A 282,436-nucleotide genomic window follows, 5' to 3' on the forward strand; every position below is an offset into this window, starting at 1 on the left:
GAACCCTTGTGATTTTACTATAATAATAAGAACATTACTGTGATGTTAGTTTGTGTTTTTGAAGCATTTCATGAATAGTTTGGTGGAAGTCGGTGTTGAGGACGCCTCGTTGGGTAAAAACTGCAGGGTTGCGACTTTTGAAAATATTTAAAGTTCCAAACTTTCAGTCAACATTTAGAAAGCAATTTTAAAAAGAGTTGGACAAATTATTTTTGGACGAAAACATTTTAGGTAGGGCAGCTTGTTCTAAAGTTCCTTTTTCTGACTTTCAGCAAACTTTTTTTTTAAAAATACATATTGTTCAGTAAAACTCATTCTGTCTTTACCTTTTTGTTTTTAATGTAGATCCTCGGACCTGGATAACATTTTGTTTTGAATAACATTAACCTCATCTGTTGTAGCCAGCCCCAAATCCCGACTGAGCTGTTAACAAAATATATATGTTTTTTTTTTTGCTGCAAGAAATAAGGGCGATTTGGAATCAAATGTGTTTACTGCAGCACTTTTAGCTTAAATAAGGTCTGTTCCTACAGACTGCCAGTGTGTTACTAAGTAAACATACATTTTAGTGTTTGTGTAAGTATGCAAAAATTGAACCCATCAAATGTCTAATGGTGTTTTGATAGCAAGCGGGGTAATGTGGGTCTGTCCTCCTAGGGAAACTTTTTGAAAAAAGAATGGAAATGTGAACATTGCATTTGCTGAGACAAGCATAGCAGCACTTACAGGACCTTTGCTTCAAGCTTTTAGGATGGAGCTAGTTTAGCAGGGGAGCTTTTACCCCACTGTAATGCAGAGGGAAGGGCTTTGTTGTGAACAGTGTGAGCATAGCCTCCTGTCATTATTAAAGGTTAACTGTAAGCACTCGCACAGCTGGACGCACAGATACAGTAACACTGAACATGCAATTTTCTTTTGGTTTGCAACTTTCTTGTTATTAGTATATGAGGGATTGCAGTTGATGGAAAGGTTAAATCGTGACACAAACAGAGAAGAAGAAGAGCGAGGACTTAACATAGAACTGAAGAGATTTAAAAAAAAAAAAAAAGCTGGCAAGCTCTAAAGAAGGACGGACAGAGCAACATCAGCACCAAGCCAAGATCCAGGAAAGCAGCTGCTCTGCCACACAGGAAGACGCGCTGATCAACTTTCCAACAAGACACTAGAAAATTAAGGGGGATAAAACGAGCGACGTGAGCTGAGTTAGGCAGGTGGGGAGCTCCTTGGCAACTCGCCTTACTCGTGCATTACTTAGGGGGAATGCAGATAAGAGAGTGACAAGGAGAGAGGCAAGGGCAAAACACAGTATTATGAAGTGTTTGATGTCAACAGAGGGCCAGCTACCGTCTGCATCAGCCTGAACGTCGGTCAGCAGAGACGACGCCAAACTGCAGCGACGGCTCCTTCCTCCAGCAGCTGGGACTCTCTTCAACGAGCCTTTTGCGCATTTTGCTGAAGTTGTCGTCCACGTTGCCACTGTAGCTCTTTACAAGGTGACACAAAAAAAATAAATAAATAAATATTCGAAGAAATTTACCCGTTTGATGGAACCGCAGCCATCCTTGAAAAATGTCGGTGGATGAGTTCATGTATGACCGCCTGTCTGTTGTCGGGTGTTTTTTTTTTTTTTAAGCAAGAGACAGCCACAAGTCCTGGTGTGTGCTGGGACGACGTGCGAGCATGTGTGACTATGTGTAACAGCGTGTGACCCATCATGCTGAGTTCTCATTAGGAGAAGAGGCAGGGACAGGCTTCAGCGCCACAGTGAGACGCTAGATGTCATTTTAATTCAGTTTCAATGGGACTGATCCCGAGGGGATTCGCAGGAACGCATGTACAAGTGCATGGACTCGGATACTGTACACGGCAGCGGAGAGGCGCAGAACGCCGTCTGAAAGGCCTAACTTTGAGTCGTGCCGACGTGGCATTAAGCAAAAGCGTTCTCGTTTCTGTTTAATGCATCCAAATGCTCTCATTAGGATGCCCTGGGTGTAGCCCCGCAGGAGCAGATGCAGACTATATGTTTTAAAAATGTATTACAATTTTACTTCGTATTTTAACATTTATGTAAACTACTTTTTCGTCTGCCACTCCTGCAGTAGTAGGACTGCAGACAAAATGCTTTTAGTGCTCGTCTGTTTTTTTATTTTTGCTAAACTGCAAATCAATTTTTTGCACTTCAGCAGGTTAGATTAGGCCTGGTTGTCTCAGGCTCATGTGCCTTATTTAGTAAACCTCACTGAAATTACAGCACATAGTGTGCAAACATTTTTATGTTTTCAATGAGAATGTTTCTCAAATGTGCCAGGATTTCAAACTGGCTTGTGTTGAATACTGGTAATGCTTTCAGCATAAAACGAATGTGGCTTTCAGAAGTATGTCCTGCTCTGTTAGATAAAATGAGACCATAGTAAATCCACTTAACCCCTTTTACCAGAATAAGACCGACGTTATCCCTCATATCCTGAAAAGACTGGATGTCTACAGTAACTACTGCTGCATTTCCAGTTTGTCTTTCATTTGCAATACTTTTAAGGAACAGTTGCTATTAAAAATGCACTCCTATTTAAGTCAAAATAACCTCTACGAACAATTACAGTCCATTTCCCATAGTTTTTCCTCTTTCCATTGACGGCTCCAAAGTCTTTCCCTCACCCCAGGTTAAGAGTCAGGGTGTTCTTCCTGTTAAATCCCAATTTTCTATGTCTCACGTTAATAATACGACTCAGTGTGCAAATTTTTATCAACCCAATGCAGAAGGAACTTTGCTGTTCCCTCTGCTTGCCTCAGCACCATGAGGAGCAGAGCTTTCTGCTGCTCTGCTCCCAAACTTTGGAACTTCCTCCCACCAGACATCTGGAGCGTTGATGTTCTTCCCTGTTTAAATCCAGATTACAACCCACCTGTTAGGCTGCTTTCTCCTTCTGATTGTTGTTTTAACTTTCATTTGTAAAGCAACATTTTGTATCATGAATAGGGTTTGTAAATAAACTGCATTGCTATAAAATAATAATAATAGTAATTTAATTTCACTGAAACAGAAACCGTTGTGTTGCAGGATGAGCTGTTTTTTTTTTCCTCAGAACAACCCTTTTCACTGTTAGTGATGTGAGAGCATGAAATTCGAATCGTTCCTCCTGATTCAGATCCAAAGACTTTCCGTTCATGTCTCGCTTAAACGTTTTACAAGAAATATTTTTACAATAACCTCATATGATACAAGCTGTTTGCTGACTTCAGCTGCAGACAAGCTTTCTCCAGAATCACACCAGAGAGCGATAATGTGACCATATTTTATACTCGGTCAGATGCTGAACTGGTGACGCTGATCTAAGTCACCCACATCAAATGTGAGATTGTATGAATCATGAGCGCTGGTAGGTCTGAAGCATGGGAAACTCCGTTCTCCTTCATGTACATCTTTGCCTCGTTGCTGTGTGTACGTACAACGCTCTTAAAAACGGATTTGATTCCTTTCGGATTTAGCATTAAAAATGAAGAGGTTTTTTTTTTTTAAGTCTGAACTGAAATGTATTTAAAAAGCATGACTTTAACCCAGCTTTTCCCATCGTGAAAACCCTTCACGTTGATATCTGACAGTGTATATTGTCCGATAAACATCTTAGGAAGGGATATTACCGTGGACTGCCAAAAAATGCTTCTGAATATGCTGCAATTTTATTAAGAATAGTTTTGAGAGATGTTAGTGTTGAGTATTAAAAACTTACAAGAGAAAGATTTTAGTTAGACTGTTTCTTTGCTGTTTTAATTCACTGTTTAACAACTAGTTGTTTGCATCAAACATTTGAGAGAAAAGTCTTAAACCCATAAATTGGGTTTCCAAAGACTTTTAGAAGCCATAATATTTCAGCTGGTGAAATATTTTACAGATCATCTAAATTATTACCTCTGAATCCGGTGAAGCGTTTTGATGCTTGGAGTTGGGCGAGGCAAAGCAATTTACTTGTGCAGCACAAGGCGATTCAAAGAGTTTTACATGATTAAAGGAAAAAAATAAAACAACAAGCAAAAACATGACATTGCAACTGTAAAGTAAAGGAAATTGATGACAGGTTGAAAAACATACTTCGGTTTCTAGTGTTCCAGTAATTAATCGAATGCACCTCGAAACAAATGGATCTTAACTTTGATTTAAAAGGAACTCAGCGTTTCAGCATTTTTGTAGATTTCTGAAACTTTGCTAAGTTCACTGGAGAAACTAAATGCTGCTTATTTAATGTTTGGGTCCTGTTGAGGCATTTAGACCTTTGATGCTAGAAATGATCTGCAGTCGATAGAAGGCCGGCTTTGTTATCGTCTTTGTGTGTCTCTGGATGATCAGACCTGAGTCTATCACAACACCCCACATCCAGTAAGAAACACAATACATTTCAGGAAGAAATTCATTCAGGTAATAAATTAGTTTTGTGCACAAAGCTCAATGTTTTTGATTCAAATTATTATTACTTTTCTCTGCAATCCTTCTCTGCATTCTTAAGGCATGAAAACGAATCCCCTGGAGTTCATCACAGAGGTAAACAGAAAGAACCAGAGACAGAAAGCCGGGATTTTGAAATGTTTTGTCAAAAAGCAAGAGGGTGAGCTTGATAAGGTCAGAAAGCTCCGTAAAGAAAAAATAGGTTTAAAGAGAAGGGCAAGTGTCTGACAAAATGTGTACTGACGCGGAGAGACAGGCGTAGGAATAGGTGGAGACATGGAGAAGAAGAGAAGAGAAAAGATGAGAAGTGAATGAAGACAGAGAGGAGGCCCTGTCTGTGTCCTAAGAAGATTAGATGGCATGGAGAGAGGGTGGGGTGGGGGCGGGATGTCATGCTAAAGACAGAAAAAAAGAAAAACACACAAACATCTTCGGTTTCGCACAAATAAGTTTCTGGGTGGGAAACAGTTTGAACTCGGTAGCGTCACACAGACCGCACTAATTAAAAACTGAACCTCAAAGGCATCGCTTTCTTCCTTTATTTCTCTGCAAATCACCGGCGTCGAAGTCGGCGAGCGCCGGCCCGGCACGACGAGGGCGGGAGAGGGGACAACATGGCTGCACATCGGCTGCAGCGCTGTGGAATCATCTGGGTGTGAGTCAGACGCCTGCTGCCTCGCTCCCCGGGGAGGGAAAGGTCCGGGGTCATTATGACAAAGAAAGTGAACTCAAACCAGTGCTGAGTCACTTCACATGTCAGAGCAGATACCGTAAGGTTTAATAAGGTGGAAGTGGGGATCACGTTCAGGTGTGAAAGGTGTAAGAAAAAGGAGGGGAAGAATGTGCGTTTTACCCGGCCTTGCTGCAAAATATTCAGAGCCACTGCAGAGACAGTTCAGGGTCTAACTCACCTACTGTGTATGTAAGTGTTAAATTTTGAAGCTTAAGAGGGACGAGTACTTGTTCTGACGCCATCGGGTATCACATATCTTTGGTGTTTTTTTGTGCTTCCTCCTGGTTGAGGATTTATAAACATAAAACCTCAGGGCAGGGCCTCGGCTAACGGTGTACTGGTGCTAAACATCTCTTTAAAAATGCACATACATTTTCGGTGACTGATTTTGCATTGCCTGTTGAAGTATCATGTATTCTGAACAGTTTTGTTTTGTGCCATGAGGGCAAAATTGTCCATCATTTCCTTGGAAATAATAGAAAATGGAAGTAGAAAAAGGGAAAGAGTGAAATGCTGTGAGCCGGGAAAATCGAAGTCATTTCGAGAGACGAACAGGAAAAAAAAAAAAGTAACCTAAAGGGAATTAAGGACACTTATTTAAAAGGAAGGTATTGGTTGTTAGATAAGAAAACACGAACAAGAAGGCAGACAGACATTTTATGAAACATATTGTCCAGATATTTTTTGTTTCTCATTTCTCTGTTACTCCAGAGGAAAGTGGCAAAGAAAAACTGAAATGATAGAGGAGAAAGGATAGAGAGAGCAAGATCCAGACACATTACCAGAAAAGAATCCCCTCAAAAATAAACATTCTTTAAACAACAAAGTGCAAGGATAAAGGGTAAAAATGTTTTCACTATGCGTGTGTTTGTGTCTGTGGTGCTAACGACCTAAATTGCAAGGAAAACAATAAAAATAAAACTATCCTCAGTGCCTAATGGACACTGAGCGTCACCAAAGTTGCAGATTTTTGGTGATGCTGCAAAGAACTAACAGTTGGAAGCTAAAAATTAAAAGAGCTGAAACCTGGGAGAGTTTTAAAGTGGATTATGGTGATTATAATTCATACACATCTGTCTCTCCTTATGTATGCATAATAAATGCATGTATCACGTGGAGACATTTCATTTCATTAACTTAACAAAGTTATTTTGTGATGAGGCTTCCAGAAATCGTCTGCTGCACTCGCAGTTTATGCATCTGTAGTTACTTTTAAGCAGGATAGTCAATAGAATAGAGCAGAATAAAATAAAATAAAATAGAATAGAATACAGCATGCATTTAAACAAAAATGAAAATAGAATTAAAGTAGCTGAGAAAGTTACTCAGAAAAAGAAAAGGAAGAAGACAAGCAATAAGGGATGACCCTGCTACTTTTAAGCATTTAAATATGTTTTAAATCATTTGGTGTGACTTGTGAAATACATATAAGGTCAAATATGCATTAATAGTTCTTAAAATGTCTATGTACTTTGTAATAAATTCACATAAACAAGTCATAAGGAATACAAATCATTTTCACAGGTTTCACTTTAAGGAAAATACGATGGTGCAGAAATGTTAGGCAAGTCCTGCTCACCATTATCAAGTACTTTAAAAATATGTAAATTTAAAAAAGGACTTTTCGTCAGAAGTGAGAGGAAGTGATAAAAATGACTGGTGCTTTTGACTCTGTTGAACATTGAGTAATGCAATGCTGCCCCTCCCCTACCTAATGCGGACAGTCAGCTGAATAAAACAAGGCTTTTACAAAACACTTTTCCCTAATTTATCAAATTAACAAATTGAACTATAAGGCAGCTCTGTTATAAAGCTCCACCTGGTCGGCATGTATGTTGTGGTTTAGTCAAGGTTAAAGTTTGTCATGCAGCGAGAATCTCAGTTTGACCTGCGACCGGTGATTATACATCATGTTCAGTAAAATGGCGCACTGTATACATTAAGGATAAAGGAATACACAGTCTTTTATTTTTAACAATCTTCATTGAACAAAAATGAATGAAGGTGACAAGGAAGTTATATTATATTATATTAAATTATGGAGTTTTAGAGGGAGGTTTTAAGATTTAATTGCCCGACTCTAACTCAACCTCGTGTTTTACCCCTCCAGGATGAACTGAAATGTTTGTTGCACGTTTTCCTGTCCTGCCACGCTCCTTAACTCCAGCTATGTCAGCACGTGGTTCGAGAGGATTAGCATCATGGTGATCCTGCTCAACTGCGTGACGCTTGGCATGTACCAGCCCTGCGAGAACATCGACTGCACCTCGGACCGCTGTCAGATACTCCAGGTGAGGCAGACCTTTGTGTGTGAGTGACGACGTGTAATCACACTGAGGGAGACATAGAACAAAACATCCAATTACAGAAAACGCACTCCGCTTTTTGTTGACATTCTTCAAGCTGTGATGGAAAAACACACTTCAGATAGATTTTTTTTTTCTCCCCTCCTGGAATGTTTATATTTTCTCCATCCTCTGAGGAGGGAATTGGGGCTTTGTTTGTGTTAATAAAGTCTTGCAGAGCGGCATTCTGCATTTTTGTTTTTGTCACCTGTTGAGAGGAGGAAGCACTTTTGAGAGAGTGTTTGTGGAGATTCTCAAATGGCACAAGTGGCATTTGAGAACATTCACTTGAGATCCAGATTTACCTGCAGGCTTTTCCTAATCTAATCTAAGCCATTATAATAAACTCCAAAAGTCTGGTAGCATCTGTGCTGAGTGTTAGCTAATCTAAAGCAACAGATTTCCCCATACTCTGTTTTTTGTTTCAACACCTGACACTTCCTATGCTCCGTGGATCCCAGATATTAACAGCTGTAGTGAAATAATGCAGCTGGCTAACTTCTTAATTATAATCGCACACATAATGGAAAACAGTTAATCTCATTCTCATTTTGGCTTTCCTTTTATATTTGCTTCATTATTGCTTGTTTATATGACGATATGGAAAAATTGTTAATGGCAGTTAAAGTAACCAACAGGTTTCTATTGATTCCTATATGACATATATATATATATATATATATATATATATATATATATATATATATATATATATATATATATATATATATATATATATATAATAGAGTGCATATTCAAAGTTCTGTCATTATTCTTATTTATTTATTTATTTATTTATTTATTTATTTTATTTCTGATATTCTGCCATTGTATCAGTAAGCCATGTTGGGCTTAGGCGGACAATGTGTTATTGCCAGCTGGCGGCGGAATCAGTGTGTACCTCTGGGATTGTAATTGTTTTTCACTGAAGGCTCAATTTCAGTGGCGACACAGACGACCTAATTCTGCCTCAAATGTTTTTTTTTTTTATGGAACTAAAAACCTTTCTGCTGTGACCTGTGTCGAAACAGTATTGTTAGTATATTTAGTTTACTCCTTTTGCTCCCATTCCCCCCTCCACCAAACACTGTGTTCATGTTTTACTCTGTAACAAGCACACTGCCTCCCCAGATGGGGGTCCTGTTCTGATAGCTGCTTAATGGCAACTGGAAGGATTTTTGTGACGGAGCCGAGATAGTAAACACGGCCCTAAAATGTGTCTCTGGCCCTCTGCAAATTCTGTTAGCCCAGCATGAAGAAGTCACATTTAATTCACAAGGTCTTGATTGAGATACGAACAAGTTAAAGTCAAAGACCTCATCTAGCTGAAAGCCTGGTGGAGGTGTAGTCTTCAGTCAATACGCTTAAATAGGACATGGATTGATGGATCAATTTTCATAATTACTGTGAAAATGATTTACTCTGTGTTGGTGCTACAAGAAAGTCAAATGAACTGTGCAAAGCCACTTTGGGATTTGCAGCAAATGAATTGACCCCGACCACCAGGATAAAAGATCCTTCCTGTTTCCCACAGTTTTTATTTGAGTGACTTTTTAAGGAATTTGTGGCAATATAGGTGAAAGATAATGTTTTTCTTCTTTCTTTCTGGCAGTATAAAGTCATTTCTGAAATAGGGGTGAGATTTTTTTCTTGCACACTTTATAATCTTTTTTCTGATCAGTCTGTTTAAGAAGAATTTTTTTTTTTTTTTTTTTATTTCACACCCCCAAGATCACAATAAATCAAACTTTTTCCGCCTCTTTTGTAACATTTTCCCTAAATTATGCAACTGGGGTTATAGACTGCATTCTCCACCACACTTTTCAGAAGATGTGGAGAACTCAAGCAACCAGGTCAAAACAATGATTACATCTTTTTTAATTCTTGAAAATATTTTTTTTTTTTGGAAAATAGAGAAAAATAAAAAGCTATTTAAAAAAAATCTTAAAAATATCTAATTGTAGAGAACAAAATACCAAATTAACATTTCCTACTTAGACGAGAGATTTAAAATTTAATTCAAAGCTTAAGTTTTTCTCCAAATTGTTATTTTTTTTTTTTTACTCTGATTACAATTACTGCATTTTAAGATGCATTAACTTTTCAAATGCCATTTATCTTCTGATTGGATAACTTTTCCAGATATTTCTTTTCTTGCCCTATATCCCTGTTAGTATTAAGTGAACGTTTATCCTCCGGGTACCTCTGGTAATTTTGTCAGGATCACATCAAGTAAGACACACACAACATCATTTTTAAATCATTCACCATCACAATCTTGATGACCCACTTACTACGTCCTTTCCTCTTGGCAAATAAGTGGCACAATGACGGCATATAAAGCAGCTTCCACACCAGCTCATACATCAAATCATGAAAGGATCCATCGCAAGACGCCCTCAACCTCTTTACAAATCATGCAGATGATGGAACCTGATAGGGTGACTGAAGGGAACGCCGGCGCCGGTGACAAATAACTATGATGAATTCATTCCCCTTCCTCTCAAAGCAGCAAGGGACGGGAATCTGACTGTTGCATCCACTGTCAGATTACATATGAAGTGTGCAGGCTGCATTATTTATCACAACATCGTTTAAACAGCATGTAGGCCAGACTTCTCGCCTTCCCGATAGGATTCTGCCAGGTCCGAATTACGGCTTGATAATGAGATAATCCATCTCATTGTCTTTTTTTTTTTTTTTCAGCTGTGTTTGCACGCTTGCTTGCCCCCCGTGCAGAAAATTTGTGCTGGCTTGTATTTGAACTTTAATAAATCCTAAATCTGTATGTCATTCTTACTTGCATGGAAAGGAGCTTATTTACTGTGTGTTCCTCCACAAGAAAAAGGATTTTTCAAAAGTTGCACTGTGGATAAATGCTGAGAATTTAAGTTTGTTTACAGAAGCAAACTTTTCTTTTCTTTTTTTTTCCTTTTCTTTTGCTGTTTATCATTACAGAATGGATATGAGTGTCAATGTATGTTCCTCTTTTCTAGCCTTTTTCAACTGCATGTCTCACACCAACTAAAACAGCACTTCATTAAAATCTTCGGAAATTTGATTTCTTTGCGCAGTCTTGCCAAATATATCATCGATTTATATGCTTTATGTGTCAAACTTGAGGCTCGTGGGCCAAATGTGGCCCGCTGTAGCTTCTTATGTGGCCCTATAGATTCCAGACTAAACACTAAGTGTGATTAAATATTATATAACTCAATCAAATCAATGCAGTTTTTATCAGTTTACTGCAAAATTATATCAATCAGTCCCTCCAGTTTCTTGAGAATTATTGTGGAAATTTATGCAAAATCAGCAAATCCCTGCACTTTTTTTGCGCCAATACATAATTGGGAGTTTATTGCAGATTTTTCTCAAAAATTGTCAAAAACTTTCTTACCTGTACTAAGCAGCTGCCTCAGCTTTAACTGATGTCAGATTATAGTCCATGATCTAAACAGCGAGTAATAAAAAGTCGCAATTACCATCATAAATAAGCGCAAATATTTACAAATTTGTTCCACAAACACTTTGATTTTTATTGCAAAAAAAATCACAAAAAGAATCAAGAAATCTTGGAGGAACTGAAAAGATGTTCAATAATATTATTTAATTTTAAGGATTCATTGATCCTTAAAAAAAAATAATTGATATGTTAACAATTTGTGAACAAGTTTTGTGAATACATTCTGGCACAACTGGCCCTTTAAGAGCATTCATGGTCTGGATTTGGCCCCAAACCCAAATGAGCTTGACATCCCTGCTTTATAGAGTCAAAATGTTTCCTCACAGTTTGCACAAAACTTCCACCGGACAGTCATAAAAGTTAATTGTCTATAGGTAGCAGCAGATCCAGGTCCTGCAGCATAGCACGACTTGGTAGCAGCAGTGGGATTGTATCCATAATGTATGGTCGTCACACAGCAGCGTGACTGGTCATCCAAGAATCTGAAGTGGAACTGGACACAATATGCCAAGAATGCAACCTGTGAGTGGGAAGTTCTCCATGTAATTTGCTGCAACACCTTTGCAGCACCGGTCCTATGCTCACGGCGTTTTTCCACTGCTCTGGCTGTAACAAAACGAATCTCGTGGAGTAGCTGCCACTGGCAGTCCGCAGTCTTCACGTCAGTAAACTCAGTGATCAGGCCCCCTTGCTCTTAGTGATCCGTGTATTCATTTGACGCATCAGACTCCCGAAAGCAAAACCATCTTCAAATTTAAGGAGACTGGAGACAGCGTCAAGATTTTAACCTGCAATTTAATTGCAAAATATTTTTGTCGTGCAAAATAAGTTGTGGGATTAACCCTGAATGAGGAATGGGGAAGATAAAGAGGAGAAGAGGAGAGGAGGGGGTCGTACCTTATCAAAAAAATGTTATCAGGACAAGATGATCTGCAAAAAAACTGATTTTTTTTTTCTTTCTAGTGCGCATGGTCCTATTGTGCACCACTCTACAGTCAGCCGATATCAGTAAATTGTGAGGAAACAACTTACTAGGTTACCTGTGTTGTCAACATTGTGGTTGGACAATCAGTAACAAAACTATTGGAGTACTGTGGTCCCTGGATGCCTGTATTGGCTCTGTGCAGAGAGGGTATTAACTGGCTTTTGATAAAATAATAGGCAGTAAGAGATGAAAAGGAGCATCCAAGATCTGGAAAAATAGCTGAGTTTAGTTTCCAAAATGATATATGGTGCATGTGTGACCACAGAGCAGCAAACTTTCATATGTACTATTGATCCAGAGCTGCTGTGTACATGGATTTTTGTGAGTCATGTGCTGCCATCAAGTTAAGTTCTTATGTGGTCACACAGTTATTACAGTGAGGATTTATACATCCTAAAGAGGCAAATCAAAGAATGGCTGAAATGTTGTGTTCAAAAAGGAAGAACTGTGTTATATTCCTGTTTTTACAAAACTCTGAAATCTCTCTGCTTCCCCTCTTAGTGATATTGATTTTAGATAAAAAAAAATAAAAATCTGCTTTTGTCAATCCTAGTTGTACAATGAAGACAATGAAAATAACATCCTTTGCACTTTTTGACTACTATCTGATGAACGAAATGAACAAATTGAAGACCTGTGTTTGATAAACACTAAAAGGCAAACATATTCTCAACAGTTTATTTTACATATTTTGTTTATTTATGGTCATATTTGGACTATAAAAATACCACATTCCCTCTAATGTAGCTTTTGAAAACGATCTCATTTGAGACACACTGCATGCATTTCTCTCGGTATGGATGGCTGACAAATTGCTTTTCACCAAGCAGCAATGGGTCCATTTGAATGTTCAGGCCTTGAGAAACACTTTGTCAAGAGGTACTAGTTTGAATAATGCTGTGCAGGAATATGTAACAAGGCAGTAAATGCAGTCATTCAGCCCAGGGCAAAGCGCATGGAAGATTCTGTTCCATAAATACAATGGGCTCTTAAGCCAGTCATCTGAGCATAATAATGCATCCTGGACAACACAGGGATAGGCTCACTTCTGTCTCAGTTTATCTTTTTCCCTCTTCATCTTTCTTTTTTTGTCGTTTGGTTTGTATTCCTCTGTTTTTTTCATTTTTACTTAGTAATTTGGATCAGGTCAAACAGAAAACTCAGATCTCATTGTTTTTCTTTAGGATGCTAATCATAATCTCATTGATGGTTGGCATAAAAAAAAAGTAGCCACTCAGATAACGTTTTCCATATCCAACAAAGGAGAAGCAGAGCGAGCCATCAGGACACAAACCTAGTTCTTCTTATTATTGAATGAACATCTGTGGTGATTAATGGAGCGGTTCTTCTGGAAAGAAAAAAAAAAACCTATCTGACAGCTTCTGAGAAACTGGTCCACTTAAAGTTGTGAATGTACCATTGAAAAGCGCAAGATGAGCAATAATAGGTTGTTTTAAAGAGTTTAGGCTGATATAAAATGGAAGAAAAAATTATCAGCATCTTGAATCATGTGAGAATTCTGGTTTTTACTGATAGCTTGAGCTAAGTGACATTAAACTTTCATTTAGAGTGTTTTGAATAAGATCAAAATCTCAGTGTGGTCTTGCTTCACTTGCCTCATTGTTTACATTTCTTTTTGCAGGCCTTCGATGCATTTATCTACATCTTCTTTGCATTGGAGATGGTGGTAAAGATGGTGGCTCTGGGGATCTTTGGCCGTCGCTGTTACTTGGGAGACACCTGGAACAGGCTGGATTTTTTCATCGTCATGGCTGGGTGAGCAAGTGTTTCAGAAAGCAAGAATCACATTCGTAGCTTCTAAAAAAGAAATAAAAAAAAAAGGCCTAACAGTGAGTCTGTTAGACTCAACACCTTCCCCAATTATATCTTTGTCCAGAGTGTCATTATCACGCTATTATCCATCCATCTACTCGTCCATACCTGTTTCATTAATGCATGCAGGTTGTTAAGACTAATCCAAGATGACACAGAACTTGAAACAGCACACAGTGTAATTATATTATGTTATTGTTATAGCTGACTTAACTTGTTTGATTCAAATTCTGCAGTAACCCATTTACATTTACAATAGGTAACCATCTGCTATTTGTTGCTTTCCATATAGTGCCATACGACAGTATTCTTGGGTTGTTTTTTGTGACTTGAAAATAAAAAGTTGTGCATAGTTGTAAAATATAAGGAAACAACAGTGTTTATGGAAGTTCTTACAAATAATTCAACCCTCTTTACTCTAATACCCCTAAAATAATAATGAAAAAAAAAAAGTTATAGTAGTCCAGTGTGTTTCACTTCATTTGTTATTTGTTTCACTTGTCTAGATTAATGACAAGTTGTCATAATGAAGACATTTCGAATAATGTCAACTTTGTATTAAAAGTGTCATTATTTACCGAATGACGCTTTATGACAACAGTCATAACTATTCATGAAGGCTTATTCATGTTCATGACAGGTGTTATGTCGTGTTTATGACAGTGTCATGACAGTCTTATTCAACCCCCTTCAAATAAAGTGTTACCCAACTCTTTTGCACAACCGAACGCAGCTCTATAAGCAATTTTACATTTCCCTCGATCTCCTCATAAAGTTTGAGTTTGGGTTGCTTTAGATGCTTGATATTTTCTCTTTAATTGGTGAAGAAATTATCTTGACCCCTCTTTGGTAATTTCTCCCAGACTCTCTGAACTGAATGGCCTAAATTGCTCTCTTCAAGTGAGCAACTCACTGCCCAGTGAACTAACCCGTCAGTGCCTTAATAATACATTTCATTCCTATGTTTTACAATCAAGACCTGATTGCCTTTTCACAAGACTTGGGCATTTGTATACATATAAGTTTGATAATTTTGGCTCTGTTGTGGAAAAAGGTACCAATAACTCATTCGTTATAGGGCAAAAATTGTCACAAAATGACTAAATGTAAGAAAAAAAACCCCCAAAAAACTACAATACTGCTTACACACTTCGCTTCTATTACGACACACAGTGTCACTGTACAGAAAAGCACTCACGTCCATAGTCATACCATGTTTTTCATGAGATTAACATGTTCTTCCCAATAGCTAATTGCTGTTTCCATGGGAGACCGATGCATGGAGTCACACACAGAGAAAACACATCTGCTCAAACACCTGCTTTGATCCAAGTGCAATGAGACGCTCAGACATGGGTAATAAAGCAAGTCTGGGTAGGTGTGTATATTAGTCATGATGCAGAACATCAATCTGTTGGCACGGTAGAGTGGGACTGCAGAGACACGCCCTGCCTGAGCCCGTCATAAAATAAATCTCTTTAGATTATTTGGTATGCATGTTTATAGACGGAGGGTTACAGTGTTTGGGGTTAGATTTTGGTTAAGGTTTAGTATTTTCTAAGCCTTTAAGGTGTGTTTTTTTTTCTGTACGTGTGAGAAAGACAAAGAGATTTAGATTGGAAGGGTGCCTGGTATATTTGCAGAAAAACAACAACAGAGCTCCAGACTTACCAGGGTAGCTGGAGGGACATTCATCTTCATTTGACCTGAATCACTTTATCCCCAGTGAATGTGCAGAGACTCTCACCGACTGTGTGCTTTTAAGGCTTTGCATTGGCATCAAAAGTTTAGAACTGCAGAGTCTAGATATGGATTTGTGTGAACACCTCTCATCTTTGTTTTTATTCTGAATAACTGTAGATTAGCGCAGAGCCTGAGCTAATTTTAGAGAGCATGTCCAGCTTTTCCAGACCCAAGCGCAGCCGACATTCTGTTATGAGCTCCATGTCGTTTTCTTCTCTCTCTTTCTCCCATAGGCATCACCTCACTATTTCATAGTCCTTCTGCAAGCCTTTCTTTCTGTCTATCTGACTCATCATCTCCACTCCAGACAATATGCAGCCTGTCACCCAAATTGACATGTGTAGTCTCGTGTTACCTTTTTTCGCATCACCCAAATCCACTGCACAAATCCTACTCTTTCCTGTCTCTGCTGTATGAAAAAACACAAACTGAATCTTTTTTTTTTTTTTTTTTTAAATATGCTGCTGAGATCATTCTTTACTCAATTTCTGCATCACCCTTTATGGTTTGTATTCCTGGCTGAAACAAGGGGAAACAAATATAGAAAGTAAAAAAAATCAACAAAACACAATTTGGATTTAGGTGCAACCAGTTGTATGTCTTCATTTATCTTTTTGAAAAAAAAAAAAAACTTAGAAGGTGAATACAGTTATAGTAGAAGAGTGATTTTAATGACCCAGATAGGCAGGTTTTTTTGTTATTATTATTATTATTATTATTATTATTATTATTATTATTATTATTATTATTATTATGTTAGTCAGTGGTTAAGACTCAAGTTTCAGAGTAAGTTGCACTGATGTTGCAAGACTACAGACTTGACTTATGTAAGATCAACATTGACCATATTACAAGTATGTAATACAAAACCTTCCCTGATGTCATTTAAAAAATGACTAGAATATTTTTCAATAGTACTGCATAGGTAACAAACTAATTTTGTGGATCTGAATGGAATTTAAAAGAAATCAAAATCAAAGGACACCCCTTCCATGTAATAAACAGTTTAAACTAAAAAACATTCTTTTCCCCATAGGAAGAAGGAAATGATAAAAAGGAAGAAGGAAATGATAAAATATCACAAATTTGGAAGTAAATACAACACATTTTTGCATCTTTATTACCAAATCTTTTCAGCGTATTTTATGTAAAAGTCGTCTTTTTAAATCTGTCTTTTTTTGCCCTCAATCTCCTCTAAATCCTTGTTTGTGAAGCAGCACACACACTCAAACACACACACACACACACGCACGCACGCACGCACGCACACACACACACACACACACACACACACTACGCCTGTCACATAAAAGCAAAGTGGGGATAAGGGTATCACAAAAAAAGCAACGTGAGAAAAAGAGAACAATCATGAAAAGGACATTTGGGGCAGTCCACTAATTACCTTTCCAAGCAAACCGATGTGATTGATGTGCATCGGGGAAGACTACCTAATAGAACAGACACATATAAACACACAATGCATTGGAAAGATAAAAAGATTACCATCAATCATACGCACCTAGCATCCAAGTGTTTGAACTATTTGAGCAAACCAGGCCGATCAGCGAAAAGCTGGATGTGCACCGGCATGAGAACGAGATGATGAAAAAATATCATAATCACATTTTTTTTCTGTGTGTGTGTGAACAGTTACATCGCTATTATTTAACTAAATTACTCATTAGGTTTGGAAACACTTTGCATTCATTGTACTAATGAGTATTAGAGAATGATTAATGATGCACACCCCTAAATGACGTCACAAGAAAGGCATTGATCAAGCGTAGTTGTGCATAACCTACAAACATTTCCACAGGCCTGCACATGCTGGTCCATCTGACTTCTAAACACTGCCATTTGACACCATAATTGGATTTTGTCGCATAAAATGCTTTAAGGTTCATTGAGTCTTGTGTGCAATGCACAGTTTTTCTTTCTTTGCTGTTGTAAAATACAACAATTTGTGTCAAAGAAAGATTTCTCCAAGACACAAAAGCATAATATTTATTAGTTTATAGCTGTATCATTGTAGTGCATCACATCATAATGTATATAAGTATTAAAAACTAGCACAATGTATTTTATATTTACCATAGACATTTATTTTCCAAGATAATACATACACTATTTTGATGTATTGCAAGACTTCACATCACATCACACGCATGTGACCTTAATTAAATTTATTGGTGAGACTTAGTCTTTAAAAATGGTGATGGTGAAATTGCCTAGGATGGGTTTAAAGCTATAATATGTCACTTTTATTTTATTTTTTTTAAATCTGCGTTTTAAACATTTGTTGTGACAGCATAAGACAGATAATGTGTGAGGAAAAGAAATCAAGCTCCTCTGACTTCTCCCAGCGCTCCCAGTACTGACTACAAAAATACACAACTTGGTCAGAAACAACCAACCAATGCCAGGAGGAGGGTCTAAGCGCTGTCAAGCATCATGTACGCAAGGATGATTGACAGCATTAAGATCTTTTTCCTGCCTCTGATTGGTTGTTTTTGAACGAGAGCAGCACATTTCTTCAGATCGCTGTTGCAGCTCATGGACAAGATGGATTTTTCTCACAGATTATCTATATAACTGTCACCATGTTAGATATGGTGACAGTTTTGACAAATATGTAAAAAAAAAAGTATTTTTTTCATAAACGTTACATTAATAGGACCCCTATATGTAGCTGAAAAGAAGTCTGACCACCAAAACAACGGCTGTGCCTTTCTTTACACTTTGACATTTTCATCAGGTGTGGCATTTCTACTCCATTGAATGAAGCGGGGAAAGAAAATTAGTCTGTTGCACTTCTACATCTCTTCAAGAAATGTATTCTTCAAACGCAGGCCGCAGGAGCTTCAGGGACAGGAGGAACCGAACTATTGATGCAAGCAGAGGGAGAAAATATTTCACTGCAGCATTTTTAGCTTGCTCTGCCATATGCATAAAGGGTTGTTAAACCAAGTAATCCTTTCTTAAGTGACTATGAAGGGCAAATAGAAAGTACTTCCCTGTGGGATCAATAAAGTATCATAATATTGTAAATGACATGGCTCCGAACACTGTCCATGTGACAGACAGAGAGATTGATTTGTTTCTTTGAGGCCTGAATATAAGATTTGGGTGTTATCTTATGACAGCGATGCGGCTGTTAGTTTCATGCTGTCCTGCCAATGTTATAACCACCAGCAAATTACATCTGCATACAAAAAAAGAAAAAAAAAAAACAAAAAAAACATCCCATTTGCAGAGAAATTGAAACTTGTTCTCAAACAACGAACTTCCTCATTCACTTAAACCATATCTGCAACCGACGATTAAGAGCCATGTAGCAGTTTTCGCCACGTTTTTAGGGAGACTCGCCGCTTTCACGGGCACATATACAGTATATTTCACCGTGACTGCTCTCGTGTGAAAGTGGTTTGAGTTTGGGGGCACAAACAGCTTAGCCATGCAGTGAAAATGACTTGCTAACAGATGCCAGGCTCTGACTGAGACACAACATCCTGCAGGCGACACTTAGAAGAAAATGAATCCATATTTCTGCCTTTTCTTCCCGTATCTCTTTCATGTCATTCTTCAGCTCTGTGCTTTGTAACTTTATGCCCCTCTTCCTTGAGTCTTGCACCTTTCCGTGGAGCATCTTTTTTGATGCAGCTGAGGCTCTGGCAGCTCCAGGTGACGGGGTGGAAATCAGAATTCGTACCGGCCATTCAAAAATGTCACAAGCCATCATTTCTTCTGTTCACACTCTTGTGTAATATGGTTTGTGTTATTTCAGCAAAACTAACTAAAAATTAAATAATAAGGACATCATTAAAAGTGCGCAGTTTATGACGGCGTGTTTAATAACACAGTTGTTTTGTAGCAAGAAGGTTTCTGGACCTCTGGAACTCCAAGAAACACGACTGTGAAGTTAATCGATCTCTCTAATTTACTCTTAGGTTTGATTGACTCTGAAGACGGTTGCTGCAGATGTTAATATATATATATATATATAAGAAAAACTGCATACAGTTCTCTGTAAATGTGCATTCTGCTTTGGAGCGCATCTTGACTGAGGGAGGAGATGACCTTTGCTCTCCTTGTCTGTTTTTTTATGACTGGCTGATGAGTGATTGATGTGGACAAAACGTCCCAAAAGAGTTGTTCTGATGCTTTAAAAACTAAGTGCTATGGTTTGATTGCTGTAATCGTTAATGATTCGTGTCATAATGGGTACGTTGTGTTCAGGTCAGTACCTGTGAAGTCATATTAAGCACCAGCTGAGCAGAGGAGGCGGGGCGGGGTGGGGGGGATTCAGAATGCAGCTCAGGCACATTACTGCTTTCAGCAGATCTGTTGTAGAAATCCAAACGCTTTCTGAGTTGCCAGTAGCGTATAATTTGATTGCATTTACTCAACACTTCCTAAATTTACGTGCATTTTGCCAAGAGTGGGTGGCGATTTCCAGCCCCTGTCAAACACGGGTGGAAGCCAACACTTATATACTTCAAAAACATTTGAGTGGATTGTGACACTTGATATATTTTGAATAAAAAAAAGGAGAAACTGATGTTTGTTTCTTTTAATGTCTTTGAATCCAGGATGGTGGAGTACTCCCTGGACCTGCAAAACATCAACTTGTCGGCCATTCGCACGGTTCGGGTTCTTCGGCCCCTGAAAGCCATCAACAGAGTCCCAAGTGAGAAAAGCTTAAGTATTTTATTTTTCCTTTTAACTGGAGATTGTATGCATTGTGAGTATGTCTTTGTATTTATGATTTGAAGTTGACCTGTGCTTCAATCTGCAGCTTGAGCTTTTTTTCCCTTTTTTTTTTTTTTTTTGAGCTTCTCTGTGTCGTCACATCTGTCTGTCAGTTTGCATCGAGTTGAAATGCAGTTGCATGAAAATTCATGTAGATGAATTTCATTTTTCCTGCATCTCTGGGAGTTGTTTTTTTTTTCCCATCCTTATACCACAATTTCCCAGTGGGGATGATTAAACTTTCATCTAATGCTTCATAACAAAGTCAGCTCAAACCTTGAGTCACGGCCTTATCTAATTTACAAACCACACATTAATGCTGCTTCAGTGATCAGTGTGTGACCATAAACCCAGTCTCCTCATCTAATACTCCGTTCTCCAGCAAGGTTTTCCAGATCCTATCGATTTATTTGTACGGCTGCCATAATTGGCAGCTTGTCGTCATAATAATTAGCAATTAGCCTGAACCAGCAAGGCCTGGAGTCATGTCATTGCTGTACATTTGTGTAGAAAGTTGAAAATAGATGAAAGCTGTTTGAATATTTGAGTATTGAAAAAAAATATGTGTGAAACACTTACTTTTGTCCACTATATGTTTTATATAGATTTTTATTTTTATTTTTATGGTTTGTATGTTTAGTAGGATTTCAAAGAAAAAAATCTAAAATGACCCATGCTGCCCCAGAAGGCTGCAGTGCTTGGCTTAACACATGAAACAGGAAAGGAAGAATGTCCTGAGCACAACTAATCTTCCCCATAGTATCCCAATCAATCTATCGCATCCTGAATTGAGTTCTGCACATATGGCAAAAAACAACAACAACAACAAAAAAAAAAAACTGCCTGATAATAGAATCAATATCTGCAGTTCTGTTAGCTACTTAGACCGACTTGCCAGGTTTTATGTCTGTAAGATCTCAACAAAGACGCTTTACCGGACTATTCATTACATTCCCCTTCTTCCTCTATGACACTGTCTGTCACTTTCTCTGTCATTGTCTTCACAATAGCAGAAAAAAGTGAGAATGTTGGAGAAAAAAACTTTAATTACACTCTTAGGGTAGTGATGGTGGAGTGCAAAGTATGAGTGAGGAAAAACAAAATACATTGTTCTGTCTGTTGTACTGCTTCAAAATCAACATTTTGTCAAGTCTGCAACAGACTTATAAATGTAAAAAGCTCTGCTCTGAAAAGTTCTCTAAAACTCATATTTTTTTTTACGCCTAAAGTACCAGTACAGGTTTTCATGCGGATGCAAACTGTGAATGCGTCAATGATGTTTTGTTTTGCAAAAATGTCCATTCTAATTTGGCGAGTGGCTTTAGCGAGGTAAACACATACATTGTCTTCTTGTTTTACTTGGCATATTCTGACGAGCAAGCCGTCCTTCCGTCGAAGCTATAAAAGAGGAACCTGCTCGGTCAAATACTTGGTACACCGGCAGCACTTAGGGAAATGGTTCGGAAAATGTATGAAGACGAGTTCGTACGGCGCTTTGGAGAAAAGTGGACTGGTTGCAAGCAAATTTGCCCTTCTGCTGACGATTGTGTTTCCCTCCTTGCCTGTGCAGATATACGGGTTTATCTTTGCATACGTAGCTCATAGGCAGCTCTAACATTAAGATACTGTTTATCTATCTTTTGTAGACTGTTGCACAAGGGCCTTTATATGCATCTACTTTGTATTGATGTGCAACGTATGCATACTTCTGTGCATAATTAGTGTGTGCAACTCCTACTCTGTGTTGAGAATGTCTGAAGTGAAGAACCAAGGGGATAAAGCTATTTGTTCTTTCTTCAGCTGGATTGCTACTTTGCCCACAGGTACAAAGGCAGCATGAGCACTCCCTGACCCCTCACACACCTCAATTTGTAACCCTCCTACAAGGAGCAGATAATAGCAGTGTGTGGCATACGTGAATGCGTGCTGTTGTGTTAAACTTTGTTTTTGAGGAAATTGGTGTGATGGAAAAGGGGTGCTAGACAGAACTGTTGGGGGGGCAACAAATACCACAGAAACTGAAAGGAGGGGAAGAAAAGGGAAGAGAGGATTTTCTTTTCCTTTGGTGAAAGGCTCAGGCAGGGAGCCAAAAAATGTGTTAACAGTGTGGTGCAAGCTGAGGCATCCATCTTTATATGAGAACAGCAGCAGCTGACAAACAAATAATAAAAATAAAAAAAATCGGTGAAAAGGCTAGAAATGAAGACAGGTAGACGAGGATGGAGGAGGGTAGATATATTTTTTAGTGCCACCGTAAAAAAGAGAAAATATTGATAATAAAAGTTAACATTTTTCCGCCATAAGATGTGCTTTGTTTGTATTCTCCATTTTATGATTTGTCTTCATTCGGTTCCTCCTTCTTTTCCTTGTTACTGAGTTCGCACACCATATTTTTTTGGCAGATTGTCTCCCTCTCTACCCCTTTGTTTCCCTCAATCCATCTCTTCCTCTCTCCAGCCAATTAGGCCTAATGGAGCAGTGGCCTAATGACAAGAACCCTGGGGAACAAATACATTTAGACTCGCCTCCAGCCATCAGCACGATAGCAGTGTTACTGCTTCCCATTTAAAGTTGACGAAACAAATCAGCCAGAGATGACAAACCGGTTCAGATTAATTGTCCAACATAAAATCCAAAGGTTAATTGAAATATATTTGAGGAACTATTTTAGCATACAAACAATCTGCACGAGAATCATTGATATTTCCTCGATTTCCAATAAATTTGGATTTTCCGAAGCCTGTTGTGATTTCTACTTCAGTCCAGAGGTGGATCCTCCCCAGTCCCAACACAAACAGATGTACACTGACAATGAAAAGATAGAAGGGTAATGATTTTATGCACCAAGATTTTTCAAAATACTTCTTTTCTGGAAAGCAGTAGAGAAAGTAAGTCCAAAAAAGATTTTTTTTTCTTGTTTTTTGTTTTGTTTGTATTTCTTTCTGATTCACGTAAAGCACTTTGTGCTGCCTTGTTGCAGAAAATGCGCTGTATGAATAAAATCACCTTCCCTTACCTTGATTGATCAGATTTCTAAAAATTGAAATGAGTCCATGACTTTGTGTTTCCCTGGAGCATAAACGGCACACAGTATTCTCCTTCAAATATCCACTCTTAAAAAATCGGAAACTCAAGGAAATATACAATTTTCTTAAGGTGGTTGCATAAAGACGCTCAAAGTCCTCAATGCAGTTATTCCTAGTTCAATTTTCTCTCTGCCTTTACACACACACACACACACCCACACACACACACACACACACATATATATATATATATCAGGATAACAACTATTGCTTGAAAATTATCTTGCCACCACACACTGTGAACAAGGTTGTGAGAGAGAAGCTTACAGTCAGCAAAAAAAGAAAGAAACATAAACTTAAATAAGGCACTAAAAATGTTGGCTTGTGTTGGTAAATGCTTTTTTACTTAGTAACTGCCAGGGGTTGTACTTTTCTTCGTATTGGTAAAATTGTAAAGTTATTAGGGAATAAAAAAAATAAAAAAAACTTCATATACCTGCTTGTGCAGTGTCATGGGGAACTGGTGCCTTTCTCCAGCGATTTTTGGGCAAGAGGCAGGGATACATCCTCGACAGGTCACCAGTCTATCACAGGTTAACACAGAGACAAAAAGGAGAAACAGCACTGGATACACACTCTCATACATATGGGCAATTTAGAGTAATCAATTAACCGAACAGCTGTTTCTGGATAATGGGAGAAAGCCGGAGTACCCAGAGGAAACCCAGACATGCATGGCGAAAAGATGCAAACTCCATACAGAATCCTTGGATTTGAACCAAGGGCCTTCTTGCTGCGAGCCAGCGGTGCTACAAGCTGTGCATTTGAAAATCAGGGAGCCTTTCTCAAGGAATGTTAAGATTTTCAAAAAGACAACCTCTGTGTTTACATTGCTCTGTGACTGAATAAGCTACAGGTATTTCCCACTTCTGCAAATATAATTACCTTCTCCTTCTGGCTCCTCTGTCTCTTTCCTTCCCACAGCTTTTTTTTCCCTCTGTCACTCTGTCTGATAGCAGCTTACATGTGCTGTTGAGACACATTAACCGACCGCTGAGCTGTTTCTCGTGAATTAAAGCTCAGAGAAACAACACACACTTTTGATGAGTGGATGGTACACTTTCACGGTAACGCCGTCTCTGTGCAGTGATCTCATCAGAGGGGTCTCACCTCACTCGCTCATTAGACCAATCAGTTGTCATTATGCTCTTCTAATCACAGTATCAGTTCAGTATGTCATCACAGTGATACAGGCTCATCAACAGGGGACAAGGTCATCATTATTCGACAGGGGACACACTCGCATTTCTGCAATTAGGCCTCATCTCATCATGACTGTGACCTCATGTAGTCTGGAAATGCATCAGTGTCGCTGATGTTTCATTTGATCTTTGAATGAGCTCATTTCAAGCTGCTGCCAAAGATATATTTGTTTTTCTTGGTGTTTTATTTTCTCTATTTATGTGGAGATTTTCTGCAGTTTTGATTTGTGCGATGTCAAATCTCAGCTGCTGGTTAAAAATTAATTCGAATTTTCTCGCGCATAATTAAATCAAAAGCTTTCGGAATCCCTTTCAGCTTTCAGACCTCTGCTGAATCGGAAAGCAATCGAGAAGACAAAAAAAAAAAAAACGGCCAAGCAGTTTAGAAACTAAACCGATTTTAAAAACATAAACCACACTGCAGACCAGGTAGAGGTCGCCACCAAGTACATGGCCAGATTTGAACGATTCATTGTGACACGACGGTATCATACGGTGCAAAGGCAGACATGTTTATCTCTGAAATGTCTCGAAACTAAGAAAAACCAAAACCCTTGCTCTGCACCATTTTTGCTTAGCTACACAGACTGAATGCTTTATAAAAAGGTTATACAGGTAGTTTATGTAGATACTGCTACTTATATTGTGGATGAATGCTTCTTAGGTTCTTGGGTTTACCAACGCATCCGTCTACTGTTAATGACATAAGGTGTAAACCAGTCAACTGCTCTTGGTTTTCTCACGTTTCAGTTTGCTATAAGGGGACCTAGCAAAGCTTTAGGCCAAAAGAAAGGCATTTCTGTAATGTTATTTTAGTGGAAATGTGTAAAAAGATAAAATACATGCAAATGTTTTATTTATTTCTTTTTTTCTTCAATCAGTAATATTTTTCTCCTACAGACTGATTAAAATGCTAATCCCTGCAGGTATGCGGATTCTGGTGAACCTGCTGCTAGACACTCTCCCCATGCTGGGCAATGTGCTGCTTCTCTGCTTCTTCGTCTTCTTCATCTTCGGCATCATCGGCGTGCAGTTATGGGCGGGACTCCTGAGGAACCGATGTTACCCCGAGGAGAACTTCACCATGTGAGTAAAAAGGAAAAAAAGGACGCTCAAGTGGGATTTGTGACACTTCTTCCTAAAACCCCTAATGTTTGCTTTCCACGTTTCTTCACCTCATCAAACCAATATTATGCCAAGAAATCTATCAACTCTCTGTGAATGTTCCTTTTTACAAATTATCTTAGCATATTTTGAATAAGCCAGAAAGCAAAACTCATTTACATGCTTTCATCGTTAATCTTTTTTTCGCCGCTGCCTGCAGATTCTCTTCTCCATCTGGCTTTTAAACGCCAAAAAAAAAAAAAAAAAAACTGTTACAGGAGTCTTTCTCTTTTGCAACTGTGAACGCGATTAGTTTCCAGCTGCAGCCCTCCATATTTTACGACGCCACGTGACGGCATCACCCACTGTGTCTGAGTGCAGGACTCTTATTGAACTCTGTTTGATTGCATTTTCTTCATGCTTGCCTCTGAAAGACATGCAAACACGTATGCGCGCTAATATGTGTTAAAACTACACTGCTCTTTACCACATTGACACAGGCACATCTAGAGACTGACGCACACTCCTGCTATGATTCATGTAGGAGTTGATGTGTGCATTCATCTCACCTATTACTGAACCAAAGCATTATGCCTGTGTATTCTTTATATCATTGCACTGGATGTAGTCAGTGGGGCTGGAGTGCTTAATTAGAAAGGTGTGAGTTAGTGCTAGAGGACTATTATGCTAAGTAAAGGGCATATGTTTGCGAGGTTATAATGAAGTGGGCTAAGTGCCGCTGTCAAGTGCAGCATTTGCTTGGCAATTTTATAGCCTCCCTCTGTCGGCCTGCATGATTTATTTTGTCCTCAGTGGTTTAGTTTTTAACAAGTTCCAACAAGATTACATGTTCTGTATTTTTTTTTTTTCCTGAAAGTTACATCTTTTCCAAGATGCAGTTGTTTCTTTTAAAAAGGCCAACGTAATCACAAAATAAATTTTAATAGTACAGTGTGTAGGGTGTCCTTTCCGTGTTGTTTAAGCCAGCAGGCTAATTCCTGTCTCGATCTGCCATTTGTTTCTGACCTTTTTTTTTTTTTTTACACGTACCACAGCTTTTCTGTGTTACTCCCACTTCTTGGTCCTTGCCTCCACCTCGCTCTCCACTGGCAGGTGTCTTCTCAGTGTGAAGTCAGGTTGTGCTATGCCATGCTGTGTGATGCCAAGTCTCTAAGCAGGGGGGACAACAACCTTCATTCATGCTCCAGTAGTCTTTCTTCCTTCCCTTCATGTCTTCCTTGAATTGAAGCAATCTTTTTGTTGGAATTTCTTTTAATTTTTTACACTAAAAACTGAATTTATGTCTAAGACTATGATGAGTTTGGATATGGAGGTTGTTTTTTTTTTTTTTTTAAATCAGACGTGTATTCTTAACTTCAGGTTTACATCCTGCATGTGTGCTTAGAGGTGAAACCAATTCTATCTAAAGAACAAACATTTCTGAAGTTTTTTGAAGCTATGAGTCACATCTGGCTATGGACTCTGTTGCCCTTTTTTTTTTAGACTTTAAGCACATCACATTATGTTCACTTTCATTTTACTACCTGACCAGGTGCAGCCTTCTAAATAAAAGTGCAGCCGTATAACCCTGTACACCTCCAGTTCTCCATTTCGATCATTAAAATCACAAAAACCTGCTTTGTGTCACATGGAGCCAAAAAAGAAGAGGAAAAATAAACAACACAGGAGCAGGAGTACGCTGCCTAGCAGACATGTTGTCCACTTTCAGTCACTGAGCACGTCTCATCATGTCCCTCAGCTATTTGCCTCGCCTCTCCGGCTTTGGACTGGCAAATTATCCTTTGGCTATCGATGTGTGGAGGTAGCCATCAACCCACCCTCCGACCTTGCAAACGCAAGCAGCTACAATGGATGGATGGACGACCAGTAGTGACCAAGCTGTTCAATGAGTTTCAGAAATGTATTCTGAACCGAATTGGGAAAATTAGAAGAAATTGCAGCAGTGCTGTTGAATTTTGCAATGACAATATTGGTTTTGATCGCTCCCACATTTTCTTCCTCTTCTCTTTCTTTACCGTTGACACGATGTTGCCACCGCTCTGTGATTAGTGGTGGGCATTGAGGGCAGTGGGAGTCCACCCAAAAGGCAAAGCGAGAGCAGAGCGCATGGCTCTTGAAATATAATAGCTTGCCAAGAACAGCAGCCAAGCAGTCCTTTACAGTTACAGTTGTGACACTGCGCACACTGCGATGTCATCCGTTGTGCTGCAGCTTCCATTGTGCTTGCATTGTATGTTTCATAAGCTTGTTTTAAAGAACTGGAAAAAAAAAGTGCTACTATTGATCATGGTACACTTCTTTGCTGTCGGAATACCTGAACCATACAGTGGAGGTATGCGGATACTTTATCAGCCCTGACATCTGCAGGAAGAGAACGGATTAGATCAAAAGGATTGGATTTAAAATGAAAGACAGACGACAACAACAAACAGAGATGATTGGGAAAGTCTGAAAATCCTCAAGGGAGAGGATATGGATGTGATAATTGGAAAGGACAGACAGAAGAAAAGACAAGAGGAGCGAATAAAAGTGTTTGCTTTCAGAAAATGCTTCATAAATCTTTCATATTTTACTAATAAATACTTCAGCTGTATTTGAACAATCCAGCTGACATGCATTTTCTTACTCCCAATATCCTTCTCTGTGATTTACGTAAATATTAAATATTGTTACTCATTTTTGTTGTTGTTGGCTCCATTTTGGGTTTCTGAATCAATTCACTGAAGCAGCATTGCTACAGTACTTTTCTTTCAAATTGCATAGCTGAAAGAACAGCAAAATGGAAAACTTGATTCAAAACTGCATTCCACATGTATTAAGATACATATTTTAGTATAAAGGGATCCACAACTTTCCAAATTATTGCCACTGAAAACTGATCTGAGTACGATGCAAAACATACCAGACTGTACGCAGTGTAACAATGTTTTATTGCTCGCTGAAAAATGATATAGTTGTAGCAAATGCAACACTATCCCAATTTGAGTCAAATGAAACGTGGTGGCCTATTTTTTTGTCTTTATTTAAGATACAAATGAAATAAATCAGAAAAAAATGGTTAAAATCACTCTAGAAATAATAAAACTTATTCAAATGTGTAAATAATTGTCTATGTGTACAGAGTTGTCCCACACTGAACATTGTTAGCCTGCGTACATCAGATAACATTGTGAAATAAGGCTGGATGTGTGAGAAACTTCCAGTTTTTTCACTGGATTTTCTTTTACACAAACAACTAAAAATGTAAAATGATTTCGGAAGAGATGGTGTTTATGTCGAAAACATGTACACCTTGCCCCATGCATGTCGTAGAGAAATGTGACGTTAACATCCGAGTGGGATGGAGGCATCGAGATTTGTATTCCCCGTACTTTCAGTATCACTTTCGTGTTTTTATTATTTATAATACTTTGGGGAGATTTATTCAGAGAAGGCTCCCTGTAAAATATCTCATCATTTTTCCTTCCTGTTTCTTTCTCACTTCTGCCCTTCTCACGGGAATCTCCACGAAAAATGTAGAACATATTATTAAACAGGATAAAAATCTTTTTTTTTTTTTTTTTTTTTTGGCTCAGACCTTCAGGCATGACGCTGCCGGCTCCCTACTACCGACCAGAAGAGGATGACGAGCGGCCCTTCATCTGCTCCCTGGCTTCTGATAACGGCATCATGTCATGCTCTGATGTACCGGCGAGGCGGGAAGGAGGGCGAATATGTTGTCTGGATAAGGAAGACGCTCTGCACAGACAGTCTCTGGGCCTGAGTCCTGAGCCGCTGTCGAATGGCAGCGGCGCTGGTGAAGCTCTGGGTCTGTGCATCAACTGGAACCAGTACTACACACGGTGCCATACTGGAAGCACTAACCCCCACAAAGGAGCAATCAACTTTGACAACATTGTGTATGCCTGGATCGTCATTTTCCAGGTCGGTTCCATTCTTGCAAAGAGATCTATAAAATCCAGCACATTCATAAATTAATGTCGTTTGCTCCATCTCTTTCCCTAGGTGATAACGTTAGAGGGCTGGGTGGAGATCATGTATTATGTGATGGATGCTCACTCCTTTTACAACTTCATCTACTTCATCCTTCTCATCATTGTAAGTAACACCGCTCAACACATGTGCTATGCTTCCTCAAAGGGTTAAATGTTTGACATAAAATAAAGACTGCATTTTTACCCTTGGCAGCAAACCAGAGTTTGTGCATTTATTTAATTTACAAAACCTCTTTGCAAAGGGAGCTATGCACTCTAAACCACCGTGTTAAGCAAACAGCACGTCGCAGTGCTGGCTCTGTTTTATCACAAAAAGCATTATTTGGGCAATAAGAGGAAAAAAAAACTCTATTTATGCATTTTTTTTAAATTACAGAAAGTGCCATATTCTCAAAGACAAATTGCTGTTTGTCCCACTCAGTTAGCCAGAGATACAGCAGCTTTCAAAAGTATACAAACCCCTGATTAAGTGGCACCGTCGTCCTCATCGAGTGTCCCCCACAGATTTTCTGATTCATGCAGTTCTGGACTCTGGCCGTACTTTATTGATTTGCTTGTTCATGGTACAAAACCCATTTCATATTTAGCTTTTAGCAGATAACTGAAGGGTCATGGCCTATGCTAACTGCAATATAAAGCTGATCCCAAATTAAAAAGCTTGGATATAAATCTCAATAAAGTAACCCCAGAGCCTGATGTTGCCTCTCCACATGTTTTGCTGTGGGTTTAATGTTTTCTTGGTAATCCTCAGCTTTGGTTTGTTATGCCAAATAATCACTTAGGTCATTTGGAAGTATAAATCAAAGTTTCAAGACTGATTTTGTATATAGAGGTGTGCCGATCGATCGGTCACCGATCATAATCGGGCCGATTTTCGTGAAAAAGTGCATGATCGGTGATCGGCGATCATTGGCTCTTGTTGCCGATACCGATCATCTCATTTCGCAGCCTGCCTGTGCAGCTGGTCTCCTCTTTCCTTCACACTGCGTAAATGCGCAGCAACAAATCCTAAGCGATGTGGAACTATAACGCACTGAGTGAATGGGGAAGTTTGCTGCGTGTTGCTGCGGAAAATTGAAGCAGGTCAAAATGCATCAACACAACGAATCTAATACGACATAAAAACAATGCCATACTTGACGGAGTTTGGCTACATCGAGGCTCACTGCAGTAAAAAAGACATACGGAGGATCAGACAGCAGGTAAAGCAGCGCACAGCTACAAACACTCACCTGGATTAGCATGACGGTCAGAAAGCTAAACAAATAACCCGCAAAATTATTTAAGTCTTCGAGCTGCGATGTAAGACGCTGGTTCTGCTCTCCTGTTGAACCGCTGCTACGCTACAGGTAGTGATATTTCACAGACGGAGCTTCGCTTCTGCTCCACCTGGTAGTGACTCTCACACCGAACCTCTGCTTAAAGCTGGAGCATCTAACTTAAAAAAAAAAAAATTTTACATACGTATTAAAACTTTCGCTGTCCTAACATGAGACAGATAATCTCTAAAAAAATAATCGATCTCCTCCCTGCTCTGCATAATTACTCCGCTCAGTCAGAAACAGCCAATCAGAGCTAGCAGTAATCAGCTAGCCGCCATGCTAACAGGAAGTTTTCATTCAGTAACTCTGGATTGTTTATTGTAATGGAACCTGTTTTTGCCTTTGAATGTTAAGTTTTATACTTGAATTTTTTTGGCAATGTTGAGAGGTTTTATTTTGGCTCTTTGCATTATTTAGCCTCTTCAGAGCCTTCATATGTTTTCAGTCTGTTAAAGATAGTATTACCAATAGCAGTACAATTTGCACAATGCCTGTTTTGTTTAGTTTTCTTCTTGAAAAAAGTTATTAAAAACAAGTTTTTGTCTAAATTAAGGTGAATTCATGGTTCCTTTTTCCACATAATGTAACCGGTAGTGTTTATGATAAAAATAATAATAATAATAATTATGTGATCAGTATCGGTGATCGGTATCGGTATCGGTGAGCAGCCCTCATGGGTGATCGGTATCGATCGGTATCGGTATCGGGAGGAAAAAACCTGATCGGTACATCTCTAGCTATAACACATTCTTCCATGAATTTTTGAAGTCTTTTGGCCAGGCCTGAATGTTGTCTTTGGAAGGATAAAATTATGTCTTGAAACCTATTTCTGAGTTCAGCCATATGGAGAATACACTCTAAACCAACACTCTCAGTTTTACATCAATACATGAACATTTATTTTAAATTCAGTGGGTTTTTTTTTATATCTTTTTATCAATAAAACGTGCTCTGTTTGATGCGATACTACGTGCTTGTTTTGCTTAATATCTTAATATCTCCCATAATATCTTTATCGGTTTCTCTTGTTGACAAAAACTCTTTGTTAAAGCACAGATGATGACTGCCGCTGCTTTGGGAGGACACCATAAAAATGTGCACACACAGCCTAAATATCAACATAACTTACCTTGATACACAAAAACGAGAAAAGTGAAAGTGGAGGTCCCCATGTAAACCAGCTTTTCAGGTTTGGGCTGTAAAAAGTCAGGTCTGGACTGTCCTTAGGTAAGAACATTGAGAAGTGATTGAGTTTGTTCATGTTACTCTTTACAGCAGCTCTGTTCTGCCAAACCTTTTGATTATTAAAGTGCTTAAGTGTTCCACTGAGCAGTGTTACTGAATAAGGGTTTTAATTCAAGTACTGATAGGTCGTTCAAATAAAATAACATCATAAAAGACAATCTGCAATCAATATCTGAAGGACGGAGGAAGAGAGGTGTAAGTTACGTAACTTGAGCTTAATGCAGAGTAAGACAAATGGGCGGGGAGGATCAACTTGAAACGTCCAGTGCAAGAACGTAGCGTAGTGAGATTCAGCAGATGTTTTCCATAAAGTACCAGCTGACACTGCACTGAAGGCTGTTTTACTCTGCCCTCGGTGTCCATTTGGTTGACTGCAAACGGGATTAAGTCCCTCTGTCCTGCAATAAAAAAGCTACAATACAAGTCACTTTTCTATGACCAGGTGAATACTTTAACAAATGTAATGTTCCCTGCAAGCCCACATGGGTTTGCCCATGTAGGGCCACAGCCCACATGGGCCCTACATGGGCCCTAAATGTGCAAACCCATGTGGGCCCACCACTGTGTAGGGCCCATGTAGGGCCCATGTGGGCTTGCAGGGAACATTACATTTGTCAGTGTCAAATGTAATGTTACAGTGTCATGTCAGTCTTATGCACATTCATTCAAATAAAGTGTTACCGAAATATTCTAGAGAATTATAATTTGGAAATGTGAAAAGCAGCAATATTAAAAAAGAGGAGTGAGGCATCACTCATACATGCAAGCCAGTTTTCGACAACAGCTGCAGTTTTAGTCATTTCATTCCCAGTCCCTAAGGGTGAAATACTCGACGTTGTGTTATTATTTTTGTTTGTTTGTCTATGCCTTGAATATCAGATGTCTAAAGTTTTTGGAAGCAGTTTTACAATTTTAGCTTCTTCTTTTTTTTTTTTTTTTGGCTTTTGCATGCTTCGGTTTCCCAGAGCCTTTGTTCTTAAGCGTCTTCACTGCAGATGGGGAGCGACTTAAATCATTTCTGCCATCCTGTGGTAGCAAAACAGTGTTGGAGTAATTAGCTGTTTCATTTTGATCAAACTGTACCTTTAAAAAGTGTCGAACCCTCTACAAATGATCTCCAAATTATATGAAATCGTTTGAAAAGTGTTCAAACATCCCTTCGAAGTTACTGAATCGACTGCTGTTTATTGAGCTTGTGCATTCAGGGTTACAGAAGTCAGGACAAGAAGTTTGACCTCCATGATGTTTTACAGAGAGACACTTGATACACAGAGAAACCATAAGAGCGTCTACTGTGGCACGTTGAAGAGAGTAACTCAATAAAAGTAAAGGGCAAATGCTAAGAAATGTCCAATTTGCAACAAGAATAATCTTCGATGCATTCTAATATATGTGACAGCACCAACAACATCTATAAAAGTCCTCTGCAGTAAGCTTGGCTTACTATTAACATTTGTAGGTTTTTTTTTTTTTTTTTTTTTTTTTTTTGTGGGAACATACCTGGTGTGAGATGTGTGCGTATTGGATTGTGTTTGTGTGTGCACGCATGCATGCATAATGCAGTGATGATCTAAATGTGTGATATTCGACTGCCCCCCCTGATTATGCGTAAAGCTGTCCGCTGATCAGAATCACAGAATAGACACTCGCACAGATGCAAGCCTGGAGGGAAATCAAAGCCTCCCACACCTGCAGACCTGCTTTGACCCACAGACCACAGATGGGTGTCTCTCCTCCTTTCTTTCCACCTCCCTTCTATAATCCCCCTCCGTGTGTTTCTCTCTGTAAATATCTCTGGGTTGCCCAGACTCTCCTTCACCTTGCCCTAAATCTTTGATCATTGCAGATGAAAGTCTACAGGTAGAAGGCCATTAGTTTTGGATTTGATATCTGAGCACCTTTTATTAAGCGTGCCTGTTCCAAATGTTTTGGCCTTCAAGATGTGTTTATATCTGTGTTCTTTTTTTTATATATCTGCCTTAAGGGACTATGGCTTATAGAAAACGTATCTAGTGTTTCTCTTCGTCCAGCAGCCTGGTTTTTCAGTTTGTCAGCGTTAGCAAGTATTGATCTAATCACTGTTTTGTAACCTGCTCAAAGTACCAGTGTAAAGGCCTATTTCAGCAGTTTCAAAACGATTCCCGTTACTACCGCTAAAATGTGCCAACTCTTTAGATTTTCTAATTGTTTGTACACCTAAAGTGCCTTGTAAAAGTTTAATTCGCCGTTTCCACATTTATTCACCAAACTCAATGTGTTTCAAAAGGGATTTTATGTGATAGATTAACAGATAGCACTTAAATGTGAAGTGGAAGAAGAACGAGGCGTGCTTTTCTTAACTTTTTGAAAAATCTGACAAGTGTGGCAGTCACCTGGACTTACCCGTACTTACTCTGACGCCACCCCCCCCCCCCAAAAAAAAAATGTGCAGCCACTTTAATTTGTAAATGCACCTTTGTATAATTTTATGTCAGTAAATCTGTTCTTTGAAAGTAATGTTTCCAATAAAACATATTATGTGTGGAGCAAAGTTAAAACACATGGAAAAGTCGAAGAGGTTTCACAACAGAAAGTTTTGATAAATATATAATTTTAATAATAACTTGTTTTGTTCACCCATTTTTAAGGTTGCTCTATGTTGTTCAGGTCATCCCAATAAGGAAAAATCTTCAACAGCATATGCATACACCAGACTTTATCAATATTTCCATCTATAATTAATGTTTTTATGTCACCAATCAGTGAAGTTTCTTATATGAACAGGATAACATTAAGGGACTTGAGGACATCTTTTGATTAGTTTGTTAACATGTCTTTCTTGTCTAATTTACAGAAAAAAAAAATCTTAAAATAATTGTCTATATTAAACATTTACTAAATGACTAGGTTTGACACTCAGACCAAAGTTAAGGACTCCACAGGTTAACAACCTTCTAAGTGGTTTTCCTCAGACACAGATGTCTAATTTCAAATAGATGTTAAATTTAAATCGGAGGAGAAAGAGAAAGAGAGTGAAAGGCAGACGCTGAATTGGGCCTTGGGTTTGTTGCTGGCTCTGTCTGTCTCCTCCAGTCAGCCTTGGCTTGGTAGGAGGCCAGACCTCAAAGACCTTCAGCATGTGTGCCCGATTTCCACAAATGGAATCAGAAAGTGTGAGAGCTTCTACAAACAAGTGTGCAATTACCCCTGGAAAAATCCAATACTTCACATTTTTGTTTATTGCATCTTGATTTGCAGCTTTTTGCACATATCGGCTCTAAGGAGTAATTTACCTTTGTATGCTGTACTCATTTAGAATATCCCCTTTTCCTCCCCCACCCCCTCATCCAGATTGGTTCATTCTTCATGATCAACCTGTGCCTGGTGGTCATCGCCACCCAATTCTCAGAGACCAAACAGCGGGAGCACCAGCTGATGCAGGAGCAAAGAGCGCAGTGCCTGTCCTCTTCCACCTTAGCCAGCATGGCTGAGCCAGGAGACTGCTACGAAGAGCTCTTCCAGCTGGTCTGTCACGTCCTTCGCAAGGCCAAGAGGAGATCAGCAGCCCTCTACTACACTCTAAGAGGCAAGCCTGCTCCGGCGAGTGTAGGCAGGGGCAACAGGCGAGGGGGAGGGAACGTCAACGGAGATCGGCATCATTTGAGGCACCAAAGATGTAAGTAAGAGGCAAATTATTAAAGAGAAATTAAATATATTAAGTCTGGGAGATTAACATGCAAACTGTTCAAGACTATGGTCACGATTAGACTTGTGTTGTTGCTTCCCCGCAGCACCCAAATGTCCACACCACGGCAAGCAGAACCATGACTCCCAGGCTCAAGCTAACTCCATCAGCCTGACTGTCCAGAGCCCCGAGGAGTGCCCTATCTGTTTGAAAGAAGGTTCGAGGTCTGCGGGACAGGAGGATGGGGAAGAGAACGAAGAGGATGCCGTGAAGGAAACAGACAAAGAGGAGAACCACTTAGAGGGGAAGAAAAACGAGGAGAGGAGGCGAAGGAGGACGTGTTTTGGACGTTGTAGGGACCTTTGGAAGGATATGAGAAGGAAACTGTGGGGTATTGTGGAGAGCAAGTACTTCAGCAGGGGCATTATGATTGCAATTCTTATCAACACCATCAGCATGGGCATTGAACACCACAACCAGGTAAGATGATCAATCTCACTATCTCACTTTAAAATGAGGAACATGTGGTGAGGCGGATATGGGTTGAGCTTAGCCTCAGTTAGCTTGTTAAATGTTAAAATTCATGACTGTTCTGTTAGAAAAAATCTCTTTTTATAGAATGTCAAGCGAAAGCCAAACACTTTTCCACACCAGCACACAACAGGTCAAATATCTGTCAAGGAAGTTGGTGGAAGTGGGATGATTTTGATTTTTGTGAGAACATTTTGCAGCTGCAGCTTAATTGAAATATAGTATTATCAGGGCTGGACTTGGAATAAAATCGGCCCTGCCATTTTTGGCCATGGCGGCGCACCGTAGTTATTATATCTGGAGGCTCAAGACTTATCAGAGGATATATGTGCTTATTGTGCTGTTTCACAAGTAAAAATAAAGTGCAGCAGCCTACAATTAAAAACATACCCATGTTAAAAAATGGATATACTCTTCAACTACTGCACAATTTCATCCCTAGAAAGACGACCACAATGTCACAATTCCCATCTTGAAGTGGAAGTGGATGTCAAAGAAACACTGCTACAGCTGTATTTTAGTGTTTTATGAAATACACTACAAATACAGAATTATACCCATAGTAAGACCATAACCACCTACTCCTCAGAAGCTCCTCATTAAAGTGGTGCCTTAAAATATAATAAGCACTTTAAAAGTTGAGGACCACAACCCTAATTAATCTGAAAAATATTGCAACAGATTAGTTTTCTGGCTTTGCTCAAAAAAAAAAAAAAGCATATTCTGTACACCACCACACATCCTCAATCCTTCAATGTTCGATCCATTTCGTACTGTTGTAATTGTCAAGACAACGCTCTTATTTATTTGTGCACTTACTCCAAAAGCTCTGAGCCAGCAGAGATAGTGATTGTTTTGGAACACTGCATTCAATTATTTAGATTGGCATACAGCACTACGGTGTCAACAGAGTGCGTTGGCGTGATCATTTTTCACTCCCCTCTCACTCCGACGAGTCACAGAAAGAAATATTGCAACGGCAGATGAGATTCCGACAGATGAGCGTGGGCGTAGATCATCAGTGCCACACAGTTTCTTGACAGAGGTATAAACATTTAGCCCAACAGCAGACAAAACATAGCCGGCTCTTTGACACCGGCCCTGTCTGTTCAGAGGCGAACGAAGCAGGTGTCGGCGAGGGAGAGCGGAAAACGCCTGCCAAGGACACACATGCACTTGCAAACACTTTTTTTTTATTTTTTTTTTATCCAGCCTGTGTGAGGCCAAACAAAATATCTTTTTTCATACTTGCGCAAAAGCACCAACAGAAACACATCCAAGCAAAGACTCGCAAGCTGTTACATAAGACAGCTTGATTCCTCTTCCTTTCCTCTCCAGATCAGATGATTCTTCTCCCTTTTTTCCCCTCTAATATTATTTCCACCTCACTCTCCTTATTCCCCCCCATTAAGCTATTTTGTGTGTCTTTCCTTTCCACCTTTTCTATGGCTGCCTTTCTTCCTTCCTGCCATCCTTCCTGTTTTACCTCAAGCGTCGCATCTACTCTCTGACTCTATTTTTTTTTTCTTTTTACCTCCCTTGATTTCACCCGCTGCCTCCCCACTTTTTCCTCTGTCATCCACCCACTCACTCTCTGACAGTGTACAGAGTAGTTGCTTTCTGTTTCTCTCATCTCTGAAGACTCTAAAAATAAACGAGGGGTTGGTTGGGGAAGGTGGATCGGGGAGAGGGGGGGAGACAAGCGAGTAGACGGGGGGGAGAAAGAGGAGGAAGGAGGCCTCCAAGGTGCAAAGGCAGGCAAAAGTCACACAGCAGTTTTCAGCTCCGTTCCTGGTGAGAATCGTTTTTTTTTTTTTGAACAAGTGTGGGCTTTTCAAAGTAAAGAAGCCCACACTGACGTTTGGACACACACGTCTTTATTGCTTTTTTGAGTATCTTCTGCATTTTTCTGCCTCCACAGGTTTTTTGCAGGTTGACAGAAAAGTATTTATTTAAGTGTTGGGCTATTTTTCCGTATGAAAAGCACATTGCCTCCTGCACAAATCCCAGCTAGAGGAATACCGAAGAGCAAAAACCTCAAGGAGCACATTGATATATATCTGCCTGTGAATTTTATTGGCAATTTCAGATTCTTCATAGGAAAGTAATTGGCAATGAGTCTTTTACGTGGCAATAGAGGAATTCTGGTCCGCCATTGGTTTCATTTTAGCAATATATCATAATAAAAGATACATTGCTTTTGTTACAAATTCACAGCAACTTTAAAGTAAGTTTGTTTGTTTTTTTACAGTGTAACCTTATAAAGGCTTGTTTTATGCATGACGCCGTTGGTAGCACTGTTTCTTTCAGCGAGAAGGTCCTCGGCTCTACTCTCGGTCTATTTGCGTTCTGCATTCTCACGTTCTTCTTGTTCATGCGTGGGTTCTCTCTCTGGGTACTCCAGTTTCCTCCCTTCAGTCCAAAAACATGACTGTTAGGTTAAACATACTCTCCAAAATGGTCCATTTGTATGAGTGCATTCTTTATTTTATTTCTTGTGTATCTCTGAGTTGCCCTGTTGGCAGGATGGAAATAAAACCATACGAATGGATGAATGTGCTGTACCTACCTAAGGAGGATGAATGGTCAAGTTCAAGTAAATACTGTAGAACAGCTTGAGACTGAGTCAAGCAATGGAAGGTAATAAGGCAAGGAAAAAAAAGGATACTGTACAGAGGAGTTGGGCAAAAGCCTGAAGAGGGAGTGATGATGGCATTTTGTCTGAGTTAAGCTGTGATGTCAAGAGTCATGATAGGTATGTCAATAGCAATAAATCCCCCATCCTGTGCTGGTGTTAAGGATGAGTAAGGAAACTCTGGATATATGTGAAGGTTAGAGAAGGTGCAATGGAATAAAAATTGCATTTTTGCCTGTTTACCTCATTACTACTTCCGCACCTGATCAGGTGGCGTTATTGTATTTGTGGATTTTCCTTTTTACAAGGCTGGATGTTGGAGTATTTTCTTTTGGTCCCTGCTTAACTTTAAGTGTTTTTTTATGTTGTTTTTTTTCTTTACCTTTTCTCCTAACTTATCCTGTCTTCACCTGCACCATCCTCTGTCTTCTCCTCATCTCCCTCTTTTAAATTCACTCTGTTCCTTTCCTGTTCTCTTTCTACTGATCGACAGGATGATATCGATTGGGAAGAGATGGGTCAGCCTGATAATGAGACTCAGAAAAAGGAGAGAGGAAAAAAAAGGGATGGAAGTACTGGGGGAATGGAGATAGATTGGAGGCAGAAGCGGATTAGAGACGGGGAGGGCCGAGAATGTGTTTCTCTGACATGGTTTGCTAACTTTGGCAGGGCTCTGCTGGCTGTTTTTTCTGGGGTTTTTTTCTTGTTTTTTTTTTCTTCTGCTGGCTTTGAAACTGAAAATTCACAGGGGGTATCAGTGAAAGCATCTGATCCATATTGTGCAAACACAACATTCAGCCATATGCACAATACACTGGGATAAAGTGTGTCTAGTCATGCACAGTCACATACAAATGGAAATAAACCCTGCCTTGTGTGTTTCAGGCTTTGCTACTTATGCAGTGCAGTTCTCATACAGTGTCCTACAAAAGTATTTGCACCTTTTGAGTCTTTCAGCATCTGTTATAACACTCCACATATTGTATTTTATTGGAATTTTCTGTGATAAACCCACCTAAATTAGTATGCCATTTATACCCAAAAAAGGTTGCATGTTTTCAAAATAAAATAAAATAAAATAAAACAAAGTGCAATCGTGTGTTCAGGCTCCAGTCAGTGCTCTAAAAAGCTGCCTTTCTTTGGGAGCAAATGCATCTGCACGTCTTTTTGGGTATCCCTCAAACACTTTTGGATACCCTGGAGACTTTCATCTCATCCAAAATTGGATGAAGAGTGTCTAACCAGCAATTTTCAGGTCTTGACAGATTCATGAATTTGCATTAAGCCCTCCCGTGAGACTTCTTACAACCACTTTTTTACTGCAGATGCTGAGTTTCTTGCCCACACACCAAACGTAGTCAGACTGGATTGGGAACATTTGTGGACAGCAAATTCAAGACGTTCTAAAAAGCTTCTCAATTGGTTTATGTTTTGAATATTGATTAAGGCATTCTAGCAAATGCATACGCTTTAATTTAAAAAAATGACATTGTAGCTTTAACTGTAGGGTTGTTGATGGAAGGTTATGTCTTTTGCACCCTCTGTCCTCCTTCCCATCTCTTCTCATCAAATTCCCTGGCACTTCTGAAAGAAAGCATCTTTACAGCATGATAATGTTGGTTCAAACAGTTTTCCGTGTAGAACAGAAAGTTTAATTTAGACATCACCTGACCAGAAAACCTTCTTCCACATCATTGTTGTTTTCTCCCCGTGGTCTTTGATCAGCTTTAACCCTCTGATGCGTAAGTGGCTCCTTTTTGACCCGGTGAGGTCATCTTTTTGCAATATCTTTGTAATGAAAAGTTTTCATCACTTTATATTCCAGGTATTCCTCAAGAAACATGTTACTAATATCATGCAATTAAATTTTTTAATTTACCTTTTATACATTTTAAGAAATAGCATGATTTATGTTACTACCCCATTCTTCAGTGAGTGGGTCCAAAATGACCCGCATTCATTTCCTATGGAATTTAATGGGAATCTTTGTTTCTTACCAATTGTTACTGTCAGGAAAACATTTTTTTTGTGAACCAAACACACTGAGACCTAAGTGTCACCCCTGAATAATATTATGTTACACAGCAAGAACTCTTACATGTAAGTATTATCTTTATTTTTTATCTCACAAATGTGTTTGTGTGTGTCAATCATGAGTACTGTGACAGTGTTATTGTCACGAATCAACATATTAGCCTTCAAAGTTAGCCAAAACTAGTTATCTAACCAACTTGCTAACATTACCACCTGTACTTTATTGAGCATGTGTATTATTTGTGTGTGTGTGTCTGTGTGTGTCTGACACCCTGGATGAGAAAACCAAGAGAGAGTGTGTTGAATGACGCACAAAACCTGTTGATCAATGTGTTCAAGGTTCTTTCTTTTATCATCTCAATAAATAACATAAAAATTCATAGCTATAGAAATAAATGCATAAATAAATGAGCCAGAAAAGTATAGAGTGCCTTCTTTGGGTCGGGGAGGAAGTCCTGCCCCAAGTGGAGGAGTTCAAGTATCTCAGGATCTTGTTCACCAGTGAGGGAAAAACGGAGGAGGAGATCGACAGGCGGATTGGTGCAGCGTCTGCAGTTAAGCGGCGCTGTACCGATCTGTTGTGGTGAAGAGAGAGCTGAGCCAAAAAGCGAAGCTCTTGATTTACCGGTTGATCTACGTTCCTACCCTCGTCTATGGTCATGAGCTTTGGGTCATGTTCGAAAGAACGAGGTCCCAGATACAAGCAGCCAAAATTAGTTTTCCCTGTAGGGTGTCTGGGCTCCCCCTTAGAGATAGGGTGAGAAGGTCAGATGTCCAGGAGAGACTCAGAGTAGAGCCGGCGCTCCTTCATGTCGAGAGGAGCTTCTGGTCAGGATGCCTCCTGGACACCTCTCTGGTGAGGTGTTCTGGGCATGTCCCACCAGGAGGAGGCCTGGGGGAGACCCAGGACACGCTGAGGATGTTTCTCAGCTGGTCTGGGAATGTCATGGGTTCCCCCAGAGGAGCTGGAACAAGTGGCTGGGGAGAGGGAAGTCTGAGCCTCCTTACTTAGGCTGCTGACCCCGCGACCCGACCCCGGACAAATGGAAGATGGATGGATGGATCATACACATAGCATAATAGAATAGAGAGAGTAATGTTAGCTAGCTTGGTTAGCTAGCTAGTTTCAAGAAACGTGCTCTTTTCCATCCTCCCCGCCCCTGTGCCCCCCCCCACACACACACCCACACACATAAAGGATGTCAACATTGTCCATTATTGACATTTGATCATTGCTGTTGTGAAATTGCTGCTGCTGTCATTTTGTTTTAAAAATGTTCTACAAATTGTCAGAAATGTTCAACAAATTGTTCTAAAAACGTTTAAAAAAGTGAAAAATGAAAATATTTCAAACATGAAATAACTCTTGTGTGAAATAAAACACAGTAGAAAGTATTATACAAAACATTATTTTGAATCAAAATGACAAAAGTAGCATAAAAACACATTGATTGTAACCCGGGTCAAAAAGGACCCAGTTACGGAAGACTGTGTAGTCAGTCACTCACGCATCAGAGGGTTAAAATGGATTTCTCACGACACTTTCTCTGAACAAAGGATTTGTTCAATTTTTGGAGGTTTGTCAACAGATTCTCTCGCCTGAGTTGTCGATTTCTTCAGCTGGTCCAGAGTTAAAATGGAGTAATTGACAGCTTTCCTGATTAATGATCTCTTTCCTCGGCCTGTCAGTTTAGTTGGACAGCCGTGTTTTGCTGGATGCACGACTGATTTGACAGTGCAGAGTGAGATGTTGAAAACCCTGAATATTATTTTACAACCCAACTCGGCTTTAATCTCCAAACTTACCTGCCTTCTGTCCTCGTTCTCTTTTGTGACCATGTCTCTTTACTAATATCCTTTTTCATAGAGTAGCTCTTTTAGTTTAAATTTCCAAAATAATACATTGAAGTTTGTGGTTGTAATGACAAAAAAAACCAAAAAAAAAACCATGTAATTCATAAAGTATGAAAGATTTTGTAAGGCACTGTAATTATCTCTCCCGTTTGGTGTATCTTTACATCTAATGCAACATGAAAAATAGCCCAGTCTCTTCATTCTTTACTTTTTCTTTTACTTCAACATTTTTGATTCCAGCCTCCCTACTGACTTGTTATTTTTTGACTTTGTCTTTTTTATGTTTTTGTGTCCCTGCACTGTGTCGGTGTCCACCAAGCCTGAGGAACTGACCAATGTCCTGGAAATCTGTAACATTGTCTTCACCAGCATGTTTACCCTAGAGATGATCCTAAAGCTCACGGCTTTTGGCTTTTTTGAGTACTTGAGGAACCCATACAACATCTTCGATGGCATTATTGTCATCATCAGGTCGGTAATCCATCATAATAAAGGAAAAGTATTGGACAAACATGTAACGTATGATGACGTTGCACGTCTGATGTGGATCTACATTCAAGTGATGGCTATCATTCCAGAAATTGTACATTTTTGCCTTATTCTGTTATGTAGTTGAGTTGAATGGAACAAATGTATAATTAAAACAAATGCAAATTAAAAAAAAAAAAAAAAATCAGATTTTCAGCATTTAATTACAATTTCACAGAGTTACCAGTTACCAGTTGTCTTTATTCCTCCGTGTCATTCTCTAATTGTGCACACTTTCTGCGACACAAACTCCAGTGTGTGTGAGATCATTGGTCAGGCAGATGGTGGTCTGTCAGTGCTGAGGACGTTCAGGCTGCTGAGGGTCATTAAGCTGGTGAGGTTCATGCCTGCACTGAGACGGCAGCTTGTGGTCCTGATGAAGACCATGGACAACGTGGCCACCTTCTGCATGCTGCTCATGCTCTTCATATTCATCTTCAGGTAATCTCATCACTTCTTTTTGGAATTTGACAAGGAAGAAAATCTACATTTTACCCATACAAGCTGTCAAACTAACATCAAAAGCACGTGTCTTCTATTCACAAATGAGTTGAAAGTTTTACTAGGCAGCATGTGTAACATTTGCTGTAGGTTTAACAGTTTGAGACTGAAAATGTTTTTTTTTGTTGTTTTTTTTTTCATAATCACTGCAAACCATTAAATAAAAATATCTAAAGTGCTGTCCATCACTGGTTCAGTAAGCATTATTTTGATTTTAGTAGTCTCATCTTGAATTGTTATAGGTGCTATCACATTTGTCAGAGTAGTTTAAACATCTGCTTCCCTTAGAACAGTTTAATTTGAATGTTGTTTTTTTGTTTTGTTTAGTTTTTAACAAAAAAAACTGTTATTTTTTGCGCATGGAATAATAACTTCAACTATGTTTTCTGAAGCAAGAACTAAATGGCACAATTGAAAATTAACTTTTCTTTTCTCAAAGCCACACAAATTTATCCTTTCATCCTCACATATAGATATAAATCCACTCAAGCTGATACTTGGGAAAATGTCTGCTTGCACCAGCATGCTTGCTGTAGTCATCGATAAGCTTCCTTTAACAAGCATCGTATTTTGTGCATATTCAGTTGTACATAAAAACAATCTTGTTTTGCTGCAGTATCTTGGGGATGCATATATTTGGCTGTAAGTTCAGTTTGAAGACGGAGGCAGGAGATACGGTTCCCGACAGGAAGAACTTTGACTCCTTGCTTTGGGCTATCGTCACTGTGTTTCAGGTACAAGTGGTTTAAACTCACAAATTCACACCGAGCAAACAAAAGGCCTAAATGCTTTTCACTATGCTTGCGTCTGCTTTAGATTCTAACTCAGGAGGACTGGAACATGGTTCTCTACAACGGCATGGCGTCCACCTCCCCCTGCGCTGCTCTTTACTTCGTCGCCCTCATGACATTTGGAAACTACGTGCTCTTCAATTTACTCGTCGCCATCTTGGTCGAAGGTTTTCAGGCAGAGGTAATCATAGAGTCAAACCGTGCATTAAACACAATACGACAAAAAGAAATAAGATGTTGTGCTTTTGAAACTGCATGTTTTGTGTTCTTCTAAAAGTCTCCACTTTTACGTGTTCTTTTTTCTCTTCTTCCTCCAACAGGGCGACGCAAATCGCTCCTATTCGGATGACGACAGGTCCTCCTGTAATTTTGACGAAAGTGATAAGCAAAAAGACTCCCTTCAACTTTCAGGTGCAATGTCTCTGACTATTTAGCAGAGTTTTTTTTGTTTTTTTTCACTGCTGTTACAACTAGAAACTATATTGTAAGAACGTCACAGTGAAAAACACCTCGTCTTATTTAATGTGTCAGAATTTGGTCCTTTTTCATACTTTAATCTGTACAGTAGTTCTTCTGAAACTTCAATATTTTCCTAAAATAAACATAGATTTTTATTAAATCTACTTATTTACTTGTTTAATTAATTTCTAATTAATTATATCGTTATTATAAGGGTGTACTGTCACAGCAGTGCATGCTGTGAAACGCGCAGGTTGTAACCTGTGGCATAAAATCCCTACAGTTTTCACAAGAAAAGCTTGCTAAGCACCTTCCCCAGACTAAAGATGTAAGCTTAATAAACTTTATGGCTTGCAAACTCCATTTCTGTTCTAGCATTCTCTCTGCATATCCCTTCATAGTTGCTGAAAAGGCAGGAATGAACCGGCGATGGACTGCAGTGCGGAGCGGCATTTAGCAGCACATTAGGGAGCCGTCTGATGGTGTCTGATCACCGTTCCCCGGAGTTCAAGTGTACCTTTTTAAATGTCACTGTTGGTGGAAGAAAAGCACATTTGAATTGTTTTTTAAAGACCAATTTCTCCCAAAGACACGTTCAGCAATGGATAAACCACTGGCAGATATCCCTTTGTTTCACTGTTATGAGTTTCTTTCTGCCTTCTGAGAGACAATTTATTGTGAATTAAATCCTCCTCTGCCCCTTGGAGGTGGCTGTAACATTGTTTTGGGACATTTATTGTGTACAGTGATGCGGAGGCCTCTGCTTTCATAGCAGCAGCAGACAAAGCATAAACAAAGAAAGGCAAGGGGTGTATTTAATGCTCCTCCTTTCTCCTTTTGACAGTTTCTTTCCACTCATCTGTCTTATTTTTCGCTTTACCTCCACTTAACACTCCTGTTGATTTCCTTTGTTTGCCTCCTGCACTTTTCCTCCTGTCTTCTGCAGACCCAAAGATCTGTACCCTGACCCCTAATGGACACCTGGACATGTCATTGTTGCCTGCTGGTCTGTTTCCAGGAGAGAAGTTGACCTTTGCACTCGGCTCCAGAAAGAACAGTGTTATTTCTCTGGGCAGAGCTGACCTGGAGAGGAGGGCTGCGGTAAGTGGAAAAGGTTGTAAACGTAAACTTTAACCACATTAGCTCCTGACTGAATAACAATATATGTGCTATGTAGAAGAGTTAGCTCTCGAGACTCTCGGCCTCGTTTATCAAACCGGCACAGATTTGGGTAAAAAATGACTACAGGGGAAGTTCCAAATACGATTCATGAAACTGTGTGTGCTGGCCAGTTGCAGTGTATGATCAATGGTGTTGATGTAGTAGCCGGAAACAATCAACCAGTAATGCAACATTCTTGTTTATTTTCAACATGGATGAACAAAAGAGTGAAATAAAAAAAAATCTACATTTTTCTCAGATTTTAAAGAGACAGACGATTTTTAACAAGTTTAAAGAAGCTTCTAAAGCTCAAACCAAATCTTTCTTTGAAAATATGCAATACCATCTCTCTATCTATCTATCTATCTGTCTGTCTGTCTATCTATCTGTTCAGTGTTTATTTTTGATTTTGAGGTCAGTGAGAGGATTTTTTTTTAAATTGTACTCTTAGAAATTCATAATAGATTTTCCTTCATCAGTATCCAGGTCGAGGTTACCACAACTGGGGCCGTCCGCTGCCTCCCCAGCCTCACCCCCTGTGGGCCCGTCGCTCCAGCTGGAGCAGCCTTGGGGGCCGACCCTGCTCCTCCTCGTCTCCCTCTGCCAGCCCGGCCTTCACGCCGACGTCCGCAAGGCCCTTTTACGGCTACGGTCTCGGGGGTCTCGGAGGCGTGGTAGGAGGAAGCCTCCGTATCCGCGGCCCTCGTGCCTCCTCATCTCCCCACCATCACCATCACATCCAACCAGATGAAGAGGAGTCCCTCCTCTCTCCGCCTGCTGCCGCTCCTCATTGTCTTCAGCTGCCGCATCCGAAGCTCCACGACTATTTTGCACCTCGTCGGGACCGCAGAGCTCTCTCCCTGGAGCTCCCCCACATGCTCCAGTCTCCGGCTGGGAACCCACAGCAACATCATGCTCTCCCTCCCGTGAAACTCCACAGGAAGAAGAGCCTCTCTGGAGGACTTGTGATCAGCACCGGTGGGGACTTGGAGGGAATCCACCAGGACTGCAACGGGAAGATGCCGCTGTCGCACCTGCTCCTCCCGCCCTCAAGGCGGCAGCCGGAGCAGACCGGAGGGGTGAACCTCCAGAGCCACCTGATGACGGATGTCTTCCCCCAGGTCAACACACGCAGCAAGGACAGGGAGGACCTGGACGACGACATCGAATATGTGAGTTACTGTTTGTTTGCGTGGAAAGGCGAAAGAGCCTAAATGTTTGTTTCGTTTATGAAAAGTGATATTCAGCTGTACCTCCACACAGACAGACAGCAGCTTAGAGGAAATGAGTAGTATCTGCTTCTAGGACTTGAAGCAAGTAGTCTGTTAACTCCGAAGTTAAAGAACTGGATTTCGAAAACACTGTGATCATTTAGTCGACTGTGTCTGATTTTTCTCAACTTTCCATGTGAACTCGCTCACAGTCGATCATCACTCGTTGGAGTTTTATTTATTTATTTTTTTTCCCATTTGTAAGCAAGTAAGTGTATGAGCAAAACAAGGTTAATTGAGAAGGACTATTTACAAAGCATCAGAGAAGAACTGTGCAGATGGTGACGTTGAAAGATGTCCAAGTTGTTGCCACATAAATGTTTCACTTGCGTGAATAATTTTGAAAAAATGCAGCCTAAACGGGCTCTTTCTATGAAGCTTTGCGTTTTCGTAGCCGTGTGTTTGTGTGTACCTTTGTGAGCTCTGATCTGTGTTTGTTGCAGAGCTTATGCTTCCGAATCCAGAAGATGTTGGAGGCATACAGACCAGACTGGTGTGAGACGAGAGAAGACTGGTCCATCTTTCTCTTCTCCCCGCAGAACAAGTGAGTTAATTCTGTCTTTCCGCTTTAGGATTTATGGATAGTGACAGACTTATTGCTCAGTAGTGAGTTTGTTCACAGGTTTCACTCCTATTGCCCTTAACTTTAGAAATAGTAAAAAAAAAATGGATACCTTTTCAGAAAACAAAGGAATATTTTAGATAAACAGCTTGTGGTGTCATTTTCTGAAAAATGAGATGGTATAGTTCAAGCAAAAAGTTGCTACGTTTAGCTTAACTAACAGATTTTTTTTCTCCCAGAATGCCTGCGACGCCCCCTTTGCAATGCCACCCTGAGCAGTGAACCATAAGGCCCCAATAAAAAGTCACCAGTCAACAAAAATGGATGATCTACCTTTAGTATTTAGATCAAGTTGATTTGGAAATGTTTCACCTTCAAATCGCTCTAAATTTTTGCAAAATGTTTCTATATTTTGGAATGTTATTATTAGTAAGAAATATCATCTGAAACGATCACATTTCTCTCCCACTGTTGTTGTTTTTAAACATGCCGAAAGAACAGATAAAACTAAATAATTGTCTTATCCAGTTTTCACCAACAGCAGACTGGACGCAAGACGCGTCATTGTGATTTGCATCACTTAACAGTGATAAGCTAAAATCTGCATTCAAGTCATTATCCTGAGAAGGGTTTAATATTTTTATTAAAAAAAAAAAACAAAAAAAAAAAACATTGAAAACTCTCCATGTTTATTTACAATAAATATATATTTTCCTCGTTTTTATATTCCTGTCATCTGTTCTGATAAGCACTTCAGTGAAAATATTTAATTGCTTTTTGGCAGTGTGCGCTGTCACATGCTCCCTTTTCATGTGAAAGCAGATTCACTGTTCATACTGAACGTCCCATTTCCTTCTGCCGTCAGCCCCTCCCCCTCCCTTTTCTCTGTGCGTTTCTCTCAGATCCCTCGACTCCGTTCCCCCTCTGTACTCAGGGTTCCTGGGATTCTGGGAGTGCCGTTAAAAGTAATTTGCTTTGAATTAGAAGCTACGTAAACAGGGCCTGAATGAGACTATTTACTCACTGAGATGTGAAGAAGCTACCATGCGGTCATGGGAGCCTGTTCCAGTTTGATTGGATGGAAGTTGCAGATGAGCTCAGGCGCAGTGTTAGGACAATAACTGTCTGTGATGCGTTTTTGTAAAAAAAAAAAAGCATTCTGCGTCTTGTTTTCTCCCGTCAGGTTCAGACAGATGTGCCAGTCCATCATCGCCCATAAGCTGTTTGACTATGTTGTGTTGGCCTTCATCTTCTCCAACTGCATCACAGTGGCTCTTGAGAGGCCAAAGATCCTTCAAGGCAGCTTGGTAAATCCATGTGAAATGTGTGTCAATGCAGTTTTTCCATTTTAAAACAGTCGTACCCTTTGAACAACTTTTTGCTTTCCAAATCACTAGAAAACAGCCAACTTCAGAGTTTTGGTATTTTTTTCATATAATTTTGTTAGAACAACACAAAGGAGTGAAATGTAAAATGAAGGTTTTCTTACAAAAAAGAAAAAAATAAATCTGTAAAGAGTGGCATACATGTACGTTAGTCAGATGCCCGTCAATAAAATGCAGTACCTGCTTTCAGAAGACCTGATTGGTAATAAGAAAAATATCCATTGTGTCCAATTTAATCTTATCACAAATCCAGCTAACCTGTGGAGGCCTCAGAGGAAAATCAGTGAACAAACAGCTTCATGTAGACTATTGAGGCAGGTAAAAGATTAAGTTTCCCAGAAGTAGGACCTTCTGGAAAGATCTTTACTTTCCAGAAAAAAGTAGGATGAAACAAAAGGTTTAGATATACTTTAATACAGCTGCACACCTGCCCTTTTTCCACCTAAGCAGCCAAGAGAGAAACTCTGGAGGATTTCTAAACATCTAGAGCTCAGATGGGAGAATCTGTTTTAAGAAGAGGATTTTTTTTCTCATGCACTCCTCAAATCTAGTTTTGGTGGAAGAGTGGATAGAAAGAGAGCCATTATTGTGAAGGCCATAAGGACATATGGCATAAACAGAGCCGGAGCTGTTTTGCAAAGAGAGAATTGCCAAAATTTTCAGTGTGTTAATATGCAAATCCGGCAGACACAAAGCCCAGAAGACTTGTGTAAAAGCTGCATTCGAACAGAAAGATTATTCTGAAAACTGCTCAGTGAACACTCTGACGATTTTTCTTTCTTCCGGTGTTACATATTTTGCAATGGGTATAAACGACCAATAGAGGATGTGAATACTTTTGCAAGGAGCTCTGTGTGTTAAGTTGAGGCTGCTTGTAAATGCTCCTGTTTTTTACCTTGTAGCATCGTCTTCTGATGACATATTGAATGTTATCCTCTAATAGGTGCTGCAAAGACACTTTAAAACTCCTGATTGGCCCATTTGGTGCTTCTGACACTTGACTCTCTTTACTTCTCTCTTTTCTGCTCATACAGGAAAGAGTCTTTCTCACCATTTCCAACTACATCTTTACTGCCATCTTTGTGGGCGAGATGACTCTCAAGGTAACATTTTACAACCTGTCTCTCTTTACTGCCAGCGCAGGCTCCAAAGAGATGTCTTCTTTGTTTGCCTGTTTCAATTGACTTGCCTTCAGTTCTCACACAGAACATACTGTTTCCTTCTGGGGTTTTTTTCTTTTGCAGCCACTTCCCAGGTTCTTCTGGGGAAAAAGAAATCAGTTATGCAATGACATTAATTAGTGGCTGATCTACTGCTATACATATTCCCCTACTTCCTGCATTTCTCTCTTCCTTTTCTCTCCACTTCTATGGTTTAACTTCTCTGGGGTCTGAGCAGTCATTTTTGTAATTCTCAATCTGTTTGTTTCTCTCTCTTTTCTTTCATTCTTCTCCCTCACTCTTTCGTTCCCATCCTCTGTTTTCTTTGAAAAAAGTGTCTGGCATAAGTGGGCCATCAATTATGTACTCCCGCAATCAATTATTAACCAATCTGAGCCCGTCAAGGAGCCGCAGACTTGTCAGCCCCCTGGCCAAGCGGTACATGTCTCCCTTTGAGCCTGTGTGTACCTCCAAAACGTGTGTCGATGCACTTGTTTGTGTAACATCAATCTCTCCATAGGATTCTATAATCTGTTTGAATGCTGCATACAAGATGAAGCCAAACAAAAAAAAGAAAAAAGAAGAGAGGAGGGGGAGGAAACAAAAATACGATGCAGTAGGAGAAATGGTCAGCAATCTGATGCATCTTCAGGCAAAAATATTGGAGTTACAAAAACTATGTTTGATGTATAATGCAATTTTTTTTGTATGGTTTCTGCAGACCATACAAATCAAAAGAGATGCAGTGCTATGCAAAAGTATCGAGTCACTCCTCATTCCCTTATAAGTGGCTTCTGAGAATTCAGAGTTTCTTGTATAGTCCTATCCGAACAAGTTTGCTCTGAAGTTCTTTATCAGGACTGGTACTCTCCAATTTCAGAGGAATGTTTGTTTCTATGTTTGTTTGTAACATTCAAACATAAAAAAAAAAGAAAAAATCTTTTCAAACTCAGTCGAAACTACAAACACTAAGACATCGCTATTTATTCAGTTCACTTTTTTTTTTAGAATTTCAATCAGTTAAGACTTTTGGCATTTGGACATTGGATGTTTCCCACGGACTGATCTTTCAATCGTGTTGATGTTTGCACAGAACCCTTTCATGATCTCTCAAAGCTTTGCTGAACACTTGGCAAACAGCTTCAAATGTCAGTGGCGGATTTTTTTTGCATCAGCAGAAACGATGCTCCCACTCAGCATCCATCTGCGTGCATCTAAACTGTAATGTTTGCTCAACATCTGTGCGTCGGTCTCATCTCATGTTGCACAGAAGGCAAAGATAAAAGCTTTAGCTTTGGGGTCTCATTCAGCTGTGAACTTTGTTTTCGAGATCAGCGATGGCGACAGTCATTATTACTTGCAGGTGCCAGATGTTTGCTGCTTTCTACCACGTTTTCCAGGACCGTTTCTGTAGAATGCATATCTACAGCATGCTGCAGACTAAGACTGCTTCTCTACACGTGGAGAACTTGTCCTGCATTCACTGCTCCTCTCACTATTGTGGAATCAATGTCTTTTTTTTTCTGTTCCTGCTATTCAGTCTGAAGCAGAGAATCTTCCACTTTCCATTTGTGTCCAAGCTGCCCCAATATACCAAGTACATGTTCTCATCATATTGCTTTGCCACCTTTCTGTTCAGGTGGTTTCCATGGGACTGTATATGGGCGAACAGGCTTATCTACGGAGCAGCTGGAACGTTCTGGATGGATTCCTGGTTTTCGTGTCGTTGATTGATATTGTTGTGTCCATGGCGGGAGGGGCGAAAATCTTGGGCGTGCTCAGAGTACTGAGATTGCTCCGAACGTTGCGTCCGCTCAGGTATGCATTAAGTCCTGGGACATAATTAAATGCATTGTGTATTTTTAGAACGGATTAAAACATTGTGCTCGTCTTTAAGCTGCAGTAACGCTTACGAAAAATATGTTTTTATGTCATTATGGCATAATGACAGTATGATATGAGACAGATAATTTGTGAAAAAATGGAGAAGCACTGATTGGCGTACATGGGGGGTGACTGGCAGTGCTTAGACCTTCCTCCTAGCTCTGATTGGTTGGTTCTGACCAAGCACTGTATGTCTGTAGGTGGCAGTAGGACCACATAATGAAAGGAGAGAAACTTGATTTTTTTTTTTTTATTTCACAGCTCGTCTGTCTGATATTATTCTGTCACAATAGCAACATTTTTTTACATACTGCAGCTTTAAGGTAGATCTACTGTGTATTTTGGTGTGTGTTTCAATTGACTGAAATAGGCAATTTGCCAAAATGTTCAGTTTAATGGTGATTCACTAAAAGGAGCAATACAACATGGTTCACCTAAGCAAAGGTAATCTGCTCTATTACACTTGAAAAAATATTTAACCAACTGATTAACAATTAAATATACACAAAAACTGATGATTGAACACAATCATGTTTTTCCACGTATCTAATAACATCTGAATACACATCAATATCTGATTGAAAACAAAGAGTTACAAACATACATACAATCAGCTAAATTACCTGTTGAGTCATACAGCATGTGCATCTAAAATCTCTGTTTGTGTCTATCTACGTGGCACTGATGTGAAATCTGATACCATCATGTAGTTATTTTTTTTTTCCATAATTCATACAATATTTCAGTTCATTGGTGCAAATACAGTAATAGTTGCACAAAACATACATGCATTATTATGTCATATTAAATATTACTGTAATACCTCTTTAGAGTGATAAGCAGAGCTCCAGGACTGAAGCTGGTGGTGGAGACGCTCATCACTTCCCTCAAGCCTATCGGCAACATCGTCCTCATCTGTTGTGCATTCTTTATCATCTTTGGTATCCTTGGCGTACAGGTAGGCAGCCGGGTCTTCTACTCAGACCCCTGTGTTGTTTAAGATCAAGCAGTTTATGTCACTGCAGGGTTAATATTTCATTGTGAAGCAGCTTTAATCCCCAAGTATTTTTCTCTCGAGAAATCGCTAACTGTCTTCCTTCTTTTCTACATCACTTTTTGCTGTTGAGTTTCTCAGCCAGCTCATTATTTTATCTCATTAGAGTGACACCCAATGGCTTATTTTTCTTTCTGGAATACGTAATGAGAGGGCATCAAAAGGCTTTTTTGATATATATTTTTGTCTTGCAGCTTTTTAAAGGCAAATTTTTCTACTGTCTCGGCCCTGATGTCAAAAACATCACCAACAAGTCAGATTGTCTTGACAAAAAGTACAAGTGGGTCCACCATAAATACAACTTTGATAATTTAGGACAGGTGGGTGACATATGTATTATTATTATTATTTTTATTTTATAGCCGGAATTAATAATCAATGAATTAAAAACTGTAAAAAAAAAAAAAAAAAAAGAATAATAATCTCCATTAACTTTTTATCCAAGGCTCTGATGTCACTGTTCGTACTTGCCTCCAAAGACGGCTGGGTAAATATCATGTACCACGGCCTGGATGCAGTGGGTGTTGACCAACAGGTATTTTCATGTTAAGTTTTTATGTAAAATAAAAAAAATAAAATAAATAAAAATCAGCCTCTTTTCTGATTACTATTATGTCTTCCTTATTTGTTCCCATCCAATCTGCCTCCATTAAATCATTCCACCACTCCGACTGCTGCAGCCGATAACCAACAACAACCCATGGATGCTCCTGTACTTCATCTCCTTCCTCCTCATCGTCAGCTTCTTCGTCCTCAACATGTTCGTTGGCGTTGTGGTGGAAAACTTCCACAAGTGTCGCCAGCATCAGGAAGTGGAGGAGGCCAAGAGACGCGAGGAGAAGCGACAGCGGCGGATGGAAAAAAAGAGGAGGAGTAAGTGAGATGACTGAGTGGAATAAGCAATCACGACAGATGGTGACAACTGATAAATCAGAGGTTAAACGGTTAGAGAGCATTGAACAGAAGTGGTTTTGTATTGGCAAAATGTAATTTCCTTTGCCTTGCAAAAATTATTTTTCTTCTTCTTCTTGAACTTTTCCACATTTTATCAAATGACAGTTTGACTTGATTGCATTTTACTGGGATTTTATTTGATTAACAAACAGCAGCAAACTTACTGGTCAGATCTGTTCCTATCAAAGCAGCACACATGCTAAATAAAATGATTCATGTGCTGCTTTGTTTGGACTGTGACATGAAATCCCAATGAAATATATGACATTTTGTTAAAGCATCAGGAGAATTATTGTTTTTTGTTTTTTTTGTCTGCTCATTTCATAGTTGGTGAAAATATTGATCCACTCATTACTTTTGAACATTAACGTTCCACTAACAACAAGCAATTAAATTACCTTTATATTGTTGATATTTTATTTTTGTTTTTTTTTCCCCTAACAGAAGCTCAGAAGCTGCCTTACTACGCCAGCTACGGCAACATGCGCTTGATGATCCACACGCTCTGCACCAACCACTACCTGGACCTCATCATCACCTTCATCATCTGTATAAATGTCATCACGATGTCGTTAGAGCACTACAACCAACCTCACGTAAGAAGAATTGCTTCCTTGGTCTTTGTAGGGTCTAAAAGCTTCACGTCCAGTTAGTGTGAAAGCAAAGTTCCACTAGAAAAATGTAGGTTACGTGATTGTTTTTGATTTATCTAACTCTGCTTTGTCATTTTATGACATTTTCCTTACGTAAGAGCACATCTTCTCACCTCCAAACGGGTCCAATGATGCCGCCTGCAAGCCAACCGTCTTGCAACCACAAGCCGACTGAGGTCAGGTTTCTCTGCAGCTTGTGGTGCTGACACAAAAGCTCTGATTCAACGTGGCTGTTGTCAGAGTAGTGCATCTGTCCCTTCACACACAACAAATGCAGGTTAATACCTGGTAGCGGTTTTCGCGCTAAAGAGAAAGGAGATTATCTCGAGATAAGACACCCGTTTGACCTTTGAAAATGGCGCAGGGTTTCTCAAATGGACTGAGCATTAGATAAATATCACAGGTCTCACCTGTGTTTGTCAGTTGTTGGTCCTGACATTTGGCAGCCTCCCATTTGTCAGGAGACGCCTGTGTTTGTGTGAAAGGAGGAAAGAGCCAAACAAAGATTGCAGGAGGACATAACTGTGGACCAGCTTTTAAATAATTACAACATGCTTGGCTCGTTAACGCTTGAAACTCACCTTGACTTGAATGTACGTTGGAGGACGTAGTGTATTAGTGTATGTAATATCATAAAAAGGGGGAATCTTCTGAGGTGACCTCAGGCTTTTTTTGATTTCAGTCCAGAAATAACTGGAACAATTCCAGCTTACGGTTGTTGCTGGGTCTTCTAACATGGGTCCTCTTTTCTATTTCCCACATACATTTACACACTCCATGGCTCTCTCACTGTCTTTTTTATTTATTTATTTTTTTCAGTCGCTGGACCTTGCACTCAAGTACTGCAACTATTTCTTTACCTCCACATTTGTGTTGGAGTCCATTCTCAAGCTCATCGCATTTGGATTTCGGCGCTTCTTCAAAGACAGGTAATGGCTCGAATTTACACCTGCTGAATCGTCAGCATTGTTGGTAAGAAATGGATTGTAAATTAGTTTTATTTTAATATGACTGCAAGACGGTTTACTTTTTTAAATTTTTTTAATTTTTTTTATGTATACTTGTAACAAATGCGATTAAAAAAAGGTCTGAAACATTAAAGGGGCGATTAGAGCTCTGGCACAAATGTTAATCTCTTGACTGAAAATGTCATATAAATAGTGCCACAATAAATAGCTGTTTAGCTCAAAGTGCTTTTTTAAGTCATAATTTTTCTTTGATCAAGTGTTAATGGAATGAGGTCCAACAGTTTTGACAACACTGAGGATTATAAAATGTGTTGAAATGTTTGAATCGGCGTTGAGCTGCGTTTTCTTTTTTAAATATCCCTGTTATGGATGAAAAACATAAAGATGTTTTTCTTTTATTCCTACTAATTAAATAAGTGTGGTTTGTTGCAGAGACATAATATTATACTAAGAGAAACTGGATATATATTTGAAGTAGATTTTGTTAGTGAGGAAGAAAATCCCTCTTCACAAACAAAAATCACTAGAAGCACACAAAGTTATTTTAAATTATTTAAAACATGTAAAATGCTCATGCTGTGAAATAACCTTTAACATATAATTTTGTTCTTTCTCTATTTATTGTGAAACGTTGATTCTCCTTGTTGGATGAGGAGCTTTCCTCTAAATAAATATAGTCAAGTAAATTCTGAATTTCTACATTTTTACTTATGCTATTCATTAAGATAATGATTCATTTTAGAGCTTTTTACACCTTTTTACTAAGGTTGCCAATAATAGTGAAGGGTGCTGTAAATGTATTATTCCCTTTTTGCATAATTGTGCGTTATCTGTTGGTTATTTGTAAGGTTTTGCTTGGAAAAAAGAAAAAAAATCAACTTGTCTCACAGTTTTTCACACATGATGCTATAGGACTAAGCTGTAGGACTTCAAGTTATCGCTCACACTTTCATCTTTGTTTGGTCCTCATGGTAAGAACACATCAACATTGTCCCATCTCATTTTCTCTGTCATACCACTACACCATGTACAGTGACAAGACCAATGTCCCCTTCTTATCTAGGATGCATGGCGCCTAATTAAGGCGGAAGGCAATTTGGGTGCTTATATGGTGCTGATGGCAACTTAATGTCATGACCTATTTTAGTGCCTGGTGAAAATCTCTGAGCGCGAGGGGATGAGAAGAAACGGCTAGAGAAAGAGATGGAGGACAGATAATATATGGCAGGGGAAGCTGGTCTGATCAAAGATGAAAGAGGAAGGGCACAAACGAGTGATGAAATGAGGAAAAGATGGGCGGATGTAGGGAGAATTTATCACTCGGTTATCTTCGAGCTCTTTGTCTCTTTTTATGTTGTGCCAGCAACAGCCGTGAACAGTCCTTGTGCATAGAGTGATTTATAGTTTAGGGTCACTTGTAGCTGCAGAACTGGGTCACTGGAGCAGAGATTAACACATAAATGTAGAAAAAAGGAGCTTGTTTGCAGCATGTTTAAAAAATACATAAATAAATGAAATATCATGGGCACCGCTCAAATGTGGCTACAAGGGGAGCGTTGTGGGATTGAGGAGGAAGAAAAAGTGAGCATAGGACAAATAATCACTGACAGGAAGTCACACTGCAGCAGAGAAGACTTTCATGAAAAGCTTGATGATTCAAGGACGACAGGTGTCACACCATTATTCATGGCAGACGCCTCATTTGTGATCTCAGATCTAGACTTTTTCTGACTTTCTCTTCTTTATTTGGCCTGGCAGTCCTAAGCTGAACTTAAGCAACTAAAAAACAAGAATAACTTGTCATATGAGTTGTAGGTTGTTGCTCAGCAACAGCATTTTGTCATCAGGAGCAGAGTGTAGTACGATAAGAAACACTGTGACAGCAGACAACCAGATGCAGTTACTGAAGGTCATTTAAAGAAACCTCTTACTGTTTGAACTTAAAAAAGTTAAAAGCCTGCACCTAAAAAAAATAGAGCATAACACATTTTTTAAATTTTCTCCTTTTAAGCCTTTTACATGCTAGTATGTCAGGTACAACAACGCATCAAGACAGGATGCATGACAGGAAATTAGCTTAAATGCAGCCTAACTCAAAAGAAAAATATTTTTTTGAAAAATGACCTGCACTCATTTTACAGATTAAAAGAACGTGTTGCTTTTCATAAGCGAAATGTGAAGAGGTTTGATCTGCATCCTGATTGGATATTTTTGGACTCTGTGTCAGGTGGAATCAGCTGGACCTCGCCATTGTTCTCTTGTCAGTAATGGGCATCACTCTGGAGGAAATTGAGATCAGCGCCGCCCTGCCCATCAACCCCACTATCATCAGAATCATGAGGGTTCTGAGGATAGCACGAGGTACAAATGCCAGACGCTTCAGAAATCCTCTCTCTGGCACATTCGTTTCACACCGCACCTCCCGTAAATAAAAGATACGATCTTGTTAGCGTGTTAAAGCATAAATGTTTAAACCGTTAAATAATTTCACAGGTCAGTTTGCTGCATAGCTGCAGTAGCTCGAAGTGTTGTTCTCTTTGCTAAGAAGGACAGAAATATTTCAATTGTCTAATGTTTATGTATTATGTTACATTGAACCTAAAAAAAACATCTCCATTGAATGATCTTTAATCTCATTTATTTTTTGTGTCTTTTTCCAAATGCTCACACAGTGCTGAAGCTGCTGAAGATGGCGACCGGGATGAGAGCCTTATTGGATACAGTTGTTCAAGCCCTGCCTCAGGTACACCTGAACGCCGTCTGCACGCCGTCCTCCCCCCCGACTCAGACACCCCAATTCCTTAGAGAAATTTGGTCAGTCTCCATCAATAGTCTTGGGAAACGCACCCTGCTTCTCATTTACTGTTGACCTTTAGACAACCCTATCAAACCCTAAATCAAAGTCTAGGAAAGTGGAACACAAATGCATGTGCACAGAAGTTGTCTTGACTTTGCTTTCAGCACTACAGAATGGAGATTTCCTTACTGAGATCACAGTCGCAATATTTCTTTCCTGTTACTCCAGTGCACTTCAGTTTCAGCTGCAGCAGTGAATGCCAGCTTTGTTTGTACATACTGACGCTGCAAAAATTATTAGCTTGGAAGTGAAGACATGGTAGACGATGAATCATGCTTAAAAAAAATTAAATAGCAAAAGTGAAAACATGAAATTATGAAAGATTGCTTGAAACGGCGCCTATTTGTTTCATTTTGTAGTTTCTACATGGCAGTGATTCACAACAAATATGATCTACAGATGCTTTCTGAGACAAAAGGATCCATTTGGTATTATAGTTATTGAGACAAAGGTGTAAATAAGTGTAATGAGAAAAAGAGAAAGCTAACTCCGTCCACTACTCTGAACACACCGTCCCTGTTCTTTCGTACACCTGACTGTTCTTCAGTTTAAGTACATTGAGAAATGAAATGTTGCTTCTTTTATAGCCCACTTCCTGTCAGACAGGTTCTACTTATCAGGCCTGAGAGTTTTCATCGAAACTGCACTAAAACAAGGTGGTTCATCATTAATTTTCGCATAGGGCGATGTTGGTTTGGTCTGCTTTTTATTCTGATTGTCTGTAGTCTGAAAATAAAAAGTTGTTTAACAGCCTGAGATACTCAAGTATCGCAAAAGAGCTGAAACGGAACAAAATCCACAACGGAGAAATTAGTTTTTGTTTTTGCTGCAGAGTTTTCAGGAAACGAGGAATCATCTCTCGTGTGTATGCCAAAGCGTGAAGAGAAAAGCAGGAGGGAGGGAGGAGTGTTGCTCCTAAAGCTAACCGTCAAAGCATTGGTGCCGTCCTGACGCAGATAGGTCTCATTTATGGAGAGGCACACTCCCATGTGATCCGTTGACCATTAAAAGCAAGACGAGGCAAACACACAGAACAGGTGGCGCGGTGCGGGGAGGGCTGCCAGGTCTGAAGGAAAGTGGCTTCCTCGTCTTTCTCTTCCATTGATCCCTCCCTCATTAACACCCGGGCTTTTGTTTTGTCCCAAGGGCAGTCAGGCAGGTAATTAAAACTAAGGCTAATTAAACAGTTCCAGGAGGTCTCTTTTTGTGCACGGGGTCTGTGTGCACATAGCGATGCTGACAGAATTATACCTGGTGACAGATTTTTACCTCAGGTGATATTTCATTGTGCAATTGAAATGGCAAGCTGCAAATTTAATTTCCATTCCGTCAAATACGACACCGCAGATTCTAACAGTCTTTATGCCTTAAAATCTAAGGGAATACAGTGTAATATATTTACAAGACATTTAAATGTATAGTAATTTAAAAGGAGTGACTTTTATTGCAAAGCGAGGCGTGGCTTTTGTTAATAACAGCTGAACTTACACCAAACAAGCATAAAAAATATGATCATGGAAGTGAATAAGATCTAATATCCCTTAATCTTGTCACTTGCTTAGACAGCAAACAAACATTTTGATAGAAGCAGAAAAAATGGACAGAATAAGGGTTTGAGCAAGTTTAGCACAAGACTGCATCAGAGAATCTCCCAAACTGCAGTTTCTGTGGGATGTCGACAGTCTGCAGTGGTCAGTATCTATTGAAATGTATCAAAAGAAAGGAGCAGAGGAGAATTGGCAACAGGATCAAGGGGAGCCAAGGAATTTCCAGCCTAAACGATGCCAAGTAAAAACAAAAACAAAAACCTTCAGCCTACTGAAGCTAACCTCTCTGTTTTTGCTGGAAAAAGAGGTTAGCTACTAATGCTTTGTTTTTGGACATGTCTAGTTCCAGCAGCCAGAAAAATGTTCTTACTCTCAGCAGAGCAGCGCGACTGTTTCATTTCCCAGTAATGGGATTAGATTTTAGCCCCAAGTGCTGTCTAACATCTTCATTCCTGTTAAGTTGTGCTAACAGGAGGCTGTTTAGCGGTGGAACCGAGCCAAGTCCCAAAACCCCCAAACTCCAAAATTCATAAAAAAGCACCAAAGGTTCACTTCTTTGAGTCTCCAGATAAGCCACGCAGCAGTTTACAGATCCGAACACAGCAACATAAGAACGGTGCAGCAAAAAACAAGCTGAGTAACCCCAACATAACCGACAGACATTTCCGAGAATAAACAGAGGAAATCTTACCGAAAAGCACTTTCTGCAGTTTTTAAATGTTGCTCGAATTAATAAAAAGAAACTAAAGAGATTGTTTCTATTCTAATGGCAGTAGGTTTATTTAAAGCTGCATTTTAACACTTTGGACTTTAGAGTTTTGCTAAATGAAACTTAATGAAATGTTTTCAATTGCATTAAACAGATAACTAGAGATTAGAGAATTGCTGTTGTGCTGATGGTTTTGTTGCAGGTGTTTGAACTGCAGTAAGGCAGCTACACAATAGAAGATTGCTTTGTTTTGTTTGCATGTGCAGTGTTATGTGTTTCTGTGCACATTTACTCATGCATGTCAATGTGTTGCAGGTGGGTAACCTGGGCCTGCTCTTCATGCTGCTGTTTTTCATCTACGCCGCCTTAGGAGTAGAGCTTTTTGGAGAACTTGGTAAGATTTTACCACTTATCTTCAGCAAAGGGATATTGATACCAGGTGAAGGTTTATTGCACTTATATTCAACAATATTTATCTAATTGATATACAATGCAGTGCCTTGTAAAGCTTCTCATTTCAACCTTTTCACTAAAATTCAATATATTTTATGAAGACATATGTATGATGTTTCCTTTTTGCAGGAATTGCTTGGAAAATTGGGTCCACTAGTGCGATTAGATTTTATTTAGGGGCATTATGATGAGGGGAACTGTAAAATAAATGTAAAATATTTAAATTTGACCCATAGTATCTGGCTATCAAATACTTTTGCAAAGCACTGCATGTCACAGGGACGAGGGACAGTTTGACTTTAAGCGTTGACCTGTGCACTCAGAATTTTGTTAACCTTTCCCCCCAGTAATCGTCTTATTGTCTCTGCTGCACTTATCCAATTTTAAAGTATTTTCTTCTGAGGCCATTCTTGACAGCCCCTTGGGAATCGAGCCATTATCCAGTGATTTGTTACATAAACAGTGTCTCAAAACTATCCTGACCCAAGCTGGATGATCTATCTCCCATCATCTATCTCTCTTCCTTGGCAACATAAGGACCTCATTCCAAGCAATTTTCATTGAATAGACCATGTTGGCTTCTGCCTAAGCAAAATAAAGTTGCGATAGAACTGTTCTACTTTTGTCACAGAGCCAGCGGTGTGTTGTCTCTTTTATGTTCACATTTTGTGCTATTAAAAGGAAGTCAGAGATTAGAAGAACAATAATCATGCGGTCAGACCTCGAAGAAAACTGGAAACGAGCACATACCACTAACGTCGCTGACTCTCTGACTTTGGGAAAAAGTTCTCTTCCAACGACTGACGGTTTCTTTCTTGTGATCCCGTCCCATTCCTTTCCTTGGCTTTTATTTTCCTCTCACCACCTCTTCATGTATTTCCCCCTTTTTCTCTCCTAATTTGGCTCCATCGTTAACCTCACTCTCACTCTTAGTTTGCAATGAAGACTATCCGTGTGAAGGTATGAGTCGTCACGCTACCTTTGAAAACTTTGGCATGGCCTTCCTGACCTTGTTTCAAGTCTCCACGGGCGACAACTGGAACGGCATCATGAAGGTACAAAGGCTCCCTCAGTCAGTTTTTTACTGGGTGTGGCGTCATGAAGGATTCAAATAGACGTACAGTAACTTTAAAAAGCATTCACACGTCTACAAGATTTTCGCATTTTGTAACTGTGCGACCACAACCTTACGTGGACTTGTTACATAAACAGTGTCTGGATTGTATTTGACACGTCTACAGAGTAGTTGTAAAATTGTGAAGGGAGTGGAAAATGATTTTTTTGATTTTCAAAATGCCTTGAGAAATAAAAATGTGGAACAAGTTTTTATTTATCCTCCTTTATTCTGTCACTCATGAATCCATCTTTGCTCAATATCGAAAGCTGTAAATATCTCGATGGAGCTTGCTGCTAAAATCATTTTCTAATCTGTCAAATGTTGACAAAGCTTAAGAGATATGCATCCTTTTACAAAGCACTGCAGAGCACACAGACGCAGCTTAATTTCAGGCAGGTTTTCAGAAATGTATATAAAAGGTTAAAAAGAAACTGGAAACACTCTACGTCTCACAGCCACAACGTGTTGCTGAGTTTAGAAATCTACTGATGATAAAAATGGAATAGCTTACTATGAGGATTAGATCTCTCTCTTTGCAAAAACACAATTTTACAATGACTCCACATCCATCAGCACCTCTTCAACATACCTACACTGTGAAGGGAAAACTAATCATACTGGAGCAAGTTTCCTCAGATTAGATTTATGCAGCACAGATTGTATTGCACATAAAAAAATGCAGGTGGACTGCAGATGGCGGTTTTGAGAGTGAATTCTAGTTTTTGAGACATAAAAAATAAATAAATCTATCTACGCATTAACAGAAGATCTGCTATGAATTAGTGGGAAGCTGAGAAACTGAGATGGAATTAGTGACGCAATCACGAGAGAAAATGAAATATTTGGGGCTGGGAACTACAGTGAACTGTGCCACAAGTGGAGAGGGGTTAAAAGTCCCACTTATTATTCTTTCTCCTAACCAGAGGCAAAATGAAAACAGAAATGAAAAACATGATGGCATCGCAATGAGAGGAACGGACAGGGAGAGAGAGAGCGAGAGAGAGAGACGATGTTTGTGTGTTAGAAAATGCCTGCTTTAGTTTAGCAAATGTCTGAAATGTGCATAGAAATAAGATGGAGAGGGGGGTGTAGTCTGAAATTGGAGATGTTTTGTGAAGGAGCACAGTGTGTAAATGTCAAGCCAAATTAGACACAAAAGACCAGCTTCAGCTCAGAGGGCTGAAATTGTTATGTGTGGTCACAGCCTGGCTGAGATATGCATTCCTCCTGCAGAAAACTCTTGTCACTTCAGCTTTGCTGTGATGAAAGTCCACAGCACTCGTGTCAACTAGAGTGGAAGAGAATCAAAAGACTGGATAATGAAGTAAAAATTAAACAAAATCAGTTAATTGGTGCTTTAATATTGTAACGTTAATTTCTATTGACATTGCTGCAAAAAGCTGCAAGAAGCATCGAAATGAATTATTTCAGTGCTGTAGTGTGAACTCCACAGCTTAATCTGAGTGTGTTTATTCGAGCAGCATTATTCATAGAAGCAGCCAAAAAGGCTTGTGGCGACTGTGGAGGAGCTGCACAGATCCAAAGCTCAGGTGGAAGCATCATTTGACAGAATATATTAAACTACTGAAAGAGTGGCAGGAAAAAGGAATCGTTTACAGTTATAGTTCTTCAATATTTTTAGAGTTCCAGTACGCTTTTGATGAATTAGCACTTGTTTTAAAAGTATTTTATAGACTTAAAATGTATATTTTTGTATTTTTCAGGAGTCTTAAAGCAGAAATCTTATTTGATTTTGACAATCCCTGACTTTCTTCCTTTCTTCCTCTCTTTCTTTCTTTCACTCTTTCTTTCTTTCTTTCTTTCTTTCTTTATTTCTTCCTTTCTTCCTCTCTTTCTTTCTTTCTTTCTTTCTTTCTTTCTTTCTTTATTTCTTTCTTTCTTTCTTTCTTTCTTTATTTCTTCCTTTCTTCCTCTCTTTCTTTCTTTCTTTCTTTCTTTCTTTCTTTATTTCTTTCTTTCTTTCTTTCTTTCTTTATTTCTTCCTTTCTTCCTCTCTTTCTTTCTTTCTTTCTTTCTTTCTTTCTTTCTTTCTTTCTTTCTTTCTTTCTTTCTTTCTTTCTTTCTTTCTTTCTTTCTTTCTTTCTTTCTTTCCTTCCTCATCTCACGCCTCACTAGGACACATTGCGGGAGTGCCCACCAAGCCATGACTCCGGTGTGGACTATGGCTGCAATCCGAGCCTTCAGTTTATCTCGCCCATGTATTTTGTCTCCTTTGTGCTCACCGCCCAGTTTGTGCTCATCAATGTGGTGGTGGCCGTGCTGATGAAGCACCTGGACGACTCCAACAAGGAGGCCCAAGAGGAGGCGGAGATGGATGCAGAAATTGAGCTTGAGCTGGCCCAGGGCACCCTCTGTTGCATGGGCGCCCCCAGTTGCGGGGGTCTGGGGGTTGACAAAGGACTTTTGACTGTTGGATCGGGGCTTGGAGCTGCGCCAGGCAGAAGGGAGAGGGGCGGAGGTGCCAGAGGCGAGACGGGGGAAGGAGGGAGGAGGTTGCGACATCCTGTAACAAACCAGGGACCTTACAATTCCTGTGACTCTCCTCAGTCGTATTCGCCAGCACAAGTGAGTATTTCTGTATGCGTGTGTCTGGGTACATTTTAACTGAGTGGAAATGTAAATGACTCATTTTGAATGCTTGCGGTTGGTGGACGAGGATGTCTGCAGTAACGCTTCAAAGCTTAAACAGTAAGATCAGACTGATTCAGGTTGGGAAAGAAACGTACGCAAATTTAATCAAAAATCTTCCCGAAGCTACTTAGAGTTGCTCTTCTGTTAAAGTTGGATTATGAAATTCTTTTAAAATAGAAAACTTCTGCCAGTCAAAAGAAGGAAACAGATTATAATCTAAAACACGTCTAGTTTAGCTTCAGAAGTAGTAATTCTTTGTGAATCCCCTGTTACACTCAAGATCTGTCAACAGAAACCACAATATCAGTATCAGTATTTTTTCTGAAGCGATTTTTTGCCCTACCCATCTAAACATTATACATAGTACAATCTGCTTCGTTTATGAAAGAAAACCTACAACAGAAGAGCAGAAGGATACGGAATAGCCAGTAGAAGAAAAGTCAATAGATGGCTTAGTAAGCCTAAATTCTTACTCTTCAAAGATTTTTTGTTTCACAAACATTGCTAAAGACAAATGGTAATTATTTAAGACATACAGTGCCTTGCAAAAGTAACCTTAACCCTTGAATATTTTTTTTCACATTTGTTGCATTAAAGTGACTAAAATTGAGGTTTACCAGCTCCCTGATGTTTGGAAATTGATTCAGCTCAATGCAAATCAAGCTCTAGTCTCACAAAAGTATATTATTAGGTTATCGTTTGGGATGCCAATGAGCATGAATTGTTTGATTAAAAAAAATAACATTAAAGTTTGTTGTTTTTCCCAAGGAAAGATGTTTTTGCAAACATTTTCAGTAGGAAATTCTGCTGCTGCAGTAAAACATGCCTTTCTTTTAGAGGTTTCTACACACATGCACAGGTATTCCAATAAACATTGTGTATTGTGCTACAACACACCATACGCAATATGAAATGGTATAAACCGACTTAATTTGTCAAATATGCAAAGTAAAAGATTATGCATATGTTATGGTCTAAAATTAGATGCAGTTTCCTGCGATACATTTGCTACCGTATCGCCTCAAGCTTAGTGTGTTGGGATTCGCATTTCCAGATGGATATGTCAAAGTCATTGTCAGAAGGGAAACAAGTGAAGAGATTAAATAAGAAAACATTGCTTTGTGTTGGCGTTGTTCCACAGGAGCAGCTGAATTAACATATTTGTGAAAATATGAAGCAGCAAAAAAAGAAAAGAAAAAACATCCCTCAGTAAAACAGTGACACTGGAATCAGTCAATCAAATTTTATTTGTATAGCATTTCAAAGTGCTTTACATAATTAAAATAAAAACAGCACGTGACATTGAATAAACAGTGAGAAAGAGAAAGACATTTTGAAAAAAAAAAAAAAGATTAAAAAAGATAAAAACATTAAAACCCGCACCCCTTTGAGGACTTTAGTTAAACGTCGTTTAACTGGGACGTTTTCCGGGGGGCTTTACATCATTAAAACGTAAACAGTGAGAAAGAGAAATAAAAAGAAATTAATAAATAGATAAAAACATTAAAAACATCGAAGACCTCAAAACCCACACTCTAAACCTAATTTAGCCATAAGCAACTCTAAACAGGTGGGTTTTAAGTTGAGATTTAAAGGCACTCAGTGTTTCAGCTGTTTTACAGTTTTCTGGAAGTTTGTTCCAAATCTGTGGTGCATAGAAACTGAATGCTGCTTCTCCTCGTTTGGTTCTGGTTCTGGGGATGCAGAGCAGACCAGAACCAAAGACGGTTGGTACAGCAATAACAGATCTTAAATGTATTGTGGTACTACACCGTTCAGTGATTTATAAACTAACAACAGTATTTTAAAGTCTATTCCTTGAGCTACAAGGAGCCAGAGTAGGGACTTTAAAACTGATGTTATGTGCTCTATCTTCCTGGTTTTAGTGAGAATGCGAGCAGCAGCGTTCTGGATCAACTGCAGCTGTTTGATTGATTTATTAGTCAGACCTGTGAAGATGCTGTTGCAGTAATCAATGCGGCTAAAGATAAACGCATGGATGAGTTTCTCTAGATCCTGCTGAGACATAAGTCCTCTAATCCTGGAGATATTCTTCAGGTGATAGAAGACCAACTTTGTGACTGTCTTTATGTGGCTCTGAAGGTTCAGATCAGAGTCCATCACTACTCCCAGGTTTCGGGCTGATTGCTGGTTTCCAGTTGTAATAATTGAAGCTATGCATTGACTCTAGTTCGCTCCTCTTTAGGTCCAAAGATAATAACTTCAGTTTTGTTTCTGTTCAGCTGGAGAAAGTTTTGGCACATCCACACATTGATCTGTTCTAAGCATCTGTTCAGTGATTGGATGGGTTCAGAGTCACCTGGTGACATCGTGATGTAGAGCTGCGTATCATCTGCATAGTTATGGTAGCTGATCTTATTTCCTGTTATAACCTGAGCCAGTGGGAGCATATAAATATTGAAAAGAAGGGGTCCTAGGATTGAACCTTGGGGTACCCCACATGTGACCTTTGACCTCTCTGATGAGAAGTTTCCAATTGAAATAAAGAAATCCCTGTTCTTTATGTAAGATTCAAACAAGTGGAGCACTGGACCGGAGAGTCCGACCCAACTCTCCAGTCGATTCAGTAAAATGTTGTGGTCAACAGTGTCGAAAGCTGCACTGAGGTCCAACAGAACCAGCACTGTGGTTCTCCCACTGTCTGTATTTATATGGATGTCATTGAACACTTTTACAAGAGCCGTCTCCGTGCTGTGGTGAGCACGAAAACCAGACTGGAAGGAGTCAAAGAGATTCATTATTGTTAGGAAACTATTTAATTGTTTAAAAACTGCTTTTTCAATAATTTTGCTGATGAATGGGAGGTTGGAGATCGGCCTGTAATTCTGCAGTAGTGATTTGTCCAGGTTGTTCTTTTTTATCAGTGGTTTGATAACAGCTGCTTTCAAAGCCTGGGGGAAAACACCTGAAGAGAGCGATGAGTTCACTATTTGGATCAGATCATCTGTCTTTCATGTTTTCATGGAAAACATGAAAGACAGATTTTCATGGAAAACATGAAAGACAGAGTTATGTCACATATAACTTAAGTTACATTTTTTTGCGTTAGCAGTTCGAGCAGCCTTTGTTACAGAGTGGAGTATTTTTTTTTCCTCTTTTTTTTTTTCTTTCCCCAATTACATTTTTTTTCCCATTTTGGGTTCTTGCAGGTTCCTGTTTGTGGGTTAATTATAATCTCACTTCCTAGACCAGTGTGTAAGAAGGAGACAGTCCGCAGAGACTCACGCTCCTATTATGAAATATCCAATGATCACCTGAGATATCCACAAACAAGAAGATGACTCACCCTCTGCCGAGAGGAGTTTCACCTTTGTAGAGCTAATCTTGGCTGCGTAGAGCCATTTTTAGTTCGGTGCTGGCTGACAAAGGAAGTTAATGCAGTGGCAGGATCCACCCCCGCTTTTTCTATATCCATCCTCCCTGCTCTGTTTTCTCTTTCTCCAGAGTGATGCAGTAAGGGATCAAGCAGACCAGCGTATTTTATACACAGCCCGATTCCTTGGGGTTTTTTTGCCGTGTGCTACCGTGAATGTTACTTTAGGTGCTCGAGTGCAGTAAAAAAGAAAATACTCATTTGCTTAATAGTTTAAGAGTTAAAAAACTCGTCTATCCAGAAAAGTTGATCAAAAGTTGTTCAAAAATTGTGTGTATGCTAGGAGTAAACACCCAGAGGAATGGACTCAGAGCAGATCTATGTAAATAATAAAGAAATTGTCAGAGTTAGAAACACAGATGCAGGTCCAAAACACTTACAAATTATGACAGATAAACTGATTTCCTCCGTCTCAAATGTTGCCAATCTGACAAGAACAGAACTTATAACGTTAACTTAGAATATCTGTTTAATGCAAAAATAAAGTCTTGAATGCAGTTCTGCTCTGTTGAGAGTCCCAGTGTTCCCAAAAGTAATTTTTAGCCGGTGTTGTTCATCAGCATTTCAAGAATGACTGCTCTCTATGCAGAGCTGTCTTTGGGATCTGTGACTTCCTGCTGCTTGTTTGTGCACTGAAAATCACATTACTCGAATTAATGATTTGCAAGTTGGAGGAATCCCTTCCGTTTCCAATTTTTCTTTGGGGAAAACAGTTTTTAATAAATATTTTTTTTTTTCTTTCATACATTTACTGACAGATTGTTGATCTTCTGACCACTTTTTTTCTACTCAAGGGCTCTACATGTTAAGGAAAATAATTCCTTATTAAATTATTTTAATCATACTGCAGGAATTGTGCACTGGTTTATTTTTATAGGATCACAATTGTTCTTGCTTTCCGGACAAATTTGGCAGATGAAGTGTTCAGCAAGAGAGCACATTTACTCAGCAAACTCTGGTTCCTGAGCAAACTGGGGAATTTCTCAAAGCTGATAACATATCTGCAATTCTTGAGGGTAGAATCAAATTTAAAGTCGTGTTTCTACATCGACATGCAGCGTGGATTTTCAAACGAAGCCCTTTGGTTTGTGAAAGATAAATAAGACAAATAGGAAAAAGTGCAAACATTTTGACCTGACCAGGAATATTTACATTTTTTTCTTATTCATTAAGAAGCGATCTTTGGTTTCTTTTCCACTGTGTTGGTTGATGTGAGCTCACTCGCTACCTTCTTTCTTTCGCTGCCTAACAGTTGAGAGGATCGACTCTGCCTTCTGTGAAATGAAATGACCGTTGTACACAATGAGCCTCCCTTGACTGCTTTGTTTGCCCCAGAGTTGTTTCATAAATAGACTAGACTCATTCTGCAAGGGTTTTTTTTTTTTTTTTTTTGGTGAGGATGCAGCAAAGCCAGATTGACTCTGCAGTTTGTGCATTGCCGCCGCTGCTGCTGCTTTCATGCAGTTTTACTAAACCAGCTTTATTGTCCATAAACAGTTATTGTTTTACCTCCAAAAAAAAAAAAAATGTCGTAATTAGTTCCCTTGGAATATGTGCATGTCCTTCCAGCCGTAAACATTTAATCTTCTGTGATTTTTCGAAATTGCTTAAATACGTCATCAGCTTGACTAATTAGGGTCTTAAACCTCAAATCCGTTGGGGTATCAAGATTTGAGACGTTGCATCTTTGCATGGTTTTGCTTTCTCTTCTGTCATTTTAAGATAGGGAAGATTTCAATAATAATTTTTCTTTAAATGTTTCCTCCTTAACTTTAGGCCGGATGAAGGTCCCTTTTTTAACTGTGTGGTGCTCAGAGTTTTGCATGTCAGGGCAAGGAGCCCTTTACGAACGGAAGACACTAATTTCATCTACCGCCGATGGACTCTTTTAGGACTTTTCATTGTGTCTAGCTTTATGCAGAAACATTGCTAAAGAACTGCACAAGCTACAAAGGTTACACTGCAGGGAGTTGACACACACGCACACACACTGTTACAGTCCAGGAACAAGAGAGGAGAGAGATAATGGCTGAGCCAGTGACAGTCAGATAGAGGCAGTAATTAATTTCAGCTCTCTCCTCTCTTACTCTCAACTTCCAGTCCCTCCAGACAAGCCCATTGTTGTCCACTAATACAGTTATTAATGGGGGCCAGCACACAGACAACGGCAGTCAATCAAACATTATTTTTTCATATTAAGCGCCACCTACACATTCAACAAAATATTCAAAGCCTCCCTGTGAATTACAGAGTTTGTGTTTTTTTTGTTGTTTTTTCCACACTTGTATGTTATCAAGCTAGTTTCAGCAAAGTCACTTTGTGGCTCTTCAGCTTTATTTCATAAACCAACAACACTCCTGTAATGTGCAGCTCACAGTACAGTAGGTCGGCTTTTGAAATCTTAACCCCCACATTTTTCTTTTTTTCTTTTTTTTTTGAAAACATAAGTCATGGCTAAACGTAATAAAGCCGTGTGAGTCATATGAGATGGTGTGTGTTTGCATAACAGATCTAAGTATAGTCCCATAAGCACCATTGCAGAATTTTATAATAAAAATGGGCTTATTCGGGAATTGAAGAGGAGTGACCTTATTTCCACAGTGTCTTTTGGGAAATATCTTCTGATGTAATACAGTGTTGTTGTTTTTTTTTGGCTACGGGCACAATGCATTCAACTGAAGTGAATTCATGTTTTGAATATTCGTTCTCAAAGCAGTTTCAATTCGCCGCTACGGTAGCACGCGTCTCCAGAAATAAATCTACCAGACGAGATTCAAGCAAGCGGGGATCATTGATGACAATAAAAAAATAAAAATAAAAAATTCCTGAGTGATTCAAGCTCAATTACTTTAAAGCTTATAATATACCCAGAGCAAAAAGCAAATACCTAAATCTAAAACTGTTTCAACAAGGTATTGAACAGCCTAATTGAGGTGATATATCAAACGTAATTGCTTCACACTGAGCGCCCAAGGATTTGATAGTAAAATTAGATGTGGCTCGACTAATGAGCATTTGGAGCTTTATTACTCGAGATCTTGTCTTTCTTTCTCTTTCTTTTTCTTTTTTTTTGAAACAGTAAAGATTTATAAAGAGAGAATGATTGCTACATAATCACTGACAATGCTTTCGAGCAACAAAACAAATTGCCTCATAATTTTTTGTCTTTGTGTATCCTTAGACAGTACAACGTTTACCGCTGTAGAGGTGAACGAGAACAGTGCTTTGCAAAAATATTCAAACCTCCATTTATTTATCTTCTTTTTTCTCACATTCAAACGTTAAACTTCAATAGATTTTCATATTTTATGTGACAGACCAACCTGAAATAAAACATTGCTGTGATGTGGCAGGAAAAGTGTGCGTAGCTTTCAAACTTATTTAAGCTTAGAAATGTTTTTTTTTTTTATTATTTGCTGAGTGAATTTTATTCTTATAACTCCTAAGAAAGATAAATGCCTGTAACTAATTCTCTTTAGTTTTTGCCCGATAATTAAATCAAGCCCAGCTGTGCATAACTGAATCACAATTTGGCTGTGTGGCAAAGGCCTCAGAGATTGAAAACTAGCATAGCACATAACACACCATCACCATGGTGAAATAAGGAGGTGGCAGCATCATGCTGTGGGCATGCTTTTTTTTTTTTCAGCAGAGTTAAACCTGCTGAAAAGGCTTTTGGTAAAGGCTGCCAAAATCTTGAGACCGTCCATCAGTCACCTAAACTGTGTAATGAAATATTTTGTACCAAACCAAATAAACGTGAAAGAACTGAAAACCTTTCAGATTTTTACTTACTATATAGGCAAAATAAAAGTAGTGTAACTATTTCCTCAGCTTTACAGTAATGAACTGTTTTGTGTTGGTCGACGACACAATGTCCCCAAAAAACAAGATGTAAAAATGTGATAATTAGTATCAGGGGTGTGAATAATTTTGCAAGGCACTGTATATGAATGACTAATTGCAGTTTGTGAACGTAGATTAATAAAAAAAAATTTAAAAAAAGGGGCGAAAGCCTGCCTTGCGTGTGCGCACGGGCTCTTTAATAATCCTTTCAATGGTGTATGCATTTTCCTGCGTGTTTTTTTGTCCTCGCATGTCCGCATGTGCACATGTTTGCGCCTGCGTGCATCCTGGTCTGCTGGCCTCCGTCCCGTGTGCGTTTCTGTCCGTGTGCGTGCGTGCGTGCGCGTGTTTGTTTGCGTGTGTGCGTGTATGTGTTCCAGGAGAGCCAGTGGTTGGACAGCGTATCTCTCCTAATCAAGGATACAATAGATGGGGAGATGCTGATGATCGACAACCTCTCCGGCTCCGTCTTCCACCATTACTCCTCTCCGCCTGTCTGCAAAGACTGCAAGGGCCACCCGCAAGAGGTACCACGCTGAACACACGTAAAACACTATTCGGCACACACACACACACGCACACGCACAACCCTGGGCAGGGCTGTGTATGAGAATATGGAAGGTTTAAGTTTTTAAAAAAGCTGAACAGAAGCAAAAAAGATCTAAAACTTTTCTGAGCAATTAAATATTCATTAACCATTTTTTGTTAATTATGGCCATTTTCATCTCCTCACACCTCATGTACAGACATCTTGGTAAAAGAAGAAAAAGAAAACAAAGCAACAATATTAGCTAGATTAGCCTCCTCTTAGTGGAATTACTTGCAATAAAATGAGCTTTAGCAAGAAATCCATAGGCTTAATGAGCGAGAGCAATACTTCCCCAACTACATCTGAGCTTCTCGAACTGCACTACTTTTTCACTGAATGTAAATCAGACCTGCTGTTGAGATGTAGATTAAAATAGACAATGTTACTGGTTCAAGCACAGTTTACCTGTAAACTAATGAAAAAAGAACATGTTTGACTTAAAATAATTTAAAAAATGAAATATTGGGTATTTTTATTCTGACTACAATCTCTTCCCCCCCAAAGACTTATATCTACAATGAGGCAATGCAAAAAGTTTGTAGTTTTCAGGGCTAACAACTACATTCAATGTCCGTCAGTGTCTTCTAGTACTTCAATACGCAATTGCTTTTGTACCTCCTTGAGAAAAAAAAAAAAAAAAATGCCTTACTTGTTTTTGCTTTATCATGTTGTGTGTTGTTGGGAAAAGCAGTATTTGAAGTTAATAAATGTCATTTCATTCTTTTGCCACCAAAAGACTGAAAAATGATTGCGATTTCACTTGCATTTCACTGACGTAAAATATGGAAAACCTAATATAAATCTACTGGGTATGAAAGATTTCTACACATATTTTTTTTATGCGTAGCTAGGACAAAAAATGTATGCAATGATTAATTTTAATGTGTTTGTATTACATTTGAGCCCTAATGACGAGTCAGAACAGAAATTGTGTACCTAAATATCAGCCTTCATAAATACTTATCCGTACAAATATGGACGATTTTGCCAGCTGATGGATTTCAGACTGTAATGGACTGGTGTGTAGGTAGACCATCCAATTAATTCTGGGTTTATTCTTGATTATTCCTAGAAAACCCATATAATAAACATCTATATCCGGTACACTCCAAATCAGGGTCATACTCAGGGAGATGCATTTGCATGCCATATGAAAATACACTGATAAAACCATGTTGCATGGCTGTTTAATGGATTACTGAGGCCACTCTGCATGAGCTCACAAATGCACCCATCCTTCATGACTGTATGCTTGCATGAGAGCACACACACACACACACCCCCACACACACACACGCACGCACACGGCCACCCACAGTCTCCTTGAGTTTTTATTCCAAGGTGTCTTGTTAACAGGAAAGTCTTGCATTCAACAAGCACTTAGAAACATACTGTCCTGTGCGAGTGTTGTCCATCACAGTGACAAAGTGCAGCGGGTCAGCTCAGAGGAGGAAGTAACTGGGATCTACACCTCCTCACCTGTCAGCTTCGCTTTCTGCCTGTCTGCAGCTGCTGTCAGACCATCAATCTTCTCTTTCTCTCGTTTACATGTTTCCTCTCCTCTCTGTGCACTTCCACTCCTTTTGCTATCCGCGCTCGGTCTCTGATTTGCCACGTCGGGTCCAGAGTGGTTCCGCTTCGGTTTATTTTGAGCACTAAGTGCCTTGCAAAGTATCCATACCCCCCTTTTGTGTTTTCACATTTCGATGGCAAACGTCAGAGTATTTTATCAGGATTTTATGTGATGTAAAAATAAATAAATAATAAATAAATAAAAAATCTGAAAGGTTGGACACTTTGTACTATGACTCCCTTAAAATTAAACGCAGTGTTAAAAAAAAAACCTTAAAAAGTCACCTACCTAGTAAATAGAGTCCACTTATGTGTAATTTAATCTCAGTAAAAGCACAGTTGTTCTGTGAAGGCCTTAGAAATGTGTTTGCTAGTGAACAAAAAACATGAAGACCAAGAAACACAACAAACAAGTCAAGGATAAAGTTATGAAGGGGTATGAAGCAGGGTTTGGTTTAAAAAAAAAAACTATATCCCAAGCTTTAAACATATCAAGGCTGTAAGAACATTCAATTATAGTTTTAAAAATGTCTTACAAGTGAAAAACACTCACTCACTAATCATCTAGTCAGAAAGGCTGCCAACATGTTCATGGTAATTATAGAGATCCATAGCTCAGGTTGAGAGAATCTGTCATGATCAGAGTTGGTGGAAAGAGGGCAGGAGAAAAATATAAGAGAAATATTGTGAGTGGCTACAAATGACTTAAGGCTGGGGTGGAGGTTTGCCATCCTAAACGTCCGGCTGTATCTGCAACAGAAAAGCAGAGATTAAAACGGACAGAATTGTTTGAGTGGTCCAGTCGAAGCCAGAGTTTGATCCAAGGAAGAATATTTGATACTGATGGTCACAGGGGATCTCCATCTGAAGAGAGTTTGAGATATTAAAAAAAAACAAACAAACTCAGAGTTAAAGGATGTGGAGAGCTGGTAGAGAAACACTCATTAACCCAGGGGAGTTATATGCAAACGCAGACAGTTAACCACGACTTTGTTTTGGTGTATCACGTTAAATCCACAAGAAATACATTGAACTTACATCTTGTAGCTCAACAAAAGGTGGCAAATGTAGAAAGATATCATTTTTATATGTGACAGTTTGGGCTTGTACAGCTAATCTTTCTACAAATTACTGTTAGATGGTGAAGCCTTCACAGGACTGGAGAGTCTAAAAGGCCCTACTGGAAATCTGGGCTTAATGTGTGTAAGAGGAGAATAATTCATCGTGTTTCTCTGTAAAGAGCCCTCGAGGCAACCTGAAAGTGACAGTTCAACCTTTACCATTAATTTAGCTGCATGTGTTGACCTTATGCTTCCTTTAGACCAGCGTCCTTCTATATTGCTTCATTTGTAATCACAGCAGTGCATTTACCGTAAAGCCTGTTGTTAACCTTTGTGTGTTGGGTAGGAAATTACCTTGCGATGGCCGCTCCTGCGGGGCTTGGAGGTCACATGACACAGCAAACGGTGTGCCAGTGTGACTCGCGTGCTTTGGTCACGAGAGATTTCATTTCTCTTCGGTCCCCCTTTTTCTGTTGAACGATCCTCCCTTTCCTTACACTGAAGTGAATACTTACAGTTTGCCGTTTCCCATCGAGTTCCCGAACAAACTTCTGGAGCAGAAAAGTTTCCTCCGCCTTTTGTACTCCCGTGTTCTCCCCGAAGGCACGGCGAAGAGCACAAGAAGAAAGACGTAGTTTCTCTTACGCGTCGATAAAAACACCTGCTGGAAGCTTGCAGGGGTCTTTGTTGAGGCTATTTATTGCCCACCTATGAGACACGAGTCAGATACGGTGCTGCCACAAAGTACCACAAGCGAGGGCCACTACATGAATCAAAACAGCACAACTGTGAAGTGTTTCTCTGAGCTAATGAGTCGCTTTGCTGTGCTTGTGCCTTGTGTCTTTGCTTTGCTTCATTACGTCTCTCTCTCTCTCTCTCTCTCTCTCTCTCTTTGGGATCTGTGGCAGTGGTGATTAACTGGCTCATATCAGCAGTGAATCTCTCTTTATGAGCCGCTTTGTGCACGTGTTAATACATGGCTAACCAGCCTCGCTCCATTGAATTTCACTTGGCCCGCTTTAAGTGCTGCGGTTAATCCACCCCGCTCACGCTGACTATTTATTGCTCTGCCACCTCGAAGAAATACTGCCGGGATGCCCAGACAGCATCTCCGATTTCGGCGTGTTTTGAAATATTGCTGAGGAAGCGCACATGAGCTGATCTGCATGTTCTGCGAATTAAAGAAAACTGGTTTCAAGGAGGTTTTTTTTGAAAAAAAAAAAAAAAAAAATCTCTAATACCACTTTAGAAAATGAGACACATTGGTTTAGATGATGATTACAAAATACTTGCTTGAAATGTCTCACCATGCTCTCTTTACAGACACATCCCACAGCATTATTGCCTCTGAATTGTCAACAACTGGTGCATCTTGGAGGAGGTTTTGTCTTTTTTGTCTGTGACGCTTTTGCTGGTATATTAGAGCTAACGAGTAATCAAAAAAATAAATAAATAAATAAATACATCCTGCAAGATCTTTGTATGTTTTAGTCACAGTGAGGACTAATGAGATTGTGTTCTTCCGGGATGATGGAAGTGGTCACCGTTTCGTGTTTCTGTGGCTTTTAAAGGCATCAGTAAGTGAAATAAACTCTTTGCAGCAGATCAGAATGGCAGAGATTGAGCAGGCGTCGCTGAAGTCGGAGCCACTCTCGGATAAGTCCTCGTCTCCTGCTCTCCCTGACGACCTGAGCCTGGACGACCACACCAGCTACATACTGCTGATGCAAGACGGGAAGGTGAGTTTAAACTGAGGTTGAACGAGAAAACACCCCATATTACAGGAGAAACGGTAACTCAAAGGAGCTGGAAAAGATACCAAAAACACACTCTTTACTCTCAGATGTAAACTGCCAAATGCCTGAAAAAGATCTGTTTTTCTTTTTGTTTTGTTTTTTTCGTGTCCTCTCTGGCTGCGTGGATCTCAGAATTGCACTGTAATGTATTGTTTAGATTTTGTTTGTTCATCGTGTTATGTTTTTATCATGTAAAGCACTTTCAATGACATGTTGCTGGTATGTGCAGTACAGATAAACCTGATTTAATACATAATATAAAATATATAATATAAAACCTGTTGATTTTAGCTTTACCTTTATGTAATAATTTCATTCAGATTTTTTCCATTGTCTCTTTCATAATTAATTGAAGAAATATGAGCTTCCCTTCTTTGAACAGAACTCCTATCGAGGCCTTTTTTAATTGAAAAGTTTTTTAGTGATTTCCTTGTATATTTGATTAAGTCCTTTAATAGTTCACCTTAGAAATAATAGCTGCAAACAGAAGTTTTCTGGATTGCCTTGGGACGGGTGTTAACGATACGTCTGCTTTGTTTCAGTGGTTTCAGTTTAGTTATAGTTATATTTCTAATATAGATATTGTGTTCAGAAGGCCTCTTTATCTCTTGCTCTGCGTGTATCAGGATAAAATATCTTGTCTTTGAGGAGCCCACAGTCTCTAACCACTTCAGACCATCTCATGAATAAATCCTTGCCACATGCTCCCTTTAGTCTCTTTTCCTCGCTGGTTCTCATGCCTACCTTTCTTTGACTTAGTCTCACCGTGAAGAAATTATCTGTAATGCTTCACCTTTTTTTTCAGTCTTACATCTCTGGTAATTACACACCTGTCCTGCACTTTCCTCCAGCCCCTCTATCTCTGTCCCTTATCATTTTCTTTGTAACAGGGTAATGCTTCTTGTTTCTGGATACCCAGATGAAGGCGCAATCAGAAAGTACGACTTTGATTCTCTGCTCCTGCGTTTTAAGAGAATGATTGGAGTAAGACGGGAAGAAGAGGGGTTAGTTAATAAATGAGAAAATGTAAACTGAGCACGGCATAGTTTAGAAATCATGTCATGCAGGTAGCGTATTAATCTCTTTCCGGAGTCAAATTATGTTCTCATTCCCCTGTAGGATGGAGAGCGTTTCTCTATAACCATTATGCCTCAGTGAAATACTGAGTTTAGGGTTAATCTACAGTAAATTAATGAAAATCGATATGCTGCTCTCTGAGGGGACGGAAACAGAACTGCAGTCTCACTGCCGCTACGAGCTACTGCTAATATACAAGCAACGGTGGCCTTTTTTTATTACAAGGACGGAATAAACTCATTTAAGCAAAAGCTCATATTGTTCACATTAATCCCATTATACCTACAATAACATACAATTCCAGAAAGATGCATATTACTTGTGTTTTTGCTGTGAAGCAAATTTTTAAACGTGCTATTCAGATGCACTTGAATTGACTGTGAAGAAGGTTAAAGTGTGATCAGGTTTTTAAACAACATCCCAAATTTGGACCTCTCAAGGAATATTGTTCAATCTGTCATTTAAAAATTAAGAGTTTTATTGCAAACTTTATAAGATATAGTATAGGCATGCCCAAAGGTGGGTGGAGTAGCCAAAATATCCTATTAAATGAGCATTATTTACTTCTACTTGAGTAAAAATATATTGAAGTAATGCTTTAAAATTACTCAGGTAAAAGTAAAAAAAAAAAAAGTATATGGTAAAAACCCCTACTTAGTTTCTAATTCCTTAACTGTTCTTATTTAATCTGTGATATTCATGTAATCATGCAGACAAAATACAAAACCATGTTCAGGTCTTTATACTAGCAAAAATAAATTACATCACTGCAAATAAAAAAAAATGGATAGGAAAAACACACACTTCCAAAATTCGGTTTTTCACAACATAAAACTTTTGACACCAATACTATTAAGTAATGTATGCATGTCCAGTGATCCACTGTTTACTAAATATTCCTTTGACCCTCAAATGGCACAACATGCTCAGCAGACAGAAAATAACAATGACTCTCTTTTTTTTCTTAAAAATTTGATTTGAAAGTTTGAAAGTTTTGTTTGTTTCTTACTTCAAAATTATTGTACTACTTTATATTGGGCTGTCACATCAGAGCGGTAAAATACATTAATGGTTGTGGTTGTATACAGGAAAGTGTATGTGCATTTCTCCAAGACAATGTGTATTAGAAACCGAAATCCCCCGCTTGATCTTTTTTTCTTATATCAAAACATTAACATGATAATAGCTCCTAATAATAATTTCCTACTGTTTAAAGAGGCACTTAAATGAAAAGCCAGTGGAATGATGTAAATCAGAGGACATGTTTAATATCCGTGCAAAGCCTCAGGGACTGTTCTGTTCTCATTTTCTAATAATTTTGTTCTCAACCAGGAATTGTCACATTGCGTGTACGATAGTTTAAACTTGACTTGTCCCTTTGGAAAAACCCATTAGACTTTATGGACCACATTTAAGTGTTCTTATTTGTCATTTTACACATGTGACCTGTTCTTACACGTTAAATTTCTTACTCCATAAATCTAAGATTTCGTTATGGAAAACTGGCCGTTTTTGACAAAAAAAAAGTTCACATATTAATCTGCATTAACACAGACAATCACGTTCATTCTTATTGAAGATTTTTTGCGCCCTTTCTTGTTCTACTTTAGGGAAGGTGCAGCAGCAGCTCCCATAACTCTGATGAGGCCGGTGGTGGAGGAGGCGGCCATGGAGGTGGCTGTCAGACTGAGGAACAAGGTCAAGGTCAGGGGGCGTCCCTGCACTGCAGGGCTTCCGGCTCGGACACAGAGACTGAGACTGAACTGCAAGAGATGGAAATGCAAACATACCACACAAAGATGTGCTCACCTCTCTGCTCCCCTGGTCAGTAAATTCCCACAAGGCTGTTTTTGAAGAAAGTTGTGTTTCAATCTTGCCATGATCGATCAAATGAATCAAAGTGTGGTTTGAGGTGATGTTTTGATTTGCTCACCACTTCATGAGCTCGTTGAGAAGAAGAGGTAGGTAAAAACGTAATACTAAACATTATGACAAGCTTGGCATTGTTTTGTTGAAGTAGTGCGTCAGGTTTAGATTGAACTGAGATATATAAATGTTAATCTAAATAAAGTCAAAGCCAAAAACCAACACTGAATGCTTTACTGCAGTAATAAACTCCTAGAGACAGGAAAAAAACAAAACTGGTGGAATAATTTGCTCTTCTATATTCATACCTTGTGCTTATTATCATGCTTCCAGAATGGCTGTTAAATTAAAATAACCAAAATCAAATTTAAAATACATCGCTGAAGCTGATGACTTGCGCAGATAAAAGAAAGACTTCACAAAAAGACGTCTAGAAATGAATCACTGCGGTTCTCTCCTGAAGGTGGGATTTCCAACATCAGCAGCAAGGAAAGAGGCAAAGGAGACGAGGAAAAGGGGGCCAGTGGCATTTCTACCCTCTTTCATCTGCCTGCTGAGTTTTTCCACTCTGCAGGAGCAGCCATCCCGGTACCTCCGCGCAGTCGGAGCCTGCGTTTGTCAAGAGGCCTCAAGCTGACCTCCCCAGCCTCTTGGGTCTCTTTCCGTTCCCCTGGAGCACCTCGAAAGATGCTCTGTGCACAAGTAAGCAGGGGGAGGTTACAAAACTAAATAAAACAGTGGAAGAAAAGCACATAGGGTGATGAATGAGAATGAAATTAATGTGAGCAGTTGCACTTTTCACAAAAAGAAAACGTATTACTCGATGCGTTCACTCTTTCTTTTCCGCTCCTCCTTTCTCCAGTACCCATCCCACAGTGACTCGTCCCTTGCCACTGGCAGCTCTGAAGGCAGCCTCCAGACAACCCTGGAAGAAGGACTGAGCTTCAGTGTTTCTCCATCGCAGAACCTGGAATTGCCAATCCCAACAGCTTCCTTATCACCCATGTGCCCTATCTCGCAGCCTGAAGACAGAATTACTATTTCCTCTCCAGTTCAGGCCCTAAAGCCTAGGGTGAACCCTCCATCTTCTGTAACCCTTCTGGCCACCAGGGGACACCAACGGAGCCAGAGCAGTGGACGAGGCAGCACAAGCCCCGGCTACAACCGTGACGACTCCATTGACCCATCAGATGAAGACTTGGGCATAGGCATTGGCTCGTCTATCGGTGGCTGTGGCTCCAGCCAAGCGGGCAACAGCGAACATTTATCAGAGGCGCTGAGCAGCGTGTCACTGACATCTTTGCTGCCGCCTAGCACCATCCTATGCCCTGGAGGACAAGTAAAGAAGTGCAACAGCACAGGTAGCCTTGACAAGGGGGGTCTTCTGCTCTCTTCCCGGTGCAGGGAAGGCCGCAGGGAAATTATGGGTATGGAGCTAATGGACCCCCAGGGCTTTTTGGCCAACCCTTGGACAGGAGTACTAGGTGACAACAGAAGAGGAGAGGGAACTGGAGTAATAAAAGATGCAGAGCACAGCTTGAAAGGGAAGAGCTCAAGCCAAACAACAGTGGGGTCTTGTCGAAAAAATAGATGAAACCTACCGTTTCGTTTTTCTTCGTCTTTCCATTTCTTGGAACTAAACCCATTGCCGTTCCTCTCACTCTCTCTGCTTCATCAGTGAGACAGAGGTATGATGAAACATGATGCACGGTATTTCAACACCAAATCCTCATCTTGCCCCTAAGCTTTTTTATATACATTTTTGACAATTCCTATATGTGCTATCTAGGGGAGTGGCCTTGGTTGTGGTTGATGTTCGCAGAATTGGCTCGTAGAGTAAACGCCCATGGGCAGAGGAGTGGCTCCTCTGCTGTCTTAGGAGATGTATTCCTGCAGGATCCGATGGGAAGTTGTGCTCACACTGAAAAACAGCAGTGCTTGTTTACAACAGGAAGTCAGTCGAGGAGGATGTTAGGGAGCTAAACCTTTAAGATGCAATAGCGAGTTAGTATTGCTCTGAAGCAGTTTCCTCCTCTCTCTAATGAGTTGAAGTTTATTGGGGTTGAAAATAAGAAATCCAATCCATTTCAAGAGACTCTGCTTAAAACCATTTGTGTCTCAAAGACAGGGCTAAATTTAGGCTTGTAGAGGACCTACTGGCATGGAATACATCAAGGTGGAAAGTAAAACTGAGAAAGGGAGGGCAGATGTAATATCTGCCTTTCCTGGCAGACCTTCGGCTTAGATCCGACGTAAATGTGAGGATGATGGAAAGTTCAGTGTGGTGCGGTCCGGGTCTGTGTTTGTGTTCCCGAGCACTGCCTCAGGTATCCAAGGCATGAATTAAATCATCCTCATTGCTGGCTGTACCGCATCTCAGTGTCTCTGAAACCTGACTGTAGGTATATCGACATTGTGTGTCTGTCAACTTGGTCGTCATGAAAATGGAAATAAATTGAGGGACAGTGGAGGTAAAACTGTGCATGAAGTGATTCGTGAAATTGGTTATTTTTCATTCTATCTCCAGCATTTCTCACTCATAAACATCGGGGGAATAAGTGTGAAAGAGAGGCGGGGAGAAAGGACTCAAAATCCTGTCAGAGAGCACCTAAGTGTGTGCATGAAGCAACTTTTTGTGCACTGAAATGGAGCTCTGAGTGCACTCTTTTTGACTGCACTCCTTTCTCAGCGTCTTCAAGGATTCTAAATGAAAGGACCCTGTCGCAAAGAACCTTGACTGCATGATGGGATTGCATCTAACCATGATTTTTAAATCTATATACAGATGTGTACTAAAGATTTCAGTGTCGGGTGATGACCATGTGATTCCTATTCCACTATTTTTGTAGACAAGAGAATAGGCACGTTTGCGTATTGCCATTAGTTTGTCCTTATTGAATCCCTGCAGTGTCTTTGACTTGTCTAGGACTTTTTGTCTGCCAGTGGCTTCCAATTTTTGTAAAAATTTTTTAACTGAGGGCGGTGCGTAAAATGACAAAGCAAAAAATTTCAAAGAAACGTGTGCGCTGAAATGATTGTCCCCTGCACATTTTCCTATGGGAATACTTGCTCCACAACGACTTTGGGAGTTTTGTTTTTTTTTTTTTTTTTGTCTCGGGTTTCCCATGAGTTGAAGTCTGTGGACGACCAGAAATGGGAACAGCCATACTCACTCACATTCTAGCTCACAAATATGGCTGCAACGTTCTTTGCACGTAGCCTCATGACTGAAAACCTCTGACAGCATAAACCATCACGACGAAAGCTTTAATTTTAGAGTTACATCACAACATATCGGTTACGGGCACCCTAGTGCACCTTAAGCATGGTTCTGGGATTGCAATACAGTATGCTACTTTTATCACATGATACTTCGATGCACTCATCTGCTCCATCTCATTGTAGCAACCCTTTCTAATTTTATTGTTTAATTTAAAAAAAAATGTGCAAAGTTTTTTCTCTCTCTCTCTCTCTCTCTCTCTCTCTTTTAATGAAAACTTATTTTGGTTTCGACCACTTAGAGTATTGCTTCATTCAAAAAGAGGATTCTGATGCCTGAGGTAGACTGTTTTAAATAATAATTTTAGTTTTAATTTTTTCCAAGACTGAACAAAACATGGAGGCGATGTGGGGAAAATGTGAGGTTTCGACCTCATTTATCATGCAAAATCACAACGATGACTATGTTTTATCATAAGGAGTTTGTTTTCGATGGGCAAGGCAATTACATGTGTGAGAGTGTGCACGTGTGTGCGTGCGTGTGTGTGTGTGTGTGTAAATAACTTCAGGTAAAGTGACTTGCCTTTCCCTGAAGCGTCCTGTTTGTCAGTGAGGAGGATACTTGTGGTATAAGGATGAAGATGAAAAGGCAAAGCAACCAAGGGCTGTTTTAGCTTCAAAGATATATTGTCCTATTACATCTTTTTAAGACGAACCGTTGTCAATGAACATGGCATCAAAAGGTTAAGCCTGACAACACAGCAATAAATGTTCCATGTATGTTCCCTGAGTAAATGATGTCAATGTGATTTTTAGCTCCTCAGAACAGAATTCATCAGTGTCTGTTTCCACTTTTATTTGTCTAAAACACCCAATCGGAAAGCACCTCTGCCCTCTCAGATACCAGTCAAAGAAGAAGAGATGGGCTCCAATTGGACAACTTGAACAAATGAGGTTATTGAACTCAGGTCGGGGGGTAAAAACCACTAGTAATATCTTATACAATAGCTGTGAAGTTGTGCTCAGACAGAATGCAAAGCAGGATTTTACCTGGTTTGATTCAGTTTTGACATTTTGCCCTGTTCTTATGTGCTTTTAGCAGCCAGATATGAGCTGTAACACCGCGTTTAAATCTTTGTGCAAACAAAGTGTGCCTTTATACATTGTGCGTGCAACAGCTCATACTGTGTCTGATTTCAAAAGTTGTCAGTAACTTAAGATGATCTTACCACATTACCCTCATTCAGTCTTTTTCTAATTACCTTTTTTTTTTTTTTTGAAAAATAAATAAATAAATGTTGACCAGAGCCATTTTAAATTTTTCAAAAAACATTTGGAAATTTCTAAAGCTATATGTACTAAAAAAAAAAAAAAAATACCACTGGACACAGTTTTTGCAAACTTTGGAACGAAACAACCCTTAGCAACTTGTTACAAAATTAATATCCAAATTATCCATTGCTCATTAGTCCAGGTCACTGCACAGACATCAATGAAACCTCATGAATCACATGTAAATATTTTTTTTCTAAAGAATCACAAACACAACATTAAGAGTGTAAATGGGTACACGTATTGCAGCTTATTATGTATGATTATTTATTAATCATAGTAATTCTTCCACCTCTCAAAGTTCACCTGTTCTTCTCTGAACCCCAAATTACTTTTCAGAAATATTCTCCGCTTACACAAATAATAACAAAGGATCCATATTCCTGTTCAGCGTTGCCATCATGTGATAGGACTTGAAAGGCAAAAGATGTCAAATTTGACAGAAAACCAGTTAGTGACTAGTTTTCTCATTAATATAAGCAGAGGCAGGAGTGATAATGGATTATTTAGGTAAAGCCAGATGATTTTGATCTAGGATTTTTTTAAATTATTATTATTATTTAAAATGGCAACAATTAACCATAGCAGAAAGGCAAGAATTTTTTGTAAAAGTGTAATTATCAGTTTTTGACTTTCCTGTAGTTAGGTCTGCTATTTTTCTGCTCTACTTTAAGTCATAGTCAACCCAGAACCAAAACTGCTTTGCCTTCTGTCCAAACACACTTTCCGAGTGTATAATTCACAATTGTACATATTTATGTATTTTGAGCTGCATGTATGCATTGCTGCTAATGAAAATGGAAATATAATTAGTATGCATCTTAAAAGAAAATGTACAAAGGTAAAAGAAATGCCCCAATGTTTTTGACCGCTGCTATGAAACCACAAAAAAAAAAAAAAAAAAAAAAAAAGGCGGTCTGAGTCAGAAGCGGTTGTTTTGTTCCAGCACATGACTATAAAAATATAAAAAGATTGTCTTTCCATGAGATGTTATACGTCTACTCTTCGTCTTCACAAACGTTATTTACATTGAAAGAATTGGTCCCGACAGCCGGCCGAGTCGGAACAGTTGGAAGGGAGAAACGGAAAGCTGACGGCGGGATGGAGACGCTGGAGCAGGAAGAGTCCAGGGATGACACAGACAGCTGAGTGAAGTTAACAAACAGCGGTGAGATGCTGCAGAAGAGGGAACTTCTGCAGACAGCTTGTCATCGGCAGCAGTGCCCAGCGGAGCCGTCAGCGCGAGAAAGCACATTAGGCATGCACACTGAACTCTGAGGTGTTGTTTACCTCACACCCTCGACCGGCCGGCCGGCCAGCCCTCTGCCTCATCTAACCTCTTGAAACCGGTTTTCCCTCCAGGCCGCTGTCCTTCAAATGTCACAGCAAGAGCGTGGAGGTATATGTGCGTGATGAGTGGAAGATGTGTTTGCATCTTCGTCTCTGAGGTTTTCCCAAGAAATGCCCAGCCATCTGACATTTTGGGGGCTTTTCCTCTGGTTTCCTTCTGTCTCAAAAGATTGTCCTCATAAGATACTTTCCTGCTGCACAAGCTCCAGTGGTGAGGATTTGATTACCTTCCCATGGCAACTAGAAGATTGGCTGAGACATGTAGCCTACTTGGATTTTTTTCAAAAAAGCAATTTGACTTGAAAATAATCTGGCTGTGCCCCCAGTAACAACCTTTGTTCTGCTAGCATCAATATCTTAGAGCTGGAAAGGGGAGACCTCAGGCTAATAAAGCTTGGCTAAACTCTTCTAGAGATAAAAATGGAGAAATACTTTTCCAATGAATCAGTCAAATGTAGCACGTCTGCATGGTAGAAAATTCTTTACGGTGAGGAGAAGAGGTATTTGTGAAGTCTCAGACAAATAAAAAAATTTATTTCCATATTTACATATGCAAATCAACAAAAGAAAGTCCTCAAAAAAGTTCTAAAGATGTATTTTTTGTTGAGTACAAAAAGAGACGAAACACAAAACATTAAATATTTTATCCCTATGACACGACTAAAAACAACTTTCCATAGCCTTTACTTGGTAGCAGATTTAGTATAAAAACTACATTTTTAGAATAAAAACAAATCTCATCATGTTATTTAAAAATTTGGCTCACAAAGTGAAAATAAATTGGTCCACGTCATTAAATTAAACGAGGTCAAATCAAGTCACTTCATTTGTACATAGCTAAAAGAAAAGTTTCCCTAAAGTGCTTCACACAATTAAAAGCCTAAGAATGTAATAACAGAACAAAAACAAAGACTTAAGATCCAAATCAGACAAAATCACATAGAAAAAAGGAGACATTTTCTGAAAGGACTCAAGAAACGAGCGAATTTGTAATATCAATCTACAACAGTTACCGGCACAAACAGATTGCAAATGGAGTGGGAGTCTGTTCCACGTTTGGGTCCACTTCACAAAAAGCACAACAAAATGTATGCCTCTAATGACTGGTTGGAGTAGAGAAGAAGCAGCTGGTCAGGTGACCTCGGAGCTCTTGGTGGGCAGTAAGGCTGTGGTACAGGCGTGTGCTTCCCCACGCAGGGTCCTAAAAACTACAAGTTACATTTCAAATTTGAATTCATGTCCATGATGTGAAATGCAGACTAATGTGAGAGGATACAAGGATTTCTATGTTTTTCTCACGTACACTTAAGGCTCTTTGGTTTTTAAGTTTGATTATGCAACTAAGAGGTATTCATTCCCAGAGTTGCGTTAGGGAAACTTGAGCGTCTTGGTACGATGTGACTTACAAGTGGCAAAGAGAACAACAATTCAAGCCATCCTTGTGGAAAGCCAAACAGAAAAGTAGTTGACGATTCTCTATTAAATCATACCAAGATAGTTAGAGACTCTAAATAAGATGCAAACTATTTGAGTGCCAAGCCAAATACCCCCACGCAGCGCTCCCGATGAGCCGAGATCTACAATATCAAATGCGGCTCTGAGATCCTACGGCATCAAAAACCGTAGAGTTCTTGATATCCAGAGACCGCAGTTAATCTTTCCATCACATTTACTCAGCCAGCCAAATTGAGCTCCCATTGTAAATAATTAAAGACTCCCACAAAGTTGGTTAATATCAAAAGGAACGCATGAAATTAACTGGAAATTGGTTTGTGTTGCTTCTCTTCTTCTTCTTTGCGCGAGTTTAAAATGTTTTGTCGTGTCAAGATTTTGATGTCTGCATTTCTTATGCAGAAAACCTTCAGCTGCCGACAACTGATATTGGACCAACGCACCAAAAGAGCTCCGTGATATTATTGTGCGGTCTTTAATCTTTTTCAGTAGTTTAATGCGGGAGATAAAATTCAGCGTCGGCCGATTAATGAGCAACGTGAGCAGGCAGTATACGACCTGATGTCTTAAGCAAGTAGCATTGACTCTAAAGCTGATAGACTGGGCAGCTGTGGTTGAACTATATCATCCATGGGGAGCAGAAAATGCTGAGGGTCAGTGAACAGGGTGGGAATTTCTACAGAGAAGTGTTGCTGTGATTTTTTTATTTTTTTTCCCCACACTCCTATGGCTGAAAATGAAGATAAATGGCTGCCATTCTGTTCCTTAATGCAGAAAGGAGGGGCTATTATTGTGAAAATGCAGCTTCTAGATGCACTTCTCCAACTTTTTCTATTGTTTTTTTTTTTTTGTTTGTTTGTTTCTTTTATTATTATTATTCAATTATATCAGCCTGCCCAGCATTTACCCAACCTACACACCTGAGATCCGCGCACAAATCAAGGCCGTGCATGGAAAACCAGCCCCTGTCAGCTGTCAAGGCTAAAGTGTCCAGGGAGTTGTCCAGACCCGCTGATCCTATCTCAGGCTCCGGGAAGAGAGCCAGAAAAGGCAGGTCGAAAGGGCTGCACAACAAAAAAAAAAAAAAAAAGAAAAAAAAAAAAAAGAAAGAATGGCTTGCCAATAAAAGAAGAGGGTTGCATAAATCAAGCTAAATAGCTTTTCAATCACGAAACGACACTTAAATTCAGTGTAGGCAAATGATATGATTTTATTTGTGCTATTTCCGCTCTTTTGCTCCGTGTTCTCGCCCTCATCTCCGTGGCTTCAAAAGACGAATGAAGGTGCTGCAATCTCTTCATTGCTCCCAATCTGCTCTAAATTTAAATAAGCAGCTCTCTGGCCTTCATGAACTCTGGCCCAATTTGCATCAGTGCCTGTGTGAGTTTATTTCCCCCCCGCATATCCTCCCCTCTCCCGCCGCCATCCTCGTTTTCTCCTTCACTCACACTAACAAAAGAGATCCAATCGCTCATTGCACCTGATTCTCAGAGGAAAGGTGCCTGTCAGCACTAATGGCTGAAGCTTGTCCCCTAACAGGCTGCGTTCCCCCACCCGTTCTCACTCTCGTTTTCTCTGTTTCTTTTTTTTTTTTTTTTTTTTTAGCCTGAGGCAGCTGGGAAAGAGACGCAGTGACATGTCGAAGCCGGGGGACTTGGAGCAGCACTGACACTGCTGCTTTCAACGTGATTGACTTGTTTTCTAAACACCTGGTCTGGTGTTGTGTAAGAGAATAGAGACAAATATCATAGTTACAACGCCGAGCAACCGGTTTGTGCTTTGAAAGATTTATCTGAAGCAAGCGGTTCTGTCGTACCCAATGACAGGAGCCTCTATTGCAACAGCTAGACTTAAAAATAAATAAATAAATAAATAAAAAAAGCTTAGCTTCCATCTCTCGGGCTTTGTTTGACTTTAAGACGCTCCACTTTTCCTTTACATGAAAACCAATTTCAAGGTTGAGAAAGCTGAGAATTTGGGAGGTATTTCCATTTTACTTTCAGCGTTGAGGAGCTGAGGGCTGCAGAAAAGGTGCTAAACATTATGTACTTTTAAATAAACAAAATGTACAGTGCAATTCTTTTGGAGCGATTTAATCAATGGGGAACGAGTGTTTTGGTATTTTAACAAACGGATAACCTTGAAAACACACAACAATTAAAAGCAAACATGCTATTCCCATTCTGTGATACAAAGTTGATTGGTACAACTCTGACTGCATTTTCTAAATATATATATATAAAAAGGACTAAAACCTGTTTACTGAAATATTGTCTTTCTACCACAGATTATTCCGGTAGAAGTCAGTATCACAATCCACAGCAACCAGACTTTCAGACCGGTTGGGTCACTCCTCCAAAACAATATTGCTTGTTGGTAAAAAAAGAAAAAAAGAAGTGAGCTGTTATTTCTTATCTAAATCTGGGAGTTTGACTCAATTTAGGCGTACATCATCCTGATTTACTCTCACAATCTCACTCTCGGTAAACTCTTAAAAGGTTGCAGAAAATGAACTGGTATTTCCAGAAGTCACAGTGAGCACAAAATGTTCCCAAGGTAGGTACAAATTGATGCATTGTTCTGTATTAAAACAGTCCTGCCACTGACTGAAGGAACCAGTCAATGAAGTCGCATCGTCTGTGTTTTGGAAAGAAGCGGCGCGTCTGCGTTAACCACCTGCGTCAGTCGCTGAAGGTTTCAAATCAGCAGCAGCCATCTTCTTATTTCCTTTGATTAAGGGTTTTCTTTTATCTTAAATGTAACATTGAAATATTTTTTTTTCTTTATGGGGATTCTCAGAGTACTTTGTAGGAAGATCTTAGTTTTCGTTTATAAAAGGTTCATGCATCCACAGAAGCAATTTGATCAACTTTTATATGTGCTGTTAGTTTATCCAATACATTGCTGTAATTGGATCCTTTTTGTTGGTCCCTCAAATTTATATGAACTCACTGAACATTACTGAGACTCGGGTGATGCACAAATGGGAAGATCTTGGTTTTAGCTTTGGATATTAAGTATTCTGATTAACCAATCATTCATAGGACGACAAAAATGTATTACTTAGTACATATTCTACATTTTTGTATATAAAATATACATTTCAATGAACGTGCGCCATGTGGTAAAAAAGAGAGAAAACACAGATAGATATTTTTTTTATTTATTTATTTTTACCAATATGTCAGTGTTGCCAGGTTTTTCAAACAGTAAAGCATTTATGACTGAACCTGTTGGGTCCTAAAGGAAATTCCTTTATCACAGATGGCTGTTAATGATAAGACATGCTGGCTTTAGCCTCTGATGCATGCTGTGCTACGAGTTTATTGAGAACGATAATAAAACTGCGAACATCGGCTTGAAGTCAGACATGCTGGAATTTGCGTGATGCATGACACAAGGTTGCAACGAAGGACAAACCGGGGAGACACTCATGAATTTCAAATCCTCTGAGTTGGTCTGAATATGTTATAAACACACAGTGGCCCTTGCCATGCGCCTAAAATTTTGATCAGAGCTGCATGCTAGAATCAAGACCCACACAGAATACCCATGAAGACATTTATAAAGCAACATAAACATATGCAATTTAATAGGAAACCTCAACTTTTGCCCCCTGTATCTAAAGAAGCGGTGTTGCCCATTTCCAGTCTAACAGTTAAGGCTTTAACTTCACTGTCACACCGTGTTTATTTCTAATAAGTTGGTCATTGCATTACTGAATAAATAGCATATTCTTGGGCTCCATCTCGGAGCTTCAGTCCCCCAGCCAAGTTTCCTGCCCACTCAGCTCCTTCAGACTAGCAGCAGCAGCAATTAGTAAACACCTGGTGGAACTGCACGTCTGCTGAGTTTATCATACGAACCACAACACTCCAATGATGCTGTAAACTGCATCATTGGAGAGCATGCAGCAGCATTGTTGCAATATGCTGAAAGTGGAGTCTTGGAAAGGATAGGATGTTCTTAAAGGGACAGTGGACAATTTCAAAGGTTCATACACAGCCATGACGCAAAGTCAAATTTCATTTAAGTTGTTTTTGATTTATGCAACATTTTCATAACAGAAGGCACCATATTGATTGTGCTATAGTTGTTATGTGCTATTGCTGTGTTCTGGAAAATATACAATACCTCCCCTTTAATATGAAGTCCAGGTTTTATTCATTTTGTCCCTGTGAGCCAAATTATGCTCACTATGGAAACAGCAGATCTCTCCTCACCGTTTTCTTCACAACGAGCTTTGCTGATATTTTTTTTTTCCTGCTGCTGCTCATAATCTGACCCTTCGTTTTCTTTATCTGTTGTACGACTACATCCCTGTGGGCGTGTGCAGCCAATGCGGTAACAAATGTCTAGGTGGCACACAGACTCTGCAATGTACACGGCCACTGGTGCCCACAGAGCTGACTGGGAGGTATGAATTAGGCATCACATGCATTTGATGCGTCATGCTGAATTACACAGAGACAACAAACATTACCGGACTTCAGGTGTGAGTGATTCCACCAGAGAAGTGGGAGTTCTCAAAAACAGAACAATGCCGATTGGACTGCAGGTTCAGCGGGTGGTGGCCATGTGCCTCTGCTGTGAGTTTCTATACTGGAAATTAATAGAGCTGTATATTTTTTTTCTTGCACATTGCCTTTGTGTTATGCCTCACAAGAGCTGTGTAAAGACCTACTGTATTGCGACACTGTAGTTGATCACCTCCCCCTGTCAAGTAACTGAACGTGTTGTGTGTGTGTGTGTGTGTGTGTGTGTGTGTGTGTGTGCGTGTGTGTGTGTGTGTGTGCGTGTGTGTGTGTGTGTGGGGGTGAGTGTGTGTGTGTGTGTGTGTGTGTGTGTGTTCCCCTCCCAAAACTCCTTCTTACAAGTCTTTATCTGCCTTCCCTGTCACTTCATGTATCACTGCAATTAGTCGCTCTGCTGAGCAGGCGGGTCCTCACTGAGAGAGCATTCCTCCTCGATTAGAGAGCTTGTTTCCCATGGTTATTTTACAGTTTTCTGCACACGAGCGTGTTCGAGTGTGTTTGTGAGGTAGCCTTAAAGCAATCTTTACCGAAAGTGAGATTTTTTATTTTTTTTTAGGAACCTGCTGATTGTCAAGTCTTCTTGTCTCGTGTAAAAGCTTGGATCAAGAGCCCGCCTGCCTCCTTTTGTAGCCAATGCCGCAATTTATCCTCATCGTCTCTAGGTCTCTGTTCACAGAAAGCAGCGGTATCGCTGACAGACAGAGGCGGCCGGGAGACTAAGAGAAAGACAGGCAGCAGAGACGGGTAGACAGTGCTGCAGACAGGACAAAACGCAGGTGGAAAAAGATGAATGAGCTTGAATGCAACTGAGAATGCACAGGTAAAAAAAAGAGGTGCCAGAACGTTTAAGGAAGCATCTTTAAAACAAAGTAAAGACGAATGTGCCATTATGCTATACCGCAATCTTTAAAAGGAGAATAAGAAAAAGGCTTTTTCGTATCTGAACATATGCTGTGTATCCACAGGAGCTCGGGAGGCGAAACCAAAGCCAACACAGGATCCATCCACCTTGGAGAAACATTTTGGCATGCATGCTTTTTAAAAAGGAGAGTGAGGCGACACGGAGAGTCTCGAAACGGGATAGAGAAAAGAGAAGCAGAAAAAGCTTCTTTTTTTTTTCATTCTCAAAAATAAAATAGTGAATCGTGAACAGCCAGTGTTCGATCAAAACCAATAGTGTAGTATGTAAATCAGATCACTGAATTTTTTGAAAAAATAATCTGCAAAGATTCCTGATTTCTTGTTGTTCCTCAGACTCAGCATAAATACACTTTAAACTCTATGTTACTTTGATACTGCAGAAACTTGAAAGCCTCTAATAAATACTAAGAAATCATTACACGCAGAAGTACTCACATTTAACCTTCTGCTGAAAGCAAATAACCAGAATGTCTCAGTGGTATTTATGAGCAGGGAGGAAACGGTTACAGCAAGCATAACCCGCTGAATTATTTATATCAGAGGTTAACCTCTGCTTCACGACACAGTGGAGTCATTAGTGAACTTTTCCATGGATGTTTTAAAGTTTCAAATGAGATTCAAGATTCTTACACTTTTCTTCCACTATTTCTACTATTTTTCCTTCTAGAAGAAATTTCGACTTAAGCAGATGAATGCCAAAAAAAGTCAATGAGGAAAAAAAAACGTATAACACATAAAAATAAAAAAAGAGTGTGAAATAAAGATGGGATTCTGTTGAAGGTTCAGAATGTGACTCAAAATTTACACGATGATGACAATTACATCATAATTAACGAGAGTGTTGCCTTTTCGCATTCCGAAATATACACGATATATTTAGTTTTATTTTTAAATATAAAACCAAATTAAATTGAATTGCTTAAATCATGCACTTTAAAATTTGAATCCTCAGAAATATGCATAAACAGAGAAGAAATTGTGTGATCTTTGCATCAAACATGAATGATCAGGTAATTATAAAGAAAAAAAAAGCCATAATAATGCTTTGCTCTTGACCCTGTTCAAAACTTACTAGCGATGCTGGACTAGTGCTACTGTATTCTGCACAACACTGTAAGTGAGGTAACATCCGGTGCTTCTAGGAAATGACCACTTGACAGGCATCTGCACTAAGAGCTCTTGAGCATTTTCGAACATCACAGGCCCTGGTGAGCTCCAGATCCTGAAGGCTGGAGAAAGGAAACATACAAATTGTTCCTACGTCAACAGCACCTAAAACGACCGGCTGCTTGACTGTGGGTGGACAGCCACTTTCTAACTCCATGACCTGCAGAGTGAAAACTTCATTTCTGCTGTGGCTGGCAAGACCACAAAAAAAGTTTTGCAAACATTTGGCCACTTGACATGATGAGTTTTGTACATCAGTCGACCTTTCCTGTGCTATAATGCACTGTAAGCACATTTGCAAACCAAATTTTATCTCCTCTCTTTGCAACGCTTGCTGTTGTTTCTTACGTTTCTATGCGTGTTGGGGAGTTTCACGTGTTGCGCATTTCGGAGAGCGTGCTGTCTGCTTCACTCTTTTGCAAAAACTATTCAATCATCCCTCCTTAATGTTTTAATTTATGTGTTCCAGTCGCTTCATGGCCACAGGTGTAAAAAAAAAAAAAAAAACTACAGTGAATTCTAATGTAGCATCATAATAAGATGCTGCCTCTGCAATAAGTCACATAGTAAATGTTCCTCCCCCTCTAAATACTCTACAGTCAGCCATTAGTGGTGTCACAGCAAATTGGAACCGATTGGGATCGACAGCAACTCAACTATGAATTGGTAGACTGCACTGACGTGTGCGGTGTGCCGAAGTTGTCAACTTTCTGCAGAGTGAATGACTGTAGAAAATTCAAACTTTATGTGCCCTTCAGTCTAGCTCAAGGCCATTTGTAGACAGATTCATGGAAAGGATTTCCATAAACGAGCAGGCGAATCAAAGCCTTGCTCAGTGTTTCTTGTCCCTGGTCCTCAAGGCATACTGGGCCTGCATGGCTTCGATGTTTTCCTGCTGCAACACACCTGATTCGGATGATTGAAGTTCAGCAAAAGTCATCAATCAAAATCAGGCGTGCTGGAGCAGGGAAACATACAAAACATGCAGGGCAGTGTGCCTTCAGGACCAGGGTCGAGAAACACTGACTTACATCAGCAAATGCTGTGAAAAACATTCGACACAGTGGCGAAAAGCATGTCAGAAATGGACTCTAGAGCAGTAGAAAGTTGATGTTTCATCAAACTTACTGCGCACGCTGAACCAAAGAACGAGATAAATACTTAGTTTGCTGGAAATCGATGTGGATTTGATTTCATGAAGTTATTTCTACAGTTTTGCAGTCATTGCTTTACTTATCTAGAATAAAATTAAGTTGATGCAAAACTTGTCAAACAATGCACAATAAATAACATAAAATTTTGGCATGTCTAACAGCAAGGTTATAAGTTGCAGAAAATATAAACCAAATGCATGAGTAAGACCATCATGGACTGTAAAACAAAAATGGCTAAAAAAAAAAAAAAAATCATCTACAACATCTAAAACTCATTTATCCATTGTGTTACAGCAACTGCTGCAGAAAAAAAAATCTAACACAACCACAAATGTATCTGTGTTGTAAACAGAATACAAAACCTACTTTACTCTTATTTGAATTCATTTGGGTCCAAATAAAATCCAATTTGGCCTTTCAGGCGGGCTCAATCTTATTTAGGCATGGCGGTGTGACAGATCATTTTCAGGATGTCTGCTTTATTAGTCGCGTGGTCCCAGCAGACTCCGTAGGCTAATTTGCTTGCTTTATTAGTTTTACAAGAGCTGGCAAAATGTAGCGTGACCCTGCGCGGCTCTCTCCAGGGGGATGCATCTAGTTGCAGATACATTGTACTTGCAAGCTCCTATTTTGTGGCAGATGCTCGCCCTCCCGCACATATGGTACTAAGTCAGCTGAGAAAAAAGGCTAAAATAAATGTCCATTTCTGTTTGCTACCATGTATGCTTGGGGTGGGGTGGGGGGAGGATGCAAATCACAAGCTGGCTTGGGCCACGCAGCAGCATTGCTCAGCAACACTTTGCATCAGTATGTTGTTTAAAGTTTTATGTTAAAAGGCAGCATATGTTATAAGCATTTTAGTAGTAGCTTGGGAGAGAGTAGATTATTGGCAGTAGTTGGGAACTGTGCAAAAGCCTTAAGTCAAGGCTCGTTAAATATTTTATGTGCCCAAGCTGCTTCTTTTAATCTTTTAAACTGGTCCTGATTAATGCCTCTTTAGATTTTCAGAAAGTATTTAAGTTGTTTTCTTTGAAAGTTAAAGAAGCATTTTATATCATGCACTTCTGCCTTACTTTATTCACATGACTTTGTGTTTTCTTTGAGTCTGAACTGTTAAAGCATAGGTTGAAACCAGATATTTATAAACACTAGATAAAAAAGTTTACCTTTCCATCTGTCTGACATTAAATCAGATTAAACCTTTGCTGTTTTAGATGAGTCCAGACCAAGATTAGTTTTTATGCTGATCTGTAAGAATAATATAAATACATGACATATTTACTTTTAAAATAATTATTTTAAAGAAACTGGGTGAGTTGGCTCAAACGTTTTGTTTTAAACCAACTCATTTGCTAGTTCTAGCATCTAGAACATGCTAAAACTAGCATGTGTGCTAGTTCTAGACTAGCACTCACGTGCTAGATCTAATGTAATTCAGTCAAGTTTTTTTGACTGCCTAGCTTAGATTGTTTTTCCTCTCATCTGACCAGCTTCCTCCTTTTTCCTTCAAATGTTACAATGGTCACTATGGCCAAACACATCAGAGCCAGACTTTCAGTATCATCAGACCACCGGACATGCTCCCAAAAATGATAGTCTCTATCTTTGTTTACATATGCAACTGTCTGCTGAGAGTCGAGTCTTTCTAAAATTTCCCAAATACTTTCATAGCATTCAGTTTAGACATTGCCATGTTTGGTTAAGTTCTTGTTGACACTTTTTCTTGAATATCCTCATAATTCAGCAATCCACTTTACTCTTAACAGTATTCAGCAAGTCTCAGTTTTCTTTACATAATATCTGAGTGTTACTTCTTGTGTGGGTTAAACTGCACTACAGTAACCCCGTAGCGGACAGGTTTTTTTTTTTTTTTTTTTTAGGCACCCAGGATTTACCTGAGACAAGTGAAGCAACCATTTCCACTAAACAGAGGAATGCAAGCGCTCAAGGAGAAGCAAAAGAAAACAAAAAACTCTGGTAATAATTCTAAGTTATTTCTTTCCACTTTAAGCATGGCTGAGCCTCACAATCATCTCAATTGCTTTAATGAAAAATTGAACTAGAAGAGACCTGCAATGCATAGAAAAATCAAATGCAATCATACTCTGGTACTCTGGAAAATAACTCGTTTTTTTCTTAGTTGTTTTTTTTTTTTTTTTTGCATTTAACAAAGAAACGTAGTGAATCACTCGCAGCAGCAGCAGCAGCTGATTCAAACCATGTCGAATGAATCTGCGTAGCATTATATGTGTTCAATTTTGCAATTGGTTTCAAATCTGAGGTGTGTCCAAAAAGAACCAGCTTAACTAGAAGAAATTATGTGAGACCAATCAGTGCAGAGAACATAATAATAACACAACTCATTGTCTCAGAACAGCGATTAGCTTGGTTTTTCATTAGGCTTAGAGCACATTTATGCCAAGGTCCAAGTAATGTTTTAATGCAAAATAGGTGGGTTATAAAGATCAAAATTTACAATTTTCCCCTAAAGTTGCCTGTGGAAAGTGCTGAGCAATTACAGCTTAATATGCAAGTGCAAGTCTGGCATGCATGTTTGTCTCTGTGTGCATTTGCTTTCTAGAGGAGACCAGGTCCTGCAGGTTGTGAGGTGAGAGTCAGGTGTTTGCCGAATTTTCCATTTCAGTGCACATCAGTGCAAATGTCAGTACACATCGACTTCAGTCTCCCAGAACGCAATGGGAAAAAAATTAAATACACGCCTGCACCCGACTGACTTGCAGCCTAGCGGCTACCATCTACGGACACAAGTAATACGTTTTGTAAATACATCTCAACAACCCTTGTTTATTTAGCTGTACACCAGTTGCATAAAAACCGTAGAACCTTGTGAGGCAGCAAGAAAACCAGCTGACGACAAAACAGGGATGTAGTGCCTGAACTCCGCTTTGCCACCACCTGCCTGCTCTTCTTTGTTCCTCTCCTTCTCTGTCATCCTCTACATTACCGCTGTGGTGTCACTAGCAGGGGCAGCAGGAAGAGGGCAGAGTAAATCAGCCGGGAGGAGGTCGGCCTCGCTCAGCGGCCAGCATCGGTAATATCCTTGCAGGGAACGAGTCTCGTACTGATTTGCATGATTAAACAGCATCCGCCAGACAGCCAGGGTTTCATTACTCATCATGGACACACAGAGGATGATTAGAGGAAAATAAGCGGAGCTCCACGCACACACACACGAGCGCAGATGTAAACACTGACGTGCAGAGACACCAAAATACTGTATATTCACAGTAATGCCATATGACAGCATTTGCAGCTGAGCAGGAGCAAAGATGAAACCTCACATACCCACACGCATTGTCCTACCAGTTTGAAGCCCTTACGCTTAAGGACGATTAAATCTTAGAGCAATTAGGAAGCTACGTCTCTGATAGACAATTTGCACAACATCCTGGCTCGTCAAACTTGTTTGTATAATCTCGCTATTGTGCACAGGGCATCAGTAACCAGGTACGTGACTGATCTCTGTTCCAGGTAAGACAGGGAATCAATAGGGAGCCTCTGAAACCCTCAATCGATGAAAGGCCAAAGGACTCAGAATACAGAGGTCGCCCTCCAGCATCCCTCCATTATTTCACGTCATGAGGGCAGTGCAGCAAACTTGTCAAATATGTCATTTTGTCAGGAAGATAATTTGATTGTGACATCTGTCAAGATATACACCAGTGATTATCCACTCCTTTCCTTGGTAAGTGTGAGCATTTTTCCTAACTGCCAGGACTGTCCGCCCTCCCCAAGCACTGCATAGATCAATAGGCGATATGCAAATGTGTCGCAGAGACAGCAAACAGTTTGTCAAGACTTACAAGCTCACAGGAAATAGATACTATATGCTTACTTTGAGCCAAACATGCAAGTGATTACAGTGTGTGCCAAAAGGCGGTGTCTGAAAGGCGAGGGTTAGTTGGAAAAAGATTAACGTTTTTTAAAGTGAGGTTCTGAGGAGTTGCTTCGTGCAGTCAGTATCTTGCCCTGTGTTGACAGCTGCTATCAAAATAATGTGTTTGAAAAAGCAATGAGAAGTTTGTGAGGAAGAGTCAAACTACCTAGGAACACTGGGTGAGAACGAAAGCAGGCTGATCCTGTCTTGCCACCTCAACTGTCACAAATTTTTGTGCTTCACAGAATGCGGGTTAAATCACCAAGCAGTTTCCAAATATCAAAATCCTTTCAAAACATTTCATCGACAGACGTTATGTTTCGTAAAGAAAAAAAAAATGAAAAGATCTTTTCTATTTGTTTTGCACGTCAGACATTAAAGTGGAACAGTTTTACCAACCCTGTCTCCAAATCCAATATGGCTCCTACTGATTTAATAAAATAATAATAATAATAATAATAATAAAATGTTTGGTTTGCAGTTTGCATGTCGTTAAATCTTTCACACACCCAAATCATGTCCACTATCTATTTAGTAACATTATCCTTTAGCATTTCCATTAATACAATAAACAGATGTGTGCTGATATTAGCTCATGCAGGTGGTGCTAACAGTGATTAGCCTCCTCGTTGATCATAACATCTAATTTGATCTCAATCCAAGGTCAAAGTTCAAGGTACAGGTGATTAGTGTTTCTCACGCTTAGCAAAGCATCTGATGGTATACCTTGTAAGTGTGTGTGTGCGTATGTGTGCGTGTGTTTGGAGTCTGTGGGAAAATGATTTGTTGGGTATATGATATGTTTTGTTCTTTAATTTATTTTATTAAATGGCTCAATATGTATTTTTTCGTCTACATTATGTACAACTATCAGTACATAACGGGGGACTAAAATCTGAGAATCTGTCTTAACTTTCTGCAAAACATTTTTTCTTTGTATGTTACGAACCTGATGCGTACTAGTAGGTGCCATATGTATAAAACAATGCTTGCAAGAAATGATACAAAGTATTCCATACTCTGGTCAGGAGTTCATCAAGTCAGACAACCTCCAAAAAAATAAAAAATAAAAATAAACCCTCATCCAGAAAGCCATTATGAGAGCCCTTCTAATGTACAAATAGACATTTCCGGTACATTCTGAGGTGTAGGAAAGTGTTAACATCACATCCTCAACTAGAGCTGCCCCCTTTGAAATCACCCCGTCACAGACTACGTTTCATCCTGCTTGTGTTTAAGCAGCCACCCCCTCTTTGAAGTCCGACACGAGGCTTTTATCTTGTTATCATGCTGTTTCATTGTATCCTCCCCTGCGTAATGCCATGCAGCGTCCCGAGAGGTACGACAAATACCCTCTCATCCATAATAAGAGAGTCTCCAATGAAGCCGGCGGGGGGAAAAAAAAGTGGAAGATAAAAATGTCTATTGTGTTACTGAAGTACATCAGAGAGGAGTTGACCATACACCGTAATGACAGGCCTAATTATTCGGATACATAATTCATGCGACAGTGTGCTGTGAACAAACGGGGGGATCAGGAAAGACTGCTGGCATCAGCGTTTCTCTCAGGAGAACATTCTGAAGAGTTTCTGAGTGAAACAAACATGCTGATTAGAGGCTGATTAACACTCCAGGTTGATTATGTGTAAAAGGTATTCTTAAAGAAGAGATTCGTAGAGAACTCCAAGCATCTACTGAACACAGAAATATAACACAAACTCAACGTCTTTGGTGCTTCTTGACTTTAGATTGTTGGGTTTCTCTGGAGTGAATGTCTGCGAAACAAACCCTTAAGGATTACACAATTTTCAGAAGCTCAACACTAAGAAGCATGACTAAGTTTAGCTCATTTCCGTGAAATGTTTAAACTTTATCCTCACACACCTTCACAGTTAATGCTTACATTTACTTAATTTAGTTTGCTCATCTCCCTTTAATTGGTTTGTGTTCAGATAAAAACAAAATAGTTTGGATTTGAATCTGGAAAATGCTTTACTGTGTGTTTCACCTCATTTCATTAGATACAATTTCATGCAACTGAGCTAGAATTATATGACAATGCAGTCAAATTCAGTAGATTGATTGAATTGATTGTTACTCAGTTTGCCAAAGTTGGGAAACAGATAAATCAGGGGAAGCAAGTTGATGTGATAAAAATAATAATAATAATAATAATAATAATAATAATAATAATAATAATAATAATAATAATAATAACTCTATTCAGTACATTCCAGAGGTGTATGAAAACGAAATAAGCATATAAGGCACAAATGTAACTTTTTATTGACTTCTCAGCTTTTTGCTCACAATATCTACAAAAATGAAGATATTCTCTTAGAATATTTTTTATATATATTTTTTTTTACCAACTACTCTTTCTACTCTTACTAAAAGACACATGCTTAACGGATAATTGAGAGACGATGTTTGGGATCTCAGAAAAGCAATCATGAAAAAAAAAGCTAACACAAGTTAAAACCTACTTAGAATTTTAAGAGCTAATGCGTCTCATGACATTTAAAGTTTAGCCTATGGGCATGCCATAGGCTAAACTTTTTGCAGTAATATTAGCAAACACACTTTGAATCATTAATTAAATGCTGCTCTTTACTCTGCTGAATATTTCATTAAAGCACAACTTTAGCAGCGTATAGGTGGAGAAACAGGAACCCCTGACACGAAGCAGCTGGAGGAAAAACTAAGCTGAACCCAAACACGTTCAGAATATTCACAATCTGTACATGTTAATCTGACAAGCAATCCTCAATGGAATGCAGATAATAATTTGTTGAATGTGACAATATGACTGGATGGTTTTTCTCTGAGAAAAAAAAAAATCGTGTCGTTATAAAACAAAATCTTTCTGGCAACAAAATTATTTCCAGGGGGAAAAAAAAAAAAAACATACAAAACCTAAAAGTAGAAAAAATATATGCACGTCACGTTATTTTAAATTTGACCAATATGAAAAAAAATAAAAAATAAAAAATCAGTTTGTCTTCATTGGGAAGGAAATCAAGCCAAAACACTAGCTAACCCTATTTAATCTTCTTTATGTAAGAAAACTTTAATTTTTTTGGATCAGAAACTATTTCAACTTTTGTGAAGAGCAAAAAGTGGGAACACAATTTTTCTTTGGCTGCAAGGTCAAAATCTTCCTCCGCTGCTAACACTGAATATAATTTAGAACAAGATTTATGCGTTTGAATTTACTCTAATATGTTTCCTCTACACATAAATAACCACAGGACTCTTTAGGCCCGTTGCAATTACTGAGATCAAGCACACTTCAATTCCGGTGTTAAATTAAGTAATTGGTGCAATGGAAATAAACTGGCAATGTAATAAAAAAAAATAAATGAACTGAAAGGTGATCATTCATGGCGATATTGGATGAAGAAATGGGATTCTAATAAAACCCTTTAAAATGAAGCCGTTGGACACGTTCGGCGGGTATTATCTGATGACTCAGCTATCCATTAGAGGGCAGCGTTCTATTTTCTTCACTGTATCTCATAAATCATATTTTATTGGTCATTGTATCGCTGCAGTTTCGGGCTTTCTCTCTGCACACTTGGACACGCCTCTAAGTTTTTTTTTTTACACTCTGCAAGACCATTGACTTTTGTGTTAGAAGTTAGGCAAGGTCAGCTGTGCCCAGCCCCATGGACACAAGGTTACATGTTGCGAAATGCTTTGCTACTTCTCCCTGTCTTAAAATATGTGTCTGTAACTGTGCTGTTTATGGGCTCTTAAGGTCAATAGCCCCCTTTTGTGGCGAAAGTGATTTCATCCACATACCACATGCTGCAATTTCCCCATAAAAAGCCTCAACCTAAAAGCTTTTATATTACTTGTCCCACCCCTTTGCCAACTTTATTTTCTGAAATCTGACGTAAATCAAAAATGCTCACCAGACACCCAGTGCATTATCCAATTTATGATGACGCGTCTAACACAAAAACAATAATAACAACAATACAATGTCGAGTTTCTGAAAACATTTCTTTCTTCCACTACTTTACACCATTCAATCCTCCTCCCCACTATTTCTGGTGGCGATTTCAGAGGATGAGCAGAGAGAACGAGTTTCAGTTCACACAGACAGGTTTTAAAGCTCAGCTGGGAGGCCTGAACTCTCAAAGTGACTGCATTCCTCTTCCAGAGCCAGAACTGCTAACACTGCAGGACACAAGATGGGGCCAAGCAAAACAGAGATAGTACAAAGGAGGAGATGGTCAGTAAGAGAGAGAGAGAGAGAGAGAGAGAGAGAGAGAGAGAGAGAGAGAGAGAGAGAGAGAGAGAGAGAAATAAAAAAAGACAGCTCGTTGATTCTGGCTTCATTCTTGAGGTGACGCCATCTGCTGAGACAACAGGTTCCACAACTTTCTGCAGCGGTGAAGTCACTGTCTATTATAATCCCTAAAGTTATTAAAATATCCAAGGTTCTTCCACGTCTGCTTAGAAAACAAAAAAAAAACAAAAAAAAAAACTTAACATCTCCCAGCTGTAGTTAACTTTGTATTGGGAGAAGTTTACTGTTAGGTTTTTCATTTTCATTCCTGTGGTGATTTGTAAAATGCATGTATTTTCATGCATTGGTCGCTCTTCCATAAAGCACAGATGTTTAAGACTTTAGTGAAAAGGACACGCCTATTTTCTGCTCTGCAGTTTTGTCATGTTTCCTTTGACATCTGTCACCTTAGAGATTAAAACCGTTTTTAGGTTGTATTCATTTGCGAATAGTGAGAAACAATTGGTGTTGAACATCTGATTTGGCAAAAGAGAAAAAAAAAAATTGGTCAAGCAGCTTTCGGGGCATGACACTTGAGTTCAGTTCAAATGGCAGAGAAATTATTCTGCCTCATCTCAACCTGAGTGGCAACTGACATGAGCTGTTAGCAAGTAAAACCGTTCTGGTTATTAATCAGACAGCGAGCTAAAAGTCCTGATGAGTTCCCTTCTCCTGAATAACCTCTGTGCTGCTCTCGTCTTTTAAACTTTGCTTGAGAGTCACTGCATTTCTCTGCAACATCACACTAGAGAATCCAAAGGCATTCTTCTTTGGTTGAGTTTTTTTTTTTTTTAGCATCCCATTAAACTCTCACTTTCCATGCTCTCTTTTCCTGTCACATTTTGGTTTCTCCTGCCTCCCCAGCTTACTATCTCCCTATTGTTTCTATCCTCTTCTTCTCTCTCTCTTTTTTTTTTTTTGTCCTGTAGCTGCAACTCTCACCCTGGGGAAATTCTGCTTTGCTAATGACATGTGCAGACTGGGTGTTGTAGAGCGGGACATTAATGTTGCCTGAGTGTGAGACTGCAGAAAGGAGTTGCTATCCTCAAAGGGTTTTTTTTTTTCTCAGTTCCAGTGTGAACATGCACAAAATAAAAGACAAGACATACACAAACACATTCCTTCTCTACACTTCTGAGGCTGATGCTACTGTCAGCTCGGTGAGGAATCTCAATTAAAAACAGGTACATAGCGCCCCCTACTGTTAAGTAATCGAAGAGCATAAAATTCACCTTACGTTTCTTAAATTTGAGATGCAAAACCTCATTGCAGCGCATCAAAACCTCCAAAATTCAGAATGCAATATTTAAAATTTAGCGCACACGTTATATTATGTGTAATACGTTTCATTAAGTGCCTGACCAAAAAAGGAGATGGGTGGGAAAATATATATATACCCATCTGCAGAAACTGTAAAAATACTTTAAATTGTCAGAACTAATGTTTCTCTAAACACTTTCTGTGAACAGCTTCAAACCTGCGTTACCAGGGGAGAACTGACCTCTGGGATTTATAAACAGGTATGCCAGAGCAACTGGAGCACACTGACATTCCTCTGGTTTTTTGCCTCAGAAACAGAGAATTTTCCATTATAGTCTGAAGACTGACGAAATGCCATAATGTTAATAAGGACCCAAAATGCTGACGGCATGCCTGTAGGTCAGTGATGCTTAAAAGTTTTTTTTTTTTTTATAGGAACTTCCTCTACAGCACGAGGGAGCATAAACTATTTAAGAATGTTGATGTATTACGATTCATGACTCCGAGTGTATGTCAAATATGCCCAATACGAGGATGAGCCATTCCAATAGCAGGACTGTGCCGAGCCATTCCAATAGCAGGACTGTGCCTCACAGAGGATAATGCCGTTTCTAGGGGTCGTCTGACCAGCTGCCTGGAGCCTCTAAAATCAAAGAGAAATTTCGCTTTCTTCAGTCTGTAGCACATCAGCATGTTTTTTTTTTCTATTAAAAATAAAGACAGAGCTCTCTGCAAGTGGTTTTACACATTTACCTTAGTTAGGCTTAACAAAATATATGCTCAGCATTGTCTGGAATGACCATTAAGAGACAAAAAAAAAAAAAAACTTAGTTATATGTTTAATGCCTGTTTTGGAACAGGATGAATGTCAGATTGAACTTTAATTATGGCCATCATTTTTGAAGAAGTCATGACAGCTGGGTTTGTGGTCTGTTATACTAGTCACACCTGAATTCAAATATTTTCAGAAATGATTGTAATTAATCACAACATAACCAGAATGCTGAAATTAGTGGAAAGACTAGTTTATATGGTTAACGGTGTAAAGAAATGCACACATTTTCCAAAATTAAACCATCCTGGTTGCCTGCTGAGGATTTTTATCTTGCTGAAAATCAGATTGATCTTATAGCCCAAGTTGTATGTTTACATATGTATGTTTTATACTAAAACATAGAGGTTTGCATCACTGTTGCTAGATAAAACCAACAAATTAAAGCAAAAAAAAAAAAATAAAATCTCACAACCCTTTTAAATCCATTAGTTGGAAGATTCAGCAAACTTAAAAGGACTCGTTGAAATTGACCAAATGTTAATTTCAATTGTAAAATGCTTTATAAATCCAAAAGTGAAATTAAATGTTGCAACCCCTGTTATCCAAGGTTCCTCAAGGATGGTGATGGCAGTGGGCAAATTGACCTCCTGTAGCAGTCGGTGTTGCAGCGGCCCTGGTGAAGCCTCTGACTGGAAACATACCGTTTTATTGAAAGAGGATGCCCAGAGTTGTCCATTATGCTCATTCATTTCTTGAACCAGTCTTCTTCATCAGCTTCTTCACCTTCAAGTAATTGGGTCTGCTTACTGCTGGTAGTGGTACCGGATGCACTTGGCGTATCGCCACATTTGTATTCTTTTCCTGTCTTACCAAGCATATTTCAAAACATCTATCAAATATAGAATTCATCACAAAGAAAAAAATCCCCCCCCCCCCCCAAAAAAAAAAAAAAAAAAAAAAACAAGACAAGATTTTACCTTTTAATTTAACATGACAACATGTACATTAAAAGCAAGGCGAAATTTAAACAAATCTTTAATGATGAAGAGCTTCAGAAGAGAATTAAAATCAAAATATTTTACATTTATGGGACAAGAGCAATAGCCATGAGCTCAAAGTGGAGGAGGAAAGAAACACTCCCTGTCAAGGATCTTACATTGTACATACGCTTTTAATTGAGGTTTTTTTAAAAAAAAAAAAAAAAAGAGGTCAGGAGAAGAAGTAGAACCTGACAAAATGAGTACAAACCACGAGCACTGTTTTTATTCAATTTCCACTAAATGCCAAGAAACATAGGACGTGTAAAGATTTTCAACAAAAACAAAACAAAAAGAGCCCATTAAGAACTTTTTCTACACTTTCCACGTGATATCTGGCTTTCATCTATTACCAGTGAATCAGATGAATATGAGATGAACCACAACTGCCTTTTATCCAAGCCAATTAAACAAAAAAAAAAAAAACTAAAATCAAAGTATTAACCCTCTCTCCTCATTGAGATATATCATTTCATGGTTATTTATTAAATAACCCCCTACACATCTGTGGTTCACCTTGTTTGTAAGCAGCGAAGTCAGGTTCAGGGTAAAGGTGGGCGTGCTCTTCAGTTTCTTCCTCCTCAAGACATTCCAGCTTCCCCTGCAGAGCAAAACGGCCACAACAAACAACGTTAGCAAGGGTCCCACGACATGGGCTTGTAGCAAAGACAACAAGCTACGCAGGCAAATGTTTATCTGCTGCTCAAATATGGTAATTTTTTTTTTTTTTTTTTTTGGTGGGAAAAAAAAAAAAAAGATGGTCCCATTAACAAACTATAAACCAAATAACAGTTTAGATTTCTTGCATAAACACTGCAGGTGTCGAATACATTTGGCTACTTTGGTATATTTCACCTGCTTTACATTTATAAAAACTTAGCATTATTTTAAAGACAAACCTATATAATATTCCTTTCGCCAAAGTGGAAATATGCCTGACATGTTGGAGAATTTGAGCATAATAATAATAATACTGCGGACACGTCTGCGGCAATTTCAGCCAATGGCAAAAGGACATGAAGGTCGTCTCAGATTATTCATTCAAATAACTCTTCTTCCCCCAACGTGTTACCAAATACAGCAGCAAATCAGACAATTAAAAATATACACACGATGGATACATGTTCTAAAAGAAGTAGCTAGTTGTTTTTTTTTTTGTTTTTTTTTTTAAACAGGCAACAGCATTCAGAAATGGATGTGGGTAGAGAAAGGAGTACCTGGGGTGAGTACCTGCACAGTTTGACAGTCAGAGAGTATCCAAGATTTTTAATTTGCCCTTTTTCTCATGTGGGTCTCGCTCACAACACCAACGCTGTGTGAGGTATAGAAGTCAGCTGCAATTCATCCGATAAACCCTACACCTCCAGTTAGTGTTGTTAAGACCCCCCCCCTCAGGTGCTATACCCCCCCACCGTATCCTCCCGAAAAAAAAAAAAAAAAAACACAGTGCATGGCATTATCAGGCACAGTAAGCTGGAAAATGGGCAAACTCCCAAAGGTAAAATCTGAACATGTAGAAAACACAGCCACTTAATTTCCTCCCTGAATGGACAAAACAGCAATTACTATGTTTTCCTGTTTCAGAGTAAGAAAAAAAATGTAATGAAAAGTAATATTAATAATAAAAAAAAGGTAAAAACATGTATATACAGCTAGAGAAATGTGACTGGATCTGTCATTTCTTCCACAGAGTGAAATTAAACATCTGCAAGGATCAAAAACCGATACAAAACGAGGGGTACCTCTGGGCATGTTTGCTCAGGGCTACACTGGCCTTTCCCTCTTGGCTTTGTGTGAATGTTTTCTACTTTCTTCTCATTCATCGGGCCTAGTCCTTCATCTTCAGTGCATACTTACGATGCACTAATCAAAAACAGGATAAAGATATTTGCATATAGTACATACGACAAAAAAAAAAAAAAAAAAGGAAAGGAAAACAAAATCATAGGCATTGAACTGAAACAAACAGCGTGGGAAACGGAAGGGGCAGAGAGGGAGGGGTGGAAGGGAGGTAGGACGGCTGAAGGAAAGGGGAGAGAGTGTGAGAGGGAAGGTCGAGAGCCAGGGGGAGTGAAGAGGAGGACGCACTTACCTGAGCCTGATCTGAGGTCCTATCAGATCAGTTTTAATTGGACTGAGTGTCACCTTCAGATTGGAGGAGCTCTTGCTGGCCGTTAAGCAGAGGGGGGGAGGAGGAGGCGGCAGCCTCGGTCTGCATCGGTTCCGGCTCCGACGAAGCCTTAACGGTGGCCGCGTCGCTTTCTTTCTTTGAGCTGCTCTTCTCCTCTGTCGCCTTACGGTCTGACAAAACGGTACAGATATTCAGCGGTTGACCAATTATTACAGTCTGAAAAAAACTCGCTGAAAAAGCCTGTTATTCAGGCCAAAACAAAGTAGAACATAACGTACAAGTAGAAGTGAAACTATATATACGGTTTTTTTTCTCACAAATGTAAACCTGAAAAGTAGGATTTTTATTACTACTGGGCTTAAGTCTCTACCAGCTTTCTATCTCTTCCATACGTTTAATTATTCTTCTGGGGGAATTAGCACAAGCTCAGACTCCAATAAGCTGTTTTTGATCTTTGCAGATGTTTAATTGCATGATGGATTAAAACTAGCTCAATTATTTCTGTTTGCAGGATTTATCGTTTTTCTCTTTCTACCAAGAACTGGATGACAAAAATCTTCAGTCTGGTGCTTTTCGAGCTGAGGAAAACAGGTTCCTACCTTTTTCTTTTGATGACCGCTCTTTGTCTTTGTCCCTTCCTTTGTCTCTGTTTCTGTCTCTATCCTTGTCCTTGTCCCTGTCTCTTTCTCTGTCCTTGCTGCGGCTCCGGCTGCGATGGCGGTGGGACTTGCGCTCTGAGCTACGCGACCTCCTCTTGTCGCGGCTGCGGGAGCGACGTTTTCTGTCGGATCGCTCGCGACTGCGCCTCCTCTCTCTGTCACGACTCCTGAAGAAAGAGGGAGAACGAGTTGAAGAAAAACAGATTTTCACACACTCAATTTGAAGTGAGACATATCGAAGCACGTAATGTAAGCAAGTCTTCCTACAGTTGCTTTGAGATGGCAAACGTTAACTGATTTCGTCACGCCAGTTTTCAGATTTTCTGTAAATTCTAATTTTATTATAGTTTAAAGTCTGTTGTTGGGGAGGTGAGGGGAAACAGTCAAAAGTATTGTTCTAAAATCCTTTTCTTGATGCTAAATATCTTTTTATAAGAGTGAAATAATTCATCCAACTGAAAATGTTAATCCTATTTCTTAGCTGATTGTAGATATAGAGAAAAAGAAGAAGAAAAAAAATAAATAATCGACCATACCGGCTGCGCTTCCGTTCCCTGTCCCGCTCTCGGCTTCTAGACCTCCGGCGGTCGCGGGATCTGCTCCGCCTCTTGTCCGACGTTCGGCTGGAGTGGCGGCTGTTGGAGTGGCTTCGCCTCGCCCGTCTGTCGCGGTCCCGCTCTCGCTCCCTTTCCCTGTCTCGCTCCCTCTCGCGCTCCCGCTCTCTCTCTTTCTCCCGTTCCTTCTCCTTTTCCCGCTCCTTCTCCTTCTCCTTCTCTTCCTCCTCTTTGCGCTTCTTCTCCCGCTCCTCCCTCTCGCGCTCTCGCTCTTCTCGGTCCCGTTTGACAGTAGGGCTCTCGCCTGGAGGGTCCTCAGAGCGACGTCGGAGTTTTTCCTGAGGACACAAATTCCCAATTGGGTGAAAGTCGAAACCAAAAGCATCCAAATTACTTCTCTTAGGCATTTCATAATGTTACCTTAAGCTCCTCTACAGTAGACTTTATCTTAGCGTAGCCCATGTGTTGTTTGCCCATTAAGTGATCATCCACCCGGGACTGTGCGTCACCCACGATGAGGAAGGCCCCACACACCTCACACACCTCCATCTGTTTCTCCTGAGCAGCAAAGCTCTCAATAGTCTTAAAAAAGAAAAAAAAGAAGAAAAAAAAAAGAGCAAAATATTAGTTTTACCCCATAATTAATAAAAACGTAATTCGTTTTGGATTGATGTATTTCAGCACATCGTAGGATAAACTCTTGTTTGGAAACAAACGGTGTTACACAAGCAACACCTACTATCTTGAGCTGCATCGGTAGGCCGATTAGCTGGTGTTAGCTGACTCACCGAGGGGGTGGAGCTCAGCATCTCCCTCTCCTCCTTCAGCTGCTCCACCAGCTTCATCATTCCCTGAGCCTCCTCCACACGGCCCTCCGACCCCAGTTCCTCAATCTGAGGAAGAGAAAACCCATGTTGCAGTTTATTAGCCGAGAAAACGGGAAATCTTGGTAATCTATTACAATTCTATTTTATCAACAAATTAGTTGCAAACCTGTAAAACCAGGTCTTCTATCTTCTCTGTCAGAACTTTAACTTTCTCTTCATTCTTTCCAGATGGACCCGGGCCCTGAGGGAATAAAACCGCAATATCTCATGCAAACAGTGAATTTGTTTTCCCGTGGGGTTTTTTTTTTCCACAGTAGGTAAAACCGCATATTTGTGTGAAAAAAAAAATTATGACAAAATTACAAACCCCTGCATTTTGCTGAGCTTGAGAGAGCGCAAGTCGAGCATGTCCTCTACGAATCCGCCGCTCCACTTCCGCCAGGAGAGACTGCAGATACCGCAGGAATTCTCGCTCGTAGCCTTCTTTCATAAACCGAGAGCTTTTCTCGTACCTGTGGCAAGAAAGAAATTTATCAGGTCAAAACACCCAACTGGAAAAAATAAATAAATAAATAAATAAAAAATACTAAAATCTTCAGCAGAACTTACAGTTTCCTTAGATTTTCATCATGGATTTTCTCACAAGGACCTGGAACAAAACAGAAATGCCTCATTACACTACATTATTACAGTATTCAATTATTATTATTCTTTCTTTAGGCCCTTACCCAAGTCAGAGCGTGTGTTTGTGAACAGCTCCGCGGGGCAGAAGCCACACAGATAGTATCGACAAACCTAAAGAGAAAAACAGAAATATAAAACGTTTTTCCCCCCCCCCCTAAGTTTATATTCTAAGAACTATTCATGAAGAATTGTAAAACTCTGAAAATCGAGGTTTTCATTCATTCAAGTCGAAAACTATTTCGGACATCTCTTAAGCATAATCAGTGCAAGCACACGGAAGGAGAAGTGCACACTTTTGACTTGTACCATTCAATACACAAACAAAAATAAAGTCAACTTTACTCCAAATCAATTCAGATGTCAGTGTTTTTGCATCAAATGTCACCAACAATAATACTATATTTTTCTCTGACCATATTAAAGAAAATAAGAATCAGCAGATTCTTTAGGTCGGAAAAGGAACTAGTCTGCGTCTTCCCTTTTTTGCTCCAATTGCTTGATTATGCTAAAACCCGCACCACTGCCTCAAAGATGCAACTTTATTTGGCTTCTTTAAAATACAAAATGTATCAAATGATTTGTTATCCATTTTTAATTAGAGTGATGCAACGCTAATGTGCCAAAATTAGCTTGAAGTGTAGATTTATTATTTTCAAATAAACTACATCTATAATTTAGAGATGTGAAATATCCATGTAGCAAAAACAAATCAGAATTTAAAAAAAAAAATACATATATTCTTTTTATTTCCTGGCATAACAATCTCAGTCACTGATTTTTTTTTATAAAATATATATATATTTTTATAAAACATATAATTTGGTTATTTGAATAAAACACCGTAACAAGCCAGTTCATTTTAACATCTGAAAAACTAAACACATTTTTGTTTGAGGTTTTAGAGCAACATGCCAAACATTTTCTGCGACTTGGATAACAACTTCTCACTGGTTTCAGTGTAAAACGAGGGAAACAAACTACCAACAAACTTTAGCGGTAGCTCTCATTTTAAACCTACACGTGATCTTAACACTTAGAAATTTCTTTCAAGACATAAGACTTAAAGTTACTTATTCGAAGAGCACATATTTGAGAAAAGTGTCTAATCTGACAAAACTTGATTATGACACATTTAAAAGTATCTCTCGGGTGCCTTGAGGCTTTAAAAACCTTGTTCTAACGAGAGCATTGCCATCCTTCATTGTGATCCACTGGCCTAGCCTAGCTTAACCGTTAGCAATTTCACGTTAAAACCGCTAACATGCGTACCTATACCGCAGTGTCTCCTAAGACTTAATTAGAAAAGAACGTTTTAAATTAAACTTAAAGCGAAAATCCCAGATGAAGAAGCCAGTCGAGTCCCAAACCATATAAGACATGATGCTAGACATCACGCATTGCCTAAAAAAATGTTAGCTCATCACATTTTCGAAGCTAAGGTTAGCTACATGCTAACTTACGCTCTCGTCATCCCATCGCACGTTGGAGCGCTTCTCATCAGGGGCCAAGTTTCTGTCTCTGCCCATTAACTCATCGAGTAACTGGGCTGCAGACAGCATTTTGATAGAACTGCGGTGCCTTCTCCTGGAGTACCGCTGTGTATCCCGAGGAGCCTATTTATTCCAAATACAACGCTAAGTAGTTCTAACCAAAATGGCAGACGCTGTAGCAGCAAAAACGCCCGCTCACCGCTTGTCTACGAAAAGGTCAGTCTGAACCGGAAGCAAAAACGGATGCAGAGTTCAGTGAAGTCCCACGCATGGTCCCACTGTTGTGAGCAAATGTCTTATAAACTGTGCAATTATTTATTTATTTATTTATTTAGCATCTTGCAGATTTCTTCTTCTATTGTTATTATTGCTTTTTATACTTAATGTTTCAGAGCATATGAAACCATGACAAGAGTACACACAAAATGTAATTTTGAAACTTCAAGTCCAGTTTAGAGAACACAGCTTACCATATTTGCTTGTTTCAACGTCAACAATGAACCAAATAAGGTAAGCTGTTTACAGCATGAATGGAACTGACTGAACCTGAATACTGTCTGATTTGTAGAATCAATCAAGAGATCATAAAACCTTTCTGAAAACATAAAATAGGCTAAAATACATCAAAAAGCAGCATCATATAGGCAAACAAAACTGCGGAAGAGATGAGGAAAAAATTCAATGACATATCAGACTAAAATGTTACAGGGCTTTGGAATCTACAAACATTTCAATTCAATGACTCATTTAGAACTTAAATAACATATAGTTAATTTATTAACTTCGTGTTCATTTTAGGACAAATATGAAAAGACTTTCAACATTTTTAAAAATGACCTTGTCAAAGTTCAGACTTAAATCTGAATTAATTGCTGTGGCATGACTTTGGGTCAGTTTCGCCTTAAAGTAAGGGTTTAGTTTCTAAAGTAAATGATCAAATTATACCCTTCTTTATCTATTCTATATCAAAATTATGACCTTGACTGGTTAGTTTGACTATTTGGTAGTTAGTGCTTACTCTTTAGAGCACCTTCAAAAAGGTTTATCATCACAATACATAGCCTACATTTTTAAGTCTGTGCCCTGGAAAAATTGATAGTAATTGGTTGACTGTCAATCACACTTTATTGATATCATAGGAAAATCAAATGTTGTAGCTTATGCAAGGCTTTTCAGAGTTATTCTAGATGCTGATGGATAGGAATGATCGTCTCTTACTGTTTCTAATTATCAAAGAACAACAACAAAACCTGATTATGTTATATCAGATCTAGGATGGCGGCTGCGCTGTGGATATTTATTTCCCTCTACTGGTCACATTTTGGAGATGCAATAGTCATGTACCTTTATTAGATTGTAATAAACATTACAATAATCCGTAATATTTATTTACATGTGTTTTATTAGTGTGAATGCTGTAGGCATTCATTTAAAATAATTCACAGATTTTTAAAATAATGCATTAAAAAGATACCTATACACGTGTAGTTTTAATAGGCTAATTTAACTCGTTTTGTTTTTTTAAAGATCGGATTTATTTGTTAAGCAGACAAAGTTGTGAAAAATATCAATAAAGATTAATGTAACAACAGTAAGTTGAGCTAAAATATGAGAAAGTGGAACCAAATACCTGGGTGCATAATGTTGTCACATCCTAACCCCTCCGACTCGACGAACAGGCGGTGGGTGTTTGAGACTGACAGGACACCGTCACTACTGTCTGAATGACCCGGGCAGGGTACAGTCATTGGTAGTATGACATGAACTAACACCATATTTGAATGTTGAGGGTTTAACTCCAGTCTGAGGATTTGAAGTACTCTTCAAAACGAAGTTACGTTAGCCGAAGCTATTTGTTGTCACAAGCTAGCATCCCCTGTCAAGCTAGCCATTAGTAGGTAAGGTTAGCCGGTTAGCTGACCAGTCTCTCAGCGGGACCTGTGCGGGCATTACTAGCGAACACAGTGTAAGACCATATTATTGGCGAGCCACTTTTGCCGTCCTATGGTCTCACTCCGCTAGCTGCTTGTGCCAAAATGTCCACGACTTCGTTGGATAAAGAATTACAGGAGCGACTGAGAGAAGCGTCTGCCATCGGGGATATCGACGAAGTGCGGTCGCTGGTGGAGAGCGGGGTGAATGTTAATTCACAGAACGAGATCAACGGGTGGTAAGTGTTTCTAGTAAATTACCACAGTTTGTGACTGACTTTTTTTGTGCTTAGCTCCACCAATTGAAACCCTCGTAGGAGTCACTGAGCCAAGTGCGTCGTTGTAGGGATAAAAAATGGTCAGCGTTATCCTATTAGACTAAGCCTGTTAACCAGTAAGCCTTGCCCCTTTTGCTTCTCCGACCCGTAGAGCTCCGAGTCTGTCGAAATGCCCTTTATCACTCTGGATCCCAGTGTTGCTTTTATAAGGATGCATGACTTCAAATATATTATTTTCTACAGTAAAACTATCACAACGGATCCAAAAGGATAGCATGTTCAAGTGGGGCTGGTGTCATTTATGTTTTCTCTCTGGTTCAACCCACCTGAATCAAAAAAAAAAAAAAAAAAAAAAAATGGCTCATTACCAGGCCTCTGCAGAACTTTGACATGTTGAGATTGAGTTAAAGGAGAGCCGCATGTTAAACTGGTTCTTGAGAGCTGGAGGTGGACACCCATTCTACAAAGACTCTGGATCGAATATGGTATCAGGTGCATTTCAATAAATTAGATTAAACATTTTATTTCAGCAATTAAAATGAAAAATGTTCAAATTCATTTAAAATATTTATTAGACGGAATCCTATTGCTAGCATTTGTTTTTCTTTTAATTGCAGTTGTTATAGATTACAGATAATAGAAACGTAGAAGTTACTTTCTCATATAATCAGACAATTACATAAGCAGTGTTCGCAGTAACTTTTTAGTTACCAAGCTGGCACATGTGGGAGTGTCTCGGGGAGGACATTTTTGAAACATGTAGGACAATGTTGTCTTGTACTGCAGATTTGTATCTATTTAACAGTGGGTATTGTGGTGACCTCTGACACTTGCATAATTCACACTGCACCTTAATCAGGGTAGATTAAAATTTAATAGCTACAGTAAATTACAGCTCTTTAGTCCTGATAAGACGTGTGTGTGTGTGTGTGTGTGTGTGTGTGCGTGTGTGTGTGTGAGAGAGAGAGAGAGACTTGACGCAAGGGATGCCACAGCTGAAGCTCGTATCCTGGATACGTCTGTGTGTGGTGGTTCTTGAAACCCCTGCAGCAGTGCAAGTCTTGTAAATCTCCCCCTAAACCCTCGAATGTCCCCGTTTGTGCACCTTTTTTATCACACTACTACCAACCAGCTTCTTTAGGAGTGAACCTTTGTGACAGCAGTCAATAGCCAAGAGTGTGGCCATAACATTAGCATTTCTTTGTTAAGTTTTATTTATTTATTTTTACTTGATCCTCTGAATTTTCCCAATTGTCTGAGAAGCTGTATTACAGTTTAAAAAAAAAGGTTCTGATGACCAAATTCTAAATGAAACAACTTATTGTGCAAAACAAAAAGTTTACCAAAAATGTGGCTCCCATTATTGTGTTACAATATAAATGATCAAATTATAGAGCGTTCTCAAACACCTCTGGTAAACTACACAATGTTTACCAATAATCCCAAAGGATTAGGAAATTTTACTTGAAAGAAAATGTATAATATTTATCTTAGATTTTTGTATAGCATAATGCTAAAAATACCTCGAGTTAATGAATTCTTTCCAGATTGGAAAGAATGGTTGGCATTACAATGCGAGCTTTTTTTTGTTGTTGTTTAATTAAACGTGACGCTTTTAGTTTCAGTTTAGAGATAGCTCGTCTACACTGCACCATCTGGATATATTAGATTTTCAGGTTTCATGGTCTAAACAGCAGCATGTTTGTTTTTAAATGATAAATGTAGACATATTTTTCTTAGATTGTTTAACAAAGAAGCTGCAGAGCATGAACGGATGGAATAAGCAGTTTTGCTTTTCGATTTCTTCCACCAGGACATGCCTGCACTGGGCTTGCAAGAGGAACCATAAGCACATCGTGTCCTACTTACTCAGTTGTGGAGCGGACAAAGAAATCCTCACGGCTAAAGAGGAGCTCGCCTCTCAGCTTACATCTAAACCAGAGATCAAGAGACTCTTGGGAGGTTATATCTTTTTTTATGTTCTTCTTGCTCTTGTCATGTTCCATTTTTGCTATGTTCAGTTAAACCCCATGCCATTATTTGAGTAAATATGTCTATTAAAGTATCGTCTTTGTCATTATGCCAACCCTTTAATAAATAATGATTGTCTGTGCACTTCCATAGTTGAGGTGGAGGAAGTGCCTGAGGTGAAGGAGCCTGAGTTACCAATCATCCCAAATTACCTCTCCAACCCTCCCTTCATGTATTCCAAGATGGACAATAAGTCAGAGATCCTCCAAACCCAGCCCCTCACACAGAACGGCTCTAGAGATTACACCGAAGACACGCAGAGCGATTCGGCCTCACTGTCCTCCACCGACGAGCTCCAGAAACCCCAGAGCATGGTGTGCGACGGGCCCGCCCCTTCACCAAACCCCGTCGTCAATCACAGCCAACCTCCAGCCGCTGAATTCATTCCTGTGCCTGAGCAAAACGGCGTGTCGGCCAGCATGGCCTCGTCCCACAGCCACACTGTTGTGAACCACACGGTGCCTATTGACCTCTCGGTGGAGCCTCACCTGGTCAACCATGCCGACTACTCTCACATGGTGGCCCACAACGGTACTGTGAGCTCGCCTCCGCTGGCCTCGCCGCGCCCAAGCTTGACCGGCGGCGGTGGCGGCGGCGGCACACAGGTTCAGGCTCCGGTGGCCGGCGCGAACCCCACCATGAGCCGGCAGCAGTCTATTCCACAGCAGCTGAGCTACAACCAGGCCAATGGGCCCATGCCAGCGTTTCAGCCTTTCTTTTTCACCAGCACCTTTCCTGTTAATGTACAAGGTGGGTTAAGCCACTACTTGTTTGTTGTTTCGTCTTAATATGAACAAAATACTGAATCAGCATATACAGCATCCAACTTGTTGAAGCAGAAAAGGCTCTAAGTGGGTGTAACATCACCTAATGTGACCTCTGACCCCTACCATAGAAACAAATATGCAGAGAAGTTTATCTGGTCCGACAAGGTCGCTTTGTTTTATTACACGACGATAATAAACTGGTGACTCAGTAATCCTGAGATCCCATTGTGTCTGTTAAATAAGCCATATTCTGCATGTAATAAGGAGGTATCGCTCGCTCTTTTCTTTTAGAGTTGGTTCTGAAGGTTCGAATCCAGAACCCAAATGCACGGGAGAACGACTTCATCGAAGTAGAACTGGATCGTCAGGAGCTCACCTACCGTTCCCTCCTGAGAGTCTGCTGCCGCGAGCTGGACATCAGCGCTGAACATGTGGAGAAGATCCGCAAGCTGCCAAACACCATGTTAAGAAAGGTACAGCCGACAGAGACGTGCTGTGCTGCGGATCATGTCCTCATGCGTTACTATACATGTATTGTGAAAGAAAAGTTCTGTCTGCAAATCGAAGTGTATTTAACTTAGGGCTGCAACTAATAATTATTTTAGCAATTGATTATTATGTTGATTGATTGAATAAAAAAAAAATTCTGCAGATTTTTCATTTAATCTTTTAAGACTTTTTTTTATACAATATTAGAAATACATTAAAATAAGAAAATACACATTTTATTGGCTGAAATGCATTAATAGCATTCCATTATTGAACGTTTGGTTGTTTGTAGCAAAGCATCCATCTATAGCTAAAAACATATTTCTAACATCGGCATGTGAAAAGCTTAACCCTTTCTACTTGTCTTAGCATCAGTATGGTGTTAAGCTAATTTGTTGATTCATTTCTGGATAATAATTGGGTAGCAAAAGGTTTTTAATAGGACTTCAAAAAAATTGAACCAGGTGAATCTAAAATTATACCACCTGAGTTCTGGGTATAACATTTTTATCAGTTTTCTTTAATATATTTTAAATGCAAACCTTATAGAACTTTTGTACAATTTAAGACTGAATGTGTTCTTCTTTTACCAAGTGGGACATTCATTTTGAGTCTTTTTACTCCAGGTAGCCATTAACAGATTACTAAATTAGTTGACAATTATTTCAATAATCGATTCACCACAGTTAATTGTTTTAGCCCTAATTGAAATTATGTGATTAAAAAGTCAACCATTTCTTCTGAACATTGCTTGATAAAGGTAGTATTTTTAAATCCAATTGTAAAAGACAGAACCACAGGCAAGCGTCCTAAAAGTCTATTACATTAGTAATATTACCGCAGTAACTCAACCTTCATTTCAAAACTTTTTTACTCTCCTTAAACACTTAAATTGTCCTAATCTAAGATCGTTGTTTTTTTCAAGGTTGGCAGGTCATAGCTGAGAAACTTACACCAGCCTTTCTCAAGATAACATTGTCATTAATGCACTGGTGTTTTTATAAGGCAGCAACTTCCTTATTTCAACCGATTTGTCCTTCCTGTTCAGGACAAGGACGTGGCTCGGCTGCAGGACTTCCAGGAGCTGGAGGTTGTGCTGGAGAAAGCAGAAGGCCTGTCCCTGTTCTCTGGTACGGGGAGCCTGACAGACAGGCCCTGCTACAACATGAAGGCCTCTCGCCTCACTTACTGAAGCAAACCCAGACCCAGAGGTCTCCCTGACGACGACGGGCTTCTGTAGCTTCCCTCGAGCAACCTCAGATAGTCGCCCTGCCCGGCTCCTTTGTTCCAGCTTTGATGTTTGACCAATATTCCAGCTGGGATTTGTTTGTACAACTGTAGCTATTGTCCTCCTCCTGTCCTCTTCTGGGCCTGCTGCTGCTGCTGCTTTAGTGTACCCGAATCAGTTCCAGGTGAAAGCTGATGCATGGTATCCTTGAATATGTGCAACGTATTTGACCCCTCTTTTTTTCCCCTTTATCATGCCCCCCCACTGCCCTTTGTGCCAAGGTGTAAGTGGGTCAACAGAGGGGGACGTTGGCTTGTCTTCCTAACGGGCTGGATTCTGCGATCGCCTTATAAGGACAAGATTTTATTGTGGAAAACTGGCCAAGAGGACATCAGGAAGGATTAACATAAGATCATCACCAGACCACCACGCCTGATGAGCTGCAGCACTGTGGACCACACAGCAACTTCTGACAGAATGAGCTACAGTCATATCCGATAGTCTTGGTTGTGCACACATGCTCTTTGCATAAACCATAGTGTCTTCTCACAGACGATATCTGTTATTAGCCAAATGAAAGCAAAGTTTATCTCACTTAATTAGGAGTAGTACATTTATTGGCCTCAAATAAACATATATTTTCATCTGCATCCCCTCAGAGATGATTTAAAGAAAACTTATGTCCCGCTTTTGAAATAATTCAGCTGTACACTGTGGTGAAGGAATAACACCGGAGCTGTTTTTTTGTTTGTTTGTTTGTTTTTTCTTAACATAACACTACATTGCTGCTACTCGTTTATGTTCAGCAGCCAGAATCATACTTCAGTTTTCAGAGCAGAGCCACATCTTGCATTCTGGTGGCAAAGCAAATGTGTATGAGGTTTCAACTTAAAATGTTTAAATCCTGCCTTGTGTTAAATATTTTTCAGTTTCTGTCAATTTTAGTGTCGATTTAGAATTGAGACCAAAAAAGAAAGAAATAAACCGAACTAGCCAGCAAAGATGATAATGTCACTAACAAATCTATCACTGCTTTAGAGGAGAATGTAGCTTTGTTTTCATTTTTGTTTTCTCACAAATGCTAAAGGAAAACCTACAGATTTAGTTTTCTCCTGGAACTTGGCCATGATATTCTTTGCTCATGTTGAGGACTACGCATAATATAAATATCTGTTCAAAGCCACTCTGGTCCTCTTTTTGAATCATTACTTCAGATCTAACATATTTGCCTTTGACACTTTTTCTAGCTTGACAATTTAAAAAGTTCACTTTGAATTTGACTTGAAGAATATCTTGAACACTGAGGAAAAAACATATTTACTCTAATGTTAGTTAGCGGATTTGTTTACGCTGCCTATGTTAACGTGTTACTGGGGCTCCTGTTTAAAGTTCAGCAAATGGACACTAAACATGTCTTACAATCAGCATCTTACCTTGTGGTGAGAGTTTAATTCTCTGAATCTACTTGAGCCTCTAACTCTTTGTTTTAATTTGGGTTTTAGGTAGCGTTTGTGTGTATTGTTTACCAGCTTGGCCGTTTTTTTTTGTTTGTTTGTTTGTTTGTTTTGTGTCAAAAAAAATCTGCAGTTGTGCAGGAGTTCATCACCGAAAGACCCGAAATGCTTTTGTTAAAGTGCAATGTGAAGGAAGAGGAACGTGTTTCAGTAAGAAGAGCGGGACGACATTAAGAGAAGTTATGCCACGCGCGAGAAGCTGGAGCTTGAAATAACAAAGCAGACATTGTGAACTGAAACAATGTATGCTAAGTGAAGTTTGCTTTTGTTTTATTTTTTAAGAAAATTTGACTTTGTGAAAAGGGGATGCCCATGTTGTGCTTGTTGGTTGCACATTATTTCAAAAAAACAGAACAGTTGGAATTAACCTATGCATCCAGAGTCTGATATTTTTATATACAGTAGGACCTGTATACATGTACAAATAATCTAATAAATAGGCACTGTTAAAATTGTGATTTTGTTCTGGAAACCTTTAACTGTTCTTTGATAAAGCATGGTAAATGAAACAATCTGTTTTCCTCATCCTTTATTTTAAATGGACCATATTTTATGTTTTTTTTTCTTGTTTTCCTTTTCATTCAGACAGAAGATTGACCATTTTTTATTTGAGTAATTCCCGACAAAATCCCAGCAGCACTGCTGGGATTTTCAAAGTTACCTTGTTCAATCTGACAATAATCAAGCTCAGAATATTTTTTAACAATGTATCAACTATATAGATATTGATGATGATCTGTGTCAGATTTTCAAACAACTGAGAAACTTCAATTAATAGCTAAACATTTAAATATATAGAGATTTAGAATATTTTGGTGCAAAAGTACTATTTGAATAGTGTATTTTTTTTAATCCACAAAGTGTCAAATTTAATCACACCAGTTTAAAAGAAAGCAACAAATTAACATTTCTATTCATGTTTTGCACTATTATTCTGTTAGCACACCCATTGTGTTTAAGTCTCAACCAGCTGATTGTCGATTTCGTCTGAAATTGTAGAAATGACGCATTTATGAGATTTAGCCCAGGTAGTTTACTTCATATTTTAAGCTCTTCTGTTTCATAGTAGGGTGATGCTTTGCATCAGAGGGTTCATTTTTGTTACAACAGAGTAATAATGCTAAACACACAATAACTGGGTTGGGAATAGACGCAGCAGGCTAATGTTAAGCTACAGTGCTCATAATTATTTTGAAGACCTGAGCATTTTAGAAGAGTTTGCTGAATTGCAGGAATTGCACCACCTTCCAGCTGCAGGGTGCCCTCCATGTTCGGTCAGTCGTCACATGCATCTGCACAACAACCCACTGTTGTGTGACCCTGTAATGATCTTGCAGAACATGAGGCTTTGTTGTGTTCCCTGTCCGACTTAAAGAACACAAACAGCACCTACTTTACGGCCACATCGTCACTGCTGTATCTGTGAAATGAAGACATTGGTGTTCACGCGGTGACCAGATGTCCAGGTGATGCAATGTGCAGAGGACAAATATTACAAAATCTACACAGAGGGTCGCGAGTACTGCGCCTTCATACAAAGGACGACGCTACGCATGGCCAGTCTTCTGGCCTTGCTGTGTTTCTGTTGGATGTCTAGGCTTGCAGCCGTGCTGTGGCTGGATGTGCCCCTCTCCTTTGTTTTGAAATTAGAATGCACCTATAATAGACATCTAGACATCCAGCACAGGGAGTAGAAGCAGTGGATCTACATGGTCAGGCAGCATTATTCAAATTCATTTCTCTGTCACTGAGCGTCATTCTCTAACAGATCGAAAAGTATTTCCCAAAAATACTTTTGGGAACAAACAACAAATAAAATACATTATAGTTTGTGGTTTTAAAAAAAAAAAAAGTGAGAAATCCTCATTTCGCTCATTCCTCTTTACAAAACTGTACTAAACCCCGCATAGACTCAGCGTCTGAGCTACGATTGCTCACAGACACGGTGAAGGTCAAAGTCAAGGTCTAATTGCAGACAATACATGACTGAAGGCTGGTAGAGCGGCCCCCACGAGGGGTCCCGCATGTAGCTTGATTCAATATGCTACATGCCCTGTAGCCTCAGTGTTGACAATGCTGGGAATGCAGGGTCTTGAGGGGTGAAGGTTAAGGGTGGGGGGCCTAACGGGAGAGGCGGGGGGAACAAGTGGGTGAGTAGACAGTGAAAACACAGCTTGACTGTGTTTGCACATTTGCAACCAATTGAACTTGTATATTTGTGAGCAGTTCCACTTTCCTATAACGGAATCCCTGTCACTAATGCATATCAGCAGCTAGATAAACAGATTTTGGCCTCATGGCTGATGATCCCACATTTCCTTTAAATGTCCGGAGATGTCTCGCCTGTTTACATGTGAATTCCCTCACAGACAACAGAGACCAGACAGAGACCGCTGGGTTTGGCCTGAAGATCTCCGGGCCTCATTAGAAGCAGCAGGGGTCCGGCTTGGGAAGCATAATATCCATATCTCCGACCGCACCCTGCATGCACCACAATAACAAGTATTAAGGTTTAAAACATTACCATAGAGACCCATCCATGGGAGAAATTCTCCATCCATTTACAAACTTCTGCTGTTGCAGTTTTACCAGACACTTTGTCTGAGGTTTTAATTTTTTTTTTTTTTTTTTGCACACTGGAAATGTTTTGAGCACAAACAACCTGTTTAGGATCACAGGTCTTTAAACTTAAAGCAATTTATGTCTAACTTTATCCACGCCACTCCTAAACCTTCCGTCTTTCCGTCTGTTGTCTATCCCCGACCACAGGGACTCGCTGTCCTTCAAGACTCGAGCAGAATTCAAGTTTCAGTCACTCACAGCAAGTTTTACAGATGTATCAATCAACTTCCATAAAGTTCATCTTTTGTCTTGACAGATCATTTTCCAAATGTCTTGTTGACTATTAAAACTAGTGTTGGAAATTACTTTTTAGACTGACATTTGTCAATAACCTAATTCCTCATCTTATTGTTTTTAGATTAATTCTTAGTTCATACAGGCCCAGCAGTAATTAAACAGTTTTTGTCTAATTATGCTGTGTGATTCCAGGTTGGCTTGGATAACTTTGTTTTTTTTTTAATGATATGCTTTTTGTATTTACTCAGATAATCCTGTCTGTCTGATGTAAAAACATTTCTAAATGGTCTGAAATATTTATGTTTGACAAAAAAAGCAAAAACAGCAGAAATCTGTAAGAGAGCAAATATCTTTTTTTTTACAATATAGAAAAAAGATATTTTATATTACTTTCAAACAATGTTTGAAAGTAATTGCAAACTAATTTTTCTTTCTGTTTTAAACAAGCTGAAGCATTCACACCAGCTGTTTGTTTTGAAGCCTTCTCTTCCAGGAATTGCTTTTATTCGCAGCATGACTTCAAGCTGTCTGCACTACTTGTGACTTCTTGCATGTCAATATTGTGCTATCAGCAGATGGTGTCTATAGTACTCCATTGTTGACTGCAGTATTGCCTTCTCAGAGTTAAGATAGGACAACTATTAACAACATATTTTATTTTCGAGGAAATAAACTGCAGCTGGAGTGTAGCTGCAGTTTACCCTCCAGCTGTAAACTGCAGCTACACTCTAAATTAAAGTGTTTCTTCTTTCTGTTTGCATGTGCAAGTTTGTTACTCTGTATGAGAAGCTATTAGTGCCAAAAATCTTACCCTTGCTGTAAAAAAAAAGTAATATGGAAATCACTGACAGCGTAAAAGCCGATTGAGCGCTGCTTTGTATGTCATGCAGCTGCTCAATAGACTCATGTTCATAAGGGCTGCAACGAACAAAATGTTGCAACTCTTATGAACATGACAGAGCAAGATTTTTTTTTTTTGCAATTTTCCGTCATGTGCAACTTGTTGTCATGATATATGATACTGTGGTCAAGTTTTTCACCACTTCTATAGAGTCCCTACTTATTCAAAGTAATTATTTCAAAATTTCTTCATTAGGCCGGTCGATACTGTAAGTAGTTTGACACTAATTTCTTCCCATAAATACCATCTACTTGTACATGTCTGTACAAATGTGTGCTTAATGGTTTGTTGGTTTGATTGCTTTTTGAAGTCAGAGGTGAAAAATAGCATCACATAGAGTTTAGGGCGTTCAAATCAGAGGGATTATCCACTGTATCTGCTTGCAGTCGTGTTTAAAATTAAACTACGATTCTATGAAAATGCAGAAATCAATCAAAATCTTACAGAGTGGAGTGAATTTGGCGTCATCTACTGGAGATATCTTGCTTAGACGGCCAAACTAAATATGAAACTGCACAGCGTAAAGCATATAAAATAATCAGATGCTCTAGAGAGATTCCGCAGGGTACTTGTTTAAGTAATTCATTGAGCATGCAATTAAAAATAAAAAATATATAATGAGTCTATTCTTATGCAAGTGTGTCATTATAAAAGGAATCTAAAATGAACCCATTTTCAATTTAATATATTCCAAATCTTTTTTTAAACTCATAAATTCTTAGTTTATGAGTAGTTTCATGTAACATTTTGAGACCCTTAGAGTAAAAATAATCCTCCACCTTCCACCGACTTTGCCAGCTAAGGGTTAAGGCTGCCGCAGGTGTCTGGCCAGTTCTTCATGAAACAGCAAACTTTTTTTTTTTTTTTTTAATTAAGTTGATCATGACTGTAACGCAGCTGGGGGTTTGCTGTGCGAGCAGACAGGCCACTGTAATTCATGTAGCCATTAGCTTGAGGGGGGTTCGCACAGCCACCGTCAGCCTCAAACCGAACCCTTCCTGCAAAGCGTGGAGCGACAGCAGAACCTGAAAACTCTGCGGCTCGGGACCCAATCCGGGACGCTCGCTATACGATACAATACATCTGAGTGGTTTTTGAGATTAATTAATGACATTTCTGGCAGCTTGAAGACTTTAATCAACGTTGCACTTTTGTTAAACTTCCAGCATTTTTGATTTCCCCCCCTTACCTCCCACCCCCGTCTCTATCGAGATGTGGTGGATGCTGTTTCCCCGATGGATTTGGTTTGTTCTTGGACATTCCTGGACTGTACTCCTGCATACGAACTGCCGGGTGACAGCGATGCCTATGATGTCCGCGGCGAAGGTGGTGTACTCTCACGCAGGTCTGTGTCCCAATGACCTGAACCCCAACCTTTGGGTGGACGCGATGAGCACCTGCATGCGGGAGTGTGAGTCCGACCAGGTGAGCGCACACCTAACATGTTAAGAGTAAAATAATTGTGCTAAATAATCGGCATAGTGAGAACGAGTTGAAAGTCTTTTAAGATTGTAGTAGAAAACCTGAATCACAAACTAAGCTGCGCGCATCTCTTCCATATTCTGATGAAATAAATAATAAAACATTTCAAATTATTATTATTTTTTTATTATTTTAATTCAACCATGCTATTATTAGATGCTAAATTACTGTGCGTCGTTTCCAAAATGAGCCCTGTTTCATTGTTAAAATAGTTAAAATAGAATTAAAGTAATAGACTGATGACCCCAGTTTCTGAAAACACTGATTTGGATTAATCAAACATGACAATGTGACAAATCCTATTTAATTTACACATATTTACAGCATCCTCCTCATTAATTGACGTCTCTAATTTGAGCACATTTATTGAGTGGGGGGAAAGTCCCTCTTCAAGACATTTTGTGCACCCTACTCTTCCACATAGCTAACCACATAACTTTCTTTTTCAGTTTCTCTTTGTTTTTTCTTTCTTTCTTTGTTTCCCTTCTTTCCTTCCTTCGAAAGAAAGAATTATTTAGCATAGCATTACACCACTGCAATAAGATAAATTATTTCAATGATTTTTCCACATCGTTATCAGTGTCCAAACCCCATGTTTTCCTTTCCTAACCTCAGGACTGTGAGCCATTCGAGAAGTGCTGCCCTAACGTTTGCGGCAACAAGAGCTGTGTGGCGGCACGCTATATAGACGTCAAGGGCAACAAGGGCCCCATTGGCATGCCAAAGGGCGCCACCTGCGACAAGTTCATGTGCACCCAGCAAGGCTCCGAGTGCGACATCTGGGACGGCCAGCCTGTTTGTAAGTGCAGAGACCGCTGTGAGCGGGAGCCCCACTTCACGTGTGCGTCTGACGGCATGACTTATTATAACAAGTGCTACATGGACGCAGAGGCCTGCTCCAAGGGTGTCTCAATCACTGAGGTCACCTGCAGGTAACATGTTAAGTATTTTAGACATTTATTTGCCTGATTCGTGAGGTAAACGTCTTTTGCTTCTGCCATCGAAGTCTAAGTAATTTTATTTCTTGACTTTTTACAGTGTCTCGCAAAAACCTTTCTTACCACTTTTAACTTCTTCACATTTTGTCACATTACATTTAAAAAAAAAAAGTTGTATGTTGGGATGTTATGTGACAGAACAACAAAAAGGTTATAAAAGTAGTTTTCAAAAAGTTTGCAAATAAAAATGTGAAAAGTGTGGAAGGATTGTGTTGCACCAAAATAAAATCCGGTTAACCAACAGAAATCAAGTAATGTATTAATAAAGCCCAGCTGTGTGTAATTTACTCTGATTGTAATCCAGCTGTTTTGTGAAAGCCTGGAAGGCATGTAGGAAAAATTACATCACAACAAAGTCATGCAACAACACAGTGGCTTCAGTCAGAGGCTTCCTCAGGTGTCCTGCAACACATACCTCTATAGGAAATCCCTCCTGCCAACGACAATAACCATCAGCATGTGACTCTCAGAAAATATCTAATTTCCTATGATAAAGAGCTAAATTTAAGTTAACTAATTTTGAAATGTATAATAAAGAAACCATACAGAACTGTGATAATAGAAACAGCAGCATTTATTGTCCCGCAAAGGGGAGCTTCAGATAAATATTTGTAGAACATTAATGTAGGATTAGTTTATGAAACACCGACACAAGATTTGAACATCTCATGTCATGTCATATAGCTCCAGATCCAAAAAACTGACTGCCACAAAACACAAAGATCAAGGGGTATTAATTATTTTTGCTAGGCACTGTAGAAGTAGTCCATATATTGCTTGCCATTTATCACTGACTCACTATCTCATTTTATCTACCAACAGGTATCACCTGTCCTGGCCAAACACAAGTCCAATCCCCGTGGAGACCACATTACATCCCACTACCGCCCTTCAGACCACCATCCCAACTGACATTCAGCTTCCTGCCATACACAACTCACCCGTCAAACAGATTGTGTTTGTGGGTGAGACGGCCAGCTTCCTGTGCGAGGCGTCAGGGAAGCCACAGCCAGAAATCACCTGGGAGAAACAACTGAAAGGCAAGGATAATGTGATAATGAGACCCAATCACGTACAAGGTAACGTTGTGGTGACCAACATTGGCCAACTGGTCATCTACAACACCCAACTTCAAGATGCCGGAATCTACACATGCACAGCGAGAAACATCGGGGGAAGCGTGTCGTCACACTTTCCCCTGGCCGTGATCAAGAGAGAACCGAGAGGCAAAAGTGCGGAGGGGAACAACACCAACCTCCCGTTCCCAGCAGCCGAATGCCTCAAGAGTCCCGACACAGACGACTGTGGAGAGGAAAGCATCAGCTGGTACTACGAGCCAAAGAGGAACAACTGCTTCACCTTTACCTACAGCCAGTGCAATAAAAACCTAAACCACTTTGACACCTACGAAGTGTGCATGCTGTCCTGTGGGGGGGAGCTGGCGGCCCCCTGCAGCCTACCAAGCCTACAGGGTCCTTGCAAGGCATATGAGCCTCGCTGGGCGTACAGCAGCACCCTGAAAAAGTGCCAGTCCTTTGTTTACGGAGGCTGTGGCGGCAACGAGAACAACTTTGAATCTAAAGAGGCCTGCGAAGAGATGTGCCCCTTTCCGAAGAACCACAACTGCAAAGTGTGCAAGCCTCGAGGCAAAATGGTCTCCAGCTTCTGCAAGAGTGACTTTGTGATCCTTGGGCGCATGACCGAGCTGACAGAAGAGCAAGAGTCAGGGCATGCATTGGTGACCGTGGAGGAGATCTTGAAGGATGAGAAGATGGGCCTAAGGTTCTTCGGCAAGGAACCTCTGGAAGTCACCCTTCTGAACATCGACTGGAACTGCCCCTGCCCTAACATCACCATATCCGACGGACAGCTGATCATTATGGGGGACGTGCACAACGGGATGGCCGTCCTGCAGCCCGACAGTTTTGTTGGCTCCTCCAGCACTCGCAGAATCCGAAAGCTGCGCGAGGTTGTCCAGAAGAAAACCTGCGATTTCCTCAAAGATTTCTCTTCAACCTAATATCATGCCAGCAATACAGCTCCTTTGTGTTTGTTTTCAGATTGCTTTAAACTCCTGTGACCTCAACAGTCTGTCTGACAGCCAGTTTTTTTTGTTTTTTTTTATTTTCCCGCCTTGTTCCTACTCTTCTCAAAAGATCTTAGAAAACTGTTTTCAAAATGTATTTACTCTGATAAAAATATTTAATATTTTACCCTAACAAATCATATCTTGTATGCACTAACATTATTCAGTTAGTAATATTTTCATACAATTATTATAAGCCTTTTGTTTTGATGGGTGTTTTGTACTGTTCGTACTGTGTGTCAGCTGTCTTTAGCTCTTAAAGGGGTAGCTTGGGTGCTCAGGAGATTTTAAGAGGAGTGATGATCTTACCTGCTGTAGATAAATATGGTTTGAGATTTAATTATATAATATTTTTACAAATTGCTAGCAAATTTGTGAGACTAGAATTTCATTCAATGTGAGGGAGTTCAGAAAGGCAAGATAATTACTGCTCCTAACTTCTTCACCAAATGGACTAAATATTAACTTAAAGGGAATGTCAAGTAGTTTTGAAGTGAGGTCTTGATAAAAAGAAAAGAAAAAGTCATAAGTAATTAATATCTTATATTCAGTAGATCACTCAATATACGCCTTCACTTGGTAGAAAACTTGATTAGTTAAGCCTGAAGGCCAAAGCTAATGCCAGTCTGAGATAGGCTAACACCAACCTGGACTTCTACTGCCTTAAAGCAATTCTGATGTAAAATTATAGAAAATAAAATTACAGAAGAATCGCTGCAGTTTATGTAAGCACTACTTAGTTAACCTTTAATTCATATCCACATTTGTATTGGTCAGAAACCCTTACCTTCATTCTGCCTAGTTAGCCTCAGAGGCTGAACACATCAGCTCATTCAAAAGCATTGTTGCCGTTTATGCTACTCTATAACACAAGTAGTTAAATTATGGAATAGTATAGCAGTTTAAAGTTGAATAGAAATAGCTCTCATTTAAACTGTCTATTACGTACCTGATAGTGACTTAAAGGTACAGCAGTCACTGTAAGTTCCTTTTTATTGAGTCTGTGACCTGAGTTGTTTTACGCTGGTAGAAGTCCATGTTTTTTGGGGCCCATTTGGGACTAAATATCATTTGCTCAGCCTCTGGAGTCAACTAATCCGGAGCTTACACAAACTGAAGATGTCAGAGGAGCTTATAATGCAGATAAATTGTTTACTTTTTATAACTGCTTAACAGAACCTCGCATTAAAATTCCTTAGCTACCCCTTTGAGATCACAATAATGCAATACAAAGCCTCAGTTTGTCTGCCAGAAACAAATAAGCTCTTGGGTTCCATTTTTTTGTGGAATCACTGTGTTTCATTTACAACACTGAATATGTTTATGGACTTGTTTATGTCATATTTATTTTTCTTTATCTCTATCTTAGGACCTTGTTAAATGGATATATGCAGTACGGAGGAATATGAATCTAATTACTTACAGAGCTTTTTTTTTTAATCCTTTATAGCCAATATTAGTAAATAAATAAAGATGATTTCTGAATATCTCTCTGTGCTCTTCATTTTTTGTAGCGTCAGTCCTCAGCTGAAGGGAATTCAAGCAGTTTGCCGATTTGTCCTAGAGCTCTTTTAAGACATACTTCCATCCATGTCCTCCTCCTTTGCTCTTGTGTGTAACACTCACACACTCGGGCTCTTGTCTGGCATTAAAGTCTGAAGCAGGTCACATTCCAGCCCAGCTGCGGTGGCCTGCCGAGCTGTGTGTGTTGTGTTGTGTCTGGGTTTGGGGCCCTCGCATAGCACACACCCCGCCGGCCGTCCATTCGCGTTGCGCGGCCTCTTTCATGTGCAAGAGGCCGGGGTGAAGGGGATAGGGAGGAGGAGAGGGACGCTGGCTGATTCTTTTCCTTTCATTCACTTCTGCCGGTCACATCTGTGTTTGGAAGACATAATAGAAAACACAGAGCAGAAAGGAAGGGGAGAAAAACATTAGGCGGTAGGAAAGGTTATCGGTATAACGTTTCTACACTTTCATGGCAAGATCTTTACGAAATCCCGGTGCCTCTGGAGCTTGTGATGCAATGTGCGCTGAAGCTCATTAAAAATCTGTCTCAAAGACCAGCTGAGCATACATTAAGCGAGTGCTAACTAATGCATGTTGTCTCCCTTCCCCCTCTGAGCTTTATGTCTCCTGTTCTTCTGCCTGCTTCCTCAACCGTTTGCCTCCTCGGATCGGACAGACGACCAGCCTCGGGAGATGAACTCTGGCCTTGCTAATGAAAAAGGGGCCGCGGAGGAAAAAGGTCACTTTCATTAGAACTGTTGACAAGTGTTAAGTAACTGGCTGCCCTCCAGACTGAACTCCACGGAGCCTCCTTGATGTTCTACGAATCACAGCCGGCTGCTGATTTCAGTATCACGTTCACTTGGAGACCACCAACTAGGCAACCTGCCAGACAGACTAGAATAATAGACCAGAAAGTCGCAGCTACACACAAGGAGCAAAAGCAGGGAAAAAAGAACTTGGTATTCAGAAAAGATATTTACTTTCCTTTGAGATACATCTGTTTTTCACATCCCAGTAGCTGCCCTTTGATAATAAAACTCAGATCTAAGGATGCCACCTGTAAGGTCCATTCGAAACTGTTCTAGGCATCACTTATGCATCAGAAAAATATAATACAAGGCAATTATTATTGCGTATTATTTTCACTAAGGACGCTCTGTCAGCTTTGTTGATGGTCAGCTAAGTTTGTTCTTTTTAATTTAAGCTGAATGAGTCATACATAACAAGGAAAAAAGAAATAATCTGCATTTTGCTTACATTAATACTGACACCCTCAAGGCTAGACATTTACACACATTTCCTTAATATTTGGAAGAAAGTCATTTAAGCTGTGTGATGACTTGGTACAAATATTTTGAGGACAACTTGTAGAATCTTCTTCCAATAATTTTCTGGGCTTTAGGTTCATTCCTTCAGACTGAATTTGTGTAACAGAGGGCGTTTTGCTGCCTTGCTGGAAAACACTTTTTTCTCACACAAACGTACTGTAGGATTGGGATCAGGGCTTTGTGGTTGAGACTTTAACTAAAAACCAAAACCTATTTAATGCAACTGGTAATGGCATCCACAAGATGGCAGTACTTCACAATGAAAGTAGACAGTTTTGCGACAGAGTTAAAAAAAAAAAGAGGAATCTTTTCTTGTTGATTGCAGAGTGGGAGTCGGTTGCTTTTCACAAACTATGATTACCACAGAAAAATGATCTGTAGTAGATATTTTAAATCGTGCACTATCTAAGCTTTGAAGCTCATTTTCTTATGATTTCCTGACTTCCTGTCAACCACTTCCAAACTCCCTCTACTCAGAGAAAGAGTCACACGCCACTTGAATGAGTCTAATAGCTGTCAGCCAGATGGTCTGATAGATTGTAGTTGGTGGAATGGATGAAGAAATCTATTACTGGATGCAGTCCCTACACAAAATAATAGACACAATAACACACACACGCACACACACACGCACACACACACACACACACACACACACGCACACACACACACACACACACACACACAGAGCTCTGTACAGCACAGCTGGTCTGTATTCAGGCAACAAAAATTGCCAGATGGAATGAAACAGAGAAAAGGACACGAATATGAACAGCTATACATGTTTGTGCTAAATTTAAAATATCAGCACTTCACATTTAAGTCATTTTGAATGTGTCACCATCCAGTGTATTGCGTGAGTGATGAGCTGGATGTGTTTTTACATGCTGGAGCCCTTTGTGCTGTTGCTTGGCTGTACAAACAATCACAATAAGAAACTCATGTTAAGTGTATTTTGTTGTTTTAGTACCTGGAACAGGAGTTTCACGTGGGAATGTTAAAAAAACAAAAAAAAAGAAGCAACCAATTAAAATTAAATAAAACAAATAAATAGGTAGGACATGCTGCATAAATGTTGCTAGAGGACATGGACAAAGTCTAAGCTTTTAAGGACTTTACAGTCCTTGGTCATGCAGTTTACCTTGAATATACAAGGTCATGTTTTCCTCCTAAATCGTTTGAATAACAATATGCTTCTAGTCCTTGTTGGGCTTCATCTTAGTGTTTTCTTTAAATTTGGGTCTGCAGCTGTGAAACAGAACACAGTGACCTTCGCCAAGTAGTTTTTGAAACTGCTTTATCTTCTCAGTTTGTGACGCGACATCTCAGGACCATCTCATGTAAATGTGAAAATGTGGGATGAGTCAAGAATTTGTAAAAGAGTAAACATTTTTTGGCTTACGTTTTGTCGCTGCATTATTAACTGGAGAGGAATTAATTAATCTTCAAGTCCTCTTAGCAACATCTCACATCAAAACAGAGTAAATATGCTAGTTGTTTTTAAAATGATTCTATTTATATATCTAGACTTTTCAGTTTGTTGTTAGTTGTATGTCTTTTTAACAAACTTCTTTTTTTCTTCTTCTGCGTTATGTTAATTTATTTCTAAGTCCTGCACCATTGGGCAAATGTATTCTGTTTCTGCTTTTCATACAGACCTGAACAGCACAAGTGTCTGACCCTCCAGTGTTTTTCCATTCTGTCCAATCCTTATTTTCATTTTATTTAGTGCTCCTTTCTCCTGGTGCCAGATTTAGCTCCTCTCCTGCTCTGTTCTGTTGCACTCCTGAGAGTTTTACATTATCTGGCAGCACCCAATGCTTCCGTTGGCTGGCAAAAATATAAAGTGAGTGAAACATGAAATAAGGGGTTCATTTAGTATTTTAATATCACATACATACACACATAAATGTCTTTTCTTTTCATTGACCAAATGAAATAAATGAATCTTCTCTTTGTGCCCTTAGATCCTACATCAAACTGTATGCCAGCGCTTCTATAAAGAAGGTAATTGGCCCATTTTTTATTGGGCGAAGGCTTTCCTTCTGTACTGTTTGTCCTCACAAGGTCTCTGCTGACACCTGAGAAGAGAAGAATGGAGGAAAGGGCAACCAGAAAAGATTTAAAAAAAAGCTGAAAGTAGTATGCAAGGACACATGAAGAAGAAAAAAAAATCAAGATGAATGTTATTACTGGGATAAGATGGAAGCACAGAGGTCACAGTAACTTAGGGAATGTGATAGGATCTTAAAAGCGTTCCTCGTGGGGATTCTTTCCCCCTTATCTTTTTTTTTTGCTTTGACTATAAATAGCACACCTGCTGGTTGTGAGAATAAACTTGGAAACGGATGCCTATGCTATCTCTTTTCTCCCTCTCAGATGAATAGATAAATGCTGATGATAAGAAAACACAGTTAATCTTACGGAAATATCTCTTGCTCCACTTTTCTGTCTATGACTTGGAAGTAGCCTATAATGGATCACAGGCTAAGAAAAACAAACTTTGTGGTTTTGGTAGAAATACAGAAACCAAACAAAAGAAAAAAAAAATCTTAAAGCAAACGAAACATATCGACGAATCTTGCTATGACTCGATGAGATTACACATCAAATGTGACTATTCTTGCAAGCTCCCCAGATGTAAAGTTTTGTTTTTCCGTTGCAGCAGGGGGGAGACTGTCCCTTTAATGAGATGTCACACCACCAGTCCAGTCTTTATACACGTCATGTGCCGATGCACACACAAACACACGCATTCCTTTAGGTTTCACATTGCACAGTTCAGCAGCATAAACACACATTTACGCTGCAGACACACAACAAATATCGCTGTCTTCCTCCGGCGTGAGCAATAACCAGAGAGAGAGAGAGAGAGGGAGGGAGCAGCAGACAGAGAGACTCTGGTAGGAGTGGCTTGAAAAGAATGGAAAAGGGGGCAGAGATAAAGGGATGCTCGGGACAAAATGTTCTAATCTCAAGCTCTACTCGCAAAGAGTTGCTCACGGTTTCCACATTGTTTCTTTTTTTAGGAGACAAGGAGTGCTGTCCCGGTGTGACCCAGCTGGATGGCAGCAGAGCTCAGCTGCTATCAGGGAATGAAAACAAGGAGTGTCAGTCCTCATGTGACTGATTACATGCGAAGGGAAAGAAAATCTCTGTGTAACGAGGAAAGACACCCGAAGCTTTAAGTTACACTTCAACTTGCTGCTTGAAGTGAATTGTACGATTTAATCAAACCAAGAACAAAAGACGGCGGAAGATGGCCACTGCACATCAAGTGTTTGACAAATTCACTAAAACTTTAGAAGTAATGTTACTAGTGATTTATGGCATTTAGTATCTACCGATAATTACTGCAGTTATGTCACTAGTAAATGATTACCTAACGGTACCTTGCGATAGTGTTCACACTCTTGGAACTTTTTCAAAAGTCATTTCGGGAATAGTTAGTTAAATATATATTTATGATTTGATCTAATACAATGCAACTGTCTGGTGGAGGCTTAGCCTCTTAGTATAAGGCTCCATTACAGTCTCTGGTCTTTTGCAGCTTTTTACAGATTTTCTGTCCCGGTTTGCCCAATTTAAAGCTTAATCCGCCTTCCGGGTCTGAGTTTAAAAGAAAGGACCCAAGCTGAATAATGCTGCCACCGCCGTGCTTCACCACAAAGATGGTGTGTTCAAGGTGCTAGCCTTCTGTCATGCGAAACCTTCTGCGTGTGTGTCCCGAATGCACATCACATGTTGGAGCAATGTTGGTTTTGAAAACTTTCTGCTGTATCAGATGCTTCCCAAAAAATCATAAAAAAATAACTTAAAATATTCACAGCCCGTAATAATTAGTTTTGTCTGTCAAGACAGTAAACAGACCTCACTGTGGATGATGAAGACTTCTGCAAGCATTTCTCCTTTTGCTTTTCAGACTCTTGTCTCTGTGAGGCTGAAGGGGAGCCTGTGGATGAACGTCTCTTTGAGGGTTGTTAGGCTCTGCAGACACTGGGGGGAGTGCCAGGCTGCTGTCTTTTAACAAGTCAGACATCCAGACTGGAAAGGGCTTTATTTTTTGCTTTGAATTGTTCCTTCAACGTTGATTTTGCGGTCAGGCAATTTTAATCTGAAAAAAAGAAAAAAAAAAAGAAAAAAGGTGTCTGCCTGACTAGTAAGATTGTTGATCAAAGAAGACATTTAGAAACCGTTGTTCTTACTTTTTTTTAAGAAAGAAAAAACCAAACATTTGTTGTTAATTGATAGTTAATTCTAGAATTTGCTTTTCTAAGACGTGAGGTATTCAATTCAACACTTTGCATAACTGCTGACATCTCATAATCAGGTTTTTGTGAAGGGAACTCACTTCATAGCAAGCGCTTGTTTGCACATCAAACACGGAAAAACAACCTCCATTCGACGGCAAATGTGCAGATTTCTGTTTTTGGTCAGTGTGAACACAAAACAAAAGCAACCAACATTATGCTGGTGCAATCTGGACTAGATTCTTGGAATCTCTCTTCACAACAAACCCAAACATGTGACCTGTCGGTCATCTAGCTAGCTCTTTTGCCAATAAGGGCTCGCACCTATTCTAAGTGTCTCCAGGATGAACAATGTTAAGCAAAAGTGTTTTGATTCAGGTCCAATAGAGGAGAGCTTCATCGTGGGGTGTTGGCACATGGCCTGCTCTTACACAAGAAAGAATGCATGTGTGAACATATTCATTGCCTCACCTTTTTCTTTAAAAAAAAAAGTGTTGTGTTTTTATTAACGCATGCTTCCATTCCAGCCATCTTGCACCTGTGCTTGATCACTACCCTTCTCAGCGGCTTGTAACTAATGTGGTCACTTATACCCTGGCTCAACGTCGGGTGCCACTCAGGCTTGTAAGATGCAGATGTCAAATATTTTCCTCAGAAAGTCATGCAGTAAAAGACCGCATTATGAACACGCGCAGTCACTTCGACTGCACTTCGGCGACGGTTCATCATCAGATCGCGTCCTCGGTTTTGACGTTGCGCAGTTGTGCAAAGTTATCTGTAATGAATATTTCAACCGCTCGGAGTCTGACCTTATTTCCAGGGCCCTTACGTAAGTGTTCGCCACTTGAAATGGAAGGAAAGCGCCTGGGCTTGTCAGAGGCAGAGTGCAAGATAGAAGTTGCTGCTGAACTATTTTTGGATTGCAGTCAGGTTTCTTTCCCCCAGGGTTTGTGCCTCAGTACCATGAGAGTTAGGGAATATTAATCAATGCTTTTATTGTTTGTTATGGAATCACTCCCCTTCTCCCCCCCACTATTTGATTGGCAGGGACACTATCAACCGTCTCCCTCTGCTGTATTACAATGCGAGCTGAAAAACGTTTCCCAGAGAAAGAGAGCAAAGGACTTGTTTGAACTTAAACGCTGCTGTGTGGCAGGGTAAACTGGGACACATGCTTGAAGTCGCGCTCCTCTTTTAACCAGGGATTACTAATCGACAGGTAAAACAGAGGGATAAATTACATTTTCCACGGCTGTCCACAGACACACACACACACACGTGTGTTTTCGTGAACGTATCTGAGTCTGCGACGAAGTAAATGCGTTTAATCCGACTACGGGCGAAAATCCTCACGTGCAGCTCACATCTAATCAAGGCCTCTGTGTTTGTGTGTGAGTGAACTGTATTAATGGGTTTGTCAGATCCCACGACCTCGTGCTTAACGCTGAGCGGCTTAGGCGGAAAGTCTGTGTAGATATCACATGACACTTGACCTCCGACCTGTGCCGTGTCCTGCACTAATTAGGGAAAGAAAGGCATGACAGAGAGAAAAAAGGGACAGAGTAAGTTGTGACAAACAGAACAAGGACGCACTGGCAGCTGAGGCTCATCTGTCGAGATCGAATAAAACGCCAGCTTAAAGTGCATTTTTTCATACTTTTCCACAATCAACAACAAATGAGTAAAACTCTACTGTCAGTATTTTAGCCCTCTTTTCTCGGATTGCAGTCTCTACTGTGGAGTTTTCATGTATTTCAATAGCTTTTCAACAGGAGCCAGTAAAGAATAAACCGTCACTCTGCACTAATCTTGGACGCTTTCAGGTGTATGTTTCAGCTTATCGTCCTGTTGTTGACCCACGACCAACAAATGAGCCTGAACTTTCACGAGTCCAAATGCTTCACTCCAGAAAGCCTTGGTAGTGTGGAGACAAACAGCGTTGAAGGCTGCCTTTCAAACTCTTTTTTGTGGAAAGTCGACTCTGTAATTTGAATGCTCATGAAAAATGAGCATTGAAAAGTTTGTACTTGCCGCTGCAATCCTTCGTCTTTAAAGTTTTTTTTTCTGCATAAGTTTGCAAATGAATATTTGGCAGCAGTCACATCATATACAGTTGAAACCAGATATTTACATATGGTGAATGAAAAAAAAAAAGCATTTTTTCCCACCGTGCGAAGTTAAATCAGACTAAACTTCTCTTGTTGTAGCTCAGCTATGATTACCAAATTTATTTCTATTTGCTAAATTCCAGAAAACTCAGCAATAATTCTTCAAATTCCAAAATTTACATGTCAGTATTAGGGATAATTGTATTTTGAACTGTATGACCTGGGTCAAGCCTTCTGGTTTTGGGTTTGAGCGCACCCGTGGACGTCTTTTAAATGCCACACCTGGAACACACTGCTTTCTTAAGCATACGAAATCATCCAAGATAGCAAGAAGTGAACAGTAAAGCTGTTTAAGTCTGGCTCGTCCTTGAGAGCAACATCCAGATGCTTGAAGGAGCCGCATTCATCTGTTCAAACGATATGCAGGTACAGACATGGTGGAAATGTCCAATTATCAAAGCAAATGTATAAATAATGTAGCTGAGAACACCCACAGCATAACATGGCTGCTATGTTTATTTATTACTTCATTCGATGTGTTTTCCCAACAACTCGGCTGTTTTTCATGTGTTATGTGAGAAACGAACGGTTCTTGTGTTACACCAGGTTTCATCATGCACTATAAATATCATGGAGCACTGACTTTTCAGCTCAAATCAGCTGTCAGCGTGACTTTTCTTCTTTCTATACAGAAAACACCCAATTGGTTTCCTTGTTGTTTTAGAAAAAAAAAAAACCCTAGCTATACCATGAGAAAGTTCATTTTGCAAAACCACTTGTGTATATATTTAAAGAAAAACAAAGCTTTTTATCTCAAAATATAGAAATAATTAAACAGAAAAGTAAAAAAAAAAACAAAACCCTAAACTTCAACACATCAGGTTATGAAATAATAATATGTACAAAATAGTTACATAAATAATTACAAAGCACTTAGGAATGTTAAAGTCTGAAACAGATTGCATCAAACCGTGATGTGTGCAGTTGCAAGACAATTTAATTCTGTCCTCTGTGGTCCATGAACCATTCTCTCACACGGTGTAATTTGGATCTAATATCTGTCATAATGTCTGTTCAGAGCCCATGTCATCTTCCTGAGCAGCCATTAGTTTTCACCTCCAGCTACAGTCGACTTTGACGGGCAAAATTGAAGTCATTCATTCACCTGGGCGAGCATTTCAAGGGAAGAAAGCAGAAAAGAAAGCAGTGAGAAAAAACAAACAGGACTGAATGTATTGACTTTCTTTTTTCCCTGGTTGTGTTTTCCATTAGTGTTTGGCTGTGTGGGAATATACAGAGATGAGATGAGCAGAGATGCTGTGTGTTTTTGTTTTTTTTTGTTTATCACTGCAGCTCTTTGTTGTACAACACTGCACTGCATTAACGCTCTACCTCGAAGCCTTCATCCTGAAATGTAATCGTTTATTGTACCAACTTACGCTTTGTTCTCGAAAGACAAAAAAAAAAATGCAAATGAAAAAAAAAAACAAAAACTGATTTTCCTTATGCCATGCATAAGAATGGCAGGATTCACACAGTAATACATAGCTGTGTGAATTACATGTCTGATCAGATCATTTAATTATGTTGAAGGAGAGAGGGAGGGAGGGAAGAGCAGAGTATCTTTAACATTATCAAGCCATAGCAAAAATAAAACTTTCTGGATACTTTATGTGTCACCGTAATTCTTCACTTGGTAATAATGAGCATGTTTTTTTTTTTTTCTGTGTACAAGTTGCATAGTGACAGGTGCAGTAGGTATTAATGGGCTGATGAGTCAGTATGTCTGTCAACCTGCTCCTAAATATAAAAGTGAGGCGGTTGTAAAGCCCTTCTCATTGCATCGCATTCGTTTAGCACTCGTTACATAAGAGAGAAAACACGAAGCACGATGTGGCTCAGGATTTACATGCGTACGGGAAAAGCAAATGCACACACGATGAGCTAATGGAGCTAACAGCTCCTGCCATCGCTCTTTCACAGTTAAGGTCTAATTAACGAGAATATTTATGTGTTTTTATTTACTCTAATCACGGAAGGCTACAAGATCAATTTTCTTTGAGAGAACCTTGAAGAACTCTGCTGAACAAAAGTTAAGATCAGCCCCAATCTGTTAATGAACCACCAGTTTAGCCTTTAAACTGAATGTTTTCTACCCACTCTCAAAGAAAAGTAAGTAATCCAGCCAAATACCCGTACTATTTGTAGCGTGATATTCTCTCGATGAGCTCTGCCCCTAGGGTAGAAATACCAACATGATCTCAGATGAGAGAGCTTTTCCTGGAAAGAATCATTCACTTTATTCGTCATATTCATCATCCGAGCAAAATTTAGGCCAAACAGGGATGCCTAAGCGACTGAAAGTCTACTCTGATGTTCGCCACAACCTTCCTTAGAGTAGAGCAGAGGACGACTATGGTGTCATCTGCATAACAGTGCATTTTTGCCTAAGGCTTTAGATGTGTTCCTCCTCTGGTCTCACTAATGGGAATGCAAAAATAAAATTGTACCTAGATTGAGCCTCGTGGGATTCATTTTAAACCTTTCAAAAGGTAGAACACATTGTTTTCTCGGAAACATTTTCCAGACCGGTGTTCCTGAGTGCACTTAATTTCTCCATATTTATACGGTTTTCATACATGGACTCATGCGTAGCAACATAACAACAATGACTCTGGCATAAATCAGCTGGATAGGTTCAACCTCCAACTCCTATGAGACGACACAGTGACACTTCAAATCTTTTTAAGCCTAAAAAGACTTGAAGTGTCACTGTGTGGGTTGACCAAGTGTCACCTGGTCAACCCACTGACCAGGCACTTGTGTTTGAGCTCTGCAGGTAAACAACATGAATCACAGACTTTTTTTCTGTCTAACTTCACTGCAAGAAAAGGCTTTAATGTTTTAATGTTTAGCACAAAAACTTATGGTTTTACAGCTATTTAATAGATTTAGCAAATAAGAGAATTGGAAAACTTTTTTTTTTTTTTTTTTCCCCTGGAAGATCTCAGTTCATAGAAATGGAAAAAGCGATGGTAAATATTAATTTAGCGTAAATATTTTAATATATTATGTATTATCCAAAAAGAGAAAAGGCAGACGCGGTGTTTTCAGGTGTGCTGCTCGTTCGGGGTGTGAAGCGAAACTCTTTCCTGCTAATCAACAGAAAGCTGCTGTTGCCTTTTCGCTTTCCCTCCCCTCCACTCCGTCTCGGATTCATTGTAATGCAGCACAGAACCCTCCACACATGGACTTGACAAAGACCGCTTGTACTCCAGTAGACCTTGGGCTGGGAGCCTTTGTGGCAAAAGTCTGTGACCTCACTCTTTCCCTTTTATTGCACAGACTCACATAACACAAACAAATGTACTTCTGAGGGAAAGCACAGACGTGTGGACAATCTGGGTGGAAAAGGAGAAGAAGAAGAAGAAGAAGAAGAAGAAGAAAAGGGGGCTTCCACGCAAATTAAACTTTGTGTTGTTTACAAACACAGAACTGTTCCCGTCCACACATATGGACACTTATGTTGCTGTTGCATAAATACTCACCCCATTTATTCTCAACCCAGCTGTGCCTCGACCTGGCTTGTAATAATACTGACAGCTTTGGTCCTTGGAAAGCTTGGAAGATACAAACAAAGCTGACAAACATACAAGTGAGTGTGTTTGTGAGCCGTATCTGTTGTGAATGGATGTGTGTGTAGGTGGAAGTGTTTCTGTACACTTGTGGGGTTCCCACCTGATAAAACAAACACGGTAGTGATAATACCGATGCATTATTTGTTTCCAATATGCCTGATATTTTGAAGAAAAGGTTTAAGACTTTGTGGGAAACAAATCAGTTATTAACCGAGTGTCCAACAGTTTCTAAAAATCAGAGCTACTTCTGGTCTTTTTTTTTTTTTTTAATCTTCCTGCCCCTCCTTTTACGAGATAAATATATTCACCTTTTTTTCTGCCTCCCTGACCAATTAAGCCTTGGTATTTCTTTCAAAAGTGTTCCTAAATTAGTAATTGTGTTTGTGAAAAGTCCAGATTTACCAGATTTCTCCTCACAGGTTTGTCTCGTCTCAGCTCCATCTGATAGTCCATCTAGGATCTGTTATTGCTCCACCTTTGTTCTCCTGCAGTCATACTTGCTTTTCTGCTTTTTCAGACTTCACAACCAGACTAGCTTGACTTGACCTGTCCCGGTTACATTTGTAAAGTACACAACTTAAAAAGAAAAAAAAAAAAAAAGTAATTGGGTTTTGCTACAAAGCCAGAGTTTTTGGTTTGCAGGCAAAGTGTTGCTTCTTTCTTGTACAGATTTAAACTGAGTTAATTCATGCTCAGAGTTCACCTCTGAAACATTTTGAAATAAACTCACTTTTGCAAAAAAAAAAAAAAAAAAAGACAGTCAGTCATCATAGATTTTTGAACAAAAAATAAATAAAGTCTCTCCCAGGGTCACTCACAAATTTATAAATTGATGTCATCATGCACCACTTGCAACTGGGCCTTTGCTAACTTCAAAGTAAAATTAGTCAGAAGCGTTACTAAGGCTGCGTTTCCTATTGTGACCCAAGAGGCTGAGTTGCCTGTGTTGTGATTTGGTGCTATGTAAATAAGTTGAATTACCTAGAAACCCACCAAGAGATTATTTCCACAGCGCAGACTCATGCACACCGAAAGCAAACCCAAGTGCAAAAAAAAAAACTCAGCGTAGTACTTAGGACATGTTAGGGCACGAGTTTCTAGTTGATGTTTGTTTTTATGTCATGACACACAGAAACGTGTACAGCTGTCAGTTTGACGGAAGATGCTGGCGTTTTTTCTTTTGTTTTTTTTTGTGGTATATAATTAAATGACACCAGGGAAAACTGCACCCAGTTCAAGTTTGTCAAGTAAAAAAAAATGTGCATCTTAAGTCCAACGTTGTCCAGGATATTAACACCAGGAATGAAGTTTCTAATTTAAATATGCTTGTGCATGTTGTTCTTGTGGCCAAGATTTGAATTGAGGAAACTTTGAGTATTCAGATACAGAGATCACAACGATCTCATATATTTAATAATAGTCTATTTTGAGCCAGCTTCCGTTTCTGTGGATAAACAAAGCAATTCAACCTGGCAGGTGCACCAACTCTTGGGAAAAGAACTGGTGGCATCTGTGGATGAACAATGTCGTATTCACTAACGAAGCCCCAGAGGTTCTTCTTTCCACACAGTTCTACACTAATGGATGCATAATCAATAATACAATACCAGAAAGGGAAAAAATATACTCTAAGGACCGAAGCAGATAATAAAAAAGCCTCCACTTAACAAACATCGCAGTTGGATGAATCTATTCATGCACAAAACAAGTTATTTAAAGCTATCTTTTGATATGTATGAAGTTATCGAGGGAACAATCAAACATAGTTTTATACAGTTTATGTTGTTCAAAGACTAAGAGAAGATATTTTGGCCATATTTGCTTTATGTAATAGTCCGAATTCCTATAGGAGGAAATAAGATTTTGTCAACCTAATTTACTTTTTAATTTCAACACCGTATAATAAATCAATGACATAAATTGTGTTTTTATACCAAACATTTCCTGGGAACTCCGTACATTGCTCTGGATGGCACTGATCTGATCTCTGTTTCAAAGAGCCCAGCCACTCACCGAGCCGCACATGAACACACACGGACAGGACATGTGCACACGTCGGTGTTCGTCGGCCACAGACTGACATGTAAAGCAGCTGCGCTGGCAGTCGGCTGTGTGGCAGCCAGGGGGAGGAACACAACAGAACAGAACAGGACTTCAGCAATAATACCACGGCGGGTCAAGCCTGAGAGAGAGAGGAGACAGAGAGGCACAGCCTGCTGAGCTAGGCCTCTCATTATGTGGGATGTAATCTGAGCTTTCGGGGCGCAGACCGGCCCTCTGACAGCGCTGAATGGGGGCGGCATCGGGGGCAAAGGGGTGACGAGGGGAGGCTGAGCACCGGCCCCCCTCCGACTTTCCTGTGCTTTCACTTTGCTTAGCTCGGCAACTCTGATTATAAACTAAGAGGGTGGGTTGGATATTTGGGGCGTGGTGGGGCTGGGGTGGGAGCAGGCAGCAGAGATTTAGGTGGACACGGGGTGTTGAAGGTTTGGGTTACAGCCATGTGATGAAAGGGTTACCATGCAGTGCTTGGTTGGTTGGTTTCACATTTCTGAGCAATTGTTCTTAATATGTTTCGTGAGGTCACAACCACAAAGCTCAAATTATTTTACCCATCCATAGGATGCAGGAAGCATGTGGAGTCATGTGCTCTGGTAAAATGAGATCAAAACTAGATTTCCAAGTTTCTACATGTGAAACGCAGTCTGAACACAACATTACTGCTGAAACACGGAAGTGGCATCATCATGCTGCGGGCGTACTTGATGATACAACGCAGCTGGACAGAGTTGATGGAAATATAGATGAGATAAAAGAAAACTTGTGAGAGGCTGAAATGGAGTTGAAACTGGGGCAAAGATCAACTTTAGAGGACAACAACCTTAACGCCATGCGTTGAGCTGGTCTACTCAAAGCCTCCTCCTGAGTTCAAATGAAAGCCTGTGGTAAGACTTGAACAGTGAATTGAAATGTTTTCAATCAAATCTGACTAAATTTGATCTATTTTATAAAGAATCGGCAACAAGTTCAGTCTTGAAGCTGGCACTCAGGCACATTTCAGATTTCATTTTTGTTGCAAAACTAAAATGTCGCATTTTTGTTGCACAGTTTTTACAGTTATGTGATACTTTGTGCTGGTCAGGCCTGTTTGTCAATTAAATGCAACTCCAATAAAATACACTGGAGTTTAATGGGTATGGAAGCTTTTGCAAGGCAACATGGGGCTCACAGAGATTTTAGTAACTCACTTTTCTAATAAAAGGATGTCCACCAATAGAGGTTAGGTGAAATTTGTCTTCATCAAATTCACGTTGTCGTCCCCACTCAACTCCTCTAGACTAGCAGCAGCAGCAATTATCAAACACCTGGTGAAACTGCATGGCAGCAACTGTTTATCATATAAACTACATCTCAGTCCAATGCTCCCAGGAATGGCGGTAAACGGCATAATGGAAGAGCATTTTTGTGATGACATGGTGAAGGTGGGGAGTCAGAGGGAGCAAGAGGTCTTTAAAGAGACAGAGGTCCAATTTCAATCCGCCAATTTGCGAAGTTAAATTTCCTTTAAGTAATGTTTAATATACGCAGCAAATTATATGACAACTAAAGGTAAGATAGTTACTGTATAACGACATTATGTGTCCATAAAATATATACTACCACCCTCTTTAAATTGGAAAACAACTCGATATGGAACACATCATTAAATCAAACTGATCACCAACCAATCTTGCAGCACAATTGGATAATACGTAACACTGTCGCTATTACGTATTATCCACAAGTTGTCGCTTCTAGTGTCTCAGCGATGGCGAGTGTTCAGTTAAATTATGCGCAGCACCAAAAACACATTCAAAGGCTAATCACAGTTTGTGTCAGCGACGGTGAGTTTAAATGTTCAGGTGTGATGGTGACCCCTGAACGTTTAAAGGAAAGAAGGAACAAACGACCTTGCCTTACTTCAACCTAAATGACGCCTCTGCACAAATGTAGACGATTGATTGCCGCCTTCTATTTCACGTGCGAAAGCATGTGAGTGAAGTCATGCAAATTCGGTGCGCATGAAAGTGCGCGTGCAGGACTGTGTGCGGCGCTCGGCCTGACAACCTTGGCCTCTTCCAGCTAATGAGGCCTGGCCACCGACGTCCCATGGCTCAATCCAAGCACAGCGTGCACACCATTCATTTGCCCTGGCACAAACTGTCTATTTTCATCATTAGTCTCCGTGTTGCATTTCTCATTTGAGCCATTATGAGCACTATTTAGAGCAGCGGCGTACCTTTCCGTCAAATATAAATAAGCAAAGAAGTTCAGGCTCGCAAAGCAATTTTAATCACAAGGGAAAAAAAAAATAAATAAAATGGTGAGAAAGTCTTGTAATGTGACCCTGTTTCTCATTGGCAGAAGCCTGCCTCGTATGAAACAAACAAGACGGTAGGTTGCGTATTATCGTGTGATATGTAAAAGGGAGGTGGGTGGTTCACCCCAGGGGAGCTCTCTGCCTGCCTTTATGTGTTTCTGTGTTTACTTTCTGCAAGTTGTAATTGGAGGAATGACTCACTCTGGAGTTCTCTTGGGAACAAATTATTAATTTATAACCCCTTTCCTGCCAGACTAAAGTTTTAGAAGAAAAACAGTGGCAAACAGACAAGAAAAGAAGCGACTTTAGGCCATCTCCGTTGTATGTTTTTAAAAAGCCAAACGCCTTCTTTCAGACTAAGTGAATAGTGGCCTAAAATAGCAACTCGGCATAGTCATATGGTAATAGTTTCTATACTTTTGGCAGCTTGCTTATCTCCAGCTTAGATTCCACAGCTGTGTGTCAATGCGAGTGTTGGAGTCAAGAGGGTAGCAGTCGGCAGCCCACACTTGCTTGTGACTCAGTCGAATCGCTCACAATTGGCACGCCGTGTCATTCGACGTAGAAGAAGAAGAAGAAGAAGAAGAAGAAGAAGAAGAGAGCAAGATCACATTGAAGCTAATGATAGAGGGCAAAGGCAAGAATGAACAGTCCCCCAGAAATCTGATGGCTGAAGCTGCCGACAGATCGATGCAGTGGCAGGTGTTTTGTCAATGGCACCAAGCTGGAAATCATGTTGAGATACAGCTTAGACAGCAAAGTGATTTCACCTGCCATCATGAGGCACCGCAGTCTGCCCGGTGCTGCTTTTATCAAGCTAAAACACCACTTGTCATGGTCACAATAATACGGTGGTGACGGTTAAAAGAAACCCACACTTCATCACTGTCTGAAAAGGTAATGAACCTTTTTTTTATTTTCCTTTTAAACGTAACTCCGTTTTTTGTTGTTTTTTTTTTAATTCAACAGACTTTAGTGTGACATGGATAGAAAGATGTTCATGCCGTGCGGCTGATAACCCACAGAAGCAGCGTGCTTTTAAAACATCTTCAAAGGAAATCTGTTTTGAATGCTTAAGAGAGAGTGGAAAAACTGCTTTCAGTCAGAAGAACATAAGGCTAAAGCCACAAAGTAGGTGAAGTGGGTCAGACGGGCTGCACTGTCTATTCATTCCAAGCCAAACTAAAAATAAAATAAATAAAAAATAAATAAGAAATGTGCAAAAAGCCAAAGACAAACTGACATGTGAGAAATGCAGGATGACAGCAGCAGCTCAGTTCCAGGTTTAAAAAGTTAGAGGTTTAAGTTTGCGCTCAGAAGTTTTCATCCATCGCTGGGAAGAAAAGGTCAAACTGGAATGTGTTAAAAGAAAAAGCAGAAAGGACATTTAAAAACAATTTTGGTTTTAATTTTAATTTCACCTTGCACTGAAACTAAATTTCTAAAAGTTTTAGATGACATAAAACTGGCATGAATGTACAACTTTTTCTATTGACATACTGCGGTTCATACAGATGATCGTAACAGTGATGGCAATTATTTGTTACTTAACGTCATATTAGTGTCCCTCCAATATGACCACTTTTTCATAAATGAGCAAATATTATGTTTTTCAGATTAAAGTTGCTTTTTCAGTCACTGTGCGTTACTGTTTGTGGTCATTTTCCCTCGTTAAAATACATATTTGCTGTCTTCTGTCATCTGTGACAGAACAGATGAATCATGTTTCCAGCATTCACCTTCAATACTATTAATAAAGTATTGGCCTGTCATTTTTAGGAGGTTGGAGGTTTGTCCACAGCTGCAGAATGGAACTAATAATGTAATTTGAAATCTAACTAAGTTACTTTTGAAATCAAGTAATAAGTAAAGTAAATAAACTACTTTGCACAGGATTAATCAGTAAAGTAACTGTGGTCATGACATAAAGATTGACAAGCTATAAAATGGGTTGGGATTGTCTGGTGCTACACACAACTGTACAACACAGCAAACTAAAGATGGAGTCTTTCGTGTCGCTTTTCTTGTGCTACCTTCATATAATATCTACAAACTCCCCCCCCCCTCCCCCCCACTCAGATTCGAAAGGATTACAACATATCTTACCGTGTTAAAGATCAATCTCAGTGATCTCGGCTAGACTAGGGTGAAGACAACAGAGCTTTGAACGAAATGGTTACGTACTCCCAATTTTCTCCTTTAATTCCGCGAAACGTCTGCTACTAAATCAGCCAGTCGCCATCTTAAAAACAGACTCAGAACAAAGGCTTTCTGTCAAAACCAGAAAACAGATGAAAGGGGTAGGAGCTTTTATTTTACAGTAGGTCCTTGTAACAGATCACACCGTTTTGTTAAGAAAAATCACCCTTTTACAGCCTTACCTACCCCTAAGGAGCCTTATACGTTCAATGTAGAGAGTAAATATAACACCTATTAACTTAGAAATTAGAAACCACCTTTGGTTGACAAATACTGACATGTATTAATGTCTATAAAAACATGTTAGACTGATAATGGACTCAAAGCAGTAAAAAGGGAAGTCTTCTAAAAGGCAGATGGAGAATCATTCGAAAACGTCCTTGTTTGTGGGGACTGAATCCTCCAGAATGCTCCGGTGGGACACTTTTAAATGACCGTTAAGTGTGAATTTAAAAGCCCACCCTATCTGTTATATTTTTATACTCTGCGCCACAGTTGCAGCCTCCGTGACAAAAAGATAGATGGTAATTTGCGTGTTGCTATCTTTGGTGGAACACAGGCTCTGCCCACCTATCAGTAGCCGGATTTGGAGACCTGAACTGGGGATTACAGCTGTGAAAAAGGTGGGTGTGGTGGGTCTCAGATGAGTTTGACCTGCTTTTTATGAGAATATTGTGTAATGCCTGAAGAAATATGTCCCAGACACCTCGGTTGCTTTTTAAAGATGAGCAATGAACCCAAGCTAAACCTTCGAGATGACTTTGTTCAGTAAGAGAGAGAATATATATATTTATTCAGATCTTAACAGAAAGAGAGATTACAGGATGGGTCCTTTTTCTTTTCTGTTTTTTTCTTTTTCGCTGAGCTTAGGACTCGACGCACATCATACGGACAATAGATAAACACTAACCAGCACAATAGAAATAAAGCCTCCCATTCTGACCGACTTTTAGTTGTTTTCTGGTAAAATGTGTCACTGTCAGAGGTTTGTCCCTTCTCTTTTGGAACAGCGTTGTTGACTCATGTCCTTATTCTTAGCTCGCTGCATCAGATGTCCTGTTTGTATAGTTTGGCTGGTTCACCATCTATTTCAGTCCTCGTGCATGGACAAACGTGCTGTTAGTGGGAAGACAGATAAGGGTGAAGGGAAAACTGGGAATAAGAGAGTAAAATGTTGTATAGTCACATTTCGAAACCCCAGTGTGGCTTTAGAGGATTCTCACATTTTGCAAGTATTATTGTAGCATTAATTTGAAAAAAAGAAAAGTCATAGTTTCACTAATTACTGACTTTTGTATTTTGAACTAAATATTTATGCTCCGAATTAAATATTTGCGCTTTTATTCAAAACAGGATCATTACAAGGAAATAATTATGTGAAGTTAGTTTAAAAAAATGTAAATGGTAAATGTGAAGCTACTAAAAAAACAACAACCTTGAAACAAAGCTAACCGGGGTGATCTAGTATAGATCCAATAACAATAATTTTAATCTTGGCCAGGTTTTCTCACTATGTATAAGTCAAGCCCAATCTACTCCACTGATTTAAAGCCCTTCTTCTCCAAAGTGAAGGATCTGCTGTGATCTGTATTTTGCTCCACTTTCTGTGACTTTGTAAATGTATCTAATGCCCAAAGCCAGTGGAAAATACCCTAATTTATAACCAAGATTTGCATAATCAGAGTCAAGCCTTGTGACTCAATATTTACTGAAAATCAATGTCCCTTTGTGAGTGAGAGCCTGAGGTGTTCAAACCTAATTAAAACAAATGGATCTGCGTTGTATCTGCAAGCTAGTCATAGATAACATCTGTGTTTAGGGACCTGCATGTAATTTAACTTTACCACTTTGTTTATTTTAAAACCTTAATGCCGTCCACTCGTGTAAAAACCTTCGTATCTTATCGCTCATTTTGCATTTCTATAAACACCTTTTCTCAGTTGACTAGTAAATACATTAACAAAATGATGCAGACAGCATTAAAGAGCCGCCACTGTGGCACCTTTGAATTTGAATGTGTCAACGCCTCAGAAGTTTTCTCTAAGCATCAATCTATCAGCAATATGACACAAAGTGAAGAAATTGTTTATCTTAAGTTTAAGACATGTCCTATTCGTCTGTTGATTTATTGTTAAAGATCTATTGCATGAACAGAAATAGTTGCAGTTCAATCCTTTTCTCCACGAGCAAACCCTTTACTTAGACTGAGCCACAAATCAAGCTGGTTATCTTAAATGGACAACGCAATATAAAGTCTTTTTCTTTTTTTTATATATATATATATTTTTTTCTTTTTTAAAACATGAAAGCTTCTGTATTTTTCTAACCGGACATATGGACATGTAATAACAATTTTAAAAATACAGAGGAATGAAAGTAATATAAGGAATCAATAAAAACTAGAGAAAATACCTTTTTGAGATTTTCTCAAAAATGTAACAAAAACTACAACTGACACTGCGGAAAACATGAACTCTCTCACACATTTATCATCACTTAAGTCGGCTAAAATCACACATGCGCCTTTCTTTTCGGGTGCATGTGACCAGAATAAAACTACTCAGGATTTTGAAGGAAGTTTTCAATCTCAGCTATAAAATCTAATGTCCGACAAGCTCAGGTTTGGCCATCCAAGCAAAATGAGAATTCAAATGCTAATTCTCCAAAAATCCTGACTTGTCACTATAGGATCTACAGCAGAATCTTGCCACTGTCCTGAAAGTGCTTGGAAGGTGTGTAAGGTGGGAAAACAGAGAGAATGGAAACAATCACCAGGAAATCTTGATTAATGCTCTTTTGACAGATGAGTCTAACAATGAAAATTTTGGACACTACAATAGAGGAGATGATTGCCATAAAGTAAGTGGTCCATTCCAGGAAAAGAACCTGGGAATGTCATGAAGTGGGAAAGCTTTGCAGCAGATGGATAATTCATCAAAGTGCACCACAAGTTGTGTCAAAAAATGTAAGTCTGTGTCCTTAGTCGTTGTTTTGGGTCATGAGAATGACCCAAAACACCCAAGTAAATCCATCAAGGTATGGGTAAGAATTCAGAAATGGAAAGTCCTGGACTGGGTGAATGTCCAGAACCTGATCTTACTGAGATGCTGTGATGAAACTTGAAACATGCATGAAACGGCTCACACACGTCACAGCTGAAAGCGAGGAGGTGGACAAACTTTACTTTCCTCAAACTGGTTTTATAGAAATGGCTAAAAGGAGGATTATGTCAGGATGTCCAAAGTTTTCCTCACCTTCCTGTTTGTTGTTTATTTTATGAGTAAAACAAAGTTAATATGTTATGTTGAACAGGTGTTTTTCATTTCTTCCCCCCACGCCCCCCCTTTTAATCTGTAAATGCCATACGCCATAATCCCAATTTGTAAAGAAAATGTTTTTATAGAATTAAACTGTTTTTACCTTGCTAACCTCGGGATTTTCATGTGCAACAACTTCTCCGTTCTCATCCACAAAGGCACATAATTCACAGACAAACAGCATATAATCAGTGCTTGCAGCTTCCTGTGGAGGGGAAAGGCAGAGTCTAAATGATGATCTTTATATTGTGGTTCACTGAAAGCCTGTGGTCTGAGTAACGTCAGTATACGTTGCTATTTTGTGTGTTCATGCTATGTGTCAGAGTGTACCCAGCCATTACTGTGTGCCTATTGTGCAAGGCTGTCAAGCTACCATGAATACCACTGGGGCTGCAATTGCAGGGCGGGAGGAGCGACCACGTGCCTCATTGCTGTAATGCACAACAGCGTATATTTTCATCTGTGCTGTGATAACAGTGTTTTGCACTCTTAAATTTTCTCACGGGCAACAACAGCGGAGGGCGCTGTGGAAAGCGGCCACATTGTGTGCGAAATTATTTAACTGCGCACTTTGAGAGCTCATGAGTGACTGCTAATGCTGCTGTTGCCATGGAAGATTCTAACAGATAATCCATAATCCCTGTGATCGCCGTGAAGCTCCAGCTGGAATATTGCTATGATTTCTAAGCAATTTCCCACTTATATTGGCTTCAGATTTTCTCTTTTTTTTTTTTTTTTTTTTTATTTCTTTACTCTTTTTGTTAACTACCTGTACCAGAGACCCCTGTGGCGATATGCTAATAGCAGCGTCTCCCCTGAGTCTATTGGCTTCATTAAAGAATGCCTTCCTGCTGGGCTCTGAGCAGGCGCATCGTCGTCTCTTTCTCTGCAACCTGTCACATGATGTTACACCACTGCGCTTTCAGCTGTCAGCCTACACATACCTGTTTGCCCTCTGAGGACCCTCACATTTATTTACTCCTTTTTGAAGACTGTGTGGGTGTGTTTGTTTGTGTGTGTTATAAAAACTCAGTGGGGACAGCATAGTTTTTTTTTGTTTTGTTTTGGTTTAAAGTATGCATTTAGGAGTCCGGGTTTGAAGCAGGTATTGTCATTAATTATTAGGGAGTTTTAGACTTTCATTTTACTGAGAGTGAAGAAAACCGAAGCCTCCCACACAAACACAACAGGACAAATTAACAATTTTTTTTTTCTTTTCCAACTGAATCACACTGTAAACTGTCTGCTTCTAGAAAACGCAACACTTGCAAACGCAGGAAAGAAATCGGAGCAACGCAAGTGCTTTAAAGTTGCTTCGAGGTTTTAGGCCATCACTACATGATGTTCAGACATTTTGTAAATTGGAAAAATGCACCAATATCATTCAGTAAATTATTTTTAAAAAAGCTGCAAAAATTACAATGCATTTACAATAAAAGTAGTTGGTAATTCTGCTGCTGGTCCATTATTGTAAATTTTGCTGTGGAGTTGACGCAGTGCATTTTAACTCAATTTATCTATTTAAATAACATAAGCTGAAAGTGTTTGGACCTGTGGGAAACAATGTCATTTGTCCATGTTGCTATGCAAAGCTATATTGAATGAGATTAAGTGTCCCAATCTGTCTTTTTGAGACTAAAGCTTCAGAACAGCAAGGGAGGAGTAATCTTTTTCTTTATTTCGAGCAAATGTGTCAAAGATGGTAGTTTTTCATAAATTACCCCTGCAGACTCAAGTTCAGCATATTGAGTGGATTCATTGAGCTTGCTGTCAAATTAATGTGGAGTTTGTTTGGCTGAGAAACTTATCAATGACCACTTGTAAAAATGTAGACTTAATATCCACTATTACACATTTATCTTTGGAAATAGTACTAGTGGATATTCAAACTTTCTTTTGTCAGTTCAAGTTTGTTTGTATTGCAGAGTTCAGTAACGAAGCAGTTCAAAGCGTTTTGCATAATAACATCACAGCAACATAATCAAATATGAAACAAGCAACAAACACTGCATTTTGTCAGTAGATATGCATGCTTTTGAATTTTAATGTGTTAAAATGTTAAGCCGTGCTTCCTTTTCTTCCCCCTTTTCACAACTTTGAACAATTAATTTAAGTTTGGTTCATGGGTTGTGAATACTTCTGCATGACTCCTATAGATTATTATCCACAGTACATATATTTTAGCACAGTGTCTCATTTCTGCCAATCTCAGTCCGGCTGTGCTTTACGTTAAAGTCATTCGCTGTTAAGGCTCCTCTCCTCCTTACTGCTCCCTCGATGTCCGCTCATGTTATCTGTTTTATCTCATCTCTCACGACGTCTCGTTCAGCAGATCACGCCTTTTTCTCCATCCGGCCGTGTCTTTCTGGCTCTCTCAGTCATTTCGTCGCTTCCCTTTTCATTTCCTACCTTTATTTCTCTGCCATTTACTCTCCTCATCCTCCATTTACTCACCATCCCTTCACGTTCATCCCATCCGTCTCAGCTGGCTGGCGAAGCTGCTGACGTCTGCACCAGAGAAGAAATGTTCTAAATCAAAACGATTTCTAATTAATTCCACGCGTGTGTCCAGATGAGCGAGCCAGGAGGATCATCAGACGTGAGCGCTCTGATAACTTCTCCACACAAGATGTGAAAATCATCTATCATATATATGTTCTGTAAAATTCATTAAACAATTAAGGAAATTATCAAAGCTACGTAGAGATATTGACTGACCATTCTTCTGGGATTTTGACCATTTCTGTGACAACTTTAGGAAGCTTCTTGGGAGCATTCAGGTGTGTGTTGACTCAAAGCCAGCAAGGAATGACACAGCAGTAGTTGCAGAAGGGGGATTTTGCTACTGCCAATTTTAGAAAAACTTCTAAACCTATCTCCAAGCAATCTAAAGTCTGTCGTGCAACAAAGTCTGCTGTAGACAATGTATAAAAGAGGGACAATTTCAGACAGATTGAGACAAAACATTCTTTCTTGTGGTGGATTTTCGCTGAACTTAACTAAGACGGGCTAAGAGACAAATGTGACTAGCTCAACAATATTTGTTATGCCTCAGTTAGCATAACAAATATTAAGGATGACGGCATTAGATCTTGAAATAAAGAGTTTTCTTTCAAAAACAATGTGACAGGACAGCTTAGAGTTCAGACTTGGCAACAATGGCCTCTGGATAAAAGAGACCAAACAATAACCACAGAAGTAGCTCTTCAGGGAGCAATCTTCAAAAAAAAAAAAATAATAATAATCAATGAACATTTAGGCTAAAACTGGTAGATATTTGGAGTAGATTTAAGATTTTTTTAACATGATTTTGCACCTTGACAAAAAATCTGAATGTGCATCTGTTTTAGACTGATTGGTTCTGAAAGCTGACACTAAATAGAATGAGGTTGTCAGAGTTTCGCTTTAGGCTTTCTGAGTTTTTTTTTTTTTTTGCATGTTGACTGCAATGAAGGCATGTCTATTTTGATTATTTTTAAAGCTTTGTGGTTTTATTTATGTACAAACTTCTTCCCTGGGTAAAATAAATAGATATTTTTTCCAGTTAAACTATTTAAAACACAGATAAACTCTGGAGTTTTTCCAACGATCCGAACAAAAATAAATCCCAAACGACTCAGATGTGATAACACTGCTCACAAAGAAGCAACATGCAGGACAAAGCAAGCTTAACTACTGCTTTTATTTATTTTATTTTTTTTTTCATAAAATCTGGAAACCATCCCTGGTTTGGCTCTGGTTTGGATACAGTAAACAGAAGGTGACCATCTGTTCTATATTTGATTTTCCACATACGTATCACTTTCCCAGAGCACTGAAATCTGTTACCTGACCCATATTTAAAAATATAACCGCCAGGACATTAAGTCACATTACATTTTGAGCTTGTTTTTAGTTATTTAATCAAACAGTTCGGCGTCATAGAGTGAGGTGAAAAAAAATCAATTTTGAGAGCTATTCCTCTTGTTGAGTTACAGTGAGATTTAATTCTGTTTCCAAATTAATTCTGGCTGTGCTTCCTCGAGTGGGACGAGCCTGCCGATCATATTTCAGAGACATGGGATGACATGACCTGCCAGAGACGCTAGGTAGCTTATTTTTTCTCCCTTCCACGTTTGGCTGCAGCCAGGCGCCAGAAAACCCCGAACAGTGCCAGTAATCCTTGGTGATGGCTGACAGCGCAGCAGGCGCTATATCACAAGATGGGATGGATGTTTTATGGGCCTACCCGCGGACCGCCATCAGCCCGAGGGAGAAAAACGCGTGAGGGATGGACTATAAATCAGGACTGAAATGCAGCTACTGTACAGGTCCACAGCACTACAAAGAAAGGAAGCTGTCAGATTTATTTATTTTTTTTCCCAAACTAACATTCAACATTCTTGTGAAAGCATGCACTTAAAACTATTACCTATTCAGCTCAGTCCACGAACGCAATACGGCTTGACCGTACCATGGTGCAGTGCAGTGGAGTTGAAGTAATTTAAACTAAATCAGAAGTTTTCAGATTATGGTGCAGCTTTCTGGTCCTGACCTCCTCTCACCTTGTTTGACTTTCCAGATGTATTTTGTTGTGTTGCTGCTTGGTTTTGCATCACTAACACAACAAGATGGCTGGCTTTGTGGGAAACAAACAGACACGGAGGCTGAAATCATCCCAAAAGAAGTTGGCACGCAGCCTCGCCCGGAGCTCCAACTGCAGTACTGAAGGATTTTTCTTCTTCTTCAGTGAATAAGTGGCGGGATGTGCAATGAGCAAGCATTTAGGAGAGTCAAGAGATTCTGCTTTAGTGGCAATGATTATTTGACTTGGAATTTCACCATTTTCCTCAGAAATGTTACATTTTCATACTATAGCTATGCACAGAAAAGCCGCACCAGGCTATAAGCCGCATGGTTCAAAACGTGGGGAAAAAGCAGTGGCTTATAGTCTGAAAAATACAGTAACTGCTTTTTAATGAGCCGTTGCAACAAATGACGATGCAACCTTTAGGGCTGGAACCTCTGCCCTTAAGATATGTTTTATTTTCCAGCCTCTTACTATTTCTTCCCCTGGACTGCTGTGTATTCAACTCCATATGTTCTCCAATTAACTGCGATCAGCTTCCCTGTCCTGCCGAAGAGAAAGGAGAAACCCCACCGCACGATGCTAACGCCGCATTGTGTAACAGTGCCGCAATGTGTAATAATGTCATAAAATCTGCTTCTGTATTTTATAATAATTGGCACAAACTTTAACAATGTTATTACATATGCAGCAAAAAGTGTACAAGGATTTCATTTCATTTCACCGTTTGTGTTGATTATTACATGATGCTGTTTTAATGGGTTTTTTTATTACATTACTGCATATAGCTGAGTTTTTGCATAGCAAGGCGCTAAATAGCACCTCCATGTTTCATGACTAAGATTTTGTGCTCAAGGTGATAAGAAGTTGACTTCTGCCATATGTACCACTTAGCTTGTTAGCCAAACCCATTAATTTTGATCTCATCTGATCAAAAAGTCTTCTTCCACTGCACCACGAAAATGACCTTGAGCCTTTTCGAGGCTTCTCTGATTAATGTTCCTTGCTTTCTGGCTTTTAGTTTAGACGAATGTCCGTTTATCGGGAGGTGTGGCGTGGCAGTTGTGCATGATCTTTTTTATTTTCAGGCTTTGGAACTATACCTCGTAAGAAGCTAAAGGGGGAACATTATCTATTTTCCAGGCATATAGTGGCATTTTATAGCACAATCAAGCAACTATGTTACGCTTGTTACTTGTTATGCTATGCGGCACATCACTCCACAGTTTTATTCCTAAGCTGTGTCTCTTGCTCTTCATGACTAATGTTCTGTTTCTTGACAAATGTCCTGTAATGAACCTCGCAAGCCTCCACGGAACAGCCGTATGTATTTATACAGAGATAAAATTACACATTGGCACAGTTGGCAGCACTGCCGTCTTACAGCCAGAAGGTCTTCGGTTCCAATCCCAGCCTGGGGTCTTTCTGCGCAGAGGTTGCATATTTTCTCCTCACATGCGTGGCTTTTCTCTGGGAGTTGAACAGAAATCCAGACGCCTGTGTTCAGCCATTTTTTTTTTAAAGCATTGCAGGCATTTGCAATGTTTTAACCACTTCTCTGTGTTGGTTTATCACATAAAATCCCTGTAAAATTAAGGCAAGTTTGTGAAGTTGTTCAGAATAGAAAAAAGTTAAAAGTGCCTTTAAAAAGACTATACTGTCAAAATTTACTTGATTGAATATTTTTTTCGAGCTGAGGCACAGGTTACATATAACGTAAAGAGGACCACAAGACAAAGCTGTTATTGTTTAGAGGGGGAAAATGCTTTGTGTGAAATTGATTATACACCGCCTTGTCAAATTTCATTAAGTCAGGTGGCTTTGGCAGTGTTAACCTTCATCTTTGCTGCGGTCAGCACTTAATACGTAGTACAGACACAGTGAAGTGGTGCAAACATGCATGGTGCAGAATGGAGAAGCCAAACAAAGAAAATGTCTGATTGTCTTGCCGGTGATTAATTTGTAATCCTCAAGCAGAAAAAACTGCATGAAGAGAAAGGCCTGAAATACAGACGTAAACAAAGAAAACCTGCAGCACAACGTTAAAGGAAGCACACAAGAACCAACCACAAACACAACAAGGCTACGGATTGTGAAAGTAAGTAATTTTCTGACACAGTGTATGTGTGAAAATGACCAAACAAATGGTGTGCAGATGAAACTGAATTAATGAGTGATGCAATGAGTCCAGATAGTGAGAAATCACATCAAAAACAAGAAACATGGACAACTGAACAGAAAGAATAAAACCAGTCGACATGATCCACCCATTCCAGCCTGGCTCCTAGTTTTCAGGGTCTCCTGGTTCCCATCTTGGTCGACGGGAAAGTGGTTGGTTACTGGTTACCAGTCCATCACAGAGACACATAGATGAAACAACCACACACACACACACACACACACACCCCCCCCCACACACACACACACACACACACACACACAGCTGAGGGTGATAGTGGTTATTGAGTGAAGGTTGGAAGGAACCCATAGATCAACGGAGGATACACAACATACAAAGTTGTCTTGGTTTTGAACCCAGACATGTCACCAATATTTGCTTGTAAGGCAATCGAGGTAAAGCTGCTACTTTTTGGGATATGGCAGAACGGAGAGGCCTGCCATGTTTGTTTCGTAGTGGGGCGTGGCAACAGACCAAGCCCCAAAGAGGCATCTGTGGGGTGACGGACGAAGTCCTTTCTGTCTTTGTCTCCCTCTTGTTTGGTTTGTCTCTCTGACCTGTGACGCTGACTAGGTGGAGTCCTGTGTTTTCACCCTGCCATTGTTCGTCAGGCATGTGGCGGGTTCAGTCCTGATGCAGAGAGAGAAAACAGGCTTGTAGGCGTGACAGCAGAGAACACATTAGTGATCCCCCCCTTTTATTCTTTATGAAACCTTATTTCAGCGCTGACGTTCTTATGTAACGCCACCCACTGAGGTCCCTTTAACACCTCCCACACACACAAACACACACGCACACAACCAACCCACACAGGAGTAGCCTTCAGCATGTTTGTTCTGCGTGGGAGAGAAATGACATCACGAAGTCCACCAGCGTTGTAAGTGCAAAAAAAACCAAACAAAAAACAAACATCACAACATTAATGCAAATGTACTTTAGTTCAGGGATGTACAAAAATGATTCCGGCTTTTCATGAACCGAAGTCAGTCGGAGTCCTACTGAAGGTTTATCAGAATTAAACAAAAATAGAAGAAGAATATGCAGGTTTATAGTGTACATCAAAAGTATTTATCTCTTAAAATGGACTCTACACATAAATCCACTTGAGAAGTTGTGGAAAGACTTATGAGTTGAAGTTGTCTATCCCATAAAATCTCAATAAAATGTGAAGATAAGGGGGAATATGTTTGCAAGGAAGAGTAAACAAGGATCTAAAGCATCGAGTTCTTAGAACCAGACTTAACCGAACATGCACAAAGGATAGTCTCATAAGTGTTAACTGTGATTTGTTGTTGCCTGTGAAAAGTCATTAACTTGCTTCATCTTTCAGACACTGCGGCGTTAGGCATGACGGCGATGCTTCCCAGGCAGTTCCCAACTTCCCAAGTCGCTGTTAATAATCGCTGTTTAGTTCTTAGGAGAAGGAAAGTGCATCGCAACTTTGTCACCGAGGCTTCGGGGGACTTTGGTTGTTGTGTAAAATACCTTTAAATGAATACATTTGTCTTTTAGAATATTATAATTCCACAGTGAGAAATTCGCCTCTCCCTGCAAACCTAAGCAAAATGTAGGTTGTTGTGTGTTTTGTTGTGGTCGCTTCTTATCAGTGACGACCAACACAAAACCTTCCTTGAAGAAATTATGAAGAACATTGGTCTCTGTTGCATCGTATCTATGTCCCCAGAAATTTACATCATCGATTGTGTAAAAAAAAAAAACAATGATGTTTTGCTGCTGGAATAAAGAGGTTGTCTGAACTTCTTTGGCTGTCGGTGTGATATTCTTTTTCTGAAATTCTTTGTGCAAAAAGACACATGCAATTATCAATAAAAGGATGACTTGCCACTTTATTTTCTCATTACTGATGCAACAATAACAAAAGTCCAGCTCTAGTTTCTTGGCAACATACAGTGGAGCAAGAAAAGGTTGGCTGGATTGAGGAATCTCTATCGTTACTGCCAAGTCTGACCTCATTATTGCCTCGGCGTGCATTGCTGTTGGCTGACAGGTGTATGGTAGATTCCCCAAACTATTGCCCCAGCTCAGCTGCACCACTGTGACAACGCTGGGGAGGCGGAGAGCAATTACAGTCACATATTTAGTGTTTATGGCGGAAAACAGGGAAGTAATTTTCTCACAAATTACTTTAGGACAAATACTTTGAAACAAAAGTTTACGAGAACTGAAGCTCCTTTTATGCAGCGGGGTGCAGCCAAGACATCTGCTTGACAGCTGTGCTTACCGCTCACATCAGGTTTAAGTTGGTTTTTCTGGGAAGTTTATCCGTACGGGCTCCACCTGCTCGTGTTGAATCACCTTTCCGTAAAATGTTTTGATTTGTCAAACGGTTTGAACAGCGAGGCCTTTGGAAATACTTCTCTCAGAGGCATTTTTAATCTTTGGGAGGCCAGCTCCCACCAATGAGCTGTGTCAAAACAGTAAATTTTGCAAATATAATGCTCACTCTGCTTGATGTGGTGCACTCATCTTGCTCGAAAATAAATCATACTGAAATAAATCTTTTGGCGATTTTCTGGGTTCATAGTGAAAAGCTTGCTTCTAAGGTGTTGAATATAATTACATTAGTGGCTGAATCAATTAAAGTGCAGCTAAAAAGATATATTGTTCTTGCCTTTCAAACAATGAGAGTAAGAAATCCATCTCCTTCATCTGTTTATTTCCATCCACGTTTCCTGCTCAGATGGTCCTCGTATCAAAGGTGATCACTTCATCCTTCAGACATATTCCCATTAGAAATTTATCTAGAAAAATCAGTCTGTTTCTGTAGAACAGAATCTGAAAATGATTTGTCTGCTTTAAGGAACATCGTGAAGGCGGATTAGCATTTATTTTATTCTTTCATATTTCAAAATGGACATGATTTTTTTTTTTTTTTTTAAATGTAGGGGAGAGTTCAGCCTTGCGAGAAGGTGGCTTAATGGCAAAATGTGTGTAAGTAGTTCTCTTTTCTGCTGACGCTGTTGTTTAACATGTCTTCTGTGCATTTCTTCTGTCTTTTCTCGTTCGTGGACTACATAATCAGAACATTTGCCACAGATTTAATACATATATCCGAATGTGCAGCGTCTTTGTTATAAAAAGCCAATCTGGAGAGTGTTTTCTAGACCGAGCTTTACTGACCCAGGAGGCCTTATTATTGAAATGATTTAAATTCCTCAGCCTTGAGTCAGTCAGAGCCGCTCCAGCTGTGGAGACATTTCCTGGTGATGTCCAAACAGGTTCCCTCACAAACATCTATCTAAACTCTCAGCTGTTTTGTGGACTGGTAATGAATTATTTTGCACCCTTACTTGTGGGTGTATGCCACATTTCTGACAAATGTCTTTTAAGACATTATACATATTATTTTTTTATTGTTGTTGTTTTTTTGTCTCTGCACTGCGTAAAGTGAAATAACAGCCCTAGAAATGTTCTTTCATCACTGCTGCTTCACAACGTCACCAGGAAATGCCACATAGACGGTGTTTTCTCAGTATTTTGAACATCTTGTCCTGCAGATCCACGTGAGCCTCTGCAGGGTTTGCCAAAGATTCCCACCCATTTGGGGGATCAGTGAAGAAGAGGCTCCATTAAGAACCTCAGTGTAAATGAAGTCTGTTAGCAAAACATTCTGCATCCTGCACACCCAAATACCGAGATCAAAGGAACAAAGAGCACATTTCATGACTTGAAGCTGGCCGGCCGTTCCCAGTTTCTCCCTTTAATGTGTGTAAATATTATTCATGAAAGTGTTGAAAGCTTTCTGAGGTATAAGTCAGGTAAATCCAACCTGACTTTAAGTAGACGGAAAATGTGTTTAGAAAGCAATAGCTCTATCTTCCCAGCTTGGCATGTTGCATAAAGATAAAAGATGAAATGGTTACAGAGAGAGAGAAAAAAAACAAAAAAACCTGGAATCACAAAAATATTTTTCTCAACGGGATTTAAGTCTCTTTGGTGACTTTTAGATTGTTTCCTTTTCATTTGTGTCACATATTATGTAGAAATATGTACATTTTCATTCTGCTACGTCCATGTTTACTTTTTGTGGCATGCGTTTATGTGAGTCTGATTTACCTCCAGTCTTTCTCTCAGTGGATTAAACAATCAGTTTACAAACTGTCAGAGTAAAGATAACTAATGTTGCTTATTACCTAATGCCCACAAAAAAGAAAACAAACTTAAATTATATTCTGTGTTGTAGCATCATTAACATTTTGCAATTGTTTGAATGCAGCAGTATATGTATATTTTACAGCTCTGGAAAAAAAAAGAAAAAGAGACCACTTAAAATAATCATTTTCTCTGATTTTACTGTTTATATGTTTGAGTTAAATGAACATTGTTCTTGTCTCTGAAATTCCGACCAAAATTTTTGTATTTATTTCCAAAAAAAAAAGAAAAACGATCAAAATAAAGAAAAAGATCCAGCGCTGTCAGACCTCCAGTAATGCAAAGAAAACAAGTCCATATTCATTTAGAAACAATGATACTAGTATTTTAACTCAGAAATCAATATTTGGTGGAATAACTGCATCGAGGTTTTCGATGCGGTTCAGTGCAGTCGGCTCTTCTTTTTTTTTTTCAAGAGATGTATGTTCTTCCTACAAGCTTTATACTTCTGTGACCTTTTTGATGGCCTTCTTCTCCATTTTCTAAGTTTGCATGGTGGAATCGAGTCCATTCTTTTATGAAAATGTTTTTTTCTCATTGGCTCAAACTCTTAATTTTCTTAGCTTATAATCTGAAGCTGAGTTTTTCCAAAAGTAGTCCACATTGTGTGAAACAGAAAATCAACTTGGTTGAAGTACTTGTTACTTAATCGCTCCATTTCTAAATGGATGAGTTTGTTGGCATGTTCATTTGGAACAAAATTGCTCAAGAGTTTTTTTTTATTATTATTTTATTCACAGATTTCCTCATGGTCATATTTATACTGATATCTCTCCAAAGAAATCTGGTGCACTATTCAGTCTGCGTAATATTTCCAGTGGCCTCTTAAGAGCCAAACAAGGAAATCTGATTAATGTTTTCTTATGAGCTTCTGCCTGGAAAATTTTTAGGGTCATACCTCAACTCTGAAGAGAGCAACCCCCAGCCCTAATCCAGCCATGTTTTGGTCACATTGGAAAAAGATGGAAACTGTAAATGGAAAAATGAAGCACAACCTTTAGCAGGAATAGCTCGTTTTAAATTCTTCTAGTATGCCATTATCAGTTTTTGTTCATAGTGGTGTGGCAATTTTGACCTACTCTATGAATCTTACTTGTTTGTAAGGGTAGAAAAAAAAATACAAGTGGTAATACAATGTATTGTACACCACCATTTGTTGTTATTGCTGGGGGGTTTTTTAACCGAACTGTGTTTTACAGCCAAACTAAAATAGTGAATCATCTTGTGGCACGTGATTCGACATTCAACAACAACAAACCATAAAAGCGAATATGATTTTATCACAGTGAATGAGCTGTGGCATGCAAATTTTAAAAGCCTTGCGACAAGATGCGTCATTGTAGCTTATGTACACATTAACTTGCAGCATGTGATAGTTATCTTTTCCGCCACTCAGCTGTTAAGGCATCGTCATGGGAGTCGCCTGATAGGCTGCAGCGCGTCGTCCCGAGAGGTGCTGAGAGGGTGGAGCGGCCGAAAAGTCTTGGTGAGTTGTTGGTTTCCTTCTGCAGATAAGAGCAGCTTCATAAACTAAGGCTGGCACTGTGAGTGGTTGCTATGCATATGTGCAAAGTAAAAAAAAAACCCCAAAAAACAAGAATAAACAAACCCACTATACGTCTAAATACAGTTTGTGTAGGCGAAAGTGTGAATACAGGGGTACGCTGGGAAAAACATCATCATCACACATCTAATTTCAAACAGCATGCAACATTTAACTTTATTCTACTGGTTCCCTCTTAGGTTTAACCTTCATCGCACACACAGAGCTTCTAGTGAATTGTTAAAGGACCTGAAGTTTCCCATGTTTTGTGTGAGCTGATCTAAACCGGCATGGAGTGAAGACAAGAAATGTAAAGGCAGAGAATTGTGTATATGTTGGGTAAAAACAGCCTTTCCTCTGAAAGGGTGAAGATAGGATGTGGTGGAGTGACGTTCAGAGACAAGCTCAATACCTTCCGGCTTATCATTGTTTAATCAGCTGCAGGATCCTTCCAGAAATAGATTCAGAGTAGGACCAAGACAAAAAAAAGAAAGAAAGAAAAATCATTAAATGATGTTTTGGTGGGTTTTTTTTTTACCCTCTCTGCTGATGGGGCGGGGGGAACATTACTATAAGGCCTTGCTGCCTGACTGGGACACAAGTAGATTGGAGCTCCACCTGTGTTTTATGACAGGGAAGGTGGGGGCTGATGGGGGAACTGAGCTGTGAGCTTGACATCAAATTAGCATTGATGGCGGAAGTGGCAGCATTTCTCTTGCAGTCACATTGCACCATCCCTTATCTCTGCTGTCCCTGCTTCTCATAAAAACCCAATCTTTCTCTGCTGCTTCGCTCCTCCGATCCCTTTTAAAACTCTCATGTAAAATGTTCCTGTCTATTTTATTCTTCAAACTGCATTTTTATGTTATTAGCTTCATGCCGGCAATTTTTTTCCTTCAAGCTAATTTAATATATGTAATTAAGCAATTAGATTAATTAATGCCCAACCTTTTTGAAAATTGTATGTAATTACAGCAAATATTCATATATAAAAGTTAAAATATTCATTTTCTATCAAGAATGAATTTTTATAAAGATTTACTTATCTATGGAAAAATATTTACAACATAGAAGTTTTTGAAATGTGGCATTTTACAACCACAAACTTAAATGTATTTAATTGGGGGTTTATTTCACAAGTGAGAACAGAGAACAGCATAACAGTGAAATGAAAGAAAAATGGCATATTTTGTATTAGTCACAAATATGCCCCTTATGCAAATAGGCAAGAGGATAGTAATTGTTAAAAGAAAATGGAAAAACATAAATAGCTTAAATATTCTCACAAGCCTTAAGGTCAGCTTTGGCCAAAATAAAAAAATGGCTGAAATGGTATCTTAAAACACAATTTCCTAGTGTTAAACATGGTGGAGGCAGCATCATCCTGAGAAGATGCTTTTCTACAGCAGAAACACAGAAGCTGGACAGAGTTGAAAAAACAATATCTAAAACTTTCAGCAGGATCCAAAGGACAGATAGTTTAAGAAAAGTATCTTATTCGTGAAATACTTTCAAAATGATCAGTTATTGTCCAAACATTTCCTGAATAATCTTTTCTTTGTGTGGGCAAAATCATATAAACTCCAAAGAGGTTTGAATATTTTCACAAGGCACTAGATATTTCGTGCTGACCAGAAATCATCGTGAAGTACTTCAGTTGCTTCTCGTGTGTTTCTAGTTCATTCTCGCTCCCGGAGGCTTTGCTGGTGTCAACCTCATATGTCCTGTTAGTTCACGCCATGCGTAGCCTGACAGCATGCAGAACGAGGGAGTCGATACGTGTGACTATGCTTCCCTGCCCCTGTTAACCCTGCTGGGAGTTTCGTTCCTGAGTAACGGCTTTACAGCAAAGTGTTGACAAAAAAAAAAAAAAAGAGAGATGCTTCGCAGGAGGATTCATTTCAGAACGACTTGCGCTGACTTTCGCCCAGGCCCTCATACGTGCACACAAACACACACGGTGCCACAGAGCAAGATAAACAAACACACTCCTACCAGAACGCTGTATCAGTGCCTCAAGATAAACGCACACGCGGGCTGAACTTTACACAGGCCTATCAAGCCCTGAGTGTATCAGAGGACACGCCAGCAGACAAGTGATGATGAGCCAGCTCTGGAGGGACCCTGATGTTCCTAGCAGGGTCAGGGTGATGTCAGCTGGCCCGTGCCAGCACCAAATGGTCCAAAAACCTATTTGTAGCAGCAGACATTTTTAAAATGAGGATGTCGTCATCAGGAACATCTGTGTTTTTTCTTTTTTTACTTTAAAGGTCTAATCTTATGTTGAATATTAAACAATTATCAGCAACACTTCTACTTTGACTTTGCTCTGAAGCCAATCAGTCATATCTAGTGGTATATTAGGCAACAGACATCAGAAGACGTCAGACCTGCGATGTTAAATAATCGGTTGGATAACTGCAACAGAAGTTATTAAACGAGGTCGTTCAGGAGTTGCTGCTTTGTGTTTCTGCTAACCTCAGGCTTTATTGTAACTCTCATTCAGAAAACCCACTTTGTTCAAATATATTGTTTGTTTTTGACCCAGTGGGACACATTTGACTGTGGGCAAAGAAGTAAAAAAAAAAAAAAAAGAAAAAAGAGCAGGTTATCCATTAACAGGTCACATCACCTGAGGACACTGGGTGAAATGTAACCAATTTGTTTGGCTTTCAGCAGCTACTTGATTCAGGTCTGCTCAAGCTTAACATATTTTATCCTGTTTACACTTTAAGAAACCGAGTTCCTGACCTGAAGAGTAGCCCAGCAGCGACCGCATTAAGCTATTTTAAAAATAACTGGTCAATTGTTGTTTTCACTAACAATAAGCTCCTTTAAGTCCCAGTTTAGATGATCTTATACCTATAAAGATGCTAAAAGGTTTAGCAGCCTGTTAGCTAACAGGCTTTTTGAGGCCGAGATTCAAGCTAAGAAGCAGTTGGACTTTAAATAATTTAGTTAGCTTGCTGTTGGTCAATAGCTAATGTTTAAATTCAGGAGGCTCTCAGGATAAACTTAGCTATTCAGCTGCTTTCGTTAGCCATTAGCCTAACGGGGTTGCGTTTCTGTGCAGGAACTGCTAAGCAAAGTTATGGCCCAACTGTGGTGACACTTTGACAGAGGGCAACACTTGGCCAACACCATCCAGTTGTGAAATATGTTGCAGGGAACGTATTGGGTATGCTTTGCAGGCACAGAAAATGATTTGTTTTGGTGCATGTTAGGCAACATAAATTTTGTTCCCATAAAACTGGTGATAATAAAACCGCAATTTCTGCCTTTGCGGCATTCTTTATGTTTTAGGGTAATTACCTGAAGCAAATTAACGATGAGCTTCAGCGGTTCATATTTGTCTTAATTAAGAAAGAGCGGCTGTGGTAAGAAAAAACTTGATTCGCCTTCAAGAGTCATTTTACACCCTATGGTCGTAAAAAAAAAAAAAAAAAAAAAACCTTCACAGCTGCCTCGCGTTGCACAACTGTAAACACCAAACACAGAGTGAACACGCTCCTTATTTTCAAGGTTTTTTTAATACAAACTTAATAAACTATCAGTCCCTCTTAACATGTAAGACACTGACTCCGAATACTTTGTTATACCGTTTGCTTTATCAAGTATTGCACAATGTAGGTACAAAATTAATATACGATTACATTTTGTCCATAATATAGCAAAAATCTTTAAACTCTTAACAGAAAATACAACTCTTATATTTTTGTCAAAAAAAGCAAATATTCTTAAATCCCACCACTACGGAATAGTCTGTACACAATCTTCAGGATAGTCAATGTTTTTTTGTTGTTTTTTTTTTTTTTTTTAAGATGGATTCATTTTTATAATTTCAATAAAAAAAGGAAACATAAAGTTGCTGCAGCCATCACAGATCACTGGAGTAGTAAAAAGATATAAATGCAATACCGTGTTGTAGAAACAATAGATACTCTGATATTTTACAAACTCTGTACTAAATTAAATTATACAATTAGAAAAAGACCAGGAATTCCCACTTATTGATGCCAATTTCTTGAAAAACTGGCAATGTCCAGTTATATTTAAATACTGAAAGAGGCCATGACTTATGGTGGTGTTTTTTTTTCTCTCTTTTTTTTATCTTAAAACAGTTACATAAAAAAATATTTTGTGCTTGGTTGGCAAAAGAAATAACAATAATGCATTTTAAAGTTTGGGTAACCAAGCTTAGACAACTTGTACTACAAGCTTCATTAAGAAATAAAAAAAACAAAAAAAACAACAAAAACAAAAAAGAAACAAGTATAACTCAAGGGGATAAAGTAATTCACCCTTGGGCTCATGCTCTTAGACTTGAAACTCGGATTTTACAGCTTACAAGTCTTTTTTTTTCTCTGTTATATTTAACATTCTGTTTTTGTTTAAACTTTTCTTTTTTTTTTTTTTTTTTTCTGAAATGTGCATTTGTGTTTGTTTTCCCCCCATCACATTATCTCTGGTCGTTTCCGTATGAAGTAGTAGCTTAAGTAGTACCTTTATAAGTGTACTAGTTGGCCATGACTGGCTGGAATTGCTGGTTAGAATACTGCATGTTGCCTAAGCTGAAACTCAAGCCATCCATGAGGGACTTGTCGTTAAGGCCACCGTAGGCCGCAAACACATCGAAGGCATTGCTGTACTGCAGCGGGCTGTCTGCGGGGAACAGAGCACTCTGGCTGCCTTGACCCTGCAGACTGGGGAACACAAACTCCTTGGCATTGGGAGACAGGGCGGAGGGCTTCTGGTGCTGCTGCTGCACACCAAGTCCCAGCCCGTACAGTGAGTGCATGGAGGTGGAGATGGCTTTCTGTTTCAGGAGACTGTTCACATTCAGGCCCAAGTTGGTGGGAGAGGTACGTGCCACTTTGTTCCCAGCACCGCTGCCGTTGTTGCCGTTGCGTCCACTGCTCTTCATCTTAGTGGAGCCGAACTTAGTAGCTGCGAAGGTGGCTGTTGTGAAGGTTAAAGGCTGTGTGGACCGGGGCATGAAGGTGGGACTGACCGCCGCCGAGTGGCCAAAGGGCGGAGAGGGAGAACTGGATCCTGGAGAGGTCCCGTTCAAAGGCTCACTGATGGGCATAAAGACCTGTGCGTCTGGGTTGAAGCTGTTTTTGATCTCCTTGTCCAAGTCAACCCCTCCATTCCCAGCTACACTTTCATTGCTGTCGTCGACGTACAGCACCTTGACGGGCCCCTTCTCGCCGATCTGGTAGGACACCTCGTAGGGGTCAATCCACACACTGAGGTCCTGGGGCAGATTGTTGCGGACGTCTTCGATTTCCAGCCCGCTCTCTTTCGCTGCCTTCTCGACCACGGGGTCCACCTTTTCGCCCACGTGGATGCATCTGAATCCTGAGCCCTTGTATGGCTTGTCCGGGTACCAGTGTCCTTCATACTTCTGCTTCAGCTGCCGCTCCAGCTCCTCGCCAAAGATGTTGACCCGTCTCCTTGGCAGCTTGTTGTACAGGTACGAGATGATGAAGTTGAGAGCTACTTGGATTTCAAGCTGCATAGCGAACTGCTGAAGTGTGCCAGGTGCGTGGAGATTAGCTGGCTGTGACCTTGAACGCGTCCACCGGCGCGGCTTCGTTTATCCGTGTTCGGCAACACTGACGTGCTCCAGGTAGGGGAGGCAAAAATCAAAAGTGCTGGTTTTGTAAGAGTGGTGTCCTTCCACAGGGTGTGATCGATTTTCCTGAAGCAATGATAAGGCAAACGAAAAAAAAGGAAAGGAATCATGAATAAATGTAATTATATTCAGATAGAATAAGTTAAAAATGAACTTAATTGGTTTGGATGGTTTATTATACATTAAGGCATTATTTTCAATGCAGTAAGCTCAGACAAATGTAACAAAAATGTCCTGCAAATAAAGGGGGGAAAATGTTTACAACTTTAAAATAAGCCTGGATAGTATGATTTATGTAGATCCTGCACCTACATCCACATAGATGTCAAAAAACGTAGGCACTGGGCATATTAACCTTGCACTAGAACAGGGAATCCTCTTACATAACACAGTACTGGACTGCCTCCATAAGGCAGGAGAAAAGGAAAAGTACTGCGGGGGATTCTGCGTTTAATTAACACCAAACTTAACCGATTAAATTGCACTGGAAATAACTGATGATGGTGGATAAGTTTGTGAGGAAATGGTCGGGGGATTGCATTTCAAAGCTTTAAACGACCCTGTCACGGGGTTTGTTTCTGTCCGATTAGTCCCACTGATAAACTGTGTCGAAATGAGGACTTAACAAAACCGCGTTTACACCCATGTTTGGCAATTTTTGCAGAGGGAAGAGGAAATCCTCTGCAGATTAAACGGCTATTTGGTAAATATTCAGTGAGACACGGGGGTGTTAAAATAATCGCCTTGCACTGTGACGTGCAAGAGGCGAGAACTTGTTGAGAATGATCAAATACTTAAAAATTCATTCTTTCGTGCCTCTTGAGAGAAAGACATGTACACTCAAACAAATAATCGGATTATACTCGTCTAATTAATGCGTCTTATTAGATAATATTCAGTGTTATGAAGTTCAACGGCTATTCACAAAAATATCACAAAATAGTCGAGTAACAACAGCAAAGCAAGGCGCGTATAACGTCCACTATTTGCATGGATATACTGTAATTTATTCCACTGAGATAAAATAAGACATTCTGAACATTTTTATCTCACCCCTCCCAATAAATTCGTCGACCGACTGCCAGCTTACAAAGTATGACCAGGTCTATAATACATGCAAAAATAGAAACCTATAAGATATCATAAGCATATGTGAAAAGAATACTTACTTTTTTTTGGAAAATATAAAAATGCTCAGTAGTTCTGAAGTACCGTTGGTTAGTGCAAATAGAAAACAAAAGTATAAATACTTTCTTCACATAGAATATATTAGCGTTACAAAAAAAATATTCCAGTACGTGGTGATTTTTTTGGAGAATTGGCGTTTAAGGTTTCAGTTTTTAAGGTTATTTTGCTTTTTTTTTTAAACTCCTTTCTTCTTTCAGCAGGCTTTGCAGAGTAGCTCCCTCCTACTCGGGAGTTTCGCAACTTCGTCCTCTTCAGTCTCCGCGTTTCCTGTATTTATAGACTTCCTCCGCCGCGGACACGAGACAAGGCGGTGATGCGGTTTCAGAGGTCAAAACAATATCCAAGGAGGTGATTGGTCGAAGAGACAAGTCCCGCCCCGCGAGCATTGACGAGATCGTGCTCTCATTGGCTGAAGGGTGTTGTCAGTCTGAGGCATATGATTCTGAGAAATGGGAGGAACGCCTGTGATGAGGGTTTGCGTCAGAGATAACCTAGGACTGTGCTGACAGCAAAAGGCAAGAGTAATTTATGATAAGAAAGAAAAGGTGCTATTTAAAATAACATCGTGTCAGTGTTTGAAACAAATACTTTTAGTAAAACAAAATACTTGTTCTGCTGAACATGTTTGCGTTGTTTCTAGGAACATATGGGCTGGTCTATCCTTCATTAGATTTATTAGTGAGAGTACGCTCCCAATATCCGTTCAATTCATACACCAAAACCTTGCAATACGTCATTTGTTTGCTTCTGCTAGCAAAACTCACCTATTCAAAATCTATTTTCAACATACTACATTGCTGCAACTTGCCTCGACGAACAGCAGGATCTATAATAGATATGGGCTACGTGCGTTGCCTGAGAGGAGATTCCCTACAGCGGAACAATACAGCAGTGTGGGTGGTGCTGAGTACAAGCTTGAAAACACAAGCGTTGATTGGTCCAAAACGGGGCAGGAGCCCCACAGTGAATGGTGTGCCCGTATCCAAGGTGCTGATGTAGGCTGCGCACGTCATCGCTCCGCTGAACTGCAGCCTGTTGCCCAGTTTTTAAAGAGCATAGGTGTTTGTTAATGACAAATGAACTGTCTGAGAGGCTGTCAGCTGTAGTGATGACTTCAATTATAGTTACAGGAGTGAAGACAGACCAAACAATAAAGATGTGTTTTGTAGAATACAATATCACAGTGACCAATGGAGGGAAGTCACGTTTAAAGGTATAGTTTATTTGTTTTTAGTGAGGTTCGGTTTATGGTTAGCTTACTCTTATAGTGATTTCATTTGGTTTAAATCTATATTAGTTAGTCTCAGAAGAGGGCTAACAAGTTCATGAGAGCCTGAAAGCAAACTGGACGCCTACTGTTATAAAACAACCCCAGTTTTAAAGATTTCATACCAGTTTACACAAATGAACACTGAAACAGTTGTCAACTTTGCATCAAGATGTTATTTATAAATAGCTCATTGATTATGTACCTGGAAAATGGAGGTAGTTTGATGGTGATATGTCGGTGTGAAAGACGTACTCAGACCGGAACATAAAAGACCAGGGTACAAAAGTGAAGCAGTGTAATCCATAATAGCAATTTCTTAAAACTGTAAAATGTTACTTTTTCACTACTTTACTTTTAAATGCAACAGTTATTCAGAACAGAGACACTTTTTATCTACTATTCTCAGCTGCTCTCACAAAGGGGAGAGAACATTTGTGGTGCACAGCCAACAACTTGTATTATCTGTGTAAATAGATAATACACAGGTTCTTTGTACATAATGTTGAAATGTAAACATAAGAATGGCTTAAAGGTTCGCTAAGTGGTGTTTGCATAAACAGATCTGGTGTTTTTCAGATGTTACTTGTTGTAAGATAGCAGCAGAGTAAGATTAAAGGAAGTCTACTGGCCTTGTCTTTTGTCAGACCAGCTCCTTCATGGACAGAATGATGTTCTACTGAAAAGTTGCGAACATTTATGGTCTTACCATTGGACAGGAATAACATTCAAACTCCATGCAGAGACACTCGAGGGCTGGATTTAAACCCAGGATCCCTTTGCTGCTAGGCAACAGGGCTAGTAAAATAAGCCAGTCTAAAAAATAAATGTGAATCTTATTCACTTAAATGTAGTATTTCTGCTTTTAATCATGCTTTACGTTTCTATTCAATGGCAAAATAGCATTAGCATAAACTGCGTTGACATTTTTTAGGACTGGAATTGTTTAAAGGTGGTAGAAGTACACTTTGGTCTTGGCATTGGACTACCTTTTAGCGTCAACATCTGGGACCAACTTATATTGATTTATTTTGCATGGAGATGCCTAGAGAATTACCTTCTGCAGATGCATATTTACTACAACACCTTTATAGAACCTCACTTCAAAAATTCAGAACTCTCCCTTTAATGACCTGTTTTCTCTAAAACTATTGCTAGCCTAAGTTTTGCTTACACAACAGCCGTGATTATATTGAAAACAGAAGCTGGTTTGTACAGGCAGAGTGGACTTTCAGACATTCTTCAAGCACTTAAGTTTGCCAAGCAGTCATGCGCTTTGTTGTGAGCACACAAATGTAAATGCACCCAAATAGGCTCCCTATGGAAAGCTCCCAGCAGAATCAAACACAGAGCATAGATGGGAACTCTGTAGATAGAAATGAGGGGAGAACATTGAACAGTGCCCTGTGTATTCAGATCTACAATAAAGTATACATCACAGTGGCGGAGTGACTCGAATGCAAAAAGCGACTTTGTTTTAATACAGTTCTGCAAAGCCTATTGGGTTGTTTTGTTGCAGCATTTTCTGTGAAATCTAAGTCGGTTGCTATTTAGGGTCAGTAGCATAAAGGCCTTCTGTGCATGGAGGTTTTTACATTCTGCTGCATTGAATTTGCTCTTTAAGTAGAGAACACATCATGTGTTTATTATTTACGAAGGGACAGCAAACAGCCACAATCTGACACAGTAAAGTCCTGAGGCATTACAACGCATGCTAAGATAGCTGTATTGTCTTACGTGTAATCCTCTCGTCATTAGATGTAACTGGGATCTGTACCATGTCTACTGAAGCTTCAGAAGTGTGCAACTCAGGTTGCATAGATAATGTAATGGCAGGGCAACTATTAGTCTGGCAATCCACAAATCTGGCCTTAGTAGAAGACTGGCAAGAGAAAAGCTATAGCTTAAATTAAGTTTCAAAGCCTTTTTTGCTGTTTGGCGTTGGCGATCAGGGAACATGGCAAAAAGGGAAGTAAGTGCTCTGATCAGAAAGACCAAAATGTAACTCTTTGACCAACATGCAAAACACCGTGCACTGTGGGAAACCACCACTGCACACCATTCTGAACACACTCCATCACTTATGGCAGCAGCATCCTGACACTATTCATCAGCAGGTACAGGGCTACTGGCTGGAGTTTGGTGTTGATGGAAACATGGATGGCACTGGACTCAGTTCAGTCATGGATCAGGATATGTTAGAGGGGGCACAAGACTTGAGACTGGACCACAAGTTCATCCTCCAACATGACAATTACCCTAAACATACAGCCATAGCTCCAGTGCAGTGGGTCATATTGAAGCATGTTTGTGTGTTAGAAAGGCCCATTCAAAGTTCAGACTGAAATTCAGCTGGGAATCTATGGCGAATTGAATTGAAAATAGTTGTTCACAAGATTTGTAAAGCCTGTTTCCTTCCATTTCACAATCATGTTTAACTTTGTGTTGGTCCATCACATGAAATCCCAAAGAAATCCAATGAGCTTTGTAGTTACGATGTGACAAAAATTGAACAGATTTATGCTGTGCCCTTTTTTTATGCAAGCCACTGTGAAAGCAACCCCTAGCTTAAATAAGCTGATCTATGTAATCAATGTGTGGCTGTTAAGTAACCGACAAAAATAGATCCTAATCAAGCTCTTTCATTCATTTGGGTATTATTCAAAGGAATAATACCCAAATATTTCCTCACAATGTCTCTGTTAAATGAAGGTCATCTTTAAACAAACATCATTGTTGCACTTAGTACAAGATCTTAACCTAGATCCACGTATTAAACTTGATCTCTTTCTGTCAGCAAATGATAAGCAGATGCTGTTATATTTACTGCAGTATCGTGATATAAACGTAACCAGATGTGCGAGCGTTATGTTACACGTTCAGAATGAGAACAATTAGTTCTTCAGATGAAAAGCACATGCGGTGGCAGCACATATGAGCTCAAACATTTTTTTTTTAATCCAAGTGAACTAATTATTATTCATTATTTATGTTTATGTGTCTTACATGAGCAATCGACACAAAAAAAACTAAAGATTTCTCACAAGCTGTATCACTTCCATGTCTGCTTCCACCTCCTCCTTTTCTGTTTTTTTTTTCTTCTTCAGTCTCATCGCCCTCCCTCTTTCTAGCGCGGATGGAAAACCTTTGACGTCACTGCTTGTTATTACTTAACACAACTCTGCAGAGTGCCCTGGGCTCCTTGTAATAGGCAGACGTTTTGCTTCCCCTTTGAAGAGCAAATCGGGTGGTGGGCGAGACGGAGAGAATCAGAGAGGGAGTCGGTGGGGGAAAACCGAGTCTAAGATTTGGGATTTTAAGGGTTTTTATTTTCCTTGTGTACCAGTGCATAAAGTAAGCTAAAGCTCTAAGAAGGATCCAACAAGTAAAGAAAGAAAAAAACAACAACAAGAGGAGATGTTTTAAAATTTGTGTAGAACTAAGCTAAAGGCAAACTGACTGAATAAAAAGAATCATTGTCAGGGTAGTGAAATAAACATTAACCAGAAGAGAAATCTGGTAAAGTGCCATCAGACAATTCCACATGCACAGCAACACAAGCTCTTTTCACACAGAGGCTGCTCCACAATGCCAGTCCCCATTCATTATGTTGGCGTGGCTCACCTTTGCTGCACACCGACCAAACAAAAGTGGCAGAAGCATGCATCAGTGTGGCCTTTCAAATATCGTGCCGACATGGCGGAAAGAGACAAATACAGGCAGGAAAAATTGCAAAACAATCCAATTTGAAAGAGGCTGAGTCTTTTGAGTCGGTTAGTGTCACTTAGTGTAAACCTCAGTAGGTAAATCCCCTCTTAAGCTTGACTGGGAGAAGATCCAATCGTGTCTGCTAGGACTCAGTCTGCAGACTGAACATATAAAATAAGACATGTCTAATTTTATTTGTAAGATCACACCTCTTACATTAGTTGCTTTCACACTTATTGCCATGCATATTCTTCATACTCATGTAAGCCTCTTTTAACAGTACAGCCCATCGTCTTCTGTAACATTTGACAAGATCAGAGCATACAGAAAGAGTTATTAGTCTTTTCCTTATTGAACAGTTTCTCTAGATTGTCCAGAGTCCACCGTTTCTGTGACGGCCACAAGTTACTAGATACCTGGTAGAGGCCAACATATTTTTATTGAATATATCTACTGTAGATATTTCAAGCATTTAATCTTGCAAGGCACTCTACAGAAGTTCCCAGGGCTCTTGAAAGAAAAAAAAAAAAAAACGTGCCGTCTCATCTCCTCTGCCATGAATAACTTTCCCACATATCCATTCTTTGATTAATGTCGTACAAAGCAGCAGTGTTTGCTGCTCAAATTCTCAATCTTAGGACACTGTCTTAGCATTAACCACAAGGCAAATCTCCAGTTCAAATCCCTGAGTGTTGCAAAGTCAATTTTAACATTTGTAATGGTAGAAAAGATTCTTTTTCCTGGCAAACAACTGATTAACGTACGGTCTCTCATCTGTGAAACGACAGAAAAGGCTAGAACCTTTCTATCATTTTTTCAGATTTATTCTACAGACGACATTAAGACTAATGTTTCAACACCCTGTTTCTTCATCAGAAGACTCTGATTTACCAGGTTAACTAATAGGTGTGGAAGGTATTGTTAGGATGTTATTGTTTTTTTGTTTTTCTTTTTCTTTAAGCTTTTGAACAGCTGCCACGTCCTATTAAACATCAGGGACCAGTGATCTGCTGCAAGTCGCGCACCATGCATGCAGATGGAGGATTTACAGGGCTCAGCGTATGTAAATACAGAGGTTATGTTATCAGTTGTCACGGCAGCAGCTCAAATACTTTTTCTTCCCTGCACGGTCGCCTTCACAACCCATCGAGGCTGTTACATAATTCATCCCATCACAGGCTGCTGGTGCAACATCAATAGAACTATTTGCCATCTGCAGACAGAGAGGAAAGCAAGACACAAAGACATACAAGCATCTCAATATGGCCGTCTTATGCATACAGTATGAAGAGCGGCTCATTTTGATTCTATCGTCTGCTTTTGAAACATGAAACAAAGGAAGCCTGTTTCATGATATGTGTTTTCATTATGTTTGATAGATGAATGAAAAAGCTTTTTTGTCTTCTGTGGTACATGTCTTTCTTTATGCTCACCTTTTTATTATGGGTATAATATCTTCATTGGAAATTCAGCCTCATTTCAGGTGTTTTACGATTGCACCTTGCATTCTTTCCCACCATATTCTGTTGGTGTCATCCTGACCTTTGAGTAAAAACAGCGAAGCAGACGCTTTGACGCTGCTGCAGAGTCTGGAATATTACTCCAACTTGTCTTAGTTAATTCTAAATGGGTTAAAATTCACAAACAGGGAGAGGAAGTTGGAAGGAGAAGTGTGTACGTGTTTGTGCTGGCACACACACACAGAAACTGTCTGGAATGATAGAGCAAAATATAAGGTGGCAAGATAAGATAAGGTTGCGAGGATGTGACCAGACAACACTTTGTCTGACGCTATGCTAATTACCTTGCTGTGTTTTTCTTTGCACTGCACTTCTTTATCTACCCAATAGTTTATGAGTTCTAAATACAGTTTCCTTTTTCTTTTTAATATTTATACACACTTGGTCTTAGGCAGCTCACTGTCTGACATAGAAGGAAAGATCCACTAAGGAATTTGATACAACTTATACACTAGTCTTTTACAGCAGTGGATGCATTTCAGTGTGAGATGTGTTATGGTGACACATATTGGTACCGTATGACAGATGGAAAAATATGTCCCTAATACACTCAATTAAACAGACTCACCCTGTAGCGTCTGGTCAGCAGAGGATGCTCAAAGGACCAGCGATGTCCAGTGATGATTTTCAAACGTATTCTGCTTAGAAGCATTGATACGCAGCCTCCTTGGACTTAAAGATATTCATGTCTGTTTAACTGGAGAATGGATCGTATATTTTTATTTGTCACAGGTGTCTGTTGCCTTGCAGCAAGAAGGGCCTATTAAATCTAGCAGTAGTTTTCAAGTTCTTAGTACATTTTTACTGCTCTGCTCCTGAAGCTAGAGCCTGTAGTTTTCATTACCAGCAATATCTTGTCAATTTTGTCTTTCCTGTGATTGAGCAGAACGTTCAGTCGCTTTCCACAGGCTTACTGAACACGTATTTCACAGCATCATGTAAGGGTGGAGCCTGACTTCCTTATTGTATGGTTCAAATAGCCCACATTAAATCATAATAGTTGAAAGTAGATAGTCTGGAAGTCACCAGATTCAGTGATGAAGATGTGGAGGGTGCCCCGACCGCCAAACTGGTGTATTGGTAGGAGCTTGTTACCTTATTCAGTGCTTCAAGTAGCCGCACAAACTACATACACTCATATACTTTCTATTATATTTCATCAAAAGGAGCATGGTAATGGTATGAATAGTTTTTTTAAACATCTTAAAACCAGTGATTGTGGTTGGTGTGCAGGAAAGCGCCACTGAGATTTGCGATTTATTATTTATGAACAGCAAAGGGGCAACTCGCAGAGGAGCACATCATCGCAGGCTCATGGCAAAACTTTTTTGTAAAAGAGGCTACTTTTTCAGTCCTTCTTCCTTAGATGGATGTCACAGTCCTTCTGTGGCCCCTGGTAGTCCCTGGCCACCTCTAAAGGCCGCTTGAGGAATTTGCTGCTTGTGCATCAAAGTGAGCACTTTCACGCCGACGTTCAGAGCTGTTTGCTTGCCATTGGATTACTCAAGACACATTTTAGTGCCTACTGGGGTGTTAGGAAAACACGTTTTGAAGTGGAAAAAAAGTGCAGAGGTGTCAGAGTGGAAAAAGGAGACAGGGAAATATGGAAGCATAAAGGGCTAACTGTGAGCTGTGAGGATATGGAGGATGAGAAAGCAGCTATATCCTTGGGCTGTAGGGACATGCACAGTGAGAGGGAAAAGAAATGAAGGACAAGGCCATAGACGCAGAGGAAGGATAGGAGAACGTCAATAAGATGATGAAAAATTGATGTGCAACGCTGGAAAGCAAAACCTGCTACATTTTAAAATAAGCCAAGCCATTAAAATTTAAACCACCTACAGATAAAGAGGCTTTTTTTATAGGGTTGACCATGGAGAGTCTGATGCATTTGTCATAGCTCTGATTAGGACTGACCCTGGAAGGTACAGGGAGCAATTAGGATTCACAGAGAGAAATCAGAAGTAAACAGCGGGGGCTTGTCTGCTGTGACGTGAGCCTGATGTATGAGAGGAGGGATAAAGCCGGACAACGGAGAATGAGGATGCATGAAAAAAAAAAAGAGAGAGAAGAGGATGTGAAATAATCCCACTGTTGTGTTGAACAAAGGGAGAGAGACAGAGAGAGGCTCCTCTGTGTTCATGGTTATGGAAAAGTACTTACTTGAAACTGTGTACTCAGTTCCCCATGCAAAGATACACACTGATTTATACATCTCTCAGCAGGCTATGCCTAGCATCCACTGAATGCATAATTACACCCATCTCCACAGAGGGGGTGTGTGCGTGTGTGTGTGTGTGTGTGTGTGTGTGTGTGTGCGTTTGTTTGTAATACCTTGTGGGGACGATTTTCCTGACATATACTACGTTGTGGGGACCGGAGCCTGGTCCCCACGAGGGGAAAGCCTGTTTTTGGGTCAGGGGTCAGAGTTAGGGCTACGGTATGAATTGAGTTTTGGTTAGGATTAGGGTTAGGTATGTGATGGTTAGGGTTAGGAAAAAGGTAAAGGTAAGGTTTAGGCTGTAGAAATGAATGGAAGTTAATGGAAAGTCCCCACAAATATAGCAAAACAAACATGTGTGTGTGTGTGTGTGTGTGTGTGTGTGTGCGTGCGTGTGTGTGTGTGTGTGTGTGTGTGCGTGTGAATTTATTCAGTGTGTATGTTGAAATTGATGTGAATAAAGAGGCCATGCACCGGTGGAAATCTCAATCTCGCATTTAAATGAAATTCGACTATGACGGGCCCATAAACCAACCAAATTATCCTGAAAATATGCAGCTACTCTGTGAGAATATCCAACATGTCACCATGCAGCATGTCAAAGAAAGCGAATCCATTTTTATAGGTTGTTTTACACAAATACCTGGACTTAATAAAAAAGATTATCCACGAGGAAGCAGATTAGAATCTGACGTGTGAGGTCGTCTGATACTCATAGTTCACCAATCTACAGCATCATAAAAACATTAAAATAAGGAAATATTTTAATTTAAATGAATCATACACATTCTTTTTGTTTTGTTTTTTTTAAGGAAAAATACGATCTGGAATTTGAGAACATTTATTTTGTGGGTCAAAAGTCCTTGGTAAGAAATAATTATCTTTAGCAAAATCACTGTTGCAATGTTTATTAGCAACCCCAACAATTCCTGTAACAATTGTAACCAAAGCACCCTTCAAACGTTTAATTGACCTTTTTCAGCTCATTTAAAGTTTCTAGAAAGTCCACTTGGAAACACTCTTTGGAAACTTTTTTGCTTCCAAAGAAGGTAGCAATGGTGCAATTTGTTTTAGCCTCTCTTCAAAATGGGACAGGTAAGAGAACATCCCATAACTCAGCAAACAGCCACTTAGTTAAATTAGCTAATATCTTCAGCTAGAGCAACAATTACTAAGCTTCAATTACCTGGAGCCGTGACAAACGAGGCTGGACCAAGAACCAAGTTTATCCTGCCAGCAACCGCAGTAAGGAGGACGATGGAGAGGCAAAACAAAAAGTGGCATCCTGGTGTCAACAGGACTCCAAACTCAGCATTAAACAAAATGTACAAGCCAATCATTTGCTTAGATGTAATGACAAGCAAAATATTTTACTATTCTACATCAACACACATGCTACTGGATCTTTTTTTTTTTTTTTTGCTTTTGTCAAATGAGACTAAAAATGTAATTTTTCAACTATAAACCCTTCAGAGTTTTGCACAAACAAAGCATAAAAGCAGCCCAGCCGCACCATTAGCAATGCTGGAGGATATGTGATGTGAACCTGTTCATCTTCAAAAGGCCTTATGAGACTTCTAGAGAAAATAGTATCACTGACTTTTTCTAATACCACTTTTAAAATAAGAATTTGGATGCTTATGCAAAGGGAAAAACAAATCTACAAAAAGAGGTCTATGTTTGGGTCTTTTAACACTATCATACATTTGCCAAATCAAGACAGAAATAGCTCAACTGACACAAAATCAACATTTTTATCACAATTCCTGATCATTTCTGTAGCTGTTATTCTGGCAGACAAAAAAAATCTAATAAACAATCCATTGCCATGAAGATTTACAATAAGTTAAGTTGCTGTTAAAAGCTAACCATGTAAATTTGAAGGTTTATATAATTGAGCAAATAGAATTGATGTTCAGAAAGCTAATTTTTTCCCCGTTTTAATAACCGTGTCATCCTTCTGCATCTGTTGTTTCAAATGCTTTGTAGTTCACCTCCAGTAAGAGCCTGTCTGCTCCTATTTTCTCTCTGCTTGGTCAAAAAGGACTTCAAGCAGTTACTAATTTTCAGTCCGAGGCTTGCAAAATCTTGCCTCTGGGTGGATATTATTCAAAAGTAATCTTTGATAATGTGGATTTAAAAAAAAAACAAAAAAAAAAACAAACAAAAAAAAAACAGAAGGATGCATGGATTATAACTTTCAGCTTTTGTCTTCTATGTGAGGGGAATCACAAAGAAGAGAAAATCTTTTCATGTAGAATGAAGAGATCTAAACCACAGAGGGGTTCGGAGGGACAGACAACAAAATGGAAGCAGTATAACCCTGCTGATAGCCTGTATTCATACGAACACACGGTCCTTTCTCACATAATCTCAGGTCAAACAACAACCTGAGGCAAAGCTGTTTGGCGTTGGATTTGTACGTTAATGTAATTTGTGTTTGTTTACATTTCGGACAAAATTGCATTAAGCTAAATTAACGTTTGTTGCCATGTTTTCCATTATAGGCTGCGGTTAAATTGATTTTTTTTTGTTCAATGTTCCATATGTGGATACGCTTGTTTCTGTTCACCGTGAAGGTAAATACAACTATCTCCTTTTACTGAGGTATTCAGAGAGATTTTTATATGATAGAAGTCTTTGCAAGGAATGACTCTTTATGAAACCCTAGAGAGAGTCATGTTCAGCCCACATCTGAACATGAAGGTTCTGTCTGAATTGTGTGTAGAACGCAGTTTTTGCACACAATTCGATAAGCCACGTCTGATTAGTGGTCAAACCTGCCAGTGAGAGCAGACAAAGTGTTGAGGAGTGATTGAAGCATATTTAAAATGAGTACAGGACATTAACCTTTCCTTTATTTAGCTTTTGCCCGGTTCAGTCATTGAGGTGAACGAATATCAAATGGCAAACGGACGAGCAGAGAATGCAAATCAGGATGCAGGAAAATGAACCCGATCATGGGTGCAGGCCTCTTGTGACTGGTTATATGTGGATGCTTTGCATGAGAGAACATGGATAGGAAATCACATGCGTTTTAGTTGTTGTCATTGCTCGATGTATGGTTTCGAAAATATTGCAACAAACTTCTTAGGTGAAAGCTAAATGAGGTGCTCTCGAATGCAATTGCCCTATTTCTTTTCCCCTCGTATGTCTTTTACTGGCATTTCAGGCATAATATAAAAATGCTTGTTGCCTACATATGTTAGGGAAACTTTGCTGTGTGAAAGCAATATCTAGAGATGTCATCCCAACATGACTGGCTTTATTAAATCAAGGTTTACTCTGTAGCCCTGGGAAGTCAACACCAGGCAACCCCTCAGAGAGGCCATGTGGCCGACGTGGAGGCAGGTCAGCAGGGAAGCAAAGGAGCACCAGGTCACAAACACAAGAAGAGACGCAGGGCACTCAACCTCCTATCCAAGCACATCACCGTGACCTCCCCAGAATCCTGACACCCCGGCGGCCAGACGAATCTAACACTGAGGGGAAGGAATCCCCGTCCCTGCAGAGAACCCCCAATCTGCCAGGCAAGCATGAGCTGTCCACAGCAGCTGGAACTCAGAAGGACCAGCATACGGAGGGCCGTCCTGCTCAGTCGGACAGCTGTAGGAAAGACGAGGGAGCGGCATCCCCACCAGACCCGAGAGCTCAGCCTCTATATCCCAGAACATCACAGAGAAAGCATCGGATCAGATCAGGTACCGCTGCTTTTGGCATTGTGAGCAGGTGAGGAAAGCATGAGGTGCTTTAAAATGTCCAAGTGGGAACTTCGGACCTGCTGAAACACAGCAGACCAAACCGGGTGCAGAATGTGATTCCCACACCATCACAAACTGTAAAGGCGTCACTTTCAGCAGTCTGTTCCTCCTCCTCAATCTGCGTTTAGACTCCAGGACCCTAATTTCCAAATGAAGTGCAAAATGTACCATAATCAGAAAAGAGGATTTTTTATTTTTTTTTTTTATCACTGAGAAGATATTTCTGATATTGTCTGTGGTTTAGGTGTGGGTTAAACACAAGGAATGCAATATAAGTCGTTTGAGTCCTGAACATGTCAAGACTCTTGATTGGGCCTTGGTTAAAATTTGTCTCAAGGCTTATTTATCCGTCCACTGAACCTTCCATAATATGTTTGGATCCAGAAGTGTGTCATCAGCAGTAGATGTAGCAAATACATGTAATTGTTTAACCTTCTTGTGCAGCATGTCAGTGACTGTCCACTGGATTACTGCGCAAAGGCAGCCTTATTCCTCCTATACACTGTAGGTCACAACAAGTAACTTCCATGTTAAAATCTTCTGTAATTAGTCTCATATAATATAATTTCCGATGAACCAGAATTAGCTTTTTCCACCAGCCGTAAGTCATAATCATAGAAGTGTAAAGAAATCAATACTTTATTGATCTGTAGTTTTAGCCCATTCAGTTATCTGTGCTTCTGAATTGAGGCTGAAAGACTGAGAAACGTTATGCTTTTAGAAAATCTGGTCCATCTGTCCAAAAGCTGGCAAATCCAACTGGCTTTCTGTCCTAGAAATGAAACTGGGTTTGATCTGAGCTCCAGCTTCTGAGGTAAATGGCTCACAGCACTTAAAGCTTGCTAACATTATATACACTGAGGTAATTATAGGCATCAGACACTAATACATTCTTGATCATATCATCTTTAATTTTATAAATACAATTATGTGCTTCATAACTCAAATTCTGGTGGAACAACCCTGTTTTATTTTCTGTTGATTCCATGTAGCTGATAGGAAATTGCCAAACTGGCATATGAAATTTCAAATTTCAACACTGCGTTGCAAACTCGAAAATCTTGCAGAAGAAGCTGCTTCAGGGAACCAACCAACCAGCTGCTGCACTCTCGAACTGCCTCAGTCAACAGAAGTTAAGTTTGACTTTTTCCAGTTTGACCTTTGGCAAAAGAAACATGTCTTTGGTATAAGATTCCCACCAGAGGGGCCAAACATGCAACATTGGTGTTGCATGTTTGAAAAAAAAGAAAAAGCTTACATGTATCTTGTTTGTGACTGTGGTCCCAGAGATGATGTCTTTGGACAGCTGTTTACCCCAGTGAGATAAAACTGGGAACACTCTTTGAACATGTGACTGAGGTCTTGGCCTCCGAGCAATGCAAGGGGGGTCAAATTAGATGCCGCTGCTGCTGCAACAGCAAAACAGTTTAACATATGGTTGCTGTTTAGATTTTGCTGAAATGGCACATCTTGAGCTCGTAAGAGGCTCCTTAGACAGAAAATGCAAATACAAATAAATCTCCACTTCATATTTTGCACAAAAGCAGGTAACATAGAAGAAGTGTGATGTCAATTTTGATCCAACTTAAGCACAGTGGTACAGCCATGGTTTCCAGAGAGGCAGCAAAGAATTGAACTAAAGAGAGCAGTGTCACACGGGGGGGAAAGACGCATATATGCGTTATTGTATAATCTGGATATATTTTGAAATAAATCCAAGAATAGGTCATGATCAACAAAAGTTCAACAGAATCTTCACCAGAAGAAGATTAAAGTTTTGAATCGGTCCATCCATTTTTGGGACACTTTGTCTTACAAATGCATTAATGGTGACATTGTTCTCTGCAGCATCCCATTTCCTTTGTTTTTATGCCTGAAAATAATAACAAAATGCAAAAATGACTAAGCAATCTGGATCCTACTATTCCCCTCCACAGGACCACAGTGTGTTATCAGCATGTTGACGTAACAAAGAGCTGTTACAGCAGCCACCCACGACAGAGGGACGCACAGCAAGACAGATTCAACAAAGAGAGAGAGAGAAAAAACATCTTAAGAACAAATATCAGTTTTCCTGTTCTTTTCTTTTCTAAAGCTGAGAGTTCGATTTTCACCGGTCTAAGTTCATTATGTGACTCCTTGTGTTACCTTAAGACCCTTGTTTGCCTTCACCTCCACTCAAACAAAACTCCCATTGCACAATCTTCCGATGATGTCACGGTTACCACAGTAACCATTCTCACGGTCCCTCCACCTCCCTCTTTGCTTTCGCCCTTCGTCTTGATCCCTTAAATCTCCTCAGAGTGAGAGTGCCGCTCCATCTGTCCCCCGCTCCGATATGTGCTCCTGCACACACACACACACACACACACACACACACACACACACACGCACACACACACACACGCACACACACATGCGGACGACGTTATGTGAGCCTGACAGAAACCTATCCACCAGGCAGCTTCCCCGAGAGATAAAACGTGGAAAACAATGTGCTTCTGCTTTTCACACACTGTGCACACGCAGCTTATGCATACAGGTGGTTGGTGCTGCGCATGCTGAGGGTTTCACGGTGGAAGATTCGTGCAACAAACAAACACGACCGCTGATTAGCAAAGGCCGGAGGACGAAAACAAAAAGACAGATGCTGTTTAGAATGCATCCGCCTGCTGATTTATGAGCACACAATGAGGTAGGGGACCCTGGCCTGCGAGATGGATGAGACGGATCGGGAGCGGTGATTGATGAGGGATTCAATGGCAGCGAACACTGCACGGAGGCAATTTTAGAGATGAAGGGGAGGAAACGTGTAGGCACAAGTGCTTCAAATCAAATGCAGATGAATTTATTTATTTATTTATTTATTTATTTATTTATTTATTTATTTATTTATTTGTTGGCTGGTGGGTCGGTTTGTTACCTTTGGCACTGGAGTTATGCCCAAAACCGTGACACTGCTTTTGTGGGAACAAGATGGAGCAAACATGAAACAGATTGACGGAAATACATTTGGATATTTCGTGGATAGTACCACTAGCTGTTTCGCGCCTGGATAAACTCACTATGGCTACCACGAAGTCTTTACTTTTGATTTGAAAGACGGTTTTCCTGAGCAAGCGCTTCTGTGAGATTTCTGACAGTTTCTGAAGGAGATTATTTCTCTTAAAAAGGGAGTGTTTCATTTCCGCTATAACCACATGGATGCTCAGTATGAGGGATTGCTGCAAAGGTAAATGACCCCATGATGATATCAACTATCAGCTGATGCCATATGTTCAGTGGAAACATTGCAGCTTCCTAAACCCATAATAATGAACTAAACTTGACAACATCGTTTTATAACCAGGATCAAATCAGATTGCATGTAACAAACTTTGAATCTCTCTGTATGATTTTAATTTAATTTATTGTATCAGCTGGTTTTGTTTGTGTTTTTTTTATAGTGGCTTAAGGTAACATTTGTTGTGAAGTGGCACTATATTAATCTTCACTAGGTCAGAGCACTATAGTTGTCCTCCAATTACTCCATAAATGCCGGTCAGTGAGGTCTCAGAAGCTGCTAGTGAACATCGTGTTCCTTAGAGGCTGATGCTGGTCGGGACCTGCTGGCAATCAACTTTTGCTCTCACACTGGCTCAGTTATTATGCAAGGGGGCAAGTTTATTTTTAGATAATGCAACCAGAGAAAACACTCTCTCTCTGTGCTCCAAATCCTTACACAAGATCCATGAGAGAACTAATATGGTTGGGGCTCTTTTGAATGTCCCAGCCAGTTTGGATCAAAAATCAAACTTGTGTAAAAGTGTAAATTCAGCTAAACAATAACAGTTTTAGAAACACAGACAAACGTCGTCATTTGTATTTGTCACGGCTGTAATGTTGCCTTGTCTGCTTCCTTCCTTTTGGCTGTTTTTTGTGTGTTTTGATAAAAACCCGGGTCATTGTGACAGCAGAACGGTCACATCAGGGTCAGGTCTCAGAGGCCGTGGTCAAACTCTACTATAGGCGTTATGTAACAGGCAGAGACGCTGAATGCAGTGACCCATTTAGCCCTACTGTGCCACAATCCATATCATTACTAATGTATTTCCACTCTCAGCACAGGGTGTAACAAGGACAGCAGGCGGAAAATGAAGGTGTTGTAAAAACACACATTAACAGCAGTAGAGCAGAATCAGTAATAGCCTCGTGGGTGATTACAGTAAACCGCAGCAGGGAGCAGACAACAAAAATGGGAAGGCAAATATAGGAAAAAGTCAGAACATGTGTAGAACATTAATAATTCAAGCATAGACATTTTAAATGAAACCTACGAACCATCTATTTAGGATTTTGCTCTTGGGGTCACTTCCAAGATCGCAGCGATCACAAGCCAGAGGCATGAATGAAACTAAAAGTACAAAGAAATGAACATAGTGAATTAAAATCAAACTGAAGAGGCAACAGAAATACATGAAAAAAAACATTTTTAAACTGGACTCGACGGCACAAAACACCCAAACGGACACAAAAGATATAATAATTCAATGCTTGAATCATCCCAAAATACACAACCTGCCTACATTAACATTTCATTTACAACAGCACACTGTTTGTTGTGGAAAACTACAAAAAATTGTGGCAACAGAGATTGAAAGTATTATTTTAATCAGTTTCAGTGTATTTCCTGAGGCCCCCCCCAAAAAATGTTTACTGGAAAGGAAAAGACTGCAATGCCTCAACTGTTACACCTACAAATGTTAGCATCAAATTAGTAAACTTGTACTGAACAAAATAAAATCTCATTGTGTACTGTTTGACAAAAAAACTAAAATTACACTATCCCCTGCTGAGCTCAGCCATGCATGTCCCCATTTAGGCCCTGATGCCTCCTCTAATCAGCCCCCTTGTTGAATGCCGGACCAAATGCCAGGCCTGCCCAGCTTCCCCTCCTCTCACCAAATCGCTCAATGGTCTCCTTGTTCCACACTATATCCTCTGAAAAATGAGGCTCGGTAAAGTGTGTTCCTTTGTGCGCAAATATGGAAAGTTTGGGAAAGGGGCATGGATGGACAGATGGTTTTAAATTGTAACAAGTGATACAAAAAGGCAGATGAGTTTGCTTTTGGGGGCGCCCTTGTCAATAAGCAGCCTACATATGAACACTGTAGAGGAAAGGGTCCTGTGAGAAACAGGAGAGCGAAAGCAAGTGGAAAAATCATTATCTGACTCTGAAGACTGTTTCAGGTCAAATTACTGGCAATAAAAACCGTAATGGTGCTCGCAAATAAGAAAAAAATAAAAATAAAAATTGTTTGTTTTTTGATTTGACCAATTCATGTATGCTCTTGTGGTAACTGGTGTATTTTTAAAACAGCATTGGGTTGCCGTATCAGAGAAGACATCAGCAGAGTCTTAGTCGTTCGCCGCAGACGTCCATTTTAAGCCGTGCAGCAACATGTTCAGGTTTCACTGATCTGACTTCCTCCTCCACAGGTTGAAACAGGAAATGTTGAAATGGGAAAAAGATGCCTGATGTCACTGGGTTGTGTTTCTTCTTTAATTCACAGTACAGAGCAAATTCGTTCACTGAGATGAGAATTAGTGTTTCAGCTGCTTAGCATCTGGTAGTGTTCAACATTAACTAGTCATGAATTTAATGTAGATAGGCAACAGTTTGCACAGTGTTTTCTACTGAGTGTAGAGTTTCTCCATTATTCTATACTGAATATTCAAAAGCCAGTCGGTTTCATAATTAAAATCAGTTTGCTGCATTAATCCTTGATTATACTTTGTAAACATGTATCATTCTAAAAGAAGCACAAAATGGTAAATGGGCTGCATCTGTATTCCCCTTTGTCAAGTCAGAGGACTCCAAAGCCTTTACGATTTGATCAGTCATTCATACATTCAGACAGACAACCATAGGCTTCTGTATGAAAATGAACTTATTTCTCGCGAGAAAAGTTCTTTATTTTTTTTATATCGAGATTGTAATCTAGTTGAAATTATTACAAAAATATTGCAAACCATCAAGTAGAGATTTTAAGAAAAATATATGAGAACTATTACTAAATCTAGACATGAATTAAAATCGTTCAAAAGGAGCTCCAGCAATCCTCTCAATCAATTACTCAAAAGAAACACACAAAGTTAAAAAAAAAACAAAAGAAACTTATAATACAGTTAATTATACTATATCAGATGAAAAAAGAGGTTTGTGCTAAGGGATTAAATTCCCAAAATGTATCTAAGCTCATTATATCTTAAGATTTACTTTAAGTTTCTCGCATTGAAGAAAAGAGATTTTATGGTCCAGGCCCAGGTTTTAATGTCTACTTCAATCTGACAGAGAAAAGAAAAAGCAAAATAATTTAAATAAGATTTGTTCTTATTCCAGGCTTCCCGTATCCATTGTTATTTGTTTTACTCTTTCAACTAAATATGATTTCAAAGCTGCCTCAAATAGATACAATCAGATTATTCACATGAGGACCTTGACATGTGTAGACATGCTTGAAGCATAACAAATGTAATGTTGACTTTTAAAGGTCAAATTTGGGGTCTTTGCATGGATGGATTTTTACTTCCAAATCCAGTTGGTTTTCTATTACGATTAATTTTTAAATTTATGTCATCTTATTTATTTTTTGGGGGTGGAAAAGATAGCCTAGCAAAGTATTCAAAATGCATTAACTCATCAGTTGTCACACTATAGCAAGAACGGACAGAAGATGGTTCAGCTGCTCATATTATGTACATTGTTGGTCGAAATTTTACTAAATCCTATAATCTCTGATACATTAACAAATGTGAGGATATAAGGTAGAAAAGCCTGTATGGGATCAATTTAAAACTCTGTTACCTTCCTTGAGAGTGCGGGTGCAAAGGGGATAATAACAGGAGCAAGTGAATGTGCAGAAAGGGAAAAATCAGGCAAGTGAGGAGGGAATTGCTTCAGTATCTGTGATGCTGATGTGGCCAGATATCTCTAAGCCTTTGGGAATCTGCAGGGAATGTGATTCTGTTTCTATTCTTGCACATCTACATCCTGTGTACAAACTGCTGGATCCCGTCAACATCCTGTGCAAATGTGTTTTCTCCATCATTCTGGCCATCCCACATCTGTGGCTGACCCACAAGTATCCACTGAATCCGTTTAAGCGTTAATTATTCTAGAAGTGCCTTAGAACATAAATTTATCATGCCCTGTTTAATTACTTAATAATTAAGTGACAAAACACTCCTACGCTGAATAAAACGGGGACTAGTGAAAGCTCTTGACTCTGATAGCATGAGGCTGAGACATGATGTGCACCTTGTGTCATGGTGTTCTCAAGGACAATGACGAGCCGAAGAAACGTGGCACCGCTCCAAGTTCTCCACGCAAAACACAGAGCAGATGCAATCAATAGAAAATGGAGCTTGAAGCTAAAAATAAATGAGGACAAGCAGCTGCAAGGAGAAATGTGAGCACTAGAAATTGGAAGAGGGACAACAATAAAGATAGCATTCAGTGGTCTGACAGCACAGTCTCACTTTATGTTTGAACCGGTGCTGGCTTTGCATCTTGATGTTCAACATCAACTGGTGCAGAAAACAGATTGTAATGATTTTAAGAGATGTTATTATTTTTGTCCTTCTTTGTTGAGTTTTCTTGACGAGTGTGCTGCTTCCCCAAGCATGTGTGGCCTTGCAGCTGTTCAGTGAGATCCTTGGCTCTCTGTGACCCAACTTGGAAACGCTGGAAGGACTGACACTCAGCCAAGGTGTGGGACAGGTGAGCACCGGTTAATACAATTAATGATCCTATTGGTCCAGGATTTATCTACTGGCATGAGGATAGTCGCTGCGCCAGGAGCAGCCCAAGGCATACTGCACCGGTTTCAAATCTAACAATAGGCCTGGTGGTTTGTCAAGCTTTGTTGATACTGCTGTCATTGTTCTTCAAGGCAAGAGGGTAATTTAATGTGCATTACAGAGGAAAAAAAAACAAAAACAAAGGAAAAGAGTTAAAATAATCCTCCAAAAAGCAAAATACAAGTTAGAAACTTAAAGCATCTCATAAAAATATGAAGCATAATCACAGAAACAGGAAGAAAGATGACAAACGTGTTGAATAAAAGTTGACTGAATCTTTGGAGCTTTGAGGTATCCCCACATCTGATCTTTATGTGCTACCGTTTATAATCACTGAATGAAATAAATTAGTCTTAGCCTGATCAGTACCAGTTTAGCGCAGTACCAGACACTCCTGCTTGGCAATAAGGTCCAAAATAAAATGTACATTGAAATCTCCTGAGAATGGGATTAAACAATTGACAAACTAGTTACAGAGAAAGGTAAGGCCATCAGCTCAGTGTGCACAATTGTCATGATCCGTGTTTTTGTGTATTTATATTAAGGTTTTTCTGTGTTCAGTTTCTGTCCTGTGAGTCTCTGTTGTCTCTGCGTCTTCCCCATTGATAGTTCCCAGGTGTGTCTCGTTCAGTTCCCAGGTGTGTCTCGTTCCCTTGATTATTCTCCCTGTGTATTTGTCTTTTGTTTCTTGTCGGGTCCTTGTCGTTTGCACGTCGGTCTTACGTCAGTTGTTTGACGTCTATGCGCTCCAGTAGAACTGTGAAGTCCTGGATAGCGTTAGCTCCTATTTCCAGTCCTGCTATCAGTTGCTACCGGTGTTTAGCTGTGTGCTAGTCTCTCCGCCGTGCTGCCTGGCTTGGACTGTTCTGAGCTTTATTATTAAATTCATCATCATTATCACCGTAACCTGGGTCTCTGCGTCTATCCTCACCACCACCCACAACCACTTTATGACAACAATGGTATCTCCAAAAAGTTTATATCCAAATTGTAACCATCAATGGCAAATTTGGATGATTAGCTGATGCTAATTCGCTACAGGCTATTTATTGTCGGTGGTCAAAACCGATTGAGCTACATGTCTGTGGTTGGTTCAACAAGGAGAGATTTATTCTTCCTGTTTCTTCCCGAATAAACAACAAAAAACTGGTTTTCCTTTGTGATTGTTGCCAAGCCTTTCCCCCGTCCACATTTCTCAGGGGTAGTGATGTGTTTACCCCTTATCTCCTCCATCTTTCTCCGCCAAAATGTTGAGATTGGTCTGGTTGCCGTAGCAAATCATTTTTATTTAAGAGCGTATGGATGTGAACAAGCAGGGGCTGAACTCACTTTGTAGCCAGTGGGTAAATGAATCAAAACAGTAAATGAATCAGCTGAGAAGGGCTACCAGAACATTCTGCCAAATTATATTTCCATAAAACCCCAGTTAGTTATTGAGAGGGCATGTTTAAAAACCTTCCTAACCTCTAGCTGCTTTAATTTTTTTTTAAATACATCCAATACCTAACCAAAGTGCTAATGCTCATATCACAAAATGTATTTTGTCACATCAACATTTTTAAAAAATAGTTTTCAAGGGAAGAGTTATGGGCTTTATGGCGCATTCCCCTAAGAGAATAAATTAGGAACAAACTAAGCACAATTTCATTTTATATACACACACTCCATTCCTGCAAGAATGAACTTCACTTCCTGAAGTCAGCCTGTTTTCCATCAGCAATTCTGCCAACTGTTTTTTTTTGTTTTTTTTCAGCTCTTTAATTCCTTTGGCCCTGCAGTGGGTTGCCTTCAGCTCCCACAGCTCATTCAGGATGCTGCAGCTAGTGTTACACAGTGCAGGGCTGACTGAGTCCTACTGTAGTGCTCTTTTTGTTTTGATGCTTGCAGGTTGCTCATTTTTATTTCTGATCGCAGCCGGAGCAGCCAAAGAGGCTTTCAAAAACATATGGCAAATAACTGTGTCACTAATTGTAGCTTTTAGTTCTCTTTATGTTTCTTTTTTCCCCCTGTAATATAAATAACCAAATTCTTATCAAACATGTCAATTATCAGGATGACAAAGTCTGAATTCTTTTCATATTATTACTCGATTCCCTTTTTGTTAAAAGAAAGAAATGCTGAATAGATAATAAAACCTCTCATCATGTATTAATTATTAATGAATATGCTCCTTTATTCCAAGGCTCTCCCTGTGCTTCAGGAAGCAATATGCAGGTATAAACCAATGTCAGTGTTATATTCTTTCTCTTAAATGATGCACAGAAAGATGGTGAACGCAATAACATCAATAATTCACCACTTCAGTTCTTCTCAGTTGTTTTTTTTTTATTTTTTATTTTTTTTTTATTACAATCCACATAATTTGGGTTTTAGAAACACCATCTTACTGAAACCAAACAGAAAAAGATGGTCACCTCTCCTGACTTAATGAAATCCTTTTGTACATTTAACCATTAGGTGCCTCGGGTCGAATTATGAAACTTGAAAAATGTTAATTAAGGCAATAAAAATGGATAAAAGTCACGTCTAAGTGCCATACAGAGCAGTTAGTTTGAGTTATGAATTGAAAGTTTAAAGTTGCAGGAAAAAGACAAGAGAATGAAAAATATTTCATTGATTTAGGACTTACTTTTAACAAATAATAAAAAAGCAGGTGCAAAGCCTAAACCAATACATGCTTATTCTTTTCTTTGCACAAAGTAAACCATTTAAATACAGAGCTTAAACACCATGTTTATGAATCATATTAGTCTGCCACCAATCAGTTATTTTTTTTAGCTCTGGATACCAAAAGGAATGTTTTCTCCAAAACTTTACAGTTGTTCGATAAAAAGCCACATTCACTCCATCATTGCAGTGTTTTCACTAAGCATATTTACTTTTCTTTTAAAGACTGGATTTAATATTCTGGTACTTCACCAAGCACATTTCTAGTCGGTCTGCACTGAATAACTTCAACATAGAGTATATTTATTCTTTATTGTCCCTCAATGTTGTTGTTTCAGCAGCAAAGTGCCGTGCAAGTGAAAGCATGCAAACAGAAATAAATAAAATAACATATAGGTTGCTCAGAATCTGCAAAACTGTACTGTTACTGTAAACTATAAGTAATATTAAAATTGTATGAATTTGTCCAAAGAATACAAGGAATTTAGACGGCGCATTGTGTTGGTTGGGAGCAGTGATGATCACAGAGTCTAACAGGATCTAATGTAGCTGCCCTTTGCTCATCTAGGATGCAGCAGCCTGTCAGTGCAGCAGCTCTCCAGCTCTGCAACAGAACCTCACATGGCATAGATGTTCTCCAAGAGAGGCGCATTACAGGAACATTTTGCATTGTGTGTTTTCTTAATTGTTTTAGCAAAACCAGTTAAATCAATCCAATCCCTTCCCAACTTGCCTGCAGCTGCCTTTGAGCAGAAACAACAAGAACAGATCTATAATCTTTTATTATGTTCATGGCAGCTCTGTACAAAAAAAAAAGACTTGCAGTCCAAAGTATTTGCCCCACTGTGCAGCATCACAGGCTCTCAGCACCACTACTAATTTATCGCCCGGTGCCCGGACAGATCACCTACTACATCACGGTCCACCTTGTCTCCAAGGACTCACTAATGTTTCCCCCCCCATTAAAGGAGGATGAGAAATTCAGCTGTGTGTTGCATACGCAGACGACTGTTTGTGTGTTTGCATGAGACAAAAGAAAATGTGTCGACAACAAAGGGGGCATTTAAAGGCTTCGTTGCTTTTTCTATCTCCGTTATTATTTTTTTTTTGTGAGAAAACTAACTTCTCCTTGCTTTTTCCCACACAGCGATCAGCAACAGTGTCAACTTGCGTTTGCGCTAAGTGATGATGATATCCTGCTGTGGCAAAATGTGCTGTGACTACACTCGTGTCATCATCACCGTGGCTTAATCAACAATGAAAAACAAACAATTACAGTAAGTGTTTGCTGGAGAGTTGAAGGAGTCTTACTCATCAGATGATGCTGACAGAAATATTAACTAACACATAGAACAACCTGCAGATGGTAACCAAGTACGACTGCCGCACAATATACACACAAGTGAAGATATTATCTGTCATCTTTTGATTGCAGGTCTCCAAAACTTTGTTCTACATTCTGAAAGTATTCTGAGCTTCGATTTCACAGCAAAATTTAGAAATATTTCTCTTTGTGTGCTTGAGTGGTTTTAGGAAGTGAGCCTATTCCACACTTCCTGTCTGATGAAATATTCTTTGTGAGAAAGAACGAGCCAAAGGCTAGGTGTAATAGGAGGGGGAATAAAATGTCCCTTACATGCAAACAATGGAGTCTTTGGACTGATCACATTAGACAAACTGATATTTGTTGTATTAAACCTTTGAAATTCTTATCTTTTCTTGGCAAGACCTGTGAAAGTCAAGTTTGGTTGCTCTACAAATTTGGCTCACCGGACCGTTGAGCACTTTGAAGTGGTTATGGTGCAAATAATGTTGGGAAGTACACATCGCTGACGATGTTATATTTCTTCTCCTATTTCATACACTCAACACTCTGTGTGCTCACATCCTGCTGCCTCAGCTCTTTCACATTTTCAACTCATTGACTTTTTTTATTTCCTATACAGAAGATTCAAATGATACAGAGGAATATCTTTCTGTCTTGAAAAATGTGCTGATAAAGTTACTCCGCTGGCACCGGATTCCCTACGTCAGTTTGAAATGCAAAACCACCCGGACCGGATAAACGATAATTCAGATGCTGACTGCAGTTGCTTCTGATCTGTTTAATTTAATTCCCATTTGAATTGTGTTTTTGAATTCATTACAATCGCTGTGTATTTTAGAAATACGATAATAGTATAGGATAGGATAGTTTTTTAGTTTTTTTTTTTTACTTTCTTTACCGTCCTTCTCACTTCACTTGATGGCAAGATAAACTTCTTTGTCCCTTTGTGTCCTCTTTCTTCCAGTTTTCAGCTTTTCCACAAATAATCTTATTTTAGATGCATACAAGTTGAGTTGAGTAACTTTTTTTCTTGTCAGTACTTCTAGACTGCTGTGAAAAGAAAATAAACATATCTTTCTCACTTAAATGATGTTTACTTGCCTTTCCTAGGGGACTCTTATTTTGATTACATATTGTTGACTTTACCCTTTAGTAACCACTGTTTGCAATGTCCTTGTTCCAAATACTGCAAGGCATCCCCAGAGCTCCCTGGTTAAAGTCAAAGTCAACGTAAAAATGTATTTATATAACCTAAAGCCACCTGGGTATCATTCAGTTTGATGAATTTCAAAGACACAATTGTACAAGGTCACAAAGATGGAATCATGAGCAATTCCCCCCACCCCCATGTCATCATGTAAAAAAATAAAAGCTAAATGGAACCCTTTAATAAGTTTAAATGAAAACAAGCCTTGAGGGGAAGATGAAAAATGTCTAAACTCTAGAGAATCGAAAGTTTCTAACATTATCTTAGGAACCATTTTATAAAAATAACACATTTTTGTGACATGGTAGTTTTCAAGTCTGTTATTGTAGCGCACCATAAATGTCAGAAATCGAAGTCTGTCTATCACGTACACAGGAGAGAGTGCACATTCACTGAATATTTTATCATTTTGAAATAAAACTTTTTGAAGGAGATGCGGTTTGTTTTGGAATCCAGGGGGGAAATATTTCGGGACTGGAATGATACGGTCAAACTTTTTTTTTTTTTCGTGTGCTACTGTGAATCCTGTGACCAGAATTTGAAATCGGCAGCAGCCTCCGAACATCTGAAAGTGGAAAAGTACAGAAAAACGCAAAAGGCAACGGTAAAACTTATATGAAGGTAGGCAGATCAGCTCAAGTAAGAAGAGCTGGGGCTAAATACCACACTGGTTTCCTTGATTCGCTAAACATTATCTTCAAAATAAAAGAAAAATCTAACAAAGCTGAAGCATCCACAGAGAGCATATTATTATGCTCTCAATGATAATCTGCTAGTTTCTTAAATTGGGTCAAAGTCACAAAGTATTTTTAATTTGCTAACACATGAAGCACTAAACTAGATACTGTTCATAAACAAAGAAATGATTACAAGAAAACAGCTTTTTGGTTAAATCTGAAGTTAGAGCATTAATTAAAAAGTTTTCAAAAAACGGGAACTTTGACAAGTAAAACCGGATGAGTACCAAATATTAGCTTATCGCTACCTAGCCCGGTAAAAACCAGCTGTTTGTACTCCACCTCACTTCACCCAGAGGGTCTGGGCTCTTTACTGTTGAGAAACCATCGTTTCCTGGAGGCGTGGCCTCTGTTGAGGTTTTAAATTTTACCCAATTCTTATGTTTGCCCAGGATGTGTAAATGTGCCACTTCTACGCTGAGAGGGTCACCAGAAATTGTCTGCGCTGTAAACAACCAACCTCCACTGCGAAGCGAGAAGTACCGATCCGAACGAGGCGGCTGCTAACGTTGATCCAATAAGTCGCTAACACACACTTGTTAAACAGGCATGTTGTTCCCCCTTGAATGAGCCTCTCAATCTGTTAAGAAACAGCATTAAAGTAAGTGCGTGCGTGAAGGGTTGATTTCCTCTATAAGTGTTAAAGCCCAGGCAGAGGCCCATATCTGCTCCGCCACCTGTTAAACCTAAATATGGATCAGAGATTTTGAAGACTTTAGTTGTGGAATAAATGTAAATCAAAGGAATCATAGATAGCATTGTCGTTATTCATCATTATCATCCAGATTTCTCCAGTGCTTTATGTCTTCACTGAAGCTCTGAACCATTTATCCTCTCTGCTTTTGGCCTTCTTTGCTTTCATTCCTTTCCTTACCTGCTCCAGCAGAGCGTGTCTAAGCGTCAGTGACTGATTTAGCAGCCACTGTGTGAAAGACCTGACATTTATGCTGAGACGGCAAAAGTAAGGACATCATTTTTGCGGCTTCATTAGCACAAATCAGAGTCCTGCTTTGTTGCAGACGTGATGATTCTATTTTAAGCGATAAAACTCCCCTAAAGAAAGTTCGGTGTTGATGGGGAGTAATTGTAAAGCTTGCAATTATGCAAGAACAGTTGGGGGGCAAACAACAACAACAACAACAAAAAAAACCCAATTTGCAAAATGTATAATGTGGAGAAAGTATATTCTGAGTCTGAGCTCAGCATTCTCCTTTATTGCATGGCTTGGTAATGTCACAGCTGTCAGCCGCACTCAGTGATTTACAGTTTCAGCATTAAGGGAGGTGTCAACAGCAGAAACAAATGGTCCGTGAGTTAATATACTGACGTGCGCAACATGCAAACTGCATTTTCAAGGAGAACAGTCGCTGCATGCCTTAAAACCTACACAGTTTAGGAACATCTGAACTCCTCAAGCATTGAAGATGCTTCATTTAAGAAGAGAACGGATGAGGAGGTAAAGCTAATTATTGACAATTTGTCACCTTCTTCCGTGTCTCCGAAATGTAAGGATGCAGAAAACGACCCATCTATTAAACAACTTTCTCTGCTTTGATTCCTGCTGCAGCTTCTTTTGCCGTTTTGTTCTCCCTGCCGGTGCATCAGCCAAGTTCCTAAAAATGCATTTGGTGAAGGTTTTTTTCTGGAGAGAAAACTGCTTGTTCAGACACAACCTTTCTTCCCCCAGGTTGTTTTTTTTTTTCCCTTCCTGACATTTGCAGTCACTGTCCTTCATTTGCTGCAATATGTACTTTTGCTGCCTCATTTTCTCCTTCTCCGCTTTGCTGTGTCAACACGGATAACACAAAACACACTCTGGCTTGAGTGAGGCTGTTAAAAGCCTACTTCAGCGAACGCTTGTGGTCACAATCAGTTTAGCGGTGTGTTTTACACATTCAGACAGAGTGTGTTTCAAAATGAGCCAAGTTCTCCCCTGCAGACATTCTGACTGAAAACTTTAAATGTGGACCGACAAGACCATGCAAAGTTCTTCCCGAGGCCCGAGGTAGCTCCGTCACCCCACCTGAGTCCTGCTGAGCAGCTCCCGGCCTGTTGCTGGGTAAACGCAAATCGCCACCCCTTCCTGTGATTGGCTGCTGTAGCCCTGTTGGTCCCATGTACTGGAACAGTTGAATCCTCTCTGAGCGCAGCCATCTGCCACAGACAGCAGAGAGCCGTCCTACCAACTGTTCTGGGGCCAGGTGTTTGTAATGTGTTGGCTGCTAAACTTAGACAACACACTTGACTGTGTGTTGTTAACCGACTGATCCAGTATCAGTCGGTACAAGCACTCAGAATTATAGAGACAAAAGTTTTCAGAAGCTGACTACTTTTGTTTTTTGTTTTTTTCGCATTTTCCCATTCACATATATGTCTTTCTTGAGTGCAGATGTCCTAAATAATCTCTCTTATTTGTCTTTTTCTTCCAAGTCTTGATTAACAAAGTGATTTCAAAAGAGCTGAATATTTGGCATAAACTAGATCAGGTGTTCTCAAACTTCATGAGGAAATGTCCAAGTATAATAATGATGTTTGTGTTGAGAATTAGGGCGTGATCTGCCTTCAATTAACAGTTCTTAGGGTGCATCTAACTGGAATGCAGTCATTATGGCAGGTGGTTTAGGTTACATCCCAGCTTGATTGCTCAATATGTTCTTTACTCCAAGGTAAATGGAGTAGAGTTGTTAAATTTATTCCTACTTCAGCATAGACTGCATATGATTTTGCATTTGAATTGCTCATAAAGACACAAGATTTTAAATCGATAACACTTTAGGATCACCTTCCTGTGCACTCGGCATACGTATTGGGTTCATGTGGGATTTTTTGGGAGGTTTAGTACTGAAACTCAGGGATCTATTTATAGCAAATGCATCACAGCTGGTGAATTTTATTAAAGCTTGATCCCATACTGTGAAGATTTGCTCACATCTGCATTCAGAATGTTTAAAGAGGCTACAACAGCAGGACAGCCCAACCTAATTTTTTTTGATTAATTTGGCTATTAATTAATTGACTTATCTGGAGCTCTCGCTGACTGAGGATAGACATAGCATATCACTAAGCATGTCAATAATTACGAATGACAATGACATCACACCAAGATGACCTTAATCTATGTTGATGCAATAGCACACTTTTTTCATAAGCAATAAACATAAGTTACCTTGTAGATGTGATAAGGTTTGGTATTTCACAGTCGTTGCTTAATTTCTCTGAGTATGAGCTTAGCTAAAACAGAATTATGACTAACTGGATACAGATTTTAAAATACTGGCTTGTTATTCTCATAATTGAACTGCATGTCCAAAGTCTGTTCAGTCGTACGTTGGGGCAAAATTCCCCAGAAAGCTACTTAGGGTCATGGAGGATGTTCTTTCAGTGGACATGCACCTTTGGACACACCAACATATGTGGCAATAAAAGAAAATGTGCAGCAGCAGCTTTGGCCATCTGATACAACTTTCATGTTACGTATGAGCAAAGGTTCCTGTGTCAGTCCATTTATAACTCTGCTATAAATACATCAAGCTTCTGTTTCACCCTTATCTCTGGTCTGCCTTTAATAAGGTAACATCTCTTTATCACCAATCTTTGTGATGAATCCTAAATGTTGGCAGCTGCTAAATGTTTATATTCTTCTTACATCTTAATCCCATCTGGTCAGTGTTGATCTATAGAACTGATAATGCTGTTGCATTATGCACACTCAGATATACTTTATATCTGAGTATATTTTTTTTGCTACTTCTTTCAGATGCAAACGCTTCTGCTGCATTGGTGTTTTAAACATGCTGGTTCAGATGTACATTACTTGTTTCTTTACAGAATCTGCAAAACTTACATTTTTGAAATAACACAGCTGAAAGGCTGGCTAAGCTGCCAAAAACACGCCGACAATGGCTGCTCAGATTTCTGTTTTGCAGTATTCTGTCTCACCCTGCATCACTTTTTACAGGTGTGACTGTCATTGTCAAAAGACATTCATTCATATTTAATTCTTCTGTCATCATTAGCCAAGTGAACCTAAAGGATATCATTTTTTTTAATCTGGAACAATTAAAGTTATCAGAAATATTATTTTGCATCTGTAAAGGATATACGACATTTCACAATGTGCAATCAATATTCTTCAAAACACCTAAAGCCCACCAAAACCAACAACAGAGATATTTCTTTATATGTTCAAACCTCTTCAGTTTATTTCCAACCATTACTCCACTGCTTCCTTTCTCAAATCTTCCATGAAAACCGTAAAGTAGCTAGCTAAAAGAAACTGAAGCACTTAAGATACTTAAAATAAACATGATGCTCAATTTGACCTCAAATCACGCTGCATTTATCACAACTGGAAGTGGAAGGCAATTACTTTATTTTATTTGTTAATTTTATTTTAGCTTTTTTTTTTTTTTTTTTTTTTTTATTTTGGCACTGGTTTTTCACATTTAAATTATTTCTCTCCAAGCTGATATTGCCTTGTCACTTACCTTAATTCTGTTTGTTGTTTTTGTTATGTAGAGAATATGTGAACATGATTGTTTTAAATGTACTTTTTGTGTCAGTAGATGAATAGTTTTTGAATAATTACCATTATCCACAATAACCAGCAGCAAGATTAGGCTGAAAAAAACAAACAAACAAAAGTTTCATAAGTCAAAGTAGAAAAATCTTTGACATACAACAGGATTGCAATTAGTGTTGGTAATTTGTCTATAAAGGCCAAAATACACTTCACAATTATGCACTTATTATGTTGTGCATAATTTGTTGACAAAATGAGAAGTTCAATGGGCGTGAATATTTTTGCCAGGTACAATGTATCTGTTTTTTTAATAAACATAATGCTAGTTTAAAGCTCCCAAAGATTTAACTAAAGTTAAATACAAAAATAGTATAACTCAAACATAACTTTTTTTCCTCTGCCTTGTCTTTTGTCAGATAGTGAAAAGCCTGGACTTCCAGGCTTCCTCTTTCTAAATGTTTATAACTTTAATTCTATGTTCTGACCAAAACAAACCCTGAATTTTATTAGTGTGAATGCGGACGAGGATTGACTGCATGTGTATCTGTGTGCACAGACTGAGCGTTTGGCTAAGTGATGTCCTTCCAGAGATTAAAGCTGACTGCAAACAAGAGACGGGCAGAGAAGCAGAGGGAGGAGCAGGCAGAGGACATGGGTAGTGGAAATTTTTCATCTACAACAGGCTGCCAAGTCAGGAGTCTACACAAAGTAATATGTTGAGCATAAACCCCAGCGCATTTAGAGCAAAGTTTGGAGATTTGTGAAAAAGATAGAAGTGAGAATTAAGGCAGATGTTTTTTTTTTTTTTTCTGTGATTGAGCAGTCTGTCACACATGAACATGTATTCCTTTGAGATGCTGCAAGACAAGTTTAAATATGTATATATATATATATATATATATATATATATATATATATATATATATATATAAATGATAAGCGTGTGGAAAGAAACATCGGGTGATTTCTCTCCTATCTAAAGCAAACAAGGTCAAAGAGCCCAAAATATTCATATGGTTTAGCTAGACAAATCACAGAAGTCCCCCCTCTGTCTTATCACAGGTCAGTGCAGGTTACAAGGCTGTGCCATGACTACGCAGGCACACTGTCCCTCCCTCCGTCCCTCCGTCCCTCCGTCCCTCCGTCCCTCCTTCCCGTATTCTTTCTGTCTGTTGACCACCTGGCGTTAGGCAACACGCTCCCTTTCCATCTGCTCCTGTTCTCAAGCTGAGGAAAAAACTGAGGGACAGATGGATGGATGGAGGGGGGTGGGGTGTAAAAATAGGAGTAGGAAAAATAAACAGTCAGGTCAGCAGTGATAGCAGCTGAGTATCCTTTATCAGTATTAGATTAGCAAAAAGTCTGAGCACTACAGGAAAGCACACATCGAATCAGCAAATAGAAATTGTTTTGTATTGCACTGCATCAAAGGCAGATGAATAGAGTTTTGCGCCAATATGGCAGAGTAAGAATAATTAATGTTATAAGTTCTAATCTCCTGGAAACATTAGAGATGTCAACAGAACATCATGAATCAAGCAGTGAAGGCATACATTTTGTCAGCACTGACATTTTCTGATTGGGGCTGAAATATTTCTTCCCGCCATGCGTCAGACAGAGATCTGACATTTTTATGATGCGGTCAGAAAAAAGTAGTTTGATTTTCCAGAAGCTGAGGCTTAGAGAAGCGAGTGCCTTAGATCCATGGCAGCCATGTCTGCCTGGTGTTCTGTGGAGGTTAAAATCTGACAGAAACACACAGAACAAATAAACAAATACTAGAATATGTCCTTATATAATTAAAATAGAAAACAAATACATGTGTATTTTGACTTTGTTGGACTTTATATTGTGCTATATTGTCATTCCCTCATTAAAAACGGCATCAATGGATGGAGAAGCATTGTTGTGATGAGACCGATTTTAAGGCATCAGATATGGCTTTGATGCCAAATCATTTTTTTAAGTTGTTTTTCATGTATAAAATTTAACATACATACTTAATTGTGGTTCAAAATGTCACCATCTGAACAGAAAATACATAACACCGCTCCTCCCAGCTCTTTTATAAATATACAATGAATTGAATATGTCACCACACAGTTTATCTGTGAACCTCATCCACAAATGGGCGGGGCTACCACTGCTCCTTTCAGTTTTAATTGGCCTAAAGTCAACTTGCTTGCAGGTTAACCGATCAGATGTTAGGCTGTATGTAGCAATGACAGTTTAACCATTGCACAATGAGCCAACATACAGAAACTAAATCAGCACTAATGTTTATACTGTTTCTGTTTGTTTGTTTTTTCTTTGTTTGTTTGTTTGAATATGGTTTTAACATATTACTGGTTTAAACATTAACCGCTATTGAATTCCACATTTTTAAAAATTATTTTAGATTATAATATGAAAGGAATATGCAAATAAATTTTATTATATATGCCATAAACATTTGGCTTTATCATTTCAGTATTAACACTTAGTATGCTTTGTTACTTTTGGCACGGACAGCAGTCAATTAGGTGATGGGTTTCTGCATTGACAACATTTACTCACCGTTGACTGTAATCATTCAGTGTCTGCTAAATAAGTTTGTCTTTTATCAGGTGACAAAATGAAAACTGCAGTACTACGTCACAGATATGTCACAGGTAAACACCACCTATTTACCCGCAGCAGTTTTGATCAGAAGGTGCATTTTATATGAAATGCCCAGAAGATTGTAATTTGGAAGAGACTTATACTCTTACTCCTGTAAAGAATGTTGTGAAGGTAAGGGTGGACTATTCTCTAAATTTACTTTTTTGGCAAGAATATTCAATTAAAAATGAATCTGGTGCTCAGGAAAATGTTCCAAGGACTCTAAAGGTGTTTAAATATGAATAAAATAAAACACACTCGCCGTCACACACTGTTGTAGTTAAACACACAGCGACACCTTCTCTGTTGGATTTGATTGTTAGATAATAAAATGGCAAATAGACTGATGCAGGTGCCACGACTTTTAAATTGCACTTGCATACAGGCGATCGGTGTTTACAGCAGATGAATTGGTGGTGAGTGGCTTATATAATCTCCCTTTGTTCTTTCTGTCAACATTCCTGTCAAAGCAATCCATCGGAGGCCGTATTAGCTAACACGGCAGACATGTTGTAAAGCTACATGTTTAAACCTGTTTTGTTTCCACATTTCTGATTTCATATTTCAAGCCTTTACACTCTACATATTTTTTATGTTGGACCAGTTGGATGGTCTCTGACTCTCCTTAGTGTCCATACATGACATTTATCTTTAGCGGCCGAGAGACAAAAGCTCTTTAAGATTTGTAGGGACATTAATAATACATTTTTTTTTTTTTAATGCAGATATAACGTTACCCAGATCGGAGGGCAGTAAGAGTTGCTTCCCTAAAATTATTGCAGATAGCTTTCCATATTGGCTTACACTACTGAATATTTCAAACTAGGAATTTTCCAAAACAAAGAGAGACCATTTGAGGTAATTTTTAATTTTTTACTTGTCCCAGAGAAGAATTAGTATCGAGGTAATGAAAATGGAACTACAATTAATGTGCACTGCTTTAAATTCAATTTATATTGAATCTCTGGAACAAGGCTAGCTTTCAAATCATAGACAGAAAAGGCAAGAACACTTATCTACATGCCATTTCTATTTAAATAACTTTGTAGCTTCCCTACTGTGTTGTGACATCAGATTCAGAAACATACACCTGTTTCACAACAACACAGGAAACATGGTGACCTTCAAGGTATTGAGGGACGTCCACCCAATCTTTCAGATTCCTCAGAGACTGTCATAAAGCGTGCTCTGAGCTGACACCTCAGGGTGCGAGGTGTAGGTGTGAGAGTTATGATGTGCAGTAAAAAAAAAGAAAAGAAAAGCGGGATCAAACTCATTTTCACTGTACAGAGTGAAGATGTTTGTGTTGTAATTCATGCAGGCTCCTCCGTAAAACTGTCCTGCATGCTTCACAGTTACTGACCTCAATTTACTGCAACAGTTTGAAGGAACAGGCGGAGTTACACCCCACATTTGCAGTCAGAATATTTCGTCAGGCAAGCCAGTCAAATTTTAATCCAATTTGTAAATGTTTGCACTGCGCTGTGCAACAGTCAGAATACATAAAACCATCTCTGTTTAGATAAGAACAACCACTGAAATATTCATTTTTCTGCAGGAGCTCTGCTCCAAATTCAATGACAGTATATTTTTTGCACAGTTTCCTCAGACTGATGAATAACAAATCTGATTCAAGAATTAGCAGCTAAAAAAGAAGGAAAAGAAAGGATGATTTTATGCTTCAGCATTCCTTTACATCATTATGTCCTTCAGGCTACTTGGGGCATGAGGTTACTTGCCACCAGTAAGGTTTAGATCTATTTCGGATCAGAGCAGGGTTCCTTAAGCAGCAGCATAATCACAGCTAATATGGACAGAAATAGGATCTGAACCAGGGCATCGCTTTCAGAGTGCACTACTGATGCCCTTATGTTTTTCCTGTCAACACAACTGCAGATTGTCTGCAGGCAGGGAAGTCAAGTAAACAGAGCTGCAGAGAAAACTGCTCTTGACAATGGTTTTCTGTGGAAGTTTGTTTTTAAGCTGCACGTAAATATGTTTAAGATTTGTATGTCAGACTTTGAAGTGGCTTTCTGAAACGGCGCATTCCTGACAAATTTGTCCATATATTCCCACTTATGAGAAGCCAGCAGTAAAATGTGTTGTTGCAGAAAGAATTTCCTTGAAAGAGCGGGGCGTTAGGGGCGTTTTCAAGTCAGACTCTATCTTTTGCATGCCTGACGTCAACCTCTTTTGGGCAAATATTTGAGAAGGGTAGGTCTGCAAGTTTTACTTAGCAATAAAGAGTTTAAAAGAAGTAAATGAAAGAAAAGAAGGAAAATGGACACAAAGAAAACGAATCTAAAAACTAACAAGAATATATGAGAAATGTCAATAAAGCAGAAACAGACACTATAAATAAAGGCAAAGTAAACTATAGAAAGAAATCTGATGCAAATCCACCACCCTGAACTGGCTTTCTTGCTTTAGGAAAAACTCCAGTGTTTTGTTGTTTATTTTTTTTCAGCAATTCAATCAAGGCTAACCTTCAGCAACATATGGCAAAAAAAGAGGTAACTCGGGTGTGGAGGACAGATTTAAAAAAAATTAAATAAATTACATAATGTTTGTTTTCTACTAAAGCACCAACACTGGTGGCATCTGGTTCCTGGCCAATGCTCCGAGGTATGGCATCCAGCTATCACTGTCAAACATGTTCTATCGAGACGCCTCGATGCTTCTAATAAAACTACCCACGGCTGAAGTCCAGTAATTAGTTTAATCTCAATGTACTTCCTCAAGACGAGTCAAATTTGTGCTAAACGTGGGAATGCAGAGAGTGTGATGAATAAATATTCTTGAACGTCTCCATAACAATGTCTCTTTATCCAACAGGATGTAGTAACGGGCTGCCGAGTAACGTCCTTCTATCGAGAAAACAAAACAATGAGTCTGCTGAGGAACCTGGAGACGAGCTGCATATTTGGATTGTTGCTATTGCCAACTGGTGCCATATATATATATATATATATATATATAAACAGTTGGTTGCCATGGAGATGGAATGCAGTTTGGTGGACAGACATTCCAGACCACAAATGCCTGATTCACATGGCAAGATTTTAAAATCTGATTTTCAAAATCTAAAGGACATTCGAGAAAAAAAAAGAGAGGAAAAAAAGACATTTATTCAAGTGAGTGACTGACATTACTCTCGAAACCAAACATGAGTTCAAAGTAAACCAACATTGCTGATGGGTCAAGAACCAATGGCAACGGTTTGTGGACCATTGCCCGTAAATGAATATAATAAATAAATAAAAATAATAGATAAAGACAATGTCAACCGTTTTGTCCTATTCATTTAGAATTACCCCCCATGTTTCCATCATCAGAGCTCGTTCCCGTTTGTCCTTGGGGGACACCACACACTCTGTGATATCAGATCAAGACAATCCAATACATTGAATATCCCTCATCTTAGACCCTAGCAGTCACAGTGTCTGTCCAAGCAGACCAGATCACTCTTAACATATCTCTTAAGATTAACTTAGAAACCATCCCAACAACCAGGGCATCCTTAAGGTTGTCAGAAGGGGAAAATCAGGACAACGACAGGCATATAACCCTTATATTGTGAACTGGGCGTATGTTGCTTTGATTTCCTAAACAAGTCAATTTGCTGCTTTATGTGAAGAGATGAAATGAGGTATATTTTTATTTCCATATCTACGGATATCAACATTATAATGCATAACCCTTCTGTGCAGGTGATCTATTAATCAGTCTCTTCTATGTATCTTATCTATCCTTCTGACATGAGTCCTTGACATTTCCGGGACATCATTAACACCAGGCATTTGAAAATGCCAGGAGTATTTAAATTTTGGTGCAATGATTTATTTCCCATCAGAGACACATCATTTATAGACTGTCACTATGAATCATTATGAGTTACTCATTAAATCAACGTATGAATCTATTATTAATCCAGCTAATATGTCCATAGATATATTTAGTATTTACAAACAAATAACAAACTGAACTAACAATGATTCATCCTGAATGAGTAGAGAGTAACACTGTATTTCTACTGATAAGGCAAACAAATGTCTCAGTTAAAAAAAGGAACATAAATTTATTCTATTTATGTTCCTTTATAAACCTTATGAGGTTTAAATATTGGGTATTTAAACTTCATCAGACTTTACCTCGTAGGAAAGTGTTGTTAATGTCTCCTGATTCTGTCTGATCTGCGTGAAAAGGAAACAGGGTTTTAACTTCCTTTCTCCTCACCCAACAGAAGCCCCACCACCTCCAGGCCCTGGAAATATCACAAACTTCCAGGATCTCAAGCTCTCTATCAGCAGACGGGATAAACATCCAGCTTCCTATCTATATGTCCGTTGAAGGATTCCAGTCCTATCGCAATGACAGCAGTCCTGGCATTGGGTTGAGCTACGGGAGGTTCCCCAACAGACGATAAGGGAAACACGTCAACTCTTAGGTGTTGCACAGAAAAACAATCTCTGATAAGAGTGTTTGTAATGAAACGTGCATTAGGAATGGTTCAAAGGAAAAGGGCTGGGGAAGGTAGCAAGCACAGAAACAAGTGATGCTGACATAGACGAAACAAAGGAATCTCAGTTATCATGATACAAACAGCTGATAAGAGTGAAACCTCTTGGGTTAATGGAAACTTCACATATCGCACACCTTCTTCTTCTTTCAACGTGGAATTGAGGGAAGCTGTATTTAAGTGTCCTCTCGTGCCAGATCTTCCAACCAAGTCAGAAATGCGGCTGGGAAACTCAAACTGGAGGTGATGTGTAAACCCTTGTGTGATGAACCCCATCTAAAATGTATCCACAATAGAAATACTCTCACACAAAACTTCAGAAAAATCACCCGAGGTTAGTAAACCCATCAACGCATCAGAAATTATCACCACAATAATATCAGCTTTTAAAAATCTGTGAAAGAATGAAATTCATGGCCGTTCAAGGACAGCACAATTATTTAAGCGTGACTCAAGTATTATTATTGAGAATCGGAGTTTCAGTTATTAAAACGGTCTAGTCCTCTGAAAACACACAGTCCTTTCTAAGAAAAGAACCTCCCTCACTTGCTCTCCTTATCTGTGACTCTCAAGGCCTTCAGCTGTGCTTCAATTCAACAAAACATTTCCCGCAAGCTGGAATTGGAAATGACAGTCTGGATGACTTCAGAAGCAAATGAAAAGGTAAAAATGTCACACATTTCAAGCTTCTTATTAATCCGGGGAGGGGATTAATAAAACCAGAAGCTAAGAATGGCATTCAAAATAGAATGAGATGCAGAAATATGTTCGCCACTTCTAAACCTTTTTTTTTTCTCATAAGAATTTGCCGGTGTTTTTGGTTCAGGTTATTCCACACAGCATCTGAAAAATATCAACCAGACCTTTGCCAGGCGGTGTCTCATCAGTAGTCGCACGGAAAATTCGGGGGAGCCTATGTTGTTGGAGGTTGAAAAAAAAAAATTAATTTAAGTTGTGATGTTTCCTTTAATCGGCGAGTTCTTGGTTATGACTGTTCTATAAACAACATAACATCGATTTTTTAAAAGTCAGAACAGTCATGAAACACACTAGGACACAAAACCAGAAAAAGCTGAATGAGAGATGAGCAGATGGAGACCGGGTGGAACATGCTGTGCTCTCATGTGAAACTGAGAACAACAGGATTCAATTAGAGCTCAAGCGAGTCTCAGTTTGGAAGATACTCATTGGAGGTTAGGTCCTGGATTTCTTCGATCCACAAGGAAATGAGCACCAAGGAGATTTACTAGGAAGTATTGATGTTAAGCAGTGGTTTATACACAAGGATGCATCGCTTTGGAGACTTTATGAAATAGACTCTAATGTTACCAAACTCACACCTTCGAAATAAAGACACAATACTCTTCAAAGCATACAGTATACATTTTTTATTAGGTGGACATGTAAATTTCTGACTGAAATCAGGCTAAAGCTTGGATTAGGGCAAGACAGAATAATGAGAGAAAATTAATTTCTTTACTTTCATTTCTCTTGGTATTTGTTAGAAATGTCTTTTCTAATTCTCATCCTTCAATATTGGCAGATTTTCTTTTGCAGTTGCGTGGAAAAGCCTCTATATAACTCAAATAATTGACTGGATCTTAAATCAAGTGTATTATGTAATACTAGATGAATACAAAACCACTACATCACATGTGAGTTTGAGGACAAAACATTTTTTTTATAAATGTCTATCTCATTACTTAACTCTGGCATCTAGGAAATAGAAATAAGTGTGTTTATCTTTCGTGACCTAAATTACAATACGTCTAACACACACTCTCTCAGAGAGACAAGTGTATGCTTTGTATTTCAACTGTGAAAATGGCAGTGGAGTTACCTAATATTGATCCAATCTTTCTGAAGGAACATCCAAACAACAATCCTGAAACTTTTAGATGTATCCCTTGTCCTACACGGTTGAACTAAATAGTGAAACTGTCTCACTAGCATGCAGTCAAGCCTCACACACCTCTACTAATGAGCTTATATTGGAGCCAGGTGTGCTGAAGCAGAGCGACATCTCAAAGTTGCGGGACTCTGGCCCTCGAGGAATGCAGTTTGAGACCACAGCCTTAAACTGTTGTCCAGACAGATAATTGGTAAAAGTACGACTCAAACTCCTTCGCTTCTGTTTCCAATGAAATAAGCTCCGGGGCTTTTCTGTTTCAGCTGGATCTGGCTCTGGCTGACCTCAATCCCCTCCCACTGAGGATCCTAACCAGTTGAGCAGCCCTTGGTTGTTTTTCAGAGAAGGCATCCATCCAGCTTGTTTTCAGCCCTTCAGCAAGTCAAGGTTCCCATGGCTGCTGTGTTTAGCCTTACTCTTTATTCCCCCACCAAAGGTTCTCTCTCAAGCCCTCTTCGTTTGCAAACAAGACGCGAAAACTCGATAGGTTTGAACTTGAAGGACAGTTTAAATGTATTGGTTTTAAAACCACATGGGTAGCCAAAAAAAAAAAAAAGCAGGGACAATGAGCAAAATGCAAAACAAAATCTGTTTAAAGCAGGGAGTCTTTGCTCTTAAAAAAACAATAAAACTGAACATGTTGTTACAACCAAGAGAGCGATCAGGCGAGCAGCTATAAAGGGATGAGCGCTGTGACACAACCAGCCTGTGGCAACTGCCTGGAAACAGACAAGCACACACAAACAAACCCGTATTGGCTTATGTAAAGGTCATGCCTCCTCTCTTGATTGATAATCTGATATTAGCTGTGATATCATCATCATCATCATGCTGCTCTGTCAAAGGTGGCATTCGGTGAAACAGAGCCAGTTTCTGTTATTGTTGCCTCTCAAATCTCCTGGAGACGATCCCAAAATGACTGGCTCGGCTTCCAGCGGCGTGTTCGCATTTGCGCCAAATAAGGTGAGGAAAGTGTGAATGAGTGGTGAGGTCATGTCAGAAAAGAGACTGTGAAATATTATTTTGGTTGGTGGAAAAGTTGCTTGACAAATTACTGATATGTGGACCCCAAATTTTCACATGGTCGGGGACCATAGCTGCAGAACATGCTTATGATAACCTATTTTAATAGTTCAACTATCTTAATATCCATGTACAGAGAGGAAGAAGCAGAAGCTGGTCGTTTTTAGAGAAAACATAAGGTTCCCTGGGATGAAGAATCTTTGACGTTTTTAGCACAAGGGAGGAGAGGAAAACATCATTCAAAAGGTGTAGGTCATTAGTTCTCAGCCCTGTTCGTCAGGGATCATTGTCTTTCATGTTTTTATGTGTCACCACCACACCTGATTCAAATTGTAGCATTATCTCCTTGGGATGCCATAAGGGCTACAAAAACCTGGCAATCACATCTATTCATGGGTGTATCAGCAGGGAAACATGCAATACATGCAGGACAGTTGGTCTTGAAGATAGAACTGATAAGTCCAAGCTTGGACTGGTAGAATGTAACAACCCCAATTAAACAGAGTCATCAGACGGACTCATTTTCATAAAAGTAGTTTTATTTTATGGCCTTGGCAACAGGCTTTTCTGTTTTCAGTGACTGCTGTTTTCTGCTTTCAGGTGGCGTCTGGAAGAGAAAGTACTGCGGTCAAAACTTTTTGATGGGACTACAAAAGGAAGCTTGATTATTCTAAAAATGGTCGCTCATCAGGTGAAGTGGTTGTTAGCCAGCTCCTCATATCCACCGCTGCCTAATCAGTCAACCTGCAGTGAGAGGTGCCATCCTGCCTGTCCCCAGAAATCTGCAACCTAGTGAAATGCATGCAAACACACACAGAGCTATGACATAGAGCTATTGCACATTTCTCTTTAGCAGTCATGAGGCTTCTTTTAAATTTATGGAATGTAATCGGAGTATTTTTAAGCCTCATCACCCACTCTTTCTCCACTGCAGATATATTTTAACTCCATACGTCTATTTTTGCTCCACCTTTACAAATACTAGGGCACCGTGTCTCATGAAAACGCTAACCAACTCACAGAAATAGTATTTTCCCATTCAGCTAAGTTGCACCAGCTGCTCACCTCATGCTGTCACAAAAGAGACGGATGTTCTTTTTCCAGCAAGGCGGCTCAGAGGTCGTGCAGACACGTTCCACCTCTGCAGCTCAACCTTGGCAGATACTGTAAATTTCCTTCACCTCTGCTTAATGTCTTCAGTGTGCAGTAAAAAAAAAATAAAAATACACGAAAGAATCCATAGCTGCTCACGTTAAATTTCATATAAATGTGCGTGAAAGAGAGAGAGAGACACACACACACACACACACACACACGAGGGGAGATTAATTTAGTTTGACACATATGAGGTCGCATGCCTGAGGAGATGGTTTATGATGTGGAGCTTCAGCAGGATTTTATCTCGAAGTTTCAGCTTTAAAAACGGGCTTGGTTTCAAGAGTTGCATGTTAAATAAACATGGAAAGAATGACAGCAACATTTACCGTTTCTGTTATTAAAATGCACCTCGGGGGGGGGGGGATGAGGAAGGAATCCGAGACTGAAAGAGAAAAGGAAACGAGGAGAAACGTAAAACAACACAGGCCATCTGAGAATCTTCACTGGGTCATCAAAGAACAAACGCCTGCCATTTCATCTCCTTAGCTTATTTCTTATTCTGAACTACACTTTATTTTCCCCTCAGTTATTTAATCTAGGCATTACAATCTATTTAGTACAAGTTAGAATAAAACAAGAACTCATATTAAATCAGATCCTGTCACAAAGCACGTGTTGGAAACCTCCTGGCTTTTCGTTGGCTTCCTGGCTGCAAAGTTTATCCAATTCTCCATAAAACACAAATAGTGATGTCAGTCTACTCCCAGGAAGTGAAGTAGGGGAAATTAAGTATTTTCTATTTGCAAAAGCAGAGTTTGTCTTATGTATTCACCGACTTCTATTTTGTTGAAAGTGTGTTTGGATGAAAATGTCATGAGCAGTTTGCATCTTAGCTTAGAGTGGACAGCAGTCAGGCTGATCTCAGAGTTTGGAGAAATAGAGGAACTTTAATGGAGAAGAAAACAGTTCCTCATATATAAGTGCGTGGTTCTTGGCCTGCCTTTACTGGAATAAAGAAAAAAATCTGCATATTTATTATTAAATATGAGTTATTTAGCAAAGTGTGTGGTTTTTTTGCTTCATCAGTAACCTTTAAAACTTTTCAGTAGGAAGTAAAGTGAGGAGCAAATGAATTACTCTCCTGTAATAAGTTTAAAATCCATTTAGGTTTGCTAATTGATATGCCAGTTGACAATGCTAATTACATTTAGCAATGCAAACTAATGATGTTGTTCTCCTAATTGCTTACTTTCAGACATTAGTTATCTATTTGACAATTGGAGACATTTTTTTTTTTTTTTTTTGCTAAATGAGATTGTAAAAATCCTGAAGAAATATGTGAATAAGCAGTTTGCTGTTTACTGCTCCTATCTTTAGTATCTTGTGTTTTGAGGTCTGGGTTAATGAGAAAGTTCTTGATTTCTTACTGGGAACTTTTTAGCTTAAGAGAACCTTTGTGCTGAAATATTTCAATTTCAAACTTAGAAATATGGAAGTCTGAGTAAAGATTGAAGACGTAACTAAATCACACCCGTCCACCATTAATGCAGTGATATTTGATAATTTTTTGCTTGTTTTTTTTTGGATACAAAATTTGAAAAAAACAAACAAGCAGAATGCTACCCCTTTCCCAGCATTCTGACCCAGGCCAAGACCCTGTGGCGCTTGTTTTAAAATGTATAGAAACATGGAGAGTGTTGATTTGTCATCTGGGCTCTAGTTGAGACGCTAATGACAAAAACCTGCTTTACAAATTTAATGAAAGGTCTCTTTGTTGCACCAGCTTGAAAGAAAATAAGAATGTCCTGACACGTCTTATTCTTTAGAGGTGCTAATTTGCACTTTGCATAAAAGAAATCAGTAAAATCTTGCACTTGAAAAATGACATATAGAGAAACAGTCAAGCACATTAGACAGTGGCCTTGATCAGCATGCAGGCTTACAAAGACATGCATCTACATGTATGCTTTGTATTTATGTGAAGTTTCTCGGTGCCTCTGGGTATTTCTTTACCTTCATTGTCTGTTTCACTCACCGACACACACACATACACACACACATTCAACACGTGGATGTTCCTTGACCTAACGCGCTTCTTTTGCTGGGTTGAGGTTGCCATGGGAACCCATCTTTTGACAGTTTTCAGCTCACGCACACAAAAAATATCCACGCAGGAGGCATAGAAAGTGCAGACATTGGAAGGAGAAAACGAGAACTGCCTCCTTCACAAGCCATGGAGGACGGCTGAATCGGCCAAGACTGTGTCTCTGTGTGGCAACATGTTAGCCTGTTGATAACTGATCACAGATCCTGGCTCCCCGGATACAGCTAAAAACTGAAGCACGGCCCGATCTCTGTGAATTTTTCAAATGGTATGCAATATTTTCAGGAACCTGATGATTATACTGTCATTCTTAGTTTCGTGTCCAAGTTTAAATGTTGTTTCATTTATTTACTACTTGTGAAGACTAAAGAGCAGCGATGTAAACCGTCTGCAGCTGTCCTTTGCCTTTTTGAATTTTGAACAGAGCAGGTGATTTTATAGGGAACTCCAATGATGTCAAATAAAAAAAGTTGAACAGAACCAGCACAGTAAACAATCAACCTCACAATTTGACACATTTCAGCATCAACATGAACAAACCTTTGTGATCTGCTGACAGGTTTACTATTTGAGGTCATTTATCTGAACGCTGCTCACTCAGCCCACTTTCTTACCAATTATCCAAACTTTTTGGTAAACAACGGAGCCATGTGCAGCTGGTTGTTTACGGCAGAGCAGGCTTCACCTCACATCCTTAAGGGGAACACTTTGTACTTGCTTTCCATTTCTTTACATCACCTCTAACTCGCATCCTACAAGTTATTTATTAGAGTTAATTCATTTTTATGGGGAGGGGGGGGGGTAAGGGTTAACCGTCCCAAACAGGGTTCAGAATAAAGCATAGATCAAAAGAGTAATCTGAAATTGCACTATTTTAGAAGTTATCTCTGCTATTTAGGAAAACAATAAAGCACAAGCACAAGTAAGCTGGCATGCAAACACAAGGCTACCAGATTGTTTATGGATGCAATTTGGCAGAAGGAAGGAATAAAATGGCAACATGTGGAATGGAAATGGCTGTTTGGACTTGGCAAAAGAGTGAATTTAACCAAAGCACCTTGTACAAGTAAGGTTGATTAAAAACAAAAAAACAAAACAAAACAAAAAAAGAGTTCACACCAGTAAACCCTTTGGTTTAGTCTGTCTATATTTATCATATAGTATGTGCACACATTTGAGGAATGGTACTGACTACAAAGTGTCCATTTCCAAACCCCGTCGTACATTCAAGAAACAGTGAGAACGATAATTTCCTCAATTTCCTATTGCGCAAACATAGAACAGCCCACATTACACAATGTTAGCCATCTGGTTGCATTGAACGTGGAGGAATAAGATTGAAGTGACTTTACACGAGTCAGACAAGTCACAAAAGACTTTTTCCAGAAGCCGCTGATCTACTGGGATTTTAAAAACTGAAATGTATCAGAAAAAAATCATCATTTTCATTCTCGTTGTCAGAGAAAGCTCGGGAACCGTCCAATCCAGAGCTTTGTGACACCCAGCGAGATGACGCAACATCATGGCTGATGCCATACAGTGTGGTAGGCAGGGGGCGCCTCAAGAAGATGTAAAAAGGAGGAGGAATCATTCATTTTCCTTAGTCACACATGGACATACACCTACACAAGAGTGATGTAAGCTTGTTGTTTCTTCTGGTGAGGCGGGGCACCTCTTCAGTATTTTCTTTTCTGTCTCTGTGGAGGTCTTCAAGTGAGTCTGACACAGGAGGAGGGTCGGGGGGGCATCTGTGGAAAGGTCAGCACTGCTGTGGCTCCCCGGTGGGAGCACATCAGACATAACACTGGGGCATCAAAACCAGAACAGTGGGATCTCCCGGTGTGACATCACAGAGGCGGAAAGTCTGGCTGAGACGGAGGATGATGAAAGGCGGCTTGGATGAGAAGAAGCTGCAGAGGAAGCAGGAGATACGAGGTTTTAGAGAGGATAGAAAATAGCTGGAAATGGGATCATCCCACATGTGGCCTGCATCTGGTCAATACATTTTTCATTTATGACTCTGTTGCTTGGTGAGCGAGGACTACAAGCAGGACTTTTCGTCACTTCAGCTCTCTTCTTACCACTCTTCCAAAAAGACAAGATTTATAAAGTTGTCCTAGCGACAGATTTCTACACCTCCAGAGTGAAATTATGTCAGTGGACGGCCACATATTAGATCTGTTGTGACATATTACTTTTATTTTCAGATTGTGACTTTAAAGAGTGGTCTTTCAGAAGTTAAATTTATTGATTGGATTGTTTCTGCGGGCAAAGAGTCGCAAGAGATTGTGTTTAATAAAACAAATTAAAGTTTAAATCTATTTAAACAGTGTAACGAATGCTTCGTGACCAGAGGATGCATTCAACCTTCAGATTTCCAGAAGTATGTTTGTTTTCTGCAACTTTTTACTTTACCTTTAAAGATATTCCTGATTTTTTTTTTCTTTCTTTTTTGCTCAGTTCTTCTGTTTATCTCAGATAAACACACATCACAAAGAGCACAGATGGCCTAAAGGTCTAAATTACCTTTTTCGAATAAAAAAAAAAAAAAACGCCATCTGCATGAATCACATCATTTAAAAGTAAAAACACAGTGACTCATAAGACTAAAACCTGTTTGATTCCAGAAGCACATTTGTGTAAAAAGAAAAAAAAACAAGAAAAAATTTACAAATAAGGGGAGATGGAGGAAAAAACGAAGGAGAACGATCACAGTTCATTGCCTGCGTCACTGGTAAAAGAAACACCAGAGCCTTGGGGTGGGGTGGGATAAATAAGGTGTGTGTGTGTGTGTGTGTGTGAGAGGGTGAGTGGGTGATGTGGAGGGGAATTGGAGGTAATATTATCCACTTCTCCCTGCTTGCCTGTCACACTCTGCTGGGCAGTGATGTCACTCTGTCCTGCACGTCACTGAAGTACTATACACAAACACTTGTGCCTCACGTACGGAGCACCATCCAATAATAATAATAATAAGCGTACGCATCCTGTGGTTACTCACCCATACTTATGGTAAATAGTTTCTGGCTTCTCCTTTATAGAGTGAAGTAAATGGGTGAATACAAATAAAACTAAGCTCAATTCAACAAGATGCTTGTGTGAATTTCTCTGAAAAAGCAGGATGAGGAACAGCCTTGCACCCACACTTCCACTCTGCCTCGCTGCTGCTGCTGCTGTTTGATGTCACATCAAACCCTGTCCCCTTTTTCAACCCCACTCAGCACTTTTACTCCTCCTCTATAAATAGTCTCCCACTCGAGCCAGCCCATATCACCCCCACGTCCCCCGCCTTATTTCATCCAGCTGCGATCAGGCCTCACCTGGCGCTTCATATACAGCACGACAGAGGGAGTCACGATGACGAATGGCTGCGTTGGATCTGAAAACACTTTAGCCCGGCCCGTCAAAGGAAAATACTGCAGCACCTGAATGGGAGACCAAGGACGCCGCTGCCGTGACCAGAGGAAGCTTTTAGATCCGAGTGGGGGAACACTGTGTGCTGCAGAGCTGGGTGGTGTACACAACTGCTGCCTCTGTCTATTAGTTTAATGTGGATTCGATTGGCCGAACGGTTAATGAGGTTACAGCAAAAACACAAATCAATGAATATCTTTTTGGCACAAAATCGTTTGCCTTCTTCAGAAGTGACACTCTCTCTGCCTGTATTAAACATTTTTGTTTCCTAATGTAATGTCTATGCATTTAAAGATTTCTTAAAGAAATGAAAGACGTCTGAATCAGAATCTCCTACACTGTCGGTGGAAGCTTCAGATTCCTGGAAGCCGTGCTTGTTTCAACATGTGAACGTATGTTCTTAGGAGTCCCACCTTTACTATGAGGTCTCTCAGTTTTAAGTTGCTGGTAGATGAAAGCATGCTATTTATTTCTGCCAGGTTTTTTTTTTTTTTTGTCAACTTTTAATAGCTTGAGATCGAAGAATCTCATAGAACACATATTATTAAAGTTCAGCATTCACTACAGTTATGAGCGTCGATTATGGGATACAGCAGCTACCAGCCGGATTCCTGATCAACATATCACAATATCAACATATCCATTTCACTCCATTGTTGTTTGCTAAAGCTGCACTGTGCAGACATCCTCCACTCCCTTGTTTTTCCAGACTTCTTGAATTTCTTCCTCTTTAGTTTGCGTCTATCCTTTTTTACATTAACGTCATGGTAGTCAAAACAATATTCAAACCCGAACCAGGTACAGGTGTCAACTTTCACTGCATAAATGATCAAAAGATTTAGCTCTGACTATGGGCCAATAACCAGTGGAGCAATTCATGAAGCAACATTGGCCCCACCCCCTTTTCTTTCAAGAAATCTTATAAGAAATTTATTTATTTATTTATTTATTTATTTATTTATTTATTTATTTATTTATTTATTTATTTATTTTTGCATAAAATGGATTTGACACCATTTCTAAAGTTTTACAATACCCTGGAAATACAATGGCTCTCAGAAGTTTATTGTTCAACTCAAGAATGATACAAAAATCAAAAATAAAAAAACAGTCAGCTAGAAGAGAGGTAAAGAATTAAGAAGGTTGCATGTGTCTGCACACATTTAAGCTAAAATTTGTTTGAACGCCCTTTTGATTGAAACATAGCCTTCAGCTTTATTAGCTGCACAGCATTTGCCAGGGATAATAATGATGATGATGATAAAAATGCATGTCAGTTCTCCCAGTAGAATTTGTCTGATAGTTGCTAATTTGCATCCTCAGCTAGAGTTTACAGAGAGGTCACAGTGGCTCGAAACGAGCTCACTGCACACATTTATCAGTCAGGGCCCAGAACAAAAACACAATTGCATTTGTTTTATATGACAAGAAGTGTTGCAATGACAATGGTTTTATACAAGCATGCAGGCCTCATTATGGTCAACCAAAGATCAACAAACTGAAATCTAACCAAAGAAAACAGCGGGAGGGTGCAGGAGGGAACAGCGGAAACACTGAACAGACTGAATGTTCCCATGGTGCCCCATTTCTAAGGCCTGCTGATTAGGCAGACTGCAGTCAGAGGACAGGAAGGTATTTTCACAGCAGGCAGGTGAAGGTAGCACTGACCACCTGCCTGTCTGAGTCAATGCAAAGCTCCAATTGTTTCATCTTTGTGCAGGCCACATTTCTGCCAGACTGAGTCATTAGAGACGAAATGCTACAACTTGAAGGACAGAAATGATTGTTGTTTTCAGCCTGAAACAGCTAAAGCCACGCTTGCAGCTGTAATATTAGGACGTATTACATAGCAAAACCTCATTTTTCCTAATTTGTTTACATTTCATTCTCATGTTTCTGTCTTTAAAGCTGAATACAATGAGTTTTTTTTTGTTTTGTTTCTTTTTCCACGTTGAAAATGAAACGAGTTGATCCTATCCAGCCTCCCAGCTGTAATTCAGTCTGTCATCCAGGCACAGAATCCCTCGCCTGCGTGACGTCAGAACGCTCATTGTGTGCCTGTTTGCGGCATCGTTGTCGGCTCATGTGTGGCTGAAGAGGATGAGAGTGGGTGGGAGGTGGGCTCTGCACTGTGATGTCAGGGAGTTGATTATGTGTGGAGATGCTGCATCGACACAAGCTTGACAGCCTCCTACTGGCTGAGAGGAAACCACATGGACTGTCTGATTGTTTCCTGTGTGCACCATGGAGAGGACGTCCAGAAAAAATGATGCTTTATTATTTCAGGTGATACAAATACAGTTTTGGAAAAATAGGTGTGCTTTATATGTGGAAATCAGTCATATTCCACTTAATGACCATTCAGGCTTATATTTAACCCCATTGTCAGGTTTGGTTAAACAGTTACTCTTTGTGATCCTTAAAGGATGAAAACGTGTAAACTTTTTACCTGTCAAGTCATTTGGAAACAATGCATGCTGTCTTGGAAAATATAGCTAAGCTTATACCGCCCCCTGTGGATGAAACCATGTTATAGTTTTTAAACGGCACTCAGGGTCCTCCACATTTAATGGCATATCTGAAAAAAAGATGTTTAAAATTGTGAAAACATGTTTTTTTTTTTGCAGAAGCATAATTTGACATGTAAAAATTTGCTGCAGGTTTATTTTAGAGTTTTGTAGACTTTTTTCTCTCCTTCCTCAGGGTGGGAGCTGGCTATTCTTTTTCTTTATTCCCGTTGACTAAAAAAGTTTTACTTTAATCACGTGTTCTTTTGTCTTTCCCATTTTGAAGATGGGCTAAGACACTTAGGCCTTTGTGTCGCATCATGTTTATACTCCTGGGAAGCAGGATGTTATGGGTTGTTTGCAAGAAGTTAAATATTCTGATGAACTTTAAATGGTACTCTTTCTATTCCCTTATTCTTTGAGGCCACATAATTCATGTTTCCATCAATTACAGTTGGTCATTCATGTCCTGGAGCAGCAGTGTATTTGATTTAGATGTTGTTTTGTGTTCTTTTCCAACATCCTGGAGGATTCATAGCTGTGGTTATGGAGTCATTTTTTTCTAATTGTGCATAATGGCTCTCACTGTGGTTCATTTACGGTCCAAAATCTCAAAAAATGGTTTAGTTAACCATTATAGGCTTTATGTCATAGACTTCCTATCCCATTTATTCTAACAGTTCCAAAAATAGAAGCAAGATCTGTTGATCTGTTCGGGTTTTTCTTAGATTACTTCATGCAATTAAACAGGTTCCATTAAAGTAACTTGGATTTACAGGTTTAGCATCAACAAAACCTGGCTGGGGATCAAGAAACTGAACCCCAAACTCTGGTTAATAATCACATTTGTGATTCTTATAAGTTAAGCACAGAGCAATGACTTTTTTATATTAGCCAGGTTGGTTCGGATATAAATTTTTCTAAAAAATAAAATGAAATCATAGTTTGCCTAATGATTTGAAATATTCACATATTACACAAAAGCAACAACAAAAAAAAGGAAAGCATAAGGGGGGAAATATCTACCTTCCATAGGGGGAACCATTGTTCAAGCAAAGTTGTAAGAGCTTAAGAGCATTTTTTAAAAAAAAAGAAGGGACAATTTAGCACAAATCTACCAGCATAAAATCTCAATCCAAACTCACATCCAATGTGGCAGATTTAAGTGAAGATTTCCCAGATGGTAGCTGTTTAATTCAAAACAACACAAACACACACTTGCTCGCATTAATCTAATTTATTTAACCATTATTAACAATCATGTAAACTCATTGGACTATTTTGTTCCCAATAGCCTCCTATGATATTTTGTTCATGTAGAAAGTTACATTCTGAGTCCAAACGGGCTCCTTAACAGAGGAGAAAATAAATACTGGAATGGCACACACGCACAATATAAAGTTACTGCTATGAAGTGGACTTGGTGTCAGACTTTTCCCAGCTCTGTTGATATAAAAACAAATTAAAACATCTGCATTCGTAGAGCCATCCTGCTATCATGTTACAGTCAGTCTTTAAAAGCACTCTTTATGGATGTGTCTTCCAAAAGTAACACAAAAAAAGCAATAAATGTATGAAAATTGCCTTTAAGACCTCCAATACAGGAACAAATAAAAAAAACAAAAGAGATGGACGGGGAGATTCTAGTGTGTGGTCACACCAATAAAACTTAAAACCACCTATTAACTCATAAATCCCTCGAGTCACAAATAAAAATGTCCCTTCTTCTTCTTCAATCATTTGGTTACTGTGACGTCCCTGAAAAAAAGAAAACATTTAAACGTTTTTGTTTTTTTCTTTTCCCTTCACAAAATTAAGACGCGGTAAATTACATTACTTACACTCGTATTCCTCCAGACTGTAGGTGACTTACATTTAACATTTTAAAGTGCCAATGAGCTGACGCAAACAGGAAGCACTGAGCTGATGGCACCGGCAGCCATTTATTTATTTTTTGATTTCTTTTCACCAACGGGACGGAAGTTTAACTCTAACATGGGCAAACAGATTTTAGTGAGGACACAGGACTTCCTCATGCCAACTAATGCTAACCGGGTTCTTCTATTCACAGGAAAACCTCACCAAAGTGCACGGATGTCGGGTTTTTTTTTTCTTGTGACAACCTGGATTTTAGAATTTAAATAGTAAACTGGTCTCTGAAACAATGTTTTATCCCATTACGTTTTACTCTGACAATGCAGAAAACTACAAAAATATCCCTTTAATCTTTCATAGATGAATCCTTTTAAACATTAACATGATCATTCCAATCATGCTGTAGTGCGATCTTCTTCTTCTTCTTTTTCTTCTTCTTCTATACCAGCAGCAGGGGGCATTTGGACAGTTTCCACGGGTTAACATAAACATGAGCTTACATGTTTCAAATTTATGAGGAATAAAATGGTACAAAACACTGAATAAAAATAATTAGTATTTTTTTCTTTTTTTTTTTGTAATTGTTTTGTTTTCTTTACAAAGAAGTCGTCTAGTCAGGCAGAGAGGATAGTGGAAAAAGTCGAAGCAGGACATGCGGGCTCGCTGGACGGCCCCGCGGCTGATGCAGCGGTCTGCGATGTTTTTCAGTCGTGAGGGGTTGCGACCTGCCAGACGATGAGGTGGCTTCGCTCAGCCTTGGCGGGCGCCACTGGCTGGGTGCCGGCCTGCTCGGACAAATCGTCCAGCTCGCTGCCTTCATCGCCTGCGGAGGAAGAAGATGAGTCAGATAAACAATGTTTTGTCACGGTAAACAGGCGGGACATCAGCTGTAGTGTTTTTACTTGAAATGTGTTTCTTCACTGTGTACAAAAATGCAAAACACATCCTGGTAAAATGCTTGGATGTGGTGATGTTAAATAAATGAGTGAATGACAAATCATTTAAAAACATTTTCGACATTTAATGAGACATAATACTGGACAATTCACCAGAGAAGCACCGGGCATTACGGTAGAGCTTTGCAGACATTTATGAGCCGCTGTGTTAGGCAGCGTGTTGGACTCACCGATTCTAAAATCAATGTAACCTTCTCCTCCGCTCATAACCAGGAACGTTTTGGGCTCAGATGTTGCCGTGTCTGAGGATTCAGACGGAGGATCATCAGAACCTGAATCTGCACAGCCTGGAGGTGGCACCGCTTGACCTGGGACAGAAAGACAAATAATAATAATAATAATTATTATTATTATTATTATGATAAAAAAAAAAACAGAAAGACTTTTTGTACAGATTTAATTTCTTGCATGCACAATTGCAAAACTAATCCCTTACATTACATTAAAACTGCAGCTCTGAAAATAAATCTTCTCAGCAAAATTTCTCACCTAAATTTCAGCTGGAAAATGTAACATCACTAAAACTAATGAAAATCTTAGTAAACTTGAAATAAGACAACTAACAAGTACGTTTTCAGCTTTATGTAGGAGTGGGAGCTTGTTTTAAGTCAATAATTCACTTATAACAATAAATTTTTACCAATTTGTGAGTGAATGAATCTGCCACTGGAACTAGTACTTTTTCACCAATATTAAGAAATGATTTACTTTGAACAAACTCATTTATCTTGCAGAAAACTTACTTTAAAGTTAGTTTTATTTCAACTTATTTGCACTCGAAACTAGGCAGAAAATACTTAGTAAAATTTAGTTTTTATGTTTGTTTTACAGGGCAAACACAGCTGTTTTACTTCATCGCTTATAAGGCAAAGCAAGTTTATTACTTATTTATGTAGCACTATTCATACACAAGGTAATCCAAAGTGCCTTAGAGGACATGAAAGGAAAGACGGAAAGAAGAGAACAAAGAATAAGCATAAAAGAAAGAAGATGTTATAATACAAATATTCGCGCCTGACATCTGCCTTTTCTTACCAACATTTGCCTCGTCAGCCCTCGACTCTCACCTTGAACTGTGACAAAGAACTTCACCGCATCCCGATGTCCGTGGAAGCAGAGCTGGGCGTGGGCCATGGAGCAGTACGGCACGAAGCTGCACGGCACGGCGCCTTCTGAGCAGTCATCACTGTAAACCCGGACAGCGCTGCCAGGGCGATTTGGCACTATACCTGTGGTCTTATTAGCTGAAGAGGGAAGAGAGGAAGATGTTAATAAAACCTGCAGATGCACAAAATGTGTGTATTTTGAAAAAAAAGGGCTAATAAAAGGGCCTTGTTGAAGTAAACATGACAAAAATCCAGCAATTCAGAGAGCAGTGTCCATGGCAATGAAAGTTTTCTTTCTAATTGTGGCCAGGATTGCAATCATTTCTGCACTGTCTGACCTTGTTTTAGATTAAATATATGTGAGAGGCAGGAAAGTAGAATAAATAGAGTGGCTGGAAAAGCAGGAACGGAAGGAGAAAACATGTTGGTATCCTGGTCTAAAGGAGCTCAACTCTTGATACACATTGTTTATATCCTGTATGATTATATTACTGCTTTTTTAGAGCAGATTTTAAAAATTACAGCATATTTTTATGTGGCTCGCTTGCAGAACAACAGGTGTGTTTTTGCATTAAGGAACATACATTTTACCTGAATACCAAATAGTTTTTTTTTACAATAAGTACGTAAATTATTTTGCCTTCTATATGTGATTCACTCTCTAAGAACTGCTTAAATATCCCCAGTAGGTGTGAGAGAGAGCAGCTAAAATGCTGCTTCTTAATAGATAAGATGCTCAAACAACTTTTATTTGAAGTTCTGCCTGCAAATTATGAACCGGAACCGCACTGAAATATACCAAGTCAAATCATCAATGAGTCGTATCAAAACTGAGAGTAAACATTTTAGGGTTAGCTTAGCAATTTGGCAAAGTCAGGCAATTTTGGTTCTGGATGCAAATGGTTTTGCTCTAATTCGATGCTCTACATCTTTGGGTGACGTTGTTATGAATGCTTGTGGTACCGTCAGATAACGGGATGGAGATGATGACTCCATTTCCTGTTCCCACCCACAGTCGGTTGCAGGAAACCACCAGAGCCGTGATTCTTACAAAAGAGAAGCCCAGTTTACCGGTACCTGGAATGGAAGTGAGAAGAAGCAGAGAGAAGCGAGTTCAGGACTCACGGGTGGTAAAACTGTAATAACCGTGTTCCAGAGCGATAAAACCAAGATCTCAGACAACTTTTATATGGTTTTATGTAACGAATCTCGGTCGTAAACAACATTCATACCCAGCATTTTGCTGACGTAAGGCTCGATGTCCACGTCTTGCAGGTGCTGGTAGGTGTGGGCGTGAAACAAGCGCAGCGTTGAATCCAGGCGGATGGACACCCAGATGCCGTCTCCAACCCAGGCCAGTTGGCGCACCTGACTCTCTTTTCGAGGATGAGCGTCAAAAGATTTCTGAAATTAAAAAAAAAAAATAAAGAGCAATGATGAATGTCAAGCATTACATACCTCTTGCTAACAGGGTTCATAGAACTGGGGTACCTCTATCCTCATGGCTTTGGGCTGGATGACGTAGATCTTATTTCTGTAGCCGCACCACACCTTGTCATGGACTACCGTCATGCAGCGGATAGAGTGATGAGGCCGCCCCAAATCCAACAGGTGGTAGTTGGTCAGATCCCACTGACCATCTGGAAATAAAAATAGAGTAAAAAAAACAAAAAACAGAATCGTCATCATGAGAATTTGAAGTTTTAGCAAAGAAAATTGTAAAAGAAATAAATTCTACATGATCCAAAGATAAAACTAATGTTAACTCTTCAGACGCTGCATGTCACACACTTACTGGTTCCTCTGTGGAAAATTGCTAATGTCCCATCAGCCAAAGCTACCAGCACCCTCCCTTTAACATGCCTGCGAAAAGGAAATCATATAATTTAGAGAGATCTCTTGTATGTTGGTGTATTCTCCACAATTATTGGCACTTCTGGAATAAAGCCTTAAAAAAAGTTAATATTTAACTACAGTATCAATATTGATAAAAAAAAAAATTCCACCATAACTTGATCACATTTCAAAGAAGGAAAAAAAATATGTGCTGCTAGTGAGTGTCACATCACTAGGAAAAAACAAAACGTTTTTAATGTTGTTCAGCATTTAATAAATGTACCGATATTAAATACAGTTTTTTTTTTAATATGCTAGTACACAAGTTCAGTGAAAGACTCATTTCACAGAATGCTTTTTCTTCTTCCTGCTCCCTTTTCACTCGTGCATAGTAAGTGTTGTAAGAGGAAGCATTGAGTGAATTAACTGATTGATTGATTACTTGATTGGTACAGCGAGGTGCCAATAACTGTGGGTGGTTCTGACGCTGTACTTACACAATGCCGAGGATGGAGTCTTTGAGCTTGATGGCATGAAGACACTTTCTCCATCGTGCCACAGACGAGTGGACATACAGGCTTCAGGAGGAACAGAGAGATGAATGTAAGACTTTAGTAGTGGCTTTTGAAAGAAAAACAAATAATTTAGGTCATAAATAACAACAGTAAACAAATCTGCATTTATTATGAAGGTGTCTTAACTTCCTTTCAACAAACTTTCTCATTAACGGAGGCGCTGCCTTTTCATATTAGCCAAACAAACAGCGCCCTCTGCTGTAGGCTCCTGTGCTCACCATCCGTTCTGAGCTCCCAGCCACATGGTTGGAAGAGCGCTGCTCATCCTCAGGACTTCACTATCGGACGTTTCCATGAGTTCTGGCAGGGAAGGCTCTCCGTCCTGCCCAGAACCTCTGAAGGGAAAGAAATCAGCAAGTGTCTCAGACATAATAATTTACCAATAAATGCTATCAGAGTAAATCCCATTGCTGTACCCTCTGTCTCAAGTCCCGTCCTTTTCAGAGCTGATCATTCTCACCTCTGTTCTTCAGCAGGACAGGAGTCAGCGGGCCCCACCCCCAGAGGGTCCGTAAACACGTGTTCTGTGTAAATCCTCGGCTGGTTTGGATCTGCTCCCTGATCCTCCTCTCCTTCCTCACCAACACCGGCGTTGGCCTCCGTCGCTTCTGTTGCCTCTTCGGCAGTCGGGACCCCGTCCTCTGTTGGACTTGTCTCTCTGGACAATTCAACTGAGGGAAGAGAGTTAAATGTTAGTATTTCAAACTCAAAGACTGATGTCTAGAGATTTATACGACACAAGTGTTGAAATAGCGATGCTATTATGTCACAGCACATTGTTGGAAGCAATCAAACTAAATTATACTGAATCTAAAGATGTCACATCCACTGAAACTAAGTGTCTTAAAAGTTGTTTTTTCTTTTTTTTTTTTTTGGCTGTGCATAGGTACGCTATGTTCATGTCCCTTTAAGATGTACAGCTACCTGAGCCTGAAGTGGCGCTGTACTCCGCTGGCTGCTCATTGACACCTGAGCTCGCCGTCTGAGGAACGGCGGTGACGCCTTCAGCTGCCGCCGTCCCATCGCTGCCCGTAGAGCCCACACTGGCCACGCTGCCGGCCAGCGACACCCCGTCCCCCTGACTGGCCTCTGGGTCCTGGGGGACCTCCTCCCCCGCAGGGTAATCTGAATCCAACACACCTGAAAGCAACACACAAGATTGTTTTTCTAAACTATTTAAAATATGTGCCAAGTCAAACTAAATATGAAGTGTGAGCCTTTCGCCTACCAGGCACGCTAGCGATGCAGACCACATGGGTGTTGCAGGCGTAGAAGCTGTCGAGCAGCTCAGTGGGCTGGGTGGCGTCCACTACCATGACTTTAGTGGAGGAACTGGTGCTCATGCACACCCACACACGACTGGACATCTCGTCCTGGACGATCAGCTCCTTCTCCCCTTTCTCCTGCTTTCCAACGCAACCAAATAAAGATAAACCGACACTCGTCTCTCATTTAAACATCACTTCTATGAACTCCTCACCTTGTTCTCTTGCTCCAGCTGGTCCAGGCTGCTCTGGGAACCCTTTATCTGCTTCGACGCCTCTAAGGAGGAAACCATCCGACCCCCAGACAGGTTGACCCCTGCCGCGCACCACAGCTGACGAACAGAGAAAGTTAGTTAAAAATATATTTTCAGAAAAAAAAAAAAATTACACATGAAAAGTCTTACAATTTGCTGCTTTAGTTTGTGTGTTTTCAAAACTCTTCACTTGTTTACCTTCATAGAAGCATCTTTCTGGTCCAGAGGTCGCAGGTAGACTGGGACCGGTAAGTTCATTTTGTTTTCCATCTGCCCTCCATTTGCAACCTGGAGAAACAAAACCATGTAGAAGAAACCAAACATCGTGGAAGAGCAATTAGACAAAAATAAATACATAAGAAAGCATATAAAATATGCCTCCTCTGATAATCAACACAAGAAGCTAATGTTAAAATTCAGAACATGGATCAAAAATTAAGGCAATGAGATGAAAACATTTTAAAGAGATACAAAAAGGTGAGATGAAACAAAATGGATGACAATCAGTCTTACTTGTGTCAACACTGCCTTGAACAGGATTCATACTTGAACATTTTCACATTTTATCATTTTATACCCACAATTTCTCACCTATTTTACTAGGACCTTTAAGTTCGAAACAGCAGCACAAGGCAGCAAATTATAATTTTTTCAGATTTTTCAATATCCAACTGGGAATCAGTGGAAAACTTTAAAAAAAAGCGATGTTCACAGATTCATCCAATCTGACATATTTTGAGCGATTGTGCAAAGTATTAACCCAGAGGAGCTAAGTACAGATCCACACCACACTTTTCAGATTTACATCTGAAACAAACTTAAGTTAAACTATATATCCGTTTTCTTCTTCTTGATATTTTGCTTACTGAAACAACCTAAAATAAAATCTCAGTAGTGCGCATTGCGATTATACCGTCACAAATCTGTTTAAAAAAAAATAAAACATTTCTCACCTTGTGTTTGCTCGGCAGGCTCCATCCGTGCACAGTGACCCGGCCGTCCTCTTTCTGCATGTGGGCCTTAACCTGCCGGTACTGGGCTTTCTTCTTCTCCTTGTGCGAGGGTGAGCTGCACTGCTCCGTTCTACGTAAGCGTAGAGAAACGTCGTGAGCCAGCAGGCGCGCCGTATTCACGCGTATTCCGTGTCGTTTCGCCACTCACCCTTCATTCATGAAGTCGAATATCTTGGACTTCTCAGTGGGGAACTGTGAAAAGGTGCTGCTCCTCTTCACCAGGCTCCCTGGGGAGTTGTACTTTAATTTGGACGGATCCTCGACGGTCTTCATGGCCGAGGAGCTGGAGGAGGAGCTAAACAGTCTGCTGAAGCTGCAGGGGGGTGAGGTTACAGAAAGCCGAGAGGGACACAAAGCAAACAAGGGGTGCAGGGGAAGAGCAAGGCAGGGTGGTCACCGACCAGACAGTAGAGGAGCACCAACATTTGCTGTACCACGACAAACAAGGAAGCATGCTAGGAGTTTTAGTGTAACACTTTCTATATCTGCATACAGTCCAGCTAACAACAAAACGACCAAATAATGGTGATTTCCAAATTTGGATCATTGACTGTTTAAAAAAGAAATCTAATTTAAACACATCAGATGTAACTGACTGTGCATTAAGTCACATTCTGATTTTAACTCTAATTAAATAAAATAAAGCATCAAACATATCTGCTGAAGATGTTTGGGTCCTTACTGAACTGCTCCTCTTAATACTAAATAATACATCTAATGATCTCTTTAAAAAGATCTATATATAGAGCAGAAATGTTCTTATTATGGAGTCATGAACGGGGATTTTAAGCGAGAAGCATTTGCATATGTGGTCTACCTGCAGCTTCCTGTGAGCAGACAGAATAGAAAAAAAAACATCAAAAGGCACAAAGCAGGCAGGAGACAAGAAAGATTCAGGAACACAAGGAGAGTCGTTCTCTAAGAAGTTAGTAACATCAGCAACCAATCAGTGCAATGGCTTTGGATGAAGATACATTTAAAACTTAGGAACAGTTCTTTGTCAGAGGGAAGTTTAACAAGGTTCAACAAGGTCAAATCCTCTTTACCTAATGCTGTCCATTCAAAACCAAATCCAGAAAAGAAAAGAGCAGATTTATGGGTTTTAAAGAAAAGTTAGCTTGAAGAAAAACTTGGTTTTCTGAGTAAAGTCGTGAGGAAAGTATGTAATGAAGCACGATTAGAAGGACTCACAACTGCCAGATGCTCGATTTCTTTTTTTCTGATAGAGCCGGATTTTCTCTTGAAGCCCTGCAGGAGAAGACATTATTATGACTGTCGTGTTGGCTGAAGTCTACAGACGCGCAATTGAAAGCACATGCAGTTATTTTAGTGACCTGATCATCTCCGTCCACCTCACAGCTTCCTGGAGCTCCATCAGCCGCTCCTTGTACTGATTCCTCTCCATCAACACTCTGGCCATCTCCACCCTGGTGAAGCGCTTCCTCTGAGCTGTTGGTACCTCACTCTGTGGCAAGGGAACACAGAAATACAGTCTTTAGTTTTAGGACAAAAGCAAGAAACGTCTGCAGTGCAGATGAAAGCCAAAGATACTCACATCTTCTTCATCTTTGCTTTTCTGCTTCACTTCCTCTATCTCCTGTCGCACTCTGGAAAAGATCAATTACTCCACTTAACTGGATGTACCAGAAATATTTAGCTGTTTATTAGTTTGTAGTTCTAAAGAGCTACGATCAAAAACTAACACTGTTGTCATAGGCTAATATCTAAATCACAACAAAGACTATGACTAATGCATAGTCTTCATAGGTCTTCATGGGTGATATGCTATCCTCATATTGTCTTCACGTATTTTTTTGGTTTAATAAAATCTGTCATGTTTTTCAGTGGACCAGCAGAGAAACATTATTTATTTAACGTTCAATAACAACAAAGAAATTGAAGCAAATTTATTCAGCTTAAATCAGCTGAGACAAAACAAATCCCTTCAGCTGCAGCAGCAGAGCGAGATGAGACAAGAGACCAACGTTTGGTTGACATTGGTCAGATTCTAAAGCAAAGTAGAGTCAAGTCTCTAAAGTTTTTGTGCAACTGTGGCTTTCCTGTCACATTGTTGCCTTGTATGCTACCGCAGAATAACGTGAGATGTTTGTGTAAAGGTGAGAAAAACAAGGGGAAAGGGAGGTTAGGACATCAAGTCCTGCTATATTTTTGAAGCATATGAGTCATTTTTTATGTCCTTCATGTCTAGTTTCACTGAGATCCATGGGTGAAATTTACAGCGTTCTGCTGCGTCATGACTTTGCAATGATATGACCAATTCATCTTTATGTTTATTTTCATATTACAACATCAACTGATGTCTGGGAATTATTTTCTCTGCCCTTAAGGGGTCAAATAATTGTTAGACAACAATATTTGATAAACTTACCCCGTACTTCAAATCTTGGCAGAAATGTAGGGATACAGTTCAAAGTTCCTGAATATATTAATTGGAGACATAACAGATCTGGGAGTTATATAAGTGTCCAACGTGTTACATCTTACTTTTTCAGTTCATCCTCCAACTCTCTGTTTTTCTCCTCCATCTTGTTTTTTGCCAGCACCAAAGCCTCCATCTCTCCCTGCAGCACCTCTTTCTCACAGGTCAACTCATCCACTTTCAGGATCAAGTCTTTATTAACCACATTCAGAGCATTCCTGGAAAAATAAAAGGAAGTCAAAATGAAGTTATTGCACAGGTAAACTTAAGTATATTCAAACACTCTTGTGTTTTTGCATACTGACTTTGTCTCAAGCAGCTGTGAATTTTCCTGGATTAGATTCTCGACTTCGCGACCCATTCCTGAACAGAAGAGAGAGAGAGCAATACTCATGTTTCAGGAGACATTAAATCTGCTTTAAAAAATGAACATGAATCTAAAGATCTAATATTTTAGCACTACAACTACAAAATGTAATCTAATATTAAACACAGAAAACCTCTACTGGGATACCTACTACATTCACAAAACAACAATGACGCACAGCAGCACAGCACAGGTCACATGACTGACCGGGGAGAAATGGATAGAGCAGGTGAGGTCTTACCAATCAAACTAAGGTCTGAGAAAACCATGCAATCCGAGCCAGGCAGAAGAGTAAGAAAGAGAGAAAGAGAGAGATAGAGAAATGGAGAAAAGCATGAGACAGTGAAATGACCAAAATGATGAAGAAGCCAGAGATAAATATGTAGCAGCAGACCCCACGAGCCATAAAGGAAGAGCTGCTGCCAAATCTCTCAGGCTGGTTACATTTGATTATTAAAGCATCAGAAGTCAGGAATAAAAACACGAGGCTAAAAATATACGGCTACCGCTGGAAAAAGAAAGGATTCAACTTCATCGTTCATGCAGGAAACCTTGTAAAAAAATAAAAAAAGCCGAAGAATAAACCGTGTTTTACTGACATAATGAAAATGAAGGTTTGAGGTATAACAATGGTGCATATGAAAGACGGTGACTAAAGAGGAGAAGTCAAGGGGGCATGACAGAAAACTGTAAATCAGAGGAAAAGGTTGAGATTATACACACCAGAGTACTCCACTGGGATTATGGATAAAAGCCAGAGAATGGGATACAGGAGAGAGAGAGGTGATGTTACCATGGATACAGGGCTGGGAGAGTATATAACAGCTGGACCAGAGCACACAGTGGGGAACAGAAGTGTGGAGCAGGTGAAACTGGCCTCTATTAACAATATTATGCTGCTGCTGGTGGTTTATTTTATAATATACCAGTTAGGACAACTAGGATTTATAGTAATTTGCAGAAATATTTATGCCTCGTTTTGTCACAAAACGTGGAAACCAATATTTGTATATATTGTTATTTCTTGTCACAGACCAACACAAAGAAATGAGTCATTCTGACTCCACAAAATCAGTGATTTTGATTACAACAAATAACAAAAACAATCACAAAATCCAGGATGGACTGATAATAATCATAAATCAAATTATAAGCAGGCAGACCCAATTCAATAACTAGATTAATTCTAGGTATCAGAGTAGATTGGGCTGAATGCATGTACAGGCCACACTTTTCAGAAGTTTATTTTAATTAAAAATGATATAACTTTTTTTTTTTCATTTCCCTCCCATTTTACAGTTTGTCACTGCTTTCATTTGGTCTAGAACAAAGAAAAGGAAACACAGAAGTTTGTGGTTGTAAAGTGACAAAAGCTTCAAGGTATAAATAATTTCCTTAAGCTCTGCAGCTGGCAGTAAAGTTAAACAGGTTAACAATAGCAATAATATAATGTTAGTGCCAAGTATATATATAACTGTTATGAACTACATGGCAAAGTTAAAAACAGATCAAAGTCACTCATTGTGATGGTAAAGAGTAAAAATCCAGGACCCACAGTTCACCTTTCCTTCTTAAAATGTGTGAAAGACAAAAAAAAAAAAAAAAACAGAACAGTGTGAAACATTTTATCTTGACGACTCAGAAAACACACAAAACGTGAATGCTGTTTATATTCTTTCTTTGACCATGCTGTAACATAGCATCCAAAAATGGAGCTTCATTAGACAAATGTTGTAAATATTACAGGATAAAAAGCAATCACTTTCAAATCATCCCCCAGGAATGTTTTCTGTTCAAACGTAGTTTTAACTCACCCAGCAGGTCGGCCCCTTCATCCACGTCCCCTATGAGCCCCGTGCCAGCAGACGACAGCTCCTCAAACAGGGAGTCTGTGTTTCGGTCAAACGCCAGGTTTTCGATACCTTTCGTGGGAGTGCTGGGAGAGCAGCCGTAATGAGAAAACTCTGTTTTAGAACACAGAGAAAACTTGATGCAAACCTGAGCGCCTGTTGCTCTACCTGCAGGGTTTGTATGCAATCAGATCCATGTCCAGCTCTGGTGTGGACTCAATAATGTCCTGCACCTCTGAGTTTTCCTCATTGTCAGGCAAACCTACACAGGAAAGACAGCAAACACAACTAAGAGAAGCAAGAGAACAAGACGTCTTGTTGAACACTAAAAAGTTTATAGGTGGCAGTAAAGAAAAATATTTTTATATATGCAGTTTGAATATGCATCATTGTGCATGAACGAGAAAACCTAAAGTAATAAAAAAAGGTCAACTACCTAGAAAAGCAGCATCTATTTTCAGCTGAATATACATAATGTTCAACAAGTTTTTTTAAAAATAAAATCTTAAAAGAGAGCTGAGCCCAATTTAATCTGATGTTTTTACAGAGTCTATCTGTGTAAAACTAAACCCACAGCTTGCAAATACAGTCACAATTGAATGGGGAAGATTAAAGTGTATTCATATATTACAATGGCCCAGTCAAAGCCCAAACCTAAATTTAACTGCAAACATATGATTTCCATTCAATGTGAGTGAGCTTGAGCTAGATTTTAAGAAGAGTGGAGAAAATGTTTGTCAAAGACGTGCAGAGACTTGCTGGGAAAGACTCGCTTTACCACACTCAGCTGTAATTGCAACAAAAGGTGCTTCTGCAGAATATTAATTAGCAGAATTGAAACTCAAACCACCTTTCTCAAAGTTTTGCATGTAAAAAACATGCATCGGTTTGCAGCGGATTTAGTTTTGGCTCCCCATCTCGTTGGCAAATCAGATCAAATCTGAATAAAATACTTTGAAGTTAAACAACAACTGAATGAGGCACTGGATGTAAGAACGTACCGACTGATATGGATCTGGTTCCTGGTGCAACCTGCACCTCTGTACTCTTACTGTCCCCATCTTCTCTCTCTATGTCTGCGAGCGTGGTCGACATCGGTGTTGCCAGTTTGGAGCCAGTGATGTTTGACAGTTCATCCTTTTACGGAATAGGCAATTAGTTAGAAAGAGAAAATGTTAAAGGATCTAAATGAAATGGCAAATTAAGCCAAAATATTATAAAGTGAAAGGGCAGATTCAGATCACAACACAAACAGAACAAACAGATAAAATACAAAGTCGACACACCACTACAGACTGTGGAGGGCTTAACACAACATCCACAAACAGCTACACAGAAGGGATTTACACAGCAGGATGAATCTACACGACATTAATCCACAGAGGATCATAAACTAAAAGCTGCTTCAGAAGAAACCTGGTACAAAACTACAGCATTTAAAGAGCAGGCTTTAAAGGTTTGTTACTGTACAGTGGCATGATGGTTAATGAACACGAATGAAGCACAAGCAGAAAGCAGCCAAAATTCAAAACTCACGCCTTTTTAATTGAAATAAAAAGAGGCCAGATGCAACCAGGCTGTTGTTGGCGTTAACACATAAATAATTAAGCAGTTCCCATTTGTGCACGTTGGCTTTGCCTTCAGACAGAGGCATGGTTGCATGTGGCGCTGCACAGCACAGGGGGTCTTGTGAGGTTCTCTAAGTGATGCAACTCTTTGGAAAAAGATGAAACTACAGCAGACACGCATGCAAACAACAAACTGTGGCGTCGGCAGTCAGAGTGCCGGCCGGCCGGCCGGCACAGACACTCGTCCAACTACCTTGCAGTCGTCTGCCAGTGATTTTCCCCAAGCAGGGTCCTGCGCACTCTTACCCTCCTTTTCCTTTTGAGGGTCGACAAAGTCCAACTGCTTGCAGGAGTGGGGTAAGGGGGGGAGAGTAAGAATGAAGCTTGCATGTGCAGAAGCAGTTCAGCAGAAATGCAGACACTGAAAAGTGTGCATGACGGTGAAGTGAATGGAAAGCCTGTGAGCCTATGTGGAAAACTATTAGTGGTTCTCACTGTTTGGCTCAGGGGAGGCTGAGTGTTTTGAGATGATCTCAAGAAATCAAATTTAGCTTAAAAATTAAAAGGGCGAAACAACGAGACAACAAAAACACTAGTACTTTTTTTGGTTTTTTACAACAGATTGTTGAGGCTGTTTGTGTCGTAAAAGTATCTTTCACTTTCATTTAATAGCTGTGTTTGTATAGTTCAGCTACCAATGACTGTTCAACTGAAACGTCTTTACTCAGCTCGCCTCTCATTTTACCTCAGCATATTACCGCAAATAAAGAACCACAAATTATTTAAATTAGCTAAATATAAAAAGAGAAAACAGCATTTGAAACACAAATAAATCTAATAAAAATGATTTCCAGCCCACAATTAAAACTTTGTCGTCATCAAGTTACTGTAATTCTTACTTGCAACAATTTTGTCCAGTCTCTGAAACCAGAGAACTGAAAAATGATACGTATTATATTCAAAATAATGCATAATCATTTTATTTGAGGAAGGTTAAGATATTTATGAAGTGGAATGAACTAAACACTCTAACCTCTGCAGATGTTGCCAAAACTCTACCACTTTAGCTTTTTTATGGCGGGAATTTGCTTTAAATCTTGATTGAAATGAGGGAGTGTTCAAAAATAAATTTCAGGATTGCACAAAATTAAACCTGCAATCAGAATATTATGTCTAAATATTCTGATTAACCAACATTTCACATTTATTCTCATCCTTTCTTCTCATGTCCTCACCACTCTATAAGCTTCAGTGTCTTAATCCATGTCAGAAAACCATTAGCATTAAAAGTATAAATGCAGAGAACCTCAAATACAACCATAAAGTTGTAACTGCACTATCATATGTACTGAGAGATTACATTTGATATATTTTGCAGCTTTAATTGACTAAAATCTCATTTGAACTGTGTTATAGCTCTGCCTTGGAGTGACCTGCTGGCTTCTTTTCAATGACCTTATTGTTAGCTCACAGGAAAGTGTTAATGAGGACAGAACAGCTGCAGGATGCTTGCTTTAAAAGGAAACAGTGCTTGAAACCATTCTCCATTTACCTCTGGAAAAAAACATTATTTTGCATCAAAGCTTCACAGGCAAGATAGAGTTGTTAGTAAGTTAGCACTTCAGTCAATCACTTGCTGAATCACTATTAGCATTAAGGAGAGATATTTAATTGCTGCAAAAGTACTATTTAAAAAAAATAATACTGTAAATATGCAATTTTTAGATGCAATGAAATGGTTTTATCAAAATAAATGATATTGCAGACAATGACTAACATGCAGCTACATGCATTTAATTAAATCTATCTTTAGGCTGCAGGAAAACTCTGAGCTATAAATAAATATGACCTCACTGTTAAAACAAAAAAGCCATTGTTCATAAAAAAAGCTACTCATGTTAAAAAAAAGTCCCAAGCTTTTACAATTAACCTCCTGCGATTATATAACAGCCAATCGGATTGCAGCTTTCTCTCTATGTGACTGGATATGGACCATGCATCAGCATCGCTCCCATCATGCTTTGCTCTGCAGCGCTAATGTCCCATTTTTAACAACAATAGTTAAAAATAAAAGTAAACTGCGAAGTGATGAAATAATGCTGCCGCGCTCCTGGTCCGAACTGCCACACACTCTAACATACTGAGGAAAAATATGTGTTCTAATATTACTGTGTTATTGAAACAAAAAAGAAACTTAACGCTTAAAATTAATCCCAGTTTCTAGATATACATCAATTAAAAACTCGCAACACACAGTGTTGTGGAAAACAATCTGCTCAGCAATTACAGACTCCAGTTTGCTTCTTTGTCAAACTGGAATGTTTTGAATCATCAAACTAATTTTATAATCAGACAACTATTACTAAGTAATTACAGAATTCTGTATTTAAATTAAAGTTTCATTTATTAAGGGAAGAAACTATACAAACTGTGTTTTTGGAAAGTCAGCAATCCGAAACTCGGAAACTTGGAAAAGTGGACGCTCGGTCCTTCCAACCATTTTGTACAGCTGAATGGTTGCTATGGGAGATTCAAGGATTTCTCAAACATGTATGAAAGAATCAAGGAAACACTCCAGGTGTGTTTATGATGATAAATAACATCAAAACATGATGTAAAGCTCTAAAAAGTTGACTTGACATAATACTGCCCTTTAAATGCAACATGAAAATAATGGTAGCACATCTGTAAAGGGGACAAAGCACTTTTTTCACAGAACTGTAAATTATTAGTAGAATCCAACTGTAGTGAAAAAGGTAATAACAATAAACATTTAAGTGACACATTTAATTATCTCCGCTGGCCACTAAGGGAGAGGCAGCTTGCATATTCATCAGTGGTTAAAGGAGAGTCTGACAACAGAGGTGGCCTTGTCAGAGACCAACTAAAACACACACACAACCCCAATCAAAGACACTCTTATTTTTTTAGTGGATCTGAGCCCAAGATAATAGGTCAAAATGCTTCAGTAGAAAAACCTGGAACAGACAATACATGTGGTTAAATAGTTTAATCACTTTTGTATACTTATGTTTTAATGTGAGAAGATGTCAGCGTGTTTTTCATAAGGTTTCTAATTCAGAATGACAACCAATGGACTAGTTTGAGACGCCACGGAGCTCAGAACCTGACATGTGAAGACAAAGGTTCCTGCATGACAGAAAGCCTTTCCCAAATGTCTTTGTGTATCGGAAGCCTGAGGTAGCTGGATAAGACGTGAAACTTCTCTCTGATGGACGAATCTCACTAAAATAATCCAGGGATAACCGGCCAAGACACCCACCTTCAGACTAGTGTTGGAGCACAGCTGAGCTGAGTCGGTAAACCTCCAGCCGTCTGTGCCTGGCGTCTCCACTCTGGTGTGGGAATCTGGGATTATCACAGACGCTCCACCAGACGAGGGGAAAATCCCTAAAGAAAGAGGCCGCTCTCTCCTAAAGAGATGTTTCAAACAATGGTTTGAGATCACAAGTAGCAGGTCCCCAGACAAAAGAAACGAGACTGATTAAATGTGAACAAGTTCCTGTCCATCTATCGCAACGCAACTTCGCCTCACCTGACCCGGCCACCAGTCGTCGACTCTGATGTTTCATTTATTTGCTGCAGTTTGATCCTCTCCACATGCTCCATGTAATTATGGATCATCTGCAGAAGTAAAGGCAAAATACTCAGAGAATATTGGTGATTTACTTTATAATAGTCCCTTCTCTCCTCTTTCTTTCTCTGTACCTCGGAGTGCCGCTGATGCAGAGAGTTGTATTCCTTCTTCAGTTCCAGCTCTCGCTCTTCTAACCTGCTGACTGAATAAGACGGAAACACTTTTCAGTTTCATATGGACATTTTTAAACATGTAAAGCCGGGAGAGATGCCAGAAATACATGGGATACCAAAATATGTGAAAGACCAAACCAACACAAACATAAACTTTAGTGATTTTTAAAGCCTGTACATGATTGTTGACTTAAATGTGTAATGCCCTATGTTATAAATTCAAGTTTATAAATACTTTTCACTCATCCAGGCTAACCTTACAGGAAGCAGAGGGAATAATATCAACCAACAGGGTTTCGGTGTTGGGTCGATGCACAAAATGGCAAAAAGACATAATCCTTTGTTAGTGAACCAGCTCTAGACTAAACCGTGTTGTGAGCTGCTGCTGCTGCAGACAGATTTACAGAGGAAAGCCTGAGTACTATCCATAACAGCTGCTCCAGATGTAACCATGTTGCCGGATGATGTCTCACTCGAGCGCAGATTTTGACACAAACGGAGGGATTTTATTTAGCTGGTTTGACTCATCAAATCTCAAGAAACGAATATGGAAGTGACCAGAGATGGGTTGCGCAACTTCCTGAGTGAGAATATGACAAATTGATGTAAAAAAAAGTTCTGGTGATGCTACATTGTACTTTCCATTGGACCATGTATAGCTTTGATTATAGAACCTGTTTAGTTGGGCTTTAGAACAATGAAAACATTTTTGGCGTGAAAATAAAAATAAAAATCTGATTACTGACATTTGCTTCTGCTTGCGGTGCCGATCTCCAGTGTTCACTGGGCAAGAGATAACTGTGCTTAGGAATATTAGGAAAATTTTATAATGTCGCCCATCTAAAAAAACTGCTTGGCATGAGAACATTCTTCCTGCTCAAGAGATCGCTGCTAAGGAGCTAAAGGTCACAGATTGCAGTGGTCTTAACAATAAGACCACTGCAATGAGTCTGGGCAGTTCTCTGGCACATTGAGATTCTGTTTAATCCTCCCCTGACTATTACCTTATCGACTGCACAGTAGCTGTGGACTATGACTCTAAAGGCAATCAGATCAAGCACTTCAACATGCAGGAATGGATGAATGATTTACCACAGGGAGTGGCGGTGATTTAGCTCCAACTCCTGACCGATCAAACTGCGTGTTCACTGAAAGGGCCACATGTATTTTAGCGCTCAGTGAGTCAAAGAGAAACATGAATACAAGGACGTGGGGGAATAAATGAGCATCTATCCTTTTCCAAGCTCTAAGTGAATGACTCACTTCAACCAGCTCTGCTGCTTTGTGCACAACTCCGTCTGCAAATCCAAAATTTTCCACCAAGACAGAAAGTATTAGCCAAATTCTTCTCAGTCGTTTAATCCAGTGAGATGAGTGGTAATGCACGGCAGTATTATAGGAAATGACACAAATCCCATAATCCCATTACTATTTCCCAGCACAAAGACAGATCTGAAAAGTATGTATGAGGTATTTTGGCTTTATATCCTAATGCAGGCAAGTCCTCCTGACCAAATTTACATGGAGCGACTTTTAGGTTTTCAACATATTTTTAGTGTTAAGTTCCACACAATTTCAGACTCAACATAACAGTGAAAACATTCATAGCAATTATGGCATTTATCATATCGTTTATCAATTATTGTGAAAAATTTCTTATCATGATAAGAATTTTGATTTGTTATTGTCATGATAAATTTCAATTAATGTTAAATAAGAGGGAAAAAAATGAAAGTATCTCCAGAAGTGTTATTTTTGCTATTTTGTCCACTTTTTCATTTTGAAGCATTAATAAATAGTAATTTCAAAAACATCATTAAATGCAGTTGCTGTGTGCATTTTAGTGATATAAAATCACACTTTTTTTTTTTTAAGTATGTAGCGTTTTTAAGAACCCTACTTCAAATGGGAAGATTTTTCAAACCCAGTATTTGTTTATGTGACACACAGTCATACAGTTACCTATGATGTACGTAATAAATCGTTTTTTTCTAGTCATAATCTTTATAGTTATCACAATATCTTGCGATAAAATTCTGAGTCCATATCGCCCACCCCTGCCATGAGAATCAGTGTTTTTGTCTGTGAGAGCTTACTCTGTTCTGCATAGTTCTTGATTTTGAGCTCCAGTTGCCGTGAATGAGACTCCATCCGGTCCACATGGTTCTGCAGGTCCTTCTTCTCCTGCTCATGAGTGTCTTCAAATTCAATGAACTTCTACTTGAAACAAACACAGACAAACGCAGAAGGCTCAGTCATACAAACTGGAATTCATTTCAGTTTGTATGAAAAGTCAACAAAAATCTTGTCTAGCGTTCACAATTTGAAACGAGTAAAGGCTTTGTTTTGTTTTGCTTTTCAGTAGCAACGCCACTGATACCCAGGGTTGCCACAGGATTATAAGGAACCATTAACTGTTTTATGCTAAATGATTTAGAAATGTCTGAATTATAGATAAGATGTTTCAGTTTTTTCTGGTCCCCTCTGGGCGGGCTCCCTGATGGGAAAATATGTCTGCATACGTCCACTTCCTGTCCAGCCAAGCAAGCCAAGACCCTGATGTCGCTCTCCTGCTTCCTGTTGGCACACAGCTCTTCCTTTGCTTTGAAAAACAAACACTGAAACAGCCTTGCACTTAGAATGGATGCAAAGTTAAAACAATACCTTCATTAAATGTCAATTGCTTTAAAAATAAATGTGTTTATTACATATCTAAAGTGAAAATGTTGTATTATCAATAAAAGCAACCCTCTGGTCTTAAAGAGTTACTAAAGCTAACTTGGAAGGAAAATCAAATCCATAATCTTACTGCTGATTCAATGACAAAGTTACGAACTGGGATGCATTATTCGTTCTGCTGGATAGATCCCTGAACGTACACAAAACCAATTACTTTCATCTAGTAATCAATTTCCATAATTTAATTTTATCTCTGCGTCTTTTAATAACATGAGAATAGCGTCAGATAAAAGCTAATCCTGCTGTAAAGGCCAGTTTGTGGAAGCTGACTTTCTCACTTCACTACAAGCCATGAATTCAGTAAATAAAAAGCAAATAAATAAATAAAATTAGGTTCATCTGGAAGCAGCATCCTTCTTCTAGTGCACTTGGGCTCTTGTCTGCTGAGGCTTAACACCAAAACAGTAAGACAATAGGAAAAGAAAAAGAAAATGGAGGCTGGAAGATGTTTCTAATTTGACAAAGGATCACATGACCTGGAAGTAACCAGGAGGCTGGATGTGTCCCTTCACTCTTCCACAGAGATATTAAGAAAAAAAAAATTGCCATTAATAATCAAGCAAACATCTTTTTTTATTATTTTAAACCATTTGTTTTTGGACTGAATTCACTGTCTGTGTGTGTTTGTGTCTCCTGTCTCCCTGCTTCTGTGTTGCATTCTGGGACAGCTTCCCCACTGTGGCAGAGCCGTGGGCCAAAGACACAAACTGTGGCAGACGCTCCGACTCGCATCACATCGACGTTTATACAACACTGTGGCACACTGCAGACACCACAAACAAACACGAGCACAAGTTGGGAATTAAAATATTTAAAACAGATGAAGAAAACGCACGCTTACCATGCAAATGTGCTGTGAAAGGAGCTTTACCTTTTAAAATGCATAGGCTACTTCACTTTTTTTTTAAACATATAGGCTTCATTACAGCAGCCTTCAATGAGCTTTCCAAATCCCTAAAAAGGAATGTGATTGTTTATCTGTGATGTTTCTACTAAAGCTTTTAAATTACCATGATGGAAGAGAAAAGACAGAGATTATAAAATAGAGGTTTGCATGATGGATGCTCAAAGATGATAAAAAAGCATCACACTTTGTGCTTTGAAGAAGCAGCATTTTACTGCTTCACTCAAAAACCGCAAGCAGGGATCATCGATTTCAAGCTTCATCAGCTCTTAATAATGTAATAGTACAATAATAAAAAAAACAATAAAAATATAGCTTGCAACCACTGCTGGAGAAAGGAAAGCGTGAGGCTGGGAGGATTTTTGTAACTGACCTAACCAATAAAAACATAACAATAATCATGAACTGACAATCTGAAATAATACTTTGTTAAGCAGGTTAAAGCTGAACCACAGTTAACTGCCTCCACTGCAGCTTCAGACCTTCTTTGTTTTGGTCATTTTGTATCCGACTTTTGTTGTCTTGAGTTGCCTTCAACAGGAGTTTTGTACCTGTTTTGACAGCCTACGATATAAAGTAATTCCCTATATTCTCCTGGTAGTTTGTTGTAAAGATAAGTGGTTGTACAATGCTAATAAATAATAGGATGTTTGCAGTTGTTTTGGTTTGACCGGTAGTCGCAATCTCTCATGTCATGTAAGAGTTGACAAGTTATAAAACGCAACGTTTTCAGAACATAACAAACAGATTTGAACCTTTTCGTGACTTTTTTTCCCCCATAATTCTTGAAAATAGAACTACTCAGATAAAATAAATGCATATTTTTTTCATATATTAGTGTGAACTGACGTTAGAAAAAGATGAAATAGAGGCAGGCAAAAATGTGTGAACATTTGCATTGTGTTTTAGCATTTTCCAGCTTTTCTATACCACTATATTTCATATTACTAATTTTAGGGAATGTTTCTAAGTATGTGTGCATTTTTTAGTACATTAATTAAAACTGCATTTTTTTCTATGGTGTTCCACTTATGACTGAAGTGTAGCCAGTTATTCTTTACAATTCAGTCTTATATTTTACATTCTGAATTATTTTTTTATTATTATTTATTTAAGAATACATAAACAATAAAGGTTTCATTGTATTTACTTCCATCATCCTGAAAGCAGAACTTACACATATATAATGCTCAAAAGTGGAAAAACTACACAGTTACTGTCATTTTATCCTTACTCCAGCTGAAAGTACTTCAGCTTTGTGTTAATTATACTAGCAATAAATGCCTTCCTTTTGTTTCTTAACCATTTAAAAATCTACCTAATATAAATGCTGATGGTTAAGGCAAATTTATATCAACAGCTGCATGTTGTTTATGCCTATCTGTTTCAGGCATTTAGACATGCACAAATGAAGGAGAGTGAGGGGCCCAAATCGCTGAGTCACGTCACCTGCTCCTTCACTCTGGTCCCCACAGGACTCAGACGTGACTTCACTATCTGATGCAATGACCAAGCTCGAATATTACAAGTGCACATCTGCTAGGAGGCTGAGCCTACATTGCTTTTTTGGATGTGCTGATGTACTACATAGTGACTACTGTGTTATTGCACTGACTCCTTCACCAGAAAACACGTCGACTATAACTACTGGGTCTGCTGTTAGTCTTGTTTACATCCTCAGTGAGCTCCGTGGATGCTGCCACGCCACGTGGATTCACCACTCAGGGATGCTGGGAGGAGAATGCACCTCAGGCGGCTCTCGCTAACCCTCCAAAAAGACAACAGCTTGTTGTTTTTTGTTTGTTTGCTTGTTTGTTTCGTCCCCCCTCTCCCTTTCAGCCCACCTCCTCCGCATGTTTCCTCAGCGCTTTCTCCCGCTCGTACTGGGTGATGAGCTGCTCGTTGTCCTCCTTCAGCAGCTCCAGCTCCACTTCGTGCTCCTGGTTCTCCGCGAACACCGAGTCCAGGTTCTCCAGTACGGCCACGACCAGCGGCATCAGCTCCTTCACCACGTCCTCGTCGTACTTGCCGATGAGCCTCTCGAACTCGCGGTAGATGGAGCTGGCCAGGCCCGAGACCCGCTCCGACATCATCGCAGATGTCCCCGGGTCGTCCTGGTACACAACTCCGTCTTCCAGCTCCATTTTTAGTCCTTTTCCCTTACAGCAAAAAAGGACCGGCCGGTGTGGGGTTTTGTCCGCGTTACCCCGCCACTATGAACGCATATATCCCCTAAATTAAAATACGTTTTCGTTAAATAAACGGACACATTTGTAACGGCGTACGGATATATAAGCTACGTGGATATCTTCCTATTTATTCCAAGCTCGTCTCGTGCTCCCTTCATGTGCTCTCCGAAAGTTTGGGCTTCCAATTCATCTTTAGATAAACACCACAACGTTTAGCGTTCAGACACAAAATTGTTTTTCATTCGCAGAAAAGCACAAATACAAATCCCCATTAGTCATTTATAAATCGGTATAAACGATTTTCTAAAAGTCGTTTATACCGAAAAATATATATAACTTTATCTTTTTCATGTATTTATTTTCTTTTTGGTTTATTTTTTTTATTATTATTATTTGTGCAATACGGTTGTAATTAGAGAGATGACATACCTAATTTGAGATTGTATGTTCACGTGCTAAGGTCTGAATTTACAACATATCCAACGATCTTTGAACCCACCGTCCAACAGCTGAGTCGTTGACTGTATCACGTGATGACGTCACATCATGCTACAAACGTAGACCATTTGCTGAGACAAACTGTTGTGCTCATACTTCGTCAATACCTTTTTTTTTTAAAGTAAAAAAGTATTACCATTATTTTTCTTTATTTTTTTATTTATTTATTTTTACTTTTTGCTCATAGATTGGATACGTATGGAAGGTTCTAATACAATCAAAGCATTACAGAAATCTGTAACTCAAGCTATGTTCTATTATTACTCACCAGATTAGATGGCATGGCATGTTGAACAATAGATATTTCATCTCTTAGAATAGGATAATATAAAATTATCCTTCATTGACCCTTTGTGTGTCATCAGCAGTTCCAGGCGAACGCACAGATACATACAACTATCAATAAAAATAAGAGAGACTATACAGTATGGCCAATTATGCTGCACAGGAAAAAAATCCTAGTTATGAAAAATAGTGGAAAGAAGATTGTAAGAAATGTATAAGTTATAATGTGGTAATATAAAAATTTGTGCAAAAAAAAACAACAGTTTTGAAGAACAACTCTGATAAATCATCTTTCTTGTGCTGGAGTTTAACTCTGTCTAATACAGAGCATAAATAAAAACAGATAAAAAGCACAAGAAGATCAGTAGCCTTGGTTTGCTGGCACTGACTGTCTGAGTTTTGCCAATTATTTAACAGACCGGTTCTCACTTTGGGAGACTGATTCCAAAAGCTTGAAGTCACCCTGCTTTAGTTCATGGTGTGTTTTTGATCATTGTTCTGTCAGACTACATGAGCTTAAGCTTCACTTCTCCCTCTGTTCGTTGTTTGTTCTTATTCCATCCAGATCTTGTAGTCTCCATCAGGATTTTTTGGAAGAGAGCAAAATTTATGGTTATTACACAATGCAGCAAATCATGCAGGTCTTTTAGCTGGAAGGCAGGCCCATACCATCATACTACCACCGCTATGTTTGACTGCAAGCATGGCATTGTTTTTGAAATGATGTTTTTTAAAGAAACACAGCATAAACTGTATTAGTTTTATACTGTTTATAATGGTGACATTTATTTCATTATATTATATTATATTATATTATATTATATTATATTATATTATATTATATTATATTATATTATATTATATTATATACTGCTAAAAAAAATAAAATGAACATTTCACTTTAATTTTGTGTGTGGCTCCAAATCCAGGCCTCCATTGGTTAATAAATTTGATTTCCATTGATGATTTTTTTGTGATTTTGTTGTCAGCACATTCAACTTTGTACAGAACAAAGTATTCAATGAGAATATTTCATTCATTCAGATCTAGGATGTGTTATTTGAGTGTTCCCTTTATTTTTTTGAGCAGTATATTATATTAATAATTTTACTTTTTTTCAACCACCTTAATGAACAGGTATCAAAATTATGTGTGTTCAAGTACAAAAAAATAGAACAGTCATATCTTTGTTCTTAGAGCTACTAGATAACTTAAAAAAAATAAAAAATAACAAATTGTCTTCTGTTTTAATTTTAGAAAATCTGTGTGAAGCATATAACAAAATGCGACACTAATATCCTGAACAAAATAGGTGACAGCCAAAATGAAAGAAAACAATTATTTTATTGAATAATTAAAAGCAACATTTCCATTGATTGAGTGATCCTAACTTCTTTTAAAATACCTATACATATCCCAGTGCAATTTGTATCTCTTTGAACTTAACATATATTTTATTATTATTATTTATAAAGTAAAGAAAGAGAATTGCAGTGATTTTCTTCTGTTTTCTTTTTTTTTTCTTTTTGTGATTTCACATCCGTTTGTATATGTAGAGGATCTGTTGGCAGTTTGGACAACGATGCTCCACATCTTTACAGGAGTCGAGGCAGAACGGGATACAACAGCAAAGCCAGCATCTGTGTGTGGAAAAATTAGAAATTCTGTCAGATTCTAGGCAAATGTGGTTATTTGTATTTATTTTTAAAAGAAATTTAAGTTCCAAGATACTGAATAATGAGCAGGTTTTTACCCCAGGATGGTCATTCCTCCACAAATAGCCCAGGCCAACAGTCCTGGCATGTACTCTGTCTGGGTGATCACAGTTTGCTGACAGTGAGGACACAAAGTCTGACCAGGGACGTCTCCTAGTGTTGGAGCAACTACCACGTGAGACACTGAAAGACACAAAACACAATAAAATAAAAAAATATTCTTAAATATTCTTTCAAAAATAATTCAAGAATTTGATGGATTTTGTTGTTATATGTGCAGTAGCAGTCAGAGATAGATTTTTATTCGAAGTAGAATACTAGGTTTTAAAAAGATTTCAAACAAATAATTTTTTAAAACAGACAAATTGTGTATGATAGCATTTGCTCCACGTGTGCAAACTGTGCGCAGTTTGAATAAAGTATATCAACAAATGTTTCTTCAAGACCTTAAATTCCAGGGAATTAATTTTATGCCCATTCTTCTGTTCAAATTAGCTCAGACTCAGTCAGACTGGACCGGGAGCTTCTGTGACAGCTATTTTAAATGTTTCCACAGATTCTTGTGACAAACGTTATGTCTTGACTTTGACTGGGCCATTCTAATATATGCAGAGGCTTGTGGTTGTATATTTAGAGAAGGTGAAGCTTCACATAAATATCTTGTATTTACCGGAATCCATCGGTCATAGTAACTGGGACTCCATAAAAATACAGTCTACAATCTTCAGATTTTTATTCCCGATAAGTCATTCTTCTACTTTAACAATCATGCCCTACCATGTGCTTGTCTGTCACAACAGATACCATAAATTTCAAGGCTGCAACATAAGAAAAGCAAGAAAATATGATATGGTTATGAGTATTTTTCCAGTATGCTGAAAAAGCCCTTCGTCACATGAGAAATGTAATGAGAGTTTCTTTAAGAACAGCATCTTTGTGGTGCTGTTTGTCAAACATTTGTCAATATCAAGTTTTCGTTCTTTCAGTGACTTTCATTATAAGGAGAAATCCTGACCCCTAGTGGATGTATGTGGAAAACTACAACTTCAATGAGTAAACCTTTGTGTGGGAATTTATATTAAAACAGTTCCAGTTTGTATTTTATGGGGAATAAAATAAATAAATAAAAAAACACTGAAGACACTTATGGTATCTTGACCATAAATGTCAAGATACCATTTATGGTATCTTGACCATATATCTTAGGAGAAAACAGTGTTTGCAGTGACTAAAAGTCACCAGCAGAGGATGTAGATGTAACAATTGTTATGTGATAATATAAACATCCTCTAAGAAATGGCAGATTGGTATCGCTCACTCAGCCATTTGTCTTAACATATATTATGTTAGGATTTACAGAGTGAGGAAAGAACAGAGGAAGATGTGAAATATGATCATTAGGAATTTGGTTACAGTGTGTCAGACTGCTCTTTTTGGTCAAAATATTGCTGACAGACTAGTGGAAAAATAATGTTTCACTTTTACTTTAATGGACAAACAAAATAAGATTGGGAATTTCCTGTCAACAAATCAATTTTGAGAATGTGACTGTGCTGGGAATACACTGAGAACAAAAGCTTTCTGTGAAGTGCCAAACGCCACAAATAGCCCCATTCTTTCAGGATGAAAGATTTCAATCACGCGTCGGCCCACTGGAGTGGTGGTGGAACGGAAAGAGCATTTTATTGTGATGTGTGACCTAAACTGCAAAGTTCTGCTTGCTTTCATAGGAAGACATGTGTTGTCAATGTAACAGTGTGCTGCTGGAGCAGGCTGCCTCACCTGCAGGTGCAGCTACAGCAGGAGCAAATGCAACACCTGCAAGAGGAGAGAAATAGCTCAGCAAAACAAGGACAGGTTGTCTCTAAAAACAAAAAGTGTATGTTTCAACTTTTGTTTTGAAGTTTACACCCATAAATTTCCCATATTTTAAGATTTTTTAAATGACCACATGCCTCCCTGGTATCCAGGAGGAGCAGGGGAGAAGCCTGGTTGAGCGGGGAAGCCAGGTTGAGCGGGGAAGCCAGGTTGAGCGGGGAAGCCAGGTTGAGCGGAGAAGCCAGGTTGAGCGGAGAAGCCAGGTTGAGGCGCAATACCGCCATAATTCAATGGAGGGCCAGGGTAGGGTGGAGCCATATCCTGTGGTGGGGTTCCTTTTTCCATCTTCAGAAATTCCACCTGTAAAACAAATATGATTTATGAAACCACTATATAAAAGTTAACGATTAAAACCACAGACTGTGGCATTTCTGCTATGATACAGAAAGCACAAACAAAGCAATGCAAACTCATTTGAACATTAATTATTTGTGTCACTGAAACTGAAGTTTTGATCCTAAACATGTGAAAGGAGAAGTGAGAGCACATGCTTTGTAACATGCAAACCTGATACAACTGACAATTTCGAGTTTTGAGTGACAAAAACGGGCTTCATGTCATGTGATGAAGGTGTGTGAAGACACCTCTGAGCTGAAGACCAATAGATAGAGGATGTAAGACATTTTTTATAACCATTTAACCAAAGTGGTGGAAACTGTACATTTTGAACTGCATCCTCTTTTACTATTACTCACATGCTCTGTTTTGTTTTTTTTGTTTTTTTTTTGCAAAAGTAGATTTAACAGCATTGACTCTGTTTCTGAGTTGTTCAGTTTTTTCTTGATAATAGATGCAGGGAAATGTGAGCGTAGCTATATCCCACTTTTGAACGACAAGGCACAGTCAGACAAATTACTAGTCCCAAAGGTCCATCCGACATCATGAATTCCCCATGACATTTAGACTGAGGGCGGAAACAGATGCTCGGAAACGTGATGTTTCAAGTCTCTTTAATGTCTTAGATATTTTCTGCTTGAACGCATCTGTTTTAAATAATGTGGCCTCATATAAAACTTGGTAACTTGGTATCATCTAAACATTTAAGCCCAGTTTGTGCATGAAAGGCTTTGGGCCGTAGTGCCTCCCTCTGAGTGAATGCAAAGGGAGCCCCATTATCAAAAGGAGAACATATGTTTTTATCAAGGGTATGCATCATTTATATAATGTTCATATTAGTTTATCTACTAATATAATGGACAGTATTACGTTTTTTTTAACAAATGTGTCAAACCAGTATTTACTCTTTATGTTTTGCTACTGCTTTTTCTCAGGCTTCTTAAAACGCCTGTGGCACTGAACCTGGTTCAAAGGAGTTTCGCTAAAGAAGAAAAACATTTGACTGAAACTTTTGTTATCAGCTTCCGTTCTTTCCCAGTAATTAAGACATAGTTTCTATTTTGCCAATACACGGGACAATCATCCCAAGCTTGTCCCAAAGAGACACTGTAAAAGACTGCTATACTGGTTTTTCTCTGTTTATGCAATATGGGAGGCTTTTTTTCAATTTCCTTCTGGGGATTTACAGTTGCATTTTGTTAGAGGGTGTAACCGATGAGTGGAAAATACTTTAGACCTTTAGACCTTTTTAGGTTACACTTTATTTGAAGGGGTGTGCATAAGACTTACATGACACTGTCATAAACATGACATAAAGCCTGTCATGAACATAAATAAGTCTTTATGAATGTTTATGACAGTGGTCATGAAGTGTCATTTGGTAATGCAAAGTTGCTCTAAAAGTTGCATTAAAAGTCCATTAAAAGTGCCAACTTTGCATGATTTTGTGAATTATGATAATTTAATGCAAAGTTGGCATTTTTAATGGACTTTCAATGCAACTTTTAGAGCAACTTTGCATTAAAAGTGTCATAATTTACCAAATGACACTTTATGACAACTGTCATAAACATTCATAAAGACTTCTTTATCCTCATGACAGGCTTAATGTCATGTTTATGACAGTGTCATGTCAGTCTTATGCACACCCCTTCAAATAAAGTGTTACCTCTTTTTATTTTATAGAGAGAGAATATATAGCATTTCATTGACATTTTAAAAAGAAACATGCATAATGACAGATTGTATATAAAAAAATGTAAATTTCAAGTTCCTTAAAGGAGAACAAAAAGGATCTGCTGTGCTGGATGACCAGAAAATGTATTCCTTCAGACTTGTTGAATGACTTTGTCGGTGACTGATTTATTTGAGATGTCAATCTCCAGCTGTGGGAATATTTTGTTTCTTTTGCCACAGTGTCAGCAGTTTTTGATGTTAAGGTCAGGGCTGCTTGGGGAACTCAACTTATTTTATTGTTTCATTCTTCTGAGAGAATTTTAGTTCAACTCTTTTCCAATTCGAAGGTCATAAAATCCTATTGACAAGTGCAAAATGATCAACCTGTTAAACACTATAATTACCATTGTTTCCATGCTCGTATTTGTAACAATGAAGAAGTTTCTGATATAATTCTGCTCAGATGTTTGACCACTCTTCCAGTCAGAATTAGAAAACTTTCTAAACTGGCTGATTTCTATGCTGACCATGCTGATTTCTTAACTCTGGAACATTCCTGGGTCAATTTGACCAGTAAAATGTTTAATCATGCAGTACTGTCAGAAACCAAAAATAAAAAAAAAAATTCCCCAAGACATTTTTGTATCCAAAACTCCAATACTAACCATTTCAGTCTATTTTTGTGCATTGATGTTTTGTTTTTTTCTCACAGATAAAGAATCAATGACAACAATTTACGCTTTTCCTTAAAAATGTTCATTATAGTTTTTATGTCCACTGAAAAAAAACCTAGACACAAAAAACAATGATTATTCTTGAAACTGACTTTTTTTTTTTTTTTTTAGATTTTTTATATCCAATTTTGATTTTTTTTTTTTTAAGGAGTTAACTTTATAATTGAACTTGAGACACCCTGTTCTGTTCTGGGTCAAACTGACTGATTAAAAGTCAAGACAAATGAGTCATGAAGATTTGTATTGAAAGTAAACTTTATTCAACCACTGTTTTTGAACCAGAAATGAACAAAACAACTACAAAATAAGATATTAGGAACACGAACACAGTGCATGTATGTCTGTGAATCTCTACAGCCCACAAGTAATCTGTCACCATGATGTGATAGTAAACAATGTGCAACGAGTACATTCTGAAATACCACAAAAATGGATTGATGGAAATGAACTAGAGGGTTTAGTTTTGTCATCTGCAGGGCACATGAGGGACATGTCATCACAGTGGGCTTTGTGCAAATGAATTTTTCACACTTCACACAAGTCAAGGTCATCTTGACTTCATCAGAAGGCTTTAAACCTGGCACCTCCTCCTCTTCCTTTTTCCTCCCGTAGCAACCTCAAAAGAAGAATAAAATGGTTACTATGTTTTTTGATACTCCTAAGCCACACACAACATGCTCCCACACAAACACACACTTTTACTTACCTCGTGCATTGCTGTACTGGTTGTAGTCCTCTCCTGGATCTCCTCTATTATGCAGTAGTTGCTGTTTTCGTTGTGGTACCACAAGCGCCTTGCCCAGCTCATCTAAGAAAATGCGCCTCTGGTACAGCTTTGACACATTCCACTCCGGAAAGGTTTCCGCCCAAATGACAAACGTGTTGTATGCTGACACATCAGTGCTGATACATCAGTGATGTAAGCGATGACCAATGACTACGCATTGGCGTAAATGACACAAATGACCCTGTGACCTTGTCCAAGTTGTCTACCCCTCCTTCGTAGTTGTTTCCTTCAAAGTTGCAAGGAAATAAATAGTAGTGGACATTTTTTTTTTACTGTTTTTATTTTTTGCTGTCTATGGACCAAGAAGAGGCACCAATTTAAATGCTGGTGGCAGATGAAGCTTGGTATCTATTTTTATGAAACATGAAACTGTTTAAGGAAACAGTTTCATGTCACGCTTAACCAGACGTGACTTAATTGTTTTCTAAATATACAAACTCTAAAATGAACTTAACGTCCTCTTTTTCACCTTTAATTGGTAGTTCCCTTCCCTGTTTTATTGTGCTCTCTGTCACAAAACGCTATGTGTTGACATGGAGAAGTCAATTCTACTTATCAGGGTGTTACATAAGAGGCCTGATTTCTTTTTTTTTCTTTTTTCATTTTGTTCCCATTGCTGAAGATTTAAAAATTTAACTGGTGTATATGAAAGCTGTCTAACTTTTGTTTATTGTATTATTTTACGTAGCTGTTATTATCTAACATTTCTTCTTCAAATAGCGCATGTTTTTAACCAAAGTGCTCAAACTGTACTATAATATGACTTGAAAATGGTTAGAGAACAGCTAAAAAGTTACGCAAAATGGAGAAACACCGATGGCAGTATGCAACAATAGTAAGGAAGTAATTTACTCTGTAAGTCATTTACTTTGTGGGAGAGGCTCGAAGTTGGAGCTTTAGAGCACTTTACCCATCTTGACCACCGTTGTTTATCCAAACAACAGTGGGTAAGTGCTTTCCTGGGAGTATAGCAGTGCAAACAGGCCTACTCTATTAGTACAAATCATTGTAAATTCATCCTAAATCAATTAGAGTAACATGAGCAATCTCCTCATGAAGCAACCTCTGTCAGTAGAGCATTGTGTATCTGCCTCGCCCTGTTTGGTTCAGGAGATATGGCCTGGTTTTTTTTTTTTACTGTACTTAAATATAAAAGCAGTAGAAAACACCAATAGGAATTACCATAACAGCAGCAGCTCAATATTAGGAGGGTAGAAGAATAAAATTGGTTGAACTTACCAGTAAATTTCAATTAGAAAAAACAGCAACAAAGGAGAGTGATACGTTTTTTTTTTCTGCTAAGTCTGATCCTTTATGATGAGGAAGTGCAGGAAATCCGAGACTAAATAACAGCTTATAGAACCAAGATCTGCCTTTCACAGATTGGTGGTTTTTACCAGAGCCGACAATGTTCCGCCCTCTTTTATTTCCCCTCCTCCCATGTGACTTGGACCAGAGAGCAATAAAAAGAAACAGTGACATATTCAGGTTAAAGCTTTTCAAATGTAAATCTCTCATTATCAAATCAAATCAATTCAATAACGGTTACATGTTCAGTGGATTTCAACATTTTTAAACAAGTTGAAATGTCTTATAACCCTCAGTGCTTTACCTTGCACTCATATCAATACTTGTCAGTTTCCCCACTATGGCCACAACTTTGACAACTTAAGTGAAAATGATTCATCTTAACACATGATTTTCCTGTGACAGCAAAACAGGCTAAAGTGCTTCAAAGGTCACAGGACTGTCATGGAAACCTCATGCTAATCACCAGGGAGTGAATTGCAAATTAAAATACAATATTTTCTATGTTAAGCAAGAATAAATTACCTATTGTTATTGTTTTAGAAATGTTTTGCAATTATTACAAGATGAAAACATGTAGCTTTTGGTTGTGTCTCTGCTTATATTACATTTCAGTAGAGATGGGTAGTAACTAGTTAAATGTTGTCTGTCAGATTTCCTTGAGTAAGTTTTTTTTGGGGAAAAAAAAAACTAATTTTAGGAGTAGCTTTATTACACTCTGATATTTAATTTAACTTGAGTAACATTCTTTATAAAGCATAGGTACCGTCTCGTGAACAAGTGTTTTGTGTTCTCTGCATTTAAAGTTGAAAGATGGAATTAAATAAATAAAGTTTCCATGATATTTAATGCAATCATGAGTAACACAAAGTGCCTCCTATTAATCAATAGCGTGTAGGACAAGCTTAACCTGCAGTAATTTGAAGTAGCTGACTACTGCTTGACTTTGTCAGTCTCTCTTGTTTTTGAGAAATTTTGTCCCATTTGTCTTTGCAACATTGTTTCAGTTCTCCCCAGGTTTTGTTTCTGTGTAGCTCTCTCAAGGTCCACCATCAGTTTTTCTATCAGTTAGAGAGATGGACTTTGACTTGGCTGATGAAACACTTTGATTATGAGATTATTTTATGGATTACTGATGTCTATGGTATTGTAGTCCAAGTGATGGCCCTGTTTTAGCTCTCAGATGGGTCTTTTGTGTTCCAAAATCAATAAGTAATTATAACATATATAAAATTATAACACTCATCTGTCAGAGAGTTGGTGCGAGGGTCGGCTCAATTTAACTGAACGAAAACATGCTTAACTGTGCAGCACAACATGTTAAGGTTGTTGAAGTCAAGGGAACATAACTGACCTACTTCTATATTTTTAATAAATATATGCTTCTCTCTGCAAAGCATATATTTAATTTATGTCCAATGCAATACATAGAAGTGTTAAAAATATATATGTTCAGTAATCTCCTTATGAGTGACAGATTTTTATAAACCAAAAACAAGAAATATAACTAAATCCAAATTTTGGGATAATATTTTAAGCTAACCTCCTATTTAAGTCTGTAACCTTGTCTTTTTTTTTTATTTCATTCATCTGCACGGGGAACCAGAGTGCCAAACAAATAAATAAATAAATCAACCAGCCAAAGCCATAATGTCTTTTATAAAGCTTTTAAACTTTAGGTAAGGTAAGGAAAAAAAATATTGTCCAATCACCATTTTTTTTAATTCCACAATCTTTGTAAGGTAATTAGAATACTGAAAACAATTGTTTTGGAAAAACGTTTGTATTTTTGAAATATGATGTGTCCACTGCAGTGGACATCGGAACCCCATACATTTGAAATTGAACCTTGATGGCCACCAATTTGTCCCAAAGAAAATATCCAAACATCAACATAAGAATGAATTTAACATTGACAAAACTGAGCACTGTTGCCTAGAAAGAAGGTTCTGGGTTTGATTTCCAGCCTGGGGTCTTCCTGCATGGAGTTTGCATGTTCTCCCTGTGCATGGCGGGTTCTCTCTGGGTTCTCCGGCTTCCTCCCAGTCCAAAAACATGACTGTCAGGTTAATTGGCCTCTCTAAATTCTACCTAGGTGTGAGTGTGCATGGTTGTTTGTCCTGTCTGTCTCTGTGTGCGACAGACTGGCGACCTGTCCAGGGTGTACCCTGCCTCTCGCCTGGAACATTAGCTGGAGAGGCACCAGCACCTCCTGACCCCACTAGGGGACAAGGGCGTACAGAAAATGGATGGATGGATGGATGGATGGATGGATGGATGGATGGATGGATGGATGGATGGATGGATGGATGGATGGATGGATGGATGGATGGATGGATGGATGGATGGATGGATGGATGGATGGATGGATGGATACAGAAAAAAACAGAACATAATTACAAATGTCCACTACAGAGGACAATTTTTCAACTTTTAAATACTACGATAAAATACAGTGAAAAAAAATTCGTAGAATGTTTTATTATGCTGCCAAGAGACTTATTTAGAATATTCCAACAAAATTTTAAACCAAAATTTGCACAATAAAAAGTTTTATGCACTTACTTTTTCTCTTCCCATAAAATGTGCTTTTGCTGATGAACGCCATTTTTATGAATGAGAAAAAGGTACGGACAACAGTCCCCCCCCTTCACATGTGGTATCATTGAAAAGCCCTAAGTGTCCTCTCCAGATACCAAAAGGAATTAATTCAGTAGTACACAGTGGGTGGGAGATATTCAAGTTTAGAAATATCCTCTACAGAGGACAAATTTGAACTACTGGTAGTCAGGAGGAATATAGCACATTATCGGCAACAATGAATTAGGAGGAAATACAACAATACAACAAACTAAAGGAAAAAGAAAAAGAAGAAAAGAGAAAATATAGAGTATATACATAAGTAGTCTATGATTTATGAACTAATATGAATTTCTCTGGGTTCCAAGTTTATTCCAATTCCTGCTCTAGATTGGGTTACCTTTTGTTTATTTATGTTTTTTTATTGCTATTGAGTCATAAATAAACTACACTGTCATTCTTAAAGTATTTTTAATATATAATTTTTTTTTTACAAAATATATAAAATTAATTATATGTTACAATGTAATTTTATAAAATAAGCAAAGCCAGCACCTGGATGGGGAAATGAATATTGGATTCTGTTAGGCTTCTTGCAACTACAGTTATTTGTATTTTTAAAGAAATGTAGTTTTCTCCTGTAAGGTGTTAAATATCTAACAGGTTTTTACCCAAGCTAACACAACCCTGCACAGACAGCCCAGGCGAACAGTCCTGCAGTTCTCCTTGTACGGGTCGTCACCGTTTGCTGGCAGTGAGGACATAAAGTTTGTCCAGGAACATCTGACAGTACAGTTGATACTACCATAGGAGTTACTGAAATTCACAAAACACACTTTAATTAAAAATACATACATATTCTTTCAAAAATGATTAAATAATTTAAAAGTTTGTCAAATTCTTTCTTGCTTTCTCTTCTAAGATGAGAATGATTTTCATTAGAAATAGTGTATATATAATAAATCTGTATAAAAATGTACAAAAGCTTTTATAAATTTTACCCCAGATGATACTCTTACTCTATGAAATCACTCATTTGCTCTAAAATGTCATTGTAAATAGGCCAGAATAGAAAATGCACTACATTTTTCAGAGCTCTATTCATGAAAATCTTTGAAAACCATAAATCATGCTACTTCTACTTTACAATAATGTGCCAGTATGTGTTGGTCTGTCCCAAAGAATCCTTATAAAATACCAATATACTCATGAAACATGAAAAAAAGAAATAAAAAAAATGTCAGAAGTTATAAATACTTTTGCAAGGTACTGCACGATACATACTGTATTTTATTTATCATCAAGAATCTAATGGGTTCTTTTTGGACAGTAAATGTGTTACCGGACCTTTGGCATTATCATGTTTCCATTCCGTCAGTGAGTTTCATTATAAGGAGAAATACTGCCCCATAGTGGATGTAGGCAGAAGTTTGTTGCCTCAGAGCAACTGCAGTGAACCTTTGTGTGAGGAATATTTTGCAAGGAAGCAAAATATGACATAGAAGGCACTACTGGTTAATTAGCTCTGCCCCATAGGAAGCCACAATTACAGGAGGATAAAACAGTGTTTGCAGTGACTAGATGTCACCAGCAGAGGGCGGAGGTGCAACAATTTGTGATAATCCTCTGAGCAATGACAACTTTTCATGGTGAGACCTCTAAATATATGTTGTGATCTAATGAGCAGGGAAATAAAAGAACCCAAGTCAAAAATGTAAAAAAATAAAATAATAATAATTAGGACTTTGGCTAGTGTTTCAGACTTCTCTAGAGTTTCATTCTTTCAAAATGAGATATATCAGTCATGCTGCAACTGTGCTTCAGTGGTTGTGGTTTCCAAAATAGAACGGAAACAGAATCAGAAATGTTACCATGTGAATACGTCATTTGAAGTTGAAGTAGAACGTTTTGCGTGCTTTTGTTTTGCATATTCCTGTACAAACCATCAAAACACCTACTGCTGTAGCTTCTCAACCAGTATCTGCAGGAGTAGGTGTTTTGCATGCTTGTATAAAACATGCACCACCAAACCCTGGCCCATTGGAAGGCCAGGGTTTGGTGGTGCAGATTCCTGTGGGTGGGATCCTTTTTCCAAAAGCAATACCTGCAAAGATGACAGACACAGTTAAGCAAAACAAGGAACTAAGCGTCTCAAAACACTATAAATAACAAGCATATGCACCATAATGGGTATGTATCTTTTTTTTTTTTTTTAAATAACGTCCATACATTTTCAATATTTTTGTCAAAATTATGTAAAATACACAATGCCGTTAAACACAAGAACGAAAGAAATGACCACATACCTCCATGGTGTCCAGCAGGAACAGCAGGATAGCCTGGTTGAGTGGGGAAGCCTGGTTGAGTGGGGAAGCCTGGTGGAGTGGGGAAGCCTGGTGGAGTGGGGAAGCCTGGTGGAGTGGGGAAGCCTGGTGGAGTGGGGAAGCTTGGTGGAGCGTACATTGGTGGCTGGCCATAATCCATTGGAGGGCCAGGGTACGGTGGTGCCGATTCCTGTGGGTAGGATTCTTTTTCCATCTTCACAAATCCAACCTATAAATCAAATATTATTTATTAACCATTTTATGAACACCATCCACTGTGACCTTTGTGTTGTACAGGAAGAGCAAACAAATGAAAGCAAACTTCACACTACATTCAGTCATTCATGCATACATTCACACACGGAATGCTTTTATCTCAAATTATATGAGAACGATCAGCCACATAATGATGCAAGTGGGTATGTGGTTAGATTAAAATGTTGACATTTTAATGGCCTTTTTAAAGCAACTAATCCTGTGCAAACGCCTGTTGTGGCTTAACTTTGTTCTTATATAAGCTAACTCCCAATGAAGATTTAAGTAGCACAAACTTAGCATTCTTTTTTTGAAATTTAAGTCATTTAGAGGAAATTGCACTTTTCACAAATGTACCCAGGTTCAATGTTCAAATAACAACAAAAAGAAACACTTTCTTGGTGGAATATCCCTGTTTCATTGCAGACAAGCCGACTGTGTTGATAAAAAGCCTTGCTTTAACCTCAATGTGAATTCCTCCTAAATCAAATAAAGCATAATGAGCAGTCCACTCATGAAGCAGCCTCTTTCTGTGGAGCATTGTGTATCTGCATCCCCCTGTGTGGTTCAGGAGAAAAGGCCTGTTTTTTAATGCATCTGTATAAAAGGGCATTTCAAAACACTGAAATGAATAAACATGACAGTAGCAGCTCAACGTTATTGGGTAAATATAAAATAAGTTTAACTTACAAGTTAATTTTTTGTAGAAAAGGGAGGATAAACTGTTTTTCTAGTGAGTCTTCTTAGTCCTGAGTGATGAGAAACTCAAGAAAATCCCAGGCTGAAAAGTGGCTAATTAATAAAAGAGCATCTGACACTTCTTGTAAAACAACTGATTTTATTTCCTGGAACTATACAAGGCTCCACCTTCTTCTTTTCTCCACCTTTGTAACCAGGCATAGACTGCACTAAAAAAATAAGCAGTGCAACGTGCACATCAAATGAAAATAGAATATTTCATGCAGTGGATTTTTATCTGTCCAAGATTGTCTTGTTCTCTTGGAAGCTGAACTGTCAGCCAAATCTGTGAGTGAAAAAGCTTACTGCAAAGAACAACTCAGTGATCAAAACGCATTCAAATCTTTTTATTTTCCATTTTAAACCTTATTAGGCCAAACACCCAGTGTGTAACCACAGTTCTTTCCTGTCTAGTCATCATCTTCCTGTGGTATCACACCTGTTAGCTGAAACAGTTTTTGCCGAGTAATAAATGTGCAAAAGTTTGACAAATACAAACAATTTCTATATGTTTTAACCAAAGATGTTCACTGCCCTAAATGTTTAAGTATGGTGAAAGTCATCAGCCGAGCGCAGGAACGAAATAAAAAGAAGAGCGCGACCGAGAGGATATGAAGAAAATATCCAAGCCAACAGGGTTTGTTTTTTTAAACTCATACTGGACAGAAACATCGTCCCTTGAGCTGTTGCCAACAGCGGTTCTATGGTCCGCCAGAACCTGGACTGACTACGGATAATCCCTACAGTACTGATCCTGCGCTTTGGGCAAAAACAGTGTGAGCTTACTGGGCTGAGCAAGAAGCAGAAAATATGGATGTTAATTTTAAAGCATCGGAACATCTTTACAAACATCAGAAACGATTCTTCTCCAGATCGCGTTGTGAAAGCTAGCTCGCAAGCGGTGAGTACATCCAAACACAGGGCGAGTTATCCTCCATCCACCGCGGCTGTGTTTTTGTATTTTAAACGACGCTAAAAGTCAGTGAAGCTTTGAAACGGGTTTCCGTGAGTGGAAAAAAGCAACAGGAAGATTCAAAGAGAAAGAAAACAGCTAAAGTCACAGAAAAGTAATGCGACTGCCCTGCTCGCTCGCGCTCAATGCGAAGTTTAAAAAGCGGAACTAGCTTTAGCGTCTAGCTAGCAGCCGCGGGAGGAAATGTCCTAATCATATGGCGAAGCGCCGGCTGTACAAATTAGCTCGAGTGAGTCCTACCCTGCCCTGACACGCAGCCAAAATTCAGTCTTCACCGAATAAAAGTTTTGACCAGGTTTGGCTCTCAGAGGGGAAATAACCTGACTCTCTGAAGTTGGTAAGGAAATAAACCTGATAATTACAGAGGAAGATACAGTTGATACGAAAGAGGGAGAGAGACAGATGAAGATAGAAATGAAGAAGGATAAATAAATATTTTACATAGAGGATGGATAGAGAACATTGTCAAATTTTTCTTAGGAAAGCTCTGTTGAATAGACATATACAAGATGTTCAAGTATTTCTTTAATAACTACTAATTATATTTTGTTTGTAGTAATGACCTTTACATTCATTGAAGATACACTGGTAGCAATTTTCTGGCCGATCACCGATCTTTAAAAATCTGACTTGCTGAAATTTTTTTGTGCGTTTGTGTGCAAAATATAGGAAAAAAGTTGCCAATCACGGAGTGACTGTTGTAAACCTTGTATGTAGAGATGACCTGGTGGTTGGGACTGTCCATCAGCCCTCTCTCATGGTGGACAGTGGTTGATTTTTGTGACCTTGTGGCTAGATAAGGTTTGGATAGGATCAGTTCCACAAGTAAGTCACGGCAAAACGCCGACCACCCAAAGGGAAGGAAGTCAATAAAATAAAATTCCTTTCTCACCCTCCGTGGGTGGTCTCTTCATCCTCTGAGCTCGGGTCCTCTACCAGAGGCCTGGGAGCTTGAGGGTTCTGCGCAGTATCATGGCTGTGCCTATATATATATATATATATATATATATATATATATATATATATATATATATATATATATACAGTAGTTGCATAATATGCAACTGTATAACAATAATTAAGTAGCCCCCCCACCTTGGCTCAAGCCCAGGGGCCCACACCCTCCCAAATCCGTCCCTGGTCATGTCACAACTTAGTCAGCTTGATGTCTGTCTGTCTGTCTGTCTGTCTATATTTTTTCATAGATAGATATCCAGCTTTCCTTTGCGGTCATATGAAAGTTGTACAATAAGAGAATTTCGGTAATTTTAAAATCCACATGCAATTTTTTTTATCAGTCTGAATGGGGAGCCAGAACGTAAAACGATTATGAAGCCAAATGACTAGTGAACTAGAACACGGTTTCAAAGGACTTAAGCTTTAGATTTATTTTAATTTATTTACTTGTATTTTGTCATTTTTAAGTTACTCTGCAGTTCCTCAAGTATGGCTGCAGTTTTTAAAAAACATGTTTTCCCTTGAAGTTAAAATTTATTATTTCAATCATACCGTTTTATCAAACAAGCATGTGTTGTTTTGTTTGTGTTTTTTCATTACCTACACTGTACTACTTAAATTTATTAAATTTGGAATTTTTCAGCTTTTTTAGTATTTCACGTGTGCACATTATCACCTTTTTCATCCCCGCCCTTCTCTTCATCTCACTTTTATCTGCTCTACTGCAAAGGTTCAGCTCCCATTATTTTATCATTTGAAGGGGAAGAACTGATAGGCAAATGTTCTTTTGTGCCTGTCAAGGAAGAAAAACTGCTGCGAGTTTAAGAGCCGACAGAACAGCCGGCCGACGGCAGTTTCACAGTCAAGATGGTTACGCTGGATGTTAAGATGCTGAGGATATTGGCTGTCATCTTCACGTGCGTCACTTTCAGCTTGGTTTCATCTGAGCGCCATCTAAGGTTCTCATTTTGGTCATGGTGCATGTTCTCTTGGTGCTTCTGTTTCTCTGTCACCCTCATCATTCTGGTCCTGGAGTTCACCAGCCTCAGCTCGAAGCTGCCCATCTCCTGGGATGATTTTACCACCGCCTTTTCCATGCTGGCCACCCTAATGGTGAGTACCGATTATTAAAACTTTCTTGAATTAATCAGAATTATGAGGGATATTAGAAGATTTTTTGAAATTGTGTGTGTGTGTGTTTTTTTTTTTTACTTTAATAAATGCTAATTAAACAAACAAAAAAAAACTCCAAAAGGAAAGATCTAGTTTGCACTTTTCATGCAACAATTCACACAGAAACCTCAAAAGAGCATAGAGAAAATAACAAGGACAATACTCGAGTAAATAAAGGTTTTAAAATAAATGTTGAAACTAATGTTGAAATTCATACAAAATCTATTTCAGGAAAATAAATATAAATTAAGGAAAAATAAGAACTATAAGATAAATATTAAGGGAAAGAGATACATGTAAAGAAAAATAACATAGGTAGATAACATAGATAGAAATGGAAACCAAGACAAATTTAATGAATAGTAATAATGGAACAAATGACCAATTTATCAATTTTAATAGAAAATAAAGTTTATGCTACATTTCTTTAATTTCTGTAAGATGTGATTGTATAATTAGTGTATAACATGTTTGGACTATATTTATTCATTTATTTTTTTGACAGTCTATATTTTATCTATTAATAGCTCATCCAAAAATGTTTTTACTTGTAAATACTGCTCAAGTCAATCTAAGCATCTTATTTTTTATCTGTCATCCATCCAGGTGCTCACATCGTCCCTCCTCTTCTCCATCTTCTTCACTTGCAGGCGACTACCTGTACGGGGCTTTCACTGTGGCAAAGATATTGCGGCCTGCGTTTTCTCCTTCCTGACCTTCTTCCTCTACGCTGTCGAGGTTGGACTGACTCGGGCCAAGCCTGGTGAAATCAGTGGGTTTCTCTCCACTGTGCCGGGCCTGCTCAAAGTTCTGGAGGCCTTCGTGGCCTGCATCATCTTCATCTGTGTGGACCTTCTTGATTACTGGGATTTTCCAGGTCTCCAGTGGTGTGTTGCTGTCTACTCCTTTTGTTTCATTATTTCCCTCCTCATCATTATTTTAACTATCGGCCGCCTGCTGTCCCGCTTCCCTGCACCTTTTAACAAAGTTCTGATCGTCTGCAATGTGCTGGCCGTGCTAATGTACATCACAGTTGCCGTCATCTGGCCTTTCTACATCTTAAGGATTTATCCCAGACCAAACTCCTGCCCTGTGGTCTGTGGGTGGAGTTTGGCTGTTGTTATCACTTTCATGACGTATTTTAACCTGATTGCTTATATTATTGATGCAGTGTATTCTTTCAGGTTGGTTTTCTTCACCACTCCAGCATAAGCACATAGTTGCATTGATCTGAATAAGGAGATTTTGTTCCTGCTGGAATTTTGCTTTTGTCAAAACATTAACATGTATTCAACAGCATAAATGCAGTGTAATGTCTTTGCATTTTCCATGCCTATCTGCTGATTTCCATTGTATATAAAAACATAGTTATATTATGAAATGCATGTCTAGTTTACACTTTCTGTGAGGATTTGGTTTTCTGTGTGTGTTAATTAGTCCATGTGTTGCTACACCTTGACTGTTTCCAGCTGTTCCTCATTTCCCCTGATTACCCTCTGTGTATTTATATTCACTCTGTCTGTGTTTCCCTGTTGGATCCTTGTTGTGGTTTTTGTTGAACGTCGTGTGTCTCCAGCTGCTACCAGTGTCTAAGTTCTTTCCCTCATTGCTCACCTGTGCTGCCTGGACTTTCGTTCTCTTGAGAATTCATCATTAAAACCATCATCATTCGCTCAATAACCTGGGTCCACAGTGTCATCCTCACCTGTCATCAACACATTTCATGACACTTTCTGCTCCATCTGTAACATTCAGCTAAGCTTGTGTTGTGCAGGCTTTCTTTAAAAGGGCTGCAGCTAGTGCATGTTGGTTTAGACACATATTTAAATCATGTCAGACTAAGTAAAGTTATCCAAAGCCATTCCCACAGAAGGATCACAGCCCATAATAAATTACGTTCGCAAAGGTGTGTCAAAGTGCAGACAAACTAAAGCATATAACTCAAACTCTTTGATTCCCCTCTACACTGAAAAAAAGAGGTAATGACAAAGGGGGAAGACGTGCAGCAAATGTCATGAGGCCAGAATGACTGTCTCCTTATGTGAGTTGTTCCGAGCATCAGACTTAATTGTTCAATGCTGGCCGTTATATGTTCAATTCCAGCTTGATGACCTTGGCTACTTGGCTTTCCATCTCTTCCATACATTTCCTCATTGTTCTTCCAGCCGCCCTCCTGGAATACCTAATCTGAAATCACTCACCTCCTCAATTCTGCCAGGACGTTTCACCACTCCTCTGGTCAGAATTTGGAAACTTTAGTGGATTATGGGTGTTGAATATAACACAATACAAGGCTCCACCTTCTTTTTTTCTCCACCTATGTAACCAGGCATAGACGGCAATAAAAAAAAAATAAGCAGTGCAACGTGCACATCAAATGAAAATAGAATATTTCATGCTGTGGATTTTTATCTGTCCAAGATTGTCTTGTTCTCTTGGAAGCTGAACTGTCAGCCAAATCTGTGAGTGAAAAAGCTTACTGCAAAGAACAACTCAGTGATCAAAACACATTCAAATCTTTTTATTTTTCATTTTAAACCTTATTAGGCCAAACACCCAGTGTGTAACCACAGTTCTGTCCTGCCTCGTCATCATCTTCCTGTGGTGTCTCACCTGTTAGCTGAAACAGTTTTTGCCGAGTAATAAACCTGCAAAAGTTTGACAAATACAAACAATTTCCATACTTTTTAACCAAAGATGTTCACTGCCCTAAATGTTTAAGTATGGTGAAAATCATGAAATTATTTACATGTAAATTTCAAATCAAATCATCGATGGGTACATTTCAAGTGAACTTCAAAATATTTTAAATAGATGAAATTCTAACTTATTGCTCTTTCTCTGTGACAACTATAGATACTAAGTGAGGAGAAATTATTCATGTCTTAAAATACTATTTTCCAGTCATGACCTAGAAATACAGAGTCTGAGGGTCTTCAAAGTTCAGAGGAAACATTATGCTAACCACTTTCTATTCAGAGATAAGATTAAGCGTGTTTGATCAGCAACATCAGATTGTTACCTTCCATTTTTTATTCCATTACTTTAAATGCAAACAAGGAACTCATGTTTTTTTCTTTGCATTTGCTGCTCTATTTAGTCATGACATGAACAGGATTATTAATAATTGTAAATACATAGACAGAAAGTGAGAAAATATTGGTGAGAAAGCAAAGGTTTTCTCAGGCCATTGAAACAAATAGAATAATCTTTTTACATTTAGAATATTATGGAATTAGCCCTTATGGTCCGAGAGTGGGAAAATTCAGGCATTTAAATCATTTTTACATTGCTGGCAATAGGTTTGCACACAACCATTATTTGAAGACATTATTGGGATAATGGCTGCACAATACAGTTGGTATTACTATTGGCTTACAGCAAGAAAGTCCAAAGTTTGAATCCCTGCAATGGGTCTGTCTGCATGGAGTTTACATTTTCACCTCAAAGCACAGGTTTGTTCTTTCTGGGTACTCCGACTTCCTCCCATAGTCCAAAAATATGATCGTTAGGTCAAATGGACACTCTTATGAATGGATCTGTGTATGTATGGTTGTTGTCTCTTTGTTGTGATGTAAATCTTTTTTTTTTTTTTTTCATTTCAGCAGAAAAACAATTTCATACAATTTGACAAAAAAAAAAAATTCCAGCATAAGACATGTGACAACCTAAATGTTAACTCTTATTTTCCCAGTTCCTTGTGGGACGAGTTTCACATCCGTTTGTATATGTAGAGAACCTGCTGGCACCTTGGACAATGATGCTTCACATCGTTACAGGAATCAAGGCAGAATGGGATACAGCAGCAAAGCCAGCACCTGTACGGGGAAATGGAGATTGGATTCTGTACGATTTTAAGCAACCTGTGGTTATTTGTATTTGAATGAAATTTGACTTTAATGTGTTCCTTTAAGATGTTAAGTATTTAGCAGGTTTTTACCCCACAAAGCACAATCCTCCACACACAAGCCAGGCCAACAATCCTGCTTCTGACTCTGTACTGGTGATCACAGTTTCCTGGCAGTGGGGACAAAATGTCTGTCCAGGAACGTCATATAGAGCAGTTGATATTGCCACGCGAGTTACTGAAAAGCACAAAACACACTGAGAATAAAAACAAAAAAATCTACAAATTGTTTTATGGAGTTTGTTGTTATATGTATGGTTTAATTTGTCCTTTGCCTTTTGCTCTAAGATAATGGATTTATTGTCATTAGAAGCAGAAAAAGAAGCTTAGAAAATATTTAAATAAATCATTTAAAAATGTAGAAGATGATGTATTATATAATTTATATGAAATAATTTGTACAAACTGTGCATAATTATGTACACAAATAGAAGTTGTCAAATATGACTGCTCAATCATTACTGATATTCATGAGTTTTTGGAGCTGCCCTTTTCCTGACCCTAAACCTGTACAAGTCCTAGATGAAGGTCAAATCTACAGACTTCATAGATCATAATTTTTTTAACTTGTACATACTAAGGAGAAGCACTGACCTCTAGTGGATTCACAGAAATCTGCATCCTCACGGCAACATCAGTGAACATTTTTTGAGGCCATAAATGTATCTTACAGTTTTTCTCAGCCACTTTGCTGCATTTTTTCTGACAAAATTCAAATTCTCAAAACGACTTCTTCAGTTTTCAAATCATGTTATCACTTGTGCACATCAAAGAAGCAATTTTCTGTTCCTGTGAGCAAGTTGCAAATGCTTTTGAACATTATGCAAGTGATTATGGACAGTTCTCTGATTTTTCCTACAGTTCTTCAATGTAGATAAATGTGTGGAACATTAGATCAACCAATGATCAACCAGTTTTCTGAAATAGCGTGGAGATGCATGTCATGAATCATCAACTGGCAAGTATATACTTTATATAGTGAGAACACAACACCATGTTACATTTCTGACAATGGAAGGACAAGGAACTGGACAGGTCAACAGCCAGAGAGAAGAAGAGGAGGAAGATGGGTGGGACTGTGGCAGAGGATTTAGGAGGGAAAATGGAGGAAGAAGCAGAGGACATCTTCCAGGATCCATCATTACAACACCAGGATATGGTTTGCAACCCACAACAAGACGCTGATGAAGTTCCTCTCAGGAATGAGGAGCTCCTTCTCAATTCTTCACCCATGGATTGTTTCTCAGCATGGAGACAGAAAGCATAAGAAGACTGCACTGTAATTCCTACAACTCTGTCTTGTTTTCCTTAAGGAGATTGTCTCATGTTCTGTTACGGATTCTGTCTTTCCTCTATCTCTTATCTGCAGGGTATGGTGGCAGCTTACATAACAGTGTTTAAGTGTGACTGCCGTCAGTCGTATGTAAACAGACTGAAACTGATTACACTACCCTTTAAGGAGGGTACAGATTGCAGAGAAGAATAACAAGCTAAACTTTGCCTCTCTTGGTTTCATCCATAAGGTGAGCTATGTGTGGCCCCAGCGCTGGACGGTGAATGTAACGCTGTATCTCTATCCATTTGTATGACATGTATGGCTTGTAACATTTGAGAATTTTTCTGCATTAAAGCCTGCTTTTATATATAACCAAATCTCAATATTTCTCAAGGTAATTTACACTGAGGGGTTCTGGTCGGGTCCTGAAACTGGTTAACGGACCTGAGTGGAGCACAGAGACAGAAATGAATGAACTCCAACAGTTTGTCTGTCAGCAAATTACAGCAAAAGCATAAACATGAATCATGTCCAGTCTCTTGCCGTTGATCTCCCACCGTTACAATTTACAATTCTTGTCATCAAAAGATTAGCCACAGTTTACATTCGAATATCTCTCCAGAGTACACAGCCATCCTGACAACACAACTAATGAATTCGACTGTCTTAGTCTAACAATGAAACGAGTACTTGACATTCTGAGGCACTGACATGTTTAATGATACAGACAATTAATTTTGAGAGATGAACTCAGGATTCTGTGAGAGAAACTGGAATTTGAAGGTGACCCATGCTGTTTGTACAAATTGTTTTTAGAAATCCACTTTAATGTTGTGCAAATGTCAAAAATGATTCAAGAAATGCAACCAAAGCCACTGAGAAAAACGGTCCCACTGCATTTTCTAAGGAAGAAAATGGATTTACAAGATTCCTAACATGTTACCATGAGAGTATGGCACGTGATCTAAGCTAAACTGGCCTGTGGCAGGAAGTTCTGCACACTTTCGTTTTGGCACACAGCAAGAGGGAAGCAAATGTTTTTTTTTCATTTCATTCAGCAGCATTTTCCTGGTTGAGTCAGCCTCACCTGTTGGTTGAACAGGTAGAGGAGCATAAGCAACACCTGTGAGATGACAGAAACGGTTCAGCAAAACAAGGAACTAATCGTCTCAAATCACCATCAGTAAAAAATATGTGCATTTGTACAAAGATCTCCATCAACAAGCACTACAGTGTGCTTCTATACATGTTAAAGCCGAAAGTTTTCAAGATTTTAAGGATCTTTGTTCAAAGTTATGTAGAATATACTGCTAAACAGAAGAAAATTAATAACTGATCACTTACCTCCATGTTGTCCAGCAGGAGCAGCAGAGAAACCTGGTTGAGCAGGGAAACCTGGTTGAGCAGGGAAACATTGTAGAGCGGAGACGCCTTGTTGAACGGGATAGCCTGGCGGAGCGGAGACACCTGGTTGAGTGGGGAAGCCTGGTTGAGTGGGGAAGCCTGGTTGAGTGGGGAAGCCTGGTTGAGTGGGGAAGCCTGGTTGAGTGGAATAGGTTGGTGGTGCGTACATCGCTGGCAGGCCGTAATCCATGGGAGGGCCAGGGTATGGTGGAGCCGATTCCTGTGTGTGGGATCCTTTCTCCATCTTCAGAAATCTCACCTGTAATAAAAACAAATATTCCTCATGTTGTGCGCACAGGAGGAGCAAACAAATTAAAGCAAACTCAGCATAACATGATTTGTGAAAATCTTCTTGAGTTTCATATTTTGTGACAAAATTTGTTTGAAAACACCCAGAGCCGAAGATGGTGGGACGAAGGTGGGATGGTGGGACGAAGAGAAACCTATAGAGTGTTTTCACCACTCTATAGTCTGTCCTGACAATAGAGTGGTGAAAACAAAATACCTCGTTGGAAACGGAACATTTTTAACATTTAACATTTTAATCACAATAAGGATGAAAGACCTCCAACATCCTCAAACCGTTGACCACACAGCATGCAACTGATTGGCACAAACAGAAAGTATTTGATACGTTGCGTAGGAATGGCGGTGACTCTCGAGAGGCGAATGCATATTAGAAATAAATCTAATATAAATGTCCAAAAAGTAAAGAGAAAAGATATTTGCCTTGCTTAAACACAGAAAAGGCCACCGGCACCTGAACGTGGCAAGAACAGAAAGCGATCAATGACAGTCATCAGGGATGCATTAAGGAACCTTCCCTCCTTCTGCATCTCAAAATCTACCACCAAATCATCTCAGCAATACAATAATAACCACTTACCTTCTCTTTTTAGTGCTTGCCTGGACCGTAACCTCACTTCTGGCACCTTCTCAAATAAACTTTATTTGGTGTCTGTAATAGTTGCGGTGTGGTCTCTACAAGCAAGGTGTTCGTTTGGGTTTCTCATGACTCCATTTTTCAGTCCCTAGCTCAACAACAACTTTCTGTCTCTCGAACCCTCAGTTTCAAGATCTAAAGGTAAAAATTCAAAATACTATCTAGAAGTCCACTCCATGTGCTCTCTCCATAGTTTCCACAAACACTTTTATTACTTTACTGTCATCAAATTATGAATCTTTATGATAGGAGCTGGAAGTTACAAGGGAAGAGCGGTAAAGTTTCACAAAATGGAGAAACGCTGAAGTCGAAACTCAGTGTTAGTCATGAACAAAAGTCCTTTAGTTGGTAGGAGGTTTTGGAGGTTTCCTGTAGAAAGCTTACCCACAACTGTGGAAAGTTATGAGCTTTACCCAGCTTGCTCAGACAAAGAGCCTAAACAGACTAGGTTTGCATAAACATCCCGGATAAATGCCCTTATAAAGCAGCCTCTTTCAGTGGCACGATATGTATCTCCCTGTCCCTGTTTTGGTTTGGGAGAGACGGCTTATGTTTACAGCACTTACATACAAGTGTATATCAAAACACCAAAATGAATTAACACCACAGTAGCAGCTCAATATTATTGGGTAAATATGAAATAAGTGTTAACTTACAGGTTAATTTGAAGAAAAAACAGCAACAAAAGACGGTCTTCTGTTCAGTCTTCTTGGTCTTGAGCGATAAGAAAGTGCAGGAAGTCCCAGTCTAAATCAGATTGATGCCGTCTGATGCATCTGACGATAAATCTAACGCAACTGATGGTATTTCCTAAAACTATAGTTCCGCCCTTCTCTTTTTTTTTTCTCTCCTCCTATGAAGCAAGGCTGGCAGAAAAAAAGATCTAATGCCATGTGAACCTCAAAGCCTTTCATGCATACATGCACAGAAAATAATCCAAAAGAAAATATATATTTTATGCCAATCCAAGGTTGTCTTTGATAACATTTTTGCCTTCTTAGCTATTTTTTATTAGTTGAATTGTCACCCAAATCTAAGTAAATAACATAGTATTAAAAACTTTGTGATCCCAAAAACATAGCTGAATACTATCGTTTTTATTTTTAAACTTAGCTTTTCACTCCCTCTATGTTAAACACCTGCAGTACAAATACAATGCTTTCGTTCTTGCCAACTTCCCTCTGTGGTTTCATATCCGTTTGTTCAAACAGTGTCACTCGCTCCTACTGAGAAAGAAGCACGTGTAAATGTGGCCTAAATCAATTGAATCTTTCCACACGTTTTAATCAAAACAAATAATGTTCACTTCCTGAAGCTTCTAAGTGCGGTGAAGATCATGAAAAGTATTTACACACAGGTTACAAATCAAATCATTTCTATTGGAATTCAAAATATTTGAAATATAGATGAAATTCTTGTGCTTGGTGCTCTGCCTCATGCAACAATAAATGGTTCAAAAATCATTCATGTGTACAGAATTAAGTTATAACGAACTTGAATTGCATATATATATATAAAAGCCCGTTTCCGCCACTCTGATAAAAATAAATTAAAAAGTTTTCTCATTATAATGAGATAGTATCTCATGTAGTATATTTATGTTTATTTTTATATATTTATTTTTAACAGGGGCAGATTCTATTTACTAATGTTCTTCAGAGTGTCAGCATTAGTAAATAGCAAAATGTCTGCTTGGATAGTAAACTAATATAAACTATATCAAATCTATAGTTTGATCCTTTACGGTTGTACGAAAGTTGTGAAATTAGAGAATACCAGTAATATTGAAATGCACATGCAGTGTTTTTCATCAGCCTGAAGGGGGAGCCAGAGCGCAAAGAAAAAGATGAAGCGGAGTGACTAGTGAGCCATAACGCGGTTTCAAAGGGATTTTAGCTTTAGATTTAAGTCATTTACTTCCATTGTGACATTTTTAAGCTATTCTAGTCCCTTAAGCATGGCTGCAGTTTTTAAAACCATAATATAATAATGTTTTTCCATGAAGTTAAAATAGATTTTTTTTTTTTTATCATACCATTTTATCAAACAAACTTGTTTTTGTTGTTGTAGTTGTTTTTGTAGGTGTATTTTTTGGAACAGCAGCGGTATCTTCAGGGTTCCTCTGCTACAGTCAGAGGGTTGTCTTTAGGTATTACTGCTTTATTGTATGCTGACCTTTTCTTTTTAACAGCAAATGCTGCAAAGTCAGAACTTGCTGGCCAAGGGGGCAATTTGACAGTTTGGTTTCACAGATGGACAGGAAATGAGGATGTAATCAGTCTGGAAATGAATTCATTTTAATGCTTAACCTTGTTCCCTGTTTTATCTTGCAAAAGATTCTCTTCTGCTTCTCAGTAATACAAGGTTTGATTTTTTAATTAGCCATTTGTCACCGAGTGGGCTGCCATCAGACAGAGCAGTGATAAAGCGTGGTCCAGTGACATTAAAAGCACAAGATTTAATCCACAGCACAATGACGTTAATTTAAACCCAACTCTGATGTGCATGTGTTGTAAGGCTTAAACTGTGTGATGGACAAGCCACACAGGCTAAGATCCACACCTCATCATAGGTTGGCTTTCACTTTTGTTTGTTTTGTAGTTTAAGTAGTCCTTATATTATTTTCTACCACCTTACAATGTTTATATGGAGGGCACACATATTAACAATGCAAGGTCGAAATTCAAATATGTTGTATTAATATTGTTTTCTGTGTTTGAGTTACCTGGGTCTTTGGTGTTTGGCTCCCCCTTCCTGGCAGGCAAAAGGTGTGGCAAAGGGCAGAGTTTCCTGAAGTAATGCTGATGGCCTCATTGGCCTGAACCACCTGTGTCATGCTGGGGGGTGGTTTTTGGGGTTTATTTCATTGTTGGAGATAGTTGTCAGGTGGCAGCCATTTTGTTTCCCCCTACTGTGTCCATATGGTTTAGCTAAATCTGAAAACAAACTTTAGGGAGAACAAAGAACAGAAAGTACTTCAGCATCGTGGGTGTGCTCGACTCAGTTTGTTTTTAGTTTCAGTTCTTCAAATTTGTATGTGGATTTCCAGAAAAATGTTCAGTTAAGCTTTGTTTGGAGAGGGAGAAAAGCAAAGTTCAGGATTTATACAGTCACTGGTAATTACATGCCAAGTTATTAAATATGATCATGCGTAATTTTAAATAGACTATCTCAGGCTATTGCCGGCGTCCCCAACTCTCCACCTTATCTCTTCTTGATCCTTTTAAAGGTGAATTAATGGAGGGCTCGGCAAAGACAAGCAAACCTTTATCTGCTCAGTGACTCATTCAGATCAAGTCCAATCACAGCCTTTTTTTCCCAGTTTGCTCACTGGGGGAAAGTCAGTGTTTTACTAACAACTGGAAGGGTGTGTTTTTGCATAAAGCATGCAAAAAATAAAAACTTTTTTTATGTCCTCAAAACTGTGGAAAGAAATCACACTTGGTAATAAGGACACTAAGCTACACTAAGCTCCTGATCAACACAAATTACTATTTTGATATGATTCATATACTTTTATAAAACACTATGTTGGAGAATCCACTTTTGAAAGAGGTTAATTGAGTTTAAAATCTTTTATCTAGTCTGAAATTGTTTTTGTTTCTCTGAATAAGATGACAGATGGTGCGAAAACCAGAAGCCATGATGGATTCTGACTGAGACGGTTCAAGCAAAAAGAAAAAAAAACATAATAATTGTCTTCAGAATTTTAACCGATGCTCAAGTTTTGCAGCCCCTACACTAGCTCTGCGTAGCTCAGAGAAAAGACTTTAAAATGCTTTTGTTGGTACAGAAATCACTAAATGACTTTGCATCAAAATACTTAAAGGGGGTCTGAAGGATAATATATTTTTTCCTGGCATGTGGTGCCATTTTATAGCACAATCAAGTATGTTATTACCTACAGTTGCTACAAAAACCCTGTATATATCAAACATAACTTAAAAACAATTTAACACCTAACCCTACACTTTGATTTTGATGATGGCATTTGGCAAATTTTAATGTTTTCAGCTTATTTGCAATTGTCAACATAACTGGTTATAGTTTTATCACATAAAGTGGCCACCTTGTTGCTGGATATGCTATTCCCCACAAATAGAGTTGACTTGATTTGATATGATTCTGTTATTTGTTTTTTGAAGTTTTTAATTTAATTGCTTTCCATTTATATTCCTCAATTATAAACTGCATTGAACTGTTATCCTCTCAGGTAGTTGAGAAACAAGCCTTTTGCCGCAGTCAAACGAATGACTCACAAATACATTGTGTTATTCATTAGATACTCCACAAAGAGCAAAATCAGGGGAAATGATTTAAAATCGTTTTTTGCTAAAACACATGTTGATATTTGTTGTAAATTAGAACAATGCAGTTTCACACTTTACCGATCCTCTTTAGGAACTTCTGTTATCGTATTTTTCTTTGTTGCCAAATGAACCCATGAGGCGCTAACAGACTCTGTTCCAGCTGGTAGAGCATAGAAGTTGACAACATGACAGAGCAAATGTGAATAAAAACATACAGTTCCACATTTAGTTCCTCTTTGTGTGCATTAGCTTTACTAAGCCCTAAATCATTCTGTCAGCTAGTGTCCACTTGTGTCATCTCAGATTGATGTGCACAGACTGTTATGGTAGCTTTGGTGCAGGTGCATATTTTATCCAACTATGTAATTACATTTAGCTTGAATTTGATTGACTTTAAGTTAATATCTGTCCAGCAGTTCTGAAAAAATATTTAAATCATGCTGGACAATTCAAATTTCCAGTTTCAACAAATGCATTTCAGTGAGTTACAGTCCAATATTTGCTCATCATTTGTCCCACATTGATCTAATCTTAAATGTGGAACAGCTGGCACTTTTATATCCCTTGAGAATAACACAACAAAGAACAACTTATCCAAGGTAATCATAAGTAATGGAGATAGACTATGCTCTTTGGAATATGAAGGATGGAGGCCAAATGCTGCCATTAATTAGCTCTCTGCAGTCGTGAGACATCAACTACTACTTAGAAGAAATTATCCAGTTTCAAGAAATAGTCATCAGTGTTGAAAAGTTATTCATGGATCATTTTATATATTTAACAGCGTTGTGTTTGCTAGCAACAAAAATGCATGACACATTTATTGGACGAGATACTTTTACATATAAAAACACATTTCTGTCTACTTTTTATGAAGACAAAATTTAGATAAATTAGAATTCTCTGACCTAATGATTTTTTTCTCCTTTAGACAAATACACACATGTATAATTAGGAATGAAATGAAAGCATTATTTTAGTCTTAAAGGTTATTTCATTCAACCTAATAAATAATTGTTTTTAGTCACATTTTAAATTGTTGTTGATGTTTAAATCTTTTTCCTACATCCACCACTAATATTTCTACCTGATCAGCTTAAATGTGAGCTAAAACCATTTGCCCAACTGAAAAAAAATCCAACTTTGTTAAAACATGTTTACATAAGATGTGTAATAATAAATGAAATAATTCAAATTTATTTCACTAATTCAATTAGAAAGCTAAAATTCACATTTCAAAGATATGGATCTGACTTTTATAGACAAACCTTTAGACTTGGACTTTGGTATTCTTCCTGTGGCTTAATATTTGCAGACTAAGCTAATAATATTTGTTTCCAAATGACTAACCTTTGTTGAGAAATGCAATGTTGCTTTTAAGAAATTATGAATCATCTCAGTTTGCAACTTGAATTTATCAACTGATTAATTTTTCAGCTTCCTTAGTTTTTCACCTCTGCACATTATCGCCTCTTCACCTTTATCTGCTCTGATGGAAAGGTTCAGCTCCCATGATGACTTAAGATGATTTGTCAGATTCAAAGTGCATGTGGGTTGGAAAGTTTATCTTTATCTCTCACTGTGGCTTTAAAGTTTGTTTGTTTTATATATACATATACATGACAGGGTGTAGTTCCCATTGGTGTGTTGAAACCATTTTATTATTTGAAGGGGAAGAACTGATAAGCAGATTTTCTTTAGTGCCTATTAAAGCAGAACTGCTGTGAGTTTCAGAGCCGACAGAACAGCAGGCCGACGGCAGTATCACAGTCAGGATGGTTACGCTGGATGTTAAGACGCTTACGGTACCTGTGGGTATTTTGAGGATACTGGCAGTCGTTTTCACGTGCGTCACTTTCAGCTTGGTTGCATCTGTGGGCCACATAGGGGGCTCATTTTGGTCATGGTGCATGTTCTCTTGGTGCTTCTGTTTCTCTGTCACCCTCATCATTCTGGTCCTGGAGTTCACCAGCCTCAGCTCGAAGCTGCCCATCTCCTGGGATGATTTTACCACCGCTTTTGCCATGTTGGCCACCCTAATGGTGAGTACCGATTATTAAAATTTTGCAGTATATTATTGTCCATTTCATTTATTTAGCTCCTTCTCATTGAATACTATTTGTGGTGCTAAGGTATAAAATGTAGAATTTGCAGAAATACTTCAAAGTACTTACAGTATTATGTTAATACAACATGCAAACTTTGATAAAAATAAAATTGAATATGATTCTTAATGTAGATAAATGTAGATTGTTTCAAGTTTAATCTAAGCAGGTTAATGTTGAAAATTATAAATTATAAGGGATGTCAGATGTTTTGTATTTTGGTGGTGTTTTTTTTTTTTTTTTTTACTTTATTAAATGTTAAATTAAACAAAATTTAAATTCCCCAAAAGAAAGTTATAGTCTGTACTTATACAACAATTCAGACAGGAAGGTCAACAGAGCAAAGGGAAAATAATGAGGACAATAAACTTGCTTGAGTGAATAAAGGTTAACTAATGTTGAAAATACATTTCATGCAAAACGTATTTCAGGAAAATAAAGGAAAATTAATGAAAATTAATAACATTAGGAAAATCGTAGGGGGATGGGAGACAGGAAAAGAAAAAGAACATAGCAAGATTGTATCAATAGAAATAAAAATAAAGTCAAATTTAATGAATGGTAAAAATGTATACATTTTAAGAGAAAATATCTGGATAGTTTATATTAAATTTTTAAAATAATTTATGTTAGATTTGATGGTATAATAATTAGTTTAATGTGTACCTCAAATGTTTGGTTTGTTTTTTCTTGTCAGTCTACACCATATATTTTATCTATTAATAGCTCATCCAAAAATGTATTATACTTGTAAATACTGCTCAAGCTTAGCTCTGTGTCGATCCAAGCATTTAATATTTTATTTATCATCCATCCAGGTGCTCACAGCGTCCCTCCTCTACTCCATCTTCTTCACTTGTATTACTTGTGGCAAAGATATTGCGGCCTGCGTTTTCTCCTTCCTGACCTTCTTCATCTACGCTGTCGAGGTTGGACTGACTCGAGCCAAGCCTGGTGAAATCAGTGGGTTTCTCTCCACTGTGCCGGGCCTGCTCAAAGTTCTGGAGGCTTTCGTGGCCTGCATCATCTTCATCTGTGTGGACCTTTTGGAGTACAAGTTTTTTCCAGGTCTCCAGTGGTGTGTTGCTGTCTACTCCTTTTGTTTCATTATTTCCCTCCTCATCATTATTTTAACTATCGGCCGCCTGCTGTCCCGCTTCCCTGCACCTTTTAGCAAAGTTCTGATCGTCTGCAATGTGCTGGCCGTGCTAATGTACATCACAGTTGCCGTCATCTGGCCTTTCTACATCTTTAAGTTATATCCCAAACCAAGCTACTGCCCTATGCTGTGTGGGTGGAGTTTGGCTGTTGTTATCACTTTCATGACGTATTTCAACCTGATTGCTTATATCGTTGACACAGTATATTCTTTCAAGTTGGTTTTCTTCACCACTCCAGCATAAGCACATAGTTGCATTGATCTCAATAAGATTTTGTTCCTGCTGGAACTTTGCTTTTGTCAAATTGTAACATATATTCAACAGCATAATTACAGTGTGATGTCTTTGTATTTTACACGCCTACCTGCTGATTTTCATTATATTTAAAATATAGTTATATTATGAATTATGTGACTAGTTAATTACACTTTTGGATGTATTTGTAACGTTCAGCTAAAATCATGTTGTGCAGGCTTTCTTCTAAAGGGCTGCAGCTGGTGCATGTTGGTTTAGACACATATTTCAGTCCTGTGAGACTAAGTAAATCTCCGTTCCCAGAGTTGGATCCCAACCCGTAATACATTATGTTTACAAAGGTGTGTCAAAGTGCAAACAAACCAAAACACATTGCAACTTTTGTTTTTGAATTTACTTGTCCAAAGTAACTTTTTCTGAGTGGTAAAATAAAGGACTGATAGAGGAAGCACTAAAAACACCGAGGAGACGATGTGTTTTTAGATATATATATATATCTTCAAAGGACCTCATGCAAAATTCACTTTTTGCACATTTTTGTACTTCCGTTTGGGTCTCTACTGCTTCTAGAAACATCCAGCTGACTTCTTTAAAACAGACCTGAAAGCATATTTGTTTACTCCAGAATTCAATCAAAGAATCACGTGAACTGTTCGCTTGATCACAATCTAAGCATGCTTTGATGCATTCTGTAGTAGCATAATATTTTTTTTAATAGTTTTAAAAAATGTATTGTAAAATTTGCTTATTTGTATACAATATTTTTAAGTGCATGATGTAATGAAGTCTCTTTTTAAGTAAAGCTTAAAGATTTTACTTCAAATTTGAATTCCTGTAAGCACTTTGAACTGCCCTGTGTGTTAATGGTGCTGTACAAATAAACTTGTCTTGCCTGTTAAAGTTAGATATAAAAGGTGCACTTTCTCTGTGTTTGTAGCAACCTATAATATATCATACTACATTTTCTAGATAATGCAATAATGTTTTTGACCCAATAATACAGCCACTGATAATATTGTGAAAAGGTTTTAAGCTACATGGTGGTTAAAACTGAGCAAAAACATCTAGGTCACATGACCACTTCTGTTTCCATTATAACTTGTAGCTCTGTCTCGGTACCTTTTAGGGAAGTCTTGTTTGTTTAGAGCGGAGGTTCCCAAACTTTGGGGCGCGCCCCCTAGGGGGGGGGGTTGTGCCATTGCAGGGGTGGCGCGGGAAGCCCTCTGGATGTAAAAAACCAAAAAAAAAAACAAAAAAAATGAACACTGCATGCGCTGGGTTTTTACCTTAGAATGGCCAACTCTCTGTTATTCCTATGTCAATTTAATACAGTAGGGTCTTCCGCACTTCCCATATCTGTGTCCTCTGTTACTTTTATCAGCAGTTAAAACTGTTTAATCTGTTGTTAATGTGTCGTAAACTGTTTTTCCGAGCCGCCTTTAAACGCAACATGAGCGCAACGACCTCCTGCTGGATTTACACCTGTGCAGCAGTGAAGGAGACCTGCTGCAGCTGTACAGAACTACACAGGTGTGTTAGAATCATGGCAGCAAACCAGAAAAACACAAAGAACTTTTCACAGTTTCCCCCCCAAACTAACCGACTGAGTTAAGTAAAGCTGTTGGATGCAGGTACAGTTAGCTAAAAGATGACTAGCTAACTAATATCAATATAGCACCTTAAGCTTGTTAACAAGTAGCTTGTACGCCACTGGTGTTGTTGTCTATGCTCACCCGCTTCGTTCACACACATCGTTCAACCAGACAGCTATATGTAAGCCATAGGGGGGCTGAGAAATAGTTTGGAAACCAGTGGTCTAGAGCAGGGGTGCCCAACTCCAGTCCTCGAGAGCTACCATCCTGCAACTTTCAGATGCTTCCCTGCTTCAACACACCTGAATCAAATGAATGGCTCATTATCAGGCCTCTGTAGAGCTGATCCCGGTCTGTTGGAGTAAGGATACTTCTAAAACTTGCAGGATGGTAGCTCTCGAGGACTGGACTTG

The 282,436-nt window shown here is 39.1% G+C and overlaps 10 protein-coding genes and 1 long non-coding RNA gene across 15 annotated transcripts; 6 read left to right on the top strand and 5 right to left on the bottom strand.

Moving 5' to 3' along the window:
• The first annotated feature begins 7,101 nt into the window (after nt 1-7,101).
• On the top strand, nt 7,102-86,384 carry cacna1ia (calcium voltage-gated channel subunit alpha1 Ia). Its single transcript, XM_088007885.1, has 30 exons — nt 7,102-7,462; nt 13,607-13,740; nt 20,130-20,227; nt 25,504-25,663; nt 29,278-29,626; nt 29,708-29,800; nt 35,595-35,919; nt 36,035-36,408; nt 43,302-43,453; nt 43,766-43,951; nt 44,628-44,745; nt 44,828-44,983; nt 45,123-45,235; nt 46,979-47,594; nt 48,137-48,237; nt 49,439-49,562; nt 50,675-50,743; nt 54,419-54,611; nt 55,137-55,288; nt 56,165-56,274; nt 58,541-58,674; nt 58,986-59,056; nt 61,742-61,820; nt 62,813-62,934; nt 65,133-65,582; nt 73,101-73,415; nt 77,712-77,849; nt 80,594-80,807; nt 81,313-81,551; nt 81,712-86,384. The coding sequence occupies exons 1-30, from the start codon at nt 7,373-7,375 to the stop codon at nt 82,441-82,443; spliced, it is 6,207 nt and encodes a 2,068-aa protein (XP_087864011.1). The 5' UTR covers nt 7,102-7,372; the 3' UTR covers nt 82,444-86,384.
• LOC148158000 (uncharacterized) lies at nt 52,448-54,128 on the top strand. Its single transcript, XR_015764093.1, has 2 exons — nt 52,448-52,618; nt 53,516-54,128. It is a non-coding gene; the product is annotated as an uncharacterized LOC148158000 (long non-coding RNA).
• Nucleotides 86,385-107,703: 21,319 nt separating the features above from the next.
• luc7l3 (LUC7-like 3 pre-mRNA splicing factor) lies at nt 107,704-113,825 on the bottom strand. The gene is made up of 11 exons (XM_015010964.2): nt 113,562-113,825; nt 112,146-112,212; nt 112,027-112,066; nt 111,785-111,929; nt 111,584-111,658; nt 111,379-111,483; nt 111,011-111,172; nt 110,573-110,928; nt 109,977-110,203; nt 109,339-109,547; nt 107,704-107,847 (listed from the first exon to the last, which is right to left on the bottom strand). The coding sequence occupies exons 1-10, from the start codon at nt 113,658-113,660 to the stop codon at nt 109,372-109,374; spliced, it is 1,452 nt and encodes a 483-aa protein (XP_014866450.2). The 5' UTR covers nt 113,661-113,825; the 3' UTR covers nt 107,704-107,847; nt 109,339-109,371.
• A 1,416-nt stretch (nt 113,826-115,241) lies between these two features.
• On the top strand, nt 115,242-122,341 carry ankrd40 (ankyrin repeat domain 40). Its single transcript, XM_015010974.2, has 5 exons — nt 115,242-115,761; nt 117,614-117,762; nt 117,925-118,581; nt 118,890-119,071; nt 120,136-122,341. Exons 1-5 carry the CDS (start codon nt 115,628-115,630, stop codon nt 120,277-120,279), a joined length of 1,266 nt encoding a protein of 421 aa, XP_014866460.1. The 5' UTR covers nt 115,242-115,627; the 3' UTR covers nt 120,280-122,341.
• Nucleotides 122,342-126,029: 3,688 nt separating this feature from the next.
• wfikkn2a (info WAP, follistatin/kazal, immunoglobulin, kunitz and netrin domain containing 2a) lies at nt 126,030-131,645 on the top strand. The gene is made up of 3 exons (XM_015010993.2): nt 126,030-127,014; nt 127,687-128,003; nt 128,892-131,645. The coding sequence occupies exons 1-3, from the start codon at nt 126,802-126,804 to the stop codon at nt 130,087-130,089; spliced, it is 1,728 nt and encodes a 575-aa protein (XP_014866479.1). The 5' UTR covers nt 126,030-126,801; the 3' UTR covers nt 130,090-131,645.
• A 37,192-nt stretch (nt 131,646-168,837) lies between these two features.
• LOC106932341 (protein Tob1) lies at nt 168,838-172,432 on the bottom strand. The gene is made up of 2 exons (XM_015011003.2): nt 172,134-172,432; nt 168,838-171,030 (listed from the first exon to the last, which is right to left on the bottom strand). The coding sequence occupies exon 2, from the start codon at nt 170,845-170,847 to the stop codon at nt 169,843-169,845; it is 1,005 nt and encodes a 334-aa protein (XP_014866489.1). The 5' UTR covers nt 170,848-171,030; nt 172,134-172,432; the 3' UTR covers nt 168,838-169,842.
• Nucleotides 172,433-223,367: 50,935 nt separating this feature from the next.
• spag9a (sperm associated antigen 9a) lies at nt 223,368-247,985 on the bottom strand. 4 transcript variants are annotated; one of them, XM_015011034.2, is made up of 32 exons: nt 246,509-247,985; nt 243,118-243,238; nt 240,980-241,050; nt 240,807-240,895; nt 240,534-240,684; nt 237,504-237,593; nt 236,684-236,819; nt 235,851-235,944; nt 235,647-235,768; nt 234,556-234,567; nt 234,074-234,088; nt 233,771-233,828; nt 233,531-233,683; nt 232,581-232,632; nt 232,360-232,490; nt 232,217-232,273; nt 231,174-231,338; nt 230,966-231,095; nt 230,211-230,300; nt 229,974-230,090; nt 229,722-229,896; nt 229,418-229,633; nt 228,954-229,164; nt 228,712-228,828; nt 228,416-228,496; nt 227,878-227,945; nt 227,574-227,722; nt 227,315-227,486; nt 227,046-227,159; nt 226,044-226,220; nt 225,147-225,284; nt 223,368-224,843 (listed from the first exon to the last, which is right to left on the bottom strand). In XM_015011034.2, the coding sequence occupies exons 1-32, from the start codon at nt 246,806-246,808 to the stop codon at nt 224,725-224,727; spliced, it is 3,891 nt and encodes a 1,296-aa protein (XP_014866520.2). In that variant the 5' UTR covers nt 246,809-247,985; the 3' UTR covers nt 223,368-224,724. The 4 variants fall into 4 exon arrangements, with proteins under 4 accessions (XP_014866520.2, XP_014866531.2, XP_087864401.1 ...); XM_015011045.2 differs by lacking the exon at nt 234,556-234,567 and having other exon boundaries at nt 229,722-229,899; XM_088008275.1 differs by lacking the exons at nt 234,074-234,088; nt 234,556-234,567; nt 237,504-237,593 and having other exon boundaries at nt 246,509-247,980.
• A 976-nt stretch (nt 247,986-248,961) lies between these two features.
• On the bottom strand, nt 248,962-256,162 carry LOC106932403 (lipopolysaccharide-induced tumor necrosis factor-alpha factor homolog). Its single transcript, XM_015011095.2, has 5 exons — nt 256,003-256,162; nt 251,307-251,529; nt 251,134-251,169; nt 249,390-249,534; nt 248,962-249,276 (listed from the first exon to the last, which is right to left on the bottom strand). The coding sequence occupies exons 2-5, from the start codon at nt 251,512-251,514 to the stop codon at nt 249,171-249,173; spliced, it is 495 nt and encodes a 164-aa protein (XP_014866581.2). The 5' UTR covers nt 251,515-251,529; nt 256,003-256,162; the 3' UTR covers nt 248,962-249,170.
• Nucleotides 256,163-263,154: 6,992 nt separating this feature from the next.
• On the top strand, nt 263,155-266,526 carry LOC106918433 (myeloid-associated differentiation marker homolog). Its single transcript, XM_014988191.2, has 3 exons — nt 263,155-263,278; nt 264,700-265,011; nt 265,678-266,526. The coding sequence occupies exons 2-3, from the start codon at nt 264,766-264,768 to the stop codon at nt 266,281-266,283; spliced, it is 852 nt and encodes a 283-aa protein (XP_014843677.1). The 5' UTR covers nt 263,155-263,278; nt 264,700-264,765; the 3' UTR covers nt 266,284-266,526.
• A 1,051-nt stretch (nt 266,527-267,577) lies between these two features.
• Nucleotides 267,578-275,429, bottom strand: LOC106918434 (uncharacterized). Of its 2 annotated transcripts, none has more exons than XM_014988193.2 (5): nt 275,327-275,429; nt 271,599-271,917; nt 271,342-271,377; nt 269,012-269,156; nt 267,578-268,889 (listed from the first exon to the last, which is right to left on the bottom strand). In XM_014988193.2, the coding sequence occupies exons 2-5, from the start codon at nt 271,900-271,902 to the stop codon at nt 268,784-268,786; spliced, it is 591 nt and encodes a 196-aa protein (XP_014843679.2). In that variant the 5' UTR covers nt 271,903-271,917; nt 275,327-275,429; the 3' UTR covers nt 267,578-268,783. The 2 variants fall into 2 exon arrangements, with proteins under 2 accessions (XP_014843679.2, XP_014843681.2); XM_014988195.2 differs by lacking the exon at nt 275,327-275,429 and adding an exon at nt 273,258-273,422.
• A 3,161-nt stretch (nt 275,430-278,590) lies between these two features.
• LOC106913519 (myeloid-associated differentiation marker homolog) lies at nt 278,591-281,344 on the top strand. Its single transcript, XM_088008276.1, has 2 exons — nt 278,591-278,953; nt 279,835-281,344. The coding sequence occupies exons 1-2, from the start codon at nt 278,687-278,689 to the stop codon at nt 280,417-280,419; spliced, it is 852 nt and encodes a 283-aa protein (XP_087864402.1). The 5' UTR covers nt 278,591-278,686; the 3' UTR covers nt 280,420-281,344.
• Nucleotides 281,345-282,436: the final 1,092 nt, after the last annotated feature.

Source organism: Poecilia mexicana, unplaced genomic scaffold (assembly GCF_051168715.1).
Source record: "Poecilia mexicana isolate PSO_F unplaced genomic scaffold, ASM5116871v1 scaffold_8, whole genome shotgun sequence".
Taxonomy (NCBI): Eukaryota; Metazoa; Chordata; class Actinopteri; order Cyprinodontiformes; family Poeciliidae; genus Poecilia; species Poecilia mexicana.

Coding starts and splice junctions, on each gene's coding strand:
- LOC106932403 (XM_015011095.2), bottom strand. CDS start 251,514: ATGGAAAAAGGAACCCCACCACAGGATATGGCTCCACCCTACCCTGGC. Junction 249,535..251,133: donor TGCTGTAGCTGCACCTGCAG/GTGAGGCAGCCT, acceptor TGTGTCTTTCAG/TGTCTCACGTGGTAGTTGCT. Junction 249,277..249,389: donor GGAGGAATGACCATCCTGGG/GTAAAAACCTGC, acceptor TTCCACACACAG/ATGCTGGCTTTGCTGTTGTA.
- LOC106913519 (XM_088008276.1), top strand. CDS start 278,687: ATGGTTACGCTGGATGTTAAGACGCTTACGGTACCTGTGGGTATTTTG. Junction 278,954..279,834: donor CCATGTTGGCCACCCTAATG/GTGAGTACCGAT, acceptor TCATCCATCCAG/GTGCTCACAGCGTCCCTCCT.
- luc7l3 (XM_015010964.2), bottom strand. CDS start 113,660: ATGCTGTCTGCAGCCCAGTTACTCGATGAGTTAATGGGCAGAGACAGA. Junction 111,484..111,583: donor TAGAAGACCTGGTTTTACAG/GTTTGCAACTAA, acceptor TCTCTTCCTCAG/ATTGAGGAACTGGGGTCGGA. Junction 109,548..109,976: donor GCGGTCATCAAAAGAAAAAG/GTAGGAACCTGT, acceptor CCGTTTTGTCAG/ACCGTAAGGCGACAGAGGAG.
- LOC106918434 (XM_014988193.2), bottom strand. CDS start 271,902: ATGGAGAAAGGATCCCACACACAGGAATCGGCTCCACCATACCCTGGC. Junction 269,157..271,341: donor TCTACCTGTTCAACCAACAG/GTGAGGCTGACT, acceptor TGTGCTTTTCAG/TAACTCGCGTGGCAATATCA. Junction 268,890..269,011: donor GGAGGATTGTGCTTTGTGGG/GTAAAAACCTGC, acceptor TTCCCCGTACAG/GTGCTGGCTTTGCTGCTGTA.
- ankrd40 (XM_015010974.2), top strand. CDS start 115,628: ATGTCCACGACTTCGTTGGATAAAGAATTACAGGAGCGACTGAGAGAA. Junction 117,763..117,924: donor GATCAAGAGACTCTTGGGAG/GTTATATCTTTT, acceptor GCACTTCCATAG/TTGAGGTGGAGGAAGTGCCT. Junction 119,072..120,135: donor CAAACACCATGTTAAGAAAG/GTACAGCCGACA, acceptor CTTCCTGTTCAG/GACAAGGACGTGGCTCGGCT.
- wfikkn2a (XM_015010993.2), top strand. CDS start 126,802: ATGTGGTGGATGCTGTTTCCCCGATGGATTTGGTTTGTTCTTGGACAT. Junction 127,015..127,686: donor GGGAGTGTGAGTCCGACCAG/GTGAGCGCACAC, acceptor TCCTAACCTCAG/GACTGTGAGCCATTCGAGAA. Junction 128,004..128,891: donor ATCACTGAGGTCACCTGCAG/GTAACATGTTAA, acceptor ATCTACCAACAG/GTATCACCTGTCCTGGCCAA.
- LOC106918433 (XM_014988191.2), top strand. CDS start 264,766: ATGGTTACGCTGGATGTTAAGATGCTGAGGATATTGGCTGTCATCTTC. Junction 265,012..265,677: donor CCATGCTGGCCACCCTAATG/GTGAGTACCGAT, acceptor TCATCCATCCAG/GTGCTCACATCGTCCCTCCT.
- spag9a (XM_015011034.2), bottom strand. CDS start 246,808: ATGGAGCTGGAAGACGGAGTTGTGTACCAGGACGACCCGGGGACATCT. Junction 240,685..240,806: donor ACGACTGGTGGCCGGGTCAG/GTGAGGCGAAGT, acceptor ACATCTCTTTAG/GAGAGAGCGGCCTCTTTCTT. Junction 229,897..229,973: donor AGCTGGAGCAAGAGAACAAG/GTGAGGAGTTCA, acceptor GTTGGAAAGCAG/GAGAAAGGGGAGAAGGAGCT.
- LOC106932341 (XM_015011003.2), bottom strand. CDS start 170,847: ATGCAGCTTGAAATCCAAGTAGCTCTCAACTTCATCATCTCGTACCTG.
- cacna1ia (XM_088007885.1), top strand. CDS start 7,373: ATGGTGATCCTGCTCAACTGCGTGACGCTTGGCATGTACCAGCCCTGC. Junction 13,741..20,129: donor TTTTTCATCGTCATGGCTGG/GTGAGCAAGTGT, acceptor CTTTGAATCCAG/GATGGTGGAGTACTCCCTGG. Junction 49,563..50,674: donor AGATCCTTCAAGGCAGCTTG/GTAAATCCATGT, acceptor CTGCTCATACAG/GAAAGAGTCTTTCTCACCAT.